The 237,270-nt window shown below is 43.6% G+C and overlaps 6 protein-coding genes across 14 annotated transcripts; 4 read left to right on the top strand and 2 right to left on the bottom strand.

Moving 5' to 3' along the window:
• The first annotated feature begins 31,065 nt into the window (after window positions 1–31,065).
• Window positions 31,066–64,677, top strand: LOC125000875 (fidgetin-like). The gene is made up of 3 exons (XM_047576619.1): window positions 31,066–31,300; window positions 32,284–32,314; window positions 58,396–64,677. The coding sequence occupies exons 2-3, from the start codon at window positions 32,290–32,292 to the stop codon at window positions 60,669–60,671; spliced, it is 2,301 nt and encodes a 766-aa protein (XP_047432575.1). The 5' UTR covers window positions 31,066–31,300; window positions 32,284–32,289; the 3' UTR covers window positions 60,672–64,677.
• Window positions 64,678–120,920: 56,243 nt separating this feature from the next.
• Window positions 120,921–175,223, top strand: kcnh7 (potassium channel, voltage gated eag related subfamily H, member 7). Of its 6 annotated transcripts, none has more exons than XM_047576607.1 (18): window positions 120,921–121,699; window positions 122,510–122,740; window positions 142,319–142,474; window positions 147,836–148,315; window positions 149,000–149,020; window positions 149,710–149,733; window positions 150,447–150,661; window positions 153,744–154,169; window positions 159,685–159,916; window positions 159,997–160,164; window positions 160,277–160,476; window positions 163,213–163,465; window positions 164,209–164,414; window positions 164,877–164,961; window positions 168,298–168,582; window positions 170,356–170,515; window positions 171,968–172,157; window positions 172,350–172,496. In XM_047576607.1, the coding sequence occupies exons 1-18, from the start codon at window positions 121,624–121,626 to the stop codon at window positions 172,371–172,373; spliced, it is 3,432 nt and encodes a 1,143-aa protein (XP_047432563.1). In that variant the 5' UTR covers window positions 120,921–121,623; the 3' UTR covers window positions 172,374–172,496. The 6 variants fall into 6 exon arrangements, with proteins under 6 accessions (XP_047432563.1, XP_047432558.1, XP_047432557.1 ...); XM_047576602.1 differs by having other exon boundaries at window positions 120,923–121,699; window positions 163,222–163,465; window positions 172,391–175,223; XM_047576601.1 differs by having other exon boundaries at window positions 120,923–121,699; window positions 172,391–175,223.
• Window positions 175,224–175,280: 57 nt separating this feature from the next.
• Window positions 175,281–180,873, bottom strand: gca (grancalcin). The gene is made up of 8 exons (XM_047576643.1): window positions 180,723–180,873; window positions 179,700–179,951; window positions 178,944–179,013; window positions 178,000–178,043; window positions 177,708–177,855; window positions 177,176–177,289; window positions 176,974–177,032; window positions 175,281–175,961 (listed from the first exon to the last, which is right to left on the bottom strand). Exons 1-8 carry the CDS (start codon window positions 180,744–180,746, stop codon window positions 175,935–175,937), a joined length of 738 nt encoding a protein of 245 aa, XP_047432599.1. The 5' UTR covers window positions 180,747–180,873; the 3' UTR covers window positions 175,281–175,934.
• Window positions 180,874–187,997: 7,124 nt separating this feature from the next.
• LOC125000876 (dipeptidyl peptidase 4-like) lies at window positions 187,998–198,311 on the top strand. Of its 3 annotated transcripts, none has more exons than XM_047576620.1 (26): window positions 187,998–188,323; window positions 188,435–188,522; window positions 188,897–189,034; window positions 189,781–189,872; window positions 190,007–190,081; window positions 190,165–190,217; window positions 190,331–190,403; window positions 190,527–190,647; window positions 191,545–191,699; window positions 191,782–191,879; window positions 191,960–192,089; window positions 193,026–193,061; window positions 193,168–193,266; window positions 193,402–193,472; window positions 193,559–193,612; window positions 193,694–193,803; window positions 193,900–193,947; window positions 194,028–194,126; window positions 194,953–195,022; window positions 195,107–195,301; window positions 195,492–195,546; window positions 195,733–195,832; window positions 196,110–196,168; window positions 196,252–196,324; window positions 197,649–197,722; window positions 197,803–198,311. In XM_047576620.1, the coding sequence occupies exons 1-26, from the start codon at window positions 188,321–188,323 to the stop codon at window positions 197,893–197,895; spliced, it is 2,262 nt and encodes a 753-aa protein (XP_047432576.1). In that variant the 5' UTR covers window positions 187,998–188,320; the 3' UTR covers window positions 197,896–198,311. The 3 variants fall into 3 exon arrangements, with proteins under 3 accessions (XP_047432576.1, XP_047432577.1, XP_047432578.1); XM_047576621.1 differs by having other exon boundaries at window positions 187,999–188,323; window positions 188,933–189,034; XM_047576622.1 differs by having other exon boundaries at window positions 188,000–188,323; window positions 188,942–189,034.
• Window positions 198,312–199,491: 1,180 nt separating this feature from the next.
• Window positions 199,492–204,399, top strand: LOC125000891 (glucagon-1-like). The gene is made up of 6 exons (XM_047576645.1): window positions 199,492–199,646; window positions 199,719–199,825; window positions 200,546–200,701; window positions 201,025–201,141; window positions 201,564–201,707; window positions 201,784–204,399. Exons 2-6 carry the CDS (start codon window positions 199,728–199,730, stop codon window positions 201,803–201,805), a joined length of 537 nt encoding a protein of 178 aa, XP_047432601.1. The 5' UTR covers window positions 199,492–199,646; window positions 199,719–199,727; the 3' UTR covers window positions 201,806–204,399.
• Window positions 203,843–236,910, bottom strand: LOC125000869 (sodium-driven chloride bicarbonate exchanger-like). Of its 2 annotated transcripts, none has more exons than XM_047576608.1 (26): window positions 236,568–236,910; window positions 234,938–234,967; window positions 223,506–223,587; window positions 220,142–220,285; window positions 219,862–220,003; window positions 219,548–219,708; window positions 218,600–218,788; window positions 216,433–216,521; window positions 216,062–216,219; window positions 215,845–215,932; window positions 214,686–214,832; window positions 214,197–214,297; window positions 212,707–212,881; window positions 212,323–212,456; window positions 211,977–212,222; window positions 211,055–211,160; window positions 210,351–210,512; window positions 209,793–209,906; window positions 209,548–209,709; window positions 209,206–209,457; window positions 208,483–208,551; window positions 208,225–208,398; window positions 208,016–208,138; window positions 207,865–207,929; window positions 207,223–207,336; window positions 203,843–206,583 (listed from the first exon to the last, which is right to left on the bottom strand). In XM_047576608.1, the coding sequence occupies exons 1-26, from the start codon at window positions 236,613–236,615 to the stop codon at window positions 206,517–206,519; spliced, it is 3,342 nt and encodes a 1,113-aa protein (XP_047432564.1). In that variant the 5' UTR covers window positions 236,616–236,910; the 3' UTR covers window positions 203,843–206,516. The 2 variants fall into 2 exon arrangements, with proteins under 2 accessions (XP_047432564.1, XP_047432565.1); XM_047576609.1 differs by having other exon boundaries at window positions 219,862–220,000; window positions 236,568–236,909.
• Window positions 236,911–237,270: the final 360 nt, after the last annotated feature.

The following is a 237,270-nucleotide window of genomic DNA, read 5'->3' as shown; positions in this document are numbered from 1 at the left end:
AAAAAGAGAATTCTACGTGAAAGTCTATGAACTTTCTTGAAAGCGTGATAAAGCTACAAAGAGGAAACCAACCAAGATTTATATTAAATGAAAGCAAACACTAGCAGCACACCTAACACATGCTGTATTGAAACTGAATTATGTAACTGAATAAGCAAATGAAGGCAGAGGAACCCAAAAGCTGGCCAAAGTCTGCTTCTTCTCAATAAATCATTGTAGACAAAAGCAGCGGAAGCGGATAAAGAAAAAAAAAAATCTGAATTAGAGTTGAATCAAGCCACAACACGGTCTCCTTTGATGCTGTATTCCAGGTTTTGGCAGCGTAGAGAAGCAACTTTTCAAAGCAATTCCTTCAAAAGGAGCATTTTATAGTCTCTCCGTGACCCCTCTTTTTTTATTCGAACAAATATTTGAAGAGAGAGGCTTGTGACGCCGAAACTAGTTAAATGAGTGCCGGCGCAAGGCTTTATTTCATTGTCGCTGCTCTAAAATTTAATTTCATGCCAGAACAATAAATACGAACAAATCAATTCAGTTTTAGCCGCTTTATTTTCCGGGGGTAGGTAGCAGAATTATATTCTTCCAGGAGCAGCCTTCAACATTTTATCTTAACATGAATCTAGTTAAAAGAAACCCCGCATTCACTACACATTCACAACACCGTCTTCCCAGTTAATTGGGTTATCAACTTCTTTTCACATACGTTCGGTTTAGTTTGGAGATAATACATCAGTGCATCAAGTTTGATGATTTCCAGCTCGATGGTTCTTGGTTCATCTCTCCACCGTGGATTTATTTGCTGTTTGACAGCGGGAAAATGAAATTAAAAGTGTCCTTGTCACACCCCATGTCTGTGCCCTGTCCTCTACCTGTCTTTATTTGCTGTCTACCTTTGTCCCTCTTAGCCACATTGTTGCTCATAACATATTGAGCCTGTACAATAGGTCCACCGTTGGCCAGAAAGGATGCCGGCGGGGGAGTAAATCCACTCAGATCCCTGTGGTTTACTCATCCTACCTCACGTCCCGCGGACTTGCCACTATACCTCCGGCCCAGCGTGGGCCGCACTCAGCCAACCATGGTGCTATTGGACCAGCCACCGAAGCCCTATGTACTTTGACCCCAGAGGAGATTGGATCCTTGGTAGCGGAGGAACTGAGCGGCGGACGCCTCCATGGCACCGCAGTACGACTCCATACAGTGGGATAATGTGTTAGTTGTAGAGGCATTAGAATCAGAACTCAATGCTGGATGGAGAGGATGATCCGCTTTACTTTTTCAACTTTTTTTGTTTTGTTTGTTTACCTTTCAGCGCAGGAGATTGAACAGACATGATCCTGAACTGTGACCAATTGCAGGAAGATGATATACCAAATAGCACACGGATGAAATGCTCCCCTACGAAAGTTTTAAAGTGTTTTTTTTTTTTTATAGGAGACAGAATTTGGTTTCGCTTCTGTGCTCTGCTACTTTCCAAAATAACTTTTTCAGCAAGGAGGGAAAACTGATAAATAAGGGACAGTATGAAAATTAGTAGAGGGTCGAAAAAGTGTATATATATATTTTTTTAATATTGGTTTCTTATACATAGGATAATTATAGAAGGGGGAAAAATGAGACAAATTGATGACAAAAATGTTAGAAACAACACTTTTGAGAAGGTCCCTAACTTCAGTTCGTAATTTTTGCATCTGAAGGAATGGAAATCTGTTCAGAACCCATAATCCGTTAAAAAGATTGATAGATGTGGCCAGTATATGCCCCAGTATTGTCAAAATTTTACCTCTGTAGGTTTCCTTTGTAGTGCCGTTTAAAAATGTCAATGACTCATCCTGCACTAAGGGGCGTGTCACTCAGTTTGCTCAAAACACCATTTTCTGCCAAAGCTTGAACAGCTGCGATTAATTTATAAACCACAACCTCATATTTTGTGAATTTCTATCTCAAAAAAACAACTTTGATTTGTTTTAAAGTATTGTACCTTAACACCAAACAGTCATTTGTGAATGAAATTGTGTCTAATAGCGACAAAATGAAGAGGTGTTTGCAGTGGATGACCTTAGGGAAGGCTCAAATTAAATATAAATCTATGCTACTGCAAAATTTCAGACTACTTCTTATTTAGTCAGTTAAAAATAAAAATACCTTTCTCTTTAGACTCTTTCTTTTTGCCTTATTATTTTCATACGGTCCCTTATGATGTTAATTACAACTTGTGGGTCAATGACTGTAAAACAAAATAATAATAATAATAATAATCCTTTTGATTTTCCAAAGTGGCTTAAATCATCAATGCAGATGAAGTTGAAGAGAGAGCACTTTATCTTATTGTGACAGTCGAGCAAATTGATAAGTTGAGAGAAACGGAGCCCCGCCGATGTTTGAAATCGAGTCCGAGCCCCGCGCTGCTCGACAAATACATAACATTAGCACGTCAGCTTTCGTGTACATTTGGCAGCGGAAAGGCATCCCTTCATTTCATTTTATTTTATTTTATTTTTTTGAGCCGGCGTGCTGCCGACTCTTTTGAAGGTGTTTGTCTATGGAGTGTCAGAGCTGTCAAATGATGTTGTCACATAAACATGTCACCGCAAGATCCAATATCCAGCCCCCGTCCGTTCCATGACAGGACGACGCCTCCTCCGTTAAATCCTCGCCTTGCCTGCACAGTATGACTCTTTCCTAAACAAACACGCCGAGACAAAAGACGATTCTTACGTGTCGAGATCCGACTCTTTGAAAGCCGAAAAAGGAGGAAGTAAGCATGTGTAACCACCGGCAACCGTCTCCCACTTAACTACCCATAGCTTTTTGAATCGCATTAGAATACATGAGGACTCCTAGACAGCAAGGTGCTCTCCCCTGGTTCCTAATGTATGACTATTTCATATGGACAGAGAGAGGTGGGGAGGGGGCGAGGGGAGCTGTCTGTGGGGGTGATTGACACAGGCCCACATTAGGAGCAGCTTTTGGAAATAGGTCCGTGGAGACTTGGCGGATCGGGCCTGCTGAAGGAGCGGTGCCTCCGCGAGGAGCCGTGCCTTCTTAACCCCACTCATTGGTATGCCGATGTGCGGGTAGCGAGCCGTGCTCCGAACGGCACAGGCTTCCAGACTACCCTCCCCTTCCCCTTCCCCTTCCCCTCCTCATTCAACACACAGCTACGCCGACTCAATCCCACCGAGGACCCGTGACGATATGCAGCGTGGAATACTGAATCAAAATAGGCTCCAATTAATAATCACATAGTTAGTTCATTTTTCGGCTCCCTGTGTGCGCCGCGGCCTGCTGCAGAGCCGCGGAAGTTTCGAGCAAGGAAAAGTTTCTCGATGTGCACAATACGCACACACACACACACACGTGAGGCGTCAAACATGTCAAGTTTCAAGTCGGCCCTCGAGCCTCCCACATGTGACAAAAAACAGGCGAAAGTAAAATGTTTAAATTCGGTTTCAGATCTCGCTTCTGGTCTCGGGAACGAGAGGAATAACATGTCAGCGTCGAGACGCACTCCGCTGTCAGGCAGGAAGACAGAATATCGCTTTACCCTATCGCGACTTTGAACTGCGTGACGGTAAGCAGACAGATTGTTTTTGTCACGGAACTAAGTGACCTTGAACCCAGACGTTCTCTTTTCAAACTTCTTCTAAAAATATTCCCATCAGAAGCAAACTGATGGAATTTACAAGACCCGATGTCATCGCAAAGAAACATTACCACAAACATACACTACATATTTTTGTCTTTATCATTCGAAGGGAGTTATCATTTAGCGAGCGCCAGGGGTCCAAGGTGAGACAGGAATATTTGAGTACGCCTAATGAAAGGCAATATAAAAGGTGCCTCTTGTGCTGTTTGAAATCGGCTTGTTTTTTTTGTTTTTTTTGTTGTTTTTTTTTTTTTCCCGGGCTGCGTTACATGTGCTGGCACTAATTATACAAGCTAGGTAGTCCTCGCACATTCAAAAAAGAAAACTCGACCATTTTTGACATGTTCATTTAAAGTTACTAATCAGATGTAAATATGCAAAGCAGGTCCCGGTGGGATTTCTTTGATATGCAAATTGAAAGTGCAAACAAAGGTGGGGGGAGATGAAGGTTTTTTTTTTCTTTTTTTTTCCTAAATAATAATTTAAAAAAAAAAAACATAAAAATCTCGGAGAAGATACTGTCATGACATTCTGCTGCCGGAGAAGAAAAATGTGAGACGCCAGCACTAATGGCATTTTGTAAGACCCGGGCTGAGGCCACAGCTGGACCACGGATGTGTGGGCGCGGGAGGAAAATACCATTTGCTGGAAGTCCACATTCAAATTTCTGACGACTGTTTGTGTATCAAAGGTAGCGTCTGATATGAATCTAGTCCTACTTGCTATTCGCTTATATTAGAACATGTCAACAGGCATGACAGCCCCACCCCCACCCCCACCCCTGCTCCTCCTCCTCCTCCTCCTCCTATCATAACAGCAACTTACTGGCCAGTTATCTGTTTGATAGGATGTAAAGGGAAGGTCAGTGTTTCCATAATTCACTCCAGAACCATAAATCACATTATATGATCTGCACAGGGAGCTGGTGCATCACTATGAATGCAGAAAACAAGAAGTCCGCCGCTGTATAAGAAGTCACGGGTGGAAGGTTTTAAAGCATGGGTCTTCAAGAGGGGGTTTGAGACCCCTAAGGGGTCCACGGAGGTACCTCAGGAGGGTAGCAAAATTTTTGGTTGATTGGGCATTTTTTTTATATATATATATATATTTTAATTTCCCCCTTCAAAATTTAAATTTCTTTAAATAAACATTAACATGAATCCAACATATTTTAGTAAATGGATAAAGGTCTTCAACGGGGGGTCCATGAACCCTAGGGGAACCAGGTACTGCAGGAAGGTCGCAAAATCTTTGATTGATTTGGCATTTTTTATGTATATATAAATTTATTTAAATACACATTGACATGAATCCAACATATTTTAGTAAAGGGATAAATGTCAGAAGACCACTCTAATGGTGCAATATTTGAACCTCTGTATTATTTGAAGAAATACCAAACGCAACATGATAGTAATATTATAGATTTATGAATAGCAGTAGTATAATTTAGAGCACATATAGTAGGTAGGGGGTCCCTACTTAATCTCTCCATCAGTTTGGGGTCCTTGGCCTGAAAAAGACCTCCGGTTTAAAGAGTTTGTTGTCTTCCTGGCTATCACGCCCCGCGCGTGCATTTAGATTATTTGTTAAAATCCCGCTCATGAATCTATCTCGTGAATTCAATTCTCATTTTCTGCACGTTAGCAGAACCGACTGTGAGCTAACAAAAGTCCCTTTTGTGGTCAGCGATGGGAAGCAATGGAGGGAAACTGACTTTTATTGACACGAGGCTGTCAGAATGGGGACGGCACCGTTGTTCATTTCCAATTTCAGCCCACAGATTGGAATCGGCCGCCGGTGCTCTCCAGTGTCTCAAGCACCATTTTCTGAACCTATGATGTGGAAAACATGATTTAATTCCTGTTCAATGCTTTTCATCAGATTCTCCATCTCTCCAAATCGTCTTTGTGTGGCGTCATATTGAAGAAGTAATTGTGCGTCGCTGTGGATGGTGGAGTGCAACATCCCCTGTTAAAGCCAGGGGTAAAATTACAGCCGGGCAGTTGCACACACAAAAAAAAAATATATATATATATATATAAGAAAGAAGAAGGTTGACGTTGCAGTACTGTTAATTGTGATCATTTCTTGTGAATGAGAAATCCTCATGCGCTGTAACACCCCTTTCAATACTGTAGTGATGTTCTTTTTCAGTGAAAGTGACTGTGGGACTGAAGCCAGGCCAGCGAAAACAGCTGCAGCTAATGAAAAGAGACTTTAATCCAATACATGGCGATATGATCAATATTTTAATTACATCTTTGTTGAATGCACCGCAACGCTGCGCCCTCACCGAGAGCTGGTTCATTCACGCACAAGTGGAAAGTGCATAAGTCCTGGGGTACAGTGGAAGGTTTTGCACCTTTTTCGTGGAGATAGGTTAGTTGTTATCGCTGAGTATGGATGTTTAATCAATTAAAAGGAAATGTAGAAATTGCTTTTAGTATTAACGGTGGGTTAGAGCCTGTTTCAACCAAAGACTGTAAAATAAGTGGATGCCATGACAGTTATTCAAATGTGAAGCATGTGGAGCTCCCCCTGCTGGCTGGCTGCAGCATAGGTCATAAGTCCCACCCCCTCCATGTTGGTGGATTGTGTCGTTTGATATCACGGATTTCTTTTCCGATCTGATACTGTGTAAAATTCAGGCTGGTATCGGCGATACCGATCCGATACTTTGTGTTAATACACCCTAATGTGTCTGGTAAACCTTGAAAAAAAGTAAAATGAGAAAGAGAATACAAGATATCAGAGTAATTTATTCATTAATAATAAAATAATAAGACCACGCATCGCGCCTGTTACCAGTCTTTTTCTTCTTTGTTGCACCTCACTGCTAATGTGAGGACTTTATTAAAACCGTGATTGAAAGCTTCAGTAAGCTAACAAAGCAAATATGATTGCGACGACTTTAACGTCGAGTGCAAATAATCACTGCACTTGCCCTTGCATTAATTATTCAGCAGGTGAATGCAATTCATTTAAAAAAAAAAAAGGCTTTAAATATTAGCTTTAATGACAGCAAACACATGTTAACAGCTCTGTTTTACAGCTATGCGGTAACATAAGGCCCAAATATTTCATAATTGCTTCAGGACTGTGAGATTTATCATGCAGACGACAGAATACACAGACGTATCCATCAAATCTTGTGTGTTTCCTACATGGTGACGGGCTATTGTGGCCCGGCCAGCGCTGGCAGTATGGAGCGAAAAATAGAGAGGGATTTATTATCCTGTATTGAAGTTCACCCCAAAAGAGCTAGCATTTCACAGGAGCTGCACGCTGACCTTTCCAACAGCCAAAAATGTCATTGAAGGTTTAAGGCAAAGAAATCCAGTCGTATTTAACCAAGCCTTCAAAATCTTTGACATTTCTTCTGATGTTGCCACAGGATGGCACCCTGAAGACTGAGAGCTGGCCTTCTCATAGAGAGCTATGGCTTTCTACACATGCAGGCTTCACATGGTAGCAGCCCCTGTGCAAACCGCCAGTCTCCACTATGAAAAGAGAGGATTTAGAGATACGGCATCACGGCCGATATAAGATATGATTTATTTTTTCTTCTTTAAAAGACTCTTTATCCTCTTATTCTCTCACATGAATGGGTTATTAATTATAAAGACTGTGTTCAGCTTTTTCTCTTTTACACACACACACACACACATATGCGGAGTTAACTTTATTTACTGCCTCATTCTTTTCCCCCTCATTTCCTTTCGGGACTGTCCCCTGTTGAATAAACCCGCGGCCCCCACCCCCACCGCGCACACTCCTCTGAATCACTGTGGTGTCAGTCTGCATCTTCCCTGCCACTCACTAAATTGGAAAGAGAGCTGCTCTGCGCTCAGGCAGAACTAAACTAGGAAGTGCTAAAGCTGGAGGCAGAAACAAGGGCTCGGGGTGGGGTGTAGTGGAGGGGGCTGAAAGAAAACACAGAGTGGTGGGGGTGGGGGGGTGCTCTCAACACCACTGGATACCACTGCGGTGGTCCCTCGCTGATTCGCATTCCCCTAATCCCAGCTGGCAACCTTTTGGACAGGCACAGTGTCTCTGCGAACACTGGCCACCCCCACACTCCTCTAACGCACTCTTTCACTAAATGGACACAATGGTCGCTGGTGGATGCGTTCGGCTTTAGATGAGGCAGAGCCGCAGATTGGAGTCCTGCATGGACGTCTCAGTGGATTGACATCACCTCAGGGAGAGCAGGTTGAGCTCGTGTGAATATCGGGACAACCCTCCGTCAATGAGCGCCGACGATGTGTTTGAAAAGAGGGGGAATTCTTCAAAATTAAATACTCTGCACTATTTTGCGGCTTTTGCATTTTTCACATCTACTTAATATTCATTAAGAGGTCCCCTTGTTTTTGATGTGAGTTACAGGGCTTGAACTGCACTATGATTGGAAAGAGAAAATTAATCCAGTACAACCTTGAAAAGAATTTTCTATTTGTCAGTTTTAGATACTCCACTGATTCTTCCTAATGTTTCCTAGTACTCTGCTGGTCCACGTGATTACTATTTTTATTCATTCATTTATTTATTGACATGCTACTCATTCTAGCTGCCAGTTTCACCCGGTGGCCATTTGCAGTATTGCAATGACACATTTTTTAATAACTAACCACAAATTCCCCATTGACAGCCATTATAAAAGGTCATTTTACTGACTAGCTAGCTAGTTAGAAAGCAACACAATACATGTTTAGGGACGTATATGCCTGCTCTAATGGGTTGGCTATGGCTAGCCCTTACACACTTATTTCACTAAGATTAGAAAGCTGTAGTAATGCTAATGCTAACACAGACCACATGAAATGGAAGTGAATGACAACAACTGCAAATAGACGTTAGCATGCACCTAACTTGCTAGCATGGACTGGCTGTAATAATGTAAATGGTGAAACAGTGTGAGCACAATGTAGCACACCTGAATCTGTGAGCAAACTACTGATTAAGGTACTCTGTGGGTGACAACTGAGTCAAGTTTTTCACAATGATTAAGTGTGGGATAAAACAGTAGCAAATTAGCAGCTATCTAGCTATTAAAGCAATTACATTTCGTGCCTATCAAGCTAGCAAAGCTAACGATTTCAGAATAATGGTCAACATTTAAATGCAAATGACACATTTCTGATCGTATGTTGATATACAAATATTATTTAGCTTAAACTAGGCTTTATTGCTAGTAGTATAAAAAAAAAATACTGTGCTAATTAGCTGCTAATAATATAGCACGCCTGAATCTGTGAACAAACTATCGGTTAAGGGGCATTGTGGGTAATATCTGAGCCATGTTTTTGACAATGAGAAAGCGTGGGATAAAAAGTATTAAATTAGTAGCTAGCTAATTATTTCATTTCATGCTAAACGGCTAATCAAGCTAACTATTTTAGAACAATACTTGGTCTTTAATATGAATATGATATGAATATCTGCAAAATGTAAGTTTACTTCAAGAGGCAGAGGCATGCAGGCCATCACATCCCACATGTCTTAAAATTTACATGTGCATCTTTATTCCCACTCAAAACCTACGTAGTTGTATTCAGGGCCCGGCTGCGTGCATGCTAATACCTTGACTCTTGCACGGCATCCATAAACAGACATTTTTATGAGCTCCACCAGAAAACGCACACCGTCTTCATTTGATTTCGTGTGCATTACGCGGCTCTCGTGACATGCGACTCGGTGATGCGCGCCAACTCGGGCCCGGTGTCCTTTCGCGAAACAATAGCGGAAAGAGGGAACAAACAGTTACCTTTCGCCGGGGCCCGATCACGGCCAGTCATTTAGAGAAAGCTGGGAAAGATTTTCTATATGAATTAATTACAAGTGCTTGGAAATGTCAAGTATAGATAAAGCTTAATACCCTGTCTCCTCCCTTCTGCAACAGAGAAGCTTTTAAATGGCTCTCTGCCAGCCCCTATCTGCCAAACGACACCAAGGTTACTGGGAGAAGCTGAAATATTCATAATATATGCAAAACCACCGCTGTCCATGGACAGTGTTCATTGGAATTCAAGAGCGAGCTTCAAACCTTTGACAACTGCTTAAGTAATTAGTTGCTGGGAGAGCAAAGCCCCCCCTCCCCTCCTTCTCTCCCCACCTTCCAGCGCCTCCCTCTGCATAGCAGCTGAAACCAGCAAGTAAATATTAAAGCATTTTATCTTTTGGGTTTGATAGCATAATTGAATGTGTTGAGGAAAGGTTGAAACTCATCTAAAGATTCTTTGATACGGGACAATCCACGGTTTAAAATTTGATGGGCTTAAAGGGAATCAAAGCTGATTCGACACTCGCAGAAGTATTTTTTTTTTTGGAGAATCGTGACAAATCGTGCTGTCGGACGCTCCGAAACCGGACGCCTCACACCTCAGCCAGCTGTATTTGACTTACAGATTTCAGCCGATGTATTATTAATAGCAGACAACAAAGAACAACATGTTTTGTGTTAAAACAATAGCTGAATTCGGTGTTGGACAAGGGGCCTGAGCTGCTTCTCTGCTGTATCTTCACTTCTCTACTCCCCCCCCACCATCCTCATCCACCGCTGCTACTCACCGGTCAGCTCCGTCAAGGCTGGGAGCCGCCTGCACAATGAGAATCATGCCCGAATTGGAGCGGAGCCAAAGCCTATTCACAGCGACTCCCCGCGCCTAACGCATTACCCCGGCTTATTAATCTGAAGAGACCGTGTTTTTGTGTTTACTAAGCATGATTCGCTCCTAATTAAAGTGAAATAATTATACTTCAAAGAAGCACGGAGGCAGGATAACTGTTCAAAGACGAGAGCACCTCTTGTCACGGGGAGAATTGCTTGCCACAACAATGCGGGACAGCAAAATTAATCACATGGGTTCCCGGAGACATTAAAGCCTATTTATTACACGGGCTAAATCACAGAAACCCACATATGCAGCCGCACATATTAATTAACATTCGGGAACATTATACGAAATGACTTGATTTCATAATCCTACAGAAAAAGGGGGGGATTCATAATTTACACTCTGATAAATGATTAGAAAATTATTCAGTGCAGCAATGTCCTCTTTAATAATGAATCACGTATAGATTCATACACCTCCAACCCACTTTACCTTGGGTTTTTTTGCAGTTCATTGATGTATTTATATAAGAAAGGTGGCACCTAAAGCAAAAAACAAACAGAAACAAGCTGACTAACTGGGTGTAATATGGACATTCAGGTCTGTCTCCAAGGCTTGGTTCAGCAGCCATGGCTAGTGTGAACAATTGGACCACCCCTTTTTACGAGCACAAGTGTCCTTGTCCTTGGTAAGGCGAAGGTCGACGTCCCCCCCACCAACACCACCACTCCCCCCCCCCCCCCCCCACCCACCTCTCTCCTGCTGTGGCGCTTCCACCGGCCATTCATTTGGGCCCGTGATGGCTCTAATAACATCTCCATCACATTAAAGCCGAACCAGGCTGAGGAGATGTTAATACTCCCCTGCACTCGCCGCACTCGAAATCGGTCATGTATTACAACAAGTGCCTTTTTAAGAGCCCGCGCGGCCAAGTCCACGGGAAAAAAAAAAAAAAAAAAAAAAAAGGCAGATATTCACGGCTTGCCCGCGCGTGAGGCTCTTAACACGGTGGATTTTCAAGTTGTGACAGTTCAAGGGAAGCGGCGCTGTTAACATATTCAGAATGGTGCTGCAGCAAGGCCGCTCCTCCAATTCCTCTTTGCATCTCCGCTGCTCGCCTGACAAGGTTGCCTGTGATTTCTTTTTTTTTATTTTATTTTATTTTATTTATTTTTACAGGCAAAGATGATAGAGGAATGTTGTAAACACGCCACTGAAAAGCAGGGTCTGCTAAAAGGATAAGTGTAAAACACCAGGTGATGAGATGGATAAAGTTTTTTTTAAATATTTTTTATTCAATTTCAAGTTTTCTTTGGAAGTAGAGTAGTCACAGGAATGTGCTTGAGAACAAAATAGGAAATCTTTTCACTATAAACAAGCAATTTGTTTATTTTTTTCAGAAATAAAAGTAGATACATGATTAAATATATATAAAAACGCTACCTAATATGGTAAAATGATGGAACATTTTGATCTATTCAGAATTTACAATCTGTTCTCGATAGATGAATTGAATGGTACAATAGCTAAAATTATGAGGGACTGTATACAAATTACAAGGAGGTCAAAAAAGTGTGACGGCCTTCAGGGACAAATTGTGTTTTTGTTAGTAAATTGTTCATAAAAACAATTTCAACAAAGACGCTGCAATGTTACTTTTATAAGAAAAAATAATGAGAAAAATAATTAGAAAAAATGTTAAAAAGGGCACTTTTGAGAAGGTCCCTAACTTCAGCTCACCAGTTTCCAACACGGTTGAATGGAAATCTATTCATAATCTACAATTCAGATAACATTTTTATTCAATTTCAAGTTTTCTTTGGAAGTAGAGTAGTCACAGACAACAACTGACAACAAAATAGGAAATATTTTCACTACAAACAAGCAATTTTGATTGTTTTTTAAGAAATAAAAGAAGATACCTGATTAAATTCATACACACAAATAAGCAAACCTAATATCAGTTCATCACTTTTGCATCCACTATCAAATGGAGGCGCATTTTGATCTGTTCACAAGTTTTAATCTGTCCTAGATACGTAGATCTGCTCTTCTGTGCTAAAATAGCTGAATTTATAAGGGACTGTATGAAAATTACAAGGGGGTCAAAAAAGTGTGATGGCCTTCAGAGACAAATTATGTTTCAAATTACTAAAAAAACTTAACAAAGAGGCCACAATGTTACTTTTATGGAGAAAAATAATGACAGAAAATGTGAAAAACGGCACTTTTGAGAAGGTCCCTAACTTCAGCTCGCCAGTTTTGGGTCTGGAAATCTCTTCATAATCTTTAATTCAGGTAGATAGATAGTCTTCTTTGCAAAAATAACTTTGCTGACTGTTGACTGATAAGGGGCCGTCTAAAAGTGACTTGGGTGTCGAAAAATTGTGAAAGTCTTCAACCGTGAATTATTTTGACATTAATAATTCAGAAAAAGAGACTTAAATGTATGCTATTTAGGAGATTAAGATGACGCATTTCCAGGTTATCAGATATTATAAGTAATAGACAGAAAGACACGTAATTATTATTAAAAATCATAAAACACGTCTGAAAACGTTGTCTATATTTGACCTTGTGCGTGTTTCTAGTTGGCATTGGAGGGAGCAGTGGGAAGTACATTACTGCAAAAATAAATGGTTTATTCAAATCTTATTATCTTCTATTTTATTATTTATTATTTTATTGCTCAACAGCTAGATGGATAGAGGCTGTGGTCTTCACCTAGCTGTCACCTCGGTCACCATGGCGAGGGAGGGATTGATGGCGCTCATTGGCTAGTGAAGATGTATACATCATGTTGGTCCAGGGCTGCTGCATCCAGATGGGCCTGGGCCATCCATTGTCTGTCAGGGACACGGCTGTCTGAGAAGTGTCGTCCTCCCTTCTCCTCCTTTCTCGCAGCGCTAACGAGTCTTTCACCCGCCACGGGAGGCTCTCTCTTTTTTTTCTTTTTTTTCCTGTCAGCGCACAAGGTTTTTGAGATGAAGACGTGCGGCCACGCTGCCTCTTTTGGTTTTCTGACACCGCGCCGCCGCAGCAAGGCTCGCAGCGTTTTGTTAGTTCCCTATTGTGGGGGAAGGAGGAAGGGGATTCTCGGCTGTGTAAGTGTGAGACTTGACAATTCAAAAAGGAGCATTGTGAGAAGGTGAAGACTATATGGCAAAATACATTGTTAGCACTGATGTCTTATTTCTAAAGCGAGCAAAACTGGTGCAGAAACCTTTAACAGGCAAGGAAAAGATGCAGCTAAGTATCGGTTACTGATTGCACAAGCATGCACTTCTACACATAATGGCACAAACGGTTGTTTGAGATCACAAAGGTAGTAGTAGATCACTAGTTTAAAATGCTGCAAAGCTCCAGCGAGCTAACCTGCTAGCTAGCCTATCCAACTTGTGTAGACTAAAGAAGGGGTATATACACATGAGTCGCAGACCAAGTGAGAAACTATTGGGTCCTCAGTTTGTATCAGTGGGTTCATTGGTGCATGGAGCTGTGCACTAGTGCTTCAAGAAGTGGACTTGGGAATGCACTGCTCTCTGTAACATGTGGTGCAAAAAGGAGAGGAGAGCTCAAGAGCAGGACCAAATGAACAAAAAGGTGAAGCAGGTTGAAATCACAAAAAGTATTTTAGCATAAATCAGCCTGACAAAAACTACACAGGAAGGAAACATCAAAGAGTCACAACAGAGAATACAAGCAAGCAAACGCAAACCAAAGCTCCGATGGCAGAGACAGTTCTATATATACGCACACCAGGGCTGATCGTTAAGAGTCACAGGTGAAACCAATGACGGTGGAGTGAACAGAGGAAGTAAAGCCAACGGAGAGACACAGGGGAAAGAGTGTTTTCAAAGTAAAACGGGAAGAAAGTACGTGAAAACCCAAAATGGGATAAAAGAACAAAAATAAAAGTCGTGGCTCGATAACGGAAGAATAGTTGAATGTCTTGTTAGCATAAAGAGAAAAAAAGGCTACGTTACATAACCGCCACCATGCCCTGTTTGCACTTTTGTTTTAGTACGTATCTAAGTAACCTCATTGAACACGTTAATTAAAGATCTCAAAGAAGGTAGATCTCGTTAGCGGAGCCAGATTTGCAGCAGAACCGTGTCTGTGCTACGCTAACTGCAGGGGCATCGCTAGGTTTTGGGGAGACGGGGGAGGCTTGGTCCCCAGGAGAGCTAACGATTACTGAGAATGTTTTGTTTTATTGTGACTAAAATGGTTTCAAGCCCTGAAAAATAATAGCTTAAATGAAGTTAATATTAATGAGAGGAATGGATTGGATGCACCCTGTAAATAGGCCTAACGACGCCAGTGGTTAACCTTCTCCTGTGACATATTTAGCTTAAAACAATAACTTTTGCACTATAATGGAAGCACATGTGACATCTGCACACACTCACATTCCAGCCGGGCAGCCGGCTAGTTCATCGCTTCCCCCTGTGGTGTGAGGTGGGACCAGGCGAGCATGGAGTTATTCACTGTCTGCCTACTTGGTTCTAATAGTCTGGCACAGCGTGACTGACGCTGCCCCTCTCAGCAGTGATTGAGTGTATTGATCCTGAGCCGCTGCCGCCGGCGTGCTCCCTGGACACCGGGCGGGAGGAGACCGACAATCAGATCCTTCACTGGGGGAGAAAGCCCTCCTCATCTGCCTTAATCATCCGATCGATGATTAGTGCGCCGGCCCACTCATGTCTTTCTCTCGCTGACAAAGACATCTCCTCGGTCTCTGCTTGCCGCCGCTTGTCTATGTGTGTGTGTTTTATAAATCCCCACTTCCTTCCTCTTTATTTGCTCGCTTTGGTGTGTGTGTGTGCAGGAGCCAAACAGAAATATTCCTCAACGAGGAGGCCTTCTGCTGACACGTCCTTTTTTTTTTTTTTTTTTTTTTTTTTGAATGAAAGCGAGGAGGACAGAGAGAGCATTTGATTAGAAGGAGAAGAGGACGGAGGGACTCAAGAACAGAGGCAGGGGAAGACAAAGACGGGGAGGTGGGGGAGATGTAATGGAATTTGACAGTAGGAACTGTTGAATCACTAGCTGCATTTTGGGGTTTGGTTTACTTCCAACTGTCTCCTCAAGCCCCCGCCCTCTCCGTACCCCCTCCGTGCTGCCGAGAGCAACCAATGGCGCGGTTCTGCCTCCTTCGTTCGCCTCTGATTGGGCGGCAAATTGCTCCCCTCACCTGGCATCAGTCCAAGTCTCACCAGTCAAAGCTTTTAATCTGATCATTATCCCGGCCCTAAGCGGCTGCAGCGCAACTTCTGTTTGCCGGAGCAAGATATAGTGACTGAGTGAGTGAAGCACATGGCTGCAGAAGTTCAGCCTCGCCTCTGTCCAAGCGTTTAAACGTGCGGATTATCAGAAGTGGTGGATCGGCCCATTTTCTCTGCTGCTCCTCTATGTGTCTGTCTCTTTTCCTTTTGTTTCCCCCCCTTAAATCAAGTTGTTTCCTTCCCAAGGTTAACACAGTAGCCGCGCGCTCTCCCACGACACAATGGAAGCATTATTTCCCCAACGAGCGAAATTTTTCCGACCATCTTCACCGCTCTCCCGATGCACGTCCTTCGACGCAGTGACCACACTTCACGCTCAACACGCCGCGCATTCTTACGATTAATTATATTCCGCTTTTCATTTCAGCATGCGCGAATGGAACAAGGCCTCGTCTCCGCCGAAGGTCTACAGAGGCGCGGAGACGGAGGAGGTGGCGAAGGGGGCCATCTCGTCCAGTGAGTCAAGACAGGCAGAAAAAGAAAGAGTAGGAGACCTGAAGTGGAAGGCTCTTTCCGTGACTCAGTGTGCTCGAGCGGCCTCCTCGTTTTTTTGCAACATTTCGAGCACTTTCCGAAGCGGCCGCCGCCGCTGCCGCTGCCGCTGCCGCTCTCCTCTGCCCACAAGCGACAGGAAGTTCGGTGGCGTATCCGTGAAAGGAGTCTTGAGAAACTTTCTCATTTGAGCTTCGTGTGCTCTGCTGCGGTGCGTGAATGCCCTGCACACCTCCAGTATACTGTATAACGCGCAGAATCCACTAATGAGCCATCGTGTTGAGTCTAGCACATGATTACCGCAGCACTTTATCACACGCGAGAAGAAAAAGAAACCAAAAAAAAAAAAAACAAGTGCTCATTTTCAATTACCTTCTATTAGGAATTCAGCATTTACTCCCCGCACGGAGCCCACTCCTGCTGCCCACCCACTACCCTACGCGCACTCAAATCCGCCGCCCGTACGGGCCCTGAAACGCGTTAGGCCGGCCGAAACAATGCGTGATGTAAGTTTTGAGAGAGCGTCGAGAGCCACTCCACCAAGAGAATCAGCCCCGCCGCCGTTCCCTGGAGATGCCAGGGCGGGGAAGACGCGGGAAACAAAATGACTGTTTTCAGAAGATCCACTTCTTCCTGATGAGGCGAAATCATCTCCTCCCCTCCCACCACCACCACCACCACCTCTTTGGTGGAAAAGCCTCTTGTGAAAACAGAGGATAACTAACACTAGAGATGGGTAGTTATTGTTCAAGTGGCGTTCTCTAACTTGCAAATAGCCCCTCAAATCTGCGTGGAGGGCTTTTTCTTGAATATAAACGCCAGAGTGCTCCCTCAAAGTAGATGAAGTAAAGGAATTAGAAGCGACATTTGACAATAGGGACGTTTGCACAGGGTGAGGAGTTAATCCAACGCTTGCAGGAAGCAGAAAAAGCGCCGCTAAACTTGGGTGACACACGGCATCCGTCTTCACTAATGGCCGGCTGACAGTAAGTCTGTTTTCGGCGTGACACGAAACAGACCACCTTGTTGTTGTTTCACTTCCCGATTGCAGAGGAGTTGATGGAGGCCGTTGATTGTTGTGTCGCTCCCATGACAAACAGGAGGCAGGGGAACCAATTAGTTGCGACGGCTTTTAACATTCTCCTCGAACCAGGAGGAGACTGCCACTGCCTTAATTATAAAGAAACTAGGTATTCCCAAGGCTGGCATGCAGACATATTACTAATTCATCCTCCGAGTATGAATACATTGGCGTGGTTTGGATGCAGGTAGGGCTTTTGTACATATAGCAATCAGACAAGAACTGGCTGCAGAAAAACACTTGAGTTCCGGTAGCATTTCCAGTAGCTTCATAATTTTCTCCTGAGGTAAACTTGGTGCCAGCGACGCGAGGTCAACACGGAGTTCATTTATTCCATTGATCCATTGCAAATGGCAAAACCAACCCTAACCCTAACCCAGTTCCTCTCTCGGTTATAGTTTTTAGCTTGAAAATGCAGGTCAGAATGCTAATATTTGTAGAAAAATTAAGCTAACATTAGCATGGAAGTCAGCACAACGGACTGGTCTGGTCTGCAGTGGAGCGCCGTGGAGTTGAATTTGCTGACAGCAAAATGGATGTAATTGGTTGTAGGACTATCCAACTGCATGCTGTTGGTTGATAATTGCATTTGTCTTTGAGCTGTCTTTCGTCTCTGCACTGTTTAGTGTTTCTGTTCAGACATTTGGAAAAGGACCTGAGATGTAAAAAGGTTGCGTCATTACACTGGCTCCCCGTTCATTTTAGGATACACTTTAAAATTGTTCTCCTTGTTTATAAATCCCTCCATGGTCTCGCCCTTTCCCATATCTCTGAGCTTCTCACCCCTTACATCACCAGCAGAACCCTCAGAGCCTCAGACCGTGGTATTTTGGCCGAGCCACGTTTGGGGTAAAAAAAAAAAAAAGCCAGGGGACCGGGCCTTTTCTGTTTCACCCCCTTGGATCTGGAAGAGCCTGCCAGAGGCTATTAGGAGTTCTGACTCTGTTGAGGCTTTTAAGAAGCACCTTAAGACCCATGTTTATTCCTTGGCTTTCAATGGCATTTTATCTGATTTTATTTCCACATCTGGTCACCCTGGGTGTTAATAGCTTTTCAATTGTTGACACAGTGATGTTGATCTGTAATTTACATGTTTTATATGACATGTTGAATGTGAAGCACTTTGGTGCAAATGCTCTTTGCTTTTAAGGTGCTATATAAATGAAATAAACTTAAACTGCATTAATAAAGAAGAAACAAAAGGAGTGTGTAGGAGCTGGCATGGCGGATACATATATAGGAATTGCACTTCCAAGGTGGACAAAAAAAAAAAAGTACATGACTGCTGGGAGAGTTGAAAGTCCAAAAGTGTAGTTTGAGCCCCACGGTAACACCTGGCAGCAGCTCTAAGTCGCATATTGACAGTTTTGTATTTTCTGGAAAAACTTTATGCTCAGTCCTGGCTCTTTATGATGTTCTCATCTCCCTGAGCGTCTATGAAAACCAAGTGCCTGCCTGAATTGAACCACTATTTAATTATTAAAAGTTGTCACAATAGCGCATTTTCAATCTCAGCGGCTGAAAACCTCACAATGTGACACGGACTCCGGCTCCAGTTTCTTTCTGTCTTTTTTAACAAGAGTTGGATTTTCATCTCCAGCAAATCGTCTGCAGGGGCTGTTGCTGACTTGTTTGACTTAACTGTGTAAATGGTTCACCACATATGGCAGCTGCAAGCTTTCGGGGGCCGACTTGTTGAATTTGATGGATAGTGAAAGGGCCTTCGGGCGCCGTGCGTTGGCCCTCGCTACTGCACGCTTTCCCTCCTTCTTCCAGCCTTTGTGTCCTCCTCTCTGTCTCGCTCTGCACGCCTATTGATTATTAGAACTTCCTCTCGACAACTTCCTCTCTAATACCTCCTCTCCTCGGCGTGTCTTCGCTGCCCAGGCTGTTGGAGGTTCTCCAGCGCTCTCCGAGCAGGTCTGATCCTTAACAAAGGTGAGGGGGTGTGTGTGTGTGTGTTGGGGTGAGGGTGGGGGGGGCTGGAGCTCGTTGCGTTCCAGCACAGCAGAGGTGAACGGAGAGAGGTCTGTGTTCCTGGCACACGATTCCTCCAGCACGCTGTCACGTCTCTTCAACTCTCCCCGTCTCTGATGTTACCTGACAGGTTTGTGTGTGCGCGCATTTGTGTGTATATTTCATGCAGTTTGGGGGCTAGGGAGGAAGAAAACCTGGGGGTGAGAGAAGGGGGGGGAGGACAAACAACAGGATATAGATAGGGTCGAAGTGAAGGGGCGTGGAGGGGGAAAGGATGCTTGGAAGAAATGAGGTGGGAGGTAGGAGATGGTGGAGGATGGGGGGAGCTGGGTGTATATGTGCAGTGTGTGGGCATCTGTGTGTGTGTGTCTATCGATTTGTGTATTTGTGTGTGTGTGTGTGTGTGTGTGTGCCATGGACAAGGAGGTTGTGTGATGGCAGTGCCTTCAGGCTCCTCCAGGCGTAAGAATCAGTGAGCAGGTGGAGCGCACCGGCAGCGCTGTCTTCTGACGAGTCCCCGCCGTCTCCTGTTTTGTCAGGACCCCTGGAGCGAATAGTGCGTGCGCGTATGTGTGTGTGTGTGTGTGTGTGTGTGTGTGTGTGTGTTGAGCGGCTGGGATGCACTGTGATCATTAGGATTCACAATGGCTTTGACAGCGTGGCTCTGGAGCAGTGGACACAGCATATGCCCAGGGAGATAACTGGTTGGCTGACTGGTTATCTTAGCGGCTGGCTGCTATGCTAACTGTGTCCACTTCGCTAATAAATCCAAATCCTTTAATGCGAGCAGACTTTGAATGCAGGGGCCTCTCCGTGCACCCGATATACGTCTGCGCATGTGCGTCGGACAGGACCCTGGCTCTGAATTATTTGTTTGCTTGCAAGTTTTGATTAATTTTGCAGCAGCCCATTCAAGTGAATTCAAAGCAGCGGGCCCGAGAGCATGTTGTACATTTTCTCGCTGCCACAAAATGAAGCTTGTCTGCAGCAATAACTCAGCAGAATGATTGTCTGCATGCAAACTCCTCTCACTGAAGATGCGCTTGTATGTATGTACGTGTGTGTGTGTGTGTGTGTGACTACCCTAAGTGTGTAAGTGGCTCAGGTGGTAAAGAAAGGACGTCCTAATAATAGCCCCCTGTCTCCACACTGGTCCACAGGCTGTAGCCGTATCGATTCTGCCTCTCCATCTTCAGCGCTGCCCCGGCATCGTTATATAGACCAGATACGCAGGGTTTGAGTTTGGAATACGTTGCAGCGCGGAGCAGCAGCTCCTCCAACCCGAGCAGGGTGAAGCCCAACGCCCCGGGAGGGGAGGCAGCAGAGGTTTTTTATTTTAATTGTTTGTAGTGTTAGTTGGCCACGCTGGAGGCGAGCTCTCCGGGGACGGGCCTCCAGCCCAGGTCCTGACCTCGCTAGTACACCGATGACAACACGAGCGCACCGAGCCACACAGCCTCGCACCAAATACTGACGCAACAGCTCCTGCATGCACACAAGTGGAACCCCAATTAACATCTGCGCTAATTCTGAGAATCCCCCTCTAATATTTTACATTTAAGATGTATTAAGCTTCTCAGCACCCTATGCACCAGTTCTACACTGCAGTTTTATAAGAAATTTTATGAACAGTCTCCCAAAAGAAAAGGAAACACCACACACGCAATTTATCTCCGTGCAAAATGTAGCATTAGTGTGGAAACACGCGAGCCAAGACCCGTAATGTGCTTTGATTTTTTTGCTTAAGTGCCTTTTTATCCTTTGCAAGACTCTAATCATTTGTAACCGTGAGAACTCCAAATGGACTCCTCATAAAGAAAATCTTAAAAAAAAGAAAATAATAAAAAAAATTAATAAATAAATCTCCTGTGCTCTTCAGTAGTCCTTTCCCCCTCATCTGCAGAAGTGGATGTTTTATCCTTTGATCCACGGTACATTAAAGAAATACTGTGGGTTTGAAAAACCATTAGATGGCCTTTTGCAGGGCAGCAGGTCTCTTTTAAAAGCACAATGAACCTCTGTACAGATCAGGTTAGAAACTTAGTTAAAGGCACAATAACACATAGTCTCAAATTAGTCTTAAATGGTGTTAGCCCTTAAATAAGAGCATTGACTCTTGACCTGCGCTGCAGCGGACCAATTACACCTACGACTCTCTCCTTTTGTTCAACGCGAGGCTTCGAGTTCTCGGATCTGTTGGAGAGTTAAAATGTTCCGCGCGTCCGTCCGTCCATCCATCCGTCCGTCTGTCAGTGTGGCAGGTCTTGTTGAATAGAGAGTGGGTCATCTCCCTGACAGAGCTCAACTGGTAGTTATGGCAGCCTCGCCACGGCTGGCTGGCTCCACACAGTCATCGGGAGACAGGGGATCATCAAGTCTGTCCTCCAGCTCCGCCACGCACACACACACACACTCACACACTCAGACACATCTGTGTTGCATGTGATCATGCGTTCACTGTCGCAGGCACCAAACATGCTCCTATAATAATAGCAGCTAGATGAAGTTGTAACATCGTTAGGACGGACAAGCACATGTGTGTCAATCCACCTTGTTTTCAGCTTACATACAGTATTCCCCTATAGATGGATACTATTTTTCTTTTAGCATTTGAGATTTGGTACCTGCTGATTGGCTCTGAAACAATATCATAGCTGTCATGTTATCAGCAACATTCGGAGAGATGTAGCCCAATAAACGTGGAAGTGGAACCTCACGGAGGAAGTCTGGAAAACCCTCTCAACATGTGCACCACTAACTCGTTTTCAGGTATCCCATTCATCCTCGACGTAACCAAAAGCTCATGACACGTGATCTTGCAACTGCAGGCGCCTAGAAACCACCAAGGCTAACTGATTACCGAGGTAACTAAGCTCTAATTTGACGTAGGAAACAGCATGACGTGGTGAAAGGGTGAGGGCGTTGGGAGCATCAGCGTTTTCCTCAGAAATTTTGACTTCCTCTTCTGCCACTTCTTCTCAAAACATCTGCAACTCTCTGAAAATATCCTTTTGCGAGGTTGTGAAAACCACACGACGGCTCCATTCGCGTAGAATTTACCAGTGAACATGGTAAATTACATCAATAAGGGAAATTTAATACACTTCTAGCTAGGTGTCCAACATTGTCATGGATGTTTCACAATTAATCCATGTGAACTCTTCAATCCGTTTTATGAATATACCATGATCCTCACCGTTAGCTATTATTTAATCTCAGGGTTTGTTTGCAGATTTACAAGCTTTCTCTTGGACTTCCTACCAGAACCAACATTGGCATGCATACAAGTGCTGCTAACCCTAGCCTTAACCCTAACCCTAGCCCTAACCCTAAACAGTATGATGGGTACTCCAATCATAGTAGAAAGTAGCCAATACTATGTGGTTCCTCACATCAGTTTTCGTAGGCTAAAAGTATGAAATTGCATTTTTGAAACAAACAAAAATATAGTTATTCTCAATAAAAACTTAATATTTCCGTTCCGCTATGATATAATCTGACCGACCAGAACGAGCTGAGAGCAAACCAAAAGAGACATAACGCCACCAGTGAACGTCCCAGATGCTCCACAAAGCTAACAGTGTTTTAATCTCCTTCGTCACTTAATGTTCCATTTAAATGTTCTGCAGCCATCAAATGTGAATCATGAATATCTGCACCCGGGGGTTGGCCGGCTCAGTCTATTAGAATACATCACTTCCCTACCAGGGGACCACTTTGTGCATCTCTCTAAAATGTATCATATCTCCACTGTAGAGAGGGAGACATGACTTCATGTGTCTTGTGATGTAAGTATTATTACAATTCATGAAATTCAAACACTTATGGCAGGGCCATTAATTTGAACCATAAGCCATTGGGGAGAGATTTACAGTGGAGTTAAGGGCGATCACACCATTAAAAGACTTGGGTGGAAGACGGAGGGAAAGAGAGGCTGTGGGAGATAGAGCTGGAGCTCAGCGTCACCAGCGGCTTTTTGAATCTCTGATGTGTAAGTGCAGCAATTAATATTTCTGTTTCACGCTCTCGGGTCAATTCCGCAAACATTTCCTTCAGAATTAGAGGGGGAATCATTGAGTTCTGAAGGTTCGCTAGTTAAAACATAACCCCTGCCTCCTGCCTCGGCTCCGTCTCCGTCTACATACAAAAAGTGCTGAATTTTGCATGAGCGCCTGAGCATATAGCAACTGGAACCCTATAGCGTTGTTTACTGATACTTCCTCGAGGCGTCTCACTCCGCGCTGCTCATTCTGGTAAGAGTGCGAGCAGCTGAGACCTGTCTCCCGTCGGTGCTGTGTGATGGTCTTGTTATACAGCAGAGCATGAAGAAACAACGGGCAGAGGTCAGGACATGCAGACATACTTCTCTGCTTCAAAATGACCAATCAGGAAGTGTGCTCCCAGCCAGTGTTCGTTCCTCAGATAGAACCGGTACAAATTGCAATGTTGCTCACGACAGAAATAGACAGGGCAGTCGCTCACGATGGGAGCGCAACGAAACTCATTTCCCTATTCCCTTGAAATTGATATTAGGGTTTCATGTTTAAGTCTTTCAGACGTTTACATGGAGGATTTACCCTGAATGTTGCTATTATGACCCAGCAAACAGCGTGGACATCCAGTTTCAGCTGAACCCTTTAAAACTGAATTGATCACCGCAGATCCGTTAAAGCTTGTGGTTTTTGAATTACCGTGACTCACAGTGGTTTGTGCCATTGACAAAATTCAAAGTGTAGCTGAACACTAGGAAGTTGTGTTTTGTCTGGAAGACCTTCGTGACATCTCAAGGGTATGACTAACTTCATTTGTACCAACAAATTCCTCTTTCTTCCTGGGTCTCCCCGGTCTTGCATCGCTCCCCATCCTGCAGCCAACAGCATTGGTGCGTCACCATTACCGTAATGGCAGCTTTTCTTTGCAGAAAGTGAAACTTCCCAGTGTTCAGTGATGCTTTGAATTTTGTCCGGTGGTGAGCTGCGGTAATTCAAATACTGCAAGCTTTTTTGTTTATCTGCGGGCGAATGTTTAAACTCATCAACTCAATTTATTTGGGAAGTAGACGAGCCATTTATACTTGTGCGCTCGTCACATCAATCTGACTCCTCCCAAACACTAGTCAGCGCTGTCTCTTTTTTGCCATTTATAAACATACATTATTATTATCATTTTGCATTCAATATTAAGCTATTTAAATAATACACAGGTTCAAATATATATATTTTTTTTTAATTTTGTAACAATAGGGTAGGAGAATTAGCCTTTCAGCCAATTGCGGGAGAACCTGACAAGAGTCAGCGTGTAATATGCAGCCTCGTGATTGGCTCAGCAGCAATAGGGGCGGGGCCTACTGTGTACAGGAAGCTTAGACTGACAGGTCTAGTGTGGCGCTCTGTGTGAAACTGTGCACTGAATGAGTGAAGGGCTGAACTACAAAATGCTGGATTCATAATGTGTATTTTAAAATAAATAAATAAATAAATTATGTGGAAAATTGAAAAATATAAAAAAAAATGTCCAATCAATCAAAGATTTTGTGACCCCCCTGCAGTACTTCTGCGGATCCCCTAGGAGTCGCGGATCCACTGTTGAAAACCTATGCTTTAAATGCAACAGCAAATTATGCCATGGACTCCTATAAGAACATTCCCATCAAGAAAAAACTCAAAATTGACCTGAAATGTGGAATTATCCTCAAATACTGATCTGACTTAACAGGTTCTGTTGGAACTTGCAAGAAGGGTTGAAAAATAATAATAACTGTAATAATAACTGCAAGAACAAAACAGCAGAAACCTCTTTTTTTCCGCAGTTTGAATCCAGCTGACTGTAATCTTCCCGGCTCTGTGTTTGCTATCATTTGTCACATGGCCACAGTGTTATGGGTTCAAGCAGAAATTTGCGACGGCTCAGTGAACTCCAACAGCACGGTTTTCCATCCCCGCTCTCCCCGAGCCCAGTTTCATTACGTCCAAGGTATTCAGAGAGTAATAGCTTCTAGGTCTACAAACCTATAGGTCGTTTTAAGTTCTCTAGACCCTGTGTGGTTATTGTTCAGGAACTGCATCTTCAGAGTCTTTAAAGACTTAAAGGAGAAGATAGAGCGTCTGGCTGCGGCTGTATTTGCTGACACAATGTTTTAAAGCTGTAAATGATGCCCCCCTCTTCCGCTTTGATTTGATATTCTTGGTTTTAAATGCGTTAAAATTTACTTCACATCCACTCACAACTAACAGGCTTATTTTGTGAAGTGGAAAACTGCGTGTTGTTTGTTCCCAGACCACTTTTCCGTGCCAGTGACAAGAATTAGGCAAATTAGCGTCGCCGCTTCGTGTCAACAAGTAAAAGACGGCTTTGTTTACGCGCTCAAAACGCAGGTTTTTCGGCGGCGTCTCCACGTGTAAACACCGTCCGCCTGAGAACGAACGAACGAGGAGGGAGCAGTGAGGGCGGAGGGGGGGTCTGTGTTTTTTTTTTTTTCTTTTCCCCCTCCGAGGAGCTGCTGTAGTGTAACTTCAGCTCCATTGAACACCACCCTTCACTGGGTTTGAGGTATCTGATTGAGTCCATCCATGTGGAGCGCTATTGAATCAAAAGAGTAAACCTCAAGGACATGGTCCAGCACACAGACATCCAGGAAAAAAAAAAAAAAGAATCCTCAGCACCCACTGAAACTGGATTTAATGCCACCAAACAGACCCGAAGTATAATAAATTGCTTTAAAATATCTATTTCACCGTCTAATCTACGTGGTTAAATGCACGTTTTATCTCAAATTATGATGGGGAAGAGCAGCTAGTGATTTATCATTTAATCCCAGCATGTGCAATCTGTTCCTCCACAACCCTGGTGAGATGCTTTTATGATAATAACATTGCTCCTGATTGTCAGACGCTGATGCGCATTAGCGGGTAGAAAGGCAAATTCCTGCTCGGAGGGAGATTCGTCTAATTTCAAAGAGGGCTGCGGAGAGAGCTGCTGAGAGATGGACCGGTCAGCAACAATAACCCTGCACTTCACCACTGCAGGAGACAAACGCTGGACTACTGTAGGCTCGGCTACACCTCTCAAGTGGTTAATTAAATGAGTCCACGCACAGAGCCCGCACACTACGCTTGGTTTACCATAAACAATGTGATTAAAGCGGCCATGGGCCAGCCAGAATGTAGAGTTGGGTATAAAAAAAAAAAAAAAAAAAAAAAGAAGAAGAAGAGAGAATTCAGATCACCATGGAGATGTGTGAGGAAAAAGAGGTATGAATGCAGATAGGGATGTCATTATTACTTTTTTATTCATTATTTTCATAATGACTGTCATTATGCGCCGGCTCTGATTGAATTCCATTTTGTTAGTCAGGTTTGTGGCGAGCAGAATAATTATCACTTAAGTGATATTAAGATTCATGCAGAACATTTTCATGGTCATAGCTGTTTAGAAAGAAAAAAAAAATAAGAGGAGGGGGGGTGGACTTGTTCATCTTTGATTATAAAAGAAGAGAAGAGCTGCGGCTGATTAGAACAAGGACGGTGATGTTGCAGAGCGTTCTCAATGTGTGGACACTGTACACAACGTTTAATAGCCGCGCCGGTTTATTTTTACACTTCGTGAGCAAGTCGTTCGGTCTGTATGCAAAATTCAAACTCCACTCAGTGTATAGAAGTGATGATTACATCACTGGATGTGTAATCATCAGCACATGAAACGTGGCGATTGATTAAATCTGTTTGGCCGGTTCAAACTGCGTTTAGCGTCACTTCCTCGAACCTTTTGAAGCTTAAATGATGCTTTGGATATTTGTCCAGGCCCATTTTTACATCAGGCCTGGTGTAAGTGTGCAGCTCCGCGGAGGCAACAGAGGAAGAAAACATTCTTGTTAGCATTAATTGTTTGGTTTCATGAGCTCCAGTCTTGTAAAACTTCCCCTTGAGGGCTTTTATTGTGTATACATAAACATTTTATAGTATTTACATCTTGCCTTTCATTTATATACATATTTAACATTCATACAGTTGGTATCTGTGGAAAGAGTGCTTTTATTTTGAAGGAAAAAGTGCTTGAAGAATGCAGCGTGAAGGGGTTACGGAGACACCTGGTACTTTTTGACACTGTTTGATGCTTCAGGATTGTAGATAAGCATAATTATTCAACAGAAAACGTACTAAATACATCTCTTTTGTGTGACTTTAAGCTGTTGTGCAACTCCTACAGCTGGAAGATACCAATTCCCCTGAGGTGGGTAGTTTCTCTGGAGTCACTCCCTTGAGAACTGATTATGCTCCTGCAAATATCTCCCAGGCAAATTAAATCATTTGGGTGGGATTCATGATGCAAAGAACTAGCGACTAGGGCTGTGTGGTGTGACCAAAAATGTATATCACAGTATTTTTCTAAATTCTGGTGGTATTATGGTATTTTTTTTTTCATGCATAATCACGTGTCCACAACATTTTATACTGGTTGAGAGAGGAATTAATGCAGTAGATTGACTAAGGATGAACTATTTTACTGTGATGATGAGTAAATGTTGTAGAATAATCCCACACTACTAGTAAAACAGGTTAGCATAGCCCCGTGCCCCACTGCCTGCTGATGTGGAAATCTGGGGACATTCACACCTCAGAAATAAAAAAAAATAATTAAATGTTATCAAGATGAAATGTATTGACAAGGACAGTTACGGTTTCATTTATTTTGATGCATTCAGTCCTTTTTTTAACATATTTAAACTGCTATGTCTGTGATGTCAATCGCAGCGCGACCGGCTACTGTAACTGTAGTCAGCGCGCAACAATTTTTTCCTCATTCATAAAGAGCTAAAAGTGGGGACATTTTCAGGGACAGCTTTAGCTGGGAGACAGGTCATCCAAAATAGGGATGACAGGCACTTTTTTTATTTGGCACGAGTCTCCTCGTTCTGCTGCTTCTTGATTTATTTATTTTTTTTGGACATTTCCATCTTCACCACACCTCACAGCGGCGCAGTCGCACCATGCGTGTTTAGAAGCACTACATTGAAAATGGTTAAAAATTCACATCATAACTTAACTTAAAAAAAAATATTGATATTTCGGAAAGAGATGGTTCTTCTCTTGGAACACGCCCCTTAATGCAAGCCAAGTCTTGCTGTAAATCTGTAGTGGTTGCTATGAAGAGTAATATATTCCCAAGAATACCCCCCTAAAAAAGCACTGTTCTTTGATTTGATTGGCCGCAAAACTTAAAAATCCGTTGGGTCAGAGCTTGACCTGGCATGGATTACCTGTTGAATTCTCATCTGTGCACCAAGATGCACTCCCTCACAACAAATCTGCGACTGTTGCTGTCTTTCCCTTCGCCGTGGTCACACAGCAGCACTAGTGGCGGCGGCGGCGGTGGCAGCGGTGGCGACACTCCGGCCTGCAGCCTACCAACGCGCTCAGCGAGGTGGGCGGGGGGGCGGGGTGTATTGGGGGATTTGTCCGGGCTCTAATCAATCACTGACAGATTACCTCCAAAGCCACTTCCGCAGCCATTAAAGCAGGACAAATGCAGAATTGCAACCGAACAAGTTGGAGTTTTTAAAGCCAACACCAGGACTTCCTGGTTATTTGTCAAAGTCAGCGCCGCTGAGCCGCATGAGTGGCCGCGCGAGTGTGTGTGTGTGAGGCTGAGAGGAAAGCAGTGTGTGAGAGCCAGAGACAGTAACAGAGTGAGTGAGTTATTGTTAGCGTGTGTTTTTATGCTCTCAGGTGTGTGTGTGTGTGTGTGCGCGTGTGTGTGTGTGCAGTCGGCGCAGCCGCGTCGCTCTCGGCCCACTGGAGCTTACAGTAAATCACATTCCCTTTATTGCCAAATTTAGCAGCTTATGCTCAATAGGCTCTGCTCAGATCTACGCCGTGTCCCATCAGGGCGTTAGTCTGGGCTCATAAAAGAGGATTGGCCACACTCTAGCATCTGAGCAAAGACGACACATCCCCTCTCCTATTTCCTTACGTTATTCTCCCCCTTCTTCTTTATCGGAGCGACTCTCTGGGCTTTTCTAATCTTTCCTTCTCTCCCCGTGGATTTCTCGGCTTTGAGATCCCCTCACCATTGTCCCCCATTCACTCTAGGGCTTTGTTTACATGAGGGTATATTTGATTGGACACACTAGGAAATTGGATATCATCATTTTCGTAGCCGGTATCGCCAAGGGAGGCCGCTCCAAATGCATTGTAAAGAAAAGACATTTTTTTATCCTATAAGCTTCCCGTCTTTATTCAAATGGATTCTGACATTTTTGCGTCTCGGCACACGCGCCGGGGTTAAGTGCCGATAATTATCGGGGAAAAGATGAAGAAACGTATGAAAGGTAAAAAAAGGGGGCGACATCAAAAGCGGCGGGCTCTTATATCGTCGCACGGGATCCATTTGATTGGTGCGACGTTCGGGGACTCCTTTGATTAACTGCTTTGTTTTTCAGTTTTTTTTTCTAAAGTACAGCCTTTGTGTTTCATTTGGAGCAGTGATTTCATAAATAACACATGAGGCTTTTGTGTTTTTTTTTTTTTTGGTCGTGGGTTGAGGCGACGAGGGCCGAAGTCCGGAGGCAGCGGGGTTGAAATTTATCAGGTCATGTGACGACGACTCCCCCTTCTTGTGACCCTTGAAAGAAAGAGGGAGGTGGGAAGGGGGGGCAAACACAGGAGGCGGGATTGTATTTGTAGGTGTGTGTGCACGGCTTTTGTGCACGCCACAGGCCTCCACCGCGCTGCTACGTGTGCGATATGTGTGTGTTCCTCCACCCCCCTCCTCCTATTCAATTAAGAGCTTAAGCTCATTAGTGGCAGACTTACATCATTACCTCTCCAATGGCTAATGAGTTAAAATCTATTTAGATTTATGTTGCCGTTAAATCTTTCCCCCACCACACACACACACACACACACACACACACGTCACAAATCAGAAAGTGTCTCTGCACAAGCTTCTCCATATCAGCGGCGTGGGAGCCTTTTATAGCAACACTGCATATTCAACACACTTGAATTATACCTTTTGCCTTCGGTATGGAAATCAGAGAGCTCGGCGCCGATACCTGCACACTAACACAACACAAAGGCCCTGCTTCCATAAAACATAACACACCTTAATGCATGGAATGCTTTTTTATTTATTTATTTATTTATTTTGCACCTAACCCCTAATCGCCGACTAATAATTAGCATCGCGCTCCCTCAGACGGAGTTTTCAATCAATTCCAATTACCCTAACAAACCCTTGATTGCATTGGAGGTTTAACAAGTTTTCATGAATTAATAGAAGTGCAAGAAATAATGCGTAAAGGGATAGGGGGAGGTATAGGCCAGGCATAAAAAAAAAGAAAAAGAAAAAAGAAAAGGGCCTGGGAAGAAGGAGGGAACTCAAGGACATTGACTGTATGGATGACCCCAAATTACTACACGTTGTGCTGTGTTTATTAACTCTCACCTTCAAATTTTTAAAGTTTTTTTTCCCACCTTCCAGCACAAACATTTGCACCCTCTCAGCATTTGGCGAGAAAGGAACTGACAGCTCCTCCATCTTTGATGTCTTGTTTAAACCTCATCACCGAACCGATTAGTGCTATGATAACGCGTTAACCGGGACGTTTTCGGTTGTAATTAGGGCTAATATGTACTAATATCCACATCACCTGCTATAATTATCGTACGTGCGGTCGCGCTTCTGCAGAGGAGCAACTTTTAAATAAGTCACGTTGAGTAGCTATCCCCACACATAAAATGTGTTTAAAGTTCATTCCTGTCGCAGAAATGTCCGTCTTACCCTTAATTTGTAGATTTGGATACGTCACATTCAGCGCGTCCCCTCCTCTATTATCGCCACTACAAACCTTACAACACAAACCAGACATCCATAATAACCTTATAGGCAATAATTGGAGTTTTTTTCACCCTCTCCTCCCTCCCCTTTCCTTTGGACGCATGCGCTGTGGGGAACGGACTGGTCAGTCTGAGAAGCAGCTGTTCAGGGCTGGTGAAATTCCAACATGGCAGTGGCCGCGGTCAGTGTTTCCTGCGTTAACTTGGGATGGTTTCAGCTCGCACGCAACCCGGCTTAACCTCCGTTCATCAGCAAAAAAGAAAAAGAAACCTCACCCCGGGATCGATGCGACCCTAACCCACGCTGCGCGAGAGGTCGACCTGTCGTTTAGGAGGAAGAAGAGGGAAAAAAAAAACAGGTAAGGAGAAGGATAGTCCGGAGATCCGCTGCGACTGCAATTAGAACCGAGCGGTCAGAGCAGACGGCGCGTCTGTGCGGGAGACGAGCTCCGAGCAGCCTGCGCACCGCTGCCGATCTCGGAATAACGCGTGTGCACTTTCTGATTTGACAAGTTTCTTCGATTTGCGAAACGCCAGAGAACCGCTGCGTAAAATGCGATTGTTTCTTTTTTTTTTTTTTTTTTTGTAGAAGAGGAGCGCACCTGCGCCGCGGCTCAAACGCATAGGCACGGGCACGTAGGCTGCACCACAGACACATCCAGTGTTTGCGTGCGTCTGCCGGCCGCGCTGCACTCCTTTTTTTTCTTTTCTTTTCTTTTTTTTTAACGTGGAGAAAATTCACAACTTGAGCACAGACACACACACACACACATACACACACACACACACAGAGAGAGAGGCTTCTTCCAGCTTCCAGGAGGCGGCTGCGGCGATACGGTTACAACAAGTTGTCCTGCACCCGCCGTGCGCGGAGCGTATCTGGTGACACCGCAGCATGTAGCGATTTTTTTCCCATTTATTTATTTATTTATTTTTATTTATTTATTTTTTAAAAAAGAAGACATGTTGGAGCAGATTTGACTCCTGACTCAACTGAGCCGCACCAGTTGATTTTAACTCCCCCCCCTTCTCCTTGCATATTCCACCCCCCTCCCTCCCCCTCCCCTGCCTGTCATCCCGGGCTCTACTTTCTAATGAGATGCATGTAGGTTAGATGCCTCTCCTATTGAGTTGCTCGCTCCAAAGACTCGCAGGGCCCATCGAAATCCGAGCAGTGCTGCACCCTTAAAAAAAAAAAAAAAAGTGTCTTGTAATGTAAAGCTTTTTTTTTTTTTTTTGCTTCAGAAGGAACCCTTCCTTCCTCTTTTTTTTTCTTGCCTCCACAAATTAAATCCAATGCTCTCATCTCCTCTTCCTTTCTCTTTTCCTCTCCTTGTTCCAGCACGTCATGATCAGCAGCAGCAGCGTCTATGGTAGGTTGATTTTTAATTATTATTATTATTATTTTAACATCTGCACTTTTCACCCACTTTCACACATCTCCCTGTGTTAATCTGGCATCTGGCGGAAATTGAGTGTTTGCACCTTCAGCTTAGATTCATGTGTTTAGTGTCTGAAGTTGTGGCTGGGATCAGTGTTTGGGTCCATTTGCCTTTAATGTGCGGTATTCGCGCACACACACACACACACACTCACACAACATGGGTAATTAATATTTGGTGAGTGCTCCATTTAAATTACACATGGCTCCATTTGCAGCCCTCCAATTAATTTTTTTAAGATATTAACTTTTTTTTTTTTTTTTTAAATCTTCAAATTTAATTAATTGTTTTTGTTCGTCCTGAGCTCAGGCACAAGTTTTCCTGATTGCTTAACGGAACGAGGAGCGGATGGAGTCAGTGGACGCAGCCCCGGTGCACCGGCTCGCTGCTTTATCGTTACTTTAAATCAGAGCGTGGAGATAATCACTGTGGTCGTCGGGGATTGGCTGCAAGGATGATGTTATTTTTTTTGCGAGAAGGAACATTTTAACATTTTGCTCGTTGCTTGTTGGTGGCGGTGGCCTTGCGCGCGTAGCAGAGAGAAGAAGAAGAGTGGCCGTCATTTTTAGTTTTTGGGGTCAGGTTATTAGCGATGAGTTGACCTTTTAACCTTTGAGCTCCTCCTCTCTCTCTCTCTCACACACACAAACACACACACACACTATTTGTGTTGTAATATGTGTGCTGCACGTGCTTCTGCAATCCTGTGTTTACACGCGCGTCCGAACACATATTTTGAAGTGCTCATTCGAATCCGGCTGATGATGAAACTTTTCCTCGTCGACTTTTATTTTCGCCGGCTTTGACTTTTGTTGTGCTGGGTGGGGTAGAGTTTCGTCGAGTGTGTCCGCGTGTGTGTGTGTGTGCTGTTCCTGTAAATAACGTCGACGCTTTTGTTTATCCCTCCCCGTCTGTTTGTCCTCGGCTTAAGATCTGCGTCGCGTTTTAGGCTGACAGCGGCGATGATCCCCCTCATTATACACCTAACGTATCGCCTCACATCTCCGCCGAAACCCCCCCCCCCCCATCCCATCCCATCCCATCATCCACCACCCCACCCCACATGCAGCTAATAGGGACACAGAGATAATAGGAATAGAAGAAGAAGCCTTTCTTCTGCCTGTATTTATCTAAATATACGGACTTTTCCCTCATATGAACAGAGGGAGCCGGCCAGTGTGCCGCCGCGAGTCGAGGGGTGGCTCTGCTACTCCCCGCGGGGCCGTGTAAATAAATTATCCTGACACTTTCTATCAGTCTGTAATGTTTACCATTAAAAGCTGTTTTACCGTCCAGGAGCCGCCGGCGTGCTGCGATCCAGCCTCCTCCTCCCCCCACCACCATCCACCACCCCACCCACCCCCTTCCTCCCCTCTTGGGACTCCTCTCTCCAGATGTGATGTGTGGGGAAATGTTGTGCTTTTTCAGACACGCAGAAGGAAAGGAAAGAAAGAAAGAAAGGCGTATCAGTGGATTTCTCCCCGTCTGAGCGTCCCTGACAAAGCCCCTCTTCAAACGAGATCCAGGCAGGGTTGTCATCTTCTAGCAAATATGTTAAGTGTTATCTTTTGTGCTCCCGGCTCGCCGAGCGGAGCTGGACCCCATGGGAGCCCAACGCATGCAAATAGAACAAATCCCTCTTGGACCTGTCTGTCTGTTTCACTATCCTCCATCTCTCTCTCTCTCTCTCTCTCCGTGTTTCCCTCCCTCCCCTCTTTTTTCTCCACGTTTTGCTCGACAGTGCATCAGCCTGTCTCGTCTCCATGCTCTCTCATCTATTTCACTCTTTGTCCACTTATTTCCCCTCCTCTCCGGGTCCCGCAAGACAGAGCCGGGGCTGTGTGTCAGCTAACTGTAGCGAGGCAGTGTAGTCTTTGTGTGTCTCCCCGCATGCTCGCTGACAGCCTCCCCCCCCCACTCCCACCCTCACACCTCCTCCTCGCCTGATCCGAGTTCCTCTTCCCAGCTGTCGGCAGCGCCGCTGCCCGCGCTCCTCGGACAGATGAGCGGACGCCAATTCCTTAAAATCCTTGACACCGTGATCCACTCAATCCTCCTCCTCCGTCCCTCCACTCTCCCCGCTTTCATTTCACCGCTACACCGCCTTTTTTTTTGTGTAGTTTTTCATTGGGGGTTTTGTTTTTGTGTGACTGACAGTTGCCGGTTGACGGGTTTCTCCGTTGCAACAGAACCTTTTCTCTCGCCCTCCTCCTGATGATTCCTGTTCATCCTGCCCTCGACGTCTCTGTCCCGGGTGCTGGCTGGTTATTATCCAGTCAGAATCTGATGGGGGGTACTTAAAGGAGAGGGGTATCCACGCAAAACTGACTCCTGGCTTTCTAGCTCGGGCCTCCTCCTCCTCTACTGCAGTTCGATACGACCGGTTTCCTTTCCGATCCGATACTTTCAAGCTGATACTGATCCGATGCTTTGTGTTAATACACCCTAATGTATCTGGTAAATCTAAAAGAAGTAGTGTATTTTAAATCACAGCTTCATAAAGAATAAAAGAGATCAGAGTATTTATTTATTTCAAACTCTTATATTGAGGTAGTGGCCTCATTTACTATATAGCCAAGCAAATACAACAACAGAAAAACCAAAAAGAGGACACAATCGTACACAATATGTGAATGTTTCAAACACCAAAAAATACAAAAATAAGTGAAATAAACTATTGTTTAACTGCTATAAAATGTTCTCTTCTGTCCTCCTAATCATAAATGCCTCGTATTCTGTGTTGTGGTTTAACCTGAGGTTTGTGTTTCACATGGTTTGTTGCGTTGCCACAACTCAATAGTTTAGTTACTTTCTACTGTGTTACTACACGTGTTACCTCCAATGACTGAGGTATCGAAAGTATTTTGATTTGAAAACTGGTTTTAGAGCTTAAAGACCTGGTATCGGAAGTATCGATATTTCAGTATCGATCCACACGTCACTATCCTCCTCCTCCTCCTCCTTTGTGACGATGACGAGACGATGCTCGTGATGTGTTCGGACAAAGTGCGACTTCACGGGTTCTTGTGCCGGTATGTTGTTAAAAAATGAAGCAAAATGGGTATCAGAGGTGGACGACAGCGGCAGCAGCGGCGGCAGCAGCAGCAGCTCCGGGGTCAGCTGAGGTCTCCCCTCTGCAGCTGAGCAGCCAAAAACCCGATCACCAGATTTCCAAAATTCCATTTTCCCGCCACCCCTTCTCTCCGTCCTCCCCGAGACGTTCTGCCAAATTCATTTCCATGTTAATTCCGGCATTAAAAAGCATTATCTCCCTTTCTTTGAACTCCCAATCCCCTTTCTCCTCCTCCTCCTCCTCCTCTACTAAAACCACCACCACTAAAAAAAAAAAAAGAAACGTTTATATAATTTTTCTTTTAATCAAATCAAAGGTGTTTTAGATTTTTATGTCTGAATTTTAAACAGGCCCCTGCTCACCTCCCTCTACGCTCTCCGTTCACACGTGGCCCGGTTTCTGTAGCAGATATGGAAACATTCGGCGTGTGGAAGCATTAAATATGCTAAGGACTTATTTAAAAAAAAAAAAAAAAAAGAGAAAACCTTGCACTTTGGAGTACCCCGCACCATTAGACCTCCATAGACACGGCGGCGGCATGCAGCTTATCCTTTACATTGTGCCTTCAAATGAGAAGCCGCCTTTTCTAATTAGGTTATTGCCGTGGAAGTCTTAAGTTAAATTGTGCATTGATATGCGGAGGAGCTCGCCGCTCATTTGGCCCGTCGACGGAAGATGCAGACGAGAGCCTTTTTTTTTTTTTTTCATACACTCAGGGGCCAAAAGAAAATGACAGCTAGCGAGCAGGAAAGGAGCTGACTGTAATCTCTCTCCTCTCTCTTGGCTCTGGCTGGATGATCTGATTTTGTTAACAGCGAGGCTCGGCGTGATAGCGGCCGTCTGCTCCCACACCCCCACCCGTCTCACCCCTCCCCTCACCTCAAAAACTTCCCCATCCGAGGCTCGGTTTGAACATCTTGATTAGCGATGGGAGCGGGCGTTAGCGGGCACTTTCCTCCAGCCTTTTTTTTTTTTCGAGGCGGCGGGAAGGTGTGCGTGCGCGTTAATGAACAATGGCTCATTTAATTTCGGTGCGTGTTGAGGCTTGGAGAGCAGCCAGGGGACGCACACAAAGGATGTTGAGTGGCTGGGCGTGTGGCGCGGCGTCACTCGAGCTGCCTCACGGCCTGCGGGAGGCGGTGCGCGGCGAAATGGCGAGTGAGATTTTTTTAGTTTTTTGCAAAGAAAACGTTACCCCGTAGTTGCCAAAAAGTGACGACTTCGGTTTGAAACAAAGATGAAAAAATCGAATCTGCCTATTAGACAATTTGAGAAAACAGAAGCTGGAAGTTGCTTTTTTTCAACTTTGACTCATAAAAGATTGAGTCGAGGGCAAAATCATAGCAGATTTTATGTTCGCTGATAAATAATCTGATAGTTTCAGCTGTTACAGGCCGGAATCTCACTATACTATGTAAGTCATCACAGCTGATGTCTTCTAGAGCAGGTCTTCAATAGGAGGTCCGCGAACCCCTTGCATTGGGCTCGCAAAATCTTTGGTTGATTAGATATTTTTATATATTTTTTTCAATTTTCCCCCACAATTTCCTCTACGAATTTAAATTTCCAACCATCTCCTGCTTTAGAGAACCAAGCCCAACCGTTTATATTAGTAAATAATGCTCTACTACTCTATCATCTCAAATTAATGCACGTTTTAAATGTCTCGTCAGTCTCAACCCTACTTTACAGTGGCAGGAAAAGATAATTCCGGTGAATCCTCTTGGAAAGCGGCTGCAAATCTGTGTATGTTAATGCAGCCGGGGCCCGATGGAGGAGGAGAAGGAGGAGGAGGAGGAGGAAGAGGCTTGTTTGTTTGTATGCTCACCTGTGATTATGCCGGATTCCTACACTGTGTGTTTGCCGGCCAAGTTTCCCCACCGGAGAGCGTCGGGATGCTGCCCGCGTGACTCCACTGGCAGGATGGACACATGTGGTAGATGGCTAATGATAGCACGCAGCGTATAATGAGATCCTACTCTCCCGTCTGTCTCCCCTACCTGGCATCATGCATTAACCATACAAGAGGAAGAGGAGGCACGCATGGTATTGACTTTTGAGTGGGCGTCTGCTTGTCCGTTGCTGGTTTTGTTTAGCACTCGGAGGTCAGCATGGCTGCAAGCGCCGCACATTTATAACAAGTTTCTTCTCTTCTCCCATTTTTCTTGTTTTATTTTTTATTTATTTATTTTTTTCCATGGCAGGAGCTCTCTTCTTTCTTTATTTATTTCTTTATTTATTTTTTTTGTGCAAGTCGAGGAACCTCTCCTCATCGGCACCTCTTGGGCTCTGTTAAATGTTCGCAAATTGATTTTGGATGCGCCCGCGACGTATACGCTTAACAAGCCAAATGGGTTCAGTTTGTGGGTTAGTTTGTGTGGTCAGAAGATTATTCTATTAATGTATTCCTCGCACTGTAATCCACGGTGTGCCGCGGGAAGGAGGGGAGGCGCTGGCAGCGGTCCATCTTCCTGCCCAGTAACATATATTTATCCTCTTCACTACACAATCCTCTAGGCTGCTCAAATCCCCCAGGGGGTCCCAATGACATGCTTACTAATGTGTGCTTTGGAAACGGAGTGCTATTGTATCCCCTAAATCTCACAAAGCACTGTATGATTTGCCCATTGTCGTTAAATCGCTTTGCTTGTGCCAAGTACTTGCGTCTCACAGAGGCTTAATGCTTTGAGGGTTTCAGGGACGGCTTCGAGTTCCTCTTTTGTTGATTTCGGGGAAAGTGCCAAGACTGCTGCGCTGAATATTGTTTTGAGTATGGAGGAGGGAGGGGAAGAAGGGCCACTGCCAAGCGACTCCATTGAGCCGCGTGAATGGGCCATTCATATTTAGGAGAATCACCCAGATGCCATATTGTTGGCTCAACAACGCTAAATATTCTCCAACAAGGATGGGATTGTAACAGGTTTTTTTTTTTTTTTTTCCAATCGTAGAAGTGTGGAAAAAAAAAGGGGGGGAAAGGGACGTTGGGAAATTGAAAAGTCTAGCCTTCAGTCCAGCTGAATAGTAAAGCTCACTGTGATGTGTTTTGGATTTTGTAGAATACAGTGGAGTATCTGGCTTTTCATGCCAAAGACCCCAAACTGATGGAGAGATTAATTAGGGACCCCTTACCTACCCTACTATACGTGTTCTATATTAAACTCGGCCAAGTGCTATTTATAAATGCATTCAGTATTAAGCTATTCCTTATCCCTTTACTAAAATATGTTAGATTCATGTTAATGTGTATTTAAAGAAAATTTGTAGGAGGAAATTTAAAAAAAACAACAAACACATATATATGAAAAATGTCGAATCAACCAAAGATTTTGTGACCCCCCTGCAGCACATCCGTGGACCATATAGGGGTCACGGACCCCCTGTTGAAGTTTGCTTTATGCCGGGGGTCTTCAATGTTTTTCAGGCCAAGGACCTCAAAACTGAAGGAGAGATTAAGTAGGGACCCCCTGCCTGCTCTATATGTTCTGTATTTAAACTAGTGCTATTTATAAATTTACATTATTATCATAATTTTGCATTCAGTATTAAGCTACTCAAATAATACACAGGTTCAAATATTCATTTTTTGTTTTAAACTTGTGCAACACGAGGGTGTTTCAGGGGGAAAATTGTGGGGGGAAATAATAATAAAAAACAAAATATATAGGAACCACGAATTAACATATAAATATACGCTCAGGATGTCATTTAAATTGTTAGGATTACAGACTGATTCTAATTGCAATATTACTGCTTTTAAAACAAATAAAGAAACAAAAGATATTAACAAAATCTGGAAGTTAGAAATATTGAAACAGAAATCAGGGCGTGTCTCTTCCTCCGGTGGCCTCAGGACTCAAGAGGACAAGAGATACTGGTGGGATATTCGGCCTGTTCATGCCCACAAACCCCCCCTCCCCTTCCCTCCTGTCCTCCATCCCTCCGAAGGCCCAGCCACACTAAAAACAACCTTGAAACGGCCACTGCGAACGCCCGAACTTGTCTCGTCCCCACTCCGTTCTAAAACAGGACCCAGCGAAAATGTCATTGTGGTCTTTTATGTCATGCATGCACCGAGTATTAATCACGGCTGGATCTGCGCCTGAGAGGCTGATCAAATTTATTGTTTGGCTGCACGGGACAGTAATGGGTGTTTAATTACTCAATAAAAGCCCTTTTATAGATTCCCGGGCCTCCTGTGTGTTGAGCAAATGGTATTGATCTGTCTCCGGGCTGCAACATGATAGCCTGTGAAGGAGAATTAGAGCCGTTAGCCTGCTAGCGTTTTCTCATTCATTAGCCGCATTAGCCAGAGGGTGGTTAAGACGTAGCATCATTGTTAATGCCAAAGGTTTTTGTGTCTGCCTTGTGCTGTAAAGCTCCGCTCACATCATTTATACAAATATGGATTAGGGTGAGCAGTGAGTAACGACGTGGGAGGTGTTTCGATAAGAGCAACCTGGAGACTCGTTTTTCTTTCTCTTTTTCTTTCTTTCTTTCATGCATTTTTGTCAATGCATGGTGTAATCCATGGGGCAAAATCTGACAACGCCCTTAGCCGAGCTGTGAGCTGTATTAGCCGGGCGAGCATCTACACCGCACGTTAAATCCCACCACTTCCCCACCCTCTAATCTGTAATCTGACGTCTCCACCTCCTCCTCTTCCTCCTTGGAGGCCTAATTCCTGCTCTCCTTCCTCCTGTTAGCCCTGCAGCCTGGAGACTAACTCTCACAAGGAGGAAAAAAGCTGAATGATAACGACAGTGAGCCGTAGCGTGTCTCCATATGGTTTCCTGCCCATGCATTCATGCAGGCGTACATATCTGGTGTTATATGCAGGCCCACACGGTGTCCACTGTCTTTTTTTGCCTAACTGCATCTGCCTTGCATCCATTGTTCTTTCATGTTCAGAGCGTATCGCCGCCTCTGTGAGCCACTTCTCTTGATGCACTGCAAAACCACTGCAATATCTCCCTTGATGTGTCTATATCAAATGAATGTGGACTATTACAGACGTGGAGGAGTCAGTTGGGCGGCTTTGTGGACAAAAAAAAAGGAAAAAAAGGGCCCGCAAAGGACCATGAAAGAGATATTGTCCAATACAGACCATACAGTTCCTTTGTAGATAAATGGATTTTCATGCTTATCAACTGGGACAGTGACATGAGTGAAAACTGTGGAGAATGCGGAATTATTCTCACTACTCAGCCGTACACATGGATAACTGTAGTTTCAAGTGTGTGTGGTCTTTCATTGTGCGGCAGCAAGTTTTTTTTATTATATATTTGAGTGTTGCATTCAGTTTGTAACAATATTCCCTGTAGATGCCAGTGACCGTGCACGAAGCCCTCTTTATCACCCTGAGAAAAAATTACTCACAGAAAACTTGTGTTTTGCAACACAGAAAACAAGCTTAGGCAGTAATACTTATTAATACTTCCTTAGACATTAGAAATATAGTAACTTATGTTTTAAAGAATAATATTTTTTACACCAATCTGAGTCATGCATAATGGCAACTCTAATACTTAGCTTTAAGCTTCACTAGCGTACTGTTTTAGCACCAATATGGTTTTAAATTACAGTGCTGACTCTTTTTGACTGATTCTTTATTATTTGTCTGGGCTAATTGTTGATTATGATGCCATTTCCACATCCGTCTCAACAATTTAAGCCAGCAGCTAGCTAGTTACAATGACAACAACATATTAATTTGCTTTTAACTATTGCTAACAACAATATATATATTTTTCAAGTGCCACTGGGGTAAATGTCGCAAATGGAAGATGGATTTACATCCTTGAATCAATTTTAAAAAGAGGCAGTTGTTTGACATACTTGATATGAATTGTAGAGCGTTAGCGGTTGATACCCGGTAGATGGATCAAGTGTCCTAGAGCAAGACACTGAACCCAGAATTTTTTCTATAAAGTACTAAAACGTACAAAACGCACTATATAAATACAAGGCCATGGACCAACAATGGATGAACTTAGCTTTTAGTTTTTTCTTGCATTTTTTAGCGCTAATGCATCATATCACAGTGATGAATTTAGTTTCTTTTTAATTGTTGCTTCCTCAAATAGCAGAACTGAACGGTTATTGTACCATATTGTAAAAGACGACCATTTTGGGCGTCAGTGAAAAACACTCATCATAAATGTTAGCTTCAGAAAATACAGCTGTGACCTTAGCTGCTTAAGCTATCATAGCAGTTAGCACGTAGCACCTTAAATAGTTAAAGAATAGAAGCAGGTTTATTCTATGAATAGCTTTGGTTGGTAAAATCCCAAATTTTTAAGTATCACAACCAAATATTTTACTAACTTGTCTTGAAATCATTCATTTAGCCTGGAACACAGGGGTCTTCAATGTTTTTCAGGAGAGTTTAAGTAGGGACCCCCTACCTTCTAGATGTGTTCTATATTAAACTCAGACTAGTGCTATTTATAAATGCACATGATTGTTATCATTTTGCATTCAGTGTTAAGCTATTCAAATAATGCACAGGTTTTTTATTACTTTTTTAAAAAAGTGCAATAGTAGGGTGGCCATGCAACTGCTTTAAACAAACATGGGATTTCCCTTGGGTACTGAATAGACTCTCTTTAAACTTTTGGTGGAAAATTAAAAAATATATATATGTATAAAAAATGTCGAATCAACCAAAGATTTTGCAACCCCCCCCCCCGCAGTACCTCTGCAGACCTCCTTGGGGTCACGGACCCCCTGTTGGATGCACCTATGCTGTCACGCAAATTACTGACGAACATTACATCATATGTTTAGAACAATGAGCACAAATGATTCTAAACAAAGTGACCTGGGTGCAGCAATATGCAAGTGGAGAATGAATACATTCGAGGAACACGTGTAGCAATATGCAAGCATCCCACACACACATTAAACCCTGTTCACATTCCACTGCCTGTGGGGCTCGAAAGAGAAGCGATGTCTACTCGATGCAGAGCCAGTGATCTAGGTAATCTGCCTGTGCTGTGGGACAGGTCTATTGGTCCACAAATCAATTGGCTTCATGTCCGTGCCATTAGGCTAACATGGCGCTGCCGAGGCGCTGAGAGCGGTAAACAGACTGTTTAATTCCCCTGGACACCAGCCAGGTGGACACTCCTCCTCCTCCTCCTCCTGATCCCCTCCGTTTTCATTTTCTCCTTCCACCGCTCGCTCTATCGTCCTCGCACATTCCTTCCTCCTCTCCACTTCAGTCAATGCGGCTATTCTCAGCGGACGAGTGCTTACAGGAATATTGCTTGGAGGGATTGTGCGTGTTTATGTGTGTGTAAAGAGGAGAGATTTTGGCCAATGAACCCTTGTTGTGCTCTGTCCTCCAGTGCTGTGTCTATACTGAGTAAGTGATCCCCCGGGATGCAGCACACACATCCAGCATTCCTCTCCATCTCTGTGGATGTGTGTCTTTCTCCCTATCACTGGAACTGTTTGTCTCAATCGTTGTTTCTTCCAGTGTGTCTGCTCACATTGTTTCTATATCTGTCTCTCTTTCTCTGTATATATATATATACTTTTGTCTGTCTCCATGTAAAGGCAGCAGACATGCACAGTAACACGAGGAGGTTGCATAAATAAAAAAAATAATAAAAAATGCAGATTTATGTTCAGGAAGTTTACCACTTCCACCAAATAAAGCAACATCGTCCCACAGTTTCCTCTCGTTTTGTGCGTCTCCCTGTGTGTGGTAATTGAGCCCCGGCGCGCCTTGACGGACGAGCGACGCCGTCGTGTTGCTCATTTCCTGCACGCCGCTCGCCGACTGATAAGATAAGGGGCCCCCGTAGGCAAAGCAATGATACCTACGCCACCCAAAATAAATACACATATAGATAAATAACGGGTTAAAGTCGTGATTAAGTCGCGGAAACGTGACATTTACGGGCGGCTGAATTGCGAGTTCTGGTGGACGCTATACCTTCAGGACCGACGGTGTATAGAAATCTGCACTGTGGTTTCAGATTTGCCGGAACATTTTACTGTTGCTAGGAGACGCTGCAACCCTCGGACACATCTGGTCAGCTGTTAGTGCAAGTTGTTGACAAGAGCCGGAGCACCCACAGCAGCATGATCTTGTTTACAAAGTATCTATGGACCTAATGTCCATCAGGCTTTTTTTTATCCAGTTGCAAAAAGCTCTCATGTAGGTGATACATGCATGCAGGTCCATGTTTTCATAGGGCGGTGGTGTGAAGTGTAAAAGAAAAACTACCACTTTGTAAAATGGAAATATCAAGGCCTCAGTTTCTGGCTGCTCTGGATGGAGTCTTCGTTCCTCAGCTTTGACTCATCTCCCTCGAGGGACTTCAGCAGTGGAATGACATTCTCCTTCCAACTGGCCGGCAGAGTCGCCCCCTTATCTTGTGTCACAACTCATCTCTTTAATAAATACTCCACCACCCCCTCCCTTTTTCTTTTTCCCACCACTTCTATACCTTGATCATTATCCCTGAGTATGCTCGTGAGAAGGTCCTACTCTAACTCAGACAGAACCTGAGGGAAAGTGCAGAGTTGCAAAGAGCATTAAATATCTCATGTTTGGTTCAGTAGCGTTGAGCGTGGATGTGATAGCTGCTGATTAGGTCTGTAATGGCTCGAGACTGAACAGCGTGCCTCCTTAGCGAGGACTATTTCTGCCATCAGACGCGGGGGAAAGTTAATCTGGACGTTAAAACTTTAAAAAGGTACGCCATTTTCTTGTCACGGCAGCACGTTAAAAAGGGTAATTAATGTGCATTTGACATATATGAGCAGCTAGACCATTATTAGTCTTCATCTACAGATGCACTGATGGCGAGAGCTGAAACTGAAACTGATTATATCACCAGAACAGTTGATATAAAAAGAAACAATTTTTTTCTACCTTTTCTTTATCCTCTATGATACTTAATACTCGTTATGACCACGTTTCTGATATTGCGTCGGCCTCCTTTGTACCTCCAAAGCAGTCGTGACTCATCAGTAAAGGTGGGTATTGGCAAGGACTTCACGATACGATACGTATCATGATACGATACTTATCACGATACATTATTGCAATATTATGATATTGCAATATATTGCAATATTCTACCTAGTTCACTGAGAATTTTTAAATGATCAAAATGATCAATTTCGCAATTTCTTCAATTTATTGCACATGTACAGCAAAAGTGGTGCCAGAGGAATGGAAGTTGTTCACAGTCATCTAAAAATGTGACTTTTGATTTTCCTTTTAAAATCACTATACATATATATATATATACATACATATATATACATACATATATATACATACATATATATACATACATATATACATACATATATATATACATATATATATATACACATATATATATATATATATATATATATATATACATATATATATATATATATACATATACATATCGATATTGTATCGGAAAAAAAATATCGCGATATATTGCCATATCGATATTTTTTCCCCAACTTTACTCATTACTCATGGGCCTTCTGAGGGTGTCCTGGTGTGTCTGGCAAGGGATGTTATTAGTTGGGGGGTTGTTGGGTCCTATAGGTTTAGGGGAGGGGCCTCCTCTGTGGATCATCCCACAGATATTTGATCAGTTTGGGATCTAGGGGATTGCCAGGTCAATGTTATTCACTCCTCCTTTTTGTAGTTTTAATGTTGTGGCTCATCTGTGTTCATTGGGTTTGATCATTAACATGGTACATGCAGCTTTCAGCTTTTTTTACTATACAAATAAATACTGTTTCTATTATTTTTTTATATACTTGTTGTCGTCTTAGCCGCCGGATAAACGGAGAAGCCCGTGTTCACATCACGGACCCTTCCAGCCATGTCCATCTCCAGCGAATGTGATTACAGCTATTGATCATGAGACACTACGTGTGAATGTGTGGGTGAGAAACGCGAAAGGGAGATGGGATGGTTTGAGGGGCTGGACGCCCGTGTGCACGTGTACAGTATGCGCGCCCCTGCGTGCATGTTTAAACCCCTCCATCCAGCGTGGTAATGTGAGATCAGACGTCGCCTGTTAGCCGGAGCCTTACATCTGCTGTCAGCTACCCGTTCTAACTCTGTTAAGGACGTTATTGATTGCTCATTATTACCCCGTTCCCTGAAAGATGAGCGTCCCCTATGATCACATTAAATCTCTCCCTTGTCCAATTCTCCTGAGATGCCTTCTGCTCACCGGTGCCCATCAGATTTCTCCTCCCGAGATCTGATATCAAGCAGCCTGACGTTCTTTATTGCCTCTGGTTCTCTTGTTTGATTCCAAATAACCAGCTATTTTTTTTTCCATTCGTCTTTCATTCTTTCTTGTTCCAGACGGGGGTTTAGCTAATTGATGTCTTTAAGCCTGTGTAATGGAAATCAGCAAAAACATGCATGAGCAACATCTGAAATTGTGATTTGTTTTCTTTTTATTAGCGGAGCAAAGAGACGCGTCAGGTTTTCGTGTTAACGTTGTGATCCGTGTTTATTGACTTGATGGCGAGCAAGAGGAGCTGACAAGAAAGAAAGAAAGAAAAAAGTCCTAATATGTGCCTTATTTATTTATTCATTTATTTATTTGCGCAGTGGGGCTATTTTTGTTCCCGGTTGTGATCAAACTTCTAAACCGGTTCCAACAAAAATTCGCCTCTGCTGACAAATCCCTCCTCCCTTAAAGTTCCTCAACCTTTCCCCCTCTGCGTGCCGCGCGTTGTCATTTTTCGCTGACGGTAAACAGTTGTTGAAGGTGTCAGGCGTACGCCAGCCCCTGTAAAGTTTTGGCCGCGTCGAAATCCAGCCCTCAGCGAGAGGCCATCTCGTCGGGGGCCCCCGCCGTCCTCCCCATGAATAATGCAAAGCTATCGACTGTGTCAGTTGAGCGCGAGGAGACGGCGGCTGCAGCGACGTCGGCGGCGGCCAGCCAGCTTGATATTCAGCTGCTCGAGCTGACTGGATGCCCTCACTTTGAGACAAACTGCTGGCGGACTGCTCTGACTTGAGCAGACAGGGCCCGAATCTGCTCGTACAGAGATGAGCGCGCTCCTGATCCGATCGAGTGGGCTGCAAACGTTCATATACCAGCACTCATGCAGATCCTCAGCAAAGAAAACGTGTGTGTATTTGCAGAGAGCTCCAGTGAGAATCTCCTGCCCCCTCGACACGACCAGTTCAGTCTCAATGCCACCGATCGATGGGCGTATTGATCCGCTGTTTGACTGTTTAGACAACCCGCGCAAATTCCAGCATAATGCGAGGCGCAGTGGATTTAGAGGCGCGCGCACGCCGTCCGCACCTGACCGCTCGTTCCCCCTCTGGTTCAGATGGAGACATAAGGAGTTGGAGCCTGACCGGCTGTCAAGGAGGCATGTGGGATGCAGCTAGCGGCCTGTGCCTCATTCCTTTATTATTATTACTATTTATTTTATTAAAGTTCAGCTTGGATTTTAGCATTTACTGAGGATTTAGTGGACGTGCGAACGTTGGAATGTACGCAGTCCTCCTGAATGCACCATGAAAGGGTTTAATCACAGTTCTTTCTCAAATCCTACTTTTATCTTTACACTGTATGTGATGTAATGAAAATATAATTAAAGTTTCCAGTAGTAGTTTGGTTTATTTTTTTGACCAAATGTCATCTAAACCACTGACTCAAGAATGCAAATTGTGTCTGGTTGTTGAGTGCAGCTCTCTCATCAGTGATGCAATCATAAGAACCGGTCAAAGTTAACATGGTCAAAGAGCTCGTGTGTCTTTCTTTTATTTATTTATTTTTTTTATTTTGTTATCCGTAGCTTTGCGCTGATTTATTCTGCGGAGTTGGCGGATCTTCGTGTGAAGTGTGCAGGATTTGACGCTTCGAAAACATGAACCGTGAAGAATCCTGCAAGTTCACAGGCTGGGGTAGAGGTTATCCCAAGCCAGGGCCGCTTCTCTAAAGCGCGCGCACACACACACACACACACACACACAGAAAGAGGCTTTCACGTGCACCACTCGGGGCGGGCGTTAATCTCCACCAACTGCTGTTGAACTCTAATCGCTTGCTTGCCAAGTGTTTGACACACTGCAAAAAATCAAAAAATAGGAAAACCCTATAAAAGTTTTTGTTTTTATATTATTAGACAAGTTTGCATTTTTGAATTCACTCTAAATTCACTCTAATTCACTATAAATACAGTAATTTTCATTGTTGTATTTAAGTTAAATTCATTTTTTTCTCTTTATTTTTTACAGTGTATTTGGCACCGACTTAGCCAATTGTTTTGAGTGGTAAACTATGGAGTTGTGGTCCAGTCTACGACCTGGCCGAGTGCATCCCCCCCCACCCCACTACCCCACATCTCAACCCCCTTCCCCTTCTAAACCACCCACACACACACACACACACACACACAGACAAACACAGCCCAGTGTAGACAGACATAAATGCATCCACAGATGGTGACACTCCGGCAGTCACTCCTGGGCTGTCTGTCTACGAGCCAGCGATGATAACACACACACACACACACACACACAGGCAGACACACACACAGACAGACAGACATATGCGCACAAACACACACACAGGCTGGCGGCGGCAAACACGGTGATGCATCATTGAGCATCGGCTGGTTTTCCTCTAACTGCTGAGGGGAAATCAGTGTGGTGTTAAGTAACCATTCATGTGGAGCCGAGACCACACACAAACAAACAGCAACACCTACTCTTCTAAAAATACATTTTACCTCACCAGAATAACACTCGATTGAATAACGCAAAAAAAAAAAACTCTCACGGAAGAGACTTGGGCGCGAGCGATCATTGATATGTTAATACACCTCCAGTATCGCTGTTTAATTCCCTTGACAAATAGCCCCGGCGCTTTCAAAACTCTTACTCGGATTGTGATATATTCATTTGTTGATGCATTGTTAATGTTCCCACTGTGGCTCGGAGTAAGCCGCGTAGGTAATCGCCCACTGCGGGGCTGTTGCTCTCGCTGTTTGTGATGTGGATCTTCCTGAGGATTGTATTTGAATAATGAGGGAGGCTGAAGCGTTCTCTTGTGCAGAGTGTCTCGGTGCTGCCACAGCGAATGACCTCTGAATAGTTGTTTTGGATTAGCCATCAAAGTCTTCTCTCGGAGTGGCCAATAGATAGGTACTTCCAGAAATGAGTCACTTGAAAATGATCATTGCCGCCGTTGCCGTATAAGATAATGGATAACCATTACACTCCATTTTCCCCAGCTCCTCACCCACACAACGCCTGCTCTTGAAATATGATGCATCCACTGTGCTTAGCGAGCACTTAATGTCCAAAAGCACCGTGTTTGTTGAGATTTACAACTGCGCCGGCGGGAGGGGGGGCCGAAGAAAGAGTGCGTCGTCGGCGTATAATGTTGTTCACTCAATAATTATCTCATTTTATTTACGAAGACAGACAGCTTTAGACGAGGTTAGAGGCTTCCTCTCTATTATCTCCACCTGCCACCCTTTTCTGCCGCAACCCCTCCTCCGCCGGCCCCCTAAATGACGTCCTTCACGTCGAGGACTTTCCAAAGTTTCCAACCAGGAGTCCTGTGTCGCGTCCTCGACAAAAAAAAAAAGAAAGAGTGTACGGGAAGGAGGGGGGGAAAAAAAAACACAAAATTACACCATAGCTCTCTTGCGTCGGATCGATGTCATTTCTAAAAGGATTAGGCCTCCTCTCAGAAATCTATTTTAATTACTGAACACACAGGTAAACAAAGTGGTGGTGGTTCACGGGTATGGATCCCGGCGTCAGGGGAGTATCGATAGCGTGTGGCCCCGTGTTAACCTCTGGGGCCGGCTCTGAAAGATCCCGCCGGCGGCAACCTCGGGTGGAGGAGGCGTCGGTCGGGAGTGGCTTTGTGGGGAATGCCAATGTGGACGTGCTTGTCACCTGACAAACACTGTAGCATCCTACTCCACTAGGGTCAGCTGAACCTATACCCTATACCCGTCCTGGGTTCGTCTTAGAAGTTCTGCGTAGCTTTAAGTCACTTGCCAGCTTCATCTTATGTTGCCCTACAATCTGTCGATCTCTTTACTAACATACTATGTAAAAAAATAAGGATAATTTAGACTAATATTCACGTACCAATACTTATATTAACAATCATGGTGTTGGAATCATGTTAATGTGTGTGTAAAGGAATTAAAAATTTTTGGGAATTTTTTTTTTTAAAAAAGAGAAATGTCTAATTAACTAATAATTTTGCGACCCCCTCTGCAGTACCTCCTGTTGAAGACCTGTGAGTTAGATTGATCTGTGTTCAACCTCCTGAGACCCTGCGTCCTCATATGGGGACGTTACGTTTCAGGTTTTTTGGGAGCTTCTTCTGTTTCATTTCGTCCTCACAATAGACAGATACTAGTTGGTGTAAACGCGCGATAGAAGACTTCATTATTTGCACTTCTGCTTTTGCACAGCAATGTTCAGACATGAAAATGATCAGTTTTATATTTTGTTAAATATTGGTGACTTTATTGTTATATTAATGAAATAATCCCAGTGTCCACACATGAGGTCATTGTTTTTTCCAAAAACTATTTCCTGTTCAAAGATGATGCTTAAGTTTTTATAGTTCTTAGGTCCTACTGATCCCAAACAAAGAGAAATGGAGAAAATAAAAATGGTTCAGTTCACTTTATTGTGGCTCTATTTCCATTTATTAATCAGTAAAAAGCTTATTTAAGTCCATACACCAGTAATGTTAATAAAGGAAGCTAATACATTAATTATAAACCGAATAGTAACTCTTTTTTTAAGGGATAACATACTCGCATATATGTTTACAGGTTGTATTAAGGCATGGGTCCTCAACAGGGGGGTCGTGACCCCTAGGAGGTCCGCGAAGGTACTGTGGGGGGCCGCTAAATCTTTGGTTGATTAGGCATTCTATATATATATATATATATATATATATATATATATATATATATATTATATATTATATACATTATATATATACATATATATATGATTTATATATATATATACATATATATATACATATATATATATATATTATATATATATATATGTTATATATACACATATATATAATATATATATATACATATATATATATATTGTGTGTGTGTGTGTGTATTGTTATTTAAATTTTCCCCCACAACTTTAAATTTCTTTAAATACACATTAACATGAAAAAAATGGAAGACCCCTGTATCAAGTCTTTGTCTACTCCCCACTAAGCCTCCATCTCCGTGTTAACGCGTAGAAACGGCTCCACTCTCTGACAGGTCCATTGCTATTAGGCTTAATTAACCGTCACTGAAGAATTACTCGAGATAATTAAGACTAATAACTGCTTATAAGCCCTTTAAGTCAACAGGTAGTTTATAGTGTTACATTAATCAATGTTAGAGACGTTTATAATTACTTATAAACTTTATTAAGGCTCATTTGTAGTCGGTAATTAATGCCAATACACCAGTCATGCTAATATAACGAGCTAAATGAAACATTTGAGGCTTTATTGATCACTAATATGAATTTATAAGACACTTGGCCATCGATGAAAATAGTTTTATGTCATGTTTTTGGGTAAACAAAACCCGTGTGTTTATTCGGCGTGAGTCACGTATGCCTCCCCCAACCCACCACCACCCCGCTACCCACTGCTATTGATGATCCGTCCGTGGGCTTCTGCCGGCTCGTGCTGGCTTCTCTGAGTGATGAAAGAGGAGCTGCGGAGATGCTGTTGGGGTCGCGACACTGTTAGAGCACAGTGGTGGTGAGAGTCTTTACAGATGTTTTGTTCGCCAGATAAGAATAATCTGTTTGCCTCAGCGGGGCCGATGTTTCTGTGTATGTGTGTGTCTGTCTTCATTCGCTGTGTGTGTTGACGTGTGTGTGTGTGTGTGTGTGCGCAGGGCCGTCTTTGAGGAAGGAACCCCGCATGGAGCCGGGTGATTAGGCACGCTGCGCTAGTCACAGGAAATGGAGTATCTGACGGACAGGCCGAGTGCATTATAGATGAATGCCACGCGTTAGCGGCTTTGAGCCCCCGCCGAATATCTCTCAATTTCCTCTCCGAATGACAAAAGAAGCCACGCACAATTTCCTTGATCCGGAGCATTTGTTTAACTGCGCCCTACCCATTTAACCCATCCATTCAATAGTCTGTCTTGTAAAAGGAAATTTAGACAGTGTCAATTTATACAGCTCTAAGGGAAGATCTGATACCGGGGCGACGGCGATGATACGCCTCTGGAATTTAGTTACAGATTTCAGTCTTGATTTCTTCCGCCGGCTAAATTTGGAGCCTAATGTTTTAAAACATTAAGCCCAATTCCTCCGCAAACATTTTTTTCCAGTGTTTGATGGTCAAAGCTGCGCAAACTTATCAGGAGGTCAGAGATTTCAATGAATATTTGATTTTTTTTCTCTCTTTTTTTTTCCTTTTTTTTTTTTTAAAGACGCTGTCATTTGTCAAATATAGTTAGAGCACGGCTCCGAGCTGTCATCTGTACAGCAAGGCCCCCCCTCCCCTCCTTTCCTGTCTTTGAGTTAGTGACAGCTCATCTCTCCCGGTCACTGCTCGCCGTCTAGACTTTGAACTCGCACTGTTTACTCCCTTATCTGTTGTTGTTGTTGTTGTTGTTTGTGTCGTCGCTTTGCGGCCCGACTAGTCGTTGTAATGGTTAAGTTGCGGCTGGAGCCGATGCCTTCAAAAGATTGAGTTTTGTTGCCTGTCGCAGGGAATGATGAGAAAATTTCACAATTTTTTTGGCTCCAGTAACGACGTTTCCGTCAGCGTCAGGCGTTTCTCGCTCCAGCACGCTAAAGACGAATTTAGCCGTGCGTGCGTCTGACACCGGCTCATGACTAATTTCATAATTAATTGCCTTTTGGAGGACCTAATCACATTATTTGACTCTCTCCTGTAGGTTGCGTGCCAATACGCCCGTAGCCTGTGGCTTTAGTCGCAGTGTGTCGGACTCATTAACAAGGCAGTCCGGAGGTTGTCAGGCGCACACGAGAATATGCACACACACACACATCGTTAAACAACATACAGTATGCTGCATATTGAGGGTTTTTTGTGTGTGTGTGTGTGTGTGTGTGTGTGTGTGTGTGCACCCTGGCAGTGATTTCGAGGTTAAAAGATGCCCTCTGGTGTATTTTATAAGGATTTGAATAACTGGCTGGTTAAGATTTCCCCAGTGGTGTGCGGAAACAGGTCTCTCTTGATGAAGTTATCACTTGTCACGTTTGCTCCTCTTCCTCCGACTTTCGCCCGGGAGGCTTTTAAAAAAAGAAGAAAAAAAAATAGAAAGACAAAGATGAATCTTGTCTTTAAATGCGCGTCTCTTTTTCCCAAACACATGCGGCTTAATTATGACGTTACCAAAATGGGCAGTTTGCTTCTGACACCCCGCTTGCAGAATCACACAGCGGACAGACTTAAAAGAGCTCATTAGCTCTCTCTAAAGAGCTGTTTACTTCACACACACACACACACACACACAAACACATGCACGGTAATAGGCAGCTCTGTTGATGCAGATGGACGCCGAGTGTAATGAGAATGATTAGGCTTGTGTGTGTGTGTGTGAAGGCTGAAAAGAGGAGAAGAAAAAATAAATTAATAAATAACGCGAAACGAAGGCGGAGGAGATTTTTGTCGGATGCTGCTTCGACCGATACACATTTTTTTTTTTTTTTTTTTTTAAGAAAGAAAATCTCTTGTCTGTCCAAATGCTTTGCAAATCTCCCCCGGGCGCTGCGAGCCGCGAAAGACGCAGGAGGAAATCAAACGCGCCGCAGACCTTGTAGCTCTGTCGAAGTGCTGTAATCACTTCTCGGTGCAACGTGGAGCAAAAAATAAAGAAAATAATAAAAAAAAAAAAAAAAAATGGTGAATGGAAAGAATTCGGCTACCCTTCTGAAACTCGGACGCGGCTTTCATCCGTAACCTTGATGAAGGCCACCACAGCCGAAACACTCGTCGCCGTATTAAAAGTTCCCCACGAGCTAGCAGAATTCTTCTTTTCATAATTTAAATAAGAAAAAAAGAAAAAAAGCCTTGAGAGTTTATGGAAAGATGCAGCCAGAGTAACGACAGTTGGATGCTTGTCTTTTTTAACATTTGAATTAGAGGAAACAACCCTGAATGATGGCAAAGTCAATCCTCCTCCATATGTTTGGGAGAAGGAGCGGCGAGTTCAAAGCGCTCGGTTCAAAGCAGCTGTCCTCATTTGAATAACGTAGCGTAATCGCTATTACCTTATTTAAATAGTGCAAGTTATCATTTGGCCTTCATTTGCATTGCTGGGGTAATCACAGCGTCTCTGCATTAACCTCATTATAGAGGAGATGAAAGCCCTGATGGAGTCTGACACACTCTTTTATATATGTTATCTTTATTAATGATGGAATCAGAAAGAGTTGTGTTTATTTAAACAGAGCACAGAAAGAGAGTGTGATGGAGTGTCACATATCCGCATGACATGCAAGGCTTGTTTTTCCCTACAACTACGTCCTCACTTCACTTCCAAACAAATGTTGTCTTCGCCATATTTCTTAAGAGACTTGTTTGTGACAGAGGGCGGTTGAAAAGTCTTCTCTTGCAAAACAGGAAAAAGACAAAATGCCTAGAAAAAAACAACAGAAAACACACAATCAGATCAAAATAACTGCAACAGGCTGTCATGGAGAACAGAGACGGACCGGCAAACCGAGGCTAAATACAAGTGGAACAATGAGGCACAGGTGAGATACATCAGGGCGGGGCTACCAATCAGGGGCGGGGCTAACCTTCAGGAGTGGGGGTAACAATCAGGGGCAAGTGAAGACATCTGAGAGCTTCGGAACTAATGCACTAACAAACTAAAACAGGCAGTGCTCAATAAACGTGATAGAGCTAACTGTGACAAGATTGGTTAGCTTCTATTAGTTTAGGGAACAAATTTATATCAGCCATTTTGGTTCGTGTCTGTCCTTCTTGTTTATGTTAAAGCCACATTTAAATCTACAGTGACTAGAGATTGACAGTCCTGTGCTGCTCAAGATGCTGTGGACCCGTGAAGCCCATACATTGCCCCTCCTCCACTGCACGCAGCTGGAAAGCTGGAAAATGCTTGTACTTGTAGAAATGTTGCTAGCCAGCTAGCTGACGTTTTTTTTTTTTAAAGAACTAATAGTGCAGGTTGTCAGTCAACCACTGTCCACAGTTTAGATTGTTGCTGTTGTGCTGTTGTTGAGTTCAATAAATATTTATGTTGAATTAAGACTTGGAACATTTGTTATTGTGTAATTTTTATCCTGTAAATGGAGAAATCGGCAGCAGGTATCGGCCGTCGGCTACTTCTGGTGTAAAAATAATCGGTATCGGCCCTTAAAAATCCATATTGGTCAATCTCTATATAATACATCTAGTCCTCCAGTCCCTGTCTGGTGATCTGTGGTTTCATACCCCTAAGGATGACGGTGCACTCACAGAACCTGAGTTACATTAGTAACCATTGTTCAGTTTCTCCTGTTTGCTGCAGCGTACACTTGCAAAGAATCATTGCCAGACAAACACGTGGTTGGTTTTAAAATAAATATAGAGCATATAGGGAGAGACTTGCTGCTTTTTGTGACCTTGTTTGACTAGTTTTGAATGCAGCGTTCATTTATATTCCTGTATTCCTTCAGCTTTAAATTATTCAGAAGTGGCCACAGAAATTTGAAGCTAGGTCAGTTATGTTTTGAGTCTTTTTTTTTTTTTTTTCATGTACAGTAGACTGTGTCAGTTATGTGAAAAGTAATTTTACACACAGCTTTCACCTGATACGTCTTTGTCTGGGCACATTAGTCTAGAGTTACCTAACCAGAAGATGATTCTAGTTTGTGATGAAAACACATGTTCTTTACTCTGTTTCATGTTAACTTCTTCACCCGTGAAAGAACCGAACACAAGAAAGAAATCCGTGTCACATCATGAAATGGGCAACAATCACACTATTTAGTTTCCCTCTACTGCACAGCTGAATTCACTATGAAAATGGACTTTGTGCTTTGTCACTCAGGTCAAGTGCTTGATGACAGTGTGATTCCTTGATCGCCGGCGGAGGTCAGTAATTAGATTACTGAAAGGAAGAGAGAGCGAAATGCCCCTTTAAATGAAATGTGAAGGTGGATATTTCCGCAGCGGAATCACAATGTAGACTGACCCACGGTGGGTCCTGTTGCAGAGAGGGAAGACGTGCAGTGATTATAGCTCCTGAATCAGACGGGGAGTGGACTGCGGGCTAGAAAAAAGATATATATAAAAATCTATATACTTCAACAGTCTAATGTGGTTTAGAACGTCCTTTTTTTTTTTTTTTTTTTTTTTACACGCCCGTCCTCACCCTCTTCAGCCATGTATTATTTAGTAATGCTCAAAAGCTAATGTTGAAACAGCAGAGATTTCATGTACCCTGCCAAACCCACATCCAGGCTGCAGGGAAGACATGAAGCCAGAGAGCGGTTCTTAAATTCCTTCACATGTTTGACGATCCCCCCCCCCCTCCTGCAGTGTTAAAGATTGATAGACAATTTTGCCTTATTGAGGAAATAACAAACCACGTCCTCGTTTTGGATTCTCGCAGTGTTTGAATTTTCTCAGCGAGCTCTGAGGTCACGGAGATCGGAATGGCTGCAAGGAATCACAAGTAGTCATTACTAAGCTGCACAAAGGCTCTCCAGCGTTAAGTCTGCGCAAATAATATTTACAGAGACTTTGACTTAGATCGACTTTATTGATCCACAAGCATATAAAAAGTCCCTGTAGAAAAAAGTAAAAAGGAAATATAGGTGTGCGATTGTTAAAATATAATAATATTAATAATAATACAATACAATTGTATTAGCAAAATATACCAGAGAGAGGTTCAAACATGTGCAACAGTAGGGTGTTGGTAATGTTTTCTGCCTCCATTTATCCCTTTATTAAAATATGTTGGATTCATGTTAATGAAAAAATATATAAAAAATGTCTAATCAATCAAAAATTTTGCGACCCCCCTGCAGTACCTCCGCGGACCACCTAAGGGTCACGGACCCCCTGTTGAACACCTATGGCCTAGAGCCTAATTTCCTCTTATTTTATCCAGTTTTCCCCTTTTAAATAATATTAAAAGGAGCCTCCCAGCTGATATGAAACTTTCCCCTTTTTAGCTCTTTGTCTGAGGTGTTCCCTGCTCCGTACGCCGATGGTTTGGTGGTGGTGGTGGTGGTGGGGGGGTGACGGGCTTTGCCAGCCCCCTGCAAGACTCCCCTTGGCTAAAATGTTGTAAATTAACGCAATTAGCAGATCGCCATTCTGCTAATTAGGCACTGGCGTCTGCCGAGAGATGGCTGGAGAGGAGAATCAGAGAGGAAATAGGAGTCTGGGGACACCCCACCTCCCTCCTTCTGCATGTGTTACTAAACAAACACAAGCTTCGAAAAAGAGAGCAAGAGAGTGTGAATATTACGCCGTTTGTGCCTTTTGCTTTTTTTTTTCTTTTTTTTTTTTTGCATTAACGGATGGGAGGAATGGATTTTATTGTCCGCCGCGCTGCTGCTTTACCCACACAAGCGCAAAACGCACACACATAAAGCAATTCTGAGGCAGGGATTGCTCACTAGACCCCCAGCTGTGGGTCTCTACATGCAACCGCTGGCAGTCAATAAGTTGGAGGAAGCCGCCTAAATGACACCGATATTATCCTTTATTTGTGTGCACTAAGTCAAATCAAACGGGGTTCAATCTGCCGCGCGGCTGCTGTGATTACGCCCCGTCCAGCCTTTGATAGCGCCGCGGCTTTGATAGTGAGACAACGATGGAGTGCGCCGTGTGACTGTCAGTGTTTGCAGATGGCATTGGCTGGGATTAAAGGAAACAGTGGCTCTCCAGCCTCCCGAGGCAATAAAGGGGAGAGCCAGGTGAGTGTGTGCCTGAGATGAGATGGAGCAAGGAAGGAGGGGAAGGGGAGGGGAGGGGAGGGGGGAGCGCGCGGGGAGTAAATAAGAGGAGAGGTGGCCGTGGAAGAAAGGGAATGAAAGGGAGAGATGTATATCGAAGTGGATGGAGTCGGAATAAAAGGAGGTGACGAGAAATAAAGACGGATCTCGCCGAAGGGGGAGGAGGAAAATGGACAACACTAAAAAAAAGAAGAAAAAAAAAGCAAAGGGTGGAGGGGGGGTGGGGTGGACAAGGCACAGCGGCAGGGACTCATGGATAAGAGAGGCAGACAGAAAGGTAAAGAGAATGGTGGAGAGAGGAGGTCAAGGTGGAGCTGTGCAGACAGGAACTAAGCTTGAGACACATAGTGTTGTAATTCATAGCTCGCTACAGCTCCTGTGTGCGTGCCTGTGTTTGTCTGTCTGGGTCAGTGGATGTGAGTGTGTGTGCGCGTCATCACGCCTGAGTGCAGGCATAGATAGTTCTTTTTTTTTTTTTATAAACGTCTGTGTCTGAGTACAGGTTTGTGTGTGTGTGTGTGTGTTGAATGAAAGCACAAGAGAGGAGTGGGGGGCGGGGGGGTTGGTTGGATGTGTGTGTGTGTGTGTGTTTGTGGCACTCGGCGCATTTTCAAACCCATCTCCAGCCACCTCAGATGAGCCGGGGATTATAGAGTGACCCTCAATGCCTCTGTCTTATTGGTCTGGCCAGGGTGCATTAGGCTGCCGTAACCAGCCTTTCTCCCCCCCCGTCCTTCTGAGCCGCGCTACGCCGGCAGACGCTCCCTGGCAGAGTCCTTACGAGATGTACGAATTAACAATTCCCGCGCATGATGATTCACCACATAAGCCTCCAGATAAATAGATAAATATCCCCTTTTTAATTGACCACCCTCCGTTTGAGCCAATTTGAAGGTGTCGCCGTTCCAATTATTGCTGAGACAGTTTTGTCGGTTAACGCGCGTGTGTCTGTGTCTCCCCCAGGCTTAAAGATGCAGTGGACCCCCGAGCACAGCCAGTGGGCCGAACAGCACTTCGACATCTCCTCCACCACGCGCTCCCCAGCCCACAAGGCCGAGGCCTACAGGGCGGTGCCCGGCCACCTGCAGCGCTCCGCCTCCTACCAGTACGCCTGGGCCAACGACGACATCTCGGCCCTGACCGCCTCCAACCTGCTCAAGAAGTATGCAGAGAAGTACTCGGGCATTCTGGAGATGCCGGGCTCGTACCCCGAGGCGGCGGGGGTGATGAACGGGCGGAAGGGCGAATCGGAGCCCTGGCAGGACGGCGTCTACCCCATGAGCTGCATCCCAGAGGGGGTTTCGGTCAGGAAGGGAGGGGTGGCGGCGGCGTCGGAGGTGGTGTCCGGCATGTGCAGCTCCCCGGGCCTGGCGTCCAGCACCCTGAGCGAGCCCAGCTACTCCAGCAGCAGCTGTGGGAGCCACACGGCCACCTCCCTACACTCCTCCTCCATGGCCTCTCAGGAATACGGCCCCGCGTACAGCGGCTCCTACCTGCACAGTAGTTACAGTTCCCAGTCCGCCCCCGCCCCAGCACTTCCCTCCCCCCTGCACAGCTCCGGGCTCCTGCAGCCGCCCCCTCCTCCGCCCTCCCACCCCACTTTAGTCCCCGCTTACAATGGCGGCTCCCCCAACTTGTCGAGTTATAATTACCCCCCAGCAGGCTACCCGGCTCAGAGCTCAGTCGGGCCAGGATACAGCCCTGGGGGGGCACCCCCTCCCTCTTCGTACCTCCCCTCGGGCATTGCTGCACCCACGCCACTTCCCCCCTCTTCCGCTTTACCTGGATACCCATACCAGAGCCACAACCTGACCCCAATTGCACCCACACCTCTCAACAGTAGCTCCTCCAACTCGCTGAAGAGGAAAGCCTTCTACATGACAGGCCAAGGAGAGATAGACTCGTCTTACGGTAACTTTGGCTATAGCCAGACGCGGAGCTCCGCTGAGAGCCCCATGTACAGGATAGCAGACAGCAGCAGCGCAAATGGAGGCTCCAACAGTGCCGGCGGTGGTGGATTCGACAGGAGTGCTGAAAAGTCATCGTTACCTTTTAATCCTCAGAAACAGTCAACGATGCCGTCCGAGCAGCAGCAGCAGAGGAAGTACAGCAGCCAGGCAACAGGTGGGCCACTGACTCCACCGACCTACGTCTCCTCCACCCTGGGGGGCTCCCGCTCGGCAGACTCTCTAGCCAGCTTCACCTCCCCCTCCCTCGGTGAGCAAGTCGCCGAGGATCACCGTCTCCACCTCTCCCACTCAGCACCGGGGCCTACCTCCTCCTCATCCACCTCCTCCTCACGACACGCTGAAGAGCAGCTTAAAGCCAGTGACCCTCACCTCCTGGACATGGTTTCCTCTGAAATCGTTCAGCAGGGCCCCCCGGTGGATTGGAGTGACATTGCAGGTCTAGAACTGGCCAAAGCCACCCTGAAGGAGGAGGTCCTGTGGCCAATTTTGCGTCCAGATATGTTCAGCAGTTTGGGACCGGCCCCGCGTTGCGTGTTGCTGTTTGGCCCCAGGGGCAGTGGCAGGACGTTGCTGGGCCGCTGCCTGGCCAGTCAGCTGGGGGCGCCGTTCCTCCAACTCAGTGGTTCCACATTGGCCACCAAGTGGCTGGCAGATGGAGAAAAAATCATCCGAACTTCATTCCTGGTGGCGCGCTGCCGTCAGCCCTCGGTACTGTTCATTAGCGAGGTGGACATGCTCCTGTCGGCCCACCTCAGCGAGGAGAGCCCCATCAATCGGCTGAAGGGCGAGCTGCTTTCCCAACTGGACTCGCTTCTTATGGGCTCAGGCGAGGACGGAGGCAACCAAATGTTGGTGGTTTGCTCCACGAGCAGACCCCAGGACATGGACGAAGGGCTGCGAAGGTACTTTGCTAGGAGGGTCCTGGTGCCCCTGCCAGAGAGCGGAGCCCGACACCAGATCATGAACCAGCTCCTGGCCCAGTCTCAGCACAAATACTGCTTGAGCGAAGAGGAGCTGGCGCTGCTGGTCCAGCGTACCGAGGGTTTCTCCGGACTGGATCTGGCCAGACTATGCCAGGAGGCCCTTGTTGGTCTGTTACATGTCTCTGCACAGGGCATGGACATGACGGGTATGATGCCCCGGGGACAGATCAGACCCCTCACCTACCAGGACATTGAGAGTGTCTTTTGTAAATTCCAGTCCAGTATATCGCAGAAAGAGATTGACACTTACACTGAGTGGAACAAAATGTTCGGCTGCAGTCAGTGAAATGATAGATCCCGCCCTTGAGAAAAAAAAAAAAAAAAAAAAAAAAAAAGAGGCTTCCGCAATTCCTCCCCTCAGGGCAGAAGCATTGTGCTGGAGGGAACGGCACACAGAAGGCCAACACAAGCCCACTGAGTTCTCACAGGCAGGGTTGAGATGCACCGAGAGACCTGGTTTGAAGAGACAACTGGCAGTTTTGCAGTTAATGAGCAAGAGTTTTAATTTGAAGGCTTGACACTCCAGAAAGCCAGGCATTGTTTACACATTGCAAGCAAGTTGGCTTCAGAAGAGACGCCCCAGTGTCTGTGTATATATTGTTACGTTGTTCTTCTTGAGATTTAGTCGGCTATCCAAGTGCCTGAAGTGGTGCTTTCTGATTTGTCTTTCTTTATTTGCCTCACAATCTACATTCATGGCATGAGCTGATGATTATTAAGAGCTTTAAAACTTCAGCAGTGAGTCTGAAATACACAGGTTGACAGTCGCCACTGATGGCGGGTCAGTCGTCCTTGCTAAGAGCAGTAATCCGATGGGGCAGCAGTAGTCTGGGCCCCGACTCACATCCATCTCTTCTGATCCTGTCTGCAGAGCAAACGTAACAAACAAACAACCAACACTCAGGAAAGCGTTTGTGAATTGTACAGTACCTCAAGATATCTTGATGAAAAGCACTAAGACCTGAGAGGAGAATTTGGCAGTGTTAGGTGTACCTCAAGCGGCTAGGTTACATAGCAAAGAGGTGACAATGAATGTACTAGATGTGTTCTGGATTGATGGAACATAATCTATAGTTGGACTAAGAGAAAACATTGTCTTTGTGTTTTCCTCACGGCAGGTGCTTTAGTTGCCTGTTTTCTACTTGACCAATCCGGAAACTTATTTCCATTGCTCTTCAAAACTGTAAAACCGTGTTGCCCTGCTTTGTTGTTTTGGGGTTTTGAGAAATGGGGATGTGTTGGGGCGGTGGGAGTTGTACATTTATTAAAACCATAATCAACATTGTTTATTCTAGGCTATATGTTTAGGCTGCATGGAAGCTCCATCAGTTTATCAGCTACTGTAACTTCTGCGCAAAATATGGGCTCATTTGTCTTACTGATAGCAAGGTATTGTCTTACGTGGGTGAATTTTACTTAACTCAATTTGAGGAATTGTTTTACATGTTTGGAAATGCACTTAACTGCTTTCCCACTGAGAGATATGTGACACAATTAAGCTAGTAGTAGTAGCAGGTTAGCTTAGCTTGGCTTAAAAACAGAAACTCTGTCAAGCTGCAGCAAACCCCATAAACATGCAAAATTCTATGGATTAGACACCGCCAAGCTAACTTGCTAATGGTTTTAGCACGTTAGCCTCCAACTCTCAGCAAGAAAGCAAGTAATTGTGTTTCTCAAAATGTCAAGCGCTTATTTAATTCACAGTGTTATCAAAGAAACGACAATAATGTAATTTTGTCGACTTTACCCCTGTTGGTTTCAGACAGTCTGTCTGTCAGTTAGCATCAAGGAAGCCAACAGGGAAACATTTCCTCGTCTGGCATCTCATTTTCTAGTTTAAAGTCCAACTGAAATCACCTGTTGTCATCCCTTGCGTTAGTTCAGCACTGTGCTTAAATGAAATAGCTAAACCACAACTGAAACAGTTTGAGTAGATCCCATCTTGACATTACAGTTTTTTGCTAATGTCTTGTGTTAAATGTGTCCGCAAAAAAAATCTCTTCATGATAAATGTCAGACAGACTAAAACTAAGCTAACCATTGTAAGTGTACACAACAAAGATGGCCGCCTTTTCAGATAAAAGTTTAAATAAATAGTGATTCATGCTGAAAACTAAATCTGGGTGCCACAAATAAAGCTAATGTGCACATTCTCTAGGAAATAACACTGCATTGTTGCTAAAGTATTAGCTTCTTCTCAAGGTAACCATTTTAAACATGCACACCAAAGATGGTCAAATACAAAGAAAGCAACAGAAATTGTCAATATCAAGCTGTTGTACTTGCCACATTTTAAGGGAATCTACACAGACAATGATTTCAGCTGGACTTTAAAGTGATAAAGAAATGCAGATTTGTCGAGTCGCTCCCACTGATTAGATGCATTTGAACTGGATTAGGTATAGAACAGGCTACCGCTCCTGTTATTTAAATTACACCGGGTCAGTCATCTAGTATGTATCTCACATCTGTGGAAAATCAACCGCAGGTCACGGGTCACTTCAAAATACCAGTTCTGATTGACTGATTCAGTAATGCAATTAGTAGCATCATAGCCGTGATGTGAGGTCCAACCAGTGGGCATGTGTCCCATACACAGTTGGCAAAAGGGCAAATCAGGTTGCATTCAGAAAACTGATTTCAATCAAAGACGTTTAGAGACACTAATCCAATTCAAATCATCGGTACCTTTTATTATTTATTTATCCATTCTTGTGCGTGTTTTCACTATATTATACTGTAAGCTACCCGGATGGCGTGAAGCACATAATCTCAAGTGCATTTGGGTTCGTACTTTTTGAGTGGGAGATTTTGGCACTTGTCTTAAAAAGTCCTTCGACATTGAAGGTTCTCTTTTGCCCATTGTATTACATTGGAATGTATTTTTTATTTTTTTTGTCTTCTCCCCCTTGTCACCGTGTGAGAAGCTGTCCCTTAGCTCTACTGTCAGAGTACGTCAGATAGTTTATTGCACATGCACTAAAGCATTTTGTTTTGTTGGAATTATTTTATTTGATTGTCCAAATTGGTAATCATTACATTTTTTTTATTATTAATGTTTTTCCTGTTTTGTTTTTTACAGTAGTATGTACACGAGCTGTGTTGCTATCTATCTCGTGGGCGGCGTCGGTGCAGCACCTGATGTATGAGGAGGATGAGGAGGAGGGGGTTGCAAAAAAAAAAAAAAAAAAAGTTCTGCTGAGCATCAGCAAAACTGACGGAAAGGAGAGACAGGCAGGCAGCGTGGCGGCAGCACAAGGGGGGTGAAAGCAGAGTGGTCCGTCAGAAAACCACCCTCAAAACAATCTGTACCAGAATTCCTTCTGTCAGCAAATCCTCTGGAGGGAGAGTCCCTATGGACAGAAAAACCTACTAATGCACTTCAGAGCACACAACAACAGCACAGGCGTCCACCATCTCCCTCTCATTCTCTACAGCCGACCAACAAACGACTTGAAACACGCCGGTCAAACGCTTCGCTTTTGTTCGTCCTCTTTTGCGTCACTTTTTTCTACATAACGCGCGAGTCCTTTATTTTAATTCTTTTATTAATCTTTAAATGGAGTTCTTCTTTAAAGCATTTCTACCTCATGGCTATATAAAAAAACACACACACACACACACGTGGTATTTGATTTACGTCTTTCCAAATGTCTGTGAAGAAGAAAAAATATATATTGAAAAATTAAAAAAAAAAAAAAAAAGGGAGAGGAGAGGAGAGAGAGACACCATGAAGTTCGGAGCAGTCTACCTCACATGACTGTACGTAAAACATTGAGCTGATGGTGCAACCTGCAGGCTGCAGCATGCACGAGGAGTGTGTGTCGGCCGTGCGTCACACAAAAACACACACACAGGCGATAACACTGAAAAAAAAAACAAGAAAAACAAAAAAAAAAAAAACATTCGTGAGGATGGAACAGTCGGGGTCGACCCTGAAAAGAAAAGGGTGACCCGGAAATGTATAATCCAATACATTTGCTTTAATCTTTTGTGAACTACTGTGGTTGTGTGAATGTGTATATACGTGGGCACACTCTTCTTTTTTTTATTTAGTGTGTTGGATTTTATAAATTGTTAGTATATATAACACACTTGCACAACTTTAAACCAGAGTGTAACGTGTTTTTTTTTTTGTTTTTTTTTTTCCGTTGTACATACCTATACATACAATACAAATGCACCACTTGTTTATATGTGTGAATATGTTGCCATACTTGCAGTCAATGTATTTTCATGTAATCTGAGGTACAAGCAGCAACAAACGATTCATTAAAGACATTTTCTTGGGAGATCAGGTCTTGTGCATTTTATTTATTCATTTCTTTTAAGGGATGAATTTAGGGAGAAATTAAAGATTAATAAAAGAAATTATTTATCAGTCAAAGGATTGGGTGAAAAAAATAAATAAATAAATGTATTGTCCTGCCAAAAAATAGCCCAGCTGAAAAATCGCCTTAATGAGCCTTGAGTTAGTCACCCTTGTGTGCAATTATAAAATCATCCGTGTTGCGCGGGAAGCCAACGCTGTCACTTCTCTCATTAAAATGTAACAATTCATTTCTCTTGCTGCGCTAAGAGCGGCAAGACCGAAAACATTAGAGCGTTAATTATATTCCTCCATCACAAAGAATTTGGACCACGCGAGTGCTCTTAATGAAAATGATGCCCTTTTTTTTTTTTTTTTTTTTTTTTTGCCCGGTGCATTTCCGAGGTATCATTATATAGCCGGTGGAGAGGTGTGGGAAGCTGCAGTATAGCCTCTATAATTATCTGTGAAAACTCAAACACTTCGCGAGAGGTGAAAGTGCACCGCGGGCTGCTGTTTTCTTTATTTTCCCCGCTTTGAAACATGCTATAGACATGATCAGGAATAATTCACGGCGGGAGCTTTATTAACCGTCAGGTAGAAAGTAAAATCCAGAAAGAAGAAATTCACTTTGCTTTGCATGCTGGGATGAAAACAACCTGTATTCATAAAGCTGCACTTGGCAAGAAATTATATGAACAAGCTGCAAATCCAGACTTTATTTTTTTGTGTATTTGTTCATAGGTTTTCAGCAGAACCCCCCAAGGGGCTTCACGGAGGTACTGCGTGGGGGTCGCAAAATCTTTGGTTGATTGGAAATTTTTTATACATCCCTTTCATGCATATTGGTCAGTACAGTGGACAGCTATTCAAAAGCTGTTCTTTTGTTTATGTATGGGTTTTAGTGTTTTAGTGTATCAGTCAACACAGCGAACACTTGTGCATCACTCGATACACTTCTACCAATTGGCCAGTCGGTGGAAGTACTTTTTTTTTTTTGTTTTTTTTGTGTTAGTAAAGAGAAAAAGGCAGAAGACGTTATCTTTATGTCCGTTATGTCAGGTATGTTTATCTTAAGATTTTAATGCAAAATGATGTTAATATTGTATATTTATAAATAGCACTGAGTTTAAAACATAGGTATTCAGCAGGGGCCCCTAGGGGCTACGCCGAGGTACTGCAGGGAGGTCGCAAAATACTTGGTTGATTAGATATTTTTATATATATAGATTTTTTTTTTTAAATTTTCACCCACAAATTTAAAATTTCTTAACATGAATCCAACATATTTTAGTAAAGGGATGCACAGAGGCACAATATATGATGTATATTTTATATTTATTTATTATATTTACAGCAGTTGCATACCCACCATACGGTTGCACATGTTTAAAATAAGAAAATGAGTATTTGAACCTGTATAGTTTGAGTAGCTTAATACTGAATGCAAAAATTATAATACAAATGTATATTTATAAACAGCACTAGGCTGAGTTTAATGTAGAACAAATATAGTAGGTTGAGTGTCCACATGCGAGGACCCCGGGCTTCATCTCCTCTTTCTAAAGCCTCCTAACTCTGTAAGCTTCACACTTTTGCTCACTTTTTTTTTTTTTGCGTGACAATTAAAATATGCTAAGTGATCGTTTTCCTTAAGTAGTCTTAAAATGTGCAATCTATTCAAATATGAGAGGAAATTGCCCACAGCTCGCAAAAAAAAAGAAAGAAAGAAAGAAAAAGAGGTGGTTTAACAGGAGGGGGGTAAAGCTGGAATATATTATGCAAATTACACAAAGGACTTTACCACTTGAAAGCCTAATTTTCCTATAATCAGCACACTGTCGCCTAATATCCCCCCCTCACCACCACCGCCGCCACCCCACCTCTTATTAAAAGTGACTGTTCTTTTGCCGATCATCAGATGGCTCTATCTGTCGAGCTGCTCCGTGAAATGACTGCAGCCTGCCAGACTAAATGCTAAAGCATTTTGCCGGAGCTTTTAGATGATGGTTACATTCCCACACAAGTAATTATGCGCCGGAGAGTCCAGAAATAAGGTTTAATTATACAGTAATCGCCTGTGATGGACACGAGGAAGTGGTGAGCAGCGCCAGACTGCAATCCATCAATGACAAACCGCTGGCCAGTTTTAATTCCTCCTCATTTGCATCCTAACCTCCACACCAAGTTGCACAAACGCCGTTAAATGTTAATAGGACCTGTCTCGCCACTCAAAATGAACGCTTAAGCCTTTTTTTTTCTTTTTTACTTTAACTCCTCCTCCTCCCCCCTCTCTCTACGCCGCACTTTCAGTTTCATCTCTCAGCCGCATATCTATCCCTCCTTTTATTCCTCTCCATCATCCTCACGTCGTTTTCTCTCCTCCCTGTCATCCCGTCTCTTTCTCCCCTCCCTTTTTCCCTTCCTCGCGGGCCCCGCCGCGGAGGAGGCACGCAGCGGTCACTGATGCACTAATTGGGAGCAACACTTACAGTTTTATCTCCCCCCGCCACTAATAGCGGGCTGCACTGAAGCAACTCACCTTAGGATGAGGAATGGATGGATGAGCTTGGAGGTAGTGGGAGGAGGAGGTAAAGGAGGGAAGAGGAAGGGGGGGGGCAGTCGAGGCCTTGAATGAGAAATTCCTCCGTGCAGACCGCGGCGCAGACTCACAGTGTGAGATTGGGCCCTCAAGCCATCATGGTTAATCCATATCCCGCAGGACCTCGGACTCAATTCCCTGCTTCATTAATTGAAAACGATGGCCCTTTTTTGGTGGGTGTGAATAAAACAAGGAGCCATTTATGACAAGGGGGGGAGAGAAAAAAAACTATTTTGTCTGGTTTTGTTCCTGAAGTAGCTGCAATCTCATTATGTCTCTGTGCTGCATTTCAAAATGTGCTATCATCTTTGTCTTGATTGTCTCCCAGCGTCGGGAGAGATAAATACGCGCCGCCGCTTCAGCCGCCGCCGATGCCACGACTGTTTTTCACTGAATCATTTGAAGTCTTATCAGCCTTTATGGAAATAAAGCCTTTGCTTAATAAACTGTTTCACAGGCTCTGGGAGAGTAGCACATAAACACCTTTTTTCTCCCGACAACGCCATCATTAGCGCATCTTGTTCAATGCTTTACATATAATTGGAATCAACATCTATTGTTCGCGTTCTTGACCTTCCACTTGTTTTCCAGCAGACACTCAGAAACATTGTATTACTGCTGAGAGGGAATCTTAACTAGGAGAACACATGCTAAGAGCCTTTGCTTTGTTTTATCAGGGGCACATTGTTTCACTTTGAATATAACTTGAAAACTCCTACCTCTCTGGTTTAATGATAAAAAAAAAAAACAACCAACGCGATGCCGTGTGTTCTAATGTGCATTTGAAATTAATCATGTGTTGTTGACATCTGTCCGTGCAGGATGACATTAGGGGAGCCGGAATAAAATCTAATTAGTGACAAGTGGCAGAAGAAGTTCTGAAATTCTTCAGCTGTTACACTAAACAAGCGTAAAATGCACTTAATGCTGCAGAGATCAAACATTTTATATTGAAAAATGGTGGTTTTTGAGAAATGTCTTGCTCCTAAACAGCTAATAAATCCACATAAAATGACATATTCATTCAGTTCTACTTCCCTTTTTTTTAGCAGCGTCTTTCAGCACGTTGTTTTGGTTTTTTGGTTGACTCCCTCGGCTCTCATGTAACGAGAGAGCGAAGCCAGCGCAAACTGTATGAACTGCTGCTGCTTTTTGTTTTATTGGATTAGCACATTTTTTTCCCCCCTCCGGTATACTGGTTATTAGTGTCCAGACGTGATTATTCCAGGAAATGTTTCACGCTAAAACTTGATGCACCACTAGCGCGAGTTAAGGAGGGTCATAAAATCAGTGAACTGGCCAAATAAAACGTCTTTTTTTCTCGCTCGCCATTGGCTCAAATGATCATACCAGACCAAGCAAAGGCTCCAGCTTAGTACTCTGTTTCTGCTATTGAGCTTTGTACATCAAATATGTTGAAATGTAGGCTACTCTTGGCCAAGTTTGTTGGTCCTTTGACCTTTGCCCCTGCCCTGGAAAAGACAAGACAAAGAACCTCTTTGATGTGGGAGGAAAACGAATTTTGTAGAGTATTGGCAGTGAGTTTTAATACGTAGCCTGTTCTTCTTTCTTTCTTTCTCTCTGGTGGTCGTTCAACCTTTGAACCATCGTCTTTCAACCTTTGCCCAGAACTGAAGAAGCTACTTGGAAGAGTCCAGTTGCCTTTGTTTAACGTTGTGTGGATAATCCTTGCTAATCATCACTAAGCAGGTCCCAACAAAACCCCTGAGGATGTTGAACTGGTAAAGTGTGTGTTCCACTTCTATATTATTCATAATTGCGAGCCACGGGCGTAACTTTTTGGCTCGTAGCCATCATTTAAGCAGAAAGGCCCGTGCTAGCTTGCCAGAGCTAGCATCCTCTTCTGTCCATCACCACAGAATCGGTTCCCAATGCAGACCAATCAGGCTAGCTCCCAATCTATAACGATGAAGAGTATTTTATCAAGCTATGATAAGTTAATAATACTAATCTAAATTTTGTAAACATTAAGCTAAATGTAGCCAGTCTAAACTGGAATTTCTTTTCTGATCCGCTAACATCCTGTGTGGTTTACTATACACCTCCCATGCAAATTGGTGGCCTTGATTATGCTAATATATTATTATGTTAATGGTGTTCATCTTTAATAATGCATGATGTTGGCATATTGATAATGCATTGAATTTATTGTTATGCAAATTCTAGGTTAGGAGCTTATTAATTGACACTTATCAGAGACTCTAAAGCTTTGGCTGCATTAATTAATAACGCAGCCTCTCACCGTCTTTCATTTTTATTTTTTTTATTTCTTTCAGGCCTATCTGTCTTATCTACACGGTAGCCTTCACGATCAGAGATGCTGTTTAGGTTTAACAGCTGGCTGTTATCAGTCCCGAGATTCAAAGGCGCCAAAAATGTGATCTATTTGATCGCGCAGCCCCCTTCGCTAACGGAGGGGGAGTCAGACGTGAGTCATCCTCGCTCCCAGCTCCCGCCTCCCTCTGCAGAAGAACTTAAAACGAGCCCTTTTCCGGCGTCACAGGAGGTTTTCCTTCAGAAACACTCTCTCTTTTTTTTTTGGTTGTTTTTGTTGTTGTTGTTGTTGTCAAATTGCCTAGTGTTCACAGGCTCTCGGGGACGGGCTGTCGCGTTAGCAGTGAGTGGCAGACGGACCGACTGACAGCAAGTGAGGTTGTCTCTGGAGGATTCCTACTGAGGAGGTGTCGCTGAGCGAACTATCAGGGACTGTGATGTGCATTGGGCTGTGCAAGAGACCTCCACAAAGACAGGGATTTTTTTAATTTTTCTTTTTTTTTTAAATTTTATTTTATGTGAGTGACATTATGAGCGATTCATTAGCTGTCTACCTTTTCTCAGATCATTACTCATCAGAGCCTTTCCTCCACCCAGACAGTGATGGACAGCTTGAAATAACTCCATCTCTGCCTCTCTGATTGATTTCATTACAGCACATACTGTACCAGCTCTGCGATGCAACCGTCATTTGATGTTTTCCTTCAGCGCGAGGAGGAGAACCCCTCGCTTGCTGTTACTGTTTCCTCCACAGCGTTGGAGGTGCAGCTCCCCCACCACCCACCACCACCACGTCTGGTTTCCTCTCGGCCATAATGCCACATCGTGTATAACCGCCGATGGAGACATCCAATTAGCAGCAGTCAGGCTGTGTTAGCTTAGTTAAGAACACACAACTACACTCGCGCACACAGATGTACAAACACACACACACGCGGGCGTAAGGGAGGGAGTCGATGCACACAGAAAATGCTGTTTCCACATGAGTACACTCAGTGGGGATGGGGGGGGGATGGGAGACTTGAGATGTGTGAGGGGAGAGCGGGCATCGGCGGCAATCTCGCCCAATCATGTGTGCTGGGAATGACTTCATTAGGGGGGCCTGTAGAAGTCCGGTGCCTGGGAATTGCGTTTGCGGGCGCGGACTGGAGGGAGGAACGGAGCGGCAGGGGTAGGCAGGAATGAATCCTGAATCCCTCTTTTATCTGGCGCGTGATGGAGAGATCCAAATCAACAGCTGTCAGTCAGGTGGGCCCCGGGGCGCGGAGTGGGGGGCGGGTGGCTGCGATAGTGGACGGAGGGAGGCGGAGTCAGGTGTCAGCCACGGGGTTTTCTCCGCAGGTTTATCGCATCATCGCCCCCCGATTCACCCGGGTTAGCTGATGCAGATTTACATTTTATAATCAAACTGTTTACAAGTATAATCCTTATCTCCCGGAGACGGATGAACCTGAAACCAGCTCTCAGATTACACATGTTACTATGAAACGTCTTTATCAGATTTACCCCCGTGGTTCTGTGAGGTGTCAGGGTCAAGCTCCAGTGGCGGTTTTTCTTGAATATTATTTATCCTCATTATATATTAGAAAATGGGATATTGTTACAACAGTTTAAGTATATGTAAATATGCAATAAAAGTCTCTGATAAAAGAAGATGATCTGGATTATAATAGATGAAACGATACACCTTTGGCCTTTGACCAGGCCCTGGCTCATTTCCCAACCAAAATATTTAACTCACACCTCAGCAGTAGTGACTCAGACACTTTTCTTTTCGTTCACAGGTAGGCCTGGGACAGTTTATCTAGACAGGGCCGTATCAAGCGGACAGGCAAACTACATTGGGCCCTGAGCTGGAGGGGGGCCCCCCCACCCCCACAGTTGGTTGACGTTGGTTCATATCAATGAAAAACAACTCAGCATTTTGGGTCATTAGCGCCATTTTTGTGGGTAAACAACAGGATGAAGTACGATTGCGTGGAAGGATTAGGGGATTTAGAATTTCCGAACTCCTTGAAAGTATAAGCGCTTACTCCATATACCAGATAGTTAGTGATGTGCCGGTGTTGTGCGGATCGATATTATTTTTAGTACCTGTCCCTGACATTTTTGGTGAGTTTGTTTCTCGGTATCCGCACAATTTTCTTCTGTTTTTCCATTTTCCATCTTCAGTTTTGTTTATACTCTGGTAAACCATCCAAAATGGCGACGGGGGGCGCGTTATTCACAAGACTGTCAGAGACCGATAGACACTGCAACGACAACATGTTGGGAGTCTGCCTGATGGGGCCCCGCCTACACAAAAATGAAAGAATGCAAAATGAAGAGAAACCTACTTTTAAAGAAAACTAAGTACAAAGAAAACTAAACAAAATAAAACAAAACAGGACGTTGTGTTACATTAAAAGTAGTTATTGCCACATACCACTTTCCCACCGAGCAACAGAAAAGTTTAGTGTTCAATGCACAACAACAGCCTCCAAGGTGCCTCTTGCCCGGGGGCCCCTAGATTGTCTTGAACCAGCCCTGTATCCGGATCAAAACTGTGCGTTTTGAATGACCAGGACCTAGCTCTTGCCCTTCATTTTAAAAAAGAAAATACCGTAACGGCCATGCAACCGTTCCTTCCGGGTTCCCCAAGTCCACTTTTATCATGACGCATGTTGTGAAAAGGAACTTTTTTGTGAAATCAAGAAATTTGCTCCTCCGACTACCGCGCGAATAAAACGAAAACAGCATAATTCTCACAGTCAAACCCCTGTAACAAACACTAACAACCTGTGCTCGGAGACGACGAGGAGAACAGTGATGGATGCTCAGACAGAAGGTGGAAACACACATGCACTCGCACACACAAACCCAGACCGACCGCCACCACTCTGCCAGAAAAGATTGCCTCCGAGGTTCCTTTTTGTTTTGTTTTTTTTTTGCCTCCTTCTTCTTCTTCTTCCTCCATCTCCCCTTGTTCACCCATGACTTACCCCCCTCCCCTTTCGCCACCCCTCTCACCCAACAACAACACAACTGTTATCCCCACCCCCCACTGTCTCACTGTCTCACATGGTTGTACTGTAGAAGGCAGGCTGCCAGATATGTGTAAGCTTCTAGGAAAGAACGAAAGGAGGAGGAGGAAAAGGAGGAGGAGGAGGAGGGTGGATAGAATCTCGATTCGCCTTTAATGACATTAAACATGGTTTTTATGCTCAATAAGAGGCCCATATTATGATTGATCCAAGACAGTCAACACTTTATCTGGACACAAATGGAATCGTCTGTCACTGAGTCTATTGAGTCATCAATATCCGCTGTAGTTATTTCTCTCTCTCTTTTTTTTTTTTTTTTTTTTTTTTGCCGCTCCTGGATCGTTTACAGTGAGTAATCATCTGTCTGGTCGCTCGCGTCTCAGGGGTTTGATCGGATAGCGCTTCTGAACACGGGCGGAAACCTGCCTGACAATCCAACAAGCCACTCAACTGAAGATTGAGAGGGCCCCATTATGTCGGCTGCCCGTGGCCATATCAGAAGGCTTTTCTTCTCCCTCCTCTCGCCTCTACATAACACACAGCGGTAAATAAATCACAGCTCCGACTCTGCTTATCGATCGGCCTCGCTCTGAGCTCCTTTCCTTTTTTTTTCCCTTTTTTTCCTTTTTTTTTTTCCCCGAGTCTGCTTGTTCTCCTCCGCAGGATGAATTGTTGCTTTGTGTATTGAGGAGGTCGAGACTGTCAAAACACGGAGGTGCGAGGGTCAAAACAGGAAGGAGGCTGAGAGAACGGGAAACGCGCTCTGACTGCACCGACGCCATAGCGTGGTTAGCCCCCGATTAGGCTCCGTATTAATCAAAAATAATTTCAATTAGCGGCGGCGTTTGGCCGATAGCTTCGCTGGAAGGGAGGCCCCGCGTCCTGCTGGGACCGCGCCACCGGTGGTGCCAGTGTCTTAGGTAAGATCAATTAGTTACAGAGAAGTAATTGAACCCATTCGGAGTAATTATTTAACAGAGACATGTGCGCCGCTCAGTTAAGGAATGCTTAGTATGCTAATAGTGAATTTGCTTTTATCTTGATCCATATGAACAACGCGTTCAGATATTCTCTTAGGCCTCGTTCCCTTTTCTTTTTTTTTTTAAAGGTTAATGAACCTCAAATCTTATTCTTTGTTTTTTTAGGTTTTTAAACTTTTATGAGCTCCAGTTTCCAGTTATCAAGTTGCAAATCGTAGAACTTCAACATGGGGGCTGTGACCCCTATGGGTCCACAGAGGTACTGCAGGCAGGTTGCAAAATCTTTGGTTGACTAGCCATTTTTCATACACATATATACATATATCTATATACACACATATATATTATATTTACATACATATTAGCATGAATCCAACATATTTTAGTAAAGGGATGACGAGACCTGTCAAGCTAAGCGATATTAGTATTATTTGAATATTTGAAAATGATAATAATGATGTATATTTATTAATAGCACTAGTTTAATATAGAGCACATACAGTAGGTCGGGGGTCTCTACCTCTTCCTTGGCTTGACCCCTGTTGTAAAGTAATAACACAAGTCTAATCGAGTAGACTGGCATTTGAAGGGTTTCAGGTTTGACACACAGACTCAGAGCTGGATTCATTTTTGATAAAACCCCCTCATTCCTAGCAGGGCTACAGACCCAGCGCGTCTGTGAAAGGGTTAAGTAAGGTGGGCTCCCGAGGCAGAAAACGTCCTATGACTAGCAATCAGCGCTAATAAGATCCATCTTCTCTTAAAAGACTCTGTGAAAAGCCCTAAATCCATTTTGAACACATTCAAAGGGGAGATAGAAGAAGGAGCCGTGTGCTGTGATGTTTTCATGTCCCTCCCCGTCTCTGTCTCCTGCTCCCTCCTTCGATCTCTCCCTTTCTTTTCCCCCCTGCTCTTCATTATCATTCCCAGGTTATCCCGGCAGCCGAGTGAATCTGGAGCACAAATGAATTAAGGGAGAATTAAGGAGCCTGTGCAAAGTGAAGCCTTTCCAAATCTCGCCGCAGATGAAAGGTTGAGGCCGGCTCGTACATGCGCACGTGTGCGTCCGCAACACTCATCCCCGCCACCCACGCACACGCCCGACTATTGATGCATACTGTGCAGCAGAAATGCATCTGTAGGTTTCAGCGAGCGTTCGCTGGGTGTGTTTGTCCTCACCTTGCTTCTGGGCCTCGTGCCAAACACAACTTCCTGCAGTCCACGGCCAAAGCAGCACAATGGCGCTTAGCGTAGCCCACCACCCTCCCAGCATACTATATCAGCTGGAGGGAGAAAAAAAATAAATAAATAAAAGTTGTTCAAAGACAGGACAAAGCATTTCATCCTACAGAAGCACATACAGGTGCCGCACACATACGCCCTCGTGCCGAATATGTGCATCGAGAGGAACGTGTTAAAATGTAAATGAAGCATAAGTGGAAGATGTTGGATATATTTTCTCTCCCTATATATATATATATAAATATAAATATATATATGACGTGGAGGGCACAGCAGAGAAGTTTGACATTGAAATGCTTCAGTGGAATGTGAAAATGTGACTTTCCCTGCAATAACCTCGGTTTCACTCCCAGCTGAGGCAGCGGATGCAAGTTTCCCACCATGAGCAAAGGTTTGCGCTTTGCAATGACACGCCGTGCGTACGGTTAAATAAAAATGTATGTGTTGGCAGAAACATTATCATTGTCAAGATCACACTAAGCTGATATAGTCACTATTTTTATATCAGGAATGGATTAACTCACTATGAAAATGCTAGTCTTAGCTACATGCCAACGTCACAACCGCTAACGGCAATGTGGTTGTACTGGTACGTTCCCACGACAAAGCTGTAATGAGCCACGTTTTGATCAGGCCCTGCAGTGGTAGTTTATGTAATTATTAAGTTTTGGATGGAAGAAAGAAGAGCCATCGTGGAGAAGCAAGTCTTCAGGTTAGAGAACAGAAAGAAAAGAAAGAAAAAGAAAACATAAAAAGTCTGGACAAGACGCAGACTGGTCTAATAAAGATAATTCACCTCAGGACAGGATTCAGGATGTATCTTAAAGTGAAATGATGATGAGTTTCAAATACAAAAAATCTGTTTATCTGTGTTTAGGAGCCTGATTTTTTCTCAGAAGTTGGTGGAGACCAAAACATTGAGTATGTTGGCAGAACACCCATCTGAAAGTGAACACAAAATCATTGCCACTGTCTTGATTTGAACAAGTTTTAGTCCAAGAAATCTACTTGTTATATGAATTTTACATTATTGGTGACATATTTTTATGTTGCTGGATTTCCTTCTGTGGTGGTGGAGACCAAAACAGAGTTGAAAAAGGAGACTCAGGTGAAAAGGAACCCAACTTTAAGTAAATGTGAAATTGTAGTTCTCTGGCGGAAGTTTATTTTGTTGTTTCACTTTCTTTAAATTTAGCTTATTTTAGCAACTTCTGCTAACTACTTTTGACTGTAGTCCAACTGTACGAGCTACTTCTTACTGGAGGCTGTATAGGAAATATTTCCACCACATATTAAAGTCAGTCCGTTCTTCACGCCAGCATCACTCGATACGATTTAACAATTCCGACCGAAGACGGAGCTGACCGCTTGATCCTTTTAAAAACCCCGTCCACCTTCTTCAGTGTTCATGTGGCTCGCAACACCTCCCCAGCTGTTTAATAGCTACAACACTAGAATACAAGTGATGCCCAGTCGCCAGGAGACCCAGCCTAAGGAGCCACCTCCTTCACATCTTTACCCTGCTCGGAGGATCAAAGGCAGAGAGAACAGAGACAGGCAGCGATGCAGGGAGAGGCTTTTTAAAGCTCCACTGTTTGGAAATCTGAAGAACCGAATGCGAGACGTACCCTATCCCTTTCACACACTGCTTCATTTCGATTTAATTTAATTTGTTGTGATTGCGCGTCGTTCCCCCGGTTGTTATCTTCGCCTAATCACACAACAAGTCTCTCGAACGGCCGGGAAAAGCTGTTGCATCGATTCCTCGGGAATGCAGATTGATCCGGCTCAATTTGCATGGGAATCCATTCCGTCGGAGCGGAGAGATCATAATCGATCAGATGGGGATGAAGCCTGTATCTGGCTCGCTTTGTCTTTCAAAGGTTAAGGTGAAAATGAATTTGCTTGTTCGTTAGTTACATTTCAATCCCGCAATTAAGTCTTGCAAATGATTAAAATGTAAAACAATGGAGCAATGAATGTGACTTTGATTGCCCGTTTTCTATTCAATAACATGATCTGTTGGCCCGATGACGGCGCTTGTAGAATTATAATGAAGGTGTGTGAGCTCTTGATGGCCTGCAGAAAGCAGAACTTATGCAAGAATGCCAGCGATTTGACTTTGACACTTTTAAAAGAGCTGATACATAGGTTTGGGTGTAGGCGCTACACTCCCTTAGTGTTGCAAAGATCTGCTAGGCCAAACAGCTGTACAGGCTTTATGTGGCAATGGATAAATCATAAGAGATAAGAGACGATTTTCTTATAAATTAGTCAAAATGTATCAATTGCATAGACTTTTATAGTCTATTAGTAGTTGAAACTTGCAGTAAGTATGAAGAAATTAAGAACAATAGTAATTGCACAAATTTAAAATATGTGTTTCTTAACTAAATGAAGCAGGTAACACTTTGATTTCCTTCTATTAATACAATATATTTATATTAATAGCATATATTTTGATTTTCTTTTCCAAAAAATGGCTGAACTGAATGTTGACAGAGAACAAATTGCTCTATATTATTAATCTATATGTTGCTAAAATGCTGCTTAAAAGTACTTGCAAACCCTCTGACTTTTCCACATTTCTGCATAAAAATAAATCAAAACATCAGTGGATTGTCTCTCAAGTACTTCTAAAGTCGAGAAAGAGAACCCAATCAAAGAAAAACACAGTCGACGTATTCTATTTTTGTGTCAGTTTTTTTTTTTTTTTCCAGTATTAATGTCGTCTGAATATTTCCAGGAACTGCTGATCTGAATATTTCCGGTAACTGCTGATTTGTCCTCTATAGTCTCTTTCAGTTTCAGGGCCTTTCATATACATCTTGTTAGGGTGAAAACTTTAATTTTGTTCTTCTTTAACCATTCTTTTACTCCTTCAGACATGTATATCCATGGGTTGTAGATTTAACTGCAGCTAATTAACATGATACCCGCTTGAAATACCCATGCTCCGGACTGCAAGAAAAGAGCAACATCTTTCCAAGCGGGTGGGTATATTTCATCAGCTCATTCTCAAAAACTAAGGGTGAGACCAAGAGGGTGTTTGTGATATCGACTGCTGGATTAACGCCACACATATGCAAGGAAGTTTTACTGTGCGGATCTGTGCATGTGCGTGTGTGTGTGTGTGTGTGCACAAGCTCAAAGCCTTCTGGACAGGGCCGAGGGTGAAGGGGAGTGCTAACACACTCTCCTTGTCAGCGGCAAGGGTAATTACTCCTGGCTGAAATTACTCAACATTTGTTTATAAGCTCCCCTGAGCACACTGTAAATAGATTGTCTGCTCCAGTCCAATGCCACCGAAGCCCTGCATGTCCCCTGCAAACACACACACACTTGCTTTATATTCACTTCAATGCCATCTTTACTTGACTTCGCACATTAAGCCAGAAAAAACATTTTTTATGTATATATATATATATAAATAAATGAGCCATGATCAGGACTTTGCCGTGACTAAATGTCACAGCTTTCCCGTCGAGTGACTTCCTTTATCCTCCCGTTGGAGTGCTTCTTTGCCGGAGTCCTTTATATTTTCATTCCTCATAGAACTTTGCATGTGGTCAAGTTGAATCTCTTAATCCAGTATTGATCTCCGCCTTTCACGGCTACGCTCTCCACTTCTTCTATCGCGCCATCTCTCTCTGTGGCAACAATGGCCGAGATCTTTTTAGCATGCATATGAAGAGAGAGGAGAAAGGCGGCGAGGGAAAGAGTGAGAGCGACGAAAGCACTCCAAGTCAAGGTCCATCCATGTAGTTATTGTATGAGATGGTTCCTGTCAAAAATGACAGTTTGAAACACTTGACCCACAAAAATGAATTCTTGGCCAGGGCCAAGTGACAGCCCAAAGTAATTCATTCTTTTGAAATGTTGAGGGAGATGGAGAGAGAAGCGAGGAGAAGGGGGAGTGACATGGAGAGCGATAGAGCAAGACAGAGAGAGACGGAGAGGAGGGAAGACAAGAGGAACAGAGAGAGACAGAGAGAGCGTTAAAGAAAGTGGCAGCGGCAAGAAGCAGCGACAGGGGAGGGTGGATGTGATGAATTAAAAGAAATAAACACAGTTTAGGAATTATTTGCCAACGTGGACAACAGGTTTGGGCCACATTCTATACATTTCCTCCTACATATTAAAAAAAATGTCAGGTTTTTTAAACAATAAATGAAGCTTACAAACTAAACTAGGCAAGAAAAATCACAAATGAGGAGCTGCTTTCGTCCGACTCAAAAATGACAGCGAGTTTCACGGGTTAATCTGCCGTGTTACGACTACAGGCTGTTTGACATATGAAGGCGGGGAAGAGATGGAGAGAAGACAAAGAGGGGCAATATCAATAAAAGAAGTCAAGATGGAAAGCTCAGAAATAGGTTGGGCTAAAGCCTTTCAGCATTACAGCACATTAATCACTGTGGAATTAAGTGTTTTTAATCCTGGTGCTTCTTTTAAAACAATTGATAATTAAAAAAAAATAATCTGTTACATTGTTGTGCTGTTATGAATAAGTCCTTGTATGTTTTTCTCTTGTTACCAAAGGAATAAACATGGTTGGTTTATAGACCCCTTCACATTTTGTAAACTGTGTGACGTTTCTTGTGGGGCGGGGCTTAGCTGGAGGCAAAACATCTCAAACACTGGAGCCTGTAAACGGCGGTTAGCATATTTTAACCGTTTTGGCACGAATGGATGAAGAAAACTCAGATTTTAGAGAATATACGAGAGACAGAGACTGTGAATGTTAAAAAGTTGACTCCTGGCTAATGAGACTATATTCACTATATTCCTTAAATGTCACTCGCTGGATGGACGATTTGACCAAAGAAGAACAGAAAGAGGACGAAGTCTGGTCTGTCTTTATCAAGTGAAGCCTCTCCTACAAACAAGTAAGTGGAACCACTGTGGAGGGTAACGTAGCAAATGCAACTTCTGCATGGACACCACTGAAACATGCAACTAGTGTTCTGTGTGCTAGTGGTTAGCATTAGCATTAACCTGTAACAAATAATGATTAACTTTACGTAATTTCAGTCACAATTTATTCTAACCCTTAACGTTATCCAGGCTGAACTGATATGAAGTTGATCGACGCCTCACTCCAATCCTTTCTTTTAATCGTGTTGTCTGTGACTGGTAGCGGCTGATACGTGATAAAACTTCATGTTAGTGTTTTTGATTTTTTGATTTTGACAGCCAAAAAAATTCAACAAGACGACATTTTCGCAGTGTTCGCCTCAAGCTTCCCTCTGTTTTGTCAAGGGAGGAGTGTTGTAGGTGACGACCCAGATGCAGGACTAAATATGAGGCACGAAGTTCAAACAAAAAGAATTCAATAACAAACAAAAGGCACTGCAATGTTAGACATTAAGCTAACATTAACAACACGACAAGGAACAAAGGGAAAGGCAGGGCTATATATACACATGACAAGACACAGGTGAGACACATGAGGACAATCAACACAGTGGGACCAATAAACAATCAGGGGACATGGAGGCACAACACAGGAAATCCACAACTAAACAAAATAAAACAGGAAACACAACAAGACACAAAATAAAAGACAGACATAGAACCTTGACATGTTTTGCCTCATGGGCCATGAAGGGGTCTATTACAACAAGTTAGTGAATTGATATTTATTTATTTATTTTTTTACATTTTTGAGCTAGAGTTTTGATTCCACGCATAAATACACTACCCTTGTGTGTTGCCAACATGCTGCGTAAGTGTTAGATCTGAGGTCGTGTTTTTATGCCACGGAGGATTTGCTGACTTTGCTTTAAAAAAAAAAAAAAAAAAAGAAGAAGAAGAAAAACCCTATGACCTGTTTATTTATTCTCCAATAAAAATACAAATTGAGGCTGTTTTTAAAAAAATGAAGGTGCCTTAGAGTTGGTTAAACACATTAGGATTGTAATTAAAAGAACGCACCCAGATAAGATTGTCTTTTATTATTATTATTTATTTATTTTTACTACAAAGAAGTCAAATATGTGCTTGCCAGTGTATGCACTGAGAGACATTTGAAGAGAAAGTGTAGTGCTCCAAACAGTCGGATGTAGAGTTCTGGACGGGCCATGAAAAGAATTGTGGTACATTCAACACAACACAATGAGACCATGGATGTATTAAGGTGTGATGGAAAAATAGTAAATGGTATTTATATAAGCGCTTTTCTATCCATTGGTACTCAAAGTGCCTTCCAGTCACAATGACACATCCTCCTATTCATTCATTCACACATTACGTGTCAAGCACTGGGGGAGACTCAGGGTTAGGTGTCTTGCTCAAGGACAATCTAGACGTGTGGTTCATGGATTGGTAGTTGAACCTTCTGGTTCGTGGACAAGCTGCTCTACCTACTGCCCCTGGTTCACCGCTAAATCAGCAACAACACCTCTATTCCCAAAGACTTAAAGAAATAAAAACTCATTCGTGTTTCCTAAAAAGTGTCCGCTCAAGACAAGAAAATGCTTTTCATGTTGCAGTACCAAAAGTGACCACTGGGGGAGAAACACGGTGCAAGAAAGCCTGACTTGAACCACGTCTCCAACTGAAAGGATTATTAAATTTAACCAAAATGCAATAAAAATCACACATTTCCATACTGCTAATTTATTTTTCTATCTTTTTATTCAAATGGAAGAGAAAAGGGCGACCTGGAAAAGAAATCTGCAGAGCCGGCAAAAGTTAAAACTCTGAACAGATGGCACTAATTCCCCAGTCGGGGAATATACGTTCTTATATCACCATTTAGAAACCACAATGAAGAGGAAGATCACCGCAGCTTCGTGTACATCTTTAATAATTTGTAAAGTCTTGTATGTTTTTTTTTTTTTTTTTTATCAAACTACAAAAACAATAGAAGCGATGAAAGGAATAAGACGCCTTGATTTCTTTCCAGGGCGTCTTATTAATCCACAAGAGCTCCAAGTTGGAAAAACGTGATTCTGTTTACGATAAGTGATCCGCTAATGATGATTTTGATTGTATTCTTCTGTACACAAACCTCCCAACATATGTTGCCGTTATTGCAAGCTGCCATCCGGGCTAATTTGTCTTAATTACACCGAGTGTGTTTGCTGCCTGCTAAAGCCGTCCACTGAGAGAGACAGACACGTTAGATAGAGTGGAGGGCGGGGAGCGCAACATCTGTCTGATGAAGAGTCGAAGCGCGCACACACACACACACGAACACACACACACAGACGTTCATAATTGCAGTAAACGCGTGTTTGCAAACACACGAATGTGAACACTCGCACAGGCGTATGCGGAGAAATACAAACACCTCTCTAATAATAAAACCTTGGTCCAGGCACCTCGCCGCCATCCCTTAGCCCTTACCTCCCATGTCCTGCTAATGGCGGCCACCACAGAGGTGACTGTGTGCAAATAGGGCCGCAGCGCCGATGGCCATCCATCACAAGGCCCCGGAGCAACATTACACCACTCTAATGGCCCACTCTGGCCTTCCTTATGATATTAATCCACCGCCTCACAGCACTGATTTCATTTGTAAAGTGGTATGGAGAGACAAACTGTTTTTTTTTTTTGTTTTTTTTTTCTCTACAGGGTGCTAACGGATCTACATGCAGACGCCTCCGCTTCGGAACAAAAACACAAACATACGTGTCCTGACGCTCACCTTGCAACATTTTTTTTTCCAGCAGAAAACTTTCCATTGCGAGGGAATGTAATTATATGTAAGTAACTTCAACTTGCATCCAGCTGCCTCAGCAAGGTAGTAAATGAAAATTATTTATATATGTCTTCGTTGGAGGCCGAATGCTAAGAAAAACAGCTATTAAATTGCTCGACGCACCTTAGAGACTGCAGTGATCTATCAATCCAAATATATATATATATATTTCTGCTTTGAACATCCCAGAGATGTTTGCTGGGAAATTCAGGAGTGTGCAGGCAGTAGTCGCTTGAAGGACACGGTAACCTGCATTTAACACGTAGCATTACCGATGCTCCTTCTATCTCTGCAGACTACACAGCTGCAGCAAAATATGAGAACGTTTGACACGAGATGTATATTTATCACCCGAGCAGTGCTGTTTTTTTGTTTTTTTTTACCAATCAAAATGTCCCTGGTTATGAAGTTACATCCGAATAACGCAGCGGCGTCTGGCTGTTGCTTTGCATCAGTAATGTCTTCTCTCTGCACATCGCCAGACTAACGCGGGTCAGCAAAGCCTCTGGGACAAATCAGTGCAACACCATCACGGTGCCACGTCTGTGACCAGCCGACCACGCAGAGGCGGGTGGCTGCTCCGTCCTCCGCTGCTGCCGGTGCAGCAATATTTTCCTTATGAAATCAGAAAAAGGGCTCGAGGATTTCAGATAATAATAATAAAAAAATATATATCTTGTTTACCAGCGAGGAAAACGTTCTCAAAAGTTGGGAGTTAAATATAATACGTCGCCATTACATTACATTATATGTGTTCATTATCTGTGTATACTTTTAAAAAAGTAATTTGCATTATCCCCAGAAGATGAACCCCATGCACGATTTTACTGAACTTGTAAAAAATTAGCAAATGGAGCTAAACAGCCTAGACAGTCTAAACAGCAGGAGGCGCTAATTAAACCTTAATCACCAGATGAAGAGGTGACTTATTGGAAAGAGATGTGACATTTTTATTTGCTAAATACTGCAGAAAATGTAAATGTTTTTAATAAGAATGCAACTTTTGGTGATTGCGCCATTAGGGTCACATTTAGCATTTTAGCCTGAGTTGCCACCTTAGCATTTTGGTTGGGAAATGAACATCCTTCTTAGGATGAGTTGTAATAACTTTGGTGATCCCATAATATTTCATATAGAGTCACCGCCAGGGCAAGATTTAATGGCATTCCCATTAGCCGGAGCTGCGTTTAGAGCTAATTTCCTGCTAATTAGCAACACAGTGTTGCTAAACATGGTAAAAACTGCACGTTCACTTTTGCACGGCACAACTCAACAAGCAACATTTCTCTAAGGACAGGGGTCTTGAATGTTTTTCAGGCCAAGGACCCCATACTGATGGAGAGAAAATACATATAAAAAAAAAAATGGACAATCAACCAAAGATTTTGCAACCCCCCTGCAGTACCTTCGCAGACTCCCTGTTGAAGACCCATGCTCTAAGGAAATGACATGGAGGCAGCGGCGTCGAGTGTTAGCGTAACAACACTTTTGAACAAACGGCCTGAAGGGGACAGGATTTGGATTGGATGGAGATGGAAGGTGTATCGGGGAGGAACCAGGAAGTTCCTGCAGGCCCGATAGCTCAAAGCTGATTAAGCACATACAGAAATACTGCTAATGGCCGTAGTAGACGTTACTAGCATGTTACTAGCATTGTACAAAGCACATTAAAGCATATTTTAAAATAAAATCATGGCGGTGTTTGCAGTCAGGAAGCTGCTAGACACCATTTTTTCCTGCTGTGTTGTTCTTGTTGCCTTGCAGGTAATTGGTAGGCGTGGATGTCAACTTAGTGCAACTGGGAGCACCTGGGCCCGGGTGCATCTCAGACTCTATAAATACTGCCACCTCTCTCCATGTCTGTTTTTCTTCTTCTTCTTCTTCTTTTTTATTGCATTTGCTCCCTCATCCAGTCCACCACAGCATTGGTTTTACTGTAGCGCGGTGGACTCGGGTCAGGCAGAAATATTAAAATATCAGCCCGAGGCTAAATTCTGAGCTTTAAACATCAGACTCAGCTAACTGGTGAAATCTAATTACAGCGTTTGTCATTTAAACACAATCCGTATTTCCTGATATTATACACTTCATTATGTGCCACAGGCCTCAGTTACGCAACCCGGATTATGTGCTTCACATGTTTTTTTTTTGTCTACTTTTGAAAGTGAAAAGTCAAACGCTCGCCTCCAAGGTTAGCGTGGACGTAACCTGGAGGTAAAAATTTCCCAAATTAAGAGAAGAAGTCGACAGAAAATCAGAGCTCAGTCTCTTGGTGCTTCACACATCAGTGCGTATTGAAACCAGCTACCGAGCTTGGAGGCAGCAATGAGTGGAAGAGGGGTGGTGGTGGGGGGTGTCGTCTGTTGACCTGGGGAGCAGATGGCGGGCCGAGAGGAAGGTCTGGCGGCTGGACGTCAGAGTCCAAGACGCTCTTTGTTGCATTTTTTCTTTTTTTTCAAAAGACCACTGCTGGCACAAACAAGGCAAACACATACGCTTGTACGCACGCACACGCACGACGCATGAATGTCAAAAGCTAAAAGTGTCAACCTGAAAGGACGCGGGGAAGCAAGGATTCACGTTTTCCTCAAATACCACCGTGCATTTCGCAAAAGGGAACGCTTTACGGCGATGCGACCCCGACTACCAGATCATGCCTCTCCGTCATGCAAACACACAGATTCACGAGTGCTTTTAAAACCCACACGACAAACTCCCTCTTTTCTCCTTTTGTTTTTTTTTTTGTTTTTTTTATACCGCTAGCGCCGCGCTACTAGCCGTCCGTTCTCACTCTTCCCCGTGCTGTGCTAAATCATGAAAAAAAAAAAAGGACAGTCTGCTCCGTGTAAAAATTTCATCGCTTGCCGCGGATGAACAGAGCGGCTGCAGACGAGCGGAGGAGGAGGAGGAGGAGGAGGAGGAGGAGTGGAAATGAGGAGAGCAGAGGAGCGGTGATGTCTGGCGCCGAACGTGTCGAGCCAGAGGTCAGCCCAACTCCGGCGAAAACCCAGAAACAATAACACACATAAGGATGCGCGCACACACATATGCAGACACATATACACATTGTGGTTGCTTGTAAATTGTTCTATTCACTCACTGGAATTTGAATAACCCTCCGGTCATGAAAACAAACTTTGTGAATACTGAAAGATTTTGATGCCTTTATTAAGGCATCGACTGCGCTCCGAGTTCCTCTGAATCGTCTCGTATGATGTCCATGAAACTTCTAATATGTGCTGAATGCTAATGGCTCGGCGTGTGATAAGCGATGAAACGCCTTTGAATGCCTGTGTTGTCCTTGGCCGACTGGTGGGCGCCGTTTCCATTATGGATATTCGCTGTACTTTGAAAATTAGCAAAACCTGGCAGGTATCAACAGCCTCAAAAGCGTCATCTTTAAGCACTCTTGTGTTCTTCGCAGCCCTTGAACTTGAGAAAAAAAAAAAAATGGAGCGGATTGAAGATGCATAAGAGACTGAAGTGATATCGGGAGAGCAAAGAGGGAAAAGAAATCATATAAAAGACACTTAAAATACAAAACTCTGTTGCCAGAGGTAGAATAGCTGTCAGGGATGGCCTCCTAGCCTAATGACAGGCGCACAAAGACAACACAGGTGAAGACGCGCAACATTTCTATAGATATGTTCTCATGAAAGGATGAGGGGGAGGCACTTTACTGGAACATGCGACATAAAAGACATGCTAGAGCCACACCAAAGACAGTGGTGACAAGTGGAAGAAGCGTGAAACATAAAGAGATTAAGTAGGAGGAAGGAAATTAAAAGTTAGACTGTACTATTGAAATCAGAGAAACCCTCCGCGCTGAGGCCAGGAGGGCAAACCAAATATTCCTTGACTCGACGTCTAATTCAGAATCTGAATATTAGCCGGTGAGGTTTTAAATGTAAATATGCCATTATGCTGTCATTACAGTGTTCACATCCGCGGGCCCCACGGGTCAACCCAGCCACTGTTAATTTTGCAGGCAAAAGCTTTTTTTTCTCTCTCCCTTCCTCTTCTTCTTCTTCTCCCCTCCCTCCCCACGCTCTTGAAATGTTAATAACTTTCTATTAGTTAATGTAGCGTGACTAAAATTCCGATTAGATGTAATTCATTTTAATATCTGTGACTGGCCGGCCTGATCATTTTCCGCCGCGTTCTCCCGGCCGCATTACACGATTCTAAATTGGACTCATTTACATTGGCTGGTTAAATCAAGGCCTTCTTTTGCAATTTAGCTGTCATCAAATCAATTTTGTAATTTTCTTTGCTCTTTGAGGTACGACTGTTTCCGAATTGAATAATACCAGCCATCACATTTAATTAGCCGTTATATCGCGTGTCAGAACAGGAAGGGGACGTGGTAACGTCTCAAATGCAACCAGACAGCGTCGGCCGCCACAACTCGGACCCATTAGATGCAATATTGCGTTAGACAAGCATTGTTTTTGCGTCATTTAGCAAGCGCCTGTCTAATTATGCATCGTTTATTGCTTATGTGTTTTTGTAAGTGAAGTCCAAGAACTGCAAAAAAAAAAAATGCTTGACCTTTTCTTTTTTAAGCCACATCTAAAAAAGAAATGGCGTCCTCTCCGGCTCCAAGCATATGCAGGCAAAAAGCGACGCATTACACACCGCGAGTCTGCAGGGAGTTTCGGCGGGGACCACTGTGGGTGAGGGAGGCGCAGGAGTGGAGCTCCCATGTGGCTTTGCTCAATGGTGACTGAACCATAAGAACAGAGGGACAGAGGGCTGCACACCACGGGGACTCTGGGATAGCTCAGCCTTCTCCGGGAGGACCGCTGCCTTGGGTAAGTGCCGGTGTCGCTCCAGATCAGAGGACATCCCGGCTCTTGAGGGGAGGCGGATCGGGTGGGGTTGGTGGTAGAAGGTAGGGGTAAACCAAGGGGGGATAGATGAGGTTTGCCCCTTGAAACGAGACTGGGGGTACGAGGGCACGTCGCAGTGGGAATAGCAGTGAATAGGTGGTTTCCCTTTGACTGGAGCCAGAATGTGGGCGCGGGGCAGGTTGATGACAGTTCACTCAGGGATGAAGTTGAAGAGTTGAGCCAGACAACAATAACAGAAAGTTCAGCTATCATATTAAACATCTCCTTCCAAATGTATTATATTTTTTTAAAAGCTGCTCCTGGGTAGGGATGTGGCAGAAATGGATAAACTGTGATATATATATTCTATTTAGCAAGGTTCAAATGCAAAACCCAAGCTGAACTTTTTAAAATGTGGATGTTTTGGCCTGTGGTGCGTCTATTTTGACCACTATTCTTAAAAATGTTCCTCTTGTGAGACACAAATGAGCACTGACGGGCTTAATGTGGCTTAATGAAGATCCCAGGAGTTCAACTGATGGTCAGGCCGCAATGAGCTACACATATTCTAGTTCCCCATCAGGGATCTAATGGCATTGCCAGTTAATGTTGGGCCTACCCTGGTGTCTTTACCCAGCTAGGTGACCAAGTGGACAGTCAGGAGGCAATCCCTACAAGACGCCCAAACCACCTCAACAGGCCCATTTTTAAGTCCTTCACTTTGGGCAGTAACTTGTAGAGAGCAGTTTTAATCTAAATAATAAACATGAAAGCCAGAAAAACCCTAACCCTAACCCTAACCCTAGTACACCTGTGGATGAAGCTTCTGGGTGCTGTGGTATATAGAAGTCAGACCTCCACTCAAAAACATCGCCAAGCTCCTCACCCTAAGACGGAGCCCAGGCAGCGTATGGTGGGATATTCATTTTGCTAGTACTAGTACCCACAATGTTATTTCTTTCAGTCTGGTCTATGACTTTTAAAGATCCACTGGTCCTTCATTTTGGGTGGCAGTTCATTTATAACTTGGAGAAAACAATCCAACGAAAGGTTCTTCCTGTTTTATACTAAATAATAACAACACAAAAGCCGGAAAACCCCTAACCCTAACCCTAACCCTAACTCCTCTCCAATGCGCCGTATTACTTTTATCATTTCTCAAATACATTAAATCAGCATCTGGGAATCTGATTAAAAACCACATATTCACATGAGTCTTTAAAGGCATTAAGAACGTCAATAACCAGGACTAAACGTAGCTCGTCGCGCCTTTGTTTTTTTTTATGATATAGTTATTTCAAAGCTCTTTTCTCCAGGTATTTGGGGCGTCCGCGAGCCGCTTGAATGGCGCGCACCTCGGCTCAACGTAGCACTTGAGGGATTTGCTATCTAAATCTCCCTTCACCGAGATACATATCAAAGCCACAAATGTCAAAGGAGATAGCAATGTTGCGGCGGCGGTAATCCACTCACTGCTGTGGTCTTACACCGGTGCGTCTATGGATCCGAGCTCCGTGAATATGTTCATTTTCTTCCTGAAAACGTACAATCGGGTCACCATTGAGGACGACGAAACAATCGACGGGTGATATTTTAATCTTTGTATGTTATAAATGTGCGGGGCAGGCGATGTATAATAATGAATGAATGAAGCCCTGCCCCCCTTTTGATGACTTTTTCCAGCTCATAAAATGAACAAACCCCCTCTCTTAACTGGGAACACGGAACTCAACTCTCAGCTGCTATTCTTTCTCTTTTCACGTCAGTGTTGCACAGAAAGCGGCTGATGTTTTAATCATGGCCGCGGGGCTCATTGTGATGTGCAGCCACCTCTGGGGTCTCTAATTGTCTCAGGCCAGGCTGGCGCTGCTGATCACCCTGCGTCTGGAATGGCTAATGACTCACGGCGAGGTGGAGAGACGGAGGCGCATGCTGAAGCCTCGTCTGTTTGTGTGAGCGCCGGCGTTCGTTCGTACGTACGCGAGCACATAATGGATCATAGAATTAACTGCACACGGGGCTTGATTACCGCCGCTCTCAAACCAAGGCCGGCACGTCACCAGCCCTGGATTTTCTCCTCTCAAATTTTCTCCCTGTTGGCACCTGTCAATGAAACGCAGACTTGGATGACACTCGAGACTCTTCACCCTGGTATATACAAACACCTTTCTTGCCGACTTAGTTGAAAGCCCTAGGTAGAAATGTTTGCGACTCTTAGTAGCTTAAACACCAAAGCCAGTTTGTCCTCAGGACAAGACATCATACGCCATTAGGAAGCGTTTCTTTATGAATCACACATTCCCTCCTTCAGGAGATCTTAATCTCCTCCCGAGCTCCGAGCGGCGCCCTAAGTCCGCGTGGTCGACCCTTCGGATGATGTGGTCTTAGGGTAAAGGGGCCTATTACTTATGTCGCTGATTGTACACCTGTGGGACGAGGCCTCTGGGTGCACGGAATCCAGACTTTCCCCGTCTCCGTCGTTAACCGACTCCCGTGGCTCATTTCGCGAGCCCGAGCCACGGTTCACGCGACACTCGTGACACAAGCGGAGACGGTGAATTGCTCCACATACATCCACAAGTGCTGAGCGTCCTTCAGGCTGAACACAGAGGCCCCGCAGGTGACAAATGAATTTGGTGGAGAAACTTCTATGATTTGAAAGAAAAGAAAAGGAGGAAAAAAAAAGTCAAGAATTTGCCGCATTTAATTCCTTTGACCCAATCATTCGTTGGACAATACTCCCGTACTGCACGGCTCTGCAAAAATTGACGCGATTCATAGCTACCTGGTGAAGTGTTGGACCCTGAACATTAATAAGCGGCAGCAACTCAAGTGTTGCTTAACAACAAAGCGTGTCTCCTGCTCCCCCTTCTCTCCAATCGCCGCCCTTATTAGCATACAATCTGAATGCGGAGAGCGCCGACAATGGTGAGGTCAGTGCCGCTGGATGGGGTCAATTCTGAGGACGGCTTGGCAACACGCTCTGTATGTGTCTTTGCATACTGTAGGAAATCTATTGCGGTGGGAAGTTAAGTGGCGGTGAATGCCAACAGTAGACCCTCCAGTCTGCCTTCTTGAAAATACAAAGCCCGGCTTCGCCAATGGTGTTCTGCTCCATTTTACCTTTTGAAGAGGCAATCCAAGAGTTTAACCCCGGGAATATTATCTCTCACTCTTCCTTCTCCTAGGAGCAGAATGGCCAAGCGCTCATCGCTCAAGAAAAAAATAATAAAAAAATAAAACACAATTTTGTTCAGTCGGTCTGGTCCAGCCTGCGATAATCCGAATCCGCTTTCAGAGCGCTGATAAGACAACCTATTAAATGTAATTATAAAATGGGTGGTACAAATTGTTAGTGCTGTAGCTATCTTCAGAACGTCTTAATGTCTGGAAATAGCCCCGGCGATTTAAATCATTTTAGCATTTCCTTGCAATTAGCTTCCACATAATAATACTGAAGCTAATTTCTGCACCACGTTTGACATTATAAATGTAATTGGCTCCCATTCACATCCCCGCTGTGACACATCTATCAAGCCTCGTGGGCGACATTTATGCGTGTTTGTGTGTGTGTGTGTGTGTGTGTGTGTGTGTGCGTTCTCTCTTGCATGTGAGCCGCTTTGCATCTCATAAACAGCCACCTCTTTTTTTTTTTCTTTTTTTTTTTTTTACCCAAATCTATCAGGCTACATTGTTATAACGACTCGCCATTGATTGCGGCCCCTCTTTCAATTTAACGCTCTCAATAAAAATAAGAATCTACAATGCATTCTAATTACACTTCTTAGGTGACCTATGTAACGACTGTTTCCCAATGAAGGCTCATTAATTGGCCTGTCACAGTTCAGTTGGAGGCTACCGTGGCACTGTCCTTTTTCACGGGCGCGCCGCCACGACCGGCGTCACCGAATGCTCATATATAAGAGCTCCAATAACAGTTAAAATGCTATTAAAGTGGATGAGGCACGGCTATGCTGCTGCTCCCTTTAATTTGAGACACGGACTGGAGGGCTGCGCCGACTACTCTCCGGGGAAAACTATTCCCCCGCTGACTCCAGCATATGTTGCGCGCACACACACAAACCCGCGCGCACGCCGGTGTACGGCTACAGTAGAGTACACACACATACACGCGCGCCATCTAATTGCCACTGGAGTGTTAACTGTAGCCGATAATGCGACGGTCATAACAGTCTCCCTCTTAAACAAATATTCCCATGCATGTGCACACTTATGCGCCCACACACATGCATGCTTGTAAACACAGCACGGGCGGAATACTCCAAGCGGCGGATTCATAAATTATATTAATAAAAGGACACATTGAGCAAGCTGAATGGACTAAGAGCGCATTCATATATAGTTGCTTTTGTTGTGTCTTTCTTGATAGCCATGGGTGGTTCAGGGACGACACAAATGGGCGATTTTGCCCGACTAGAATACATCTTTCACAGATTTTATATCTTCCAAAGATTTATTATTCTAAAGAGATGAATGGGGAAAAAATGGAGGAAAATTTGAATACAAGGCAAGGTAAGCCTTTGATGCAAGGTAGGGCTCTCTGAAAAGCGGCCGCTCTTGATGGATTATTTGGTAATTTCAGGCCACTTTGTTGATTGAAGCTAGCCTTGCGGGGGATAACAAAGCGACGCTCTTGCCACATGGAAATTGTTCTGTTTAAGGGCAATCTGTGACCAAGTTTTCAAATGAAATGAATAAGAGAATGGAAGGTTATTACTCTTGGAGAGATGCCAGTATTCAAGTAGCGCTCCTTGCTTACTCGCTTCTAAAAGCGCTGCCTATTATTTGGGAGCTTGAATGGGGCTCAAACGAGGAGGACGTCGACCAATCGATTATCAGACAAGTTCGGCGAACAACTTCTGAGTGCAGAAACAATTACTGCTAATAAACATTCAAATCTTACATTAGAAGCCGTATTAAAATAGAAAATAAATAAATAAATAAATAAAACGCTGAACAAACTCATTATTTTTAATGTGTATATGCTTGGTCTCATTTTGCCTTTTAATAACACAGATTTAATGGACTGATATTTAGAAAAAAAAAAAGGCTACTCCATACATTCATAATACCATTACTGACCAAATTAACCTTGAGTAGATCTTAATTACGTTTAGTTCCATTCGGCTGGTCATGCAATTCGCACAGCTCGGGATGTTAGCAGTGGACAGATGAGGATAATTTTTCTCCCCGCAAAGTTTCCTTTCGCCTCCAGACCGACAACGCATGGACGTCCTCAGACAACAGGACGCTAAAAATGCACTAGCTGAAATGTGCAGATGAAAAGATTTCCAGATAAGGTGAACTTGCCTTTTTAAAAATGCTGGACGCTAAAAAGAAGACTTGCTTTGCTTAAATTCAAGATCTTAGATTTGGAAAATATTAAATATGTGTTTTTGCCAGAGGCTAGTTTACAAGCACAAGCAAAATTCAGACTGCAAAGATCTGGCTTCAGTTGATATTTGATCTAAATATCGGTAGTATCGATACCAAGACCAGCATCGGTATCAGATGGATACTTTTGTTACAGTTTTTCTTGTACACGTCCAGTAAATGACTCCTCACAAAGTTAACCAATGACTTTTTTCTAAGACAATTGTGTGTAGTAAAAGGGGGATTATGACATTTTCAGACTGTTAAATTGTCTTATATTGTAATTATATAATAGAAACAGGTTTATTTGCCTAAATATTTGTCTTGTGTTTTAACATAATCAACTAACTAAAGGGAAAATTACGAAGGTATTCAATGACCAAAAAAAAAAAAAAAAGAAAGAAGAAAAAAGTATCAGTATTGGTATCGTCAATACTAGCTATGTATTAACTTGGTATCCGATCGATACCAGTATCTTTTTTTTTGAGTTTGAGCTTGAAAGCCGACAACCTCCCAACAAATCCCAGCACAGCCAGGTGATTCCAAGCTAAGGCGGTTGCCGTGGCGACCGGGGTGCCACGTTGTTATGGGCACCGATGCTTGGTCTCTTAATAATAACAAAAAAACATAAAACATTAGCAGGGAAAGTTATGTAAAACCTACGCGCTTCATCAACAAAACAGGAATGTGCGGTATCAGTGGTTTGATACGGACACATCAATTTCTGCCTGACACCGTCCTCCCCTTCGATTAAAATTCACCCCGTGACGAGCTCTCGACTGCCACTCACCCAGTCATCTGTCAGCGTGATTCAGTGCTATACAATATTAGTCAAAAGCATACTTGAATTCTAATGAGAATCCCATTGACAACTTATTGCCAGACCCCCTGATGAACATCGATTGAACCAAAAAAAAAATAAAAAATTGTTTGGAGTGGCGCCCCCTCCGTCTAACCTGAAGACCAGTGTGAGGTGGGGGTTGCAGATTGTCTGGAGGGTGCAAAAAACAACAGCAATGAGCTTGATTGGAGTGCAGGGACGGACTGTAAATGCGCCATTGATCCCGTAAACGCAACATTTGCAGACTCACTGCGAACGCAGTCCTTTCTGCGCATTCGTCGGCTCGGATTTATTTGCCTACAGCCTGTTTATCGTCCCACCAGCGCAGGTTGTGTTCTCCTACTTATGGAGCTCTCCAAACCCAAGGCTGGCGCGCAATAACTAAGACGGCACTTTCAATAACCTTGACGGACAGATTAAAAAGAGGATTCAATAGCTCCTCTTCACCCGCGAGCACTCCATCACAGAGGCCGCCGTCCCTCCGACGCCGCTCCTCTCTTCCTTTATCGCCGGCCCCCCGTCAATCATCCGGTTGGAGTGGCGAAATGGCCTCAGCCGCTCTCGGAGGAGCTCCGCGCCGTGTACTCGCTTATCCGTCAGGCCGTGGGTTAGAGGGCCGCGACAACGGCGGGAAGAGCCTTATCATTGGACTCAAGAGTTGGTGGTGTGTTGCTTGCCAGGATATTGCCCCTACTTACCACGCACAGAGGGGGGTGGGGTGGGGTGGGGGGGTTCGATGGCGTTTCTTTGAAATGGCACGGCCTCCTCTACGTGTCTTAACAGACTGTCCTTCCCTCACGTGGGTGGCCTTGTCAATCCCCATTACTACCCTCCTCTCCGCGGCTTCTAAACAACCGCAGCCTCCACCCGTCCGCCGTCCCTTTCAGCTCCCGAGCTCGCAGGCTAAGACACCACCACCCCCCACCCTCCTCGATCCCCTCTCCCCTCCGAGTTCTTTCGGCTTCGCTCGCATCCTTTGAAAGTTCACAGCCTGGCTCGGAGGCATGGAGGGGAAAATCAAACCGCTCAAGGCGGGCTCGGATCACAGGTGAAAACCCCTCAGAAAAACACAAATCTTGATGTGAATTCAGGAGACATGTTGCCTGAAGACAGGGCACGGAGTTGAAAGTGTCTTTCTCGACGCCAGACATCATCTCTTGCGAGGTTTACCCGCTTGTTTGATATTTCTACGGGTGCTCCGTCACATCCGCTTTCTGGCGGTCGGTTGAAACTGAGAGCACGGGCGGCAATAATTGGTACGACTTAAGCCTATAAAGAGCATAATCAGTAGGGAAAGTTGTCCAGAGGTTATTTCCAGCTTATAGTACACAGACTATGTAAACAATAGTGTAAGTGATATATCGGCTAATTAATGGTTCCTACTGCTTCCTAATTGCCGTGGCCCCTGACCCGCCGGTACCTCCTAGGAGCGCCGTCTCCGCCCCAAGGGCATTGGAGACGCCTGCGCTCACGCAGACACACTCGGGCGCGTGCGCGCGGTCGCACGCGCGCACAGCGAGCTACCCCTGTGATCCCTGAATGTCAGGCTAAGGGCATCGAGAGGCCAGCGGTCCTCTCAGCCCGGCGTACCGGGAGTTGATAAAGAGCATGAAAACACACAGTGGGCAGTTTAGCCACTATAATCTTGAGGATTACAGGTCAAAACGATCCCAGACACAAGGAAAAAAAAAAAAAAAAAAGTTTAGACACCGTTTACAACTTAAGAATAAATATCATGTGTGGGACCATGCAGCATCAGTGGCTATTACAAACCAAATGGATTCCAGCTAATCTGCACCTTTGGTGATGAACGGTGCAGATACACTTGACTCAAGATGCTCTAAAAATATAATGTGGGCGATACTGGGGATTTTAGGCATCGATCCGATACCAAGTGAATACACGCCGATACCAATATCGATACTTGAGCTGTCATGGTCTTTGAATAACTTTTTAATACTGTAGACAAACAAACCTTCTAACTAATTAAAATATAGAACAATTTCACAATATAAAAATTAAATAATTCCACTTTTACTGCACGCATAGTGCTGATACTAGCCTTTGTATCGATATTATTTAGATCGATAAGCGCAGCCCGACTAAAAATGTCCTAAAATCAGAGCAAATATCTTGTTGGAACAGAGAAACGTTCAGTAACGAAAAAGCCTTGAGGTTGGTGGAGACCAAAACGGGACTAAAAATGAAGTGAATGCTGAGGTTTTATCTGATGTGCTGCCAGAAACAACTCACAATACACCAGTTCATCGGAAAGTAGCGGAAATGTTTTACCAAGTTTTGCAAGAGGAAGTATTTTGACTTTTGTGTGTGAGTCGTGCAAATTGGATGTAAATCAGCCTGAAAGCTGCACCAACGTCTTCACTACCGATATTACTGAGGGAAAAAGCTGGTGTGGAGTCTCTCCATTGAGAACTGATTACACTCCACGGACGAAGACGTACCAGGGGAATCCATTTAATTTACTTGGAGTCGACATTTATTAAAAGAAATGTATCTGTCACCACTGTGTCAGTAACATATTACATTTCCACCTTTTCATACTCACACAGGCTTTATAAAAAGTGCCTTGGCCTACTGCCTCTTCCTTGTGCTCAATCCCACATTTGCATTGAAAAAAATAAATCATTGTTGTACTTTTAAAGCAGTTAAAGCAAAAACAGTCTTTTACATTTTCCATGTGCGACGCAGAGGAAACTCACTGACACCCAGTGCAACGTTTAAGCTCTATTTAATGTAGGAGTACAAGGTACTTGGTAGTGGAAATATAGATGTCTGTGTCTATTTTCAACCCCATTAGATAACCGCTGACTGATTCCATTCTGCTGTTTATTGGAGCACTCATGGGATTCGGTGCATTAAACCGTCCCTTCAAAACTTAATCTTTCGCTTAATTAAAGTTGTCCAGTGTGAAAACAGAACCGGCCCGCTAAGAATTAACTCGGGGGGCCTCCATTGTCCCCGCGTCTGAGCCGCGGACACTCGTGAACCGGGCTAATGAAGATGCGTTAAGATACAGATTCAGGTCCATTTGCATGCAATTACAGCGCATTGCTTAAACGCCAGAGCTGTCAGCATCCATGCGTCCACATATCCCGCATCTGCAGTCCTCGGGAGAATTATGACCTCCCCTCCCTCCGTCCCCTCCCTCCCTCCACCGCCGCTCCCCTCCCTCTCCACGTTTCACCAAAGTCATTGCTCTGCCTCTGCAGTTTTGTGGCAAATGGCCGTAGTCCATTCAAACGTGTGAAATTGTAATCATAGCTGTCTCTGGATGGGTGTAATTAATGTGCTCTATCAGAGGGATTTTGATGGCCAGTGTGGAGTACGCGGGGAGCCGAGCCAGTGAAGGACGTCGGCTAAATGATGTGCTATTATATGGAGTGTTTGGTCATTTGTAATAGCATGCAGTGTGGAATGCACGATGAGCAAAGAGGAATGTCCTCCCGGTGCTATCATCATTGTGTTCATTAATTGCATTGTTGATGGCTAGCTGGTAGCACGGCAGGTTGGAGGTGATGAGTGTTTATGCGATAGAAATAGCTGGCGTTCCCGCTTTTGTTAGGAAATGTCTGGCGGGAAAAAAAATTTACCTGCCGCGCTTCCTAACAACTTTACAGTTTAGTCCGAGACGCACTCATCCCTCAGCATCTCCCCGGGGCGTCGGCGCCGCCTGCAGATTGATCGATTTCCACAACGCGGCGGCCGCTAGTCGAACAGATATTAGACGGTGTTGTGCTTAACTGATGATGTCTGCAAACAAGAGGCCAGCCCGGAGATAAGAAGAAGAAGGAGGAGGAGGAGGAGGAGGAGCGGGAGCAGACGAGAGACGCAGCAGAAGGAAGACTGATAGGAGTGCATGTGTACGGCGGCCCCTCTCCGCTCAGATAAATTAGGATTTGGGATGCGAGGCCGGACGTCCTGAGACAGAATAAATATATCTTCTGCTTGTGATGGATTCATCCCTGGGCTGCCTGAGCATTAGTGTCAGGAGGAGGGGAGCAAAGAGAAGGAGTGATGGATGCATTGATGCACTGTGCTCGTGTTGGAATGTGTTGATATGCTAAACGGTTGAGCCAAAACATTATGACCGCCTAATAATGTGCTGCGTACGTGGACTCCGCAAAACATAACAAGTTGCTCGCCCCCATGCTCTTGTTTATCCCTGCAACATTAACTTTAGGAGCAGTCTCTATACCCACTCTCATGTAACATGCATCAGCTGTATTTTATTCGCCCTGCTGCTACCATCTCCTCCTCCTCTTCTTCTTCTCTCCCTTTACCGGGAGGTAAATTTGCAGTATTCCAGTGAAGGCTTAATTCACAGCCCTGTAGCGTGACTTGCTGATGGGTTTTCTGCAAGTTTTGGAGAAACAGTGATGCTCCCTGACACGCAGGCCTTTACATCTGCACCATTAAACTATCGCTCTGTCTCTGCGGCTAATTCTGCTCTGTGGCCGTTTTTCATTTTCACGAGATGTGCTCACAATTTAAATTTGCACCATCTAAAGAACAAATAATAAAAAAAAAATCCACTTCAGTTATTGATTTTTTATTTCCCCTCCCCCCCACATTTCCCAGAATGCCTGGGGCGTGGATGCACTCGGCTGCAGGCTGTACACAGGTGCAGGGAGCAGCGGCGTCGGTTGCGATGATTACGGTGGCGGAGTGAGAGGTCCTTCAGTCCAGTAAGAGTGAGAGTCAAGCCCCCGAGTCCAGACATGTCTCGGGGCTGTGTGGGACGCTGGATCACTAGATATATATATAAATATATATATATATATATAATATATAATATATATATATATATATATATATATATATATATATATATATATTTTATCTCACCTTCTTCTCAAGAGTCTGCATTTCTCACCGTGTGAATGCTGAATGTTGTGAAAAAAAGGGATACAAATGGCAGTTACGTTTTGATTGTGAAGGACTGGCAAGAAAATGTGACACTGGTTAAGTCTGTGGATGTATAGACCCCGACACAATTTGTAAAAAATTTGACGTTTTTTGAGGGGCGGGGCTTAGCTGGAGGCAAAACAAACACTATAGCCTGTAAACAGCAGTTAGCATATTTCATTGGACTGTTTTGGCAAGAATGGACAAAGAAAACACCAATTTTAGAGAATATACTAAATCTCGAATGTTACTTTAAAAAGTTGACTCTGATTGATGGGACTGCATTCACCGTCCCCTACACTCTCACTCACTGGATGGACGATTTGACCAAAGGAGGACACAGAGGGGACAAAGTCTGGTCTGTCTGTTTATCAAGTGAAGCCTCTCCAACAAAGATATTACAAGAAGTAAGTGGAACCACCGTGGAAGGTAATGTAGTAAATGCAACTTCTGCTTGGACACCAAGCTAGCGGTTAGCATTAGCATGTGACAAGAGTCCCCCAAATAATGATTAACTTCATGTAATTTTACGAGCACAGAGGGGCTGCCTTTATCTCCTATAAAGACATTTCCAGAAGTAAGTGGAACCACTGTTATGTAGCGATTATCTGATGATGCATTACATATTAAACTTATCTGATATGAAGTGTGCTCACTCAACAACGACATAAACGACATTTTCACTGTTGAGAGTTACAGTGTTTCGCTAGCTTCCCTCTGTTTTGCCTCCAGCTAACGTTGTGGCGTCACGGTGGCGTGGGCCATGAAGGGGTCTATAGGTGGACATTTGGTCTGGCATTTGCAGGAATAAGGAAAATCCAAATACATGGAAGGAGCAAACAGGACTAAAAATATTCTGCTCCTCCTCTCGTCTCTCTTTTTCTGTCTCTACCTGGCCAGCCTCAAACAGATGGGCCCCCCCTCCCTCATGTGAGCCGTCTTCTGCTCGAGGTTCCCTCCCTCTAAGAGGCTGTGGCGATCGTCAGTTATTTAAAAAAAATCATGTGAGATCATGAGAAAATGCCACCCTTGATTCTAGGAAACACATCAGCAGTGGTAGAATTAAATGCCATCAAATCTGGATTCAGTCAGCATCACAAAAAAAAAAAACAATAATGAATAATGTAATATAACTCATCCTTATATGTCTCAGAGAAACAAGCCAAAATATACCTGGTGGAAAACTCTCAAGTTGAACGTGAGTGGTACAAGAAATCGATTCAATGGTATTTCTACTAAATGAATAACAAAAAATAAAACACCTCTTAAGCCAAATTAAATTGGTAGTTTTACTGTAAAGCCTCAAACCATTCTATGCTTTATTACAAATATTAATGTTGGTGTCGAAGCTGCAGATGAGGACAGCAGCTTCTAATGCAATGTGGTCATAATGTTGTGGCTGTTAAGAATGGAGCTGCGAGTTCCCAAGACAAATTATTACTGTCTGCAGTTTTGTCTGCTAAAAATGTAATCAATAAATCACTTTGTATTGGTTTCACGGGTCGATTTACAGAGAACGCCCTCAGTTTATTTAGTAAGAGTACAATCAGCAAGCTTCTAATGTGTGGGGCAGCTTCATCCTGAAGTGTCCGGCTATTTTTCCCCAACTTATCCTTTAGCGCACAATAAAAGCCTTTTATTTTTCAAGTGTAACCTGGCTCTCAGGGCTCTGGAAGAACAGAAATCTACAGATGCCAGATACAGGGCTGTTTCAAGACACCCTGGGGGCCCCGGGTAAGAGGCACCTTGGAGGCCCCCTCACTCCCCCCATCTGTTCATCTGTTGAGGGAACTGTTGTGGTTGCTGCGCAAAAATACATCAACTAAAAAAGCACCTTGATGAAAAAAACTTCAATGCTACATGTGAGCATTTTGTTTAATGTAGCATTTACATGAAAATTCATGGACATATATAATATCTTCCTAAATAAAATATGAATATAATAGTCACAGTTTGGACAGAAGAAGAAGAATTGATGTTGAGTTTATCACTGTTAGAAACAACAACAAATGCATTACTAATAGGAGAAATGAACATTGATGTTGGCACTACTAACTTGTTGCAGGTGTGTTCTATGTACACAACTAACGGCAACAAAACTACTCAGATAAACGTGGCTAAGGGATAAAACTAAAAGCATGCAGGATGAATTTGCAAGGTGCAAAAATTGTTTCTAATTTATTTAATAAAAGTAAAAAAATATATATATATTTAATTTGTCCAGTAGGGGTTACTCTATTTTAGTAAGCGTTGCAGACCCAGAACTAACCAGTAGGTGGCAGTAATGAGGAGAAATTTCACTTATTTTTCAAACTTGATTTTTTTTCCTTTCTTTGCACTAAAACAAAGGGAAACATTTGGAGTTATTTATGGCTCCTTATGTTGTTGTTCCCCTTCAGCTCAAACTGGGCCCCGAACTAAAACGCAAACCTACTTCAAATCGCTTCTTGAGTTCAGTGACTTCCGTGCTCTGTCGTTTCACACCAAAAACAGACGACGGCGAAATCTCCCGAACCGGCCCAAAGCCGGGAAACAAAGGAGCGACGAGCTCTTTCCTCGGCGGCTTCGGCTTTTCGCGGTGAACAAGTGTCACGTACGGCGAAGGCAATTAGGACACCTGATCTCAGTTCTGCCCATAAAGGCCGTCTGCAGAGGGTATTTAGACTTCAGTGGGATTAGGGAGATCTTTGTCAAGTAGATCTCTGGAATGCCCCTCGGCGTCCGAGATAAAATGAAGATGAATCCTTAGTAGAGGAAGAAGAAGAAGAATAAAACAGAGGGAAGGAAGGGAGTGGAGGACAGAGAGCTCTCAGCTAATGACAGGGCTACTCTGCATCACTGCACTGACTAATGAGCACTCCAACAAGGGTGAGCTTAAAGACCAGTGTGTGTGGCCATGCACATGTGTGGAGCTGGTGCGGCCGCCGCACGGCAAAAAGAGGAAACTTATGGGGGGGATGGAGGAAAACAAGAGAAGAGGAGCAGGGAGGGAGAGTATCTCAGAGTTCGGGATCCGCAGCGGTGCGTGACAACGGAGGAAGCTCTTAATAATTCACATGATATTGATTGAGCTAACTTACTTCCTACTTCACTTCCCGGGCCCCTCCCCCTCCACCTCCACCCTGGAGAGGAAGCCCACCTGTAGGGTAGGTCGCCGCCCCTCCTCTCCTCCCCTCCTCCCCCTCCACAAGACGAAGAGGCCGCAATCAGCTCCATGACCTCGGACGGATGCATCACGTGCTCGCGGGAAAAAAAACGACGGAATAAGTGGACGGCTCAGAGCCGTCATTACGGTGATGATAATTATACGCCAATAGTAATCATTTCACATTATGAAATTAAAAAAAAAAAAATTAATGATATATTCCTTGGGTGATTTAAACCGACGCGTTCACGCTGTGAGATCTGGATAAATATTCTTCATGTTTACCTGTCAACTCGTTCAAATTCAGTGGAATCTAGCTTGTAGGTTTAAGAAGGAATTAAAAACAGGTATTATTTGTGTCAAGTACAAAAACAGCTTCTTATTTTAAAACTCCTCAGTCACACACGGAGACACAAGCCAGGATTTTTCTTTCCTTCCTTTCTTTTCTTTTTTTTTAAACGCTGACTTTTGTTGCCTGATCTTTATCGCCCCCTTGTGGCCAGGGTGCGTAAAAGCCTCTGCCTGCAGTAGAAGGCGGCCTCTTCCACCTTTTACTTTTTTTCTTTTTTAAATAAAAAAAAAACATCCCACGTAGATGACACATGCAGGGGACAGTTTCTCAGAAAGTCACTGATGGGTGGGTGAAGAACAGACTATAATAAATGCTGCAGGATGCAGGACATTAACGCTGTTTAACGCAGAGAGTTAAACAAAGCTTCGGTAATCCCGGTTTGGAGATGAGTTAATAGCAGGTTATTCTGTGAATATTAAAGGATTAGCATGAGGAGGAAAACAGAAACAAAGCCCATGTCTACGAGTAGCGAATGATTTAAGAAGTAATTTGAGGTATATTTGACTTTCTTATTCAGTTTATTGCAGATCTTTATCCTATAAGAATAAACCCTCAAAGGATGATCCAATAAATGAAGGAGATAAACACTTGAATTATGCTGAATATTAAATAAATGCATCAAATGAATGCAATATAGTTTTTTTAGATAAAGAAATTAAATTATATCTGAGTCACGTTGATTCAAAAATGTTTTGTAGCAGATTATTTCATGATCACTTGGTATTTTATGCATGTATACGTGCAGCGTATCCACAAATAATTCAAACCAAATCTGTTAATAATAATTAATAAATGTCTATCAGGCTGAGAGTTTTCCATTTGCACACGAGAATCTAAAATACATCAAATGAATTTGTCTTTTTTTTTTTTCCCCTAATTGGAGGTTAAACAAATCTTCACGTGTGTTTTGTGAGCGCTGTAGATGCGGTTTCTGCCGGTTCAGCTCCACTGAATAGAATTTGTCAGCGGCGCGTGGCGTCGAACGCGTAACTGTGGACCTTTTCCTTTTCACAGCTGACATTTTCCCAGCAGGAAAAAAAAAGCACAGGTGTGATTAGCGGCATTACATGCCGATTATATTGTGGACACTGTGCGGTAAAGCGCGGCGCGCTGAGCGGGATGTTTCAGCTGCAGCTTCTCCTCGACGGCTGAGGATGTTAAATACAAACTGTGGGAGTTTTATGAGATGCACTAAGGAGTCACATGTGCATAAATGTGTCATTTTTGCATTTGTGCTACTACATCAGCTTTAAATGATTCTGTATTCACAGAGTTTAGCGCAAATCAAGCAGCAAAATCAAAGTTTAAGACTTTTTAGGATATTTTTATGTTGTAATATTCCCAAACACGTAAGGGAAAATAACATAAGCTGAGTCTATAATGTGAAATAGATCATCGTTTTCATTTTATGGAATTGAATCCAGTATTGCATTTAGATTATCTTTTATTTTTGCATCTGTAAATGGTGCAACGTTGTTCACTTGGTCGTGCAGAGTGACGTCCACACAGAGTCTAAGTCTTTCTTTGCAGGATCTGTGACACAACTCGTCCGGGGCCAATCGTGGGCCAGGACTCAGGTGGAGCACGTGTGAAACCTCCAGGTCAGAAACATAGATTCAGAAGCCGCCTCCTGTTAAAAACACAATCTGCTTCCTTCACCGTCTATGATGGAGTTAGTAGATTTAGTCACTACACAGGATGACACCCTTAAAATAGCATTAAAAAAATATATGTATTCATATAATGTTTGACATTTTAGGAATTACAAGCTAACTGTTATGATGTTAAATGATGGGCAACAAACAATCTTCATACTTTTTATATTTTCGTAGTCTTAAAACAAGTTAGCACTTTATTAGAAACAAAAATGTGACTGGAACCAAATAAAATGTTAAAATAAGATAAAGAATTTTGCAGAAAAGTCAAATAGTTGAAGTCCTGATGGGAGGAAATGTTTATTTGGGGACAAATCAAATGAAAACTGGAGCGTTTGTCTGTTTTTAAAGAGTTGTGTCGTGGGTTTTATCATTTATGTGAGAGGACTGCCCCCTGCTGGTGGTGAGCACAATGAGCAACGTCAGATTAAACTGTTTAAAGTTTTTCCTTCTATTCATTTTATAAATGTTTCAAGTCATTTAGTGTTTATAAATTGAGTTATGGTGATAGTGAGGACATCTCACTTTCACTATAATTAATATATTAGTATAATTATTAGTTATAAAGTTATTATATTAGTGTAATACCTATATAAGGTCTCTCAACTATTTCTCTGTATTTTTATTTCAGTTGTCCACCCCTGTCCCTCTCTTTTCTCATCTTCCGATTCCATCTTTCATTACAGGAGCCAAGAGGGCAAAGAGCCGTCCATCATCCCTCCGTCTGTCTCCTATGGCCTCCGATTGGTTTATTGGACGATAACCTCATTTCTCACGCGTCTCTGACTGCGCAGATTTTGACTGATAGAAAGCGACAGATTGATCAAAGAATCGAATGCTAAGACATGCGTCGCAGAGTTTATAGCTAATATTAGTCGCAGTATGTTTTTCCTCTTGCTTCATTTCTGACAGGTCCTTAAGAGACCTTGATACATTTAATCTTTTGTTCTATTTTTGCTTTTATTATTGTCAGATTTAAGCCTGGATCAAGCTGTCAGGAGCTGAAGTGTTGGTCCAGGTACAACTCTACTGTACTCTGCTTGAGTAGTGGCTGTAACTCGAGGAATATGGGTGTTTTATTGATCACGTCAGGCAAGCTGAAAGGAACTTGAACTTGGCCTTTCTCTCCTTATAGAGTTACCCCCCAGCCCGCATGAATATTTAAAAAAAAACAATGGAGCGGAAAGCTCGGAGCGGGAGCACGCGGCCGCTTCGTTTTCCGCCTCGGTGGCCGCCTGCTTTCCACCGGCGTGGTCCTTGTCCCGCAAAACCCAAACACGTGACCCGGACCGCCTGGGGTTGCCTTTCACCTCCGCCCCCACGCGCGCTCCCTTTGATTGAAAGTGACTCCCGACACCTCAGACCAGTGGAAAGAGTTTGACTGACAGCAGAGCGTCACGTCGCTTTAAACTGATCCGGGCCCTAAAAACGTGGAGAGGGTTTTTTCAAGACGCTGTACAGTAAGCATTCGTCTTTGGGATCTTTAACCCCAGACCAGTTACACATAACCCGGGGGTATTAGTGTCAGTAAGCCTATAGCCCATATAAAGTTGTCCTGCATGGGGACGAGGCCAGGTGAGCTGGTTTGTGCTCTAAAGTTTGCTGAGAAGGTTTCATTTGTACGGTTAGCATGCAGTTTAGCGTAGGAGCTAAAGATTTTAAAGCACGTGCACCACTTCTACTCCACTTCCACACCCGAGGATCAGATCGGCTCAAGCAGATTTGATTTGCACCTCTGCACGGTTACACTACGCCTGAATGTTTCGGATGCATTGACGAATTCAGGCTTTCCCCAAGCTACGTTTAAGAATCTGCGTCTGCACCGCAGAGATCCTACATCGTAGACTACGCCCACGTGGCCTAACCTATTGTAATAACTTACTACGCGCTAGCTGCAGAACGTGTCGGCCGCGTTCTGCAGCAAAGGCGAACAGATGTGCGCCGTGTCTGAGGAGCAAGGACGTGGATGAAACATGGACGAGGAGATAGGTGGATTTTGAACTTGCAGAGGAGCACAGTACCACGTAAGGTACAGACCTAAACCACAAGAGAATGAAACTAATGTTAGGCCCTAATCCTTGTTTTTATTTTCCTGCAATATTGCTATATAATAACATGTCATTCACCTTAACTATTCAGGTCTATTTTATTTTTATTTTATTTTATTTTTAGTATATATCACTGATAAATTAAATAAATAAATAAAATAAAAAATTTAAATAATTATATAAAAACATATTCTTGAATTCCACAGGGCCACAAGTATTGAGGCATTAAAAAATAAGAAAATATCTTGAATAAAATATTGTGAAACGCTTTAAAAGATTTTAGTGGGATTAGTTTTTCGACCATTTATTTTTTTATTTTTTTATTTATTTTTTTATTTATTTATTTTTAAATGAACTAGTGAGACATCCACAAACACATCTACACATTTAATCATTTAACGGGATTAGTTAACTCTAAAATAAAAATATATTTAAAAATGTGTGTGAAGGTTCTTTGTCATCCAGGTTCATGGTTTATGTAAAAAGAAAAGAAAAAAAAGAAAAACTCTCTCCAGTCTCTTAAAACTGAAGAACTTGGTTGAAACCCCCTCAAGAAACTCTACAACTCTGTGTCTCAGCTTGGTTTTTGCTCCACGAGGAGACTTAACAGGCCATGATACCTGTAAAGCTCCCCAGTGTGACAAATGTGTGTGTTTTTTTTTTTCTTTTCTGAGCTCAGCTGCTTTCGAGAGGAAAAGAAAACTGCACAGCATCTCTTAAGAGGCTCTTGGGAGTGGAGCTTGAGGGGCTGGAGATAGGGTGAACTAACAGGGCACTTAGCTGCTATCTGTGTGCTACACGGGGGCTGCCCCGGCATCCTGCTCTCAACATGCTGCGTTGGGATGTCGGAAAAGGGAGCTCAGACCGCCGCTCATCCTCTGAGTGGTTCAGATCTCTCCAGACATGACAGGACCTCTCGTCTAAACCGGTCAGGGTCGCCGGGCGCGCTCAGACACATATGAGACTCAGCGTTCAGTCATGGAGAAAGGGAAGCAGACAGCTTCATCCCGGCCCTGCTCTTACTTTAGTCTTAATGATAGCAAGTGATACTCAGCCACTCTGGCAGTGGCCCCGAGCAGACACCAGGTTTAATTTGACGAGGCGCGGTGAATGATTGATAGAGATGCGAGTCGTGAAATCAAGCTCGCCCTCAGCCGCCGCCGCAGCCCCGACAGCCCTCGGGGTAGAAGTCGAGACCTGTGATTGTGTGTCCACGCAGCCTGAGCTCTCAGATGAACGTGAAAGTTCTGTCTCGCCTTACAGACGGGTCCTCCCCCTCCCCCCGAGAAGGAGACTCGTAAATGATCCCAATTAATCAGATTAGTCTCGTTCAGACCGGTGGAGATCGGGGTTGGATGCATTTCACCGCTCACCGCTAAAACTTGCGGGAGCCTATGGGGTTGAGGGGACGGGGCCTCTGTGGATCATCCCACAGATACGTGATCAGTTTGGAGATTTAGTGAAGTTGGAGGCCAAGTCAACACCTTGTGCTGTTTTTCATTTTGTTAGGGCTAGGGCTAGGGTTAGGGTTAGGGGTAGAGTTAGAGTTAGAGTTAGGGGATGCTGCCGCTCCCATCAAGGAGTGGGAGTGCCTGGTATAGTTCAGGTGGGTGCTACATGCCTAAGTAACATCCACATGACTGCCAAAGTTTCCCATAGAACACTGACTTGTCACCAGATGACCAGTGTTATTTACTTCTCCTGTCAGCGGTCATAATGTTGTGGCTGATTGGTGATGTGTTCCAAACGTCTGTAAGATTTGTAATATGTCATATCTTGTTTGGTATTTATTTCTAGTGTATAAGTATTAATAAGTGTGTTTATACAATGCGACCAACAGAGGGCGACATAGACTTTTCATAGTCTTTTCACATGAAATGAGATTCCATGTAAAGCATCAGCAATATCGTGCGGCTCAAAACTTTGAGACGCTGAGATTTGAAATTTCACCTCCAGCCATCGCTTCTAAGCCGAGTTACACAACACTCTCTCAGCGAGTCTTAGCTTTCACATGCTATAGCCCACACTTTGAGAGTGGTTTTAGTTTCCTTCGAGCTCTTAGCTGCCTCCCAGTTCGGTCATCAACGGGGGCCACTGATGCCTTCACTCATCCCTCAGGATTGACCCATCTATCACTTCTTCTGCTGTTTGTCCACCACTATAACCACCGCCTCTCTTCAGAGGTGTATCTCCTTTTTGACCTCGAATGTTGCTCTTCGGCCATGCAACCAACCCCATGTTATGTACTATATAGGTTCAGTGGCCTAGGTATGTACGTACGTACTAGCAGCATCCTCATAAAATATTCAAGATGGGGGTAATACCTCACCTATAGCTCTACCTAGGAACTTCTTTAAAGTTTGATGTGGCTGCAGCTTATGTCACTGCAAAATATAGTTAAAAAAGTACTATTTCCAACTTATATCCATTGTTACCTTGACATAACTTTGTGGCATCTATTGAGGCCAGCTGCTGTTGGAGGTGCCCTATAAGAGAAACTGAATCCATGGCAGTCACCGTCTGTTTATAGGATGCTTCTATAGTTTCCCTTGCCCTCGATAGGCAGTGGCCGAGGCTCCTGTTACTCTAAGACCACATGAGGCGCCACCGATGGCGTCACGCCGTCAGCCGCTGACAGCTCTAATTAACTGTGTTTAATTACATCATTATAACAAGAGTAAACTAAGAATGGCTCCCGTTACTGATCGCATGTTGTTTTTCGCCCTTGCTTAAGTGGGATCAGTTCACAGTGTTCCCTCCAGAAAACAGACGGTGGATCAGAGGCTTGGAAAGCAGCAGCCAAACACGAGCCTTTCTAATTAAATATCAGGTAATTGGACTACATGTGGAACTGCGTGGTGCCAATTTGACGTGAAAGTGTTTGTTGATCTACGAATCACGACATGTTCAAGAGCTCAGCGACTACACGCAGCACAGGAATTAGTTAAAGAATCAGAAATAGGAGAGTGTCTTTTAGCTTTTTGTTTTTTTTGCCTGCAGCCTAGGTGTCGACACTTAAACTTAAAAATTATGGTATCCCAAAAATATGACATATCCATAAAAACAGGAGCTAAAAATGTTACCACCAATACCTTTAAAATCAACCAGTAAAGACTTAATGTCTTCATCTACACAATAAAACCAAAAGTAAAGTTAACGCATTCATGCAGAGCCATGTAACTCTGACGGTTGTGGAACTGTAATAAAAAGTCTCCTAATGTGGTGTGGATGTCGGGGTGGTAGATGGGCCTGTCCACCACCTTTCATGAAAACATACATCGATCAGCCACAACATTAAAACCACTGACACGACCAGCTGGTCATTTGGACCTGGCATTCATTCATGAGGATGTTACTTAGACTTGTAGCAACCACCTAGACCAGACCAGACACTCCCACTCCAAAGCAACGACATGTTTCAGGTGTTCCTAAACCACTCCTTGATTGCAGCATCCCTAACCTCTACCCTAACCCTAACCCTAACCACTCAGGGTTTGTAAAAGATCCGCTTGTCAACCCATAGGACCCAAAAGTCCCCATTAACAAAATCCTGTTGCGAGACACCACATGGTAGATCTTTGCCGACGCATTATCAGATTTCTAAAACATGTATGGATTTCACGCAACGAAGCTACACGGACACTTGGACTTTGACGCCGAGTCATTCAGCCGAAGGACAAGCTCCCTCCATCCAACTCCGCCTCATGCTTTCGGAAACTCGAAAGTCACTGTGACATTTTAACGAGACATTCAGCTCTATAAATATGCCTGTTGATTAAAGCCACATTTTATATTTAGCGCTTTATGCTGTCAATTAGCTGGCGGGTAGCTTTACGAGCGCCGGAAAATGATTCTCAGCGAGCCATCAGTCACTCGATACAGCGCGTCAATAGGCTAAATGTGGGAGCTTTCTGCAGTCATCGCTCAATGTCATTAGCCATAAATCAATGGAGGAGATTGATCAGTGGGCAGCTTCACCTTGTATGACATCTTTTAAATGGATCGTCCTGTCAAGATTTCAAGCATGGTCAATGATGTATATGTGTGTGTTGCAATGGGCGCCGCCGGATCTCAATTTGGGTTATGCAAACATTTTTTCAGAGCTGTGGAAATGTTAGAAGATTTAGCAACTTTGCAAGAAACTCCCAGGTGTCCTCTTCCTTCCAGCCTTGGTCTAGAGCCAGAATCAACCACAATTTTTTGAGTTGTGAATGATAAATGAAGAACCGATGTTAATATTTAAATCTATTTAAATTCTGGCCACATCTTAACCAAAGTAATGAAGTGATTTAATTATCTCAACAGCTACTATGATGGATATGCAGCAATAAAACGTTAATATGCCGACATGTACTTCATTGCACCACCTAGAATTTTGTACAGAGGTTCTTGAATTCATGTGGATGAGCCCTCGTGGTTCTGTGACTGTTCCTCTAAAGCCATCTTGCCGTTCACATTGTGGTTTAACAACGTTGTGGCCTTTGCATGGATTTTTTTTAAGCACAAAAGGAGGAATCATAAAGCCCTAGAGGTTAGCATTTGACACCACAAATCATCATATTCTAATACAAAAATGAAAAAATTTGGGACTAGATAAGTAGGCTTTTCTGTGGTTTTCCAGTTATTTGGAGCACAAACTACAGTTAAAAGGAATAAATTCATCTCCTCTTGGGACAAAATGCGGTGTACCCCAGGGATCTGTCCTGGGGCCATTGCTGTTTCTTATATACGTCAATGATTTGGCAAATTTATCACATCAGCTATCAAAAATATTGTTTGCAATATTGTTTTTTTTGTTCTTTCTTGATTTCTTTTCTTAAGTTCAAAGGCTAATAAATTGCTTACTGTTATTGTATTTCCATTATTGTTGTTGTGCTTTACATCTCTTAAAAGGAGTTAAATAAATGAGATGAAAATGAAATGAAGCTAACAACCAGGTAATTTAATGCAGGGACAGGCACATTAAAACATTTTCCTCTTGCGTATGATTTAATAATTCAGAGGACTCTGCAAGACTGAACTACATATACATTATGTGAACTTCATCCACCTCTGCCATTTCAGCCAACATCATCGAACATGTCTCCACTTGTGGAACTTTACCCGGTTTGCAAGGCAAGTCTATATGAAAGATGCAGAGACCCTTGCAATTGGAAATATCGGTAAAGACAACTCGATTTGAAGGCAGCAGGTGTGCCAAGGTTGTTTGTGATCTTTGAGTCAGCCACCTTCAAAATTAGCCTAAAGATTAGACGCAGGCCAGTAGACTAAGCAGACTATTTGTCAGTCTGGTAGATTGAACTCGAACGATCAGTCTTTCTCTCAGCTCGTCTTATTTTACCTTCGCCAGGCCTTCACTGCAGCCTACTGTTGCTTTTTTGGGCTTCATCCATAGAGACTCAACTGATCCAGTAACAGTATTTCAGTCTTGAGAGCAGCTCTGCATTGAAAAAAAACTCTGCACAGAATCATGCGTAAACAAGCCAGAAGAATAGTGTTTTGCATGCAGATAAACATCCATGCAGACAGTGTATTGTGTTTGCACATGAATAAGTCACAGGAGGCTTGATAGTGAATCACCTCTTAAACAATGCATTTATTAAAGTTTATTTCATCTGACTCCAGCTGTCATGCAGAACACTCAGGGAACTCACATACTAACAAATAAGGAAAGGAATGGGTAATAAAATTCAGAAGGAAAATGTTGCTAAAAGGCTGCAGGGGCTGAAGCAGTAGGCCGCTCCTTTGATTCGTGCATGCATTTTGCAGAGTTAGAGGTGGTGGGGAAACAACAATCCATGGATGATCCATCCAGCGATAGGGATAGGACAAGTTGCCACGGCAACGCTGCCTCCTGATCCCTCAGACCGGCTGGAGCTGGCAGAGAATGAGAGCGAGAGCGAGAGACAGACCGAAGGAGAGGGAAGGGTGGAGGTGAGGCGGCTTCAGTCAGCTGGAGTGCTGCCAGAGGGTTTGATAACCGTGCGGTAATGAAGAGGAGGAGGGAGGATGCCACGGGGATACCGAGTCATCAGAACGATAACCTCTTAATAGCTGGCCCACGTGAACCTTTCATGAACACAAACAAGACTTTTTCTTTTTTCCGACACCAACGTGGAGGTGCCAAAAATTGCAGTTCCTCAAATGACCACTTGAGGCTGCCTCCAAAAGTGAGTCAATCGCGATATACTTCCATGTTCAAATGCACAACTTTATTTTAAAAATAAAAACTTATTGGTCTGCCAAGGTGTCACTCAGATACAGCTGATGGTTTCCAACGCAAAAGATGTTCAAAAATGGCCAAAAGGCGCACACAACTGCATATTAATATAAGTTTTTAGTTTAGCCCAAGTAGAAATCCTCCAGTAGCAAACTTTAGCAGACAAACGGCACGAGTCTGGCTACAACGAATGCAATCTGGCGTCTTTATCTAGTCAGTCAACTGATTCAAAACGGCCCAATCTGGCTACACCGGCCTCAGCTCCACTCGCACCCCAACCAACTTTGTCTATTTTGCCAAGAAGGCGGCAGAATGAGTTTCCTACTCTGAGCTTGACATTGCTTTTTTCAGTCATTGGTCAAACTTCCATCAAGTCTCAGATGGTTACCTTGGAAAATGACTGCAAGCTGCAAAGTCACAGACTGTGTCTTCACTACTATTTTTCTGCAGTAGGACGTCTATGAAGCATTACACCCTAGTAATCCCAAAAATTTCTCTGATGATTGGGGATTAATTCAACAAGTAAAAAGGCCTCAAATACCCCCTCTCTACTCTGTCAGCATTAGTGATTTAATTGCTCACGTTGTTCACAACAGTGGCTGCAAAGTGGGACCCCGGGTGTGAATATTGCACATATTTTTTCAGATGCTTAACTACAGCTTTTTTTTTTATACTTTGCTGAAAGTGGACTATATTTAAAACTGAATAGAGTCCAGAGCAGTCCTGACTGAGTGAGTAATTTTTTTACAAGTCTTTGTTCCAGTATCATTTCTCAGAACCAAACGCCAACTCAGTGTTGTTGCCAGAAGATGATTCGTGTGACTTGTTTGTGATTGTGTAGCTGGGGAACATCCAGCTGCTCTCATAAATAGATGCAATTGTCACCATCTGCAGTGGCAATCACGGCTTCAATTAATTACGCCCGTCGGTGTACGATGAGTGCAAATCTCAGGTGTTTACATGTTGAGGTGTGCGCGAGGAGAAGACAACCCGGGAGCCTCGCTGCTCAGCTTTAATTTCACAAATGACAAAAGGATTTCACTCGGCTCTCTTGGCAGGAGTCATTATAGGGCAGAGAAATGCTAAAAACAGAATCAGCGCTGAGTGCTATACTCATGGGTTTGGTTGTAGGAACTGGCACAAGAAGCTGATCTGAGACCTGACTTGGGATTTGTGTTAGTTATGGACTTGAACACAATCTTCCACTTTCTTTATGTTTTTTACTGTGCCTCGTTTCGGCTTGTTTCTTTGGACATAACATGACCTAGATGACCGAGAGCCTTCACAGATTTGTTATTGCCACGCACTTGTGGGCAAGCACCCTTCGACTAGTCCAGGGACACCAGAGGACACCGTCCTTGTCACATCAGTTTTACAATAATTCCTTGAACCTGAGGGGAAATACCAGGGGTGTCACTAGGTTTTAAAGACATGGGGAGGCTTAGCCCCCAAGAGATGCACAGGATGTGAGCAAATTTCACAAACAGTTAACAAAGACTGATAATTTATTTACTATTATTATCATTTCACATTGCAACCACAAACACAGGTTCCAACAGTAACAATAACTGAACATAGAAGTTAATGCTGTGACTTTTGCTCATAACACAACAATTGTTTGCTCCCAAATATTTCAGGCCCCCTAAAATAGGCCTAGTGACACCAGTGGGCAATCGATTTTCTGGGAAATTTTTCCCCAAACCTCAAATGTTAGTGGACAGTTGGAATTTTAGGGTTAAACTTTTAACTAAATTTGAGATATCATCCAGTACAGATTCAGATAACTGAGATATAAAACAAAATCCAAGGGATCAACAAATCCAGAAGACCAAAAGTTGTTGAGATCTTCCAGACAAATGGCTTAAAATTCAAACCTTAACCCATTCATATCCAGTTGGGCCCAGAATCCCCAGTTTCTCTGCAAACTTTGAGAAAATCCACACATTAACTGATCTGGTGTAGTATCCTTTTAATTTTTGTTGGAGGCTGATGAGATTCCAGTTGAAGGAGAACATGAAGTAAAAGCTTCTCAGGTGTTCTCAAACATGCTAATTCGCACACAGTCATAGCTCCAATCACTTCATTTTAATTAGAATACATATTGTACATGCACACACTGTCCCGAGTCAGAGACACTCCACTCCGGCACCTCAAGTGGACCGGGAGTCGAGGGACATGTACAGAGTGACGCATCTCTGGAATGACACCTCTCTCTGGCGATGAGCTGTGCAGTCACAGGCATTTAGCTGTGATGGCGACACTGACAGAAGACAAAGCCGCCGGCTTAAGGAGAGCCGCCGGTGGTATCTTCTGTGACATGAGGGTTATCGTTGTCACGCCAACACCGCGTCTGAGTCGCGTGTTTCCCATGCACCACTGAGTCGTCTCTGAAAAGATAGCAAGACGGTGGATGTGGAAAGGTGAGACATTAATCAGCGGAAGGGGCCCAGATGTGGAAAAGGTCCGGGACAAAATGTGCACGGGTAAAAACAAAGAGAAAGCCCTAGCAACAACTTGATTGTCAGTCTTCACCGAAGTTGTGGACATCTCTTTACTCTGTGTGTGATCATGTGTCTGACTGTCCTGTTGTCTTTTCGTGGCACCCAGCCAGATAGAAGATCAGGGGCCAACAAAAACAAGAACAGGCAGAAATAAACCGGGGGAGAATAGAGAGGCAGATAGGGTCATCCCTGGGTGTACACAGCCATTTGCCCCGGAGTGATCCGTGGATTAGGGGCCAAGGCCTGGCTGCCCGATCTAAATTGCTTCACATACTGAACAGATTAAGCTAAAAATGAATGGGCCAGCCGAGCTGATAGTGTCAGGCTTACAGGGGGTGCAGGAGGGGTATTCTCCTTTCAAAAACAGCAGCAGCAGAGACGAGGCTAAAGGCCAATGCTGGTTGGGAGATTAACATAGAGGGAAATGCATTTCTCACAGAGGAAGGTGCTGATAGGACCGGTCTGGGTATACCTTCACGAGTGCCACTGATTTAGCTTCATCATTATCATAACTATTATCATTATCAAGATGCATCCTTGTCAGGCTTGGAGGCAGAGTTTATAGTCATGATGATTTGCACTTTAACCGTCGTAATCACACATTTAGTTCCGTGATCACCATTACAATTTGTGATTGCTGGTGAAGATATCATGGCAAAACAGATTTTTACACGAAAAAGCAAGTTCACAATATCAGTCAGGTTTTCGAAAACAGTACAGTACAATAAATGCTGCTGTTAAAGTAGTAAACGACATCATAGAGGCACTAGATCGCCCAAAATATTGTGTAGCTCATACTGGTAGATTTGACTCCACAAGATTGACTCATCTAAGCAGGCTGTAAACTGGTTCTCTAATTCGTTATCCTCCCTGTACTAAAGGGCGTGCCTCAAGGCTCCATATTAGGGCCACTAGTGTTCACAATTTATGTGAATAATCTGTGTGATAATTTGTCTGGTGCAGTGTCTCATTTTTATGCTGATGATACAGTAATGTATTGCTCATCTCCTTCAGCTTTAAAATCCCTTGAGGTCCTTCACTCACCCTTTGACACTGTTCAGCGCCGTCTGACGTCGCTTAAGCTAGTGCGGAATGCAGATAAATCAAAAAAAAAAAGAAAAGAAATCAAAGACCATGCTATTTTCACTGTACTGTGCTATTTTCATGCCATCTCAAAGTAACAATTTTGCTAATCTTGCTCATTCTTTCATTTTATTTCTCAGAATGAATTTCCCTCTATTGCTTGACGTATATTTTAATAACGTCTCATTTGAACTGTAGTTCGCCTCTGGCCGACTATGCATCATACGATATCCGATGCATTATATTTAATCTGTCATTGGAAAAGGTATTAATTCCTGTATAATTCATCTCGTCCTATTCTGATTGGAGGCTCAGGAATCAGTCCATACCAATTGCTGTACTTTCTACATCTATAAGAACCAGGATTGTGTTTTTTTTTTTACTTCTGAGGAAAATCCGTCTCCTCAAATGAACTCTTGTTATGCAATGATTGCATTAAAAGGGATATTTGGACGCTCCAGAGACACATAAAACACTCTGACACGCGCGTTCCTCGTCGTAGTCATGAATGAGCTGATGTTTGAGAGGATTAGGATGCGGCGGTTTAATTTAATGACTGCCGCGCAAGCTACAGTACGAGCCTCTCTCATGGGCTGAGGTCAGGAAAAAAAAGAAAAAAAAGGCTCATACTGTAGTAATGGAGATCCTTTACAACCACCAAGGGAAATCACTGCTGGTTTGCTGGTGCTCCGTGTAATTAACCATGTTAGCTTTCTTATACTCACAAAAGCAAGAAAATAAACCCCCTGTTGGCCCTAAGCTTTGTATGTGATGTCACGTAAAGTGATCTACGTGACAGCATCCTTAAATTTTGTATGACAAAACCAATTTGAAATGATTTAGCGCTCACGTTAGTCGAGGAAATTATGTGAAATCACAGGCAGGAGGATTTGCTGCTTCGGTATAGCTCTATCACTCTACTCCATGTCGGAGTAGACGGGTAGACCCCGTTACAAGAATGACAGACTGAAACCAAACACTGAAAGTCTGTGACAGGACATCCAGTCAGCAGCGCCCAGGGCAAGGTTACAATCTCTGGTAATAAAACATTTGTTCTTTCTCCGATACATCATAACGACGGGGAAAGTTGAAATCATTCACTTGCTGACTCGGCTCCAATAAGGAAAAAATAAATAAAAAAGAAATAGCCACTTTAGCGTTTTTTGTCACGCAAGGCAAAAAGCTTGGCAATTTTTTTGCTGCAAGGTCAAGTCATCTTTACATCACGATGAGTCCAAGTTAAATGCTGGTGGCAGTATTGAAGTTTCAGGGAATGGATGGCTGGAGAGTCTATAAAGGGGAAAGCTATTGTAGCTGCACCACATCCTCCGTTTTTATTTAACTGTTGGACCATGAACTGATCACCCTGGTAGCAATCAAGCTACGAAAACTGCTAGCAAACTCATTACCTTGGAAAACCTTCTGTAACTCTGCTTTAAATGAGATTATGTCACTTCCAAAGACAAATTGGGAGGTTTATTGAGGCTGGATGGTGCTAGCATGCTCTAAAATCAATAGTATGTTGTCAGCTATTACTAGCACTAGAATTATCACCGTATACTTGCTAAAGCTTTATTATCACACAGCTGCAGAGCTCAATCTGGAGGGACTTATTTCGAGTGATAATATTTCCCAAGAGGCAGAGAGCGTGGTAGAGGTAAGCATTTTGGTATTATTAAACAGAAACCACCTGAACTCATGGAAACTCTCTCTCATGCTACTTCCAAACTCTCCAGCTTGGCGTCTAACCACCGAGGCCCTTGCCCCTGATGCACTGCTTAATTTCCACTTAATTATTCATTGCACCTTTAACAGCATCGTTGGAGATAAAACTTAATTTCCACCTCTCGCTATTACTCATAAACCCGGCCCGGCTCATAAATCTCACAGAGGGCATAAACAGATAAGTTCCAGATAAATGAGAAGTAAATACGGCCATGTCTATTTATAGCTATCAGTTCCCATAAACCACTGTGATGCCGTGGCCATTAGCACCTGGGTAGAGATATTCAAGGGGAAAACGAGTAGACGTGAGCGCACAGGTTAATTGTGTTATTTCTACTGACCCTGGGTTAATGAATCTTTTGAAAAATGTTTTTTAATTCACATGCATATACTGTACGTAGTTTAATATCAAAGGGAATGGCGTAAATACAAACAGCTTATGCAAGTCCTGTAGCTTTGTAAGCCAGTATTTTGAGCTAAATGCTAACACTAGAATGCTAACCCTGCCCCAAATGCGGTGGATTTGCCACCCTGCATCTTCCTGACTCTACCCAAGTGGTGCCAAATTTCCCAAAAAAAAAAGATGATTAAGAGATGATGCAGAACTAGAGCTGAGGTGGTTGGATGATGCAGTGGGTTACACCTGATAACCTGTGAGGCCTACCAACCGTCATTCAAATCAGCCACGCCCACATTTGTTTGACTTTAAAGGATTCATATAAATTAATCGGGCAAACTATATAAAAATTCACAAATAGGAAAATTAGCTATCCAGACCAAAACAGTTTTTTTTTCTTTGTGCAAAGCTGTAAACATGTTTATTTCTGCTGTAAAGTTGACTATTATTTGGAGACATCCTCTAGTGGCCATTCGTGGAACTGCAGCTTGTCGTCATTTGGTGCTGGTTTCAGCCACGCTACAGGATGGTCACAACCTCCATCAAATTAAAAACCATCTTGAGCTCACAGTGGTGTAAGATTAAATGTCAGGGTGTCAATTTAAGACGACAAGGCCAGACCAGAATGTGCCATCATCTCAGTCTGCACCAAAGCGGAATGGGTTTCGTGGCGGCCGATAAGATTTGAGAGCCTCACCTGAATGTCTGCTGTGCTGAAATGCAGTTTGTTGCTTTATATAGTTTTATTGCGCCTGCTGGCCTGTTGCCAAGGCAATAATGTGTCTGTTTCCCCAGTTTCCTTGTGTTGTAATGAAATAATAAGTCTAAAATTGAGGCCTGGGCTGAATATACTTTTATTGAAAACATATATTTTCTTGATGGCTTTTGAACCGATCCAAATTGTATATTTCTGTCACAGTTCTCTGCTGGGGTACATTAATAAAGAGTTTATATATATATATATATATAGAAATGGTGTTTGTCACCACCAGCCGTCCCTTCAGAGAGCACATTACGAGGCCAAATACAATTAATTAACGCCGTCACTCCCTTTAATGTGAATATGACTCAGGGGTAGGCCTGCCCTTTGCCGTTTCACCGCTCGCGAGTGGGTGAGTCGTGCTCGCTGTGCGACAGAGACGAAGTGCGGGGAGGAATGAATCAGGGGAAAGAAGTAGATTTGTGTTGCAGATTAACAGATTTTTATGAATTCAAATGTCATTGCAGCGTTAAGCGTGACGAGAGGCAGCGGGCATGAGATGCTGATCAGTGCTGATAAATACCACAACAATCTCTGGACACACATCTAAAGTGGACATATGACGGGAAGTAGAGTCTTGAACAAAAAAAAAAAAAAAAAAAGGCTGGAAGAGCAAAGCCCTCCACTCCTCCATGCCTTTGTGTTGTGAATGGTTTTCATCAATGGACCAGATGGAGGGAGCGCCAGTGTAAGAGCAGGACAGATGTTTAACTAGACTCTGGGTGTGCTCGTTGGCCTGTGCGTGACGGAGAGCAAAAGGGGATGCACGACAAATTGAATCCGAAAGGAAAGTGGAGCGGGCGAGGAAATAAATTGAGGGGAAGCGGTAGAGTATTAAAACCTCGGCTCCAGATGACCTGCTGCTATTTGAACAAAATAAGGAGCCCAAGCCTCTTTCAGCGACAGCAGCTCGACACGATGACTACATACGAGATATTCCTCATTAGCTCCATAAAGTATGCAGCAATATGGCTGTTTCTATGCAGATTAAGATTTGAAATTCACTGAAACTCTTCAAAAAGGACACAACAGAGTTAAAGTAAAGTTGTGATGTGGAATTCAAACATCAGTTTATTATTAATGGCTGTTTGTGTTCACACTGAAGCAATAAAATATATGCTCAAATATGAAGTTTTTTTTTATATAATAGACCCTCAAGAGGCAAAGAGAGTGAAACAGGATGTACTTTCACTTTAAGCTATGAAAAGACAGCTTCCCGTTTAAATAGGAAGTAGATATTATGTTCATGTATCCAATACTTTGTGCACTAATTGTATTGTTTGATATGAAACCCCAAAAACATTAGTATATGTGAACATCACTAAATTCATAAAATATGGCTTTCAATGGGATTCATTTGTGCAGATTAAGCTATGGTGAAGATATTTAACCTCCTGAGAACCGCCGTCCTCATATGGGGACATCACATTCTAGATTTGTGGCAGCTTATTCTGCTTCATTTAGACCTGTTGTCCTCATAAGGAGACACTTTTGTGTTGTTAGCAAAAGGTCAGTAGACTTGTTTGTTTATGTTTTAACTTAGCAATGACACATTTGACATGCAAATTTAACAAAAACTCGTTTGACAACGTTGGGATTTCATCATTTCCAGGTCTATGTTATGGCACACACTGATGACTTAAATTGCAATATACACAGTAATAATCCCCGTGTCCACATAATTTCTTTCAAAGAACTACCTCCAGTTCAAGGATGATGCTTATTTTTTTATACTTCTTAGATCATATTAATCCCAAATACTTAAAGATCTCAATCTTATTTTAAAGGAAACAACACCTAAACTGTGGCTAGTGTGTGTATTAACGTAGCTAAATAAGCAGTATGAACAGTATACATAGAAATTTATGAATAAATCCGAAAGTATATCTCCATTTGATTCGCTTCAGTCAACTTAAAAGTAGTTTGCTGGGAAAGATTTGCTAATGAAGCTCAAATATGGCGGCTGATTTTCTTATTATCTAGCAGAAGCAGAGGTGGACTCCCCACTCTGTTTGTAATCCGCTTAAAAAAAAAAAAAAAAAAAAAAAAAGTGAAACGCCTCGGCAGCACCATGGTCAGCGCCTCCTCTCTGAGCCGCTGCCGCTACCGCTGCTGCTGCTGCTGCTGCTTCGAGCCGTCCGAGTCACACCGGAGCTCCGCCACGTCTCGCGCCAGCAGACCGTGGAAAGTATAAGCGGAAACCCGAGGCTTGAGAATCCATTTCCATTTCCACTCGTCGCTCCACCATGATGGAGGCCGAGGGCGCTCCGTTAATGAGACACACCTGCGTAAACTGCCAACAAACGTGACGTAACTTTCCGTCTTATTTGGATTGGTTTTATTTTTAAATCCGGCTATTGCTCAAAATCTTCCCCCTCCTTAAATTAACAAACCCCGGTAATTAAAGTAAAATTAATCTTTTTTTTTTCTTCCGTGTTCTCAGGTAAACTAGCTCCCACTGCGCACGCTCCACCTCCACACCTGACGTAGCTCAAATAAGGTCGTAAATGAGCGTAAAGTAGATGTTAATAATTCGGTTTAAAGTGCGTTAGAACCATCATGCACTATTCATGGTGTAACTGAAACTGGCTTATTAAACCACACGCGGCTGTAACGCGTTACTCGCCAGCCTCTTTTTCAACTAGACCCCCATCTCCCTCTGCCGCTTTGTCTGCGCATCCATGTGGGTTTTCCCATCTCGGTGTCGGCGCTGCGCCTCTCTCGCTCCGTCCGCCCCTCAGCCATTGGCCTCGGAGAGCATCCGTCTTCGCCTCGCAACAATAGACCCCAGCGACACGCGCGCCACGCGCACCGACACAGACGCGCACGGCGCTTTCGAGGAGCGGCGCTGAGATGTTGGTGAAGCTGCGGCTCGCCGACTCTTCCTTTCTTTCCAGCTTCACGTCGGCGAGGAGGAGCGCGGGGAAGCGTCTGCCATGCGCTCAACCGGGGACGCGTCGGAGTTGAAATAAGGGATACGAGGGGGTTTTCGGGGGGTGGAAGAAAAAAAAGAAAAAGAAGAAGAGGAAGAAAGCGGAGGAGAGGGGGCAGATTATGTGGAGGATGACTGACTGGTGACAAAGAAAACGGGGAGCCCCCCTCTGGCTTCGGTTAACACCCGCTAGAACTTGAAAGCGCTTTCTTGGATAGCCAAAGATTATTACTGTTATTTTTAACATCATTGTTTCTGGAGGGGAACCATGCCTGTCCGGAGGGGTCATGTTGCGCCACAAAACACATTTTTGGGAATAATTATTAGGAAATTCGAAGGACAAAGTGAGTACTAGCCTTCCAGTGTGCTGCATGCCTTTTGTGTCTGTCCTGCTGCTGCAACAACAATTATTTAGTCGTTAGGAAAACCACTAAAATACCCCCCTTTTTATTTGGCTTTCTCTGATGCAGCTTTGCAACAATTCTCTTTTGCATGTGATAATTAGATGCATTTCAGAGGTTCACGGAAGTCATTATGAGTAAATTAGCCTGTCCTGTTACATTATTAGGGATCAGGTTTGGTTTATTATTCCGTGGTGCTCTCCTGCTCCAAACTGGATAGTGTGTTTTTATAAAAAAAAATAAAAATAAAAAATAAAAATAAAAATGCAATTAAGAGACACGGATTAAAATATTTAATTACTTTTCCCACTTCACCTCTTTGCTCCCCTCTTTAAAATATCCATTTATATACTTTTCATACTAATAAATCTGTATTTACAGCTAAAAAATTCTTATTTTGAATAAAATGCAAAATAGAACTCCAGTAATACAAAAGATTTTATCGTTTGTTATTATTTATTTAAAAAGTCTGAACCAATTCAACTTGTGTCATTTTTTTTTCATTCAGTGGATCAGCTGAGTACCTACATTTGGGAATGTAATGGAGGATAATACCATGTAAACCTATTACACCCACGTATATTTCCATAATAAATCATTTGTCGTACTTGTTCCTGTTCGTGTGTTTGTTGTTGATAAATTAGCTTACCCAAATCTTTTCTTATTACAGCGAAATGATTGATAGATACTGTGACGATGGGCAAATTAACATTCTCCGTCCCTCACCATCTCCTCTCTCTCCCCCCCTCACAGATAAGAAATTCATCATAGCTAATGCCCGGGTGCAGAACTGCGCCATTATCTACTGTAATGACGGATTCTGTGAAATGACGGGCTTCTCCAGGCCGGACATCATGCAGAAGCCGTGCACCTGCGACTTCCTGCACGGCCAGTTCACCAGCCGGCACGCGGTGGCCCAGGTGGCCCAGGCGCTGCTGGGCTCGGAGGAGCGCAAGGTGGAGATCACCTACCACCGCAAGGATGGTGAGTGCTCTGGCAAGTTTGCACGGGCTCAGGTGGCAGCACTTTTTAATCACTTTTTTGGAGAACAAACACTGTGGATTTCAGCGTCTTGGTCTCTTTTCAACAGTTTAAAACACTCATCTGTTTCTGCCACAGTGTTTGAATCTTAAAAAAAAAGAAAAAGAACAGAAGCACCTGCAGCGTAAACACACTTAGATCCAGGAATAGTGTGCGAAGGGTTAGGCTAACGCTCTGCTCACACAGAGTAATTTTTAGTTCTGACTTGGCTGAATCTGGAGCATTTTGCAGCAGCAAATCATCAAGTGCGCCCGCTCGCAGCCCTGAGGGGAGGAAGAGCAGCTGTGAAGGTTCCCTGCGCTGTGAAGTCCAGTTTTGAAACGATGCAGGCAGCGGTTCGCTGGGAAATATTCATTAGCCTGAGCTGGATGGGGCACTCTGGGAAAGATGTAGTTCACTTCCCTGAAGACCAGCGTTTCTGTTCTCATCACCTCGACATTACTCGGTACACCATACACAGACGTCACTACATGCATTACAACACTCTGTGCTGGACGCGGCCTGTATGTGCACTGTGCATACTTGAGATGATCTAGTTTGCATATGCATCTTGTGCATGAACACAGATCATGACTGTGCAGGACAGCTGGTATTGTTTGTGTGTTGCAAGGCGAGATTTTAAACCAGTCACACCGACTGTGGTGGTTCAGGGATAGTTGTGGTTATCTAGTCACAATTACACATGTATTCAGATTAATAATCCTCTACTTAAGGAATAAGGACTAAAAGGTTGCCTATGAGTTATGCTAGGACTTGTTTGATGTTATAGTTGCATGTTGGAGGAATTCAATATTAGGCTGTTCCAATAATACAGGTTCAAATATTATTATTTTTTTTTTTTTTTAACTTTAAACATGGCTAAATGTAGTAGAGACAGTGAATCATCAAGCTATTTTGGCCTCAGTAGTTGGCTGATGGGAGCGAGCTGCACTGTTAGCTCCTCTCCTGCTAATATTGCAGAGTTGTTGAGAGAGCTCCTGTATCGCTGAATGAGTGAAGTGCTGACTGAAAGATAACGTCTTCTGCCTCCATTTATACCTTTAATGTGCATTTAAAGAAATTTAAATTTGTAGGAGAAATTTGTGGGGGAATATTAAAAAAATATATATATGAAAAATGTCTAATCAACCAACGACTTTGCGCTCCTCCCTCCCCTCCACAGTACCTCCACAGAACCCCTAGGGGGCCGCAGACCCCCTGTTGAAGACCAGTACTGTGGTGTGTGAAGTCCTTCAGCCCCTTCAGGCTTGTTCTCATTGCTTTAATTGAGTTTGCAAAGTGCAAGGAACACTTAACGGCATCCGTGAGCGAAGGAGCTCATTTGTAACCGTTTGCAAAGTAAAGTCGCTTAAATAAATGAAATAAAAAAAACTGTGAACAAAGAGATAAAGTTTCAGCAATAGGACACAATGGCGAAGAGGAAGTAGCCTTGTGATTGTTTTGCCGTTTCGTGGGCCAAATGTTAATTAATTTAGAGTAAATGTGCCTTCAACTTGTCCACCGGGTCTTAAATAATGTGAAAGTCTAATTGAACCGAAGCATTACGGCCTCTTCTTCAGCTTATCTTGATAAATGACCTTGAGATCTTTGATTAGCGAGTTGCAAAGGCAAATTGAAAGAGTCTGATGTTATTAAGCGATCATTGTGCTCCACCACGCGTGCAGCTCTTTGAAGAAAGTTCTCAAATGCGTGTTCCGCTGGAGAAGGCTGCACTGTGGTTTAGTCAATGCCCTTTTTGGTGAGTTCACTGTAACCAGGCCGCATAATGTATAAAATGCATCCTGCAGGTCAAGTGTCAGCAAAATAGAATTTCCAAGCTATTAAATAAGCTTAATAAATTGATGGAAAAATGTCCCCAAAGATAATAACCAATGGACTCAGCCGGTAGCGGATAGTTGATATATTCATCCGACTATAATACGAGCTCTGGATTAGTGATGATCTCCTTCAAAGATCGACTACACTCAGTTGAATTCATATTCAGGTAGGCGGTAGCAGGAAACCCAGAGGGAGCAAGAGGAGGTGACATTGATTAGGTCGATAACGGCTTACAGAACTGTTACAAATGATAGCCGACCTGGAGACAGATGTGTGGGGTCAAAGGTCAAAGGAGGGAGATAATGATACAGCAAGATGCTTGAGGGAAGGGCGCAGGGGAGATGTGCACGTTTTTGGAGTGGAGTGGTGTTATTTAGCCCCCTGCGCCCCTAATACTCTCAATACCAACCTAGAGATAAGCCCATGTATATATGTGGACAGTGACTCAGTCTTCGTGATTTGGACTCTAGGTGTTAGATTTGAAATTAAACAAAGATGCAGTTAGGGAGTAGCAACCATTTTTATACAAAGTCTTCTCATTTCAGACGCTCAAGTATTTGGACGAATTGCCATAAACAGAATGCTAATTTTTAATACTTTGGTGACGTCCATGGGTTCCAGACTTCAGGCAGTCATTGCCTGCAAAGGATTCACAACAAGCCTTTGCTGCGGATGTCTTCAGTTGTTGCTTGTTTGTTAGTTTTCCTTCCCTAAGTTTTGTCTTAAGTAAGTGATCGAGTGGGTGCTTGATCTGGCTTGAGATCTGGGGAATGACTCTGCCAGTGCAAAATATTCCATTTCTTTGTCTTTAAAAAACTCCTGGGCTGCTTTTGCTGTATGTTTTGGGTCATCGTCCATTGATACTGTGAAGCACCATTATTTGGCTGCTCTTGTCTTTCTCTCAAATCATCAGTAAACACTAGTGGCTTAGTGCTATTGGAAGCCCTGTATGCCCATGCCATCACACTGCACCCACCATGTTTTCATCCCATCATTCTGGTACAGGGTGATCTTAGTTTCATCTGCCCAAGGAATGCTGTCATATAACTGGGTTGTTTTTTGGCAAATCAGGCCTTTGTACTTATGAGGCTAATAGATGGTTTGCACCTTGTGGAGAACCCTCTGTGAAATCTTCTCTATATGGTGGACTTAGATACTGATACACCTGCTTCCTGGAGAGTTCACTTGGGTGGAAGTTGTGAAGCGTTTTTCTTAACCGTAGGAAGGGTCCTATGGTCCCTATGGTCCCTGTCATCTTCTTTTGAGTTCCCAATCCCGGTCAAACTATTGATATAGCCAACTCCTAACATTTCCACTATCCCTCTGTTGTACTGTCATCAGATGACCTTTGGCCACATTGTTGTGGGTTCAAACCAACAGATGGACACCTGGAATCAACTCCAGATCTTTTACCTGCTTATATGACGAAGGATTAATGAGGGAATCGCCCATGCAGCCCATGAAATAGTGCGAGTCAATTGTCCAATTACTTTTGGTCCCATGAAAAAGAGGTGGCTACATATTGAAGAGCTGCAGTTCATAAACCCTTCCACCAATTTGGATGTGAATGCCTTCCGGTTGCAGCTGAGAGTCTGCATTTGAAGCATTTCGAGGAACGTTCGGCAGATGTTTAAAAGTGTGCTTGTAGGATCTGCTAGCAAGCCCGTTCCCATGAGTGATGTATATTGTGAAACAACAACGTAATGTGTAGAATACCTCTGGGAATGTTTGCTGAGGTAATTAACCAAACGAGGACGGGCTTTGAAGGAAAACCTGGGCAAGGGACGTGACCTCTGTACTTGGTATTTAATACTTCCACCTCCTAGTTGTAGTGACTAGATTAAAATTGGTATATTGGTATATTCACCAATAACGGGTCATTTTATGCTGAACCGTTCGCAAAGCAAAAGGAATTGAGTACTTTTGACTGGGCCATAACAGACCCGGTGCCCCTCCGTCCCCCTCCCTTTGACTAATATATTGCCAGTGAAGACAAGCTGGGAGCTCAATGTGCATCGATCCGCTGAGCAAACAGCATTAATGAGGACACAAATACCTTCATGTTGCATTGATCTTCAGAAAACGGGGAACTCAGTCATGGCCAAACGCCTGCCCCTCCACCCCCACACAGGGGACATGGATAAAAAGATCTGGAGGGCTTCTGAGTGTCGGAGTAGGGGTGGGGGAAGAAAAGGCCTCATTACCATTCTGTATCCTGCACCCCTAATTATCTCAGTGTTTTCCTCTCACCTGACTCAGAGCTTCTCCGGGGGAAGGTCGTACACCTGTGTCGACTCAGCTGACGACTCTTATAATCTCCCTTCTATAATAACCAACCCCACCTACTCCGGTGAAGGTGTTATATTTTTATGCAGTGGAAAGAAAAGACACATAATAACGGGACATTTTTTTGAAATGACACTATCGCAGTTATTGGTTAAGGTCTAAAGAAGTAGTACTTGTCAGGTTTGAGGAGTCCTGGAGGTGCAAAAAATAAAAAATAAAAAAAAAAACAAATGGCAGCAGCGCAGGGGGAGTGAATAAAATAGTCTCAAATGTGACTTCTCCCGTCCCTCCCCCCACCACATCCAGCTCTCCCCGTCTATCTGCGTCGTCTCCTGTATTGGAATTCCAGGAGGAAATGTCTTCGAAGTGATTGCTCTCCCCGTGGTGGACGCCCCCTGTGGGGTTTTCCTCCAAAGGCAATCTTCTTTTTAATCCTGCGACCGCGGATCGGCATAAATACATTACCCACTGCCCTTTACAATGAAGGAAATCGTTCACGTCAGCGCAATCCGTGGCACATTCTCAATACTCTATGACATAAGCCCACTAGGGGATGTGCAGAGGTACTGCAGGGGGCATCGCAAAAACGTTGGTTGATTAGACATTTTTCATACATATTTTTTTAATATTCCCACACAATTTTTTTGAATGAATCAATATTTAACACACTATTATAGTAGATAGGGGGTCCCTACTTCATCTTTCCATCAGTTTGGGGGTCCTTGACCCCTGTTTTATGATTTGTACCCCAACCACTGGTCCCGTCGCCCTCCACTCTCTATGACCTCAGGATTAGGAGCAGCTAGATGTTTACAATGGGGCATCATTCATCAGAGCTAGAGAGTTGGAATGTCTCCAGTTTCATTTCCCTCTGGCAGGCTTGTGTAAAATATAGTTAGTCCGTTTAAATGCTTCATAATTAGACAATAAAACACTGAGAACTGGGATGATCTCGTCTAAAACAGGAGGGAAATGACTGAGCGTTCCCCGGCCCAGGAGCACAGCCCATTTCAGAATATTACATTAAAACAATGCACTGCAGTAAATTCAGCCAGCGCTCCTCAGCCTGCAGACATTTATTTGCTAATGAACGCATACACCCGCTCAAAGACGTCCTCGTCTTAATGACGGTTCAAAAAAAAAAAAAAAAATGTGAAAATAAGCGGCTCCAACCGCCGCGCGGCCGTGTTTACTCAGCGGCGGTCTCGGCTCCATTCAGAGATTCCAAATGAAATAATTGCCACGTTCCGCTTTCCATACTTACGAGCAGCCTCTCGGGGGTCCTTGGTGTAAGAAGAAATCCATAAGCTCGGCGCGCGGTAAAAGCTCTCGCTTGCAAATAGCAAATGAGACTGAAAATGTCACGCTATAAATAGAGCGAGGTTGGCTGCGCTTCGGTGACGCTCTGAGGTTTTTTCTCGCCTTCGAAATGTAGGAACTTTATTTGGCGTCGCCGTTTTAAACAAAGTCTAAAGGTTACTCAAGTAAAAACTGTTTTTTGGTCATTAGCTATATGTGATACAGCTGCTACATGGCGATACAGCTGCAGCAGGTTGCGTGAATCGCTCCAGAACAACGAAGTCGGTGGCCTCAGAGCTGGACACGAAGGCTCACGTTGATACGTCTCGTGCTAGTTGCCTGAGGCGGCCTCAGTTTGACAGGAACGAGGAACCGTGCTAAAAAAACAAAAAAAAACAAAAAAAAACGATTCTTTGCAGATCCACCGCTGCCCAAACAAGATAAGCTCTGCAGAGGTCTTTTCACCACGTCCCCCTTCAGCTTCAGACGTGTACAACGGACAGAAGGAGCCAAAGACAAGGAGACGCAGGGAGAATGAAAGGAAGAGGAGCAGATGCATCAGGAGGAGGAGGCAGCACAAAGACGAAATAAGGCACTTAAATGAGACAGGGAGAGTGGCGATGAAGAGTGGAGCGTTCACTCTTAAGTAGAGATGAAGCGAGAGAGCGGCCGAGACGGAGTGAATGAAGGTGTCACTGGAGAGAAATCAGGTGCGGCTCAATATCAGATCACTTCTTCCGTTGCAGGAACACCCTCTTGAGTTCTGTCCAGCCGCTTGAGAGGCGCTTCAATTATGGATGGGCCTGATTCTGCCTCCAACACCCTTTGTCTAGGTGTGTGCAAGTGGGTTAGTTACCTCTGTGGGGCAGCGCAGATACGGAGACGGTTATTCTGGGGTTTAAACAACAAAAATAATAAAAATAATGTGACTGCTGCTGTCCAGCTCACTCTCATCATGACAAACCACGGACAAAGCAGTGTGATGAGAACCCCCCCCCCCCACACACGGTCAATCTACAGTGACACGGACAGATTTGTGCAACAGAGGCTTCGATTTTCCTTTTATTTATCTTATATTTTTATTTTATTTGAGCCATTTCTCTTGTCTTGCACTACATCACTTTCCCTTTCTCAAAAAAAAAAAAAAAAAAAAAAAAAAAAAAAAAAAAAAAAAAAAAAAAAAACACTCTGCACTACAACATAGTGTTGTCCTGGCAACCGCTGAAAGAAGCCACGGTATATCACTGCGGCTCTCAAATTCATCCTGGCATGTGTGCCTATGGGGGCTCAAAGCTGCACAACAAAAACTACAGGGGCCCGGTCGCACAATCCCGAAACTGCCGTCGAAAGCAGAACCTGGACGCAGTTCTGCCGAGGACTACGGGCTGCACGGGCTCAGATACGATCAGCGTTAGCGGCAGTTTGCGCGTGAATGCGGACACGGATGAAAATAAGTGTTTGAAATGAGACAGATTAAACCGTCCTCGAGCTGCAGACTCGTTCTGCAGGTAGAATTTTACACAGTGTGAGAATTTTGGAAAAGCTGCACAGGAAAGGTTTGTCTGTTTCTACTGCCTAAATGTAAGAGTACAATCAGAAGGAAGCTGAAGCAGTTGAGAGAAAGCAACAGAAATACATTTTCAGAAACAGGCAACGAGCTTAGAAGCAAACAGAGGTATCTGGAGAGAGGTGAAGTGGAACAGACAAAGGAAAAGGCAGGAGTATAAATGCACACACACGGGCTGAGAGGTTGATGAGACACAGGTGAGACTGATGAGGGTGGAGCACACCAGGAGAAAGCAATCAGACAACCAGAGACTTCAGCTCTGTTCCTGCTGCGGCCTAAATTAAAATACACATATATAAATATATATAAATGTGAGGCTGGTCCCACATAAGATGGACGATTCGTCGTCCGTCTAAAAACTTTACTCTTGATGTGGAACAGGGTCACTCGGATCAATAACCCATTCCTCCAGCGGCCCTCCCCTTCCTCCGGCTCGTTTTTTTATTTTTTTTAATCGTCGAGGCACAATTCAGACACCTCTTCCTCGCACGTGTGAAGGTTTCGGCTGCAGCTTTTACTCAGATACAAGCAAAAAAAAGATAAATTAAGTGTCGCGAACACCTGATATAAATGTAGGTCACTCTGATCCATGTTGTATCTATGGATTAAGCCCACACACACACACACACGCTGTCATTATGTGATATTACAGCAAACGGACACTAAACACTCTGAGAGCCCCCTTCCCCCAACCTGCTCGCCTTGCAGGTCCACCCCCCTCGTCTCCTCTCACCCCCCTGCTGTATTAAGGGGGTCGCACCCCTCACCCACAACCCACTAACCACCACTGTACAGCAGCAGCAGCAGCTCCATGCATTCGTTCCTTCATTCATTCGCTCGTTCAGCACAGATTAAGAAACCCCGTCGATCATATTTGCCAGCGTGTTATTTCAGACCGTGATCCCTGCTTCTCTGCTCTCATTCACAGATTGGATGTTCTAAGAACACATCTGTGAATGAACAGTCATTCATCCCCTCCCCTCCTCCGACAGCACCTCTTTCATTCATTAAATCATGCACTGCCGCGTTCTCATTGTTGCCGTCCACGTGGGCCGCCGGTCGAAACGCGTTAGAACTCATTTAAATATTAACCCGTTCACCTTTCGTGGGTTTTTTTTAAAGACGACGGGAAACGTAGTTGAGATAATTTGAAGGAGGTCTCTCGTACTAAAGAGATTATTTTAGTTTGGTGAAATCTACTTCGCACTCACTGAACGTGACAGAGGTTTGTCAAAGAGGTGTGTTTGACATTGTTACTGGATGTTTTATAAAGTTAAAGACTGGGAGGAGAACCTCTGACACCTCCACCTGCTCTCCCACGCTCGCTAGCTGCCCTCAGAAGGAAGAATCTGGATTTTTAAGTTTCTAAGTAAAGTTTCATAAAGCAAAAAAAAGAGAAGAAATGGAGCCAAAAGGAGCAAGAGACCCAGAAATATAGAGAAATATATTGAAATTGAACTGAAGGCCGATCAAACGTTTAAGAATGGGTTAGGGCGTAGGTCTTCAATAGGGGGTTCGTGACCCCTGAGGGGTCCGCAAAATCTTTGATTGATTAGACATTTTTTTATATATTTTTTCACAATTTCCCCCACAATTTTAAATTTCTTTAAATACACATTAAAGCAAATCCAACATATTTTAGTAAAGAGGTAAATGGCCGCCACCCTACTGTTGCACATGAATATTTGAACCTGTATATTATTTGAATAATTTAATACTGAATGCAAAATAATAATAACACTGTATATTTAGCACTGGGCTATATCTTCTTCCTTGGCCTGAAAAATGTTGATAGGGTTAAAGAATAGTGGAGCTACTCATTACTGAGTCCTTTAATTTCTGTTTTGAGGGCGTTTTTGGGTTTTGTGGAGCTATGGTCTTAAACTTCTTAAACTTTTTAATGGAAATTAAAAACACGTACACTGTGAAGTGTTGCCGACCCTCTCCATCTGTCAACCCTCCTTCTTGTCGTTAGCCCAAACGCGTAGGCCACCGGGTTAGTTTATAGAAAAATCACCCTCTCTGCCTCGTCCGCTGATATATTTTCTCCTAAACCGTGTCTTCTTCAATAGCAGTTAACCTGTCCGATCACGTAGGGAGTGACGTAAACTAAAGATGACGGAGAGTGCAATTCAAAACGTATCATAAATGCATTTGAAAAGCTAATTTTCTTTAAAATTGTTGATCTTTATTTCTGTGTTATGTTTAAAATATGCACAGACAGGGCCGTCGCAAGCAGACGGGCAAACTAGGCAATTGTCTAGCGGCTGCTTGCTAGTGGCTAGAGTGGGGAGGCCTCTTGCCCGGAGCCCCCAGCCTGTCTTGAAACAGCCCTGTGTACATATACTGTATTGTTGACTGTTTTTGTTTGTTTCATGTCTGAGAGTGAGAAATTTTCTCCCAAGTATTCAGATTTTGTTTTTTTTCGTCCATTCGAGGCGTTCTTCATGGCCTCCGTCTGCTTTTGACGCCCCATGGATCAACTTTTTCCTGGCTCCAGGCAGACGGACATACAGTCTAGAGTCCTTGATAATGCGAGACAAGTAGTTTATTACCGCAGCGCCGTGATGTGACAGGGAACACCGTGTTCTGCATGAACACTTATAGCACAGCGTCTCCTCCCAGTGGTGCTCCGAACACTTTTACTCACAGTGTTCACACAAACCCGTCAATATTTCTTCTCAGCTTACGCTCAGTCGGCTCAGTCTCAGACAATTAGGCACGATTAATGTTTGAAACGGAAAATATGAGCGTGCTGGACGCACGTCTGATGGATTGATTGTTCCAAGGGGTTCAGGCAGTAGAACAGGTTGTCCACTGACTGAAGCAATAAGCTGCTTAAAGTTCATTTTTTACAGATTACAATCAACTATTGCATTAGTAATTCAATTTAAAACTACTAACGACCCAAGTATGAATATGATTATGTTAATTTCTTCAGTTTTTATGCCTCTGAAATGAAGTCAAAGCTTTTTTTTTCTCAGTAGGATTTTCTCTTAATCTTGGTTTATTCTGTCAAAACCTTATAAAAACTATGCTTTCAAGTCAAGCTACACTGATAAAAATACGGTGTTCCATCTACTTGAAGCTTTTTCAATCCACTTTTGTGAGTAAAGTCAACATCTCTACTAGACAAGACTACTCGTTTAATTTATGGGATACAATGATGCAAAAAGTCACCTTACTTTTTGTTAACTAACGGCTAACCACTATTAGCTCTGTAAGCTAACGTTACGTAGAGGTGCGAACGTTAGCTTGAAATCAAATTTGAATCAAGTATTTTAAAACAACTTTCTAACATTAGTTTCACATAAAAAGTCTTTTAAAGCCATTTGTTGTTAATTCCACATTCACATCAAGAGCCTCCAGTTGTTTTACTTATTAATTTTTACAACATTTACCCAGAATTCATCACATCGAGCCACAGTTGGAGCAGAGTTAATACAACAAGCAAATTGTGTCTTGTGGGCTCTTCATAAGGAGATTTATGTAACTTGTTAATGGGGGAAAAAAATAATCAAAATGAAAAATTCAGAACATAATATATTAATTTCACTTTGTTTTTTATAGTTATTATCAGACTGACTTGTTTCGGTGTACTGGTGTTTGGAACTGGAGCTAATAAAGCAATGGCAAACCTGCAGCATAGAGCTGAATGTCGTCTGCACAGAACCAAATATGGCCAAAAATATATATTTTAATAACTAACAAAAGGCGCTGCGCTCGGCAGGAAAACCAAAAATACAAAAGAATCATCAAACACAACAAGGTAACATGGTACAAGACATGGAACAAGGATGAGGGAACATGGCATGAAGACATTAAAACAACGTGACAAGGAACAAAGGGAAAGGCAGGACTATATATACACACATGAGGCAAGACAAGACACAGGTGAGACGCATGAGGGCAATCACAGCAGGAGAAACCAATTAACAATCACGAGACAAGGAGGCACAAGACAGGAAACCCAGAAACTTAACAAAATAAAACAGGAAACACAAGACATGACCCAGACACACATGACCAACCACAAGGAGACAGGACAGACAGCAAACTAGATAACTTGACAAAATAAAACTTCAAAACATGACTCCAAAATGAAAGATAGACCTAAACCATGACAAGAAGCTTTCAAAGTTTAAATAACTTAATAAGTCAGCTTGGTGGTATCTTGTTTGCTGCACCGTTTCTTGACAGTAACAATAAACAGTATGTTTATGGCACAACTCACAGCTTCCTGTTTGACGCTGTCCACAAAGCTTTCCATCGCCCACCGCGATCTCTCCCAGATAACCTTTTCTAGAGACGCCGCATGCTTCCCATATCTTCAGACAACCGTTTATACCTGTCAGTTATGCCATGCAAGGATTTGCTCTGTCCAGTGAATCGTTCAGGACCCTTCTTTCTTCTTGCTCTGATCTTAAGGTCGAAAAAATAAGTGTACTAAACGTTCCTTTTTACAGGCATGTTTGGTATTAATTCTGACACTGAATCTCTGCGGTGTGACTCATTCACTCTCTCTACACTACGACTTGCTCCCTCCGTTTTTGCTCACACACTGTGTCATCTTACAGCACGCAACTTACACTCAAGTAGTTTTCAAGGTGGAAGAGGATGCAGTGACCTTGTGGCTTAAATGTCTCTTTTCTCCACTGTCTCTTTAAATAATCTCGCTGACATTATCAAATCCCGTTCAGAGTCATCATGCGCTGCGCTCATAATCTGTGAAGAGCTGACGCCGCATTTCCCCCTCAATCATGAACTCTCCACATTGATTTTGCCAATCCAGCGTTCGAGCGGAGGCAACACTGCCCGCGTCTACAACTTCACAAGGATGCGGTGCTTCTTTCTAATACACCCACGGTTCTTATCAGTTCAGACGAGTCAATTGCACAGACTCACACGGGAGCAGAGATACAACGATATGGATTTTTGACCTGTGTATAAATTGTCTAGCGTTCATTTGCAACACAGATGCAAAAGCTTTTATGTTAGGTTGTTGTTTGTATTTTTTGCACATTTGAGAGCAAAAACCTGTCACAAAAAAACATTATTTTCTTCTGGCTTCTGCAACATCTTCATGTAACTGGTTACAGCGGGTATAATGAGCAGAGCTAGCGTAACATATCGAGCGCTCAGGCCGGCTCACCACGGGAGCGATAACTTCCCCAGCTTAGAAGGAGTGTATTGATGAAAAGGATTTTCAGTTTCTCAACCCTTTCTCCTGTTGTAGCGAAGCAAATCTTGCTCAACTTTCTACAGATACTGTTGTTGTGTTGTATTGGACAACCACCAGGACACCAACTAAGGATATTATAACCCTGGGGATAAGATAGTGCCCTCAGCTCTTCGGCTCTGGTCAGACATGATTATATGAACCAGAAACATAAGTGAAATTATGTTTCTGGTTCAAATAATCAGAAACAATTCAGAGGTTTCAAAACAGAACTTTGAGAAGATCTCCAATTAAATTGATATCAAAACGTAAACAAGAAACATTTTTGAAGCTCGCAACAGATGAACATGAACCGCTAGCTTGGCTTAAACGGAGGGCGTCCTCTGACCGTCCAATCAGAGGACGTGAAAACTAGCGATGTTTGATACCACTGATTTCCTTTCCAATCCAACACCAAGTAAAATTCAGGCTGGTATCGGCGATTCTGATACTACTGTCTAAATACATCTTATGTGTCTTTTACACTTAAAAAAAATGAGTGTATTTCAAATCATAACTTCATAAAGAATACAAGACATCAGAGTATTGATTTATTTATTTTACACTCCGAAGTATATTGAGGTTGTGGCCTCATTTACTATGTAGCCGAGCTAACACAACAATAGAAAAACCAAATCATACAAAATATGTGAAAATGATGTTTCAAACACTGTAGAAATAAATAAAATATTAAGACCATTACAGTTGCATCTTAATTCTGACACTGTGCTCTCCTCTTCTGTCCTCCTCATCATATTGAGTTGCGTTGCCACAACTCAATAGTTTGAGAATCAATTTTAGAGCATTAAGACCTGGTATCGGAAGTATCGATATTACAGTATCGATCTGCACTGCTTCACTAGCAACCATTAGGACACAGAGAAGTCCTAAGAACATAAACTTGAAATGAGACTGGTTAAAGGAACAGTGTTATTTGACTCTGGCAACATGTGACGACTGAAATGGGATTGGATAAAAGGGGTGGGGGGTCTCCAAGGTGCCTCTTGCCTTGGGTCCCCAGACTGTCTTGTCACTGGCCCTAACCCACTGCTGCATCAGAACCATGAACAGCGTTTGGGGGACATCCTACTCATTATCTAATGAGCTGTAAAGTATCTCTCCTGCACTGACATAGTATTAATAATCACTGGGACTTTTTCCTTTTCATGCCATCATATCATACCGGCTCAATGCTTTCTCTTGAATGAATGAGGAAAAAAGCGTGCCAGGCTACCACCAAATCTAGTCTGAGCAGTCGGATCCCAGTTATTGTGCAGAACGACGCATTACAGCCATTCACTAAACAACGGGGACACGCAGGCGCAGGGTTGGAGAGTAAGTTGATTTTGACGACAATTAGCCGAGCTGAAGAAGCTCCGTGCAGAGACAGAGGCAGAGGCAGAGAGGGGGACAGGCAGGGAAACAAGGAGGGAGATGTCACTGTAAACCCTCGAGCAGTGTCGCGGCAACCAACAGCTCCCTGCTGCCAGAGGCTCGGCTCACGTCACTGTCACTCATCGTGCACATGTACAGACACACACCGTTCTGTTGTGCCAGGGCAAAGTCCACAGGCTGCAGTTTAAAATGATCCCGACTGTGATACTCTTGGCTGAGGTTCTTCCAAATGAGGGCCATCAAGATTTCCATATGCCACTATCTCATAATTACAGTCAGACAGTCTGCAGATATTAAACTAGTCAGACAGAGAGGGCAAGGACTAAATGCAACACGTTTTAAAAACTGACTGTGTCTGTGCTGCACTTAAAGCTAACCTGCCTCTGTGAACAAGGTGCATTGTCTTAATTATTGATAGTGGAAATAGAATCTAATGAAATTTCCAGCTTCTTGAAACTGGAACTCCCTCCACCCACCACCTATGAGTTCACTCTTCAGTTAAACGGCCTCAGATTGCTGCAAGTAGGGAATCTGTGCGGCTCTACTGTGATAAAACAACTGACTAGTTTGGGACCATCTCATATACATATATATGTATATTACCGGAAACTGTCGCATGCAGATGTTACGAGCTGGCTCGAGGGCCGGAACGTGACAGAGGTACAGAAATAAGGGCTTATTTAAGATGAAATAAAGATGTCTTCATCTTACTCCTCTTCTACAAGGCCCTTTATTCAGTCTTCTCAGGTGTGGCTGGTTAGGGCGAGTATGTTCACTACATTTAAGAGGGAGCATATATAATGGCATTTTCCAAAACCGAGCAACTGCAAGAAAATTATTTGTGTCTATATTCATTTATTTATTCACTAAAGATATATTGCTGGGGCTGCAGAATTTCAAACTATAGAGCTAAAATGCCTCCATGTGCTCAAGCCTGTCTGCAGCTTTGACACTTGCCTGGTTCTCCCGTGGCTCTTACATTGCGCATTAGGCTTTGTTTTCATATTAAACATTTATTTTATGCACATTTCGGCATTAGTCGCAGGGGTCTGACAGCACTGCTCAAACTTGAAAATGAGACTTATTCCTCTTAACTTGTTTTTGCCTCTTGATGCTTCGTACAAGAACAAATACAAAAAACATTAATGCATGTGTGTTACCCTCTATCAAGATATAAATATGAAATGTCTTAAGAGATAAACCAGAGTGTTCTGAATGTTACAAAACAGGGCAGTTGCTAGGAATTCTGGGCCCCCTGAAAGAATATCGGCGTGGGCCCCTCTTACCCATTTTTTGTTTTGATATCTTGGGTCTCTGCTCTGCTGCTCCTACTCCTGGCCTCCCTCTCAAGTCTTTTCTTTTCTTTTCTTTTAGTTAAGGCCATGCATAATAATTTAGACATAGATGCTAGTAGTGTGTGTGGGCCCTTGGAATTGTCATCACCCTTCCCCCCTGTATTATGGTGCTGGTTATAAAATGGCCTTGGGAGTAAATGCGTCAAATGACACAAAAATAGCACGTGACTTCTCAGCCCTTAATTAAGCGGAATGAAATGAAAGTGGGAAGAAAGTGTGAGAAGACCTTTGCCTCACGGAGGAGCGGTAGGCCTCAAGCTTGAAATGAGGCTGAACTGTTGTAACCTTAGATCGTAATTAATACAACTTCAGGAAGGGATCGGGGAGGTGGCAAGAGGCACAAGGTCAGAGAACTGAGGTGAACCAGGAGGTAATGTCATTGTCATGTGTCGGCCTGGATGTGTGTGTATGTTTGGGGGGGGGGTGGCACGGTATTGGATGGCTCTCTAATGAAGGCAAAACTCAGTGGGAACAGTTGGTGTATCAGAGCAATATTAGAGTGTCCTCATGTGAACTCCATCCTCAGCTCCAGCAGGGATGCTTCTGTCGGTCCGGCCAAAGCTGGGCATTAAAAAAAGAAAAAAAAGTGTTGCAGAATATCAATTTCCTTCACCACGTTCCAGCTGAGCAGCCACTTTTATCCATCTGGGTTTATTCCGTGACTGGTCATCCAACGACTTTATTTCTTTGGTTGATCTTGCAGATAACTGAATCCCAAAAGACGCAGAGCAGCACAGCTTTGGTCTGAGGGCATGCTGTGATTTGGCATATTCCACATACCTCACTGCGCTGTCATCCGCGCTGAGCCATCTGTGTAGCAACAGATTACCAGGTAGCTCTGTTAATCCAGGTAGGCCGCACGTCGTCAGCGAGGAAATGAAGTCGAGTGGAAAATGTTTAAATCGATAAGACCCACTTCCACTCAGGCTTAAGGTTTGACTTTGACACCCTCCGGGCGAAGCGCGTCAAAGCTGGATCAGGCTGTATAGGATTGCCTCTTGCCTTTCTCTCAATGATCTTGTCTGTGTGTGTGTGGATAATTGGCAGTTCTGTGTTTATCAACTCACTTTCACCTTGCCAAAGTTTTTCTTTTTCTTCGCCTCGCTTGTGAAGTCAGCGCTTTCCTCCACCCTCCGAGGATTAGAGACCAGACGAAAACAGACTGTTTCGGTTTCCGTCCGTCCATCTATAGATATAAATTTAAGTCTGGAAAGGAGAGTGCTGAGTCACACTTTTATCCGCAAGTCAGAGGAAGATAGTATATATATATATCAGTGTGTAGCTAAAGTTGTTTTAGTGCCTTTTAAAGGTGCTTTCCCTCATTACGCTGCGTCATGTAAACCAGCTCTATCGTCTGCTTATTAGATTTCATTGGACAGAGAACATTCTGCTAATTAATGCTTCTGACAGGCCGTGTGTGAGTTACTGTGTGTGTGCGGCTGAGCTGAGGTCTGTGAACCTCATTAGTGTTTGCCCGTGCATGCTTGTGCGGATGGCTGCCTGTCTCACTGCCGGTGCAAGTGAGAAATGTAAATGTTATTTCTGTTTGCGTGACTGTGCCCAGCGTGCACGGTTGTGCATGTTTGTCTTTGACCCTCCTCTGAGGCAGGATGTGCAGGCAGACAGGCGTGAATTTGCATCGGCAGCAGCAGCAGCAGCACCGGAAATCTCTTTGATCCGTCCACTTATAACACGTCAGGTGGCCTTCCTGCAGAGAACCTGGGCCGGTGTCTCATTTCTCACGGCGAAAGAAACGGGGATGGGCGGACAGAGAAAGAGTAGGCACATTAAGGGCGTGAGAAGGGATAGCTGGAGAAAGAGCATCGGAAAAGAAAACAAATACGCTCCTCAAGGGTGAGCTTAATGGCAGTGAAGGAGGATGCTAGGGAAGGCGAGGGCACTGATGGAGGCAGAATTGAAGTGAGTGAAAAGATGCCGTGATAACGGGAAATGGAGGGGAAAGAGAGGGAAATGGAAAATAATTCGTATTAAACGGATTGATTTTCACTCGGAAATGGCTTCATTCTGTTGTGCCTCATTGTGCATTTTGTAGCATAATGGGAAAAATATAAAGAGTACGATCCTGCAGCTAAGAACTTGTAGACATTGTCACCGAATGACCATGTAAACCCTTAACCGTCCCAGTTTCCATTGCAATGGAGAAAATCAAATAACCGAATGGAACATGTCTTCTCCTCCACATTAGGGGGCGATATGTGTCTTGTCAGCGGGTTAATACCATGTTAATATGACCCCCTTTTCGGATGAACAAGAATCGTTCATACGGCAGACTGGTGTTTCAAGATGGATAATAGTTCACCTTTTGGCGCTATCCCTCAGGTGGTTCTACTACCAGCTCTGTTTACCTTCTTCTTCTGCCACCAGGCTTTCTTGGATATCACATGTTATCCAGTTAGAGTCCGATTAAGGCGTATACATGACAGAGAAAACCGATTTCCAATCGCATTATCTGGGTGTCTTAGTTGGATAAAGAGTAATAAGTTGACATGCACTTAAGTTGTCCAGTTAAAGTCGGATTAAGGCAATAATTAGTTGTTTTTTTTTCACGTGCATGTAAACGTACTGACTGTCATTGATGTGGACCAATATCACCCGTCTGTGGGAGGCTCCCTTCCAGCCTGTGACATACAAGGCTGCCTGGTTGCCTTGGTAACCCCGTTGTATATTTCCCAAGCCTAAATGTTTCCTACTATTATGCTCCCCCAAACACAATACTTGACCCTCGTGAATTATAAATGCCTATGGATTCCAGGCAGCTTATTTTTAGACTGCGCATCCACACACATACAGATTGCTTTGCTAAGCTGGGATTACATTCCTTCACACAGAGACTATACTGAACACTAGTAGTTGTGGGTGTGACTTTTTGAAGCTATTCAGCAGGTAGACTGTCCCTTCCATAGTGGAGAACCATGTTTATTTTTATTGTTTTTTATCTGTCTCTCCTGTCCTGTCTGCAGAGACACTGAATGTTTTTGAAGTTTGGAATCAGACGCCTGTTTTACCAAATATGGTGTCTCACGGTGGGCATGCGGCTAAATGTTCACCTCAGGAGCAAATGGCTCTCACTTTTTCATAAAGTAACAGTTTAAAAAAAAAAAAAAAAGACAATGAAGGTTTCATTTCATTTGAGAGACAAATGAAAGTAATATCCAACTTGCCGTGGAAAATTTGCTTTTCTTTAGAGGGCTCACTTGTTTCCATGGAGACAGTCGTGATCATTTTAATTTGCAAACAAAGTGAATCAAATAATAGCACGCTTGTCGATGCACCTCGTGTTTGAGGAGATAAAAACAGACGCATTTGTGTTTTTACTGCACATCGAATCAGTTTGGTTAAGAGTGCGGAGGCTTTTTTATTTTCCAACACTCCACTCATATCGTGTATGCGCCGTGTACGGCACAGTATGTAATTTCCCTCCAGTCACAGCTGAGTTGCAGAACAGCATGGACTGTTTCTGACTACCACGAAAAGGAACGACACACCTTCACCCAGGCTAAGGGGCTTCTTTAGCATACTGTCACTAATGTCAGATGAGGTGTGATACTGCATCCGCCATCCCCTACTCTCCCTGACTGAAATTAATGGCTGGATCCACACACGGTGACACTGATGTACTATTAGGGGCAGCATACTGCTTAGCCCAGCGGAATCAAGGCTCCCCGAAACATAAATCAAACCCCGACCTGCTGAAGTAGTTGTATAAGCTGCACAATAGAGCTTCATAATCCAAACAAACAGGCCGAGATTTACTAGATTTCTTCAATTTACTGTTGGAATTTCATTAATAAAAATACAGTTATTTCATGCGTGTGGTGGTTTTGTGTGTGCGCACATTTGCGATCGGCATTGCGGCCAAGTGTGTCTGCTGCCCCCCCTCCCAGAAAAGAAGCGCTGTAGGCTGGGTGCCTGCTGGGTTGAGCTATAAATAGCTTCCTGGTGACAGCAGGACTTAGAGCCTAATGTGAGAGAGAGCATTTTCCAGAGATGTCCACGTTTATTATTTAAAACTTAACATGCATCTCATTTTCTACATTAGCAAACTGGTCATAGCTCCTGTATGACTATTTAAACCAGCACTGTCACATATTGCGGTCTGAATTTGCCATTAGAGGCTTTAGTCACTAGACAGGAGATATTGCTTGGTCATAGTAGCTTAGTTGTTACAAAAATATGAGCTGTTATACCCTTTTGTCTCCTGTTTGATAAATTAATAACATTAAGACTTGAGGCATTAGCAGCGAGTGGGGTTGCCTTAAATTTACCTCCCACTGAGAAGCCATTGCCAACAATAATAATTGGGCCTTAAGGATGGAGAGCAATTCATTTTTTACTTTTAATACACGTCTGGATATATATATGAAATCTCTCAGCTCCAGAGGCTTTCCTCTCAGTGGACCTCTTAACCTTTTCACCCTCATTTTTCTGCACACACAGCTCCATCTGGGATAAGATGAATAAGATGAATTTGAAGGGTATTAGCGGAAAGCTCCGCGGTCAAACTCTACTCGATCTACAAACCAGACTTTTAACTGTGCCTTCGCTGTCTCTCGCCTGTTCAGGTTCCAACTTCCTTTGCGCCACCCACATCATCCCCGTGAAGAACGAGGAGGGGGTGGTCATGATGTTCATCCTTAACTTCGACTACATCCTGGACGAAGGCAGCAGCGACTCGCTGGAGAAGCTCAACCACACGTCACCTTCCAAAGCTGAGCAACGTGAGTGAAAACAGTCGAGGGGCCGGTGCAAGATAACGTGACATGTGATGTTTAATCAGTCCCTTAAGTCTGATTGCACTGCTCTCACACTGATCATAGAGTCAAGTCTTAGGTCAAGGGTCAGGGTTAGGGTTAGGGACATCAGTCCAAATACTGACGCTGCTGTCTCATAGTTTTCAAGAAGCTTAAGATGCTCAGGAATAGTTTCTGTGTTGCTGTGCCATGTGTGCAACCTAATTGATCTGGGATATAGGTTCAGGCATTAAAAACATGTTTATCACTGTGAGCTTCTGCAACTTCAATCCACACAGATTTCTGTATTATGCGTCGTTGGATTCAGGGTTTCGAGGGTTCAGGGTCCACTTGCGACAGCCCTGGTTGGGTTAGTTGGGCACTGGTGGTAGTGGTGCAGCAGATAGATCGATTTAGACTTTGGTCGAGATGTCTGAGACAACCGGGATGAGGAAGGGCCGCACGACAGAATGATAATGGTTTTTTAGAAACGAGGGTTTGGGATTGATTGGCTCGGAGGATGTGGGCGAAAAAAAAGATAAGAGCACTGACTTTAAGATAGAGAATGAATACTTTGACCATGTGGGAGTGAAGCGAAGATAATGGAGCAGCAGAGATGGAACAAATTGACCACGGCAGAGTAGAGGCAGAACACGTGAACAGATCTTCTAGGTTGAACTTTCGCTTCACAAGAAAGACGTTGTTAAAGGTTAAGGCGGGAACATGGAAGAAGAGTGATAATAAAGCAAGTTGACCTTTTGCAACTTTTTCTCCCCCCCCACATCCTCATTTTGTGCCTTTACCCTCGTTGTGTTGATGCATCGCCGTAAGCGCCGTCCCTTTGAAGAATGATCCTTCACTGAAAATGCGACTGCAGCTTGTGCATACCTTTCTGCTCGCAGCGATGACCACGAGTGCAGCTGCTGGAATTCCCTGCTAGACACCTCTTTTTGGCATGTTGACACCGGCGTTTAGCAGACAGTGATGTGTTAGCCTGCCATCATCTCAAAGGTCTGGCCCAATTATAGCTCATAGCCTGCCAGGATGGCCTGATGAACTACTGGAGCAGCGCTGTGGAGCACTCGGCTTCCCAGAGCTGTCGGCGTAATAGCGTATAATGCCATTCCCCAGCGGTGCTCTCTAACGCAATCTTGATACCTCCTCTCTCTTCAAAGTGTCTCTCTTTCCTCATTTTCTGTCTGTGACAAAGAAAGCAGCCGCACACTGGACCAGAGGTCACCTTTAGATGACTGTAATTGGATGAAGCCCCTAACAGGCTGTACAGCCTCATGGGGCTGTGAGGGTGAGGGGGAGTCGGGATGCGTGCGTTGAGTATATAAGCACGTGTCTCCCATTTGTCCGTCTGTGTACACCGTGTGTGATTTCATGCACACTCAAGCACCGGGCAAACCATGCGTGTACATATCGGTCGGTTCCCTGATAAGGATTCCCCGTTTCACCTTTCACTTTGTTCACTATCTCAATATCTGAGTGGGCCTCTCTGCAAATGTGGTGGTCAGCTTCAGATTTGCTTACAAATGCCAGGTCCTGATACTAGACACCATCTCTCCCTGCGTCTACTTTTACCACGGAGAGTCCGTGTGCTCACTGATAGTCTGGAGTATCTGGGGAATGCATCAGGTGATGAGACATCCATACTAGGGCTGGGCGTATCGATCTAAATATCAATAGTATCGCTAACACGGCTGGTATCAGTATCGGATCGATAATAGCGTGATGAGGTTGATACTTTTGTTTCATGCGAGCGCAGCTTCTTTCCGAGTCTTTGTGCGCCAGGAGCTTCTCCATCCCCATCTGTAGCAAAAGGTGGGATATGCACAGTTTGATACTCAAATCGTAGCATCACAGCTGCATCGCACAGCTGGAACTGATGCCATTATTGAAATGAACGATTGTTGCTTTTGTTTACATTTTCTTAAGTTATTCAATGTTCATGACATTTCAAGTAAAAGGTATCGGTATCTGTGTCGGTATCGGTATTGGTATCGTTAATGCTATCTCTGTATTAACTTGGTCGGATCGATACTAAAATTCCAGTATCGCCCAACACTAATCCAGCCTGCAGCCATGCTATAAATTAATATAAATTACTCTATAAATTACATGCAAACTAAATGCATGATGGCTAATTTAATGCTTTACAATTTGAGAGGTAAGATAGAGGCATTTCATAAGTGTAGAAGTGCTCTTATGAAACATCCAGGGAGCAAACACAGAGCAGGATGTACCATCCACCAAAGGCAGATAATGGCACAGAGTAACATGTTGCAGTGTGTGAGTGACGAGCCGCCGTGTCCTGACACTAATTAAAAAAACTGTGATCTGAAGCTTTGCACAGCCTGAATCTTTGCTAAATTCGCGCCAAAACTCTTTACCGCAAATGTCTCTAAAAGACGAATAAACATATTTGTACCTGGAGAGATGATGACGCAGAACGGAGGTTGAAAACTAAAAGTTTAAGAGCCCGACGGTTGCAGCAGCGGTTAACAAATACAACAAATCCAAATTAAACAAATCAGTCGGACGTGGATGTGTACTTTGCTGCAAGGCCGGTCGAGGCGCAAGGACACCAGAACTCACCACTCTGTGTTTGTTAAGCATCCACACCTGAATCACATCCTCAAACACCAGTCGTTAACACCAGTATAGGCAGAAGAGCCATGTCTTCACCCTAACTATAAGCCTAACTATAAATGATTTGAATTAATTTGATCAATTTCATTTTAATTAACATCACAGAACGTGTTTGTGCTTCTCTGCATGAACTCAAAGGTGTTTTTTTAGTCTTTATTTTTGTTTTTCTAACTTCAGTTGCTATGGATCCAGGGAATAAAACAATTACGACAACACTCTAGTATACAGTGATGTCAAATAAAGATGCGTTTCATCTTTCTCTACATGCCTGCGTGTACTCTCTCAATCTCCTGGCAAATGACTAACTTGCACTAGCACGGGCTCATCGCAATAACATTCTACTTTTCCCTCTAATAAATGAGGGTGGGTAAAGTGGGGACACAGCAGAATTATCCCGGTTATCCTCGAGCCGGTGAGTAATAGGAGAACAAGGAGCCCTGGTATATTTAAAAAAAATAAAAATAAAACTCCCAAAGGTAAAAGAATGCTGCATTCAAATCACCTCGTAAGCACATTAACTCGGCTGCTGCTGTTTTTGTCTTTTTTAATTTAACTCCAGGAACGGGAGCAAGAGACAAAAACAAAAGGACACAAAGTTGTTTTTACCACAGGATAAAAGGCTTATTCTCTGTTTTCACCTCTCCCCTGACGTCTGAATCACGCCAGCAACACAGAAAGACATTTCACTCCGCGACGCGGGGATCTGAGGACCCAATTAATATTCAATGCAAATATTACTATCTGGTATCGTAGCAACAAGGGGCCGCGGCGCGTCCGCAGCCGGTTGTGTAAAGCTGCTGGTGAGTTTTTTGCAGGCAGCCGGTGTGCACACATCTCAAATGCGTGACTGAATTCTGAACTCATTAAAAGATTTGTGGCGTATACAGTAGCTGTATCCTCTGAGCACAGTAATTAGAGGTGGAGACGCGCGCTGCCATTCATTATTTTGAGCCATTTCAACAATTAAGGATGGCACTTTAGTCGAGCTGTCGCAAATGTTGCATGACTATTTGCATTTTCCCGCTTTAGAGACGTATCCCTATTAATCAAGCTGTTGATGCATTGTGCGCAGTCCTCGGCATATTAATTGTGTTTGCGGGTTTCTTCAGAGTGATGAGTCAGGTGGTGTTTCCACTCAGCAGTTTCAATGGGATTAGGGTTAGGGTTAGGGTTAGGGTTAGAGAACCGAGCTCAGGCAAAACAGACATTTGCTTAAGATTTCGACACAGTCTTATCTCGGCTATCTGGCCGATCCGCGTTCTCAGATGTGGCTTCAGATCCTGCTGCGAAATCTCCAAATGAGATGCAAATGATTCATCATTTCCGGCATCATCAGCAGCATCTGACTGGAGACTTTAATTTAAACACACCGCAGAGCGCAGAGACCCAAACAGACACATCGCGTCTAAAATTAGTTCCATGCAGTCTCCGTCAGTGTCGCACCGAGTAGAAGGAGCAGCAGCAGCAGCGAGGAGACTAAACACGCATCCTCGCCAAGTATCAATCATTAACTGGATTTTCTAATTTATTTAAGCAAATATTGCAACATCAAACGCAACTAGGCGCTCAAGCAATATATAGGACCCTATGATGTTGCGTGCTTCGTGAAAGGGAATCGGGTTTCATCGCCTCATAGCGCTGAGACTTGTTCCTGAGGGCTGAGAAGGCTTCCCAGTATGTAAGGCATATGTTCAGGCAGCTAAATGATTCACAACACGGAGGCCTCGGTTTGCAGGCCATATGTGAAATCCCGTGAGCGTGAACGCCTCTCTCATGACATGTTACATCATATTGTGAAATGAAACTGTTTGTTTGGCTGCGTGCATGTGGGAGTATGTCCTCTAGAGGGTCGCGGGGTGGGCCTGTCCCAGCTTTCATTGGGCGAGAGGTGGGGTGCGCCCTGGACAGGTCACCGGTCTCCAGGGACAACCATTCACACTCACACCTACAGACAATTTAGGGTCATAAAGAGCTATGTCTTTGGTCGGTGGGAGGAAGTTACCCAGAGACAAACTCCACACATCACTGCTAACCACCACACCACTGTCCACGACCCCACACTAAGTGTTCTCTTCACGCCGCTCTAGTGTTATGACAGTAGGACCCTGAATATATCCTTTTTTTCGTCTTCTTCATATACCCATGAGCTATCAATCACTCAGCACATAATCCTTTATGGGACTCGCTCCTCCACGCACCGCTGCCGTTATGATACATCAGCAAACGTCCTCCACCCCCCCGCCCCGTGAATAATTGAAGGAAATTGAAGATTGAGGCAGAGCCCGAGGCAGAACGGGCATTTGTTTTGATCCGACCGCCGGGGTCTTCTTAGGATCGCTCCGAGTGGCAGCCTTTTATTGGCAAACAAGTGCAAGATGTGAGTGTTTGTTTGTTTTTTTTGTTACCAACACAGCATGAAGAACACAACGTAAGTCGGAAGGGGTTCCACTGGCTCATTTAAAACCCTCGTACGCTCTGTTTTTGGTCAAATTAGGCTCAAATTAATTCGCAGCAACTCTCCACTACCTCGGGCACTCCATACACTGTGTCATTGGTCGTCATAAACGCTTCCCTAATGGGGTATTAGTATGGAGTAATGTGACAGTAATAGAGTCAGCGTGAGAGAATGTATTGCTCTTTCTATTCTTTTCTCGGTCATGTTGCTTCCTCTTCTTCCTTCTTCTTCTCCGTTAGGGAAAGGGAGATTTTTCCGCTTCCGCTTCCCGGCGTTACCTCTCCTGGGCATCAGCAAGCAGTCCCTGCCCCAGGAAGACCCCGACGCCGTCATGGTGGACTCCCCCCGCCACAGCGACGGCTCGGTGGCCACGCGCGACTACCAGCTCCCCACCACCCGCGAAAGCTGCAGCCCCTCCTACGCCAACGACACCCGCGCCCTCATCGGCCCCAGCCACTGCTCCACCCCCGTGTCCGGGCCCCTGGACCACTCGTCGCCCAAAGGCCCCTGGGGACGGATATACCCCGACCGGGCCGCGGCCCAGACCCGACGCCAGAGTCAGGACGAAACGCTCGTCGCTGCTCCGACAATCCCGGGCCTCACTCCAACCGCCTCCAGAGAGACTGTGTGTAGTATTCGCAGAGCTTCCTCCGTACATGACATGGAGGGCTCCAGGTCAAATTCCAAGATGGCATTCAGAGACCGACACGCCAGCGAAGGTAGGAATCCCCTGCTCTCGTGAACCCTTTTGTAAATAACAAAAACTATTGTGGTTTCTTTTCTTTTAATGCCGTTTCCGATCTAAAATGTATGATGGCTTTGTTTGTGCTGTTTGAATAGAATGCAGAGAGACAACTCAAATCCCACGATAAAACATTTGAAGGGTCTTTATTAAAACTAACCCGGCCCTTGATAGTGCTCTCTATTTGGCAGGTAACATTAAAAACTTTGGATTACCCTTGAACACCACTCGCTCTATTAATTACCCCCCAAAATGTAACTCCAAAATAGGAAAAGATGTGGTGCGCCCGTCTCTTAATCAGCATCATAGTGAGTCACAATCTATTCTGCATGTTATTGATCTTCCTCTGAATCACTCATTAGCCTTGTGGCCCTCGTTTGGTGGAGGGTGGGAGCGCCCCAGGCTGGCCCTGTTTCCTCCAGGCCGACCCATCCATCCCCATCCTCTTATCTACAATCCTCATTCAAACAGCTCCCAGTGGCTGACACAGTAATACGTCTGCTTCACTGTAATGAATTGTTCACGGGGACAGTAGCGGGGTCCTAATGCCAGCGGCCATTTATCATAATAGAAATTCTTCTCTCACCCCCCCAATCCCCTCCTTTCTTCTTCTTCTTCTTCTTCTTCTTTCTTCTCCTCTACTGTGTTGCTGCCATCACAGATAATGGTCGCAGCCTCAAAGGTAACCAAGAGCAGCCCGCTGCATCTTGAGCTCATGAATTTTAGCACGCCTTTTGGATAAAACCTGCACAAAGCCTGCTTGTTGCATGAGTTTTCCACATGGGGGGGGGGGGGGGGGGGGGTTATGGCGAATGCAAACGCCTTGGAGGATGACCTTTGCAAGTCATGGCGCTTGATACCTTAACCCTAACCCTAACCCTAGCCTAACCCGAGCCAGTCGCCCAGAGGAAGGCTCACCTCTGCACGTGCTTGCATGAAGAAACAAACGCCCCTCCTGCCTGCTCAACGAAGAAAAACCAATGAAGATGATACCTCCCGCTGTCTGTAACCTGTGTTTTGCCCTATGCAACCTCTGAATCCTCGTATTGCCGTAGTTTAGTGAATGAAAACGTAACCTCACTGTGCTCACTCCCCCGTCCTCCTCCCTTGTTTAATGCCATTGAAGTGGAGCAGTGCGGATGCTGCATGCGTTTTACAGTAACCAGACATAGTGTCTGTTTCCCTGGAAGTCTGGTTCATTTACACAGAATGCATTGATTTTAAGTATGAATGTAATATTAGCGCAATTGTATTCCCTCTTTGAGTACTGTGATTACTTTTTGTACAATTTGTACCCACGATCCTAGAATCCACCCTTCCATAATTCCACTTTCCCCTTTACCTCCTATTTCTTCTCTCCTGGTTTGCTAGTATCTCGCTCCTGGATGGCTGGGGGTATGGCTTAGCTTTTTCATTTAAGTTCTTTTTTTAAAACGACTGCTATATGATGTACCCTGACTGTGGCATGCATTGAAAACGGCGCATGCAACGCCTCATCCTCAGCTGCCTGCTCCTCTGTCCTCGGCTCTCAATCACCGTAAACCGTAACTTTGTGGAAAGGGGGAAGACTTCCTCCGCCCCGGCTGAATCAGCACATCTCTCTTTTCCACTTTTTATCACTCTCATATGGCCACGTGTCGGTGTGTGTAGTGCTGTCACATATTGTTGCGGTGTCGAATGCAAGAAGCCGGGGAAGTCAGTTTTCATCACGCTGTAGAGATCATCGGGTAGTGTGGCAAGGGGGTAATTCTGTGAAGGTGGTTTGACTAACTGTGTGTAGGTGCATTCTTTAGCCATTCTTTTCTTTCACCAACACTGTTCTTCATTATCTTTTAATGAGAAACCTTTAAGGCCTGTTCATCCTAGACAGGTCAATCTGAGGGTGTCGCGTTTTTTATTTCAGTATCTGTTGTACACTCGGTGTTGTGTTGTGGTTGAACTCACTCCAAAAAAAAAAAAAGCAAGGGCCACCTCATGCTCACGACCCCATGTCACAACAACCAATCACAAAATGAACACCAGACTGTTCTCTGGTGTCCAATAATCTCGACGTCTGTACTATCAGAGATAACGTTTCTTTTTTTCTAACAATGACGTCCTCCTTCTAGGGCCGTTCAGCCACATCAAGTCCAGCCTCCTCGGCTCCACCTCCGACTCCAACCTCAACAAGTACAGCACCATCAACAAGATCCCGCTCATCACGCTCAACTTCTCCGAGGCCAACAACGACAAGAAGTGCCCCTCCCCTCCCTCCTCCGAGAAGACCATCATCGCCCCGAAGGTTAAAGACCGCACGCACAACGTCACAGATAAGGTCACGCAGGTAAGCCCACAGATTCTGGATGTGAAAAATCAGTTTGGTGCATAACATTTAACAATTCACACATATGCAAATATCAGCTAGAAAGCTGAAATCAGTAGATTACTCATGTAAATAACCTTTTTGCATGTAATTCTACTAAACTAGCATGTAAACCTGAATGGAAAGTGTCTCAGTCACCCATGATAATAAACCAGAAGCCCATAATTGAACTAAAACACACTACACACGTCTTAGCGGCCATGCTTTTTGCACATATCGGTAATTAACTCCACCAGCCAGAATGTGATGGAAAGCGACAGCATTCATTATAATCAAAGTTGCACAGATTGAGCCGTCAGAGTCTGCAGATTGCGTCCACCTCAGCGTGATTAACGGCGACTCGAAGGGGCCCGATACGTCGGGATACTCTTACAGCTGTCAGAGCGCGGCTCAGGCCGCGTTTCTCGAGTTACAGACAGGGTTAGAGGTCATTCTCACCTTCCCTGCCATGACTGAGAGGCGGCACCGACTAGACAAATACTATATGGTAATGTGTACCAAAGGGTGCCCCCAGCCACTGATTAGGTCTCAGTTGTGCTTTTTGCCTATTAACTATGTAACAGATAGAAGGAAATTGACCCCCGTTTGCACTTGGAGGCAACTTTCGGCTCGAGGCCCTAAAATATGCGAGGCGGCAGACTGCAGCGCATCACTCCGACCTCTCGGAGCAGTTAGAAAGTGACAAGAGAGGCAGCTTTGAGCTACAGAGCATCTAATTTTATGTCACCCCCATCGTACCGTCCTCCTTTCCCGTCACAACTGTTTTTTTTTAATACACTGCTCCCCGTCTAGTCACGGCGTTGTCTCCTCCTTACTTGTGTTACAGTTAAATGTGGCGTCAAAAACAGGGATTGTTCGGTCTTTAAAGGTATCATAAGAAGAATAAGCACGTAATAATCCGCAGAGGGAGTGTCTCATATCATACAGAGCTTAAGTCTGCAAACAGTTTTCCAGACACCTGACTGTGAGGAAGACAAAGCAAGAGCAGATGTCTTGAGACCAGCCAAGCCGAGATCAAGGAAACCGAACAGACACCCTCTCCGCTGGCCCTGGCGGCCTCTCAGCAAGCCCGGGCAGATGGAGGGTTCGCCCAGGGATCCGGTCGACCAAAAGACCTCCGACTCGCAGCTCACCCGCTGTCTGTTACACTTTGAACACTTTAGGTGCACTGAATATAGAATCTAAACCACGATGCATGTATTTAAGCGAGAAAGCCCAACATTAAATGACACTCCAGCCTTATAAATAATCACGGCACACCTAAGACAACCGGGTAAGAGGAGAAAGCTGGCGCTGATTTGCATATTGTTTGAACACGGAGGAAGCTTTCCATTCTCCCACAAGAGAGGGTTCATTTGCACCAAGCGCATGTAGCTACAGTAGGCGGGTTAAATAATTGAGACGGGATCTCAGAAGCCACAATCAATTCCCAACGTGTTGTCATTGCAGCGTCTGTAGGGGTTCCATCATTGTCATTGATATGGATCAATATCAGCTGTCTGAGGGGGCCCCCCCCTTCCAGCTCAGGGCCCTGGGCAATTGCCAAGTTTGCTCGTCTGCTTGCAACAACCCTGCTCCCAACCAGCTGACTAGCGTATCCATGCATCCTGAGAGCCACTTGTATCATGAGTTACCGGGTTGTTAACGTCGCACCGACTATTTTCATGAGTCCACCAGAAAACAGTCCTAGTTTTTAGTGTTTATCCGTGTGCATCCATTGTTTTTTTTTCGTTCCATATCAGACAGTATATGTGACAGTATATACATACAGTCCACCCATAAAGAAGCAACAGATGTCTTGAAACCAGCCCGAGCCACAATCAAGTACAGAACAGTCTCACTCTGTCTGTGCTTGGCTTCCTCACAGCCAGCCCTGGCAGATGGAGGGTCAAGTAAAGAGAAAGCAGACTTGCAGATCACATGCTGGCTGCCGCTAACAGTAAATTAGTTCTTTTAAGCTTGCGTGGACGTATAAAAACACTGCAACTCATGACCCCGTGGTCCCGGTTTTGCCCTGAATGCAGATCTGTGCCTCATCTAACAACGTCGTTCTTCAGTTCATTGATCAAGTTGACCTCATTGTGTGTAGCAGGTGATGACCTTTTCTCAGCTGGGAATCCCTGGACCACAAACTCTGACCTGTAATCTCCCACTTGTGATGAAGGAAGGTGCAACGTAGCATTATATTTGTTCTGTAATTAGACTGAACTTAGTCTTTGGTTGACCAGGGCAGAGATATGCAGACACTTTCTAACCCTAACCCTAACCCTTGCAACCCATCTGCTGCTTACTCTGCATTCCTCCTCATGCTACAATAAGCGATAAAACACTCAACAATCTGAAATATCCGAGCTGTCATACACTCTTTATCTGAAATGGTGCATGACAATAACGTATTAGGATATATGGAGAGTAGATGTAACAACAAAGACAGTTATAGTGACATCCAGGCTCGACGGAAGTGATTATACCCTCATCCTCAATGCGATACTGTAATGTGGTTTCTTGTCATTGTCTAAGTGCCGTGCATTTATTTTTTTTTATTTCACTCCTTTACGTGTTCATTTTCTCTTATGCACAACACGATGAAAGATTTTCTCGCGTTTGTGTAATGAGACGCTCTGTCCCTGAAATGGTTGTGTGAATTGTGTCACGTGGTCAACGGGTTATTTCTATTAAATCCTCCCTGAGGGAACCTGCTCATGCAAGACCTTTTTTTTTTCGGCAAATATTGAACTTAATAAGCATGCACGACAATGTAAAGCCATGCAACGTGGGAAACTGAAGTAGCAGATGATGAGATGTCTTATACTCCACAGACTGCTGATGCTACACTTCCCATGATGAAAACAACTCTAGATTGTTCCAGCTCTGATAAAACTACTAAGTCATACACCTGCTACAGCCAATTGTGTCCATTTGAAGCAAAACAGCACTGAGCTACACTTTATATCCAATATATAAATACCAGCGAGATAAATCCCCCACTTTGTTCAAATGTCTTCTCAGTAAGTCGATAAAACTCTCTCCCCTCCATCCCCAGGTGCTTTCTCTGGGCGCAGACGTCCTGCCCGAGTACAAGCTCCAGACGCCTCGGATAGATAAGTGGACCATCCTTCACTACAGCCCCTTCAAAGCAGTGTGGGACTGGCTGATCCTGCTGCTGGTGATCTACACGGCCATTTTCACGCCCTACTCCGCCGCCTTCCTCCTCAATGACATCGAGGAGCAGAGGAGGCGGGAGTGCGGCTACTCCTGCTCGCCGCTCAACGTGGTGGACCTCATCGTGGACATCATGTTCATCGTGGACATCCTCATAAACTTCAGGACCACTTACGTCAACATCAACGAGGAGGTGGTGAGCCACCCGGCCAAGATAGCCATCCACTACTTCAAAGGCTGGTTCCTCATAGACATGGTGGCCGCTATCCCGTTTGACCTGCTCATCTTTGGCTCAGGATCGGATGAGGTGAGTGGGAATTGTCGTCACACAAGCAAAAAAGACATGAAGGTAGCACTTTGAGAATCGCAGCCCTGGCGAACATATTCCTGAGCCGTTTTGCTCGAAATGCTTAGAAACCGATCCGACGCCCGTCCGTCACATCTGCTCCCCTCCGCTCTCTTTTCATAAGAGCCAGACATGGAAGGACCCCGGGCTATCCAGTCCGGCTCGGTTAAAAAAGGTTTTCAGCCTCCCCAACCGCTCTGGCTGCGAGGAAAACGTTGCTCATCTGGGGGAGACGGTTCAGAAAGTTATCTAACGCTCGCAGAGAGCGCAATAACAAGTGAGCAACAAAGGACATGAGCCTCACCATGAGAATACACAAATACTTTGTGTTTAGCACAGGCTGTTCCACAAAGAGACGGAATCAGATACAAATCTTGAGATCGTTAATGGGAGATGCTGGAAGTTCCGTTATATTTTAGTTTAGTTTTAAACAGGGGCGTCACTAGATTAGGCTTAGCCCCCAGGAGATGCACAGGTTGTGAGCGAACGTAGCACATTTAACTTCTGTACTTGTTATTTATTTAGGTAAATCTTTAAATGCATTCATTTTTACTGTAAGAATATTAATTCTTTTGTGTCTAAATGAGTCAAATCGTAGTTTGCAAAGGTTATATTGTGAATATCCCAAATCACAAAAAAATATGTGATAAGTGCCTCTTTCATAGGGACCCCAGAGTGTCTTGAAATAGCCATTTTATATTGAATTTGTCTATTTTTGGAATAAAAAAAACACCAACAAATTATTTGTAGGCTTGTGGCTCTGCAGGAATAAGTGCAAAAGAAAGAAAATGGCATGTTTTCCAGCCGTCATGTTGTTGCCACTACTAGCTTTTTGCATTTTCTAAGAGAAGTGCTTACCAAAAGAAATCCTGTTTGCATATGGAGTTGCGTTAGCAAATACAGTTTAATGGAGCTTTAAGTTGTGTTACGTGATGTTCTCTTCGACGTGCACTTGGCTGATTCTGTGACACAGCTGTGTTCAAACAAGCTAGTTTTGCTCGTTTAAACTCTTTTGTGGTTGAAGGAGAGTTAAGGCCAAATCAGGAATCAGCGGATGAATTATTTCATTTGATTAATACCCCCAACACATGCAAAACACGTTCGCTGTTCGTTTGCAGAGTCACTGTTTACCATTAAGTGTGAGTTCTTGCGAGGGCGTCCGTGGCTGGAGGCGAGCAGTGAGTGGCGGGTGGAGGAAAAAGAGTGGACAGCTGCGGCACAATGTATAGCCTCGTCATACCGCGTGATTATTCAGCGGCGGAGCGCGTGTTCCTGTTACAACTTGTGTCCAAAGCACACTGTGCCGGGGAGAGCGGCGTGACGAGGCGGCGTATTTTTAGCTCGCTCAATCACCGGCAGAAACTGAAAATAACACCTCCACAAATGCTTTCGGCTCTTGTCTTGAGGTGTGCTATTTTGGCTCCGTGTTCTGAGACGGGGAGCTATTTTTACACATACTCTCGTGCGCCTTTGTTGCCTGGAAACCGCATCTGACAATATGTTCTTTTTTTTGTTTTATTATTATTATTCTATTTAGCTGATTTTATTACAAGTCTCGCTCCGTGCGGGACTTTGTGTGGTGCTGAATTTAGGAGTCGTCCGTCATTTGCAGACATCAAAGCCCTTGTTGTTGTGGTAAGATCAGAACATTTGCATGTGATGTCCAAATCCACGTGTGCTCACTGGTCACATTTAAGCTAATTGCAAATTGCGGAGGAAAGTCAAAACCAAAATTCAAATGCTGCCATCCTTTAATGCTGCGCAGGTTTCAGAAAATTCAGAACTAAGCCAACATCCAATTGCCCCAAGTGTCACGGGGCATGAGTGATTTAACTTTAATATGAATCTTATTAAATATTCAAGGGACAGATTTTACCCCCACAAATGTAGAAATTAACCTTTTGAGCATAAGGTGAACTACACAAACTAAAAAAACAGCTATTCCATGCTAATTAAACCAGGCCGCTTTAATTAATTCGTTTAGTCAGAGTATAAAATGTGCATTGTTTTGCCTTGGGTGGAGGCAGACTGTACAGAAACGCACTCCAAATCTATTAATGCTGCAGAACCCGCAGCTACGGCTGTACCGAAAAAACAAAGGAGAGAGCGGAGGCAGGTCCATCTGAGCGGGCGGCCCCCTCAGTCTCACTTTATGCCCCACGTGTGCGGTGCACACAGTCAGAACAGACAGAGATGGGTGTTTTCGCAGCCTTGCGCAACTATTTGCTCAGACAACAGTCTAGCTGTGGAGAGATGAAGTAGGGAACCCCTACCTACTATGTGTCCTCTACATTAAACAGAATTATCATTCAATATTAAGCTATTCAAATAACCAGGTTCATTTTTTAAATTTATTTATTTCATCTGGTGGGAGCTAGCTGCGCGGTTAGCTTCTCCTCTGCTAATATTGCAGCGTGCCTCCGGGGCTGGATAAGCTCTCAGAACCTGACAGAGTCAGCGTGCGATATGCGGCCTCGTGATTGGCTCAGCAGCGGTAGTGCGCTCTGTGTGAAGCGGTGCGTTCAGTGTCGACGGGAAGATAATGTCTCCTGCCTCCATTTATCCCTTTACTGAAACATATTGGATTCATGCTAATGTGCATTTAAAAATATTTAAATTTGGAAACAAAATGTCAGGTAGGGAGGAGGTTGTAGGTGAGGACCCAGATGCAGGACTATAGATGAGGCACAAAGTTCAGACAAAAAGTATTCAATAACAAACAAAAGGCACTGCAAGCATGGAAGGAAAACACAAAAATCAAAAGAAATCATCAGCATAACATGGAACATGACATGAAGACATTAAGCTAACAGGAACAAAGGGAAAGGCAGGGCTATATATACACATGACAAGACACAGGTGAGACACATGAGGACAATCAACACAGGTGAGACAAATAAACAATCAAGAGGCAAGGAGGCACAAGACAGGAAATCCAGAACTTAACAAAATAAAACAGGAAACACAACAAGACACAAAATAAAGGACAGACCTAGAACCTAGACGCAAAAAATATCTAATCAACCAAAGATTTTGCGACTGCCCTGCAGCACCTCCGCGTACGTTTCTACAACTGCTGCTGTACTTTAATTAAAAACGAGATTCTGATCGTGTTACACAGTACCAGAAGGTATCATCACAACTTAACTGCACACTGTGATTATAGTAGCATGATTGCAAAGAGAAGCCACTCAGGAAGCTCGCAGTGTAGGCTCCTCGTGGAAAAACCACGCTTTACCGTACTCTACTTGTGCTGTGTCATCTGTGCAGCGAGCTGTGGTCCGCGCTCAGGGCTCATCTCTTTCTATGCTCCTCATCCACCGCTCCCCCCGTGTTGTCAGTGACGGGGGCGCTCAGGCCGGATGCGCCGCGGTGAATGATGGCGGTGATTTAGGGGGGAGATTGGGAGGACGAGGCTCTTTAATGGACCCATCAGAAGCCGCTAAAGCACTTCTCCTCACTATGGCAGATGACACAGTCGCCACCCTAAATCACTGTCCTTCATATAGAGAGAGGAAAAACTTAAATAAAAAAAATGCCTCCACCCCTTTGTGCTTTCACTATTTTTAATAACCCATGTCACATTTAGGCTCACCTGCGAGAAGAGAGGTAAATACGCAAGCATGGGATGTGAGGAAGCGCAATTACTGCAGGAAGCTGCAGGTAATGATTTCCCTGAGGATATTAGGGTAATTGTCAGGCGTGAGAGGGAGTGGTAAGACCTATTAGCGTTCCCTCTTATTGTGTTTACAGATTTTGTGACAGTAACAGATTGAGACTGGTGTCGTGGCTGCGTGCTGCTCCGCTCTCTCCGGTTCCCTCCGCATCACGCGTGTGCTCATTTAGCCAGGTCAGGACACTGAGACGGGAGGATTAACCAGAGCAGAAGGCAGCGTGCGCTCGTGATGCATGGACGCCGGGCTGTTTGTGTCTCTTTTTGTGTGCGTGCATATGCTTTAAACAGGGCTCCATGAATTGTAATTTTCCTCCCACGGCCTGACTTTAAGGCTCTTGATATTTATGTTTTGCAAAGCTAATTTCGCCAGCGTCATATGCGGCTTTTGTGCTCCATCACCAGCCAGCAGATGACTCACCATCCCTCCGTTCTCTCCCTCCCTCTATCTCTTTCATACACCAGTCTGTTTGACCCAAAGCCAGATCCATACTGACTTTCATGATTCGTGGAGCCGCGGGCTACCGCGTCCATAGTCTGTGAAGCTGGGACGACACTGAGGGACGGCGAGACCTTGAAATCTCTGTTTACACGGCAGAAAATCATCCAGGAACAACCCACAGTGGGTTTAGTAAAGTGTGAAGAGCTCGAGCTACGTGTAGTTTTAAATCTTTAAACGTGAGCTTCACCCCAACCACATCGCTTCGCTTGTTGGGAAGATTGGGTGTCTGTGGATCTTTACAATAAATGATATCCCCTCATGCCTCTCGAGTCCAACCTCGTGATATCTTTGAGTATCAGACCTTCTTCTCTCTTTAGTCTTTTCAGCAGATTTATCTTGTGAACCTTTATAGAGGCTTTGGGAGCTCAAAGTGTAATTAAGAACCGCTCCACCACCTGCAGCTACAACAATAAAATGTTGCGTGTGCACTAATTCACCAGTACAAGCAGTTCGGATTGCTTCTTCTGTCCATCACAGCATGAAGGAGAATAATCAGCCCTCAGCCTATTAAATGTTTGTGGTGGGTAAGGGGCTTCCAGGCTGGAGAATAAGTAATTTTACTTTGAATTTCCACACTTTTTCCTCCTGTACTTATGATTTATTAAGGTAAATCTTTAAATGCATGATTTTTTACTATGAGGATATTAATTCTTCTGTGTCCAACTGAGTCAAATCGCAGTTTGCAAAGGTTTTATTGCAACTGAAATATCCCAAATCACACACACACAAAAAAAAAAGATGAAAAGGAATGTAGCACCTTGGACCAGCTCTGGACGAAGTTGTAAAACCCTGATCTCCAGTAAGCAGAAAATTAGCAAGACAAAGAGTAGAAGGACTTGTTACAGGGGCATCACTAGGTTTTTAAGGACAGGGGAGGCTTAGCCCCCCACGAGGTGCACAGGATGTGAGCGAACGTAGCTCGTTAGCACAAATTTCACAGCTAAGAATTTATTTATTGTTATTATTTCAGTCAAACACAAGTTCCAACAGTAACTAAATATCTGATCAGTGCAAAGGCTAAAATGGTTGCAATTTCAAGCCCTGAAAAATATTACTTAATTGCTTGAATTAAATTAATATTAATGGGGGAAAGGGATTGGATAAGGATGCACTGAAGGGACTCGCTCTACCTTAAACTATGAAGTCAAATGGACAGATTTATGATCATATTTAAGTTATCAAATATAATTATTTATTTAAACTCACATTCTGGACATTTTATATTGAATTTGTCACGTTTGACCAAAGTTGTAGGACCCAGATAGTTTAAACTGACTAACTGATTCTCTGTCGTTTCCCAGACCACCACTCTTATCGGGCTGCTAAAGACGGCCCGTCTCCTGCGGCTGGTGCGAGTCGCCCGCAAGCTGGACCGCTACTCGGAGTACGGCGCCGCCGTCCTCATGCTGCTCATGTGCATATTCGCCCTCATCGCCCACTGGCTGGCCTGCATCTGGTACGCAATCGGCAACGTGGAGAAGCCCTACCTGGAGCACAAGATCGGGTGGCTGGACAACCTGGGCGTGTCCATAGGTACGGGCTGATTTTAGAGCTACTTTTGATGCCGCGCGTAGAGATTAAATAGTAATTCCTGTATATTTTGTGTATCACAGGGAAGAAGTACAACTACAGCGACCCCACTTCAGGCCCCTCCATCAAAGACAAGTATGTCACAGCGCTGTACTTCACCTTCAGCAGTCTGACCAGCGTGGGCTTCGGGAATGTGTCCCCCAACACCAACTCCGAGAAGATCTTTTCCATCTGTGTCATGCTCATTGGATGTGAGTGGCAGCCGAATCCGCAACAAGCTTGAAGTTAAACCGCACCAGGTAGGTGTTTCCTTTAAAAAGAGTCCGTACTCAACAATTGTCGTCTTTATTGCTCCTCCCCCAGCTCTAATGTACGCCAGCATCTTCGGGAACGTGTCCGCCATCATCCAGAGGTTGTATTCAGGTACGGCCAGGTATCACCTCCAGATGCTGCGGGTCAAAGAGTTTATCCGCTTCCACCAGATCCCGAACCCGCTGAGGCAGAGGCTGGAGGAGTACTTCCAACACGCCTGGACGTACACCAACGGCATCGACATGAACATGGTACGAGAGGGATCACGCGCAGCTTTCTAAGCTCGTGTTTTTTCCACCCACCCCCTCCCCTCCCCACAAATGAAACGAAATGCTTTCTCCTGTTGCTCCTTCTCTCCTTTCCAGTTTCATTTGTGTGCGTTCGATGTTTAGCACACCATTTCTGCTGAGTTCCTATTATCCTGTCCTGAAACACAAAAAATGCTCTTACCGCATCAACGTGAAGCAATCTCGCTATATCACCGGCATAGTATAATGTTTTCATTTCGATTATACTGTGCAATATTCAGCCATAGCCACGAGTGAAGTGAAAGCCAAAGTTCCTGTGTGTGCATGCAGCAACTCTGGCTTTTTTATTCATCATGAAACTGCTCATGGTACTTATATGAGTTTGTCTTTTCCATGTCTGCCTCATGTCAAATGGAATGACCGCACCACTCTGGTAAGAGCAGGAGGTACATGTGCTAACACAACTGTTATATATATATACATATTTATGTATATATACTGTATATGAATGTTCCTCAGTGATAGAGCTTCATGTAGCTGTCTGAGTAGTGGTTTGAGTTGTTAGTTTTTTGTTTTTTTTTCTAGTTTTGATGCACAGAAAATAAATATACATTGTGTTAACTTTGGGTTTTTAATATCTTCGTTCTTGTCTCAAACATGCATGTGATTAAAGGACATATTCCGTCACTATAGACCCCTTCATGGCCCACGTCGCTGTGACGTCACAACGTTAGCTGGAGGCAAAACAGAGGGAAGCTGGAGGCGAAACACTGTCACTTTCAACCATGAAAATGTCGTCTTGCTGTATTTTTTGGTGCTAAAATCAAAAACACTAACTTGAGGTTTTATCACATACCAGCCACTGACATTCGTAGACAACTTTGGATTTGCTTTGGCAATTAAAAGAAAGGATTGGAGTGAGACAGTTATTAACAATGTGCACACTTCATATCAGATAAGATGCATCATCATTTTCAGTCTAGATAACATTATGAGTTAGACTAAATAGTGACTGAAATTATGTTAAGTTAATCATTATTTGGGGGCATTCTTGTTACATGTTACATGCTAATACTAATCGCTAGGTAATGCAACATTAGTTGTATGCTTCAGGAGTGTCCAAGCTGAAGTTGCTTTGCTTCGTTACCCTCCTCAGTGGTTTCATTTAATATTAATATCTTTCTTGGAGAGGCTTCACTTGATAAAGACAAACCAGCCTTTTTCCCCTCTGTGTCCTCCTTTGGTAAAATCGTCCATCCGGTGAGTGAGTGTTTTTAAAATAACCCTCACACTCTCAGGGAGTGAGTGTATTAGTGTATTCTCTAAAATACATGGTTTCCTCATCTATTCTTGCCAAAACAGTCCATTAACATACGCTAACTGCTGTTTACAGGTTGTAGTGTTTGAGATGTTTCGCCTCCAGCTAAGCCCCGCCCCTAAAAAAAAAACATTTACAAACTGTGAAGGGGTCTATACTATACTGTAAACAGCTGCCACATCATAGATGGCTTTACAGTATCTACTGACGCATGCTGTTACTGAAGAAGACACACATGACACTGAGTGCTTCTCGCAGGCCCCAGTAACCGCTGGTAGACTTGCATGCGGCCTGCCTTGAGGTCCCCCCCTTTTTTTTTTTTTTTTGCATGAAATCTGTGTATTCAAATACAACCCCACCATATTCATCTGGTACCAGAGACCGAGTGAATCACGCCTGCGAGAGAGTGGGTACAGCCTCGCCGGGCGCCGCCAGGTTCCCCTCCCACTAGTGGAGAGGCTTGGCCGCCCGTTCATGCGGTGGCACCTGCGCTTGCCAAATGTTGTTCAGTCTTTCCTTTCCAAATCTATTGATCAGGTTGTTTTTTTGTTGTTGTTGTTCTTACAAAAAACAAAAAACAAACTCAGAGCCAGAAAAAAAAACAGTTCAGGCAACATTTCTTGTTGTGCTTGTGTCATTAGCACGTTGTATTTAATGTGTCAATGATAGAGTTAAGAAATGTGTGTTGTTCTTGTGTGTCTTTAAAGGCTCCTTCCACAGTTTGAACAGTCAGTTCAAGTTGTCCCATTAGTTGTGTTGTCAGTGGTTTTTGTATTTTTGTCTTTAAGTCTCTTGTAAATGCATCAGAAAGTGTAAAATGACAATTTATATTCTCTCATATCTTCTCCCAGGCTAACTGACTCAAATGGGTAGGAGTGCTCGATGGAGCAAGGTTTTCAAAATTTGTAATATTCATTTTTTTTTTAATCTTTTTTTCTTCTTCGACTACTACTACAGATTATGTGTCAGAGTATTGAGGGATGTTTCAACAGACTCTCTCCGGATATTGCTCCTTGCTCATAGAGTAGTTTCATCATGTCGGAGGATAAAGGAACTCTTCCAAATGTAAAAATTCCATCAGACCGTCACAAGCGTAGACGGCGTCTAAGATTGTGTCCCGCGTCCGTGCCATCATTTATCTGCGGCTCCTCTAAATGTTCTGTCTCGTGTCTCATCTGTAGCTGCTCACCAAAAAAATGAATAAATAAACCAACCATAGCTCTGTGTGAAATAAAGTTGCAGGCCGCAGGTTTTGAGATGAAGGAAAGAACACAAGTGGCAATTGTACTAAATTCTCTGAAGCCAGTCGATTCGACCAGTAACTACTCACGCCCCAGTCCAAATCAAACTGAACTGATCATAAAAGAGCTTCACAAATTCACAGCTAATGTGTGCTCTGACCCGTGTTTCACACTCCTCAGGTCTTGAAGGGTTTCCCAGAGTGCCTGCAGGCGGACATCTGCCTCCACCTCAACAAGACCCTCCTCCACGACTGCAAGGTGTTTCGCGGCGCCACCAAGGGCTGCCTCAGAGCCCTGGCCATGAGGTTCAAGACCACCCACGCGCCCCCCGGAGACACGCTGGTCCACAGCGGGGACGTGCTCACGGCGCTCTACTTCATCTCCCGCGGCTCCATCGAAATCCTCAAGGACGACATTGTCGTGGCCATCCTGGGTGAGTGTGAAGTTCACATCCATGAAGCAGACAGGTAGTTTGGTGGCCAGCGTGGCGCGGCGATGTGCTGCTTGACGGCTGGATTCTCAGGAGGTGTAATTGCGGTAAATTGGAGCCTTTCCTCTCACCCCAGCGTGTCCCGCTGACGCCTTCATCCATTTGTTTTCTTTTAATGGCCGATGCCATAAAGCCAATAAGCGAAAAGCTGGTGACACAACAGGGTCACGATGAGCGAGGACCGCGGGCGGCGGAGATGTGGGTTACGATCAAGTCAGCGCATTTTCTGCAACTGCTGATTACTCCAGTTTCATGTGATCATGTTTGAGGCTGCACATGTGAAAATGCTGGGGTTTGCACAACAAAATGACAACATGACAAAACGATAACGAATAACTTGGCGAACCCTTTGCGGACTCTGCCGAACTGAACAGACAGAAATTATCGCCTGTAATGAGCTCAATTTAAGATAGACGTGCAATAAATGTAGAAATTGACTTTTTAAGTCAAACAATGGCAAAGTCTTCTTAACTAAACAGAGGCTGCAGTTGCATGCAGTGTTGTTATGCAGGATTAGGGTTAAAGGTTAGGGTTATTCAAATGAAAGCTCATGTTCCCCTGCAGAACATCAATAGTACTTCATTACTTGCGAGTGACTTTAACACAGTGTATCAATGCATCATCTGTGGACGTTGCTCCTTGAAATGCCCTCAATTAACTGAAAGGAGTCGACTCTTCCTCCCTAGGTAAAAGTGACATCTTCGGTGAGATGATCCACCTGTACGCTAAGCCGGGGAAGTCCTGCGCCGACGTGCGGGCGCTGAGCTACTGCGACCTGCACACCATTCAGAGGGAGGAGATCCTGGAGGTGCTGGACATGTATCCGGAGTTCGCCGACCACTTCCTCACCAACCTGGAGCTGACGTTCAACCTCCGGGATGAAAACGCGAAGGTAAGGCTCCGATTATACCGTGTATCAATGAGGCTGGAGGCTCTTCTTTAGAATCTATTATCTGTACCATGTCCACTTACACTGGACAAATTGCTTTCTTAATAATTTGTCTTGCGTTTCAGATATTTTATGGCTAATTTAAAGTCTTTTCCTTTAATCTGCCATTAGCTAGAAGAGTGAGTGTCTTCGTCGAGCACTAAGAGCGGACGTGATGTAGGCTCCAATTATAATGAACCGAGTGTGATGGCCGCATTCATTCTTTTATTTATATTTGATTTCGAAAGCCGGGAGAGCACTTTGCCTCGTCCCTTTGTTATTTATTCAGCCGAGTGGAAAGAGGAGAGGGGGATTACATCAAGAACCGCAAAGACACGGCGCTCCGACAAGACGAGGAGACGATGTTGTTCGGAGAAGGTTCGATGTCTAGGAGAGAACGAGTGACCATCTGATCTCGTTTCACAGACGACCGATGCACAAGCGGCTGATTCCAACGCGGATGATATCAAGTGTCGAAGGAGGACGTCCTACAGAAGGAAATCCTCCACAGGTCAGCTTGAGAACATCACCGCTGTTTAAGGTTTAACTGTGGACACACACACTGCTGCTACACAGACAAGCCCACAGTAACCCAAAGCTTTAATCGTCACTATTAAAGGACATTAATTTCGGTCCTGGCTGTATTTGTGCGGACACGGAAAAAATCGTTTGTGGCCTCAGGACAAACTAAATGTTGATTCTGTGTCAGTGGAGTAAATATACAGTCAATACTTCAGCGCCCGCGGGTCACGGTGGAGCTGTACAATGAAGTATTCACAGAGCAAAGCTGCATCATAAATGTTTGCTGCCGCGACTCCAGCTCTTAAGTCCCAGGGTTATAAGAGCTGTTTTATAAAGTGAGACAAGTAGTTTAAACTGTTCCACTGAACAAATGAAGGTCTGACTGGGACGTTTGTTCAGAAAATACTGAGAAATAAACAAACTTCCAGGGATGAGCAGTGAAACCCAAAAGGGAACAAATCCCCATAGATGTTAAAAAGCCCAATTTTACAGCATTATTAAACATGTTTACAGCCTGGTATGAAAAAACAATTCTGGTCTCAATAGTTGTCAAGTGGCTTTCACTTATGTGAAGTTTAAACTGCAGCTCCCCTCCTTGAAAAGGCGACTTGCTCAGAAGATTAGACTGGAATTCACTCAATGACCAAGAGTCATACTTCTTTCTTTTCTTCCTTTTATTTTTGAAAATTGTCCAAAGCAAATTCAGGTGAAAAACCTTAAAACACAAACAAATAAATGATCAAAAATTTGCCCAAGAAACCATAATCAATCAACATCAAATTAAAGATTAAAGTAGATCAAAAAAATCAAATACTTAACCTTTAATCTACCGAAATTTAACCCCAAAATAAGTAGAAAATACTCATATTTAAAGTACCCAAACATGAATTAAATACATTTTAAAGCACTATTTAATGATGATTTTAACCTCACAAACTTTAGCAGCTTTTAACTCTTGTAAATACACACAAATCATGTTTATCTTATTTATTAATTACTTTTAGCTTGAATACTTTTTAAATCCACATCATATTAAATATATACCATTATCTCTTGCATTTTAAACACATGATTCACCTCATATGATTTCTCCACCACTCAACCCCAATGCGAGGCTGCAACGATGCAAAATAATCAAAAGCTCACCGGCTCCTTCTTCTATCTTTGCAAGTTTTAATCCTGCAGTCTCCTTTTCCCAAGCACCAGTTCTTTCTCACACTCCTCGCTCCTCAGTGCCCTGTGAGTGAGCGCCTCCAAACCATCCTGATTTCCAGATTGTCTCCACCTGGTGCACTTAATCAGCTGCCTCCTGGCTGGGAGACACACCCGACCCCGATGCACCCGGCCAGAGGGGGCGGCCTTCAGCTCAACTCAACAATAGTTTATTTAACTATTCATTCAGGGAATTCCTGCTTTAAGTGACAAAGCCCCCCGTCCATATTCGGGGTATCTGAGTAAAGCTCATCCAACATGTCGACCACAAGCTCCGCCCACTTTGGGCTTCATTTTCAAGGTTCAGAATCCAATGTGTGAAGTTACGTGTCCATAGTAAATACGGTCAGTGGAAATAAAGAAGGTTTGAAGTCTGACCAGTCTTATCCTAAGGGCATTTTTAGGCAAGTCTCACCTCTCAGCTGCTATTCTGGGAACGTTCCTGCAGTTATTTTGGACTAATAATACCTAAGACCTCTTTGTGTACGCACAAAATTGATCCGATTGAATGTTGGCATCCATCTAAGAGAATCATCACCAGATCAGATCTACACCTGCAAACACTTTGGAGATGAGTCAGATCAGATTAATTCAAACCTGTATTGTACTTTTGCAAGTGAGATGTAACAGTTCAATCTTAACAATAATATTAGGTTTAAATCCGAATCTAGTTTATACCCTGTTGTAGATTGCCTATAGTTTCTGAAGACATTCTCCATATTCTCTCTTTGAGTCGTAATCCTGAAGCAGGCCGCTATGACAAAACTCACCCAACCGTGGTGCCAGACGCCTCTGGCCCGTTTCACGGCCTGGTCTGACCCGTGTGTTTGCAGCACAATAACTGCGCCAGTGAGCTGTAACTGAACAACCCAAACAATATGTGCTCTCTGACCTTCACCTCGGCCACAAGCGCCTCGGTCTCTGTCTCAAAAAAATACTCTTAGATTTGTTTTTTTGTTGCTTTAATTCACCACAAAGGGCCGTTAATCAGCAGAATCATTTAAAAGGAAATGGACAGTGACACATGTGCATGCTGATGGTTTACATGCACCTTTAGCATATGTAAAGACTGTATCTAAATGAGAGGAGCTGTAGCTGCAAAGATGAAAAATAACTGCACGGACGTTCAGACTCAACAAAGCTGCTACGTTTCTGTCTCAAAGATTTGTACCTGCACAGTTTTCTAGTCAACATTTTTACCATTTTACAAATCATTGCACCTTAAACATCTCATATGCCACTGATCACTTTTCCCACACATGGTTTAAACCTGCGATAATAATCTCCTGAAAATGCCTTTTCTATCTGCCAGTGCGGTCGGCGCTTGACGTCTCTGTTCTCTGTTCTACTCTCATCACATAAACCACTCTGGACACAGTCTGATCACATTAGCAGTGAGCTGGCTTCTCTAAGCAGTGTCGTGGCTCAATTTGTTAGACTCATTCAAGACCGACTTCTTCTACTTCTTCTAAAACCCTAATTTTCTGAGCCAGCCTCCTCCCCTCACGTCGAGTTTGCCCCGCGTAGGAAATCTCTCTCCGGCTCGGCTCAGCTCCGCTGTAGATAAACACGGCAACCTCCCCGCCTCGAGACGCCGGGGCAGCTTCCACACAACAGTGTGTCTGAGTCGGCGCCGTGGGAGTTGTTGAAATTTGACTTCTAACAGCCGGGAGACTTGGGACTTGGAGACGGGGAGCTTCGACACAGCAGCGCTCAGCAGTTTTTGGCTTCGATTCAGGCGAATCTAATGGGTCGCCATGGTTACCGGCCTCCTGAATTGCTGCTGTCGCCGTCTCCCGATTTGTAACACGGGCTGAGGACGGGGGAAGCGGTCCATTTTCGCAGTCCAACGTTCACGGGGTTTGAGGATTTAGGTTTAATTCGGGATGAGTGTCACTTCCCCTAAACACACAGTCACAGCTGCGTGACCTGATGCGTTAAAGGCTGGTAAATTCTCCTTTAACGTTGTTTGTCCTAACTTCCACCCTGAAGCAAAACACTAGCTATATGTAGTCACAGATAATGAGGCGAGCCCGTCATCCCCAGAGGAGGACTAGGCAGAGAAGTCAGTGTTCCCTCAGCAGACTTCCTGATTGCCGTTTTCTCCCTGTAGGCTCCCACAGCAAAGAGCCGGCAACCGCCTATTGTGACGGCAAGCAGGGACGGCAGGTCTACGCCTCCTCCTCCGCCGCCGCCGCCGCCGAGGAGCGGAGGGAGTCCGCGGAGGAAGGGGAGGACGAGGAAGAGGAGGATGGCAGGGAGGAGGAGGAGGAGCAGAGGCCCTTGTGTTCTGGCGTGCTGGGCTACCCGGTGGTTAGGGACCACGCCCTGGGCCTCGGACTGAGCGGCGCTCCAGATGCACAGGCAGGAGACAACGCGCAGAACCAAAGCTACAAAGGTGACAACGCTTCCATTTATTTTTGGTGTGGGGGACGGAAGGAGATCACAAGACTTTACTAATCACAGAGCAGAATTCTGTAAATTTGTCCTCCAAAGTTTTACTCCAAAGCGGTAATTGGCTCAGAAGTTAATTTCTGAACTCAAAAATTAAACAAATAAATATATAAATAAAAAGCCCTAAGCCCTAGAGGAGGAATGTCACACCTATTAAAAACACAAACACGGATTATGTGTGATTACGGTGAAACCTAAAACCCACTCAGTAATAAAATGTAAGAGGATTAAACACGGCACCCGGCCTGGCGTCATCCCCGTTTGATCGCGGGTCGAGACCAGACTACGGGATTTACTTGAAACATTAGGTGAACTCGGTTTGTTGACATTACTCTACCCGCTGTGACACTGCACAGACGTTCATGCTAAGCAAGTTATGAAATCCTCCCGTGGACCGGGGAGCCCGGACGGCGGGAGCACCAGCGTCAGGGCTGACTGGGCAGCTTCCACGCAAAGAGATGCATCTGGGATCCGGGGGGAAGAAATGCTGCTGCGTCTAGAGTAAACGCAGCCTGTCCTCATATGACTTCCTGTCTCTGGTATCACCTTCAATTTAAAAAAATCACATTCAGTAACCGCTGCTACTCCCCTGTATTCTAACTGCAGAGCTGGTGTCAGCATGTTGATTTGAGAGACATACGCCATAATTCAGTTGTTAGAGCCGTAAGAGGATTTGTGCCAGAGTGGAGAGCAGAGTGATACTGATTCCTATGAGCAGCCCGGCGAGAGCAAACGTACAGAAAATGCCTCGCAGTCGGCCTTGGCAACCACAGTCAGATGATGGGATTCAGGTGGCGGTAAACTGATGACAGCTCGGTAACAGGGTTGGGCGTATCGATCGTAGTATAGTATCGATACCATGGTTAGCGTTGGTATTGGGTATCAGCTACTAAAAGGTGAGATGTGGACAAAGTTTGACACTGAAATCGTAGCATCGCAGCAGCGTGGCACAACTGGAACTGATGCCATTACTGAAATGTGTTGGTGGAATGCAGACCCATTTCTTTGGTGGAAAATGGATGAGCCAATTTTTCTTATTGCTTGTTTTGCACTAATGATTTTTTACCTACAACAACTGTGTGTAGTAAAAGGGGAACTGTTTAATCAACGAACTAAAGGCCAAATTACAAAGATATACAATCATTTTGACATTTCAAGTAAAAGTATCTGTATCGCTATCGATATTGGTGATATTTGCCCTGTATTTATTTGGTATTGGATCGATACCAAAATTCCTAGTATTGCCCACCCCTACTATGTGTAGTGAAAGGGGAATTGTGTAATCAAAGAACTAAAGATAAAACTACAAAGTTATACAATCAGCATGACATTTCAAGTAAAGGTATCGCTATCGATATCAGTGATATTTGCGCTGTATTTATTTGGTATTGGATCGATACCAACATTCCCAGTATTACCAACCCCTACCATGTGTAGTAAAAGGGGAATTGTGTAATCAACGAACTAAAAGCAAAATTACAAAGAAATTCAATCAGCATGACATTTCTAGTAAAAGTATCGGTATCGGCGATACCTGCCCTATTTTTACTTGGTACTGGACCGATACCAAAATCCCCAGAATTGTCCATCCCTACTGTGTGTAGCAAAGGGGGGAATTGTGTAACCAACGAGCTAAAGGCAAAATTACAAAGTTATTCAATCATCATGCCCCTCCTCGAGGCTCTGTTCTGATTACACAGATCATTTATCCCCCCAGAGCTCCACGCCGACGAGTGGCCGCAGCAGCGTCCGGGCGAGGGTGCAGAGGTGCCGGCCCCGTGTCAGGAGACGCCGGCGGCGGAGGACGACAGCGACACGGACCTCACCTACGGAGAGGTGGAGCAGAGGCTGGACATGCTGCAGCAGCACCTCAACAGGTGCGCACGGGGCAAAAGGGGGGCCAGGAAGAACTCCGGAGCAGCATGTTGGACGACCACAAACACCCCCAATTAACGAGAGATTACGCAAGTTAAAAAACCTCACATGCGATTCAGGCTGCTCCTTCGGTGCTTCCAAGTAAATGAGGAGAAAATTAATACCCAGGAGAGTGGGTTCTTTTTAATCCCGTAATTCTGCCTATAATTGGCAGAAAACTTGCAGAGCCACCCGCCGAAGCCACATTAATGCGGGAGAGGAGGCCATGTGAGCAGCTCGTGTGATCCTCTGCCACCGGTGCACCGATACAGATGAGGGGGGGGGGTGCAGACAGTCAGCGGCCGCCTATTTATAGCAGCCGGTCACGGGATGCAGACACATTACATTTGACGTCACAGCTGCGAGGGTCGGTTAGTGGATGTAGTTGCATATTTGACGCGTTTGGTAAAAATGAGTGCGCGCGGATACGGTGACGCGTTCAGGTTTCCTCGGGATTCGGCTCAACGATCTGCGGAGATGGAGGTGGATCTCCCCTCAGCTGTGATTATTTGCCCTCTGGAGTGACAAAAAAATATATCCAGCTCTACACTGGGGAGTATTTTATTTATACTGAAGGAGTGAAAAAGAGAGAAATAAAGTGTTTCACCATCTCAGACACTATCCCCTATTTCTAGGGGCTCAATGTTAATAATTGGTACCTTGTGGAGAAGGGGACTGGTTGCTTTCTCTCTATTTATCTTAAAAAGTGTTATAGACTAAACCAAAGAAAATGCTCCGCATCATCACCACTAAATTGCATCTTGATCTGGAATGAAAATCTCATGCAGCGATGCAGACTACCGACAGAAAATTAACTTTACTAGACTGGCAACCTCAGTCTTTCCGCGCCGCACGCAGTTGCAAGCTCTCCGTCTCCCCCTAGTGTTTCACATCAGCATCAACAACGACCTACAGTTGTCATTAGGGGAGATAGTCGCTCAGAGTGAACCCATCTGCGCATTCATCCGTTAATCCGTTCATTCGACGTCATCCTGCCCGGCTGAGGGCCTTTCTTCATGGTGAGGGGGTGAAATGTTTGAGAAGTGCTTAAGAACTGGAGCACGGACACAGAGACAATAGAAAATAATAATAATAATAATGATCTCTGGTGATGATCATCTTCATTTAGGCCTGGGAACAGATGTGTCGTTCGTTCCGTTGCTCATTTAAATATCTGACTGATGTGTGTGAGAGCTATTGCGCAAATCTCATCAGCTGTTGTCATCAGTATGGAAATCAGTATTGATTAGAAACACTCAGAATCTAAACAATTACCCCTCGAGACTCATTTTTCACTTTGACGAAGTGAAGCTGGGTCGTGTGTGTGTTTGTGCGTGCATCACTGGGTTTTCCACTACTCTGTTTGTTTTTTTTAACATATATATATTTTGTGATTTTCGTCCCGTCAACATCAGACTGGAGTCGCAGATGACGGCGGACATCCAGGCCATCCTGCAGCTCCTGCAGAGGCAAACGACGGCCGGGCCGCCCGCTTACAGCACCGTCACGTCCTGCCCGGAGTACCAGAGGCCGGCCATCAGGGTGCAGCCGGCGTCGGCCGCGCAGACGGAGCTCAGCCTCGGCCCCGTTCTGCCTCAGCCACAGGTAGTCCACTCCTTCTGACATCAAATGAAAACATCCTGATGAATTTTAAATCTTAAGTATTCAACATGGGGTCCGCGACCCCCTAAGTGGACCGCGGAGGTACTGCCAGGGGTCACAAAATCTTTGGTTGATTGGCCTTTTTTCATACATATTTTAAATTTCTTTCAATTTTTTTTCGTTTGTTTCATACAGTATGTCGTCTCCAGATTCCCCTAACGCTGTGTCCTCCTCAGAGCCCCAGCTCGGAGGTCGCCCCACACAAATCCAAAGAAACCTCCCCCGTCCTCCTCCGCACAGAGACTCTTCCGGATGGGAACGTGGCCGGACTGCTCGAGGGCGACGGCGAGCGGAGGCACGAGCTGAACGGCGTGGACCCGGCGGCGGAGCAGCAGCACCGACAGCCGCAGAGGTTCCCATCCGGCCGACAAGCCTCCCTGCCCGACGTCCCCAGCAGTTCAGGGATGTTGGGACTCCACAGACCAGTGTCTGACCCGGGGCTTCCAGGAAAGTAGCCCCCCCGCCCCCCATTACCTCCCCAGCCCCCAACTCCCCTTCCTTCAACCTTTTGACGATGACTGAAGGTCTTCTCTCAAGCTTGACTCAGGGTTTAAGAAAGACTGAATATGCAAAGGATAAAAAAAAACAAAAACAAAAAAACTGTAGACTTTCTTCCATTCCTTTTGAGGACACTCCCCCAAGCCCCGCCCCCTCCCCTGCGCTCCGATTTAGATGTATAAACTCCATTTATACAGAGGTATTTATACGCTATATTACTATGTAAAGTCATCATCCACTGTGTACATACTTCAAATAGAACACTGCCAGCAACACGAGGCACCTGACGTGCTTTTCTCTCTTTCTTTTTCTTTTTTTTTTATTTTATCCCCAGAAGATATGCATGATTTCGGTTCTCATGTTTTCCTTTCCCTCGTAGTCCACCGCATGTCCACCGGGCGTGATCTCAGCATGCTCACAGACTCCCGTAGCCACCAAGTCTCATTTTCTACAACTCTTCCGTCCTGCACAGGGAACACAGCTACTTGAATCCGAGGCTTTTTGTCACTCCGCGGCTTTGAAGCTCCAAAAAAAAAAAAACGAAAAAACAAAAAAATTGAGATCTGTCTGTATGTTTTTAGCGTGCCTACCGTACACCGCATTGCCACGACAGATGAGAAACCACTTCTTCTGCGAGGACATCCCATAGCACAACGACTACTTTTTCTTTTCTTTTTTCTTTTTTTTGTTTTTGTCAGTCTTTGAGAGCAATAATGATGGATGGACCAGATGCAGGAAACACCACACTGGATCTAGATTCATTACTTCTGGAGCTGAACACTCTCTGGAAAGTCACTTTATACGACCTGGACGAGGGGGAAACGAGCAACTCTTGAGTTTGTGTTGTGGTTCATTTGCTTGCAAAAGTCTCAGTTTTCAGTCAACTGTATAAAAAAAAAAGAAAAAAGAAAGAAAATGAGAAATAAAGTAGTATCTGAAAACATGTAACCACCACCACCACCACATTAAAACCCAAAGCTGCTCTTTTTCTGTGACCGGGGCATTTCATTGAAAAGACTGAGGAATACACCGATCAGGCATAACATTATGACCAGAGTCTGATGAGTCACAAACCAGTTGTGACTCATCAGAGAATGGACACGGGCCTTCTGAGGGTGACGTCACGAGTTTCAGGTCTGAAAACACTTTTCCTGTCAGTGGTTTTAATGTTGTGGCTGATCCGTGTCTAACTAACACCCAACCTGTCATTTAAAGGCCTTATGAGTCATTTTAAGCACTGATGTATAATAAACCGCAGGTCTTCAAGAGGGGGTGCAGGCTATGGTACTTGACTCACTTTTGGAGTCCGCCCCCTAGTGGTCGCTTGATAAACTGCATTTTTTTTTTGTGCAGCTTGGTCGAACATGTCAAACATCTGGACATTAATTCTCCATCCTTTGTGTCACAGAAAAAGACCACCCGAAGCCCACTAATAATTCATAACGCCCGATGTTTTGACACAAAGCAACAACCTGAGCCTCCTTTCACGGGGCCTGCTCGGCTTTTAGGTTTCGTCCTGTTGCATGCTTTAGGTCTTCCATTTACCTCCCTAAAATTCCCCCATCGCCAGCAGGAGCAGGAGCCGTCCCCAGCCCCGCTTCCCCCCGCCGCCACACATGTAAATGTACGCAGCAGTCTTAGACTGAACCGCATGATGGAAACGAAATTTTAGCGCCTCTAGTTCTCCGGCGACATAAACGCGAGCTCACGTATTGCATGAAGACTGCACTTCCGATTATTAACGAGGCCTCGACCGGCCGCGTTTTTTTAGAAACGAGGGTTAGACCTATTTTTCTAAGAAGTATTTGATTTGCCATTATTTTTCTACGCGCCTGCTGTCGTGATGCCGTGGATTATGATGATGATGATGATGATGATGAGCCTCTTAATGTAGCAAGCTGGTGGTCAACACAAGGCTGGGTGTTGCATTGATTGTACGCCATTTGACTCATTTGTCTTGATTTGATATTGCACATAGAATTTTTTTTTTCTACTTTTCCCTCTGGGCTTATTCAGCGTGTTGAAGAGAGTCCACTAAAGCAGGTCTGGTTTTTATTTGACCCCCCCTCCTCCCAACAGGACAGAACGGATCAAAGGTTTTTAGCGGGAAAGGCGTGAGAGGAGTGATGAAATCTCCCCATTTATATCCTTCTGGAAAAAAGATAATAGTGAAATATTAACAGAAATCCCTCCCTCCTTCCCTCCGTCCCTTTGATGAACTTTCTTTCTCCTCAGCACAGATGTAGAACAAGAGTCGTCTCCTGAACTTTCGTGGGGATTTGCAAACTTTTGCACAGAGATTCGAAGAAAAACAAATAAAAATAAACTCGCTGTACTGGATATAAATGTCACTTTTTAAATCTAGTGCTGTTCACAATTGTTTTTATGCATTTTTTTAAATGTTTGCCACTGTATTTTATACAATGCAACACTTAAACAGCTAATTTGAATGTTTCTGTTCTTAAACTATATTTAAAGAAATAAAGTATATTGTGTAAATAGACCGGAGACGAAATGTGCAGTTGTATAAATGAATGATAATAATAAAAAAAAAAGAAACAGGATGCGTACCGATTAAAAAGTGTTTATTGTAACAAAACATGATTTTCATATGACGTTGGGATATGAGCAGGAGGAAAATATGACGTGCATGAACATACTGTAGCTCTGTGGCAACATTTTTTATACCTCATGTTAAATATTAAGCTAATATGCATCTATAATCTACTGCAGTAAGGCCTGTTAGATGTTGTAGAAAACAATAATGAGCATCATTAAAAAACAAAACAATGCACACGGACAAAGGCTCCCCCTGTAATAAAGTTCAGTGTAAAGTAATTCTCATGTTATATATTAATACATTCAAAAGTTATAATGGCACTACAGGTGTCTCACACACGTCTCTAGTATCAGTTCATCGTGCACGCTCCCTTATTTAAAGCCCGGGCGCAGACAATACAACTGATTACATGATATGTCGTCTGCAACACTCACAAATCCTACGATCTCCTTTAGAGTAAATCGGTGTGTGCACTTGATACATGTTTACAAGACTAAAGCGTTAAGCGTTTCTAAGCGTTGGGTACTTTCTTGATGCAGCTCGTGGATAGTCACTAATATACTGGCCTCTGTCCGCCTTCCTGCGAGGCTCCGCCCCCCCCCCCACACCACGAGCTCAGCGCGTCCAGGCGGCGTCAGAGTCTGGATCACATCGTGCAGCTCTTAGACGGCCATCGTGCAGAGGATGAACTGTAAACGGAAGGCGGGCACAGACAGAGATGCGGTTTGGTAAAAAAAAAAAAATCAGCCACACGACCACGACTGGAAAAAACACGCTGCCGCAGAATGGACGTGGAATGAACACTTCGGGCTGCGGTTCGTTATATCGAGGCGACAGAATCAATCTTCAATCAGAAGAAAGGGGAGCTACGCTAAAGTAAGCTAGATTGATAGAGCTGGGTGGTATGACCAAAAACTTACATCATGGTATTTTGCAAAAATTCTGACGGGTTTCACTGTATATTACGGTATTTTTTTATGCATAATCACGTGTTCAAAACATTTTCTTTTGCACCTTAGAAACTAAAAACAAACAAAAAGTTAGCAAGAAGAAATAAATAAACAGGGACATTTATTTTTAAATATTTCTTCATGTTTAAACTGCTACGTCTGTGATGTCAATAGCAGCGCGACCAGCTACCGTAATAACTGTAGACTGCGCGCAACATTTTTTTACCTCATTCATAAAAACCTAAAACTGGGGACATTTTCGGGGGCAGCTTTTAGGACAAAAATAGGGACATTTGTGTTTCATCTGAAAATATACAGTAGGAAGAGAAATCTCAATTCTCTTGCGAGTGTATTAGCAGAAAGATAAAACCACTTAAAGGCTTTTGTTTGCTGTGGTTGGAAGAAATCAAGATGGTAAAAAAACATCCCAAGCTAACTGAGCCTGAGAGGTTTAACCTATTAAACACTTCCTGGATGTTGACTCAATTCAGCTAATTGACTCTTTGTCACAGCAGGCGTGTTTGTTTTCCACAGAATAACTACAAGTCTCCTCTGAGGAAACGAATCGTGCAGCTAAAGGCAATCTGAGCCAACATATGCTGGAAACATTTCTATCCACGCGTCAGGAACTCGCAATGAGCTCAGTATTTTCAGGTTCTACACACTAAACATGAGGTTGACTTCCCCTTCACATTCCAGGTGTTTGTCCCTGAGGCTCTTTGATTCAGGTATTAAATGTTGAAAGACTCACATCATCATATTGAAAGTTGACAGATCCCTGCTGCATGGTGTCTCTCCGCCTGAAGTTGTCTGCACCAGGAAGAGTAAACGGTCACGACAATGAAAAATTCATTTCACAACAACACCTCTTGTCACAGTGCTTCACAGACAGCACCAGAGGGGGAACCCAGGTGGAATGAAACCAAATGTTCACTGAGCATGTCGGGTTCTACCTGTGAGAGCTCGCAGCTTGACGCAGCAGGCCACGTAGTCGTCGAAGAAGATTCTGCCGCCTTTGTTGTAGCGCTTGAGGATGGCGTTCAGGGCCTGGGGGCTGACGCGGTAGCCTGGCACAGCGGGGGATAGATGAACATTAAAGCCAACGTCCTCCTCGACGGACATTAAAACACGCCTAGAGGGGCTACTACAGAGGGTCACAAAATCTTTGGTTGATTGGCCTTTTTTTATATATATTTTTTAAATTTTCCCCCACAAATTTCTTTAAATACACATTAACAGAAACAAAGAGGCAGAAAAAGAACCAGGAGCCAGAATCTGTGTGAAATATTAACACTAATTTAAGTATATGATGAAGAATGGGAAGTGACAGCACTTTATCCGTTCACTGCACTACGAAAATAGAAAGGAAGATGAGTACTTCCAATTAGCATACATTCACGCCTGTGTGGCTGCTATTAAGCCTAAATAAGAGCCATTAAACATTCTTCTAGTTGTGTTACTGGTAGTCTTTACTGGGACCCTCACCCATAGCGTTGATTGCCTGAGACATCTCGTGAGGTTCAACGGTTCCGCTCCGGTCCTGGTCGAACATCATGAAGTTCTGCTTCCAGCCGTTCAAGGCTGTGAACAGCTCCTTGAATTCACTGAAGCCCATCTTGCCAGTAAAGTCCCTCTGATTTCACTCTGGTTAAGCTTTAACACAACGCTGACACAGGAGAGGCCTCATAAAACAAGCTGATTAGGCTTCAAACATAAAGGACAACCTATGGAGGCTGGGCAGGTGGGAGCAGAAAGACAGGAAGTACAGGAAGGATACGTCGAGCATTGCGATCATGATCCTGCACGTCTCCAGGCTGAAGGCTGTGAAGACAGTAAACGGGGTTACATTGTTGGTTACATTTTTCCACTGGACACATGAGATCAATGTGTGGCACAAACACCCCGAGGCAGAAACATCTATCCTAACTGCTCAGGTCTGAGGTAGCATGTTAGCATGTTAGCTAATATTTGCTCTTGGGAGAAGCTGGAGGCGATTCAGACTAAGTCACTAAGCTGACCACATGACTACAGCAGGTAATTCACTTATTCTTAAATCCTTGTAGCCGTCAACCTGTTGTAAAGAAAGCAATGAATACTATGCGACGTCTTTTACTGGATCTGTACTTCGTGCTTGATCTTCTCAACCACAGGAAGAGGTTTACTTCCCACAATCCAACATGCCACAGTAAACACAGCTCGCCCACAACACCTTCAAAGGGGAAGTGGCTTTATGGGTAACTCGTGCATGCAATTCGTTTTCTTATAAATTGTGTCCCTTGGTATAAAGGGGCTCTTTATTATAAGGTTGTAGATTAGTTCTGACGAGAAATGTGCTAATACTGCTACTAGCTTAGCATTCTGAAGCCTAAAGCCAAGGCTGCAGCAGCAAGAGCCCCCGGTCTGTACGGTACATCATCTCACAAGTCTTTACAGGCAGGTAATTCCAATAGAACTGCGTCGATATAATGGCAGCTGGATCACAGTCAAACGTGATTATATGCCCATGCATGTTTTCAGGGAGCAGGGGGATGGGTTTGCTGTTTTTTTTTTCTAGATTTCTGCCTTCTGCACCTTTCAAAAAGCACACGCGGCACCTTGCAAAACCAGAAATACCTCACAGAACAGAATGCAACACAGCAACTTAAAATAGCTCGCAGGGAGAGGACGCGGTTCAGGCGTCGGTCGTCCTTCACGGCGACGGGCGAAGGGCGGTGAACTTACGGGAGTAGCTGCCGGTGAAGCCGGACTGAGTCAGACACCTCTGGAGCTCCTCTGCGTCCACCTCGCCGTCCTGCACAGAGCACAGGAAGCGACACGCGGGTCACGCGCTACTCTCAAACAATAAACGACATTGAGAAAAGCGTGAAGTGAGAATCATCCGTTTCCCCTAACGCAACAGTCGGAGCTGCGTGCGCAGAGTGAAAGTCCAGCTTTCAGCAGAAAGGAGAATGTTTCAGGATCTCATTTAAATTAGATTGCGTTTGTATGTAATGTACAGTTAGATTGGCCAACAGGAACCAGTTACATTGAGAAAGAAGTCAGTTTGCGCCAGATGAGATAAGGGTTAGACAGGACTAAGGCTGCATTTTTATTTGAGAAAGGAAAAATAATCTCCTCTCAGCAAAGCTTTTAACGTGCCCACACCTGCACTCTATGAGGCTCAATTATTTATTTATATTTTTATGAACACAACGTTCAAATTTGACTTCCATATTTCCAATTCATGAGAAAACTGGCTCTGCAGATGGGACGCTCACTGTGCAGCACATACAACAACTGAACGAGACCGGAGCCACGTGAAGACAAAGCTCCAGGTCCACATCACTGAAATGAAATATCAAAAAAAAAAGAAAAAGAAAAAAAGAGCGCTTATCTCGCTCGTGTTCAAGCTTGAGATGTGAAAGCGAAAGGAAGCCTGCGGTGAGAACCGTGTGTATTTATAGATTAGTCCACGCTTAAGAGCGCATCTTCGCTTGCCTGGCCCGCGATCGCCGTGAAGTAACCCCACATCGGATCGTTGGCGGCTGGCTGCTGGGCGCCGAACGCGCCTGGATAGCCTCCTCCGTAGGGGGCATACCCTCCCTGGGGTGGGGCGCCTCCCATCGGCCCACCCATTTGCCCGGGCATGGGGCCTCCCATGGGTCCTCCCATGGGTCCCCCCATGGGCCCTCCTGGCATTCCTTGGTGTGGCATCCCCTGCGCCGGCATGCCTGGCATCGGGCCCCCGTACTGAAGAAGGAAAACAGCATTTAAATGACGCCGGGGCTGATGTGTGTGAAAGCACAGATATGGCAAGACTGATCTTATATAATCTTTCTTTACACAAGTTTGACAAGGTGTGTCAGGTATGTTGGTTGACGCAAAGCAAATGTGACCAAGGCAGGACTCCCACTGGCTCAACCAAAGTCAGAAATAAAAGGAAAAGTCCTTATTTTCTAATAGTTAGGGCTCCACGCAGTCAGCACTGGAAAATCAGGCCTTAAACGTCCCTTAAGTCTTGTTTATTCAAAGTTTAATCTTTATTAAAACGTTATGAATGAACATATAAGTTATGTGTAATCAAAATAAAAAGTGCAGTCGCCCAAATATATATTAAACTATACAAATAGAGGTTTTCCAGGGGTTTTATTGAGACTTTACTTTGCAATTTGCACTAAAACACCTTTAGAAATAAGAAAACTACACGTCTGCTGGTGGTCTAACAGTGGCTCGTGCGGTTAATGTTAACCATGTTTCATCCCGGAAGACATTTCTCCAGAGTTAAAAGTCCATTTTCAATCACCCCCGCCTGACAATACAGGTAAATCACACCGGAGGTAGCGTACTGCAGTTGGAAACAGTTAGAAAAAACTAACTATTTTTCTGTGGTAAGATCTGTATCAGTGTCTGTGTCAAATTATCGGACATTCACAGTAACAAGCACACCCAAGGTTAGCATCTAGTGCTAGCGGATACGGCTACTTTGACGCCGTTAAAGACCGTTGCGTATAATTTACTCACCCCGCCGTATCCTGGATAAGCCATTTAAGGTTTAGACAAAAAGTCTTACAAGTTTCAAATCTTTAAGGCGCGTCTGACACTGGCTACGAGCTATTTTACAACTCGGCTGCAACTTCCGCTCCGACTGCTGCTACATCACATCCGAGCCGGAAGTGCGGTGATTGATGGCGCGGGAGACCAATCAGGATACAGAGCGGAGATTAAGCCCCGCCCACCTTCTTTAAAATGCTTTTTAGACTTTAAATTTACACATGTTCACCTGCAGATAATGTCCTGACACACTCAACCTTTTGCTATAAATGTAATATACACAAAGGTACATTTATCCGCTTGTTTTGGTCACGTGATCACAGCCAGACTTTCACTCTGTAACCCAGGAGGTCACTAGTAAACACTTTTTGCTGACTCCTTCTTTCTGTCTACAACTACACGGACACCAAACCCATGTCGAAATTTTTTGTTGTTTGTTTCTGGCTAAATGTGGACACGACAGATTTCTCCTCTTGAGAAAGTGACTCATGACCTCAATCGCAAAGCGGACAAGTTCAGTTTCAGAAAGCTTTATTCCTCCCCGGGGACGTAGTTTAAGCAGCGTGACCAAGACATTTTATGTTTATATTTATATGTATGAATTAAAAATAGAGTAATAGCAAAAAGAAATAAAAATAAGGTGCATGGAAAAAAAAAAGTTTTGGAGGATATGGGGACTAGAAGCTAAGATTCATTTATCTCTTCTTACATGTGCTTCTTGTTTACCTGTCCCCTGTCCTCTTTTTATTTATTTATTTGTTTATTTATTTATTTATTTATTATGTATATGTAGATATATAATGCAGCGCTCATTCCTAGTTTGGAGTGGGACTTTTTTAAGAATATAATCTCTTTCAGGTTATCAAATCAATCTTTCATTTGAAGCTATGAACATATATTTTATTTTGCAATTATTATTTTCCAGTTATCTTAGTCTTCATCTTGCATTTCTTCCATCAACCACTAGATGGTGCTGCGGAAACTTGTCTGAACTCGTGTAAACAACCAAAGTGTAATGTTTATTCCTGTCATTTGGGTTAAGGCTTGGGAACTTATTTGTGTAGTAGCACAGTTTAAACCTTTCCTGCTGCACTTTGCTCTCATTTATCAGTAGTCTACTTTTTTTCTTTCTTTCTTTTTTTTTAAAGAAAAAAAAACATAAAGCAAAGATTCTTCTGTTGAAGGCAGGCAGCTGTGAGAAAGAGAAATTTGGGTGTGAGAATCCACAGCCGTGAAAGAAAGCACGGAGCTGCACCTGCGATGCTTTTCACCCTTCAGTAAAACTTTGAAGGCAACTGTGGGTTCAAGCGAAAAGCGGGGGAAACATCTGATGCAGACAGGGAGCTGTGCAGATGTAGTGCAGAGGATGCAAACTTCTCCTTCCTTTCCGCTGAGCTCTGTGTAGCTGAGCAGAACATCTGCAGAGCGGCGCCTGTTTCACTCTCGCAGATGCAACACACACACTGAAACCTGAAGGAGTTAGTGCAAGTTGGACTGTGGGAAGTCAGAGCGTGCTGCAGGTTCATGAGGACGCACACCGCCAACTATGAAGGTAAATAGCACATATACAATGTGGATGCCATGTGGACAGTTTTAGTGTGGGATGCAGCACTGTGAAATTTCATGTTTGAAAACCCCCCGTTTTGTTTGACAAGTGGAAGAAAAAACAAGTGATAAGGGCGCAAGTTCTTTGGCTCAGAGACATGTTTCCTGGCTTTGTCTGGAGGAGGCGAGCTCGCGGGCCTGCATGGAACCGTCTTATATTTGTGTTTTACGTGTTCTTGTTTCAACACAGAAAGGTTATAGCTCAAACCCGCGGTGGTCAGAGATGAACTGATGCAACAGCCTAGAAGAACTAAAAGTCCTGCATAAATCCTGTTTCAGTAAATAGAGATGACAAGTGAAGAGTCCCCCCCGGCTAATACTGAAGCACCAGCGAATAAGAAGCTGATATAAGACTTCGCTGATGCCTGAGGTGGGAAATGAATTGTTGCAGAAACACAGAACACAGGTAGTTGTGGATTTCCCACAGTAACTCCCGAACGCGTCCGACCTCAAGCCAAGAATGCCATTACTGCGTCCAACCCTCGCGGCACATCTGCTGCTGGAGTCCAAGCCCTCGCTCCTCTGTTTATCCCCGAGAGTAAACACTGGACGCGGGAATTAGAAGAGGTGGCTGCAGCTGAAGGAGGGGTTGAAGGCGTCCCTCGCGGGATATAAACAGCGTCGTGCCCTGTGGCTTTGACAGATACTTGCACTTTAGCCTTCGAAGTCCCACTGAGTCAGTGCAGCGTGATGCACCTGATCGCTTGGAACCATTTTGAACGATGGTTGAAATTTCGTGCAGTTCATTCATGGGTTTTTCTTTATCTCATAATGATTTATTTTACCCAATATTTTACCCCAAAAAAAAAAAACACAGTGTGACAGTGTACACCTGTTTCCCTGTTCTTGAATTGTAAAATGCATTTATTTGAGAGCTTTCGGGGATGTCTCTAGTAATTTTTTTTCATATTTATATATGAAATTTCATATTTAAATACTGCACTGTTAGCTTCTCTCGCTAATATCGCAGCGTGCTCTGGGACTGAAAAGGCTCTAGGCCAATAGCGGAGAACCTGACAGAGTCACTGTGTAATATGCGGCCTCGTGATTGGCTCGGCTGCGATAGGGGCGGGGCCTACTGTGTACGGGAGGCTTAGGTTGACAGGTCTAGTGTGGCTATGTGTGAGAGAAACGGTTAAATCATGTTAATGTGCATTTAAAGAATTTGCGGGAAAATTTTCTTTTAAGAAAAAAATTTATAAAAAATGTCTAATCAACCAAAGAATTTGCGGACCCCTCTGCAGTACCTCCGCGGCCCCCGTAGGGGTCACAGACCCCCTGTTGAAGACCTACGATCTACATAATATCTTTTGAGTTTTGTGTCGCACAAACTAATGGCAGTTTGGCTCAGTCTTCGAAATACAAATGGAAAAATACTGATTCCTCAAACATATAATAGTTTCATACGTAAGAAACATCCTGCTCTTGGTGAACCTCTGTTTCCTCCGGCTTGTGTTTTTCCATCCCGCTCCTATTACATCTGACCAAAGTGACACCTATAAACGGCTTTAGTCATGTTAAGTGTCAGGTATCTGTGAAGTAACACTCTTCAAACAAGCCACGCTGCATTAGGGAAGACATCCACTGTCTATTTGTTTGCTGAGGATGTCCGGTGCGAGGGGAATCAGCGCAGAATATGATGTCTATTCCGCATAAAAGGCACAGCTTTTTATTTGTGAAGCTTTTAACGGGCTCTTAGCGTTTAGTGGGACTGTTCAGCACTCACACTATGTACAAAGAGGGAAAAACTGAGGCATCAGGGGCTAATATACTGTTTTATTTCAGTCCCAATGCCCTGAAGTGTTTTCGATACATTCGAGTCATTTCATCCAAAAAAAAAAGTAATTATTTTTTATTGCACATGCATGGTGTTGTTTTTATTATTATTATTATTGTCACACCGAGATATTTATCTGTTTTGTTTTCGGTGACATAGTTCCCACGCTGCCCTTTGGCTGCTGATAAAAACAGGAAGTGCATTAATGGCTGCACAAATACAGACGGTTTATGTTATGACATTTATGACATGGTTTTATTAGCCTTTGTACAGGTATACAGACATCATTAGTCAACCTACGGCCATGCAAAGTCATCTGAGGCGATGTGGAGGAGGAACCTTACCGTAAATAAGAACATGAACAGATTGTGACTATCTGCAGTCTTAAAGTAGTCAATCTATGTATATATATAGACTGATATATTGGACTCTTGATAAGAAACCTGAACAATAAACTGAGATTTTGGACGCACCCGTCAGCATCATTTCAGTTATCTCAGGCAGATATCGAACCTATAACCTGCAGATACTCAGATAAAATGTTGTGGACCCGTTGGAAATGACTGTAAACTGATGCTCTCCGCCCAGTTCTCCATTCAAGTCACATCATGTGCTGATACACAAAGATACAAACGTCTGTAAATAATAAGAGATAAAAGCTTTGAATTAATAGTAAATATACACATGTTATATACAGTGGGGGAAATAAGTATTTGATCCCCTGCTGAATTTGTAAGTTTGCCCACTTCCATAGAAATGATCAGACTCTGGTTTTTATGGTTGTTTACTGGTTATGGGTATCGACAGAATATCAGTTGAAAATGCATAAAAAACACACAATCTAAAAGTTATAAATTGTTATGTATTTTATTAAGGGAAATAAGTATTTGATCCCCAAGCACAACACAAGTCAGTACTTTGTAGAGAAACCTTTGTTGGCAAGCACAGCGATGAGACGTTTCTTGTAGTTGGTCACCAGGTTTGCACACAGCGCAGGAGGGATTTTGGCCCATTCATCTTTACAGACAGTCTCTAAATCCTTCAAGTTTCTTGGCTGCCTCTTGGAAACTCGGAGCTTCAGCTCCCTCCACAGGTTTTCGATCGGGTTAAGGTCTGGAGACTGACTAGGCCACTCCATGACCTTAATATGCTTCTTCTTGAGCCACTCCTTTGTTGTCCTGGCAGTATGTTTTGGGTCATTGTCATGTTGGAAAACCCACCCACGAGGCATCTTCAGTGTTCTTGCTGAGGAAAGAAGGTTTTTGTCCAAGATGTTACAGTACATGGCTGCATTCATTGGCCCCATAATGCGGTGAAGTTGCCCTGTACCCTTTGCTGAAAAACAGCCCCAAAACATAATGTTTCCACCTCCATGCTTAACCGTGGGTATGGTGTTCTTTGGGTCCTACTCACGTTTTTTCATCCTCCAAACACGGCGGGTCGAGTTAATGCCAAATAGCTCAACTTTGGTTTCGTCAGACCACAGCACTTTCTCCCAAGCCTTCTGAGTCATTTAGATGTTCACTGGCAAACTTAAGGCGGGCCTGTACATGTGCCTTCTTGAGCAGGGGGACCTTGCGGGCACTGCAAGAGTTCAATCCATAACGGCGCAGTGTGTTGCCAACTGTTTTCTTGGTGACGGAGGTCCCAACTGCTTCCAGATCATTAACAAGCTCCTGCCGTGTTGTTTTAGGCTGCTCCCTCACCTTTCTCATCATCATCCTCACTCCATGAGGCGAGATTTTGCGGGGAGCTCCAGACCGAGGACAGTTGATGGTCCTTTTATGGGTCTTCCACTTGCGAATAATGGCACCAATAGTTGTCACCTTCTCACCAAGCCTTTTGCTGATGGTTTTGTAACCTATACCAGCCTTGTGCAGGTCTACAATCTTGTCCCTGACATCTTTTGACAGCTCTTTGGTCTTGCCCATGGTGCTGTAGAAGTTGGAATGTAAGAAACTGATTCTTAGAGCAGGTGTGCTTTATATACATGACGAGTTAAGATCAGGAGTATTGGTAATTAGTTGACTGAGCACAGCTGTGTGCCACATGCGCACCAGCCAATCTGTAGGAGCCTGAATTCTAAGTGAATTGTTGGGGATCAAATACTTATTTCCCTTAATAAAATACATAACAATTTATAACTTTTAGATTGTGTGTTTTTTATGCATTTTCGATTGATATTCTGTCTATACCCATAACCAGTAAACAACCATAAAAACCAGAGTCTGATCATTTCTATGGAAGTGGGCAAACTTACAAATTCAGCAGGGGATCAAATACTTATTTCCCCCACTGTATATATTGTAGTGTAACACAATGCATTATGCTATATTGTTTCACATAATATCGCTTCATATCTTATAGTATCCTTTTATATCGTAAAGTATCTTTTCATATTGTATGATACTGTATTATATCATAACGTATTGTATCATATCGTATCATTTCATATTGTGTCATATGGTATAGTATATTGTATCGTTTAATATTATATCACATCGTATTGTTTGAAATGGCATAGTATTGTGCAGTATTGTATTGTATTGAATAATATTGTATAGCATCGTTTCATATCATATCGTATAGTATCTTTTCACATTGTATGATATCGTTTCATATTATATCGTTCCAAATATATCGTATCTTATCGTATAGTATCGTATCATATTATATGGTATTGTTTGATATCGTATAGTATCGTTTCATATTGTAGTATCATTTCATATGGTATAGTATCATAATGTATCGTTTCATATTATATCTTATCATATTGTTTCATATCGTATTGTTTCACATTCTATAGTATCATTTCACATTGTATGATATTGTTTCATGTTATATCATTTCATATAGTATAGTATCACAATGTATCGTTTCATATTATATTGTGTATCATATCGTATCGTTTCACATTCTTTAGTATCGTTTCATATCATATCATATTGCATCGTTTCATATTCTATAGTATCATTTCATATCGTATAGTATCATATCTTTTCATATTGTATAGTATCTTTTCACATTGTATGATATTGTATCATATCGTATAGTATCTTTTCATATTGTGTCATATGGTACAGTATCATAATGCATCGTTTCAGATTATATCATATCATATCATAACATCACACCATTTTTACCAGTCATTACTATAATCATAGTATTCATGAAGATGAATCATTTCATCGTCACACAAACCTCACACAGTCATGTGTGTGTGTGTTCCCCAATTGATAAAAGCATCATGCTGACAGTTAAATGTCCTGTATAAGAAGGTACAGGACACTCTGGAGAAGGAAAACAGTCTTTGCATTATTTAGATCGACTAGTTTTGCTTTTCCTTGGTCCACAAGGAAGTACTTGCCTGTCTGCATGGCCATATATAATACTGATAATGTTATATATATTTATTATATTATTTTACATTAACGCTGTATTCTTACTATTATTGTCTACTTACTTATTGTTATTTCCTACATTGCTCTTTGCTGTTAACACTGTTAAATTTTGAGTAGGAGCTGCTGTAAGGAAAAGTAATTCCCCCCTGGGATCAATTAAGTGATTCTGAAACAATAGCCATAATAATAATAAACTGTAACATGAGTCACAGCTTCACGCTGTTCCAAAACAAGGGTTACACCCAATGAAGCCTCGCCATAACTATTTCATGATCTCACCAAACAGTGTGAGGTCCCGTTAAGACGATTATAATGCATTTGTTAGTTTACAGTACAAACTTCCTTTGAGCTCAGGGGCAGTCTGGGTCTTACTCAGCAGCCAGCTGGACAACTTCCTTATTCCCTTCTAGATGTTGATGATATTTATGTAACGTCTTCGTGGAAGTGTGTTGGTCACATCCCCTGGGTCATACCTTGAATGAATGAATGTTGTTGAAATGTTTTTTTTAGTGGACAGTTAGGGGAGCAGCCCGACAGGCAGAGAGAGGGAGAGAGAAAAAAAAAAAAGAAAAGAAAACACCGGAGCAGCATTAAACCCGAACTTTACTCCACCGGACGTTTATTGTCCCACCTTTGAAACTTGAGTTGAGATAATATTTAACAGCAAAGCATGTGCGGCGCATAACTTTAGTGCTCTCCGCGCGTCAAGCTGCTGGCTGCTGGATCGATGGTGTTGTGATTTGGACGCATATTGATTTCGGGCTTCACCAGACGCGCAGAAAACAATGGTTGGTGGTGGTTTTGTCCTTTGTCTCACACGTCGACGCCGTGCGCGGACTTTTCATTTAATTATTTATTCACTTGTTGGTTTGACTTTTGGTGCGTTCGCTCGTTGACAGGGCACCATAGCCAAGATCCTCCTGGGAGTCTTTGGGTTGGCAGTGGTCGTCGTTTTGATAGCGGTGCCCACGAGCATTTACCTAAAAGGTGAGTCTGTGCAAATACTTCGCATGTTGGCATCCCCACGAGTACTTTACGCACGCGTCATTACGCATGGTTCGCTATTGATCCTCTTTAAAAGGCAGTTCTTCAAAAACTCATTTATATCGAATTTGTGATGGAATTCATTGATCAACTTTCCTCTATTTCTTGTCAAACCCACAAAGGGAGGATTACAGTGTTGACGCCACACATGCGTAAATATCTTCATACCCTCTTAGTGCCCACTGTGGCAATTCCTGACGTGCGCTATATTCCACTTGCATTATCAGTTATAGCCTTAACCACCTTTTATGACCACGATCATCGTGTGTGCCTATGATATGATATCTGCAACCTGTGACCTTCGAGTTCCCTGCCAGGTCCTGACTTTTTTCCTCCCCTCCCGCTTCCAACATGCGTTGCAGAGGAGCAGACGAGCAGTAGGAGGTCCTTCACCCTGGAGGACGTCTTCAACAGCTCCCTGAAACCAAAGTCCTACAACATGAAGTGGATCTCAGGTGGGAGTGATTGAGACCCCTGTGTGCGGGGACGCGATGGGCGAAGTCAGACATGGCTCTAAACTGTGAATGTGTAACAAAAGTTTTTGGTCAGCAACAATATTTTCATCTGTTACTAATTCACTTGGGTTGATGCTCTCATTCAAGTGTATTATTATTATCCTATGACAGGTTTAGGGTGGTAATTTAGACACTTTTTTATTATTATTACCGTGCACCTGTAAAGATAATGGTCTTTAAATAAGCTGCCAGCAAGCTAACCTTGTAAAGATCTGGATTTACATAGATGTCAGCATGACTGTCGACTGTAGACCAGGGGTTGATGACCTCCAAACTGATGGAGAGATTAAGTAGGGACCCCCAACTTATCAAGATACAAACATGAGTGCAATTTAATACTAATGCAGCAAGTTCAGTGCTTCGTTCAATAAATTTGGGCTCACGAGAGGCAGATTTCATAAAAAAAAAAATAAAAAAATCATTTCAGCTCCAAAACAACTTGAGCTCCAAGTTACTTAATTTCCGTTCCTAATGTTTTTCTTCCTCCTCTAAGTGGAAAGATTTTTTTCCCAGAACCAGGGCAGAAGTTTATTTTTGCTGACTTATCACATCACCGATACAAACATGCGTATATGGAAGAGTCACTCGGCCCGATCTGAGAAATCTGTTGCACAACCTACGTGAAATCTTTTCCTCTTCTCCCCTGAAAACCGTGATGTGAAGTGTTCTGTGTCATTGTGCCGTAGATTATGAGTATCTGCACATGTCGCAGGGCTCGGTCTTCCTCCACGACGTGGCCGGGGACAAAGTCACCGAGTTCTTGAGCAAGGACAAGTTTGTAAGTTCTTTCCTAAGCTTCCACTGCGATACGTGGTATCGGTGTGGATTCCACAGAGGCAAACATCTAGTGTTGTCCGAAAGGCTACTGTGTCCAAACCCCTCTCTCTCTCTCTCTCCCTGTTTGAATCACAGACTGAAAAAAACGCTAACGACTACCAGCTGTCTGCAGACCGAAGATATGTAGCATTTGTGAGCAACTACTCCAAGGTAAACTACATTCCCGTTCCCAAATAGAGACGTGGCTGGTGCATGATCCCTGACCGACCCCTCCTTTGTTTTTGCCTCATTAGCTGTGGAGACATTCATTTACGGCCACATATTCGCTTTATGACCGGGAGTTGAAGTAAGTACCCCGACTTTGAATTTCAAATTTGCAAAAAAAAGAAGTTTTTGTCCCTTTGCCGTTATGATAATGAGGGTCGCTGCAGTTAATTCAAGAATTCAAATCTCTTTCAGTGAATTTATCGCACCCCATAGCTTGAGTCATGATGTCCAGTACTTTGCCTGGGCCCCTGAAGGCAACAAACTGGTAAGAGACAAACAAATGGTTATGTATGCTCTGAAGTGAGTGATAGATCAAACACTTAACCTGGCAAAAAATGTGTGGTTTCCTGATCTTTCTCTTAACTCGGTATATATTTGCTTTTCCAAGGCCTTTGTCTGGAAGAATAATGTGTATGTACAGACCAGTCCCAAGTCTCCACCGCAGCAGGTCACGTTCAACGGAGAGGAGAATAAGATCTTCAATGGAGTCCCGGACTGGGTGTATGAGGGTAAGAGGAGCCAGCTGCACGGGATTTACAACGCTCATTTACATTCAGTTGTCGCGCTAGAAGACCTGTTACTAGTTCTCTGGGGGAGAGGCGGCTCAGCTAGGTGACGTTGCCGGAGAGATTTTTGTGTGAAGAATGTGGTCACGCTGAACAGATTACGTTTGCTCTTGGCAGAAGCCTCATCCTAATGTGAGCCCGATTACCTCTAGATGTGGTGTGGCGGATGGGATCCCATTTCTCTACCAACTTAATATCCTGCACAGATGGTCTTTCAAAACCAGATGTGTCGACAAGGACTATATTAGACGAAATCAGATTTAGATGATCAAATTAATACAGATTATGTCACATTACGTCCGATTATATATATATATGTAGTTCACATCAAATTAGATCTATTCAGATTATGTTATTAAATTACATCAGATTATTGGATCAACTCATATTAGATTAAATCCAATTAGATCACGTTACGTCAGATTAGATCAAATCAGATTTAGATTATCAGATCAATTCAGATTACATCAGATTACATGACACAAGATCAAATCAGATCACATTACATCAGATTATTGGATCAGTTCAGATTTGGACTACATTACATGAATTCAGATTAGATTACGTTACATCATTTTGATCATTAGATCAAATGATATCAGTAAAATCAGAACACATTTAGATGATATGAAATCGGATTAGAACTAATTTCATATCTAATCTGATATGAAATCAGGCTCATTCCAAACCACTTCCTTGTTTTGTTTTTATTATTATTATTATTATTTTTGAAATAATTGAGTCCGAGTCCCTTCAGGACTCACATTCCACCACATACACAACATCTCTAGACTAAAAAGTGAACGACAGGACCGTCTAACGCACACTTTCTACTTCCAGAGGAGATGTTCTCGTCCAATCAGGGCCTCTGGTGGTCACCCGGAGGGAAGTACGTGGCTTACGTAGAGTTCAACGACACGGAGGTGCACACCATAGAGTACTCGTGGTACGGCCAGAACCAGTACCCCAGCACCGTCTCCATCCCTTATCCAAAGGTGGGACATCATGACTCTCCAGGTCTTATTTACCTTGTGTGGTATAATTGTCATTGTATTGATTTTTTCCTTATTAATGCAGCCAGGCACTCCCAACCCCATAGTGAAACTCTTCGTAGTGGACACGGACAACACCACAAAAATTACCGAAGTTGTTGTTCCAGCCTTGTTCAGCTCAATGTAACGTAACAGTTTCACATATATCATTTCCTCTAAGAAAACTTTAGCCGGACATTAATTTTTTTCTTTTTAATCCTCAGTGAACACTACTTGTCCACTGTTACCTGGGTGACCGATGACCGTCTGGCTGTGCAGTGGCTAAAAAGAGTACAGAACCACCTCATCCTTCAGATCTACAGCCTTAGTGGAACCAGCTGGAATCCCGTTGAGGTAAAACAACTTTCATGTACATATATGTACCATAGAAAACTTGAAAATAGCAAATATTCCCGTACGAGACGCTAGCAACAGCGATTATTTGCTAGTGGGGGCCAAGATGTATAAAAACTAAGCATCATGTTTAAACAGGAAGTAGTAGATTTTGAATAAAAAAGGATGTCCTCGTATGTGGACACTGGGATTATTTCATTATTTAATTATAATCGAGTCATTCAATGTGTGTCAAAATATAAAACTGTTTATAACTGAGCAAAGACAGAACAATGAAGTCCCAACGTCCTCAAATGAGTACTTGCTAATTAGCGATGTTAGCTATTGATACAATATGTTAAAATTAAAATAAATCAATAAGTTTACACCAAGCAGTGTGTTGACCTTTTACTACCACTAGATCGCAGACTAAAGCGTCCGCTAGCTAAGCTAAGATAAAACTTAATGTCCCCATATGAGGACGCGGGGTTAAGATTAGATTTAGATCTTTAGTTATTTGGGATCAGTAGGACCCGGAAGTGTATTGACCCTTCGCTACCAGTACATGCTAGACAAAAGTGTTTCCTTATGATAACACGTCTAAATGAAGCAGAATAAGTGGCAACAAACCTAAAACATAATGTCCACATATGAGGACGCCGGGTCCCAGGAGGATAATATTCTCTTTTCATGTGTTTCACTGTATTCTCTCATTTTAAAATAATTCAGAGCCACCGAGTTGCCAGTAACATTCCAGCTGCAACAGTGCGCACGTAATTAAATCCATGTGCATAAATGAAACTACAGCCATGGCATTTAGTTTTTTTTCCAGATTCCCTTTGTACACTCAGATGTCTTTGTCACACTGTCTCTCCGGGTTCAGAGCAGCTGATGCGTTGTCACTGTCTGCAACAATTCAAGCACAGCTGTAAACGCACATTTTCCATCTTTTTACAGAAACTGGAGCTGACGAGCACGGGATGGATCGGACGTGTAGGTTAAACACACTTTGACTAAAAGAAAACTGTTCGAATAATAACTGCTATTTATCAGTTAAAAAGACAACCAATAAATGCGCTAATAAATGTGCTGCTCTTAGTTCTCTCCTCCAGAGCCAGTTTTCACCACAGACAAGAACAGCTATTACCTGCTCATGAGCGACGCTAAGGGATACAAGCACATCCATCACGTGGTCGGGGTGGGTAGAACAATTGTTCTGGTATTTACAAGTAAAAAAAAAAATAAATAAAAAATATTACACAGTGTCCTTCATGAATATTTTATTATAACATGCTACCACCCACTCACATTCTGTTCTGGCTCATTCATGCAGGGCGTAGCTACACCTATCACCTCCGGAGAATGGGAGGTCATTGGCATTCAGAAAGTCACTCCAGACAGTGTGTAAGTTGAAATATTAATATATAATATTTATTGTGTGTGTGTGTGTGTATAAATGCACATACTAATTCATGCCAATTCCTCCTCAGATATTATTCAAGTAACGAGGAGGGGGGCAGGCCGGGAGGAAGGAACGTTTACAAGTAAGGGTCTTTATTATACAGGACTTTATGTACAATATATTCAGACTTACTGCATGTGTGTTTTTTGTGTGTGTGTGTCAGGTGGACGGCAACAGAGACAAAGTGTTTGACTTGTTCATTCCGTGAAGACTGTCATTATAACTCGGCCTACTTCAGCCACAATGCCTCCTTCTACCGCGTCAGCTGCAACGGTCTGCAGCTGTTTTCCTCTCATAATTTTTTTTTGCGACATACAGTGTTTTTATATAAATGCACTTAATGACCATTTTTGTCATTTCTACCTAAAGGTCCCGACATTCCTCATCATTCTCTCATGGACAACAGGAACAATAACCGTAAGCTGGAAGTTTCGTATATGGTTTTTAAATGGGGCACAATACGTTTGTTCCGATTCTGATGTATCATATATTTCTAGAGCTCAAAGTTTTGGAGGACAACAAGGCGTTTGTCAACCTGATTGAGAACATCGCGATGCCTACCATGCGTCGAAGCTTCATCAAACTTGGCCAATACAGTAAGTGAACACTGAAACAAATTTGACCATGATCATTGTGTGATATTCCTATAATCTAAGTAAAGGAATTGCGAGCTGTACTGTAACATTGTGTAAGGAACATGAAACTTTGTGGCAGCAATAAATATGACTGAAAAGTGATGACAGTGAAGAAATACTTGTAAGGTCAGATATTCCTTGAGTTTATCCCACCTTTAAATTTGATAGCAAAAGCTTGGTTGGATTTTTGAGTCGAATGCTGGTCGAGTTTTACGTCAAGCCCAGTTTAGTGCAGCAATTCCATGACTCAGCGAGAGCAAAGACCAAAGTGGGGCAATGATTAAGAAGTTATGACTGGAAAGCTGAAGTGATGACATAAGAAATTGTATCATCATTGTCATAAAAAAAAGTACACTGATGTAGAAGAACACAGTTTTTGCGTGTAATGTAAACAGTTGTGGATCTAAAATAGAGCCTTGTGGAACTCCACTACTATGAGGGCTTAAATTACATTATCAAAAATAAACCTGAGGGACTCTGAACTAAAAATATCATATTTTAAATAATGTGAAGGTTATAGCAATACTCAATATAATAACTGAAGGTGTACCTTGCAATATTTAAGATATTCTTTATGGAAAGAAAATTCGACAAATTACCGAACCAACGCAACATCTTAGTAAGTTCTACCCAGAATGGGCTCACTAACAGACCAACATATCCAAAAACACTCTTAAAGTCTTATACATTTCCAATAATGCTCAATTAACCATCTAACAACCTCTTGAATTAAACCCGTTACACCACAGAAGGACGCCTTGTCATTAATATTTATTTTTTTTGACAGATCTCTGGTACCAGATGTTTTTGCCTCCAGGCTTCGATGAGTCAAAGCAGTACCCTCTACTTATAGATGTGTAAGAATACATCCAAACAGCAATAAGTGTTTTATAAAATAAATAAATAAAAAGGATAGATCATGAACTTATGCTGAATTCCAGGTACGCAGGACCTTGCAGCCAGAAAACAACCTACATGTACAGGGTGAACTGGGCCACCTACCTGGCCAGCACTGAGAATATCATCGTCGCCAGCTTCGACGGAAGAGGAAGCGGTTACCAGGGCGACAAGTTAATGCATGAACTCTACAAACGTCTGGGAACCTATGAGGTGGAAGATCAGATAACAGCGGCCAGGTAATGCGAGCGAGGAGCTGTTTAGACAAATCAATGCATCTCAAACAAACTAGCCTGGGAAAGCTTGATAAAACTGGATTTTACTTGTTTCTGTGACATAAACTTACTCCCATTTACACACAAAGACTCAGATTAGTTCAAGTGTCGTGAAATAAATTAATTTCCTTTTTGTTTTTTTTGTTTTTTAAAGGGAATTCATCAAAATGGGCTTCATTGACAAAAACAGAGTTGCTATTTGGGGATGGGTAAGTTAACCTTAAAAAAAAATCAAACACATTGAATTAATTTAAGTGTTCATGTGGCAATATACTGTAACTGTGAATTGTCTTATGGTTCGAATGGGCATTAAATGGCTCTAAAAATAAGCCAGTGCGCTTCACTTAAAATGAGAGATATGCCGCAGTGATGATGAGCTGTTTATTTTCCAACAGTCCTATGGTGGATATGTTACGTCAATGGTCCTGGGTTCCGGCAGTGGAGTTTTCAAATGTGGAATGGCAGTGGCTCCGGTCTCCAAGTGGCAATATTATGGTTTGTCTTGGCATATAGCCACACTCGATTCTTTGGATAATGTGAGTCTGACAACACTCTCATTGGGATTGCGAAACCAACCCCCAATTTAATCTAATCTGTTCATCAGTGACACTTTTGTTTTTTTATTGTCTATCACTGCATAATTATTTGATTGGGCCTGTAGATTATTGTTCCAGTTCCCAATAGAGTGGTTCCAGACATCCATCACCACATAAAAGTTGTCATTTCCTAATCCGGTGACTTTAAGATTATATCTGCGATTGTTCATTTCCAGATTCCATCTATACAGAGCGCTACATGATGGAGCCCTTAGAGAATCCAGAGGGCTACGAAGTAAGTCTCACTCTCATGGCATCTGTCTGTTATTATTACTATTTTTACTAGTTGTCGAAGTAATGACTATTCTGACTCTGCAGAACTCAACAGTAACTGCCAGGGCCAAGAATTTCCATGCAGTGCAGTATCTTCTGATTCACGGAACGGCTGACGGTGAGTCATGTTGGGATTTTATGTCTCGATTTTCCAAAACGCACATTTAGTCTAAGGGCTAATAGACCGTATTCACACAGACTAAAATTAAAGCACAGAAAATGTTTTGTTTAGCTTGTTTTGTGACCTATGGTGCAAGATTTTCAGAGATAGTCTCCAACTTTCGTCGCATTTTTAGCCACAGTTGACAAAAAAAATTTAATTTCATTAATCAAACAAGAAGTGAGGATAATTTAAAACCTGGATTGATAAGAAATTGTGTCATCATCATGAAAACAAAAAGTACCTTGATGCAGAAGAATACATATTTTGTGTGTAATGTAAATAGTTGTGGATCTGTAATAGAGCCTTGTGGGACTCCACTACTATGAGGGCTTAAATTACATTATCAAAAACAAATCTGAAGGAATCTGAACTAAAACTCTTTTATTTTTAAGTAACGTGAAGGTCATTATAATACGCAACATAATAACTAAAGATGTACCTTGCAATGTTTAAGGTATTTTTCCACCGAACCAAAACAACTTAGGACTTTGTAGGTTCTACCCAGAATGGGCTCACTAACAGACTAATACAGTACATCCAACAACTTACTGTAAACTTTGTTAAATATCATATACATTTCCAATAATGCTCAATTAATCATCGAACAACCTCTTGAATAATCCCGTTACCCCTCAGAGGAACTCCTTGTCATGAAGTTAGCACAAATAACTTATGTTCATATTTTTGAAGGATCGCTGGTGCCAGATGTTTTTGCCTACACTTAATAGTACACAGAAGGTTGCTAGGCATCAGGGAAGACTACTAGAAGCCATTGCTCTCATCAAAACTAGTCTCAACCCAGAAGACAAACTATATAGTAAAGATTTTCTTTTAGATGCAAAAGTTTTTGACAATTAAATAGACACAGCCTTGTTATTTAGTTTCCGTTTCCACTCATTGCGCTAAGCAAAACTCACCATCCCCATCAGTGTACTTAGATTCAGATTTATTCGGCCATGTATGCACACACAAGGAATTTGACTCTGGTACTCCGGTATTGTTTAACATGAAATAAAGGTTTTTGTGTAGGTGTGAGCAGGACGCATACATACATCAGTATTCACAGTGAAGAACTTGTGCATTTGCGGGAGTAGTTTAAAAATAAAAAGCAGAACAGTGTTATTAATATTCAGTGTAAATGTGGTAGAGTCAGTTGTAACTGTCTGAAAGAAGGGAAGTACCATATTTCATACAATATTCATGCAGTATTTGAATAATATCCTGATATTTAAACATGCCGTTTTTGACCTTATTAACATTTGCGTGGGTTTCTTTCCAGACAATGTCCATTTCCAGCAGGCGGCCGAGATCTCAGAGGCTCTGGTGGATGAGCAAGTGGACTTTGAAGCCATGGTGAGTAATACTGAAAACCTAAACGATGACTTTCTCGTTGCACATTATTCAATTATTCCTTTTTTGCTCCCTTCCAACAGTGGTACACCGACAAAGATCACGGGCTCACCGGCTCGGCCAATCAACATGTCTACACTCACATGAGTCACTTCCTTAACAGGTGCTTTGCATAACTGGATCACCGTCATTGTTCCATGTGAATAAAAGAAAACACTGTTAAAATGAATGCATTTAGTTTTCATGTGCACTCATGAATATAAAAGAGTCATAATGTCGCTCCGTGTCTCTGAAATGTACCAGCCTCTTGTAATACATCTACACAAAAATGTGATTTGTTTTTCCCTATTTGTGCATTTAATTCTCATAAATGTCCTTCCGTGACCTGAAGAACTTAATTAACGTGAAGAATGATATCGTCTGTGAAAGTGGAACTATAGTTGTACATCTAAAGACTTTGTACAGTATTGTATTAAATTATGCATAGAGACCTAAAATACCAAAGTGATTTTTATACAGTTTTACTAAATCTATAAGATTGTTGAATGTTTGTTGCATTAAATGTTTTCTAAAATAAAAATTTAAACTGCGAGAATGAGCATGTTTTTTGTTCAGTGATGTGATGTAGAGAAATACAATAAAACAGTGAGTCGTCAGCGTAGAGCAGAACATCTGCAACATCCGGTGGAGTCTGAATGCAAATAATATTGAATGCAAAATGATAATGATAATAATGTATATTTATAAATAGCACTAGTTTAATATAGAACACATTTAGTAGGTAGGGGGTTCCTACAAAAACATCAAGTCAAACTAATTTTCAAGATGTAGAGTAGATGGGTTTTTAAATCAGATTTTGATTTAGTGCCAGATAGCAAGTGTTTGCACAGGAACCTGCCAAGCTATGTTGGTGAGCATATGCTAACTGTTTGCGCATTAGCACGTTTGACATTACAATGGAGCCATATAGAAACTTGCTGTGGTAGTGCAACATCCTGGGTCCCTGTTTATTATGGAGAATGTAACGGGGTCAACTATCAAAGTATCAAATAGTTTCTCCAATAAAAAAAGATGGAGCTATGTTGAGAGGGGCATTTGAAAATCAAGCTTTTATCCAAGGCACTGGTACAATGTCATACAGTCACATGAGAGCCACATTTGCTGGGAGGTTATTTTGTGTTCAGGCTGCGAGATTTTTTGGATCAGTATGGACAGATCTCTAAAGTACGCAACTTTGGACCTAGGACGCCAACATCATGCACCATTATGAGAGACATGGCCGTCCTATGTCCACGCTAGTTACTCCCTGAAGCATCCTTGATAAAACTGGCGGACCAAGGACACATGTGAGACACACGTGAGAGCATGATACACGGACATTTATTGATCCTCATAACCATCAGAGGCCTTCGCTAGCCGATTCCAAAGAAATAAAGCTCAATGTTTCCGATCTTCTGAATCTGATCGGAAGCCATCGACAAATACTGACTCATGGTCCAGATGCGACACTTCCCATCTTGATGACACAGTAGCACATTAGAGCATCTCCCCAACTCTTTTTTTTTCTGTGTGTGTTTGTTTGACAGGATGAGCTGCGTTTGTTTGATCTTAACACCTAAGTACCAGCTGGCATCACGCATGAGCGGCGCCTTCCCCTTCACCAGCAAACGCTCGGCTCGTTGATTCGGCCCATGCTAGGACCGTGTCTAATGGGTCGAGAGTAACAGGTGGGCCAGAGCGGAGCGGTAAAAAAAAAAGAAAAAAAAAGAAAACGGGCCCACCTGAGCGGCTCCCCTCCTACTCTCCTGCTATATAAGGCTGGCTAGGAGGAGAGGGCGGTTAGATCTAGACACCAGCGACAAGCAGAGGAACCAGCAGCACAGCGGTTGTTGGAAAAGGAAAAGGAAAAAAAAAACAAAAAAAAAAGGTGAGTTGTACTGCATCTTGTTGAAGTAGCGAAACTTTAAGATTTTTTTCAAACTATGTCCCCCTGCCACAGGTTACAATCATGACAAGCATCTACTCCCTGGCTGCCATCCTCCTGGTCCTCGGCGTTGTTCACAGCAGCTGGCAGGTTCCTCTGCAAGAGGTCGATGACATCTTGAGGTAAAAAGAAAAAAAAAAAAAAAAAAATCGAATGCTGAAGCGTCGTTTAAAGAACCGAGGATGTTTTTTTTATTGCTTCTGCAGTTTCTTCTTGTGAAATGGATGACAAGTGTAGTAAATGCAAGTGGAGCATATGGGACGACAAAGGATAAAAGACAATAAATCAAGTGGCGTTTGGAAGGAGCCAATACTTGTTTTAGTACTTGTAAGTTTGCATGAGGGCCCTAAGTCAGAAATTCTTCCTTGTCCAAAGTTTTCTGCGTGTTGAATTCTTGATACACGCAGCAACCGAGATCTAAATGCCTGAATTGTAGCTTATGTTGTGGTTCAGTTGTGCATATTTATTTACTGAAAGGTCTGGGAGCACGTATTCATTTACCACTGGGACACACAGAACATGGCTGCCTATGGAAAATTTACTTTGGAACAAAAAGGGAAACTTTTATTATCTGCAAAGGGAAAAAGAGATTTGAGTTCCCACTCCTGCACAACAGTATATTTTCCTCTTAAAAGAAACCATTTTATTCATAAAAACTGGTCTCTTTGTCTTCGAGCATTGGTCTTCAACAGGGGACCCCCGCCCCCTAGGGGTAGGATCAGGTATTGCAATGGTGTCAAAAAATCTTTGGTTGATGACATTTTTTATATGTTTTTTGTAAATTTAATCTGAAGACCCCTGTTTTAGAGCTTTGTGTTTTTTTTTTTTTTTTATTATTGCAGTTTCGAGGCAGACGACACATTAGCCGACGAGCCCGGGGAGCTATCCAGCATGAAGAGCCACTCGGAGGGGACATTCTCCAACGACTACAGCAAGTACCTGGAGGACAGGAAGGCACAGGACTTCATCCGGTGGCTGATGAACAACAAGAGGAGCGGGTCAGTGTGGGAACGAGGGAACGGTAGATGCTTGAAGCATTTTCATGTTGCAAAACAGGGTTTAGGCCCCTTCAGTGGGCTACCACACAAATCTAAACATACCAAGATGATTTAAGTTTATGAAAGTTCTGACCATCAATCAAGACTTCTCTCATTTCGGTACTTTAGACATCCCATTTATTTCTGTGTTGGTGGAATCAACAGTCATAATTGCAGCTGTAAAACAAATCTGTGATAAATGTGAAGGGAATATGTGGGAAAAAAAACGTCACACTATGTCAGATAGTCCCATCGCCCTGACTCAGTCTCGCTGTTTGTTTCAGAGCTGCAGAGAAACGTCATGCGGACGGCACCTTCACCAGCGACGTCAGCTCCTACCTCAAGGACCAAGCAATCAAAGACTTTGTTGCTAAGCTCAAGTCTGGACAAGTCAGAAGAGAGTAGGCTGTCCTCCCTTTCCTCCGCCTCCCCCTTTCCCTCCTGCAGAACCAAAACCAAACCGGCCTGTGTCTGATTCCAGCCTGATGATGATGAGAGAGACAGAGAAACCGATCAGTTGCTTCTTCTTGTTGCTTTCTTCGCTCTTTTTTCGTCCTCCTTTTCCATTTCCCCTGTTTTGTCTCGATGTTTCATGTGGTTGTGCTAAAATAAATCCCCCCTGAACTTTTCCACCGTGTTGTTTGATGTGTTACCATCATGAGGCACAAAATCACTACGGTAAAAACAAATCAAATCGGAGAAAAATTATCTTTTTCTGATTCGGATCAAACGCCGCAGCTCGAATGGCACATTTCCACGCTGTTGCAGGGTCGCCGACCCTCGGCGGGCAGTGCTAACGTTGTGTACCTGTGTACATACTCAGATCTGAAATGGACAGGCGGGGTGAAGTGTTCAGCAAGAGGCATGTAGATGGAAGCTTCACCAGTGATGTGAACAAAGTGCTGGACTCCATGGCGGCCAAGGAATATTTACTCTGGGTCATGACCTCCAAGCCTTCAGGGGAAAGGTAACCGACTCCACGCATGTGATCTGTTGTGATGTCATGAGCTTGGCGTGATTTTGTGATTTTCTCCGTTTTGCAGCAAGAAGAGACAAGTGGTCTGAAGAGCGTCCCCACTCAGGAGCTCCCTCTGCGTGCTGGACACAAAGCCATAAGACAGGAGGAACAGGAAGCCATAATGCTTTGCATGCTTTCAACACTATATTTAAATTTGTTTACTTTATTGTAAATTGTCATGCGAAGATACAAAAAATATATATATATTTGAATACTCTTCCATAGATTTTATGGTGCACCAGAGAAGGAAATTTTCTATAAATTATTTTCTATATTTTTAAAAAGGCGAAAACAAGAACACGTGAAATCTCAGGTAGGACTAAAGCACATGTAGTGTAGTCGATTGCATTTTAATGATCAGCCCTTAAAAGAAAAAAATAAAGTTTTTCATCGATTGTGTGCTCATGGCATCAGTCTTGTATTATAACAAACTCGATATAATATGGAAGTTAAAGCTGCAGTGCAGACGCTTTGTCGCCCCCTTGTGGCGTTTTGTGTGTAGGACAGCCCTTCAATCCCTGCTGTGTTTTAATATTTGACAATGGGAAAAAATAAATAAAAGACGCTAGATTTTAAAAATGCTCATTAAAGATCATGTTTAGATGTTCTCAGACATATTTTCTAGGGTTAAAGCCCACATGTAAGGTTCATGCAGGATAAAGAGGGAGGAAGAACAAGGAAACAAAATGTACTTTGTAAAAGAGGAAAAGACTAAAGGCAAGATAATCAATCAGAAATACAAATAAAATAAAAATATGAGGAGGCACAAGGGCATGAACAGTAAGACTCCAAAAATCAAAAGGACAAACATCAGGAGGCGGAAAGTCGGGGTTGTATATATAATCTCTCAAGGGCTGATGGAGTAACAGGACACAGGTGAGACCAATGAGGGGAGGAGCGTGCACACAAATGACACAAAGCAAGACAGGTGAGATTAATCAGAGAGGCGAGAAAACTCCAACAAGAAAACTGATCCAAAAATAAAGCAGGATCCAAAACTCCAAAAATAAAGCAGGAAACAGGAGAAAACCCCAAATAAGGTTAGAGAAAACATTCAAAACACAATGTTTGTCAACTTGTGTTCATACAGTCCAGTCAGCATCAAGCCATAGAGTTTCATATTAAAGCATTTTTTTTTCTTACTATAATTATAAGGTGATCAGTCATCCCTGTGTTGAAACCAACCCAAACTAAAATATTTGAGGGGTAAATGCCCTCAGTTTCAAACTGTTGTTCATGTACTGCTAACGTTAGCACCATATTTAGCATATAAATATGAGAGTAGTGTCAATTGTCTCATCTAATTCTCAAGAATAATATTTTTCAGTAAATCAAACAAGTTTTTGCTACTGTTGAGGAGTTTCATGGTAGTCATTTTACGAGTTTTAGCCTTTTTGCTAAACTAAACTAATCTGCCAGTGAATTCAGTTTGAGATTTAGCAGCATATTCATATTGTTACAGCATATTCAGGAGAAAGAAATTGTTTCAGTCTTTGTGCTAAGATAAGATAAACTAACCATTGCTTGTCTTGGCCTCATATTTATCAGTCATCGCTGTGTTCAAACCTGCCCAAACAAAGATATTTGTTTCAAACTGTAGACACTTCATTGTAATCTCATTAGGTTCTGTGAGGCCTTGCACTATTTTGCTTTCAAACTCACTGTGTTGTTCGTGTGCAGATGCAAGCATTTCCATTTAAATAGCTTGGGAAGAACAGTCAGGATTATAAATGGCATAAAAACACACTGCAGACAGTTTATTATCGTGCAGTTTGGTTCTTACCAGACATACTCTAATTAATGTCACATAAAATAAAACAAACTTTGCATTCAGCCGACTAAAATTAATTAAATAATCGATTTTCAGGGGAATTAATGACAAAGCAATCATGCAAAATAATATTTTAGTTAAGATGAATGAGTCAGCAACATCTGAATTAATCTTTATTTGCTGCATCTAAAATTATCTATACGAGATGCTGAGTCAGATGTTTGTGAGAAGTCGCTTTCACGTCCTCCAGATTCCTCCGAACTCTCCCCCAAAGTAGCAGAGGCAAAAAATAAAACGCCACATCTTTTAATTATTTTTTTTTAACAGTTTATTATCTTTATTTATGCTCTCACTCTTTGCGTGTGTCTCTCTCGTGCTCTCGTTCATCCCCATGAAACAAACCACAGTTTTGAACAACAGATCTAAACGGATCTATACAGGTGACTTTAAATTATCAAACAGAAAGTGTTACGACGATTCCTACCAAATTTAAGGCAGAATTCCACACAGAAGTGGCCAAAATATTTGATACTGATATAAATTTGACCCATTATTAGCTTCTCTAATAAACTAAGGACCATCAACTAGACAATGGGAAAAGAACATCTACAACGAAAAACCCAATCCAACATTGACGTCATGTTAGTAATATATTAGTAACATTTTACATGAATAAAATATACTATGTATTATACATTGTTAAGACTCTTTACCATTTATTACATGTTGCCCTTCCCAGAAAAAAGGTATTATTGCATCTCTAGAAGTAACCATGGTCCTGCAGTGAGGCAGTCGAGACTGCTTCACCATCATGCAGGTATTTTTTTTTTTCTTCATTTATTTTTTTAAATAATTAGCTTCAGATGCTAACACACTGAGGATCATTTGGAGAGGAGATCACATGTCCATGGATGACACTTACTGACATGATGACGAAGAGTATGCACATGGAATATGGAGCTTTGTCTACAGTCACCAAAAAGTTCAGCAGTTGCAAATTTGATCTTTTTCATTATTATTATTATGATTATTTAAAGCCAAGGCCAAATAGCAAGAGATATGAAAAGTTCCCAAACTATGCTGCCATGCTAGTTTAAAAATGTCATGTCCTCACGCCCCTGAAACATAGTGTAGTCAGAAGAAATAGTTGGGAAATAAGCTCATTTGCTTAATGTGTTATAGTTAAAAGATTGATTGATAGTAGATGTGTCTTGTAGCTGTGGATCGCTAGCAAGAACGCCACAAACAAATCAGGCAGTTTTACACTTTGAGTTTTGGTACAGTTAATACTTAATAGTTTACTCCTGAGCAAAACCAAGCTAGATCTTTCACCACTTTTGGCTAAGCTAAGCTAACCTGCTGCTAACATTAGCATCATACTTAGCTAGAGTCAATCGTCTCATCCAACTCTCAAGAATAAAGCTAACATTTGTCAGAAAGTCAAACTAGTTTTAGCTACTCTTGAGGAGAGTTGTGGTAGTCATTTTACCATTTTTAACCTTTGTGTTAAGCTAAGCTAATCTGCTGATGGATTCAGTTTTGATATTAAGCATAATAATTAGCACAATCCATCTCTTGATCTAATTCTTAGCAATGAAGCTAATGCAATTTTCCTCCGAAAATCAGTTTTTGTTTATGTTAAGCAGTTCAAGCTAACTGTTTCAGTCTTTTCGCTAAGCTAAGCTAACCTGCTGCTAACGTTAGGATATTTAGCATACACATACGAGAGTAGTGTCAATCGTCTCATGTAATTGTCAAGAATAATATTTTTCAGTAAGTCAGACTAATTTTTGCTACTCTTGAGCAGTGTGATGGTCATTTTAGCAGTTTTAGCCTTTGTGCTAAGATAAGCTAATGTGCCGATGGATTCAGTTTGATATTTAGTATAACCATCTCCTGATCTAATTCTTAGCAACAAAGCTAATGCTGATTTCCTCAGAAAATCGTTTTTTGTTACTGTTGAGCAGAGTCAGGCTAATTGTTTCAGTCTTCGTGCTAAGCTAAGCTAACCGGTTGCTTGTCTTGGCCTCATATTTAGTGTACAGACATGAGAGTGGTTTAAAACTCATCTCATCCTAATATGCACATTTCCCAGAAAGTACGACTAGTTGCTTCAGCATTTTCGGTAGTCTTCATGCTAAGCTAAGCTAACAAGCCTTAAGCTTCATGTTTAACGTACAGACATAAGAGTGGTATCAGTCTCTTCATCTAATTCTCAGCAACAAAGCTAATATGCTCATTTCCCAGAGACCTTGACTATTTCTTTGACTCAGTTGGGATATGCTTCACTGGAGGAAAGACATTTGTTCGTAAAACAACAGTGGAGAGGACGTTGGAGTGAAATGAGCGGTCGCCGTCACAAAAACATTTACATATACAGAATATATAAAATGTATATTTAATACTTTCAAAAAACTACTAGTTTCGCTATGTAGCCAACTCATTTACATACCGGTGAAATAGATCAGTATTGGCAAATATCTACTCTTTCAGTTTTCTATCCGTGAGGTGCTAAATTCGACAGCAGCATTAAATGCTCCACATGTATTTGTGGTTCGCTGTGGCAGGTTTGTTTTTTTTTATTTCTTTTTAAAAGGACAACTCGCAGTTGCTGTTGGAAAAATATAAAAACATACAAAATACAAATAAAGTTTAAAAACTGTTTAAAATTTTTACTTAATTGGCCCATGGACACTGCAGTTACTGTAGGTGTCATATAATTCTGGCTTCCCTCTGTTGCTGGTATCACCAAACACTGATTTACAGTACATAGAAAAAAAAAACACCAATGTGTCTTCCTTGCATTAATACCGTTTCCTAACAAATGTTTCTTAGATTTTACACAACTTGCACACAGACTTACATGACAAAAAAACACAGTGTAGCACAGTACAAAGGTGGTTGAGTGTGGCACGGTATAGTTGTTTTTTTGTTTTTTGTTGTTTTTTTTGATTTTTTGATCTACTGACTGACGCCAGTACGTGTCATCACAAACTTGTCTCCCTGTCCAAGCTCTTGTCATGCCTCCGCCGCTTGTGACGCTTCTCGCCGCCGCTGGGAAGAAGAAGAAGAAGAAGAAGAAGAAAAAAAATGCAGCCAAAGTAATAAAACGAGAATATGAAATTAAGAGTCATGCAAGCATGCAGATAAAAAATGCATGCTTGCAAAAAACATTAAAATAAACAGTTTTTATTTATTTATTGGCAAGCAATGCCAGAGAAGCGGTGCATCATAGAAATGTGTCCATGCACACCCATGCCATGCTGTGTCTGTCTAATCTGTCCACTCCCGTCACCTCAATCGTTAACATTTCAAACCGACACCACTTTCATCGTGCAACAGTCTTCAGTGACCACACAGAACAAAGACTGTTCATGCCGACAGGGGCCGCTGGGAGCGACTTACCTTTGGGATATCAGCTTCTGAGAGGTTAGGAAGGGGAGCTAAGGGGTGAGATGGAGCGAAAGAGGCAGGCGGGAGACACTATGTTAGTCTCTCCGGTGGGAAATGAGCAGGAGCAGGCCTGCTCTTAAAATAAACACACTAGCTCTTCAGTTTCTTAACATTTCAATAATAAACACTGCTTTAACAGCCTCTTGAAACACCCCTTTTACAACATGTTTTTATCCAGCAGGAACTCACTTAGGGTCTAGAATCAGTGCAGCGACTGTTGCGTGTGGACATGAAGCTAACCTTTTAGTGCTTGGTTCCTTTTTAGAGCTCTCAGCCGGGCTGACACTCTTCCACACGTTCCCGAAAGATCCTTTGGACATCTCGTCAGTGATGTTCACTGTGGCTGGGTCGCTCCTTCAAACGCACAACGCGGAGATAGAAGGTGTTACTTCCCTGTCAGTGTGAGGTTTCCTCCGAGCACATAGCTCTGTATCTTCTGGAGGAATACTTACAAACACCACATTTTCAATTTCCAATACTATCAATAGTAAGAAGCTACGACGATGCTAATTAGCAAGTACTCGTTTGAGGACGTTGGGATTTCACTGTTTGCAAATTTTGCTTTTGCTAAGGCATGTCCAGGTATTGAAATGAACAGGTTTATATGTTGTTAAACACTGGTGAATAATCTCCATGTCCACATATGAGGACATTTTCTTTTCTTTTTTAGTTTTAAAGATGGTGCTTGGTTTTTATATTTTTGGATTCCTACCCAGAATGTTTGTTTTTAGACACTTTTATTCAAGTCAAGTCAACTTTATCATCAATTCTGACATGTGCAACACAATGCAGGACTGAAATTACCATCCTCATTCTTATTTGTGGGAAATATCTGACCTTATACTTAACAGTATGATAAATATAAAACTCCAAACTGCTTACTTGTAGTGTCCCTCTAATGGCACTTGCACAATGCCTTCCTCCTCCACAATAATGCTGTGCTCCTCCTGAAGAAACATAAAGAGAACATCTAGCGCGTCGGCAGAGATTCTCAGTACTCAAAGGTCACCTAATCCGGGGGTTATTACTGCACCTCTTCCGCAGCATCCTCCAGTTTCTTCTTCTTCCACTCTGGCATCAGGTCATCCAGCCAGCTCAGTTCTCTCTTGCTGAAGATGAAGTCCAGCAGCTTGCGAATGAACACAAGGGCCAACACCTAGAGGAGCAGCAGCAGAAAGAGACTTATATCCACCTGTCTAATCCACTTAGAGCACATCATAGTTTCAGAGCACCTCCTGTTACCATCATGGGGAAAACGATGGCAGCCTTGGAGGTCTTGATGATCCACAGCAGGGCCAAGCAGGTGAGCTGGATGATGGTGAAGAGGTGCACCTTCCTCAGAGGGACGTGGCGAAGGTAGATGAAGTCTGGCTGATGTTTGGCCGGCATGCCGAACAGCCTCAGACGATCGAAAAACTGCACAAACAGCGCACATTTACTGATTTATCCTCCTGTTATTTCAGGATTGATTGACTAAAATACCAATACGCTGAAGCTCACCTGAATGCCTCTGAGAGAAGAAGCCCCCATGTACAGAAAGACTCCATACAGCACTGGCATGGGGATAAACTGAGGAAATATTCAGGATTAGGTCAAAAAGCTTTTTTGTTTTTGCATATTTTCAGACTTTTGGATGGTTTACATGTGTAGACATGTGTAAGCATATATATGGATTAAGCTGTTCTACACTATGTAACTAAAATCTCAATTCTTCCCAATCCCTTACCACAAAACAGAGGTCTGTGTTCTAGGGTGGAATAAACATACTGCCTCCATTAATCCTTTTACTAAAATATGTTGGATTCATGTTAATGCTTTTAAATACATTTAAATTTGTGGGTGAAAATTAAATATGTATGTATAAAAAATGTCTAATCAACCAAAGATTTTGCCACCCCCAATACAGTACCTCTGCAGACCCTCTAGGGGTCACGGACCCCCTGTTGAAGACCTATGCCATACAATGTTAGCTAAAGCCAGTTTAACTGTGTTTATCTATGTACGTAAAAGCTAAATTAGCTTATCAGATTAGCTTCTCATTAATGGATTGCACGGAATTCAATCATGTAAAGCACATATTTTATCATTTACTTATTAATTTTTAGAGTGAGGAGAAAGTTAGTCTTGCTTCCAAGCTAATAAAAGGATGCATTTGTTAAGAATTTCTGGGTTGGATGCCTTGAAAACAAACAGCATGTTTCTTGGCTGGTGTTGGGCCCTGACCTTTAACACGGACGTCATGAAGACGGAGCAGCCCATCAGGGTGAAGATCATGAGGCCGGTGAAGCGCTGCTCTCGGATGCCCAGGAACTTGGGCTGCTCCCCGGGCGCCGAGCACTCCGACTCCAGCTTCAGGCTGTTGACGTGGGAGATGGAGAGCACGGTGGCTGCCACGAACCAGGGCAGACCCATCACGGAGCAGACGCCCAGCATCACCCCCACCACGAACAGGTCCAGGTGATAGCCGCAGCCTTTCTGCGAGCGAGAACGATGTTTGGATTTAATTCCTTAAGGGGAGCTGGGTTGGGTTCAAACACCACATCTCCACATCAGTGAGAGCGGTACCTTCAGTTTGTGCTCCTTCCTGTTGATAATGACAGCTGTGATCTGCTGGTCCATGAAGATGAGGATGGTGCAGAGCAGGGCAGGGATGGAGGTGATGATGGTGGTCCACCAGGGGTTGGGCCCCACAGGGTTAATGAGCCAGCCTCGGTCATCCCTGGTTGGCTGAAGAGAATTCATTCATTTATTTATTACTTTCTGTGCTATTTCCTGGAAAACACATCACGTGCCCTTTGCTGCAGACGTACTTTGAACTTGCTGGGGACTTGTAATTTAGGCGACGGGATCCCCAAGGCGTAATCCACAAGCACCATGGTGAGGATGGTGATGAAGACGGCGAAGTCGCTGATGATGGCCCGCACCTGGAGGAAAAAGACAATGTTGTAAATGCACAGTACGCATCTAAAAGCCCTCTATAGTGGCTCATCATTAAAGAAAGAATCATTTTTCTGTGGCCCATGGCTGAAAGAGCGTCCTCTTCACTCACTGATATAGATCTGAGAAAGCTTTACGATGTTAAATTAAATTAAAGGGGAGCCATCACTTTCACCACAAGGTGGCGCTGGCACACTGTAGATCTGTGTGCCGGCATCACGCCACAAGAATCTATGATAAACCCCTGCAGCTCGCACACAGACAGAGGCCAGCAAGTCTGCAGGACATCTGCTGTGTGACAAAACAACCTGTAGATGGTGGTGTGATCTAAAAGAAGGAGAACGGTCCCACAGCTAAACAAGACTGTCAGGTTAATGAAGCAGATTAAGTTTTGAAGATGACATAGCTCATAGTGAAGGAGGTGCATGTACCTTGGTGGGGAAGTAGCGGCTCGTTTTGAACTCCTTGAGGAAGGCCGACATGAAGACGGTGGAGAAGAAGAGGACCACGCACCAGAAGAGGACGTCTGGGATGTACGGGCCGTGGGGGCCGCAAGCGGTGCCCTCGAACTCCCCGTGGAACATCTCGCACTCCTACTGGCCCCAGAGGACACGGCGGTGATGACGATGGTGATATCAGATCAGAGCGATGAGCGGAGGGAGGATGGGAGCGGGAGGGGGAGTAATGATGTCAATAAAAATGATTGATAGCAGTGATGAATTAGTGAGTTGCAACAGCCTGATTCTCTCCACTGTCTATATAGTACATGAGTCACCCTCTTGCATAAAGTCCTCACGTGATTCCTTTTGCCACTACTCATGTAATGTGTAGGAGTGACGCAGCGCGCCGGCTTCATCGGCTTGACTGATTTGTGATATCGCTCCCCGTGGCGCATCTCCACGCTCATTCTGCGCGACTAAATCCTGTGAAATCCTGCCCACGTGTTCTTAATCCCCATCTAGACTCGTGACGCTTCTTGATGAGGCGAAGTGTGGGCCGAGCGAGACACAACAACTGCGCCAGCGGCTGCAAGAAATACCCCCCCCTAACTTTGATGGGATTTGGTCTTCGAGTCAGCCGGCCCTTTTGTTTCACACAGTGAGTTAAGGTGCGTCAAATGACAAGGGTTCCTTACCTTGACCTCCAGCATGGTCCAGTTGACCTGTGAGGCCGTGATGTTTCTCTCCTCCCAGTAGCGAAGAGTCTCATTGCTGGGGTCACTGGGCTCTACACATTCACACCTACGGAGCCATCACATGAATATATTAATAGAAAATATAGATTGTTGAGAGTCTCAGAGGTTACAAGAGGTAAATACGTTTACACACGATCTATAGATGCTGCTTTGAATTGATACCTATACGTTTTATATCACCACTAGAAGAGTCTATCTTTTTATTCATATGGAAGGTGTTACACAAATAAAATTGGATCGACTGACTAAAGTGCTCAAAGCGTCTGCAGGTATCTCATTCACCCACCAATAAGCAGATTCTCTCTGTTTTCAGGGTTAAGTTGAGAGAAGGTGTGAAGAAGCTGTCGGCCAACGCACTAAAATAACTGGGTTTTCAATGGCATGCAGTTAAATTTGTCTGCGTTCAACCGCTTTAGGGTCTCAAACACAAATATTTGCTGTTTCTTCAGAGTTTATGGATATTTTAAGGTTCAGGCTTGTTGCTGGGGCAAATCTAGCAAGTTCAAAATGTCCTCTTGGGAGTTAGGGTTAAAGCTAGGGCTAGGGCTAGGGCTAGGGTTAGGGTTAGGGTTAGGGTTAGAGCTAGGGTTAGGGCTAGGGTTAGGGTTGCAATGTGCACACCATAAATGCAATGCAATGCAAATGTGAAGTGACCTATTCTGCTGGCAACAGAAATCCACAGAAGGAGCTCTTGGCTTGAGCCACTCGCCAGCTTATGCAGTGCCTCGGACACTCACTCAGCGTGGGATTATTTCACCATAAAGCGAAATCCATTACTGTAAAAAAATCGAACAGGGCGTCTCCTATACTGCCGCACCATCTGTCGTGTCATGACGCAACAAAGAGTCTCAAATTCACTCACGAGTACATCGTGAGCTTCTGGAGGTCGTTGTGTTTGTTGATGGGGTAGTGCACCCCCAGGTGGAGTAGCTTCTCCAGGGCCTCGTAGATGAAGATGATGCAGATGAGCGCGGCGAAAGCCTCCTCGGTGAAGCGCGTGATGTAGCAGACGAGCGAGCTGGCGTCCGTGGCCACCAGCAGCAGGCAGAAGAAGGCCGTCCACAGGCCGATGCAGGCCCTCAGGGAGAGGTAGGAGAGGCCGTACTCCCTGAGAGACACAGCGAACACACACAGAGGAGGTGGACAAGGAGGACGTGACATTGTCGGCGAGGCTTGAAGTCTAAATGGAGAACGAGGAAATAGCCTACTTGCAGAACTTGAAGAGGATCTTCTCAAAGACGAGAACCGGCCCCGTGCTGCCCAGGATGGTGAGAGGCTGACCGGCAAACACGGAGTAGGCGATTCCAGTCATGGACGCACCAAACAGGGACTCGATAGCGCTCTGGAAACACAGGAGACAGCGTCCGGATGATAAACATGCAAATGCTTCCTATGTGGAAGCACTATTTAGCACATTTGTATGCATGAGAGTGGCGGTCACACTCATGCTGCAGCTTCCAGCAGCATCTGTGACTCATGCGGAAGCAACAGGAAGTCTGCTCGGTCAGCGTAAGCCGGGCTGACTCAGTCAGAAGAGTTCAGTAAACAACTATCGCAGGATACGTGCGTGCGTCCACCCTAGAGATCCTTACCACTCGGCCCTCTGTGGCCTCGCCCAGGAGTCCCCCGAAGGTGATGACGGGCGACATGCAGGCGCAGTAGAGGAAGAGGAAGGAGGCCAGACACTGGAGGCTGACGGCGTCCGTGAAGTCGGAAAGATAGTGGGGAGCCTTTCGCTTGATGTCCAAGATGAGCCCACCGCAGAACCTGTGAAAAATTAGAAGTTGTCTTTTTATAAAAGCATCATCATCATCTCTGAGAGCTCATATGTCCATCTGAGGTAATCATCTGACATGGACAGACGCCAGACAATCAGCATCACCAGCTCATTTATCTCCAGGAAATTAAACTATATAAAACTATTACCCAACCACCCCGTGTTCAAGTCCACGTGTGCTGACTCATGCATCTATCATCGTATGTAAGGAAGCCAAGTGCTGCAGTACATGAAGATGGTGGAGTGGAGTGGAGTGGTGGTGTGGTGGGGGGGTTGCTACAGCAACAGTGAGCAGACTGTTATGCTTATTTCAGTCTGAGCGGTAGGCATCCATGCCATGTCCCGGGTGGTGGTTGGGGAAAGGGGGGGGATCCTGTACCGCAGTGTACCGCAGCTTTAACAGCAGCACATCATTCACTCCTGTGCACCGTGTCTGCACTTCACTGTTTCACGCTTCGGTTCAAGGATCCCCTCGTAGCAACAGGGGAATCTGGAGTCATCACGTTTTTTCTTTTTCTCTTTAGCTTCTTCTGCAAGTCTCAGTGCAAATGTCTGGATGTTTAAAAGTCATTAAAAACTCGTCGTATCTTATGGCTGTCGCGTCGCAGCCGTGTTGTTTTTTTGTTTTTCGTTTTATTCCGACTGCTCAGCGACCGAAACAGAAATTAGGACAACGCCCGCAAATCACAGTCATTGTCTTGTTGTTGTGGCGTTTATGTAATGTAATAGTCCCAGAATTATTGGGTCATGCCATCTAAGCTTACATTATCACGACCGTGCTCCAATTCTGCTCCGAAACCGAATCTGAATTATTACTTGGCAAAGTAAACAAATAAATAAATGAAAACATGAGCATCATTTTCAGTAGTTTCAGACACATGTATTCAGCCCCAGAGGACCTGAAGTTTGAGGCAAACAGTTGAAGACCTCTGCTCTGTGTTGTATTATATTACATTTAATTTTTGCACTGAGTGGACTGCGCTTCATTTCCTTGTGCATGCTACAATGACAATAAAGATATTCCAGTCCTAGGAGCTGTGTGCGACTCACGTGGCAGATTGATGCATTATTAAAGAACGTGACTTCGCGTGGGTTAGCGTGCTTGGACTCGCCTCAAGTGACAGTGAATTTAAACTCAAACAAAAGGAGCCCTACCTCTTAAGAGAGATCCTTTAAGGCAGCCTCTTAAGAAAGCTAAATTTACAGTTTCGGGACAGCGGCTAAGAGGCGACAGGGAGACGGGCCCAGAGGAGAGCCTCGAGAGCTCGGGGGCTCCCGCACAACAGATCGCTCTCCAACACTTACTTCCCAGTGCGCTGCAGCTCGGGGCCGCCGTGCCCTCCGTGCTCCTCGGACTCTCCCAGATCCGTCACCCCATTGGGAACGGGGGGAATCTTCCGCTTTTCCTGCGAGGGCGAGATCGAATACTGTCAGTCCGCTGTCACCGTCGCAAGGGCGATAACTCTAAAATCTCTGCAGAGGCGACACGTTTCGCAGAGATGCTTTAAATTACCTTCTGATACACATAACAATCTAATTACACAGTGGCATGTGATTAAGTCGCCGCAGGAACCTAATGACGAGGAGAGAGAACAAAAAAACTAAATCTGAAACTACCTCCCTGCCAAGCTACCGAGCTTCCAGATCTCTTCTCGAAAGTGGACCAAAATAACTAACGGATGAAAATGTTTTTTGCAGAGGATTGAGAACAGAACCCCGGGGAGAGGCATCAAAGCGCAGACACTTAAATGTTTCGCACATTTTTCTATATTTTTGAGAAATATAACAGTTTACCTGAGAGGGCACGTTTTTAGGAGGCTCTATTCTGATGGAGGGGTCCCACTCTCCGGGGGGCAACACCGTCACCTGGTCCAGAAACTCGTCGATGCCCGCCACCAGGTCATTCCTGTCCTTGGCCTTGTACGCGACGTCATGGAAAATCTATGCGGAGACGTAAACAGAGAATTCATTTCCTCGTAATCAAGAGTTTATTCATGCGGAATCGAATCACGGCGACAGGATTCAATTCATTCCCATATATGATGAAGTAGGTTAGCGTCCATACACGTCTATTTTCATGCGTCCCTTAAGGGGCCGCTGCCAATGACAGAAAAAGATGTGCAACATCTGGCATGGCGTCGGTGGCATTGGCTCGTAGTTCCACTGTGAGAAATCTCCTGTCACGATTTTCATGTCGTACCCCAAAGGTTTTTTTTTTTGTTGTCGTTTTTCCTCGCTTTAAGTCAAAGGTCGGGTTTGGTTATATAAAAACAAGCCTGGAGCTGGTAAGTGGACTGATTTACAGGACGGCTTCTCTGCTCCCTGAGCTGCACTAAAAGAAATTAAATATATATATATATAAAAAATTATCCCACATATATTTTCTCAGGTTGAGCATATTTCATATTCAGGAAAATATGAACTCATCCTGGGAGCCGAACATTTTCAGTGCCTCTTGCTCCGTCTTAAAATAAACTGGCATCCAGTGACGTAAAAGAACAAATATGTTTACTCAAGTGCTGCACGTAAGCGCTTGAGATCTCATCTCTGAGTAAATACATTCTAAGCCCAGTGTGTGAGTGTGAGGCTTCTCAGACATTCACATCACGATATATTGAAAAGTGCAAATTGGTATTGCACTTAATTTGTAAGAACTCGTGCACTAGAAACACTTAAAATTAGTAAAAACTGATTAAATTATGTCCAAATATACCAGCAATAGACAAAAATTAAGCTTATGTTTCTTAACCACTTGTTAGAAAGGCAAAGATTTAACCCTATTTAGCTTTTTATGAGCAATTAATGAACAGAAAATCATGTTAAAGGGCCTTGAAACTAAATTATTTGTCTTTCTTTACACATTCTTTTGACTTTTATAGTTTAAATGATGATGTATAACTTGGAAAATGTGGCTAAATCTTAGCTCATTTAGGAAACAACATCTTCCACTCACCTCATCAGTCATCAGCGTAGCAATAGATCGGCCAATTTCATGATATTGGGGACCTTTTCCCAGAGGCCCAAGCAGTATGAAAAGAAACCTGTGCAACACAAAGAACAAAAAGGGTTTTTTTGGGTAAAAGTCAAATCCTTTTTTAATGAAAGCCTTCAGGGGATTATTGACCCACCCAGCGACCCACGGAGACAGACGCAAGCAGATTGGGTATTACCTGGTGGTGATGGGAACTTCAGCCAGGCCGTTGAGCAGTACAGCAGGAGCCAGGCGGATGAAGGCCACCACGGGGCGCTCCAGGAATTCCAGCTCCCCAACAAGCACATTGGACGCCTCGGCGCCGGGAGGGATCTTCTTCATGAAGTGGAGGTCAATCTGTGAGACGGACGAAAACAAAAACACATTTGGGGCGAAGGGGTTAGTAATGGTCAAAACCAAACACAACCAAAGTAAGACCGCGCCACTTTCCCAGGGTAGGAAAGTTTCACACGTAACCCGAGCTTGGTTAAACACGCGGCGCTAGTTATGAGCCTGGCTATCAGTGGCCGTGGGTAAACAGCGGGAGCAGCAGTGGGTCTGGCTGCTCACCTTGCTGAAGTCGACGGCGCTGTTTTCTCGGCTGACGTCCTGCTTGCCCTCGGTGTTGGTCGGCTGGGACTGGGGCGAGACTGTTTGGCCTGTCAGGGAAGAGCAGGAAACCGACATCAGTTTTCCAGGGGTGCCAAGCCTATCACAATACTGCTTTCCCACACGAAGACAAAGGTTTCCAGTGAGCGACCATGGGGTACAGTTACATTCTCTGAAAAAGGTGACACAACAGTGAGCCCTTTGCTGCATCTATATATCTATTTATTGGTGAAAAGGATTAGCCCTGTTGACAAAAAACCCAATGTTGTACCTTTTTCAGAGTGTACCAGGTGAGTGTTGTTTACAGCTAGACTGTATTTAGGAGCATCTGATGAATGGTTAGTGGTGCAGTGGTGATTTCACTTGAAAGGTAGGCTTCATTTAAGTGAGCTTAAAAAAACAGGACAATCTTTAACTTTCACTTAACCTGCTGAGACCTGAGCTTTTGTTTGCAATGCATTTTTAATTTCCCCAAGTTATTTTGGATTATTAGGACCTAATATTATAAAAACTAAGCATCATCTTTAAACAGGAAGTAGTTTTTGAGGAAAAAATTATGTCCTAATATGTGGACATGGGGATTATTTCACTGTGTAATAAAATATAGTATATATTGCACATAATAAATGAGTATTTGCTAATTAGCAAAGCTATAGCTCGTTACTAGTGATAGAATTTGTTACATTTGCGTGTCATATTAATCTAGAAAAGCTACTAAGCATAAATAAACAATTTTAGACTTTAAAATCTGATTAGGTTTTGCACAGTTTTGCACTTTTGACACACAATCGACTGCAGAACGAATTCGCTAAAACGCCCGCTACCATGTTTTTACCACAGATAGTATCTTAGTTATGTTGACTTTGGCTCTAAATGAAACAGAAGAAGCTGCCACAAACCTAAAATATGCTGTCCACATATGAGGACACATGGTCTCAGGAGGTTGAAGTGCTTTGTTTACTTTCATTTAAGTCAAAGATTGTTTCCTGTGACGAAAATCAAAGTACTTTGAGGCAATGCTACAACTGTGGCTCGCTCAAAATGCTCAAATGTGTCAGTATGGGACCACGACTGTGACCCTGTGCAACACTTTAGGAAATATTCTTCTTTGCCGTCTTGCTGTGTTAGTTAGAAATGATTCCTTTAAAGGAACAGAGATATCAGTAGTTTCTAGATGTCCTAAGCTACGCTAACACTCTGTTACTCAGTCCTTTAATTTGACTCTTTAAACTTTCAACAAGAAGCCTGAATAAGATTACCAACTGCAAGGATGATCACGTTTGTGTTATTAAGTTACATCATGATTTTTTTTAGTGTTTTAGTAAAGCTACGACTATGGTTTCTAGCCTTGAAACTCATTAAATAACAATGACAAGAAGTGGAGAGTAACATCATGAAAATAGTTCTGAATAATTCTGCAGTCTGTCCATTCTTAAAAGCTGTATTTAAAAGTATGGTTGTGAAGTACGAGTATTTATTGTATCACTTGTGCTTTCGTGATGATACTCTCCCTTCAATGTGTTTCTTTTATTCTATTGCTACTACGATCTCTAGACTTTAGCATTAGCCAAACAATTAGCTGGTTGCCTGTGCAGAATTCCTGCTCTGTGTCTTCCTGTGAGATGGGGCAGTAGCCTTGGGCCACTGCCTGAAGGGCACTAAGACGTTTGGTCTTGGCTTCACCGAGGGGCGAGTCTGGGTTCATGTGGCTCCCGGGGGAGCTCAAAGGTGATGAAGGGGTGGACAGACACGGCACGCAACATACGCACCTCCGGTAAGCATTCTCGGGGGGTGCTTTGTCTGACAAATGTTTGGGAGCTTTTACGGTTTGACAAAAACGGCCGTTTACTGGGTGATTGGCACACATGCACATGCACACGTGCAGAAGACAGGAGACGGACACGTACACAAACATGGAGAAACACAAACAAGAGGAGAAAATGAGATATCAAATAGTAGAACAGCAAGTCGCAGATGGATACACACTGGAAAAATCATGCAAAGGATTACAACATCATACATAAAAACATACGGAATATATTCACATACAACATATATGATTGTAATGGAAATAATACAGGGTGTTAAAAAGCCTGTGGTCCTGTCTACTACAGGTGTAGGCGCTCACCATTCTTATCCATGGAATGAGGCTCAGACTGCTTCTTGCCAATATCAGCAAAGGAGCGTACGATGGGGATGCGGTTAGCCAGTTTCTTGTGGTTTTGATGGTGGTGCTGTTTGAGCAGCGCTTCGCGGATCCTCCTCCTGGCGTCCTGCCCGACGGGGCCAGACACCTCGTGCTGATCCAGAACCATGTCTGAGGAAGGGAACGCAAGCAGAGAACAACACAGATGTGCGTTTAGCAGTCTACTTTATTTTTAAGTAATTTGTGCATTCACAGAGGCTTCCTCTGATTGTGTCTGTCGCTGCGCGGCAGCCAGCAAAACTAAGCCGTTAATTCCAACGACAACCAACCCACTGCTTAATCGCACCAAACCAGGTTAAGTTCAACAGATCTCAGCAGTGGAACAGTTTTTGCCATAATCACCTAAATATTTTCCGTGCTGAAATAATGAAACACAGGAAACAAGGTCAGACAATCATTAGGATTGTATTTCTGGGTGAACTTCTGCTGACATTGTCGATTTATATTGCGCACTGCTACGAACCCTTGAAAGGTTCGTTAGAAGAATTGGACTTGAAGTGAGCAAGCTAAGAACAATATCCATTACATTTAATTAAAGGCAATAGCACAGCTTATATTTGAAATACTTGAGGTCGAGGTCTCAGTGTTTTATTGCAGAACAGGAGATGACAAAGGGATTTTTAGTGCATGAACCCTTTAGCGCTTTACGAAGCAGAAAATAAAAATCAATATTTTGATGAATGGAAAGAAAATTCATAGATCTCATTATTAGGGTGATTAATTGGGACCATAGTCACATTTTAAAGCTAAGATATTGGTTATATTTTATATAGTTGAGGCATGTAGATATTGAACATAAGAGGACCGAGGAAGGAGCCTTGGGGAACGCCAGAAATTCTTTTGTTAGCTTTTTCTGTAACTCTTCTTTACCTGCGATCTCCTCCAGCGAGTTGGCCCTCATGTCCAGCAACACAGTGCCATTCATAATGCAACTGCGAAGCTCAAAAAGACTGTGTAGAGACAGGGTGGCTACGTAGGGTTTACTCCATCGCTCGCCGCCGTCCTCAACGTCTTCTTCAAACTTGAGCCACCTGGAAATGACGGCACATAGCACACGGATTCAGCATCCTGATGAGAAAAGCTTTCAGTCAGACAGAAACTAGATGAAAGCCTCAGGTGCAACGAATGAAACACATCACATCTGGCTGGGGCCGAGCCCATGTGGGCCGTCTGCAGAGGTGTACCTGGCTGTCTCCTTCCATTCGGCGTCCTCGCCCTCCCTGAGGCAGATTTCGTCCAGCTCGGTGAACAGGGCGTGGGGGATGTGTTCCTCGTCGCCATCCTCTGTCCCCAACAGAAACTGCACCCTCTGAGCTGGCGTGTCTGCTGCAGCAAATGGGACCGGCGGGAGACAGGGAGCGGAGATAGGGAAGGGAAAGAGCAGCACGCAGGGGGTAAAAATATGCATTTTTACGTGTATATTAGAGCAGTTTTAAAACGCCTTCTTGCATCTGGAACGCCTACTGTGTGAGGGGGATTCTCGTCCATCGTCAGCTGTAGAGTCCCTCTCCTTGGACCGCTTCCTGTGTCTGTGTCCGTGGTGACGGTGGCGACGATGCGACCTCCTGCCCAGGGGGACGTGAACCCCGATGTAGAGAGTGCGGTGACCTGGAGGCGACATAGAGAAAAATGCAGGTACGTAAAATGGATTCACTAAAGAAATTTGTGTGATATTTGAAAAAATCACAGAGGCGGACCAACATATGGGCCTTACTCTAACCCTAACCCTAAGCCCAAACCTAAGCCTAAGCCTAAGCCTAAGTCTAAGCCTAAACCCAATCAAGTGAACTTCTGTATACTGTAAAGTAAAGGGGACCGTGCACTACTCCTTGCATTACCCCAGACAGTTACCCTGTTGTCATTTGAACAAAGGGCCTGCATGAGTACATTATTGTGCATTATTGTGTTTTTTCCTAAATCTTATAGGAAGGAGAAGATGTCTTCAGCATACTGCCACCTCTCACTGCCTCAAAAAAAAGGGGAAACCATCTCATGCACGTTATCCTGGGATTAGACTCTCAGAGCTTACAGCTAATAGAAAAAATGACTGGAGAAAATGCAACATTTAGCAGTGAAAGTCATTTAGTCAGTGAGATGGGAACCAGAAAAGCACTTAACGAACAAACTGCTACCTCCAGGCCCTGCTCTGGTTGCGCTCGGATAGAGACCTACTGTCCTCTGTGAGGACGCTGAAATCACTTCTGCAGTTACATTAGCTTCATTTTATTGTCAAATGAATCCAGGATAGATATTAGTGTGCATGCATTGAGCGCGCCTCCGCGGGTCAGCGTGAAGATAATCCGAGCCGACTTTCTCGTCTTTTATTGCGTCCCGAGCTGCCAGGACGCCGCTTCCTTCCCAGCGCCCTCGGCTCAGTGGACGGACACGGACAATACTACTGGACACCCTGTACTCATCATCCGTCACGGCGCCACGGGGTGCGCCACGGGGTCCAGCATAAGGCGCCACGGGGTCCAGCATAATGCGACACCAAATGGATCTATTACCGGGGCAATTTGATTCTCGGGAGCAGCAAAATGGGGAAAATTACTGCCTCTCATCAGCACAAAATAAGAACATCGAAAGATTTTAGAGGCATCGACGTTAATGATGCTTGTCGCACTGTTGAACATCCTCTAAAGTACAGACAGTTTCACTTAACTGACAAAACAACAGATTATTTTTGTCCTTTTACTCTATAATCACCAAAATCCAGATGAGGGGAAAGAAAATATCCCAAGTGGTGCATGTGCAAGTGTTCACTTCCTTGGATACATGACTAATCCCATCAAGGACACTAATCAGATTTAAACGATCAACAGGCATAACAGGAACCACCTATGAGCACAGGGAAGTGACAGCATTTCCAGAGGGACACTCGCTCCATCACCTCAGAATCTGCAATAGAGGTTAATGGAGGTCTGAGAGAGTGCATTGAGATGACTAACTATATGTCAAAATATATTTGTAGTCTGGATCTACCTTCCCTGTCAGAGCATGTTCTGCTGCAGACGCATCCATCCAGAGCAAACTACTCTTAGCATCCGGTAAATTATGCATGTCAGAAGCAGAGGAACGAGGAGGGACTCTCTCCGTGCACACGCAGCAAATCTCACAATATAAGGAAAATAACACAAGCAGAGCATAATGTAAGAGCAGAGCAACGGGAGCTTTATATTTCATGAGTCGAGTCTCGCAAGTGGAAGACTTTTACAAAAATAGCTCCCTTCCTCCCGGCCTGAACTCCCGCTGATGTCATACGACGCCTTTTCTTCTGTGGCCTTCAGTCAGTCGCAGCGGTGGGCGGCGTGCCGAGTGTGTAGTCATGTATGTACGGCTTCACGTGACCGCCGAGATTGTTAGTGGCTGGAGGAGGGCTGCTGTCCATGATCTGTGACTGCTGCAGCGACTGGGCTCTGCTCTCAGATGTACTCCATGGTGCTCACGCAAAATTTAGACAATTATTAATCACACTGACGGTTTATTTTATTTAAGGCATGAGGCAGTCTTCAACCCAAATCAGTTAATCTTGGTCCGTGTTTGGGTTGAGAAAGCTTCAGAGGACGTCCTTCTCCTGCCCTGGTTGCTGTCTTTGTTAGCGCAGAGACAGACGGACGGAGAGTTATTACGGAAACCATCATCCAGGGTTGAAGGGTCCTTCAGATGAAAGTACAATATCTCACCGGCAGAGTGTCAGAATGAAAGAGTGACATCTTTTTTTTATTTTTTTATTTTTTTGTTGCGGCTGCCTCGGCCCGCGTTGCCCGGCAACCAGGTTCAGCGGATGCTGACGGAGGAACCGATTCTTTGAATGTACCAATGATTTCTATTCTTGGTAAATCACATGGGATCTACTTTATTAGGAGTCTGTCTTATTCCTGATGTTCACCCTAATCCTTTGTATATAGTTTTAATATACCAGTATACCAGTGTATTTGATTACACTGCATTAAAGTTAAAGCTGTCCCCGAAAACGTCTCCAATTTCAGCGTTTTTAATGAATGAACGAAAAAAATGTTGCACACAGACTACAGTTATTACGGTAGCTGCTATTGACATTACAGACGTAGCAGTTTAAAAGTGTTTACATATGAAACAATGAATGAAATTAATTAATTAATTCTTTTTTTTTATTAATCTCTGAGCTGTAATTGTGATTAGGCTTGAAAAAAAAATTATCGTACCATACCGTATAGATACGGTATTCAAACTGAATAAACTCTGCTGTTTTTCCATGATAATTGTTTCTGTTATTTTTAATACATGCAGTGATTTATTCTACAATGTGCTCTTATAAATTAAATTGTAAATGGTGTTCTGCCTTCTTCCTCATAGACCAGTGACAGTCGTCCAGGTTCAGCCACCACCTGAGCCACACCTGCATATAGTGATATTTTTACTTACTACCTGTAAATCCCATAGAAATAAAACCCAAAACAATTTTCCAAAATAAAATTAAAAATAAAAAGCTGTCCTACTTCATTGAAATCCCCTCGTCTATTCAGGAAGCTATGTGTTTGCCGCACGTCTGTCTCTTTCATGACGAGCTCTGAAATGCTGACGCAAACAGATGTGTGGAGAATGGAGCCGCGGCCCTTTGATGCCGCGGAGCTCACATCAAAACCTAACATCCATCTGTGGTGATTCAGACGTGTTGACAGACAGGTTGTCTGGTGTCGGTGCTGCTCTGCTGTCAGTAAATCTGCCGCGTTGGGAAGGTTTGTGTTGAGGTTACCAGATTACACCAGTGAGGTGACGTCAAATCGTGACAGTTCTTGGAGACCACAAATTAAAAAAAACATTTAACATCATTATATTTGGGTGTTACCTTCTAATTCTTCCTTCTCGAAGTTGGTGTTGAGCATGGAGCGAGTGCCCCCGCGGTCCACCACCGCCTCCTCATCGGTTCTCTGCAGGAGACACAATTACGAGTCATTACTCACATGTGAAACACAACAACACACATTTAACCAGTAATGCGCACAATTATTTATTATATTTGTAGAGAAACTTCAGATTAGTCCGGCTTCACGGTCCATGTAAGGAGACTTGGCCTCCATCAACCTTAGTGTGATTAGGTGTTATGTACACACACTCTCTCAGCATCACACGCTAACGTCCAGCGGCTGTCACCATGGCAACAGAAGGCGAGTTCACCTCCCGGGTGCCAGCTCGCGCCGTATTTGTTCTGAGTCGTGATTTTTTTTTTTTTTTTGTCAAGGATGCATCATTGTGCGTAAGCCTCAAAACCGCGTGAACGCTGCTCCGCCGCCCACAGCTCCGGCGAGGCCGGTGTTTTTTACTCGGGGAAGCGGAGCGACTGCGCGCGCGCTCAAAGCGCAGAGCGGAGGAAACGAGGGCTGGTGCTAATGGATGCGGCGTAGTGCGTTTCTGGTTATCCTATAAATAGACCTGACCTTGAAAACTAAAACGGGGACTGGTGGTGGTTTGAATAATGATTTTTAATTATCTGTGTGAACTCTGGCTTGTTGTATGGGTTTTTTTTTTCATTGTCTTTATTGGAAGCCCTGTTTTACCAGATCAATGATTAGCACAGATTGGGTAATATCTGCATCACTGTGTACAGTAGCCAGGGATAAACACAGCTCCAGCCTCAAAGAGTGTGGTTGTTCTTATCGAGTCCAAAACCTTCCTGACCGGGGAGCAGCTCGCCAATACCTCCAGGGTCCAAACACCAGAACCAAAAGTTGTCATGGTGACGTGTCCTCCCCCTCCCTCTATCTCTGTATGTCCTCTGACTCCATATCTCTCCTGTGTGTGAGTCTAGTGTTTATCATTTAACTCTGTGACTGTGTAGCGGCCCTGCAGGTCATTAGTGTTCATTACTGCATGCAATTATTTTTGCCTTTTTTCTTTTTTTTTCTTTTTTTTTTTGTACTTCCCACGTTGATATTCCACTGGGAATATATTGCACTTTTATTTCACTCTTGCTTCAAATCACGCCTACAAAACAGAATGAGCAAATAAATGTGGGTACATTAGTCAAGATTAAGATGCCAGACTCAATTCTTATCACAATACGAGGCTCGTAACAGGATGGCAAGTACATAGGGCTGAGCGGTGTGACCAACAATATATATTACGGTATTTTTTAAAATTCTGATGGTACCACAGTATATTACGGTATTTTTTTTTCATGCATAATCACTCGTTCACAATATTTTCTTCTGGTTGAGAGAGGAATTAATGCAGTAGATTGACTAAGGATGGACTGTTTTACTGTGATGATGAGGAAATGTTGTAGAATAATTACACACTAGTAGTAAAACAGGTTAGCACGGTCCTGTGTAAGCACTGACTGCTAATGTGGACATGTGGATATTAAAAAAATAAATAATTAAATGTGATCAAGATGAAATGAATAAACAGGGACAATTACGGTTTAATTTATTTTGACATATATAAACTACTATGTCTGTTACATCAATAGCAGCGCAACCAGCTACCGTAATAACTGTAGTCTGCGCAACTTTTTTTTCTTCGTTCATAAAAAGCTAAAATTGGGGACACTTTCGGGGACAGCTTTTGTCAGGGGTCAGGTCATCCAAAACAGGGACTGTCCCCAGATAACGGGGACGTCTGGTCACCCCAAAACAAAAAAACACAAACGACACTGCACAAGTCCGCTTCATTTGTCGGACCTTTCCATCTTCACCACCGCTCTACATTGAAAATGCTCTGGTTTGACACAGTGTCTCGCAGCACGGTGTTCCAAACACCATGTAATCAAATGCACCGATATGTCACTATGTTTCATAAAAAATTCATGAAAAAATATACAAGTATAGTTACAACCAACTGACTAAGTGTAGTCCAAATATGGGCACCATCAAGTATGTTGCTGTTCCAGTTTTGTACTGTGTCTTTCTTCAGGACTGATTGAACCGGTTTATTATTCAAAGCAGATAAATTTGGACCTGAAAGGAAGTATATTTTGAGTAACTCTACAAAGTCGACCAGTGCTGCTACAAAAATATCACCTGTATTTTGCCCGTTGTTTTCTGAAGACATTAAACTGAAACAGGAAATGCATAGTCGAAGCTGTGTCAATATATATTCATGTGATTCAGAAGGTGTTTTGGCCTTTTGACAATTAAACCAATCTGCAATAGTTCTGCTCACACAAACAAGGCTCCATAAAATATGAATGGTCTGGTAAACCGTGCCGAGCTGAAGGTGGTGGAAGCTGGACATCACTCACTGATCCTGTCAGATTAAGTGAAAGCGCTGCTTGTGCAACACGGACAACCATGCGTGGACAGATGCTGAGGGCCGGCGTAGTGGGCTTACTGAGACATTAACCGAGCAAGTGGACTCACTCGTGGAGACATGCACGCACAGGCCCAGATGAGAATCCATCAAGTCTCTGGAGACGGACTTCCCTTGGCGTCCACTGGCAGATGGTTAATGGTGATCTGAAGGACTGATATATATATATTTATTTCCTGTTAACTGTGTCATGGTGCGTGCCTCCGCAATCAAATTCACACCCATCCTAACCCTCCTCTCACTTAAACTGATGACTGCACTCCATCTGCTCTGAGAGCAATCACATGCATAATCAGCACAGAAGACAAAGTGGCAAAAACCCAATTTTAGAGTGGTCAGAGGAGCCGAAAAGAACCGTAATGGGCAGGATGTGAGTGCTTGTGACAGGCGTGGAGGGGAAGAGGGCGCTGCTGCTGCTAGCCCCAATATTATAGCCCAAAAGTTGTTCACAGCAGTCAAAGGTTTTGTAGTTTTCTAGGAAAAACTTTTCCGTTGGTCAGAGGTCAAAGTGCGTTGTCTGAATTTATCTTTGAGCGTTTGTCGTCAGAATTTGGAAAAGTTAGTGAGATTAGCGAGAGAGTAGTAGATGGAGACGACTTGGAGTTTCATTAGCTGCGTTTCCTTGACAGTTTTTCACAAAATAAAAGCGATATTTCTGACATTTTGATCAAGTAAAATGGTGCTTTGTTACGTGTTTCCACTGAAAGGTACGCAAGATGAATTGGTCACATGACCCCCTGCGTCATCTCCAGTGTTTCCATTGCACTTTTACGATAATGTTTAATATCGATATGTCTGAAAAAAACTTCATGAGAGGTAAAGATGTTTCAGTGATATTTGAGAGGTTTTTGGAAACGTAGGCATTTCCATTACCAGTATTTTATTGTGATAGTTCTAGATATTGTTTAGTGACAAAACTGTTTTGGTTGCACTGTTATTTTTATTTTTTATCGAGCAGAAAGAAAACTGCAAACCCAGGATGAGAATTCTGAAACCACTGCGACAGTCAACTACAAGTCCAACATATTGTGTTTCTCAGACCTCCTACATGTGTGTATCAGTCTTGAATTACCACTGCGGTGGCCACTGCACCAAGGACCTCTGTAAGAGCGTGCAGCCATATGAACACAGGGAAACCTAAGTAATTATTTTCCCTGACAGCATCATTTTCTCATCTTACTACTGCGTAATTAAACCACTTTATAGATATAATTGAACACTTGGTAGAGCAATTTGGCTAAGAGAGTAATTTTTAGTAATTTTCTTAATAGTTTTAACTTTAAACATAGCTAAATACTAACATACTAAACTACATTGGAATCATGTTGATGTGTATTTAAAGAAATTTAAATTTGTGGGGGAAAATTACAAAAAAATATATAAAAAACAACTAAGCAACCAAAGATTTTCGACCCCCCCTGCAGTGCTGCCGTGAACCCCCATAGGGGTCACGGACCCCCTGTTGAAGACCTGTGCAGTAGAATGATTGTGGACCATCATCTCAGAAGGTCCTGAGTTTACAGGTCGATCTTTCCTCTCAGAGAATGAAGGAGGCCGTTCCAAAAATGAGAAAATAAACTGGCCACAAAGTTGAAATGAAAGGATTACTTTGTATCTTAAAATTTAGGCCAGAAGGGGAATGAACAGTACTTGGGCTGTGAGAGAAATCATTTCACAAGTGCACATGAACCCAGACACAGAGATTATCGTGCAGATTGTTTTGTAATAAGACTTTGACCGGGGTATGGATTTTAAACTTTACATGACATACTCATATTCTCAATTCTCTATTTTGTGTCCTAGTAACTAAATACTAAATATGAAACAATGGCTTTCTGATATGCAAAGCTTTACCCTGCTCACTATGACAGATGAGCCAGAATCTCCCGCCTGCAGGTCCCTGCTTCTATTTATAGACACCGGTCTCTCTGCCTCATGCTGCTGACCCTAGACCAGCCCAGAGCGCCGCATCCCAGCTCGCCAATCTGGGTTGAGATTAATCTGGCAGCCTTTGCGGCGGGATAAAACCTCGTCTCTGACCACGGGATCAGTGATGGAGGGGCCCCTGCACGGTGGAGGAGAGGAATTAAATCAGATGTTTCTTGGTTGGTCCGCTGGGCAGTGATGGAGGGCTTCAGCGAGGACGGGAACATGTGACCAAGACTCCAGGGGAGTCGGGAGGGGAGAGGTGGCGGTGGAGGAGGAGGAGGGGTAGACATGTGACCAGGCATGAACAGACGCACTTGAATGTAGCATGAATGTATGTTATGTCTACATATTTTAAAGGCTTTTTCATCTTCAGATGTTGCATAGCTTTACACGCGCTATAATAGGATGTCCAAATGTGTACAACAAGGCACACAGGTCCTCTGCAGTCAGTCAGTGGTGTGACGGAAGAGCAGTGTGGGTGAATGAGCGTCACACAAAGGAAGAGGAGGCTTCGGGACTGGAAGCGAACTCAGGGACCAGGGGATGTTCTAATGTCACGCAATGTTCAGTCATGCGTGTCCATGTCGGCGCGCAAAGCCGCGACGCTAAGCCAGGCAGCGTGACCTTCAGGAGAAAGGTTTAACATTCGTCTTCGTCTCATTTTGATTCAGCGCACGTCCTATGGATGCATGCACGGGCGCTTCACAGTCAAAGTCCTGCAGGAGCCCATCTACTGTCTCGACTATATTAGGCAGCCATGCATGTACGACTGGAAGCAAAATAAAAATAAATATATACTAAATGGGTTAAAATGTTGAAATCAATTTGCAGCAATAGCTTTTCATGCTCTTGTGTGATCAGTACCATAAGGGAGCTCACATTAGCTAATATTAGCCATCTTTAATCAGATTACTGCAAATTACATTACGTTTGATTTTCCTACCAATAGACATTTTAAAGCGACTGATTCAAGAGAAGCTTGGAAAGGCTCGTAATGTTTGTATTTGGTACTTTGGTAGCAGCTTTGGAGGCAAACAAAGTTGTGATGTGGTTTGATCAGATATGAGGTACAGTAAGTGATAAAAGCAGATGGAACAACCCCCACCAGAGGAAAGGCAGGCGCAAATGCCCAAAAGCAGTAAAGTGAGGACAGTGCTGTCTAAGTGTATTTGTACATTAAACAGTTGCAAGCTCAAAATGAGATAAGAAGTTCAGCACACCTCTGTCCAACTTTCCAGCATTGCACGGCACAAAAACATCCCTTGAGACTAGCGTCAACAGCAAAAACATCCCTTTTTGGGACACTGAAATTCATGGAAGCTGAATTCAAGGTAAAGCAGCTTGGTTTGCACGTATCTCATGCAAAGCTAATGCAGCTGCAGCCTCTTCCTCTCTCTGCGAGGAAGGTTGAAAAGATACCAATTCTCACTTGTATTTGTATTTCTTGTGGGTCTTTTGAGAAGATGTGAGATTTTCTAACTGAACTCCAGAGACATGTGTAACATTAGGCTGATGAAATGTGGTTTTGAGGTCTTTATAGTTACCTTAAACCTACTCACTCTAGGCTTCCTCTCAGGCACACATGAATCTACCCCCATATCCTGTTATGTGCACTCTGTGTCCCAACCACAAATGTAATGACTTTAATATCTGACATAGAGTATCTGATTTACACACAAAAGATCGAGTGAGCCAGTGTGCCATCAAGTTCATTGGGTAAAAAGTGAAACAAATGACATACAGTACACCTACTGTACCTTCTAATCTTGCACACAACATCTTGTGTTTCCAAGCCTTGGCCGTGAAGCGGTCCTAAAATAAACCCAGCCGACTGTGAAAGTGACCTGCTTCAACTCCAAGTACACCTCTGTGACAACACTTGATTTCCAACCCTGCCCACCCCCCTCACATTACAGCTGCATCACCACATCTCCTCCTTTTACAATGCGCTCCACTTTCCTCGTGACTGTGACCTTTTTGTTTGAAAGCGCAGTTAAAAGTTGAAGCTCAACGTGACAGCTGGGTCAGCGTTTATTCACTCTGCCAAAGCTGCAAACCAGGGACCCGACGCACGACTGCAATGGGGGTTGTCGTAGCGGTGGACGGATGACGGGAGACGAGCTTGACGACTGATGTAGTTAGCATAATCGCTAAAACGCCACATGGAGACCACTAGCAAGACGACATTTGCGGAAACAATAATAATACAACTTCTACTGAAGCCAGAGTGATTGAATTTGACATAAGAGTTCCCCAAACATTTACCCCTAGGAAACGCCATCCACAACTTTGGTTCCAACCACCAAATTGAGCATGCTAATAGCAGGGTCGGAGAATTTGGTGAACCCACATAGAGTATTTTTGGGAGTCGTGACTCAAGAAGAACTCGTTCTGTCCGGACACTGGAATATTTTAATATATATACAAGGGTTTCTTGGGAAACCAGAGCCTGGGTTGACCAGCTTCGAAGCCATGGGCGACAATTAAAACTGCTTTACTTGAGCATGAGGCTTTATGGATGAGAACCTTCTTTAATACAGTGCTTTCAGTATTTACAGATTCAGTAGTGGTTGCGTTTAGACTGGGGATTGGTCAGTTTCACAGAGCGTAATGGAAAAGAAAAATCTGCAAAAGCAACACTAGCCGATCACATTAACTGTCCAGCAATGTTATCTCTCAGGGCGTTACTAGTTCTAAAACAACACAGAGGATGTCTTCAAGACAGCTTGCATTTCATTCTCCTGGCCAGTATAAATGACAGACCTATTGATTCTCACAAGCTCCTTTCCAGGAACCTGTTCATATTACCACAGGCCTCTCTGGGAAGCAGATATGTGACCTCATTTCTGCGTTCCTCCGTGATCTCTCCCGAGGCTTTCACAATGGCAGGGATGATGAATGTTAACATTATTATACGTTGAGATCTAGGCCAGGAGGTGTACACGATGATTCACAGTGCGTTGTATTCATCGTCCGACCTCGGCATGCGAAAAAAGCCAAGCAGGTGGCGTTTCATGCTTAGTCAATCTGCTTTAGTGGACTTTCTACATGTGTTAAGAGCCAGAGTGCTTCTAGATGTTGTAGCTAGCTAAGAGGGTTGGGGGAGTGGATTAACAGTGGCTATACAAGCCCTGCGATTGGTCCAACGCCTCTGTTGTCATGGTTTTCCATCCCTACAGATGGCCATAGTTACAGTGGCAATGTCCGGAGTATCACAATCAGCAACATCCTGGGTAAGAATATGCTGAGTACGCTTGGAACATCTCTACATCCGCAACTTCAATCGGACAAAGGGAGATACAAAGCATCAGGTAAGCTAGGATGTGAGCTAGCAAGTAGGGAAATAATCCTGCACATCCTAGAAGCCCACAAAAAACACTACAAACATATATATGTGTGGAAAAGTGTTCAAACTGAAACAAATTCAGCTTGTTCACCCATTTCCTCCCAGGGATCAGCAGGGTCAGTACAGCGCTCGGTATAAGCTCCTCTCCTGCCCCAGAACGGCAGTCCCATCTGTCAGCCAACCTCCCCGGGACTTTTCGCATGCACGGCAGCACAACTGGCCCTCTCTGCAGCGTAGGAAGCCCAGGCTACCGCAACCTATTATCTATACATGCACTAACGGCGTGCAGTCAGTGAAATGGCACATTTATTCCAGCTATAGTTTGTCAGGTCTGAAAACAAAATGAAACTAAACTCAGTGATGCCACTGGAATTACTCAACAGTCAAAGTAATGCTGGTCCTATAAGATGGTGAACACTTAGACCTACCTGATAGGAAAAGGCTTTATTAAGGTCCACTGTGAGCATGGTGCTCCTCCTGTAAGGTTGGGGGCAGGATGCCCGCTAACTCCCCTTGTGCTTGCGGCAGTTGTAAGGTAAGAGGCTAAGGCTCAGGGCCTGAGCCCCACTCTGAGCTCAGAGTGAGTGTTTGTTATTTATGGAGAGTCCGAGAGAATCGTAGATAAAGACAGAGTTAGCTTCTCTCTCTGTGCCTCTCAAGTCAAACCCTCTCCCCTCCTCTCTTCTCCTCAGCCGCTCTAGTCAGCTGCTCTTCCCATCCTGGAACACGGCGGCAGCCTCACACCGAAAAAGCCCCCGCGAACACGGCATGAAAACAAAAGCGGCTCAGCTCAGCACTGCTCCGACTCTGGCTCCTTCTCTCCCTCTGCCTCCGACGGCTTTCATCCAGGGATGCATCAAATGTTTCTGACAATCGTCCATCCGCCAATCCCCCTAGAGAGATTAGCGCTCTGACATCACCAACGCTGTGATGCACACAGCCTCCGAGCTCTGTGGCTCCGTTACCTAAGACAAGTTTTAGGTCGCTGGGAGTTGAACCCCGACACCCCTCCTGCAGGAAGGGCTTCACGCTGCTCTGACACACCTCACGGCTGCACGTCCCATCACAGGTCAGAAGAAGCGGTAAGCGGGACGTTGGCGTTGCAGCCTCGCTGTGTACAGTGCGTGCATATTTAAGCGTGTCTGCAGAACCTACCTGAGGCAAAGAAGCCGCTCTCTGGCTGTAGTGCATTGTCAGCGAATCTGTGCTAGCACATGGTGTGCTCGAAACAGATCCGGAGGAACAAGCAGATATTTCTGCTGCGCCGCCTGTCACGTTACTGTTAAAACGCCTTTTGTGGTTTGTGTCGGACGATATTTCTGGAGGGGTTTTATTGTTGCAGCATTCGCGCGTGGAGATGCACTTAAAGGGGTCCAATTTAGCAGCACCGTCTAATTTTAATAGTCTTTCTCTCATCATCTACCATCCACCTCCATGCCCTCTTCACCCTCTATCCACTGACGCTGCTATAATTAACCACGGAAAGGAGCACAGCCGGCCGGGGCTCCTAGCTGCGGTGGGGAGGCTTCACGCGGAGTTGGATCACCGAGTCGAACGGAGATTTAGCACTGATCCAAGGACGCCACGCTGAAAAAGAGCGAGCCCGGGTGACTCCAGCACACTTCCTCCATCTGTTCTTGTTATCTTCTCCAACCTGCCCGCTAGCCTAGCTCTAATTGGACAGTCAGCGTTTTAATTAGGACCACCCCTGGCAAGTCAGATCCAGGACCATTTGAGTTCTAGGTACCAAAACCAGTAAGGTTATGTAAAGTTGTAGACGGACGAGGAACCTCACCACCAATCGTCTTTTGACTTGACTTGTCTGGAGCTCCAAAGGGTCACCACACCATTGTCACCTCACTGGGTTACACCCAAACCAAAGAGAAGGTTAGGTTCGGGACTTTTACAACAAAGTCGTGCTATTCCTTGACAAGTTTAAAGCATTTTTGAAACAAAACAAAATTTTATACACAAGGTATGGCCTGGCATATAAAGAGCTTATTGGTAAATATGGATGGAAAAGGTGTTCACCTGTTTCTAGGCATTTTGCTAAGCTAAGCTAACCATTTTAAATCATTTGTCCAATTTTTACTTTATGTACAGATAGCAGATGTAAATAAATCGTCCAACTTTAACAATCCGATTGACCAACTATGTTGAAATAACAATAAATGCAGACTACTGCCACCTGCTGGTGTGGAGAGTTATTTCCTCTCATGTGTAAAACATACATTGCAGCCGGCTGTAAACTTTGCAGTGTGTTGAGGTTTACATCTCTGGTCCAGACAGAGGCGGTGTGAGGCCACGTCATTCATTTCTCTTCAGGTCTTCTGATGACGGTTCGCTGTGTCTGGGCGCTGGGCCAACCGCTCTGCTTCTCCATATTTAATTTACAGGCTTCTCGTATTACCCTTAACAAGAATGTGTCTGCAGACGATAGCGATGCCACCTAAAACATTTGCTATGCTGCACCTTTCACCAAAGAGCAATTTTCTTTGACATTTCATGAAGAATTTGAAGAATAAATTAGAGAAAAGTTCGCAATATTTTGAGAAGTCAAAGTCCAGGTGGAGGATTGACATGTTAACCAGTGGGAGACACATTCTTGGACTCAGTCTGGCTCTCAGCCCCAAATTGCATAAACAATGTTCAGTCAGAACAGATCACATGTACATGTAGAAACTCTTCTCCACGGCTGCTTCCGTCGTCTGGTTATACTCACACCGTGCTAGCTGCTGAAAGCCTCGGCTCCACTTAATTCCCATTATCGGTGGTTATTTATGTGCGGCTGCCTGTTGTGCACGCTGCCAGATGCATGGTGACATGCGTGACCATTGTGATCTAAAAATACTTGACATCTGCTCAGCAAGCTGGCTAATTAGTGATATGAACCAAATACAGACGTGCGGCGGCGCCGAATATAGATCATAGAAAACGTGGCTTAGCAGCCAGATGTGATCACACTTTGGACATCGGGGCCCTCGAGGAAATCTGTCTTTGATGGAGGAGGACTCTTAACTGAAGGACAGCGTTGTAAAAATAATTCAACTCCTAGTAAAAAATAAATCAATTTTACTCTAATTGTAGCTTTTTGTGAAAGTTTAGATCATTTTTTGGGGGGCCGTGAACATTAATTAACATAATTCACCCGTCCCAGACAGAAAGCTGGTTAAACCACTCAACATTTTGGACTTAACTGTTGGTTAATCTTTCTTTCGTTGACTGGGAGGAAATTTTTATTAATATTTTATGTCACAGTATTACTTTATATAGTTGATATAGTGAACTTGTTGCCCATATTTACACATCCAGCAAGCACAGAGATTACATTATATTAAGTGCATTTAAATTTGTGGGGGAAAATTAATAAAAAAATATATATATAAAAAACGTCTAATCAATCAAAGCCTTTGCGACCCCCCTGCAGTACCTCAGTGGACCCCCTCCCTGTTCAAGACCTATGTCCTAACGCACACTCTGCTTAAATATGAGGTCAATTAAAGCACATGCCTTAATTGCCCTTTATATTTCCTAGTTTATTGCTTAGAAATATTGATTTTTCCAATTCTGCCCCTTGTGCCATTTTTTTATCAAGTTTGAAAACCGGTGCATTAAACTGAGTTATCATCGTTATTACCGAGCGAATCAATACGACATTCTGCAGGCCAGAAGTAGAGAATGAGAGATGTACTCACCACATCTTTATTTTCTTGGGAACTTTGCTCCTGCAAGACAAAGAACAGCGAGAAATCAGTCAACGGGACAAAAGCAAGGCATCGCTATCGGGGCCAAATTTTCTGCTGAGGAATGCCTCGACGTGTAGTTAACTCAAGTGTCCCGACTCAAAGGCAGAAGGGAGATGTGGCAATAACAATGATGCATTCAGGTGCAGTCCTTCCTGTTGTAAATCTAACATGCGCTCATGCTTGACCTTGGGAACATGGGAGCCTGGTAGAGCGGCTCCATTAAGAGGAGTCCCTGAAATTCCTACCATACTAACACCTCACATACTCATACACATCCTGGTGAAACCATGACAACGCTTGCTGCGTAGGAGGAGGAGGAGGAGGAGGAGGAGGAGGAGGAGGAACAGGGGAAGCAGCAATAAGTTACAGTGACAGGGAAGCGACCACACCGCATTGAGACTGCAGGGGAAACAGCAGAGCCATCCCGCATCCGCTCCAGCCCCGTCAGGCTTCACTGTACACTGTAAGCCGGGGGAAAACTGAATCCTCACGTAACACATCCACAAATAGAACAAACGGGGAGAATATTGATTTGCCTCCAGAGCGGCCGCTGCTTTTAAACAGGCATAAAGCAACACGCTTCATCTCTCTCCTCTGACACTGGGAGTCAGGACAGCAGACATTTTTTTTTCTTCTTCTTCTCTTTCTCTTCCTCAGCACGGGCTCACCTGAATGCTAATGAGGAGGGGGGCTGACCGCAGAAACAGGAGCAGAAGCAGAAGCAGAAGCAGCCTCTGGCTTCAAGTGGAGCGATGCCTTGTGTTTGAGGCGTGCTTGTTTGAAACTCTGCCAGTGGCCTGAGAGGGCTCTGACCCAAGTGTGTTTTTTTTTTCTTCCCTGACCTGTTTGTTCCCTGTTGCACAATTCCACAACAAAATAAACAACACGCTTGTACGCTTATGTTGTCTACACCTTAATCACCTTACTGTGAATTTCTGTGGGATGCAATGATAATAAGGCGTGAATGAATTAAGAATAAAGAGCGTTGCATCCCACTGATCCCTCAGCCTCCTCACTGCTCGGATCAAACACTTCGTGCTTCTAATCCCGGGATAACATCTTGGACTTGCAGTATACTTAAAGCAACAGCTTGACGGCAGGTTACACACAGTGCATAAAAACTGGGTTATGAAAAAAAAGAAAAAATGGTTATGGAGCATCTCCGTGCAGCAGCACCGCTGTGCAGATGAAATCAAACTGTAGCACGTCAACCTGTGCACTGAATCATACATGATTTTTTGGGGGGGAACAACATGGACTCAAAAAAAAAAAAAAAAATTAAAAATAAAAATGACATGACACACAAAAATGCCCACATGGAGAATTTACCCCCAATTTATGGTGCGCAGCATCCATGTTTGCCGTGATACCCAGACGACACATTACCGGCGTGACTGCTCCTTTTAAAAACGCATATGTAACAAACACATAAATCCACCTTGGGACGTTTTATTCCAACATCCACAGCTTTATTCTAAATGGAAACGCGCTCATTACCAACAGTTCATTCAGGGTCCTCTCGGATTATCCGCTACACTTAATGAAACAGAGCATTAATAGAGTGTTTCTTTAGACTTACCGTGGGTAACAGAGGCTCCATTTGAGCTCCTTGATCCGTGATGTCCATCTTTTCCTCTCCTTTGCTTCACAATAGGCGAGTCGTGATGCGCTACTCCTCCTCTGTCAAAAAAAAAAAGGAAAAAAAACGGTGATCGGAAACGAGGGTGGCTTTTTTTTTCTTTGTTGATTTGATTCCTGTTTTATTTCCCCCCCTCCTCCTTCACACAATCACCGGCCGGGTTTTTTTGTGTGTTTTTTTACTCTCTCTCAAATGGAGGTAGCAAACGCGTTTCCGTCCTGCCCTACATAATTTACGCATGGAGGAGGGAGGCAGCGCTTCCCATTACACGCGTTCAGCACCGGACGCGGCGAAGATGGACGAGGAGACGCTCAAGCATGATGATGATGATGATGATGATGATGATTATGTCTGAGCATGTATCCAGAATTTCATTTGTGATTGCTCTACCTACGGGCGTTTATACCTACACTCATGATGGATATAATAATAGGTACAATCGATAACAGATGCTGCAGTGTGTGAGTTACCAATGTGCATCAGTCGTGCGCGCTGAAACAGCCGCAGCCACAGTTTGTAACCAGCTCTGCGTTTCATTACTGTACATCAAATATGCTTGTGCATCATCCCCAAATGCCCCGCGTTATTTCTGCTCGCAGAGCACACGCTGATCCGCCGGCCACCGGAGTCCATGTTGGCTGCG

Source organism: Mugil cephalus, chromosome 23 (assembly GCF_022458985.1).
Source record: "Mugil cephalus isolate CIBA_MC_2020 chromosome 23, CIBA_Mcephalus_1.1, whole genome shotgun sequence".
NCBI lineage: Eukaryota > Metazoa > Chordata > Actinopteri > Mugiliformes > Mugilidae > Mugil > Mugil cephalus.
Note: the sequence above shows the minus strand (reverse complement) of the source record. Positions and strands in the feature narration are given on the sequence as shown.

Excerpts from the sequence above, each read along its gene's own strand:
- LOC125000875 (XM_047576619.1), top strand. The coding sequence starts at position 32,290 with ATGATCAGCAGCAGCAGCGTCTATG. Across the intron at positions 32,315-58,395 it reads CAGCAGCAGCAGCGTCTATG|GCTTAAAGATGCAGTGGACC; the intron begins GTAGGTTGATTT and ends TGTCTCCCCCAG.
- kcnh7 (XM_047576601.1), top strand. The coding sequence starts at position 121,624 with ATGCCTGTCCGGAGGGGTCATGTTGCGCCACAAAACACATTTTTGGGA. Across the intron at positions 159,917-159,996 it reads CAACCTGGGCGTGTCCATAG|GGAAGAAGTACAACTACAGC; the intron begins GTACGGGCTGAT and ends TGTGTATCACAG. Across the intron at positions 172,158-172,390 it reads CCGTTCTGCCTCAGCCACAG|AGCCCCAGCTCGGAGGTCGC; the intron begins GTAGTCCACTCC and ends TGTCCTCCTCAG.
- gca (XM_047576643.1), bottom strand. The coding sequence starts at position 180,746 with ATGGCTTATCCAGGATACGGCGGG. Across the intron at positions 178,044-178,943 it reads CTTCACCGGCAGCTACTCCC|CCTTCAGCCTGGAGACGTGC; the intron begins GTAAGTTCACCG and ends CTGTCTTCACAG. Across the intron at positions 177,290-177,707 it reads TCAGGCAATCAACGCTATGG|GCTACCGCGTCAGCCCCCAG; the intron begins GTGAGGGTCCCA and ends CCGCTGTGCCAG.
- LOC125000876 (XM_047576620.1), top strand. Across the intron at positions 194,127-194,952 it reads CATCAAACTTGGCCAATACA|ATCTCTGGTACCAGATGTTT; the intron begins GTAAGTGAACAC and ends TTTTTTTGACAG. Across the intron at positions 195,547-195,732 it reads GAGTTGCTATTTGGGGATGG|TCCTATGGTGGATATGTTAC; the intron begins GTAAGTTAACCT and ends ATTTTCCAACAG.
- LOC125000891 (XM_047576645.1), top strand. The coding sequence starts at position 199,728 with ATGACAAGCATCTACTCCCTGGCTGCCATCCTCCTGGTCCTCGGCGTT. Across the intron at positions 201,142-201,563 it reads TCTGGACAAGTCAGAAGAGA|ATCTGAAATGGACAGGCGGG; the intron begins GTAGGCTGTCCT and ends GTACATACTCAG. Across the intron at positions 201,708-201,783 it reads TCCAAGCCTTCAGGGGAAAG|CAAGAAGAGACAAGTGGTCT; the intron begins GTAACCGACTCC and ends TCCGTTTTGCAG.
- LOC125000869 (XM_047576608.1), bottom strand. The coding sequence starts at position 236,615 with ATGGACATCACGGATCAAGGAGCTCAAATGGAGCCTCTGTTACCCACG. Across the intron at positions 214,833-215,844 it reads CTACGCTGATGACTGATGAG|ATTTTCCATGACGTCGCGTA; the intron begins GTGAGTGGAAGA and ends GTCTCCGCATAG. Across the intron at positions 206,584-207,222 it reads AAGGAACCAAGCACTAAAAG|CGGCGGCGAGAAGCGTCACA; the intron begins GTTAGCTTCATG and ends TCTTCTTCCCAG.